General features: G+C 39.4%; 6 protein-coding genes across 12 annotated transcripts; 1 reads left to right on the top strand and 5 right to left on the bottom strand.

The window, feature by feature from the left end:
* Positions 1–8,738: 8,738 nt before the first annotated feature.
* Positions 8,739–10,704, bottom strand: LOC134219871 (peptidyl-prolyl cis-trans isomerase D). Its single transcript, XM_062698758.1, has 4 exons — positions 10,403–10,704; positions 10,083–10,330; positions 9,703–10,020; positions 8,739–9,335 (listed from the first exon to the last, which is right to left on the bottom strand). Exons 1-4 carry the CDS (start codon positions 10,503–10,505, stop codon positions 8,865–8,867), a joined length of 1,140 nt encoding a protein of 379 aa, XP_062554742.1. The 5' UTR covers positions 10,506–10,704; the 3' UTR covers positions 8,739–8,864.
* An 11,129-nt stretch (positions 10,705–21,833) lies between these two features.
* On the bottom strand, positions 21,834–22,523 carry LOC134221852 (uncharacterized). The gene is made up of 2 exons (XM_062701025.1): positions 22,065–22,523; positions 21,834–21,983 (listed from the first exon to the last, which is right to left on the bottom strand). The coding sequence occupies exons 1-2, from the start codon at positions 22,521–22,523 to the stop codon at positions 21,834–21,836; spliced, it is 609 nt and encodes a 202-aa protein (XP_062557009.1).
* An 8,118-nt stretch (positions 22,524–30,641) lies between these two features.
* Positions 30,642–185,916, top strand: LOC134227750 (myotubularin-related protein 9). Of its 7 annotated transcripts, none has more exons than XM_062709423.1 (6): positions 30,642–30,742; positions 30,852–30,949; positions 31,050–31,273; positions 32,026–32,957; positions 33,050–33,684; positions 42,733–43,097. In XM_062709423.1, the coding sequence occupies exons 3-6, from the start codon at positions 31,124–31,126 to the stop codon at positions 42,813–42,815; spliced, it is 1,800 nt and encodes a 599-aa protein (XP_062565407.1). In that variant the 5' UTR covers positions 30,642–30,742; positions 30,852–30,949; positions 31,050–31,123; the 3' UTR covers positions 42,816–43,097. The 7 variants fall into 7 exon arrangements, with proteins under 7 accessions (XP_062565407.1, XP_062565404.1, XP_062565405.1 ...); XM_062709424.1 differs by having other exon boundaries at positions 30,711–30,742; positions 30,863–30,949; XM_062709420.1 differs by having other exon boundaries at positions 30,852–31,273.
* Positions 185,917–196,788: 10,872 nt separating this feature from the next.
* LOC134221853 (uncharacterized) lies at positions 196,789–198,471 on the bottom strand. Its single transcript, XM_062701026.1, has one exon. It carries the CDS (start codon positions 198,469–198,471, stop codon positions 196,789–196,791), a length of 1,683 nt encoding a protein of 560 aa, XP_062557010.1.
* Positions 198,472–198,495: 24 nt separating this feature from the next.
* LOC134221854 (WD repeat-containing protein 87-like) lies at positions 198,496–200,144 on the bottom strand. The gene is made up of 3 exons (XM_062701028.1): positions 199,341–200,144; positions 198,996–199,232; positions 198,496–198,687 (listed from the first exon to the last, which is right to left on the bottom strand). Exons 1-3 carry the CDS (start codon positions 200,142–200,144, stop codon positions 198,496–198,498), a joined length of 1,233 nt encoding a protein of 410 aa, XP_062557012.1.
* Positions 200,145–212,278: 12,134 nt separating this feature from the next.
* On the bottom strand, positions 212,279–218,312 carry LOC134219272 (uncharacterized). The gene is made up of 4 exons (XM_062697992.1): positions 217,581–218,312; positions 216,116–216,475; positions 214,766–216,053; positions 212,279–213,578 (listed from the first exon to the last, which is right to left on the bottom strand). Exons 1-4 carry the CDS (start codon positions 217,764–217,766, stop codon positions 212,392–212,394), a joined length of 3,021 nt encoding a protein of 1,006 aa, XP_062553976.1. The 5' UTR covers positions 217,767–218,312; the 3' UTR covers positions 212,279–212,391.
* Between the last annotated feature and the right edge of the window lie 70,046 nt (positions 218,313–288,358).

Consider the following 288,358-nt stretch of genomic DNA (forward strand, 5'->3'; position numbering starts at 1 on the left):
TGTGGTAGAGCGTTCACCCATAAATCCCGCCTGGTACTGCCCCACGAACTCTCTTACAATTGATGTTAGTCGGTGGCATAAAATTTGGGAGAGTACCTTGTAGGCGGTGTTCAGCAATGTGATTACGCGGTAGTTGCTACAATCCAACTTATCGCCCGTTTTGTAGATGGGACACACGACACCTTCCATCCACTCCTGCGGCAGAACCTCATCCTCCCAAACCTTGGTAATCACCCAGTGCAGCGCTCTAGCCAGTGCCTCACCACCGTGTTTAAACAGCTCTCTTGGTAGTTGGTCAACTCCAGAGGCTTTGTTGTTTTTCAGCCGGCCGATCTCCTCCTGGATTTCCTGGAGATTCGGAGCCGGAAGTCGCATGTCCTGCGCGCGTGCTCCTAGGTTCATTGCCATACCGCCACCGTTGTCTGCCATATCGCCATTCAGGTGCTCTTCGTAGTGCTGCCGCCACCTTTGGATCACCTCACGCTCGTTTGTAAGAAGGTTCCCGTTTATGTCCTTACACATATCGGGCTGTAGCACGTGGCCCTTACGTGAACGGTTCAACTTCTCATAGAACTTTCGTGCGTTTTTAGCACGGTACAGTATAGTCTCGATCTTGCTGCTGCCGCTTTTTCCTCCGGAAAATCGAGTTTTGTCTGTTCCGCGCCCGTTTGTATGATGCCTCGTTCGCCCTCGTGCGGTGTTGCAGCAATCTCGCCTATGCTGCCTTCTTCTCTTCAACTAACTGCTCACATTCGCCGTCATACCAGTCGTTTCTCTGATCCGGAGCCACCGTGCCTAGTGCAGCGGTTGCGGTGCTTCCAATGGCGGATCAAATATCTCTCCAGCCATCTTCAAGAGATGCAGCGCCTAGCTGCCTTTCCGTTGGGAGTGCCACTTCCAGCTGCTGCGCGTAGTCTTGGGCTAGTCTACCGTCTTGTAGCCGCCCAATAACCGCCCGTTTTATGATTAGGTGATTTCCATGCGGCCTTGTGGATATTCTTGCGGGGGGAGAAAGTGCTTCCGAGGGAGGCTGCAAAGTTTATGCATCGTTGGCCGTTGTCGTTCGATACGGTATGCAGACTATGTGGAAATGGAATGACCACTAAGTCACCCCTCGCTCAGTAAAACACATCGCATTGTTATACTTTATTTGTCTTGAACCATACTTGTAGTAATACATAAGTTAGTTATCAATAAATCGTCATAAAGGAAGGTTTCGTTCGTATCTTTTATTCTCCACGCGTCTCGAGTTTCTGTTTGCTTTTCCAGTGGTAAAGTCCGTTTCCCGGGTGAATTCCTGTTCTTTGCTCATCAGGTTATGGGCCGCAGTATTCGGTGAAAGTGGACATTAGTAGAGAAAAGCTGTTTTCCGGAGGAATCGTGTTTTTCCCCGACGATTGTGACTGTGCATCGTAGAGAGATAAAAGATGGCCGATAACGTAAAAGTGACTTTTTCAAAATTGAATGGCGGTAATTATGTGTCATGGAAATACCGCATGATGACGATGCTGGAACGGGAGGAAATTTGGCATGTGGTAGAGGAGGCAAAGCCAGAAGAAGTCGATGCAGCGTTTCCCCAATGGCAGCGCGATGACCGAAAGGCTCGTACTACTATCGCCTTATTCGTAGAGGACAACCAGCTCAGATTCGTGAAGAAGGCAAAGTCAGCAAGAGAAATGTGGTATAACCTCAAAACATATCACGAAAAGGCAACCATCGGCAACCAAGCGCTCCTGTTGCAGCAGTTGTGTGCTTTGAACCTGAGCGGGGGGTGATGTGGAACGACATATCGAAGAGATAGAAAATCTGTATGAGCGGCTAGATAACGCAGGTGTCGAATTGAGTGAGTTGCTGCGAATCATTATGATGTTGCGGAGCTTGCCCCCATCGTTCAATAGTTTCGTCACGTCACTGGAGAACCGACCGCAGGAGAATTTAACCATGGATTTGGTAGTAGCTCGGATGCGGGTTAATGTCAGAATCGCGCCAACCAGCCTGGAGCCATCGGTGATGAGGAGAAAGCAATGAAAATAGAAGTTAAATCGAAGTATAATAAACGAAAGTGTTTCTTCTGTAACATGCCGGGTCATCTGCGGAAGAACTGTCGGAAGTTTCTGGCCGCGAAGAAGGAGGAAAGTACTAGTTATCGTGTGTCAAGATCCAGTGAGCAGCAAGCGAAACGAGTTAATGCGAAACATAAATCAACGGAGCACGCACCTTCAAGTTCAGCTACGGTACAGGGTGCTGTGTGCTTCATTGCAGGAGGAGCGATTCCTGGTGCATGGACGGTGGATAGCGAATTCAACGAATTGAAAAGAGATGTGGTCATCGAAGTTACACTAGCTGATGGTACCACAACTAAGTCAGCTGGAAGTAGCAATGGCGTGCTAATCGCCGTGAATAATAAAGGTAATCGAATAGCGATCAGGTTGGAGAATGTTTTATACGTGCCGTCTCTCGAAGGCTGTTTGATATCAGTTCGGAAACTGGCTTTGAAAGGATTTGCAGTGGTGTTCAAAGTGGATTGCTGTGAGATTTAAGCGGATAACGGAGCTGTGATAGCGGTAGGAGAAACGGTTGGTAACCAGTACAAACTCAAATTGGCAGAGCAGTGCAAAGCAGTGACAAGTGCAAAACACAATGGCCAATGCCAACACATCTGGCACAGGAGGTTTGGCCACCGAGATCCAAGTGTCATAAGTGTCATAAAAACGAAAGAGCTGGCGAGTGGATTCAATATTAAGGACTGTGGTGAAAAGATCGTTTGTGAATGTTGTCTTCAAGGGAAGTTGGCACGGAGTCCATTCCATCCTGTGACCGACCGAAGATCTAAGAAACCTCTGGATCTGATTCACAGTGATCTTTGCGGACCGATGGAACATCAGACACCGAGTGGCAATACGTACCTAATAACCATAATCGACGACTATAGCAGATTTTGCGTGGTGAACCTCTTAAAATCGAAGGCTGAGGCAGCAGAAAAGATTCGTGAGTACGTGCGTTGGACTGAAAACATTTTCGGTCGGAAGCCTCGGGCCATCAGATCAGACGGCGGAGGGGAATATACCGGGAACGAGTTGCTCCATTTCTACAAAACAGAAGGAATCGAACCACAGTACACGGTTCCCTACTCCCCCCAACAAAACGGGGTAGCGGAACGGAAAAATCGTTCACTTCAGGAAATGGCCAATTGTATGTTATTGGATGCTAATTTGCCGAAGCGATATTGGGGAGAAGCAGTATTAACTGCTGCTTATATCCAAAACAGAATGCCATCCCGCGCCATTGATCGTACACCACACGAATTATGGACAGGTTCAATACCGGATTTCGCTAAATTCCGAGTATTCGGGTGTCATGCATACGTCCATGTTCCAAGCAACAAAAGGAAGAAATTTGACCCTAAAGCAAAGAAGCTCGTATTCGTTGGTTACTCGGATCACCATAAAGGATTTCGTTTCCTTGACCGTGAGACCGACCGAATTGTGATCAGTCGTGATGCACGATTCATGGAACTGGTCGAAGGATCGACACCATCAAATAGTGAGGCTCAGCAGCTGCGAAATGATAACCCGGAGGCAGCTGATAATGAGTGTGAAGTGACACTAAATGGCGGTTGTGAAGAAAACATTGCAATTGAAGAAGAAGTCTGCTGTGAAGATTCAGTGTATGAAGACGCTAATGATACGGATGAGAGTGAATTTCCGGGTTTTGAAGAGGACAATGAAGAAGATAATCCTGCAAGTGATGAACAATATCTAAGAAGATCTGATCGACAAACTCGCGGAGTTCCACCGAAACGTTTTGGAAACTATGTAGTTGGACTTGTAAACCATAATGAAGAGCCGGACGATTTCCGACAGGCATTAGCATTGCCAGAGTGGAATAGTGCTATGAAAGATGAAATGAAAGCCCATGAAGTGAATGGGACATGGGAACTAGTGAGTTTGCCGATTGGAAAGAAAGTGATTGGTGTGAAATGGGTTTTTAAACTCAAACGTGATGAGACTGGTAAAGTGATTAAACACAAAGCCCGAATCGTAGCACAAGGCTACGCACAGAAGTTTGGTGTAGATTTCACCGATGTGTTCGCTCCGGTGACGCGACAAACAACGCTACGCGCATTACTTGCTGTTGCTGGAAAGAGAAAATTGTTTCTAAAGCAGTATGATGTGAAAACTGCTTATTTGAACGGCATCGTCGACGAAGAACTGTACATGCGTCAACCACCAGGATTTGCTGCAAGCGGACAGGAGGAGTTAGTGTGTCGGTTAAAGAAAAGTATATACGGCCTGCGACAATCAGCAAGGTGCTGGAACAGAGTGTTAGATGATGTACTTCATGAACTTTGTTTCCTGGTTTGAATCACCCATGTCTATATATCCGGCGAGATGGATCTGATACAGTATACCTACTTGTGTATGTCGATGACCTGATCATTGGATGCATGAACGAAGCTGAAATTGATTGAGTGTTCAGCGCTCTTCGCGACCGATTCGAAATTACTGATCTCGGTCCGCTGAGATTCTTCCTAGGATTCCAAATAGATCGCACAAACGGATGTTTTTCGCTACGGCTCACTTCGTACATCGAGCAATTAGTTTCTAAGTTCGGTATGAAGGATTCGGCACCAGTAAGAAATCCAATGAATCCAGGTTATGTGACGGTGAATAACGACAGCAAGCAATTTTTAGAAATAGCTCGATATCGCAGTCTTGTAGGGGGATTACTCTATCTGGCTGTGAACGCTCGTCCTGATGTATCCATCAGCGTAGGAATCTTGGGTAGAAAGGTGAAAGACCCAAACCAGAGTGACTGGGCAGCCGCTAAACGCGTACTCCAATACTTGAATACAACGAAGTACAGGAAACTACGATTCGGTCCTGGGCAAGGCTGGAAGTTGCTAGGTTATTCGGACTCAGATTGGGCGGGCGATCAACGCACAAGAAAGTCTACCTCTGGAAATGTTTTCTTCTTCGGAGAAGGCCCTATCAGTTGGACTAGTAAAAGCCAGGAGTCTGTGGCGCTTTCCTCGCTTGAAGCAGAATATAACGTGCTAGCCATTGCATGTAAAGCAGCCATTTGGATCAGAAGGCTGTTACATGACCTGGACGAATGCCAAGATGAGGCGACAACTATCTTCGAGGACAACCAAGGCTGCATATGTTTTGCCAAGGCGGAACGTATAAGTGGCCGAGTGAAGCACATAGAAACTAAAGGTCATTTCATCAAAGAGTTGTGCGAGCGTAAAATCATCGTATTGACTTATTGCCCTTCAAGTGAAATGGTTGCCGATGCCTTAACAAAACCATTGGGACCATTGTTACACAACAAATTCGTTGAGCGAATCGGACTTACGGCTTAGTGGTAATTCAGGAGGAGTGTGGAAATGGAATGACCACTAAGTCACCCCTCGCTCTGTAAAACACATCGCATTGTTATACTTTATTTGTCTTGAACCATACTTGTAGTAATACATAAGTTAGTTATCAATAAATCGTCATAAAAGAAGGTTTTGTTCGTCTCTTTTATTCTCCACGCGTCTCGAGTTTCTGTTTGCTTTTCCAGTAGTAAAGTCCGTTTCCCGGGTGAATTCCTGGTCTTTGCTCATCAGACTATCCGGTCCGATGACCGGTCTATACATTTCCTCCCTTCCTACCTGAGCGTTCATGTCACCGATGACGATTTTGACGTCCCGCAGTGGGCATCCATCGTATGTCTGCTCCAGCTGCGCATAAAACGCTTCCTTTTCGTCGTCGGATCTCCCTTCGTGTGGGCAGTGCACGTTGATGATGCTATAGTTGAAGAAACGGCCTTTTATCCTCAGCTTGCGCATCCTTGCGTTGATTGACTGCCACCCAATCACGCGTTGGCGCATCTTTCCCAGCACTATGAAGCCGGTTCCCAGCTCGTTGCTGGTGCCACAGCTTTGGTAGAAGGTAGCCGCTCTATGCCCGCTTTTCTGCACTTCTGTCCTGTCCAGCAGATTTCCTGCAGCGCTACGACGTCGAAGTTGCGGGGATGTAATTCATCGTAGATTATCCTGTCTTAACCAGCGAAGCCTAGCGACTTGCAGTTCCATGTTCCAAGCTTCCAATCGTGATCCTTTATTCGTCGCCTAGGTCGTTGCCGATTGTATCGAGTCGTATTATCTCTTATATTGTTCGTAATTGTTGGTTTTACAGGCGGCTTATTGGGCCTGCGCAAACCTCCTGTCTCGTCGGAGGGTCGTCATGTCAGGGCTGTTTAGCGTCCCACCTAACACCAGGACTTGGACTTGTGCGACTTGTGCGCAAAGCGGCACACGGTCGCTTTGGTGGGGCCTACTTGCGGATACATGCAGCTTTTTATAGAGGTTTATCAGGGCCCACTGTCAAACCCCACCACATCCTAGACAAGCCCCACAACTCGCCTGGGGAGGGATCGTCAAGACCTTGAACATAGTCCCTGCTGCCCCCAATGGGATCTTTCCTATGGAGAGGAATAGTCGCCCTCGTTCCCATTATGCAACTTGTTCGAAAGAAGGACCACGTTGGCTTAGGGTGAAGCCAGAGTAAACGCGACGACACGATGCGACGCGACGCGACAGTGCAATTTGACAGTTCATTGATAATAATTGTTATTCCTTTGCGTGAGTCGCGTCGCGTCACGTCGCATCGCTCGTCGCGTTTACTCTGGCTTGCCCCTTAGGCTTGCAAGTCCCGGCACTGAAAGCAAAGAGTCTTGCAATAAATAGACACAACAGAGATCGATTCTATTCCTCACTATAAATCCTTTATTCTCCATGCAAATCCTCGCCCAGCAACTCCAATAAACAAATTGAGCTACCAAAGGTGGAACGAAACAGAGTCTATTATATAGAGTTACGCAAAGAGGATCTTCTTACACTTATTCTGTATGATGCTCTTGTTAATCTGCTGCCAACTTTCACTTTGGTTCAACCCTTCAAGTGACTTCACGGGAGCGTTCACTTCTAAAGCTTTTTAATTCGATAACCAAGTCACCCACAGAGTGCAAACACGTGAGTTTATTGTTGCTACTTTATTGTGGAATGTATTGATGTTTTTTGAAGCAGTTTCTAGATAAAATCTAATAGGTACATTTAAATTTATGCGTTTTAATTCGCCATAATAATCATTAGGCGATAATAATACTTCCCCCTCATCAACAAGCATTTGTTTACTTTGCTCGATAGGTAGACGGTTTGACAGTTCAATAGGTAGATTTGGCTTCACTCTTTACGCAACTCTATATTGCGCATAAGCCCCAAAATTTTATTCCCACTTTTGGGTTTCCGCGCCGAGCACTCAGCGCCAAACTCGGCGACAAGAAGATAGTGATCAAGTTGGTACTCTTGATTTTTTGACAACTGATGTCGATTGGTTGTGTGAGTGCACCGGTGTCAAAAAATAGAGCTTTTAGCTGAAAATTTAATTGTCAAATGCACATTTTGACAGCAATATAGATGTATGAGTGAAAAAAATGTGCAAATCCTCTATCGCGGAAGCAGTCGCTGAAGACAAGTGTCAATGGTTTCAGTGACGAAACGAAAAGTTTCAATGCAAAAAAGCAATATATAATAGACTCTGGAACGAAACAGTCCGGCAGTTGACTGGCCACGCGCGTGGCGCAACATACGCATGAAAGAGCTATCATCAGCGCAACGCACACAACTCTATATTTTCGTGAACGGGAAAACCGAGCACCGTAAACTGCTACACGTGATGCAATTAGCAGCTGAAGAGAACTGCCAGCACTGGCAACCCCGAAACACTTCAACACAAGTTTTCTTCCTGTGCTCGTGTCGGCCCGGCATGAACGGTCCTGCAGCAGAAGCTGGCGGAAGTAACGGATGGATGGAGACGACTTTCGTTTGAAGACCTCGCGAAGCCCGCTTTGCCAGGCATACGGAGAGCAGCTCGTGTACAAATTCTGAAACTTCTAATTAATTACATCTGCTACGTTAATCTTTGTAATGGAAGAATTGATGTAAACGCTTTAGAGTTTGAACTAACTATAGATTTTTGAATTCGAAACAACATTATAAGAACTAACATGAATTTGACAAAATAATCTGAATTTTAAACAACAACAAAAAACTTTCACATCCACAGTATTAAAGCAACTCTTTTTTCAAACAGTTTTGTTGGGAAAAATATTAAATTCGCAAACTGAATCTGAAGCATGTACTTTAATACGCTCAACGATATTTCCTGTTATCCAACATGTTTGAATTGGCCAATTTTATCACTTGCTAACAGAAAATAGATTAGAAATATATAAGCAAAGAAAAAATGTGAATTTCATTGAAACGGAATTTGAAGTACAACCACGTACAACTATAAGCAGAGCGCTGGAACCAAAAATGGAAACAAAGAGGACTTTGAAGGAGATGTCGCGTTAGCGGCGTCTCTGGATATGGCCAAGAAGTGATATTTGTACATCTTTTTAACTGTAGCATATTATTAGTCATAGGCATTTCCAATACAAAAAAGTGAAGCAGTACTCAATGTATATATAATTCAAATAAAAGTTATGAACTGTGTTATCTGTATGCTTCCTGGAAAGTAATTTAATTAATGGAGTACATATTTCTGCGAAAAGAAAAATAAAGTAATGTGATCAGACACAGGATCGTAAAATACAATTAAGGGGAAACAACATTACCAGATGTAAATATATGGATCGTTATAATATGTAAGAAATTTATTGTAAGCGACAAAAATAAAGAATGCTGATAAGATTCATAATTTTTATTTATCTTCGAATACACAAAATTTTGTCACAGCACAGCTTGTAAATATATAAAATAACATCTAACAATTAGTACGATTCAGTGAATCGGATTCACATGCACATATATTTTAATTAAAATACTTCGTAAACGCGAGTCTTTGTTGCGCTCGATAGTCCCCAAGTTTGATCCTAGCTTGACCCAGTTCGGCCACAATTAGCTTATCGCTGGGAATTTGCTGCAACGCTTGGCTCAGATCCGATATGGCCAGCTCGTAGTTCTTCAGCTTGTTATGTGCCTGACCCCGCCGGAACAACGCTTTAGCATTGGTGGGATCTAGCCCGAGGGCCAGGTTGCACGCGAAGAGAACATTTTCATAATCCTCCAGCTTGAGCAGGGCCGCCGCCAGGTTGAGACTGTTCATCAGCTGAAACTGCTCCAGCCGGATGCGGTCTTCGATTGTGCGGATTTTGTTGTTGAAGTAGTTGAAGTAGCGTTCGGCTTTCTTGTAGCGACGACACGCCTCCACCCAGTGTTTCTCCCGGAAAAAGTAGTTTCCGGCCACCTTTATGGAGTCCAAGTGGTTCAGCATCTCAGATATCTGGAAGTGAAACAGACACGAACGTTACTCGTTAAATTAAAAAATTTAGTAAAAGACAAAAATCAGCGCCAGAAATTTGGGTGATGAAAAACATCTACCTACAACCAGTTCTTCTAAATCTAAAAAACTGAGTGATGCATCTAGTTAGTGTGTAGCGTTTCTAATATTGAATTATTTTAGCACACCTTCATCATAAGCTCTTTCTAGTTTTTATGTAAAAAACTTTAGAAAGAATTATAGAATCGGTATAATAAAACTAAAAAGCAGTTCAATATCAACAATCTTCTTCAACGATACTCATATAAATGCTTGGGAAACCGGGGTATCTATCACTTTCACCTTAGAACCTTAAAATTATTGGCCATACCGTAAAATTCTCCTCAAACTTGCACCAGTCCTTCGGAAAAGGGGGTAGCTTATCCGTGGTTTCGTCGCAGTCGTTAACACCCCAATCTTCTCCCGGCACTATTTGACCACAATCGGCGATGATGATATCCTTCGTCGGTGATCCCTCATCCGACGCGTACTTCTCCATCTCTCCGATTACTCCGATCCCTCGAATAACATATCCCACTACCACATGCGTTCCATTCAAGTGCGGGCATTCCCCGGAAGTTATGAAGAATTGCGAGTTGTTTGTGTTCGGTTTACCAAAGTTCGCCATACTAACCGCTCCATCTTCATGCTGTTTGAAAAATATTCCATTGTTTGAAATCGTCCAAATAAAAGTTTACGTATTTCACTAACCTTCAAGAGAAAATTTTCATCGTCGAATGTCTTTCCGTAGATGCTCTCCCCTCCGGATCCATTACGATGGACAATGTCCCCAGATTGAGACATGAACAACGACTTCACCTTGTGGAATGGGATACCCTTGTAGTGCAACCGTGTCCCAGTTGTGCCGGCCGTTCCTTTCTCCCCGGTACAAAGTGCTCGAAAATTTTCCGCCGTTCGCGGCACCACGTCGGCCCGAAGCTCGATCACAATCCGACCAACTAAAATTAACGAAATTATGGAAACCAATAGCAATGGGCACAAAAAGCAGACGACATGTGTTGAATCCCTACCTTTTTCATTGCCAATCTTTATATCCAGGAAAACAAGGGGATTTTTACGATTGTAAACCTGACGGCATAGCTTTATGGAGAACTTTTCGGACATATTGTGCATGGATAGTCGTCACCCCTAACAGTTTAATGACTACCGCGAATAAAGTAGCTTTTTTTTATATTATTTAAGTGAGTTGTTCACAGTGGTAAAATAGCGATGTAGCAACAACTAATTATAAGTATAATATTATGGATAATTTTCCAACAATCACAATCACTGCAGGACACTTTTTGTAATTTATGCGGATATCAAAACAAAACAATCCACCCACGCCCCCTCGGCTGTCATTTGACGAAGGTGTTCTCAGTGCGCCGTTCATAAACTACGTACAGGGAAATAAAGTCACGATAACCCGAATAAAAAATATGAAAGGCCTTTTCACGAGATGTTTAAAAACAGCTGATTTTATCGTCAATTGACAGTTCTTCTATGGAAGTGACAACTTCGGGTTTGCGGGCCTGTTCAGCGGTTGTAAACAAGTGCAGCCTTGGCAGTGTCATATGAAAAGGCCTCTAGAAAAAAAAATCCAAATAACTTCCCAAAAACCGTAAAGCCCCAAACGCAATACAACGGAACGGCGACGGAAACGGCAAATTTGACAGAAAATATATGGGCTATGTATTGATCACTAGTAACGAACTGTTCGCACTTCACAATCCGACTCAACTCTCGCACATCGACCGTCGTTCTTCGCGTCCGAACATAGACTGACTCCCTCGCTCAACGACTTTGTCTTCATGGGCTACATGTGGTCTTCGCTCATTATATATACTAATGACACATTGGTGGTATAAGTACCATGGTACAAGAATCTTGATATGAGTTCCGTACCGATTATTATCTTTATCAAAGATAGTCTTGGAATAATTTTCTTGTCCTCTTGTACCATGGTACAAGTACCACAGGTGTGTCCTTAGTATTACACCGACCAGTGTTACACCGACTGATGAATATATGCTCGGTACATCACATCCCTCCCAACTTTAGTATCTAAGATGCTATGTGTCAGTTGTGTATTTTATTTCAGTAACAACACTATTTACTTCAGAATCTTTATTTTCATCCCGTAAGTCACCTCTAGTTGCCAGAATGTCGGACAGTAATCCGGTGAAAATGGTTCTCGACAACGATCCGACGGGAACAAGAAGGCGAGGTGCACAGCGGGCAAGGTGGATCAATCAGGTGGAGGACGACTTGCGGACCCTCCGCAGACTGCGTGGTTGGCGAAGTGCAGCCATGGACCGAGCTGAATGGAGAAGTCTTTTATGTGCAGCACAGGCCACTCCGGCCTTAGTCTGATGATAAATAAAGTCACCTCTAGTGAAACAACATAATTAAGGGTTATCTAATACAAAATCTTTAAATCTTCCTGGTAGGTTAACTGTCCTTCGTTGTTCGTGTGTGATGTGTACATAAGCACCCTGATCTTCTTGCACCTCTATTGGTCCTTCTTCCTCTACTTTGTCAGAATCTTTCAGTTCATTCTCTCCTTTCCCCTTTTTTAATAATTTAAAATGCCGATCGAAACTGCGGCCCATTATCTGCAGTAATAGAGCTAGGGACACCAAATGACGCAAACATTTTCAGTAATGCTTTTATTACTTTTTGAGATGTTGCAGGACTCATCGGTTCGATTTGGATAAAACTACAACGAAAAGTGATTCGCCTGAAGGTAAACCTTCTTTGACATCCATCGCTAAATCCTGCCATGGTTCCGTAGGAATGCGTCGTGTTATAGGATTCGGTTTATCTGGGAGTCCGGTCATTTGACAAGGCTTACAGCCTCTCACCACCTGATCAATCATTTTGTCCATAGCCGGAAACCACACTTTTGAACGGAGGTGTGCTTTGATTCCCGTACTTCCTTGGTGACCAATGTGGGCCAGCTCAACAATTCTCTTCTGAAGATCCCTGTTCCTGATAGTTAATGCACGATATTGGATTGGTACGTCGTCCCAAACTCCTGTCTCAATAGCTTCTTCAACTAAAGATAGTTCTTCGTCTTTCATTGTAGCGTTCTGTAACTCTTGGAAGTGTATAGTTGACAGTTTTGCCTCTTCTATTATCCATTTGATGACATCACATTCCCCTGTAAAACTTGTCTCTGCTACGGATAATCGCGAAAAAGAGTCGGCTAGATTCTGATCTCCCGGTTCGTACCTAACAAATTATAATTTTTTTTTAATTTACCTAAAAATCTGAGAAATTGGCTAATGTTACCTCACATCGAAATCAAACGCTTGTAATCTCAATATCCATCTCTCGATCCTTGCAGATGGTTTTGACTGCACCCGATTAAAAAGGTATTGAAGAGGTTAACCGACTGACCAGAGTAAACTTCTTACCATAGAGGTAAATGTATAGCTTCTCCATTGCCCACACGATCGCATAACACTCCTTCTCGGTTTGGCAATACTTCCTCTCATGGGCAGCAAGACTACGTGATGCACAATAAATAGCTCTGGATAATCCTGCTTTTTGCCTTTCTCGTATACTAAGTATACGTAAAGGCTATAGGATCACTCCAAAACCGAACTTTTAATAGAAGGCTCGGAGACCCATAGTGTTATATACCAATCGACTCAGCTCGATGAATTGAGGTGATGTCTGTATGTGTGTGTGTGTGTGTGTGTGTGTGTGTGTGTGTGTGTGTGTGTGTGTGTGTGTGTGTGTGTGTGTGTGTGTGTGTGTGTGTGTGTGTGTGTGTGTGTGTGTGTGTGTGTTTTTTTTTTCTTCCTAAACAATGGAGGGGGAATCTGCTCAACAGACATCCTGGGTTGACCAGGAAGTGCTGGGTTAGGGTTAGGCAGGGCTGCATCCCCGACCAGCTAAACCGTTTCCATTGCCGCCAAGCCCATCGTCCCTTCGGTACAACCAGAAAGTAATGCTTCAAAGGGGGGCCAGTGCATGACGCACCCTCGAGGTTAGCTGCGTGTCCTTGCAGCATCGATCATCGTGACTCGCTTTTTTAGAAGAACACCATGGTATCGTGCCAGCGCATTGCCGGCTTTCCAGGTGGCCTTACCACGCCCTATGTCCTCGGAAGGTGGGCAGGGTCGACTTCGCGCCTGCTTCCCTCTGCACGACTGGTATCAAGAATGATGATGCCGCGTGCACCCCAAATTGACCTTTCTGCGATAGGGCCTATTCGCCAGCACACAGAGGGACTTGCCGACGCGGTGCCTACGCCTGCCCCAGCCTTGACGAGGACCCCTTTCCGTCCTCGGGCTCGGAACCCGCCCGGTTGACCGACGTCGCGAAAGCGACGATACCATGTTGTTCTTCGCGCGGCCACTTGTTCGATAAAAGGATCGAGTTCGACCACAGAGCATGACCACCGGTATGAAGCCGACTCCGATCCCTTGGACCACCTCTTATTTGCGCCTGAACTAGCCATCCTTGAGTCCACGCGCCACCTTCTGTGTAGCTCCGAGACGATTTGGGCGATAGCCGATAAAACGGCGTTCCAGCCAACTTCGTCTTTACACATCCTCCGAACTAGGTTGTCTGGGGTAGTGTCCAGACCACATGTGGCAAGCATGTGGTCACGCATTGCGCGAAAACGTGAGCACACGAACAACACGTGTTCCGCCGTTTCCTCCAAACCTGCGCACACCAAACACTCGGGCGAGGCCGAGCAAGCCAGCTGCGTTACCTGCACTGTGATTTGTCAGCACGCTTAAACGCCGGGCACATCGATCCCCCATGGGGTGCTTGCTGTTCACAGCTTTGCTGGAACAAATCAAACAATTGGGAGGGTTCGTGCAGCATTGTGCCTTATGTCCCTCCAATCCGCAGCGTCGGCAGAGATTGCTTCTGCCAGGGCCTTTGCAGTCCCATTGCTTGTGCCCCGGTTCCAGGCACTTGAAGCAAACTTCGGGTTGCTCGTATATGCGCACAGGGCATACCGACCATCCCACCTTGACGCTCCCTAACTTGACTACCTTGGAGGCGTCCGCTGCAGATAGCCGAACCAATGCTACCTGCGTCCCTGCCGGACCTTTCCGTAGCCGAACGGCTGCGGTGGGCGTCTCCACTTCACACTGTCGCCGCAGTGCCGTGACGAGCTCTTCGACTTCAGTGATCTCGTCCAGGTCTTTAACCCTTAGATTCACCTCCGTCGTGAGTGCCCTCACCTTGACCGTCTCGCCTAGGACCTCCTCCGCCAACTTCTTGTAGGCGGCGCCCTTTGCGAGACGCCCCGCTTCAGCTCGAGTATCATCTCGCCCATCCGGGTACGTCTTATTCGACGTACGTCGGCGCCGAGTTCACCGAGCTTGACGTCACTCCTCATCGCCTTCAAAACATCCGAGTACTTAGCCTCGTCCGCCGTGATGACTAGGGCATCGCCCTGGTGCGACTGGCGCCTACCCTAGACTTCTTGCTAACAACATTCGCCTGGGCATTCTTTTAGGCCCTTGACGTCTTCGGTTTCCTCTTGTTCTTGACCAGGGTCCAGGAGGCGTCATTCCCTCTATTTCCCTGGTCTGGTGCGGCTGAGAACTTTCAGCCTGCCGTAACCCTTACCACCGTCTTGCCTGAGTGGACGGACCTTTCCAGGTCCTTCCTCCCCCGGTTTGGGAGGTACCTGGCCGGGGTTCAGCTTCTCAGCCCCACTACCCTTGGTCGGGGTAGTAACCCTCCGCGTTTTGGAGCGGCCCCCAGGGAGCTCATCCCCTGGAGACTGTCTCCCCCGTTTTTGTGTCTGCTCCGTTGGGGTAGTCACCCCCGACGTACCCGCAAATACTTGAGCCTCAGTCTGGGTAGACTTTGGCACCACCGTCTTAGCTGGCACGCCTTCGGTCGACTCGACCTTGCCCGAGTCCGCGAATCCTTGGGCCTCAATCTGGGTAGACCTCGACTCCACCGATTTCACGGGTTTACACTTGGCCGTCCCGACCGCCCTCTCCAGCTTGGCGTCCAGCATCGACTTTCGAAGTTTCTGCAAGCTCCTCTTGAGGTCCTTGCTGATATTATGCTTCGATGACGCAAAGTCGATGATGGCGTCCAGCTGTTCCGTCGCCACCTCGAAGGCCGAAAGCCCATCGCGTTTGCGGTTCATCGCCTTCACAAGCCATGGGCCGTCAATAACCCCTTCCGGCGTTTTTATAGCCGAGAGGAAGGTTGAGTGACCCACGCTGGCGCTGCGCACTGAGCTGCCGACTATTGCCTCTGGCCTCCTAGGCGGAGACCTGAACAACCCACCTCTTGCGAAGGGGTTGTCGCCTACACTACTACCACTAATTGAAGAATTGACTTGGTTTTCCATTTTGGTCCCACGAGTTGCTCGGGAAAAGAGGTCCACCACGCCAGAGCCCAGCATAACGCGGTAAGGGACAATTACTGTGGAGGGTGCCCAGGTACCCCACAGGCTCCGTTAAAGGCCTAGCTTATTATTTCACCCCCCTGGCCATGCATCCCCTCGGCACGGGTCGCTTGACGCCTTAGGGACGGTTAGGGATGGGTTAGGGACGATGGTCCCGGTCTAACTCGCAGTGGCCATGGGGAGGGGTGGTCAATGAATAAAAAAATCATCCATGAAGATTATGAGACCATCTATGCCTCTGAATAGAGTTTCCATAGTTCGTTGAAACAATTCTGGAGCAGATTTGATACCAAACATTAATCTACGAAATCGGTATGTTCCACTACTAGATACAAATGTAGTTATGTGTCGGCTGCCCGGATCGAGCTCAAAATGGTAGTATTATTTATTTATTTATTCAGACTAAGGCCGAAGTGGCCTGTGCGGTATATAAGAGTCTTCTCCATTCGGCTCGGTCCATGGCTACACGTCGCCAACCACGCAGTCTACGGAGGGTCCGCAAGTCATCTTCCACCTGATCGATCCACCTTGCCCGCTGCGCACCTCGCCTTCTTGTGCCCGTCGGATCGTTGTCGAGAACCACTTTCACCGGGTTACTGTCCGACATTCTGGCTACGTGCCCGGCCCATCGCAGTCGTCCGATTTTCGCGGTGTGAACGATGGATGGTTCTCCCAACAGCTGATGCAATTCGTGGTTCATTCGCCTCCTCCACGTACCGTCCGCCATCTGCACCCCACCATAGATGGTACGCAACACTTTCCTTTCGAAAACTCACAGTGCGCGTTGGTCCTCCACGAGCATCGTCCAGGTCTCGTGTCCGTAGAGGACTACCGGTCTAATTAGCGTTTTGTAGATTGTCAGTTTGGTACGGCGGCGAACCCTATTCGATCGGAGCGTCTTGCGGAGTCCAAAGTACGTACGATTTCCAGCCACTATGCGTCTCCGAATTTCTCTGCTGGTGTCATTTTCGGCAGTCACCAGTGAGCCCAAGTACACAAATTCTTCTACCACCTCGATTTCGTCACCACCGATGCAAACTTCCGGTGGGTGGCTCACATTGTCTTCTCTTGAACCTCTGTCTATCATGTACTTCGTCTTCGACGTGTTGATGACTAGTCCGATCCGCTTAGCTTCCCTCTTCAGTCTGATGTAGGCTTCCTCCATCTTCTCAAAGTTACGTGCCATAATATCTATGTCGTCGGCGAAACCAAATAGCTGGACGGACTTATTGAAAATTGTACCACTCGTGTTAATCCCTGCTCTTCGTATTACCCTTCCAAAGCGATGTTGAATAGCAAACACGAAAGACCATCACCTTGCCGTAACCCTCTGCGGGTTTCGAAGGGACTCGAGAATGCCCCTGAAACTCGAACTACGCACATCACCCGATCCATCGTCGCTTTGATCAACCGTGTCAGTTTATCCGGAAAACCGTGTTCGTGCATTAGCTGCCATAGCTGGTCTCGATCGATTGTATCATTGTATCATCAAAATGGTAGTATGCGGATTCCAAATCAATTTTTGACAATTTGATAACACTTGGAATGGACGCTATAGCAACGTCTATATTAGGCATAGGATAATTTTCTCGCATAACAGCCTGATTAGCAACTCTCATGTCTACACACAGCGAGGGGGGCGTCACTTTGCGATTACACACTTAATCGCTGCGAAATCTTATTTAATTCTGGTCGAAAAGTCATCGCCTTCATTATCGCACTAATATTATTAATCGCGATATTAATCGCAAAATCGCGTCCCATCGCACCTTATCGCTACTGGTTTTTGCTCGAATCGTAAGAAGCAATCTAGCAGCCATGACAATCACATTCGAGCTGTTTTTTCCGTTTCTGTCAACAGAGTTAAAACGTCATGAGCTTCAAGGCAAATTGACTTCTCCAAATAAATAAAAGTGTGTGTGATTTCGTTGTCTTCCTCCAAAAGTATTCGTGATATTTTTGCCGCAACAATATTACCACCCACTTTTATTTTATACATCCTATACAGTGCATTATTGTGCGAGAAACTGCGCTTGGAGAACTCAATTAACTTCTCCAAAGCCAGAATCACCAACACTAATGTCACTGTGTAGGATGTGTAAAATAAAAGTGGGTGGTAATCCAGTTGCAGCAAAACAATCACAAACACTTTGAAAGGAATACTGCGGAATCACGCACACTTCTATTCCTTTGAAGAAGTCAATTAGCATGGGAAATGATAACTGACATAGCTGCTTCAAATGATACCTCCGCAGTAAATCCGACAACATGCGACAGCAACAGGAATTACTACTGGCGCTGTTTCTTTCAATGTAAGTTCCCAAATTCATTTACCGTATAATGAATCTGATGATAATCCGTCTCTGACCTCCAGGGATCACTAACATTACTGGACCGCATCAAAAAAATAGCTCGTCCAGAAATGAAGTAAAAATGAAAAAGATTATTATTCCGAAAAAATAGTGGTTTCAGTGTCGGTGTGTATAGGATAGGCTGAAATTGCCAATGACCAGAGCCATACGATCTCGTCCTTCATGGCGTTCACCAGTATGAAGCGAAGGATCGTAGTTCCGCCAGGGACCAGATCGCCATGAATCCACCAAACATCATCTTCGATTTCAAGCTTCTGAACAGTAGCAAGTACAACGAAGCAGCTATCCAGGCCGACATGAAGCACTTGGTCGAGGGCAAGCCAAATATTCTGGTGGCGTCAGGCCACCAAGTATGCCGGTATAATGTCCGGATCAAACACTCTGCGTATCATCAATGAATTGACAGTCACTGCCGTTTCCTATACGGTCTGGAGTCTGAGCAAGATTGCTGTAGCTTCGATGATGGTATCCTGTCTGTCGATGATGGTATCTTTGAGTTCAAGACCGATTTGTGAATCGCCTCACCCAGAAATGCAAGCATAAAAAGCTGAGAATAAAAAGGATCTGTCGACGCGCTGTGTCGTCTTCACAAGCATAGTTGCCCCACGTTGTTTTTTCACGATGCCATTCCCCAGACAAGTTATTTCTCAATCAGACATCATGGCTAGGCTTGCCAGAAATCCTTCCTAAATCGCAAATACATTGATGGATTCTTTTGTTGGCCAACAGGGCAGCAAGAAGATGGCAGATACTCCATGTCGAAGAATAGCCAAAGATAGCCAGCTGGTTAGTGGTCGCACGACCTTGTCAAAACTAGGTAACGATTTGACTTGTAATTTGAAGACCGTTCACAAATTGCGTAACGTATTTTTGGGTAGATTTAACTCTCTTCTCTCCCCCTCGTAACGCATTCTATATGGATGATAACGCTTGGTTTGACCCCCTCCCTCCCTCAACGACGTTACGTAATTTGTGAACCTCCCTTATTTGCATTCGATGAATTACTCAATAAAATATGCATTTAATTGAATTTATTTTGTTGTCCGTACTTTACAATTCTTCAGAATACAAACATCTTTGAATCTTGTTCGACTAATTGAAAGTTATTAGTTAAACCATTTCAACTAAAAATAGGTTTCCTCACCCCCTATCATTATTTGAATTAAATTTTGCTTCAGGGTTGTTTTATATAACCTTATAGAGAAGAGCTTCCTTAGCCTAGCAGTAGAATGCGCGGCTACAAAGTAAGACTACGGATAAGATGGCTGAGTTCAATATCCCTGGCCGGTCTAGGAATGATAATGTTTATTTCAGTACAGGATGCACGTACGTTGCATATGGATGAATGATTATAGTTGAGTTTTCTTTCTTATTTTTCTTCAAATTAGTACTTTCTTATTTTAATTAAATTAGATTATTACTTTCAGATGAGGTATAAATAAATAAATAAATAAATAAATAAATAAATAAGGCCGATACAAATATTTAAAATCTATTTTGTCTCCCTCCCCCTCAGATTTTTTTGCCAAAAAACAATATTTTGAGGGGGCAATAAAATAAAATTCGGATAATTTTGAGGATTTCCAAAACATTCTTTAACAAATCCTAGGAGTTTTTTGATTTTTTTCATTTTAATATTTATTTTTTATTATCCCCCCCTTGACCTTTCGGAGACCAGTAGGACAAAAAGTCAATTAAATATTTGTAACGGCCTAAATAATATTTAGCCAATTTATAAGATATACTTTTTCAAATTTAAATCATTTTTTGGATTTTATCGAATATTGTTTCCTGCTCATCGCATTACACACCATCGCCACGCCACCTCATCGGCGCTTCCGTTTGGACCAGTACGATGTTCTTTCGTTGATACTTCCTAGCCCTAGTATATCCCAGATAATCACGCTGAAACGAAAATGTTCAATTAGCGCCCATACGGATCTAATGGCCATTGTTTCCTAAGACTGCGGCACTGAGGAATTGCTGTAAAGGACTAACAGGAAGGCGATACAACAACCTTCTTATTATTATTATTGGCATTCCATCCCCCACTGGGACATTGCCGCCTCGCAGCTTAGTGTTCATTCAGCACTTCCACAGTTATTAACTGCGAGGTTTCTAAGCCAAGTTACCATTTTTGCATTCGTATAACATGAGGCTAACACGATGATACTTTTATGCCCAGGAAAGTCGAGACAATTTCCAAACCGAAAATTGCCTAGATCGGCATCGGGAATCGAACCCAGCCACCCTCAGCACGGTCTTGCTTTATAGCCGCGCATCTTACCGCTAGGGTGAAGAGGGCGATACAACAACCACTAACAATCTTTTCAAAGAGAAATTAGTGTACGAGAAAGGAAAAATGTCAGCTTTTACCAATTTATAAATAGAGCAAAAAAATAACTTATATTTGATGTCATACGCATTTTACGGAATATTCATTTTACCATTTCAAACAAAAGAAAAAAAGGATTTTGCTTGGAATCCATAATTCACCTTGAAATACACAATGGATTTCACTCGAATCCCCGAAGGGTTTTCTCAATTCCGATCTGAGACTCCAAAATATGTCGTTAAGAATCCCTAAGGAAGTTTGTATATGTTGACCGAATCTGAAAGAAAATTAGGGATAAACAGTAAACTCTTTTAAATATATATAAAAAAAACTTACCAGCGTAGATATTATGGACTCTTCCTTCCCCATTAAAAGCTGTAACACTTGATGGTGATCTGACAGTCATGAGAAGATGAGATGCACAGCAAGCCCCTGTAGACTGCGTCGTTATTGACGAACAACTATTTCACAAATTCCATGGAAGTTCTTAAGTCAAATGAATTTTCAAGATACGAGGTAGCTTACATCTACCAAGCACTTATTAAGTAAAAAAGCTTGACATAGTTGATCGGTCGAATCGCAACAGATTGTCCTATTGAACATTTACCTCCATTTTCGCATTTTACATCGTCCCGTAATTTCTCGTGGGTCTTGGCGAGCTTGCAATGATCATTTCGGGGATGAACTTTCGACATATGTCGAAGTATCCGAATCCGAAATTCTTTATCGTCTGCTATTAGAGTGAGTGTTGGATGCGCTTTCGCAAATACTGCAAATGGGTAAAGAAGATGCGACTGAGCCTAGTGCGGAAGGTGCTGGGTGCTGCTGCTTATGCCCTGGATAAGATTTTAGAAGAGTCTAACTTTGCAGTAGATGAATATGGCGATGCGGGACTGGATGATGTTATTACTGGTTGAGAGGATAGACCAGCTTCAGATCAGGCATTAACAAATAGGCCCGACACACCTTGCTTAGATGCCGCCGGCACACGTTGCATAGATGCCACAGATGACTCCCGAAAGTGTTTATCGGATTTACCGTAAATATCAGCCAATTGGCTAACGGAACGCAGCACAGAACACACCTAAAGACCCGGAACTCAGAAAACACGAGAGAAATGTTCACTGACAAGCGAAACTGTTATTAATAAAACTGATCGAATATCTGACAACGAGAAATGTCATATCATTTTTGACGGTTCTTGTTGTAAAATTTTTCGAGCAGTTGTATACTGTCACCGCGTTCATCGCATCGCTATCGCGCTTTCATCGCGAGTGATCGCGTTAATCGCACGTAAAAAGTTTCATCGCAAAAAAAATCATTCCAATCGCGAAAATCTTTATGAAAAAGAAGCTTCATCTAGGGCTCATCGTGGGAGTGGCGCACCCCTCGACACACAGCCTGATCTGAACGTCGCTTTTTCGTATGGGTACTAATGGTGATACCCATGAAAGTGGGCCATCTGCAATTTCAATTATCTTCTTCTCTAGCAGATCCTGAATAACCTTTAATTGAAAATAGAACATTATGTTGAAAACTTACTCTACTTCTAGCTCCTCTACCTAACAACCTAGCTGATAACTCACCTTCTCTACATCTGCTTCCATCGCAATTGGAAGTCTACGAACCGGTTGAATCACTGATCTAACTGTTTCATCAATCTGTATTCTCACCAACATGTCCGGTACCTTTGGGAATTCCTTAACGTGTCCATCCTCCAAATAGTTTTTCTGGACGACATTGTTAACGTTGTATCCAATTTTTAATACACGGAGTGCAAAAGCTGTCGATTTACTGAGAAGATCAGTTTGTCCATGGGGTGCTACCAGCATATGTGTCCAACATCCGCTATCATCACCCGGTACACTGATTTCAACCTCGAACGCCTTCGTAAACAATATTTTGTCTTTCGAAGCAAACGATTCGTATTGAGTCTCCATTTGATCTGCATCGCGTTCATTAATGATTTTTGCTCCCAGTTTCTTCAATTTTGCATACGTCTCCTCTCTGATGATGTTTGCTGGGGATCCCGAGTCTACAACCATCGTAGTCAAAACTCCTCCAATGTAAAAACATAGTTTTTCTGAATCTCCACCCTCATCAACGTAGAAAACTGCTTTATCGGACGGTTTATCTCTTGGGTTATCTACATCATCTTGTCGGTTCTCGAGAATTGCATACACTTTTTTCTTGAAACCTGTTTGGCGTTTGTTATCTTCATGTTTCCTTTTCCTTCAACAAGCCTTGAAATGACCTTTCATCTTCTTCTTCTTATTGGCATTACATCCCCACACTGGGACAGAGCCGCCTCGCAGCTTAGTGTTCATTAAGCACTTCCACAGTTATTAACTGCGAGGTTTCTAAGCCAGGTTACCATTTTTGCATTCGTATATCATGAGGCTAGCACGATGATACTTTTATGCCCACGGAAGTCGAGACAATTTCCAAGCCGAAAATTGCCTTGACCGGCACCGGGAATCGAACCCAGCCACCCTCAGCATGGTCTTGCTTTGTAGCCACGCGTCTTACCGCACGGCTAAGGAGGGCCCCATAATGACCTTTCATACTACAATTGAAACAAGTGACATTCCTAGCAGGACATTTTTGCAAATCCTTCGCTATGTGACCAGGGCGATTACAATTATAGCATTTACGTGAACTCTGTCTGGGAAAATTTCTCTCTGTTTGACGTACATTTGACAACTGATTAATTATTGGAATTGCATGATCTTCTGTATGAATAGATGATCTTCCATAATGCCGAAACTGTTTTTGAACTTCTTCCATAGTTTTCCCTATTTGTAGGACGTCTGTGAGGCTTTTTTCCTCCATGAGAAGTTTCTTTCTTAGCTCTGTTGAAGAACAACCCTCAATTATTTGATCCACGATCATATCATCATCATCTGGGAACAGACATCGATTTGCTTGGTCTTTCAAACGGAAAACAAATTCTTCAAAATTCTCGTTCTGGTCTTGCTTCATGACTCTGAACTGATGTCGCTCAAACCTTTTATTCAATTGTGGAGCGAAGTAATTGTCCAGCGCGACTATCGCAGAGTCATCTATATATATAAAAACCAATCTATGTATGTATGTTCGCTAACTACTTCTGAACCACTTGGCCGATTTCAACCAAATTTGGTACAGACATTCTCTATCCTCAGAGGAAGTTAACAAAGGGGTGGGATGGTCATGTAGAAAAGGGAGGGGTGGTGGGAGGGTTTTGTTCAGAAAACGAACAATTCTGTGTAACTTTCAACTCCCAGGACCGATTTCAACCAAATTTGGTACAGACATTCTCTATCCTCAGAGGAAGTTAACAAAGGGGTGGGATGGTCATGTAGAAAAGGGGAGGGTGGTGGGAGGGGTTTTGTTCAGAAAACGAACAATTCTGTGTAACTTTCAACTCCCAGGACCGATTTCAACCAAATTTGGTACAGACATTCTCTATCCTCAGAGGAAGTTAACAAAGGGGTGGGATGGTCATGTAGAAAAGGGGAGGGTGGTGGGAGGGTTTTGTTCAGAAAACGAACAATTCTGTGTAACTTTCAACTCCCAGGACCGATTTCAACCAAATTTTGTACACATATTCACTACGAGGAGGTAATCATATGGGAGGGATTTGGGAAAGGGAGGGTCTGGAGGGAGGGGTTTTGTTTAGAAAACGGGCAATTCAAAGTAAATCATGAACCCCTGTACCGATTTCAACCAAATTTGGTACACACATTCTACATCATAAGGAAAAAGATAACAAAGGGGATGGGATGGTCATTGGAAAAAGGGAGGGTATAGGGGAGGTGTTGTCTTTGGAAAACGAGCAACTCAGTGTAACTCCCAACCCCAGGACCGATTTCAATCAAATTTTGTACACATATTCACTATGAGGAGCCGATCGTACGGGAGGGAAATTTGGATAAGGGGGTAGGGGTCTGAAGGGAGGGTATTGTTCAGAAAACGGGCAATTTAGTGTAACTTCTGAACCCCTGTACCGATTTCAACCAAATTTGGTACACACATTTTCTATCCCTAGGAGAAGATAACAAAGGGGGTGAAATGGCCGTTGAGAAAAGAGGAAGGGTAAAGGAAAGCGGTTGTCTTTAGAAAACGGGCAATTCAGTGTAACTCCTGACCCCCAGGACCAATTCTAAGCAGATTAAATGATTAAATCATTCAACTCTATGATTAAAGATTATGATTAATGAATTATAATTTTTGAAAATGATGACTGATAATGATTAATGATTAAATTCATTTTTGACAATAATTAACGATTATGAATAATAGATGAAAAAACCGTTGGATTATGATTAACGATTACCGATCGTGATTAAATGTTGACACACTATGTGTATGGTTAATGATTAACGATCGATATGATTAATGATTGATGATTATGAATGATCAAATTGCATAGTGATCCATAATCGAGTAACCTTTATTCCAAATTTTAAAAGGTATGATAATTATATGATAATGATTCAAGATTAATAAATAAAAGCAAGGTATGCAATGATCCAATGTTCCAGCATAACTTCTGTACCCTTGCCCGATTTCAACCAAATTTGGAACAAACATTCTTTTTTCTTAAGAAGGCGAAGATGACAGGGATCGATCAACTCAACACTTCATCGAAATCATGGTTTGCCCAGAGAAAAGCAATGATTAAAGTGTTTCCTTCTGGACGGTAAATGTGATCATTTCTTTAAAAATAGACGTTTTTCCGGAATAAGGCATCGGTGTATGTTTTTCCTTCTTTAGAAATAGACGTTTGCCCGAATCAAAGCAATTTAGGGTTTGATCCCATTTTCAAAATCAGTCAATGTTTTCAAATGTAATCTACCTTCTTTTAATCAAATGATGAAATATCAATAAGAAAACACAATTATCCTTTTGACCTATTCCAATTCCGATGGTGAAAAAAACTGCGAATTAAACTGGCAACTCCGAGCAAGGCCGGGTACATAAAGCTAGTATTTCATAATTCTAAGCTCAGACCCATCACCAATAAGAATGCCGACTTGAACTTTATCAACTTTATCGAAATATGTCTGTAACTTAATTCCCCCAAGAACCAATAGCAGATTAACTTTTTCTTCGTCATCAATTATTTCATTTGCCGCAATAAATCGACCAAAAGCTCTTTTCCATTTTAGCCAGTCGTTTCAAGGATCTGATCCTACTTTAAACGGTGGCATTACTGATGCATCTGTAGAAAAATAAAACAAACGGTAGTAGGAAGAAGTTGAATGTTCCTTAATGGAATCATTTCCTTATCCTTATCTCATTACTGACTATATAACGCTACAATACGTCATGCAGGTCGGCATTAGAACAATATTTTGATGAACAGCATACATCTTCATTTCACCTTATACTACCGTAAATGTTTCTCAAATTCCTCGTTACGTTTTGCCTTTCTCGTACAACTAAGTTGTACCGAAAGGCTATCATTTCACTCCAAAATCGAACTTTTGATAGAAGTCCCGGAGACCCATAGTGTTATATACCATTCGACTCAGCTCGATGAGCTGAACAAATGTCTGTCTGTCCGTGTGTGTGTGTGTGTATGTGTGTGCGTGTGTGTGTGCACAAAATGCCATAAAAAACATTAGCCAAATTTTCACATAGAAACTAATTGCAAATTGCAAAAAAATAGATAATATTAAAATAGTGATGAGACATAGTCACATAGAACAATAATGTGTTATGAAAAATGCCTTGCATCTATGAATATTTTATCCGTGGCTTCCCATTAAGAGTTTCATCGTACTATAAAGATGCTCGTGTTGCACGCATTTAGGCGTAAGTATGCTCTTCGTTCAGTTTCATAGTACTATGAAATTGTCCGAAAGTCAAAATTCGAACATAGGAAATTCGAGAAACTTTTGGCAGCGCCATCTGTCGTCTACTAGTGTAAATTTTCTATCACAACATTAGACGGTGTAACTGTTTTGCCTTTCTTGTACATCATCGGGGTGTAAGCGTAAAGGCTACATTTATTACCTTTTTGCGCGAGAAAGGCGCCATCACCGCTAGGTGGATTAATCTGGGTTTTTTGTAATCATTCCCATGTATCTTGAAATTAAAAAAGAGAAATCCTTACCTTAATCCAATTGGTCGGTTTACCATGTATATAACCTACTTTGCATTCTGACCTCACGCAACGTATCACATCCAAAAACCAACAAAACAAAAACGCTATACACGTCCATAATGAAAACCATCAATAACATAAACATAAACGCTTCTTTTTTTTTAGCGTGTATATACTCTCATTCCCAGCATGCTATCTCTTTTCAAAATCACCTCAGTAGCACGAAGCCATTTGCGTTTCTTCATTCGTGTATCCAACAATGCCTTTTCATTCGATTTAGCACGCAGCTACTCACATATACTATCAATGCATTAGCACGAAGCTAATCTCCTTGACAATACATACTATCGCGTGAACTTTAAAAACATTTTTCCATACCAATTTTCACTCCAATACCTTGGAAGATACCATTCTGCCATATCATGGATATTTTGTTCGTATCATATCATTCCACTAACACAAGCATATCCATTACTTTTTCAATCAATAATTTCCGTAGCACGTAGCTGCATACCATTTTTTTCAAATAGACGACTTTTCTTAAAAAATCTCACATTAGGCACGTTTTCACTACTACCACTTAAAAGCACGTAGCTTCACTGTATATTTTCCCTTTTTGCTTGAAATGCAAGTTTCCGTTGATGCCCACCATACTATTCCGTTGATGCCCACAATACTATTGCCCATGCAATACTATTCCTCTTGGCAGCGCATCGATATTCTCATTTACGAACATGTTTCGTGGCAGTTCGTAGTAAGTGTTACATGCATATCAGGTAGATTGTATTACTAACACTAAGGTTCCGCCATTTTTTTGATCAAGTTTTTTTTTCACACTCATACCATGTTGATTGACGCTTGCCACGAAGCCGCCATTTTGTAAAAAGTAACAGCGTCTCTTTTATCACACATTTCTTTTTTTTTCAGTTATCCGTAAACACCGGAGCTTCCTTTTTAAACTTCATTACATCGGATTTCAAAATTGCATACACGATTCCATCTCTTATAAACTAAACTATTATTTTCTTTAAATTATCTAAATTACTAGCTTTATGTACCCGGCCTTGCTCGGAGTTGCCAGTTTAATTCGCAGTTTTTTTCACCATCGGAATTGGAATAGGTCAAAAGGATAATTGTGTTTTCTTATTGATATTTCATCATTTGATTAAAAGAAGGTAGATTACATTTGAAAACATTGACTGATTTTGAAAATGGGATCAAACCCAAAATCGCTTTATTCCGGGCAAACGTCTATTTCTAAAGAAGGAAAACATACACCGATGCCTTTATTCCGGAAAAACGTCTATTTTTAAAGAAATGATCACATTTACTGTCCAGAAGGAAACACTTTAATCATTGCTTTTCTCTGGGCAAACCATGATTTCGATGAAGTGTTGAGTTGATCGATCCCTGTCATCTTCGCCTTCTTAAGAAAAAGAATGTTTGTTCCAAATTTGGTTGAAATCGGGCAAGGGTACAGAAGTTATGCTGGAACATTGGATCATTGCATACCTTGCTTTTATTTATTAATCTTGAATCATTATCATATAATTATCATACCTTTTAAAATTTGGAATAAAGGTTACTCGATTATGGATCACTATGCAATTTGATCATTCATAATCATCAATCATTAATCATATCGATCGTTAATCATTAACCATACACATAGTGTGTCAACATTTAATCACGATCGGTAATCGTTAATCATAATCCAACGGTTTTTTCATCTATTATTCATAATCGTTAATTATTGTCAAAAATGAATTTAATCATTAATCATTATCAGTCATCATTTTCAAAAATTATAATTCATTAATCATAATCTTTAATCATAGAGTTGAATGATTTAATCATTTAATCTGCTTAGAATTGGTCCTGGGGGTCAGGAGTTACACTGAATTGCCCGTTTTCTAAAGACAACCGCTTTCCCTTTACCCTTCCTCTTTTCTCAACGGCCATTTCACCCCTTTGTTATTTTCTCCTTAGGATAGAAAATGTGTACCAAATTTGGTTGAAATCGGTACAGGGGTTCAGAAGTTACACTAAATTGCCCGTTTTCTGAACAATACCTCCCTTCAGACCCCTACCCCTTATCCAAATTTCCCTCCCGTACGATCGGCTCCTCATAGTGAATATGTGTACAAAATTTGATTGAAATCGGTCCTGGGGGTTGGGAGTTACACTGAGTTGCTCGTTTTCCAAAGACAACACCTCCCTATACCCTCCCCTTTTTCCAATGACCATCCCATCCCTTTGTTATCTTTTCCTTATGATGTAGAATGTGTGTACCAAATTTGGTTGAAATCGGTACAGGGGTTCATGATTTACTTTGAATTGCCCGTTTTCTAAACAAAACCCCTCCTCCAGACCCCTCCCCTTTCCCAAATCCCTCCCATATGATTACCTCCTCGTAGTGAATGTGTGTACAAAATTTGGTTGAAATCGGTCCTGGGAGTTGAAAGTTACACAGAATTGTTCGTTTTCTGAACAAAACCCCTCCCACCACCCTCCCCTTTTCTACATGACCATCCCACCCCTTTGTTAACTTCCTCTGAGGATAGAGAATGTCTGTACCAAATTTGGTTGAAATCGGTCCTGGGAGTTGAAAGTTACACAGAATTGTTCGTTTTCTGAACAAAACCCTCCCACCACCCCTCCCCTTTCTACATGACCATCCCACCCCTTTGTTAACTTCCTCTGAGGATAGAGAATGTCTGTACCAAATTTGGTTGAAATCGGTCCTGGAGTTGAAAGTTACACAGAATTGTTCGTTTTCTGAACAAAACCCTCCCACCACCCTCCCCTTTTCTACATGACCATCCCACCCTTTGTTAACTTCCTCTGAGGATAGAGAATGTCTGTACCAAATTTGGTTGAAATCGGCCAAGTGGTTCAGAAGTAGTTAGCGAACATACATACATAGATTGGTTTTTATATATATAGAAGAGAAGAGATAGAAATAGATTATTCCGACTTCCTTCGCTTACCGATTTTCATCCTCGTCGCCATTTGTATCGATCACTAGTTCGCACTTCACAATCCGACTCAACTCTCGCACATCGACCGTCGTTCTTCGCGTCCGAACATAGACTGACTCCCTCGCTCAACGACTTTGTCTTCAAGGGCTACATGTGGTCTTCGCTCATTACACCGACCAGTGTTACACCGACTGATGAATATATGCTCGGTACAGGCTAACTGTCAAATTTTCCGTTTCCGTCGCCGGTCCGTTGTATTGCGTTTGGGGCTTAAGCATTAAATCACTGCATGTTAATGGCCGTATAATGGCATATGAGCAACTTGAAAGTTAAATAATAGCATTTTTGCAGCATACTTGTCCTATATAAGCATTGCTAATGCATTGAACCTCTGACAAATGTGGCATTATATGATATTGCAACAATATATTGTCAGTTTCGCTGGTAACAAAACGCGCCGATCACTTTTTAAGTACCTTTAAAATCGTCGCCAATATCATTATTTTCAATCTGTGGTAGTTCAAAGCCAAATTATGAAAATATTCATAAAAAATAGTACTTAATTTTGGGAAATAATGTGATTATTGAAATCAAACAATTTTGTTCACAGTTGATCTGACAGATCTTATGGCCATTTTTGCTGGCGACGATTTCGGCGACGAATTTGCTTTGCGACGATTTCAAATCGTCGCGGCCGATAAGGTGGGAAATTGATAATATTTACGATACACTCTATTGTTTGACAAGAAAGGTGTATGAAAAAAATCAGATTTTGTATAGTTACGATACAACGAACGTATAACTAATGCGAAAACTTCATTTACAATTTAATGAATGGTTCATAACAATACATTCTTATGTATTTCTTTTATTTCACCTACATTAAAATTTATTGTAAGTTTATTGTGTTTTATAGTGATGTTACAATAAATTGTATTGTTTTTCTATAATATTTTTTATTCGGGTTTGCTTGCAACGTCTAACGGCGCCTCAACGAGAGTCTCACATCTCACAGATTATTAGCTGGGATGCTGGTATCGGTCCGTACTTAAAACTTTTTTTTCAGTGTAGCTCGTCAATTGACAGAACGCCGCTTCAAAGAACAGAACAGCTGATAAACAAAACAGTCGATGTTAAAAGTGATCTGATAACAGAAGTGCATCGTTAGTTGCTTTTTGTTCGTATGGTGGTAAATATTCCCAACTGATAAGGCTTCTTATCGTATTTCTGCTAAGATAATTCTCAACTAGCTTTGATTTTATGAGAACTATCCCTTCTTGTTTTGTTTTAATTCTGAGCATGAACATAGCGGCGAGTGCAACTGGTGGATGAGTGTGTTGACTTGTTTTGACGTGCGTGAAACGAAAAGAAAAGTGAATCGTCAGCTAGCTACAAGGTAGGATGCAGCCAAAGAGCGTCGCAAATAATAGAAGTTCTGGAGGAAATTGTTGAAAGCAAAGTTAAAATACCCGTTTCAAACCCAATTTTCTGTGTAGATATAAACATTTTCGTAAAAGGAAGACCAACTTTTTCAAATAGTGTAGTTTCTACCATCGCCGGGTGTAAGAACATGGAATTTGCGGAGCTGATCAGAACTCCCAAACTAGACGGCGTCCAGCTGTACGAACAGCTTCGCCGGGAGTCCATCGATGGAACGCTCTGCATCACCGGCCATCATCTGATATTGAGCACACGGAAGGAAGGCGCTCGCGAACTCTGGGTAAGTGGCTGAGGTCGTGTTGGAAGTAATGGTTTTGCTGCCATATGGAAATGTTTGCATATCGATTCGCAAGAGGAATGGGAAAAGCTTAATTGCATTAAGGTCATAAATGTAGCAGTTTGAGTTTAACATAGTTTTAAACATTTTATGAGTAGTTGCGGTAAAACGACTGATCTGTAGGTCGGGTGAGGTGCTTTTGTTTTTCTTTAAAGATTTGTTTCGGGCGCCAGGTAGAAAAAAAAGTTGTTTTAGTTCCTATTCTACTTACACAGCAAAGGTAGAGAAACAGTGCATCAGCAGTTTATCGGTCTCACTAAGTGGAACACTAATGCAATAAAAACTTGCCACAGTGTGTCTCAAGTTGGGCGAGGTTTTGAACCATTGCTTTTAAATAATATGACTAAAAGATTCACTTCTTTTCTATTATTGTCATCTCTTATCAGATAATCAAAATCAGATGTTGATCCAAACATTCATGTCTTTCTTTAGCAATACATTTTTTGAATTGCATTTTTTTTTGTTAATTAATGATTTGATTTAAAAAATTTAATATTATGTTGAACTATTGTTTTCAATTTCATCAGACGATTTTTATGATTTTAATACTCTGTTTTCGAAAACTTTCACTTGAGCAATAAAAAGAAGAAATGATTTTTAACCACTGTTCCACATACAATGAACGGTTTGTTTTTTTACACACGGTAACAGTAGGTACTCTGAATGTAAAATTAATATTATTTCCTTACTTTTAGTTGCTGCTTCAAAACGTTGACATTGTCGAGCGGAAGCCCTGCATCGTTAACAATGTTCTCGAGGGTGGAATCATCACGCTCAAGTGTAAAGATCTCCGGATCATACAGCTCAGGATCAACTCCCCGCAGGAATATTTCAATATATCAGACTCGATCGAACAGCTGTCCAACTTGGAGGAAACAAAAAAGCTGTATCCGTTCTTCTACATTCCGATGTACAACGTGATGCAGGATGGCCACACCGAGTACACAATCGAGACTGAATACGCAAAACTGCTGGCCACCGACGAGTGGCGCCTAACAACGGTCAACCAGGACTTCAAGCTGTGCCCAACGTACGGCGCTCGATTACTAGTACAAAAATCTATCAGTGACGAACAGATCATTCAATCGGCGGCATTCCGCGACGGTGGAAGATTTCCGTTGCTGGCCTACAAACATACCAACGGTGCGGTATTGTTGCGCTGTGCTCAACCCCTTGCTGGGCCCGGCGTGAAGCGCAGTCGGGCGGACGAAGCAATTCTGAACTCGTTGGTGGAACCCGGTGGAAAGAAAGGCTGCATCTTCGACACGTGGGGCAAAACGAAGAGCACCAACACCGAAATTGAACCGCACTACCCGCAGTGGCGTGTTCTGAGTCGCCCGATCGGATCGCTGTCGTCCATCTCCAGCTTGTTGGACAGTTTCGTCAAATTGATGGAAGCCTGCAACGATGTGGTTATCAGCTCGGATAGGTGGCTGTCGCGACTGGAGAGCTCGTGTTGGTTGAGCTACGTCCTGAACGCAATGAACGTGTCCTGCGTGGTGGCCCAATGTCTAGCGTTGGAGGGCGTGCCGGTGGTGGTGCACGGCGGCAAAGGGCTGGACATTCCGCTGATCGTCACATCGGTGACGCAGATCATCCTTAATCCAGATTGTAGGACAATAAAAGGGTGAGTTTTGAGGTTTTAGTAATTTTATTCAAATTCGGTGAATTTTGATTACGCCTTATCAAAACATCTAATGTCTTACCGTTTGTTTACAGATTGCAAGCCCTAATCGAACGAGAATGGCTGCAAGCGGGCTACCCCTTTTCAACGCGACACAAACATTCCTGTTACACTCCGTCATCGCAGCGACACAAAACATCAAGCGCCACGTTTGTTCTCTTTCTGGACTGCGTGTTCCAGCTGTACCACCAGTTCCCGTGCAGCTTCGAGTTCGACTCCCGCTATCTGATAGTGCTATTCGAGCACAGCTACAGCAGCCAGTACGGAACGTTCCTCGGCGACTCGGAACGTGAACGAGCGGAACTGCGGGTTCGGGAGCGGACCACCAGCCTGTGGAGCTACATTAATCGGCCGGAGGTGATCGACACGTTGCTCAATCCGATGTACGTCCCGAACGCGGCCGTCATATGGCCCTCGGTGGCACCGATCAGCATCGTGCTGTGGTCGGAGGCCTACACGCGGTGGGTTATCGATCAGAGCGTGCTGCGAACGAGTCGGGACCGCATGCTGGGTATCGTCAGCGAGGAACGCGAACTGGAGAAGAAGGTGAAAAAGCTTCGCCGGGAGCTGGCGGATTTGCAGCAGGAGTACGCCCGGCTGAAGCTGCAGGAGCTGATGCTGCTGTCGGACGAGGGTGGCACCGAGGAGGACGACGCCGACGTCAGCGACAGTAAGTAGAAACTGCATGTTGGATGTTTGAGACGAAGCGCGACTCGTCTTGCGAGGTACGAGCGGAGATCAATCTCTCTTAATAATGAACGTGACATTCCCCTGCCCGCCAGTTCAACCGGTATTAATGAACCGCCTTTTTAATATTAGTGTAATATTATGTAAGCTAAAAGCAGTATAATGGAAATGAGGGATCGAATAATTGGCATCGATTGTTCAATGGGTGTTAATCGTGAAGACTTAGTTTCTAGGAATAGTACTTTCGAATAGATAACTATTATCAAACGCATTTTAACAGTTGTCATACTTTGTTTATATCTAGTCATTGATCATTTTCTATGAGCATTCGTTTTTTCAGGAATGAATGGTAAATTAATGCTATTATGATGTTGGTAATCATTTTAAAATGTGCCGTCAATGCCTAATAAGAAGACAATGCATTGTTTGATGCCCTTTGCTGTATAATGTTAGTGAGTCATGATAGGTTGGAATAGTTGAGTGAATTAGAGTTGAGGCCTAACAAAAATAGCTTCAAAGGGGGGTATCCTTCATGACTTAAAGCTATCAAGAAAGCTGACAGCCCGCACTCTGGTGAAGAATTCTCCGACATATCAATAGAATCAGGATAACCAAATTAGTCAATTATGTCATAAAAACGAACATATTTTCTCGGAACTAACTTTCTGAAGGTCATTCATCCATTTCCGGAATTGCAGTCTGCGGTTAAAAGTGTGTAGAAAGAAGTTTCTTTCAAAAACAAAACAAAACTAATCGCGAGCCTAGCGAAATCGAGCTGACACTTTATTCAACTATCGAAACTAACTACGCTTCAAATGTTAGAAAAAAAATACACTTTTCGTTGTCGCATGCCTGGACTGCTGGGTCACGTCGATGACCCCGACCATCGTCGTTGTTAACAATCTCCACTGTACCCGCTCGATCATTAGTATTGTGAGAGGTTGGATATGTATTTGGGTTGGAAATTTGGACTCATCACTTCATCAATAACCGCGGGAGAACGATAGAGGTCCTTTATAGTTTAGTAGGGAAAGCACCTGTCTAGCATACTGGGGACGTGGGATCAAACTCCACCGAAGGAAGTGGTTACCTCCAATACATTTTTCGAACTAAATCTTTCACATGTTGTACATATTCTCAAACACATATTAAAACATTATATTATTCACATATTAAACAGAAAAAAAACTGAAACTCTTAAAAACTTCCATCAGAAAGTAATCATATTCTCCTCATAGTTCAAATGAGGAGTTCAAAATTCACGTCATAATGCAAAAATAAATAGGGCATATGCCAAAGGACAATGAGCCACACCCAAAGCTGTCAAACAACTTGTCTTACAACTGAAGAAGAAGCAGCCTATGAAAGGTTTTCTTGTTGAACCTTTGACTAGAAGAAGGATAGAATATTTGATTCAAGAAAGATAGACTTGGACACTGACGAAATTAATGTGGGCATGTGACCAGGGATATGGTGCAGCATGCGTTGTTGGGAGCGAGCCCTTTCAGATCGAGAGAGGCGAGTAAGTGCGGATCGTGCTCGGGGCTCTCAAAGAGTCATGCACAGAGCAGTACTCTAACTGCACTTTTTCGGTTTTGCTTCGGCTTGGTTTTTTGAAATCTTAACGGTGATTATTACACTATTGTGTTCTATAGAAATATGGTTTATCGGCGCATTATTTTTTCGACATTTCGCAAAATGAATAAATAAGATAAGGAAAATTTATCAACTATGGGAAGTATGTAAAAGTTGATAGAGAATAGTTTGTTCATATGAAGGATACATGTGGTACATGTGAATTTTATTTACCTTGAAAACATTTGAAAATATTCCAACGGAAACGCGTCTTTTAAGTTTCCAAGAATCTCTGCATGTGAATAACAATGAAAATAAACCATTTTACGTTGAAGTCAATTTTTACATAAATCCCAAAAACTACGTTAAAATAACTTCAACGAAAATCGTTTCTGTAGACTTAGGCATTCCTCCTGCTTAAAAAAAAACAAAGTATGTGGAACCACTTTAATTCCAAAACCAAACCAAAATTTGCCTGTAAAGCAACCCCAATTGTTCAGTTTCGGCTCCGCTTCGAACCGACAGGGGGCTCACCTGGACAGAGAAGGACCAAATGTTCAGTTTCGGCTTCGCTTCGAACCGACAGGGGGCTCACCTGGACAGAGAAGGACCAAATGTTCAGTTTCGGCTTCGCTTCGAACCGACAGGATTGACGAGCCGATTTCGTCCTTTTCTATGCAGTTAGTTCTTCGGCTTGACTACTGTTCTTCTGCTTGACTACTCTGGAAGGGCTTCTAATACTTCTCGAATCTCCGGTAAGGAGAGAGAAACTAGTTTTTTAACGCTTGATTTTTTTTTGTTTTATTACCGTACTTAACAACGGTTGTTTGGATAATGACAATTTTCTGTTTTCGGTTCCAATGCTTACTTGATTTCCTCAACACCCCGGCTGCGCGAACATTTTTCGCACCGCTCTGAGTATTTAGTCAATCCCTGCAGCCAACCAATCACGATCTCAAACCTTGTCGGAGTCACTGGATAGTACTACTAGGTTCTGCAGCGTCTGTATCTAACCTCAAACCTGACGTCACGAATGAATTCGGTCCTCGTCGAATGAACTTTTTGACAGTTCAGTAGTATAGTATATTCAGTAGTACTTTCCACTGACTCCGACAAGGTTCGAGTTCGTGATTGGTTGGCTGCCCCCCAGTCCAACGCGAAGTACTACTCATCAGTCATCAGTTTGCAGTTTGAGGTTAGATACAGACGCTGCAGAACCTAATAAAATGGCTTATTGCCACATCGCGGTTTAGTGTTCATATGGGTTAGGAGAACCGGATGAATGCTGACATAGTAGTAGAAAAAGTAGAATCACTAAAATTTACCACGGCAAGGTAAATATAGCCAACGGAATTCAAAATAATCTAAAAAATTACAAGCTGATTTTTCTTTGAAAATGGTTTATTGCACAATATTAGAAATTCAATAAACACAAAAAATAGTACCTTTTCCGAGATCAATAAAAAAAAACATTTATTATCATGAATCATCAAATAAATATATGTATGATGGTGATAATCAAAAGTCTAACCCGGTGCTCAAAATTATTTTCAAATACATATCATTTTGAAATTTTTAAAATTATTTAAAGAATTGCATCCCATATCTCGCTGTGCAATTTTTTTCGTGATTCTACTTTTTCTTTCCTGACATTTCTCTTACCGTATTGAGCACTTCCACAGCGCTGGGTGGCACGACGCCATGTTTTTGCAGCCAAAATCTCGAAGTAAAATTTATGGAAGTATTTGTTTTGTTCACAATCATCTAATTTGATTCTCAGAAATGTCAGTGGGGACCATTCGCGCAATGTTGGCTGCAAAGCAAGCCCATTGTGCGAGATATGGATGACACTCACCGGTTCCACAGTTGGTCACTCTGCGAGGTTTCTAGGTCGTGTGACAATTTTTACATTTGTGTGCCTTGAGGCTAACGCGATTATTTTATGCCCAGGGAAGTCGAGACTTTTTCGAACCCAGCCACCTTCAGGATGGTCTTACTGCGTAGCTGCGTATTTTACCGCATGGCTAAGGAAGATAAGATATTTTTATATACTCCGGATATTTTTTCAGGAGTTCCTCTTGATAATTCTTCAGCATTTTTTACGGATATTTCTCCAAGAATTCCTGTTTCCAGATACTCCTCCAGTAATTTCTCCGGATATTCCTCCAGAAATTCCTCCTGGGGGAATATCCGAAAGAATATTTGAAGTAATATTCGAAGTAATTCCTGGAAAAATATCTGGAAGACTTACTGGAGGAATCTTCTTCTTTTTCAATGGCTTTCATTCCAACTGGAATTTGGTCTGCTTTTTAACTTAGTATTCCTTTTGCATTTTCTCATTTATCAATTAAAAGCTTTTATATGCCTATAGAGGCATATCAGAAGGAATATCTGGAGGATTATCCTGAAACACTCCTGGACAAATATCCGGACGAATTCCTGGATAAATTTACAGTGGACTTCCTGGATGAATATTCTGGAGGAATATTCTAAGAAATTTCTGGAGGAAAGGATTGTTTCCTGGAAGAATATCCGGAGAAATTCCTGGAAGAATATCCGGAAGTATTCCTGGACCTATAGCTGGAAGAATATCAGGAAATAATTATTTGATTTATTTGTCTAATATGTCTTATTTGTATCGTACCAAATGTGAATACGTTATTTTCTAGTGTCACACTAGATACACAATTGATCGCTTCATCGCTCCTTTCCTGCCGTGCGCCACAAGAAAATATTAGCCACCCTATAACCAGAGACCGGCGGAGTGAAAAACTGTCGAAATGGCAACGTATGAAAATGCATGAAATCGTGAAAATAATACTGGCATCACTTGAACTTTTTGCTTGCTTCTTATGGATGCAAAAAGTAAACAAGTCGAATTGGAACCGCTTTTGACGGTTCGATTGGAAACAAGATGGCGTCTTCGCAAATCTCTTATTGCAGTATTTCTAGAAAATATGCTGTTGACTGCTCTCCCGAAATGGTAATTTTACGGAATTTGAAAAACATGATTGACGTAAATAGACTTTCCTTTCCTCCTTGACGTAAAACAGTCTTTCCAATTTATTGCGATCACATATACTTTTTATTGCATCACAATGATCGTGGGAAAATTTCAAAACATTTGTCAGTTGGGTTTTGCAAAATTCGGTTGGTTTATGCCTCAAATCATTTATTACTGAGAAGCAAAAAATTTCGTTCAGTATTTAGATCTTAATTGAAATCTAGGAAATTGTAGATCCACAAAATTTTCCAGGAACATTCCTTGATTAATTTCAAAGAGCTGTGTTGGCTTGAGAAATGGATTGCGAGTGATTTTACTATGGGTCCAATTTGGGAATCTCGAGCTCGTTCAGTACCCGCTAGGTTGCGAAGCGAAGGCCGATTTTTCTGCCCAAACTTTCGTTTAGCAGATTTAATTGATCGCAAATGACATCGAATATCCCTCAACCCCACAACTGAGGATGTCCTACTGCAAATGTATGCTTAAATTGATACGAAACTATTTCCGTTGTCCTTGTACGAACAAAAAATCTCAAGTCTTGGTGCGGTTTGGCTGAACCCCGACCAATTCTCCGAAACGTCATTTCGATTACATTTCTGGGAACTTAAAATTATTGATACCTATTAAACTTAAGCAAAAATTCTCAAATGGGTATATACCGTTCGTACCTACATCATTTACGGTCATACCCAAACAACTTTAAAATGTAGATCTCCCTTGGCTCCACATCTGTAGTGTAACTTAGGTCGTCAAGAGTGGTGGAGAGTAGGGAAAAATCTTGTGAATTTTGTGAGTATGTGTGTGTGTTCTTTTAGTGCTTGGTCTGAACTTGGAGTATGGTGGAGTATGACTTATTTGGCAGTGGCGGCTGCCCCTACTAGTTCGTTGGCGAAAAAGAGAAAAGGAAAGGCTAAAAAGCCTTCGGACGTGAGTGCGTATTGGAAAGATTGTCGTCGGCATATATGAACAAGGTTTTGTAGAATCGTATTCTCCAAGATTTGTATGCATTTATCATACGTGATTTTTAGCGCCTCATATGCTTTTACCTCTTTACGCCATTCTTCCTTAAGTACTCTATAAGTGAAATTGTTCACATTAATTTTGTATTCTTTATTTGTTTCGCTCTTTTCCGTTATCCCTTTATACTTTTAGTTAAATTGAAGTGTTCCTTGCTCGAAAATTCTTTTCAATCTGTTCATTTGCGTTTGCAGTTTTATTATAAACAATGTGAGACATTATGTCACTATTAGGATAATGTTTACTTCGAAAACGGATTGTCCAGTGTGCTCACTCTTTGCTGCTACATTGTTTTTTGTTTTACTTATTGTAGATTCTGGTTCCATCATTATTTTGTTTCACGACTAAAAGCACTGTCTAAACTTCTATCACTTAATTTCTTGGTCACGGTCGCCATGTGATATGGTCGCAGTAATTGCTTCACTGAAGTAGGATTGCGGTATGATCGGATCAAACGACGAGCCATACGAGAACTTTCTCACTTCTCGTCTTGCTTTCATAAATATTACAGTTCACACTTCTTTGCTTAAGCTAGGTCTGATTTGTCTGATTTCCAAAGAAGCCCAACTTCGTATCCGTCATCTTTGTATTTCAACATTTGCTCCATGAGTTTTTCCACTCTTTTGTCCGCGTCTGATATTTGTAGGTTCTTGCTGATCTTGACGCCAAAGTCCTCTGTTAAAAAGTACGTTTTCATCATGTTTGTCATTTCCTCTTGATGAATCATTGAAAAATGGTTGCCTATTGATGCAGATATGTTTCCACTGAACCACTGAACCAAATGAACCACTCTAATTTAGATTTGATAGCTCTCGGTTCGTTTGGTTCACCAAATCGTCTTTCAAATGGAATCTATAAATGACTGTGTTCAAGTCCAATCAAAATCGTGGGTTTAGAATGTTGGTAAATATCTATTGGTAAACCCTTTAGGTAGGCTAAACTTTTTTGCAAATCATCGAAATCCAATGACTGATGATTATTCATTGTCCTCAATCCCCTTGAAGTAAAGTTACAGCGTGTTTTCCAAATCCTAACGCAATTTTCATATCTAATTTTTAGTGCTCGATATGTCTCGATTTCATCGTTCCAATCATTAACCTTTAGCCTATGCTCAAAACTATTTAGAATGCTTGCGTATTCCTTACGCTTATATCCGCTTACGTAATGGTCTTTTAATAACGCGCTTTTATCCAACATTCCCTGTAATGAACGTGGACGTTTAGCACTTTTTTGCAAATTAAAATGCTCTCTCTTCTTGAGTTCCTCTATTTCCCTTAGTCTATTCATTAGCTTTTTGTTCAGACCCAAAACATTTATACATGCAAGTTATTCCGCACTTCTTAGTTACTATCTGTCTTTACACATACCATGTTGTTTGTTCCTGGTCCGATCGTTTGGCCCGTAATTTGCAGATGAGCCGACCGCCTAGTGTGAGGGCAATTCCCACGCAGATACTTCCAAAAAGTACACCCACTGCTGCTTCTAACGGTATCACTGCTATGACGCCTGCCGGTGGTGGTGATTGTGTTGCCTGCCACATTTTTGCGTTGGTAAGCACTGATTTTTCTTTGGAGTTTGTTATTATAATGGTATTGTCTGTGTTCACATGTTTCAATTGACACTCCACAGTTATCAATTTCGCACTATTAAGATGAATTTCTTGACTACTTGTCTTTCTTGATGATGGTATTTATTGATTCACCTCACTTGGTCAGTTTCACTAAAGTTCATCTCTTCGCAATTGTTTGTTCTATATAATAATTAATCATTTATCAACTTGAACGCGTACATTGTTCAGGCGAATTTCGTGCTGGATCGCTGCTTGAACACCACGTTTGTTGTACTTATTTGCGATGCGAAAAATCAAATACGCGATCCCTATCACGAGCGCCGTTGTTGTTACTCCGACCATAATTTTTAGTTCCGTTGGCGCTACTTGCACTTCGTTTGCGATAAAATTATCCGATGTAAACCAACCCATATTGTTATATTGAATGGTGCACTTTTGTAACAATATAACTTTTTCTTGGTTGGTCTTGGTTTATGTTGCACTTGATCACTCGGTTTTACATTACTTTAACAAGATTGCAGATTAAATTCACGTGTCGCCATAAACTGTACTGGAGTCTATCTCCTATAGATTAGGGACTTGTGACAAGAGAGATGCAGAGACCGCTCTCTATGTATGTTGCATGCAATTGATTGCAGAGGGAGTCTATTTCATTGCAGAAACCGTCTGCTCCATCCCTCTGCTTTGTTGCATTTAGTTTAGTTAATAATTCTTTCAACGAATTTTTAGAGTAAGGACATTTCAGAAGCAGGGGCTTCGTAATTTATTCATACAAGTAAGAATTACAGAGAAAGAATGCCGTAGCCTTCGTCTACACTTCTATATATATCTTATTCTAACACTTCTTATCATCTAATTTGTTTACCTCCGCATTGGTAGGCGGCGTTGGTGGAGATCCTGCGTCGTGTCTGGTTTCTGGCTCGGCCCGAGCACCGGGGCGTGGTACTTTATGGTGTTCGTCCTGTCTCGAATGCGATGATCGTTTTATGGCGTTCGTCCTATCTCGAATGCGATATTCGTTTATGGCTTTCGTCCTCTCCGATAATCGCTTACGATGTTCGTTCTACCCGATAATGGTTTATGATGTTCATCCGGTTGAATGCATAAATGGATGTTGCATCGTGTGTTGCCAACTCCTCCCCTCTTAAGCTGCTTTGTCCTCAAAGCGGTTACGCAACATCTTGAGACGGTGATCTCTCTGTAGTTCCTGCTCCTTCCCGAGTAATATTTACGTTGACTCTGGACCTTTGTTTCCTGAGGAAATAGAAAAGAAATTTTCCGGCAAGGGTTAGAGCAATTACCGAGGAAACTCCGATTGTTCCAAAAAATCCGTAAAACCAGTTTCTAGTAGCCAGTTTAACCTTTTCCAATTGCTTGCGTTGTTTCAGGGTGATGTTCTGAAGGTGGTCTATTGGCAGTGCATCTATTAAATCAATCTCGTTCACTTGGATACCTGTTGTTGGAAGATATGTTTGTCGTTTCATTGTAGCCTCCCCATTTATATAAGTTTCTCCATTTATTTGTATCTTCTTCAACTCCTCCAGATGTTTCTTCTCGTCTGATAGGGCCTTCTCCATGAGCACCTTCTCATCATGCCGCTGTTTCGCCCTAATCGCGTTCTCTAGCTTCATCTTCTTCCCTTTTAACGCCGTCTCCATCTCAATCCGCTTCTGAAGAATGATCATCTCAATCTCCATCTTCCTCTCTTTCGCCTGCTGTTCATCTTCTAACTCCTTCAAACGTTTTTCCAACTCTGACCCGGAATCATTGACTGACTTAGATGACTTATTACTAGCCCTATCGAACTCTTCCCCTACCGCTTTATTTTTCTTACTACTCTTCTTCTTCTTTTCCTCCTTCTCTAGCTTCTTTAGGTACTCACTGTACTGCTGTTGGCACTCGGTGGACGGACAGAACCACTTGTTCTCCTTCGCCGCTTCTGCCGTAACGCCCACGCACCGCGTATGGAACCAGCGGTCGCAGTTATCGCACCCAATCATCTGTTCGTCAACTTCAGAAGTTGTTCCGCAGGACCCGCAGGCAGTCATCGTCATCTCCGCTGCTTCCGACATCGCTTCCGAGGTTGTCCGATATTTCTTTTTGAGAATGTTCGGAATCGGTCCAAAGAAATACTATTTTTTCTGCAGCAGTCTTGTGATCAGCTCAAAGTATCTATGTGATTTCTAAATCACATTCCTAGCCGAGAAAATGAAACTATTATTTAATTTAACTACCTTCGTTTTGTCCTCTGTACCGTAATTCAGCTGATCCGAAGTCCCGTCAACCTTAAACCAACTAGTGGTTCCGTACTCAAGTTTCTTGTCCCGGGTCAGCATGCGCTCCATCTTCTTCTTATGATCATCAAGAGCGTCTTTCAAACGCATAGGTCCAGCGACAGCGAGACGGGAAGGCCCACCCACTGGTTGCACATAAATGTTGCGAACATCGTCGTCATTCCAATCGCTCGACGCTTTCCCAGAAACGCAGGATGCCCGAGCAGCAACATAGGGGTCTACTGCGCCTAGTTTTGTTTGAGCAGCAGACGCAAGCTTTGAGACCCAGACAGCTGGATACAATTTGATCTCTCTTTCCTTTCCACGGGTCCTTCGCTCCTTACAAGCATCGCCATAGTCACACCGAAGAATTGGTTGCTTTCCAAACACGGTCTCCAATATTGCTGTGTCCTCAGTCCACAATCCGATGGTAGAATAAGACAACCACTGCCTGTAAATGTCCTCATTGGTCCCGTCAATACAGGAAAGCTTGAAAGTGTGCTTTGCAACTTCATTGTAAAGGTACCACATCCTTTTCCCTGAATAATCAGTTTCTCCCACTATCGGATCAATTTCTGCATCTGTTAACACGCGGCCCAGATTGTACTGCTTTCCTCCTCCTACCAACACTTGCTCTTGGATTTCAGCTGCCCATGCAAGGTAATTGCCGCCTGCTGTGATTGCTCTCATCATGCACCAGGTAAATGACGCCTTATGCACTTGTCTCGCGGTGCCCAAGGCTGCTATGTCCAGGATTGAGGTGATCAGAGTTGCATGGGTTTCTCTTGTTCCTTTTATAAGGTCAGTTAGTGCCCCTATATTGGGAACTCCGGACAGTTGACCTTTCACTGCGTTCTCCCACTTCCCCTGGTAAGCCGGAGACACTGTTTCAGCCAGCCCTATTAGAAGCGCTGCGGGTCCTAATTGCTGTATTAGAGCGCTCTGCATACTGGGTGGGAAATTGGCTCCATACATGAAAGGGTAATGGCGCTTCATTACTCCCCAGCTGTCGATTGGAACCACTGTTTCCACTCCTGCACCTTCCCTGTCTTGTAGGTGTTGTTTAGGTAAACTCCTTCGTTACATCTGTACCGGAAAGCATAGATTAAACACAAATTCATCTGGAAAGTGCCCTGCATGTCCTGTGCTTGCGGTGTGCCATTAAATTCCAGCCCATACATTCCACAAATTTTGACAAAAATCGCCTTCAATTCTCCGACAGTTCTATCTGTACCCCGATATTCACAACGGTTATGTCGGGTACTCTTTGAACCACGTTTCCAGCTTGATTAGCAGCCTGTTTCACTAGCGTATATGAAGTCCATATCAAGGCCGTAACCTTCATTGTCACGTCAATATTTGTAATTTTCGCCTGGGCAACTCCCATGAACTTGAAGAAAGCCTCATGGAGATGTAGGACCAGGTATCGCATTTGCGTATTCAATGGGACAATACGCACTGGTTTTGCCAAACCACCTGTAGCCACTTCTTGTCCTTGCAAGTTCACTACTCTTCTGATCTTAGCAGGCGGTGCTGGGCAAACCTCTTCAGCCACTTCCATTTGAGCGGACGCCTGCTGTGTTCCTGATGTTGAAGCCATTTTTCCAAGGAAAATTATATAATATTATTGATGCTCCTGTTGTTACTCTCAAGTTTCACATTTTATTTATTGATCTCTATTAGAAGTTTCAACATACCTAATTAATATTATGGACTTCATATTTTATAAAATTTAATACGCTATTTTTTAATTGTTGTTTTTGAATTGATATCTTGTAGCGTACGCGGTCTAACTTTACTTTTCTTAAGATTTGTATGAATGGTGTTTAAGATAGTTTCACACTCATCTAAATTATTCATACCTTCGATGCTTCATCTTGCGCCTCTGATCTCTGATGATAGAACTTTTCTGATCACCTTCTCGTTCCTCACGTTCCGTTGCTGGATCTTTAGTCTTTGCTGCGCCTCTGATCTCTGATGATAGAACTTTTCTGGTCGCCTTCTCGTTCGTCACGTTCCGTTGCTGGATCTTTAGTGGAATACTTGGATTCCTCTAAATTGCTCTGCAATCACTGTATGCACTAGGTAAATTGTTAATACTAGTAATACTAGTGCTGCGGCAAACACGGTGAAAACAGAAATTCTCATCATTTTGTTCACACACGTTTTCTGATTATTTTCAAACTTTGAAATAACTTGGGATAGCAGTCATTAACTCACAGGTTTTAGATGCTGTTTTTTATTAATGCACTCATTGTTTCTTTTTATTCATCACTTTTGTTGGTTTGCGCCACGCTGAGTTGGATTCGCGCACTTTGAAATTAAACGATGCTTCTGACACTGGTGGCTTTGGTGAGCTCAGTTTGAGTTTTCATGCGTTCGTAGCTTACGATTAATTTATAAACGAGGTATAATACACCTATAAGCACAACAGTAACCATCAAGTATGCAATTATTTCGGTCGCTGATGCGGTTTTAGCTTGGTGCTCTTTTGCACTACTAGCATTAATAATGCTAACAATCTGTTCATGAGTCACTTGTGGGGTTTTCGGTTTCGATTCTTCGGACCCCATTATTGCTGTTAATTACACACGAGGATTTCCTAAGTTCTTAGCACTTTAGCACTTAACACTTGGTAATTTGGGCTGGCTCTTTTCTATTACTTGTCACGGTCTGCTGTCGACGCCACCGTTCTCCTAAGGCCTTTGATTCCGTTCCTCTGGGGATGACAAGGCCTATCGAAGCTCCTGGGCCAACGTTTGTCGCCGAATGATCTCGAGTAGTTACTTGGTTTCCAAAGGAGAACACTTTCGCTACCGGCGACCTTTTGAATTGCTTTCAGCTACTTTTTTCTCCAGTCAAGGAGAGAAGTTTTCACTTAAGCAATGAACTAATTACCTTCTATTAACACTGAACTATTTACCTGCACTTAGTCGGGAGTTGTTCGGATTCATTCACGAGAACCCTGGAGTGAGTTTTGAACTTGATTTATTTGAGGCAATATGTACAATATGGGTCTTAATACTACATGGTGTAACATCGATATGTATATTAAATAATGGTTTATTTCAGCTGGTATTTTCCGAATCCCTTTCAATACCAGCTTTTTAGTCTATTTCCCTACTGTAATCTAAAAATAATACTATGGCCTCATAAGGGCTAAATTTTATTATCATTTTCCTATTTGCTTATGGCATTTCCAGATCAGGAGAAGATTGCAACACATTTGTAGAGCTTAACGTATCCTTGCTAAAGGATAAAGAGAGATGGATAATTTATGCACGCGTGTGTATTGCGTGGGCGTGTTTTTCTTATCTCATGCGCTGTCTCAAACTAACATCTGCTTAGCATAGAAAATGTTATGCAAAGGAGAGGGTTCGTTTTTTCTCTACTTTTCATTTCATTTTCTTAAGAATTGTATCTGCATCTAGTCCGGACCAGAACTTGCCAGTTCGTTCTGATTTTCATTCGAAATTAATTACCTCGCGTCTACAGTCTGCCATGTGGAGACGCGGACTTCGGATATTTCGGAGAGAGACTCGACGCGACGACATCCGTGATGATACTGTGCTGTTCGTTTATTCGATATTTGCTTTTTGGGTTTTTCAGTTTACAAAGAAGATGGTTTTTACAAGAAGTGTTTCCTGCTTGCTGATGTTGCTAAACATTTGGTGTGCACATGCGTTGACTGTGCGCGCATGTAATAATATTTGGGAAAGTTACAAAATAGCTGTATGGTAATGAGGGTTGCTGCCTGGGTGTTCCTCAGTAGGTCAGGGTAGAAAGAATGTTTATTATTTATTGCTTACGAATGGAATGGAATGGAATGAGGCAAGGCAAATTGAGTGGTACATGTAAAGAGATATTCTGTGCGAACTAATTGAGTAAGATTGTTATTTGAAACTTGTAAATGGATATTCTGTATAATCTGATTTATTGCACTTGAGTGAAATGTATGGAACTATTATGCCACAAATGGTTGTTGGTTGAATCGGAGTCCAATGAATCTCCGTTGAAGTTGGTCCATAATAGGGTTCCGTAGTTGAATCCCTGATCTTTACGAAGCAATTCAGTGTCTAATCTACTAATTCACATGTTCTTTTAATTATTTTCACGCTGCTTGTTGGGTTGGGTTGTTGACCGTTGTGCCATCAAAATAAGCACTTGTATCAATTTGGCTTTTTCACTTCTTTTCTTTTTTTGTCTGTGTCTTTACCAGACAACGCTTATTATCACCGTTAACACAATTAATGTTAATGTTGTTATCACACAAATCAGATGATTTTCGACAGTATCATTATTTTCTTTTCGCTTAATGACATCATTAACCTTCGTTGTCAAGACTTTGCTCTTGTTGCTCATATAGCAACACACGCGACAAATCTATCGTTCTTAGTGTTCACTGGCTTCTTCTATTATTCAGCTGGATTTCGTGCTGAACCACATTTTTAATTCCTTTTTTCATTTACTTGCTGTGGAGTCTCAGCAAGAGATGTGCTATTACCACAAACACGATTAACACGCACGCGCCTACTAGGATTCTCACTTTTCACTTGAAAAAAAATCACGTTGGAGAAGAACTGTACACGGTATGCCAAACAATGGTTGGACTTATGGGGAGACTGTCATCGACTCAATCACTTCACTACAATATGTCTGCTTTCAGTGCAGATTGCAGTGTGTAATCTGCATCTTATAGCAGATTACACACTGCAATCTTTCACGAGTTAAAACTTTTCCAAACGCAAGACGGTTGTTCGTGAGTTCCTGTCTGGAGCCACCAAATGTTATGTCCTAAATTCGATCACTGCCATTAGTGATATTTTCAAGTCCGATCTTTAGTCAGTTCTCAACTCATTCGGAAAGCTATTCTATAGTGAAGCTTTAAGAAAATAACAAAGCTTTCTGATGTGAGCTAAATAATAAGACCGCCTGTTACGAGAAAAAGACTGATTTATTTCTGCAATAATTTTGGTATATATACAGTATCCTTACAAGTAACATAATCCTAATCTACCTTCCACCAATCATCTTCCAGGCATTACCGAACGCGTTCCATAGCTTCGAACGTTTATTTTTAAGAGTCATGAAGACGTTCCTTTCTATTTTCTATTACATTATACAGTGGCGCAAAAAGGTCGTGCCTGACTGTGATATCATTAATATTGCTTAAAGTTTCTCCAATTTCCTGTAGATATATCGGCAGTACAATCCTAACGTACGTACCACTTCTAATCTAGTCTTTTCTAATGGTATAATGGCTAACGGGTTCTCATTTAGGTTATGAATTTGAAGCGTGGCACTTACATCGACGATCAAACATAGACTGCAATAAAAGATAGAGAAGATACAATATGGATTATTTTTTTTATAGATAAATAGTCTGCTAAAAATTTGGGTTCAGAAAAAATGTGGCGTTCATATTTTCCAAAAAGGATAGACAATCTATAATTTGAGTAAGAGTAGTCAATTGGCTCTGGTCCTTGGCAAGCAGCTTCAAGCGCAGCAAGCCTCCCAGTGAGCTCTTCAATTCGTTTTTCCATTTGAGTGTTTAATTTAAGTTTATTGAATTGAGTTATAAAAGAACCAATTTCGGAATTTTGATGCTTTTCAGTTTATCAAACTCAGTCTAATATCAATTACACAGACAGTTCAATAACATTAGTTTCATTTACTAAATGTTCATACGATTTCGAACAATTAAAACAATTAGAACAATTAAGTTTCTTAATTAAATTCTCGTTAATTAACACACTTTACTTCATTTCATTTCTTTTTTTCTATTTGGCGTTTACTTAAAATTTAACTCCTGTAAATTGCGAAGGTTTTTTAAAGTGTTCAATGCTCAAAATGGCAATTGATATTTCCTAGTTCGTTCTTCAGTCAGTTTTTTCTCGCATTCGAAAAGCTATTCTGAATTGAATTTTGGAAAATATCGAAAGCTTTCGGACGTGATCTAACGAAAACAATCGTTTCACTTTGGTACAAGTCTAAGATTACTTTATTTGAAATAAATTGAAAGTTTATATACAAATTTCTTACCTATACACAAATTTCTTACCTGATCCTAATCTACATTGCAGCATCGAACGCCCTTTTCATTGTCCGTCTTCCAACGGCAACGAAAAGTTTATTACTCTCTTCCTTTTTGAAGGCTGCGCTCGCCCTCTCCTATGTGTATATTATCGGTCTGGAATGTCTGTCTGCCTGTTCTTATGTTGATCTTTTTGTGCAGTTAGAGAATTAAGGGATCTCTCGATGATACGTAGATCTTCTGCGTCCGGGCTTCCACCATTCCATCTTCCAGGCAGTACCGATCGCGTCCCATCGCTTCAAACGTTTATTTTTAATTGATACAATTTTTGAAAAAGAATCATGAAGACGTTCCTTTATATTTTTATTACATTATACAGTGGTGCAAAAATTTCGTGTCTGACAGTGATATCATTAATATTGCTTAAAGCTTCTCTAATTTCCTGTAGATCGATCGGGAGTACAATAGTAGCAATTTTCTTTTATCTTTACCTATTTAAATTTTGGTTCTCGGTTAGAGATATTGTGCACAGGTGTTTTGAGAATTTTGATCCATAGTTCTTTTATCTGCTTCCCAATCACTTCTGAAGTAAACTCTGAGAAAGATTCTCCATGAAGAAGTGAATGGTGCTTTCGAAAACAAGTTGAACAAGTTTTCTTGGCAGAACAATCTACTACTCGGTGACCAGATCGGAGGCAGTTGAAACAAATTCTCAATTCTTTAACTTTGGCAATGCGCTCTGAAACGGTCATAGCGTGGAATTCTGGACATTCGGAATGACGATGGATCACGGTGTGAAGCAAATCAAACTCATCCAGCTTCTGGTCTTGCTCTTCTATCTTCGTTGGAGGTGTGCACCACGATCCACCACTACATACTCATTGTAGTGCATCTCGAGCTTTTTCGCAAACACTTTTAGCAAACACTTTTGATGGATCATTTTCTCCCTCCTCAATGGTTTTGTTTATCTCCGTCACTTTTCCTTTGATTTGCCCTCGTTGGTGGATCAAAATCTTCACTTCTTCTTGATCCACAGGCTGCTTCTTCGGCGTATGTACCATTGGCCTTTTGACACTTTTTAGTTCACTTTTTCACTCTCACACAATTGGTCTTTTGGTCTGTGTCAAAAAAATCGGGGACCCTAATTGAATGCCTTTGCGATGGTGGATGGAAAGATTGTCTTTGAGAGAATGATGAGATGGGTTGATAATTTAGAGGTTGCTGTGGGGGAATAAATGATTGTGATGGTGATTGATACTGCAGTGGAGGATAATTATTTCGTGGTAAATAATATGGCTGTCTATGTTGAATTTGTTGTGGATTCAGTCTTGCTTGATTCTGAACATGATTATATGCGTTATTAGGGGGAAGAAATGGTCGAAAAGCTCGCGGATTGACAGAATTTGTTGGTTTGGGTGGCAATGTTGGAGCATTATTTTTGGATACAAAGGCATTTTCGTACGTTTTAGGTTTTATTAAATTTTTCCTAAATTCCATATTCTGGAATGTAATTAGCGTTCGTTTGATCAGTTTCCAATTCAAATTCACGTTTGATGCAACTAGGGCATCATTCGCTTCACCTTTTATTTTTTGGCGAATTGTTTTGCATACAACATGGAATTTGTTGTGTTTTGCAACAGAGGCATCATTTCTGGGCGTGTACCATGTCACTAAATCTTCAACATCCCTTATCCAGGCATATAAATCAGTGGGATCGCCAGTGAATGGTGGCAAGGCCCTAACCAGATCGGGTATTTTCTCGATCGAGTCTTGATCGACCGGTTCACCATTTTCGTCCACTAAGTATAATGGTGGGTCGGAATAATCAGTTGCCTCTGGAGGAGTGGCCATACGAGCCTCTAGAGCAGCAAGTCTCGTAGTGAGAGCTTCAATTTGTTCCGCCATCACGCCTAGGTGTAAATTTCCTAGTTTTGAAATTATTTCGTCAATTTTATTTATTTTAAATTCTCGCACTCAAACTTCAAACTACTATTTTGTCACCTTTTGATTAATGTTAACTTTTTGCACTAAAACTTTCGTACGTATATCAAAAAAGAAAATAGCCTATCTGTTTATTCGATTATTTATCATAAGAAAAAACTCTGTGTCGCTTTTAGTATTTTAATCACTTTGTGATATCTTCTCCGTTAAATTTTGAAATTACTTACAGTTTAGCTGCGAGCATCGCACGGGTATGCCGCACGACTGCGGGCTTCGGTGCCTCAACTCCTGGGCCTCTAACGGAAGGACGTTGATGGTTCGGGATCGCGCGCTCGTTGAATCCTATTACCTCCCTGTTGTTTTTCCAGCTCTGCCCGTTACTGCTACTATGTTGCGCACACCGTACGACGGACCTTCACCCGAAGTGTCGTTAAGGATGCGGTTCCGATGGATTCCGAAAGCGTACTCCTCCTGTGCCTTTGTTCCAAGTGGTATACTGTTGTTCACCTTCTGGCCCAGCTAAGGAGTTTATACTTGGTGATGTTCTGCTGATGTGTCCTTTCTTCGGTAGTCCCGGGCCACAATGTAATGGTGTATGTTCTTGTCTCACTCAGAACCTCTGCTGACAGCGGTATCCGCATCCACCTTTGGTGCGCTGGAGTTTGTCTTACAAGACTCACTTGACGATCTATTTCTTTGAAATATTCGATCATGTAACGAACCTCGTCTTCCAACGTGGTCATTACTTTTAGTAGACGTTGTTCCAGGCTCAAATACCCACAATTGACTTAACGTCTTTAATTGTTCGTCTTTCATTTTAATTGGCACAAAGGCCCACAATTGACTTAAGACTGTCACTTGACCACACTGGCCTACCTCGGTTCTCTTGGTTCACTTGGCCCAACTGGCCTATCACGGTTTACTTGGCCCAACTGGCCTATCACGGTTCACTTGGCCCAACTGGCCTACCGCGGTTCACTTGGCTTACTGCCTACACAACTGATTCTTATGGCGATCAGTACACCGTTGACGCAAAGCCTACTTGGCTTATTGCCTACACTTGGCCCAACTGGCCTAGGGAAGATCCATAAAGTACGTCACGCAAAAATTGGCGATTTTCGAACCCCCTCCCCCTTTGTCACACTTTTTGAATAAAATGTCAAAATTATTGTATGAGTCGTCACGCTGCTCGGAATCCCCCCTCCCCCCTAGGAGCGTGACGTACTTTGTGGATGGTCCCCTACCGCGGTTCACTTGGTTAGTTTTCGACTAACTGGAAACTCTCAATTCCTGACGATGAATCGTCCTCCTAGGGAGCCACCAAAATGTGACAAAGTCGACGCAGTCGTCACTGGAGTTTCGGGCGCAAGAGCTACTTATTTCTCCGAGTGAGGAGACGTTTTTCGCAGATGCACGCCGGCTTTGTGATTCCTCGAAACTACTTGTTTCTCCTGTTAAGGAGAGACCTTTTCGATCCAAGGAACCGGGTTGTGACGACCTCGCTGGACTGTCACGGATTTTCTGGGTGCAGGAGCTACTTCTTTCTCCGGTTAGGGAGATGTCCTTCGCAAATGTACACCGCTAGGTTATGTTTCCAAGGAACTACTTGTTACTCCTGTTACAGAGCAACCTGTTTCGATCCAAGGAACCAAACCAAAAAGTCCTTGTTGATACTACTTGTTTCTCCTTTACAGAGAGAGGTTTTCGAGTCAAGCAGGGAAGTTGAAGACCGGTGTTTCGAATTCTTTATTTGAGACATTCACAGGGGTAAGGATCTTACTTCTACATGATACATTAGTGATTTACAATTTAGAAATATTTGGGTCACATTTTTGATCTCTTTTATTTCACTCATTATAACTATTTCTTGATGTGTGGTGATCTTCCACGTTGCGCCTAATGTAACTCTTGAATGTGTGGTGATCTACCACTTGTATAATAGTATTGAGCTTATTAACTAACGCCCATCCAGATCTGGTAATTATCCTTAATCGATTCTATTTCGCTTGCTCTTACGGCCAGATCGGGAAGGGCTCACAATTTAAGGCGCGGCTTATCTTCTATGATTGCATAACATTTGCTTCTAGGATTACAAAACATTTGTATCGTTCCTACTAAAGGACTGCATTCTGGCAGGACGAAAGAGAAAGGAAAGGTATTTATTGCCACATGCGCCTACGCGTGGGCGTGTTTATTGCCTAATCTGTGTGCGATATTCGTTCCTAGCTAGACATCAACATCGGTATGGCTTAGACCAACGTGTTGCAGCGCTGGGTGCAACAGCGTGATTGCTTTTATAACAGACTAGTTCTGTTCGCGCAGCGACAACAGGCAATTAATTTTGATTGAACTTTCAAAACATATTTGAAATTAATTTAATTAACATTTGCTGTAGACATTGTTCATCCATCAATTCGATAGTATGTACCAATTAGAAAAAAAAAGGAATCTGATCCTTCTGAAAAGGGGAGTATTTGAATATTTTGCCTCAAACATAATACAGACCGGGCCACTTCCTGTACCTCCTGGTGATGAAATCACTATCGCCCTACCGAAAAATGACAAATGGGTACATAACTGATTGGTACCTGATATAGATGGATGTGGTCATTTTTGGCTTAAAAATGCTGACTCCGATGGTTTTAAAATCAGTAGCTGTCTTGTCTTGCAGCAGTGTGTTGTCGAGTTTGGAGTAATTTGTAGTGTGTTCCGGTGTTTCGTTCAGTGTTTACTTGGTTGGTGATTTCCGCAAAATTACAATCTATGTTGTTGTGAAGAGGTTTGGTTCGAATTATCGATGGTGTGAATGTTTACACAGTGCTTTTATTGAAGAGTTTTCGTTGGTTTCAGACCACTTTAGGGTCAGATAATATATCGATGGAAATATGTATGAAGACAATCATAACTTTTATCATGTTTTAGGATCTAAATATCGATTAGTAGCAATTTTGCAAAAAAATGACTAAGAAAGTGAATAATTGAAAGTCCAAATATTCCATGTGATTGGGTTGCTTTTTATATGTTACTAGATACCCTACATCAGATATGAAAGTTAATGCAAATATGATTCAATCCGAGTCAGATGGAACCAGAATTATTATTTTTTATATAATTATGTTTGAGAATGGAATGTCAGGTGTAACAGCCTTACATCTAACAGTGGCTGTATTGTGCATTATTGATGATGATATACAATCAGGATCTCTTCTTATTTCAGCTTGTGTAACCACGAAATGAGTAGTATTTAACCTCACTATTTCATAATCCTCTGGGTAGAATTATTCCTTATGATGGTTTATTGCAATAGTAGGTTGATTAACAACCATTTGGGAATGATTTACCGCATTGGTAATGGTACAAAATCTTGCCGTGTATCGTGATATTGCTAATCAATCCCAATGGATTATATACAGACATAATGAACACGAGGACTTCTCTTATGGTAGGGTTTCTTATGTTTAGTAGAACGTCGTTTCCATGTTTGTTCAAATTAATCCTATAACCGATTATATCTCGAGCGGTGTTCCAATAGATTCCTAGGACCTTTTCCACTTGGGATTCCTTCTCTTCAAAGGGTTTGATTGTAGCTATCGTTCGACGTTCTTCAGGAATCATATCCATTAGCTCTGGACTATTCGATGCAAAATTTCTTATGTGGAATCCTGCATGGTCATGGATCTCCATTATTTGTTTCACTGTTCATATGCCGGTTACGGCATTGTTGAAACTTTCTAAAAGATCATCATAATGACCTTTTTTTTATCGAATATACTGCGTCAGGATAGACATCCTTGTAACGTATTATCTGGGGGCTTACTGTGGTCATAATCTCTCCACAAAAACCTTTGAGCTTGTTGGTCTTCAGGCCTAATTTTGACCTGATGAAACATTTCCCATATATCACCAGTTACTGCAACAAGTAACTCCTCTCTCTAACGTAACAGTACTCCGAATGATGATGTCGTTTGGTCCGGGCCGGACAGTAGCTCTGAATTGAAGGAGACTTATTTGATCTAAGTGGCAGCGTCAAACACCAATCTGGGCTTTGGTGGAATCTTGTTTTTATTGGTTACAATAAAGTGGGGAAGATAGAATATCCTATCCGTTCCCGGGTCCTCCCTTCCGTTCCGTTCCCGATATATCCCTTATCTTCGTAATCCTTGAATGTTTTCCTAGCCCAATCTTTTAGCGAATATTTTTTTCAAATGATATTTTCAATGATAATAATCTGTTGAAAGCGTTTGCTCGGCTTTCCGGAAAATTATTCGTATCTTGTTTCCACAGCAGCCCTACTTCATAGTGATCACCTGATTTCCTTAGTGTATTTACAAGTATTGTTTTTGAACGTTCAGATTCTGCAGACTCCACTGTTTTTTCAACTAACTTCACACCAAAATCCTCGGTAGAGAAATGCCGTTTCATCATTGCACGCATCTTATCGTCTTGATGCAGCATTGTTACATATTCATAATCCATTGCTTCATAATCCATGCTGTGTTTCCAAACATGATCCATCCAAGCTTTGTTTGAAGGGCTACTGGTTCGTTTTCCTTGTCCGATTTAGTTTGTAATGGTATAAGAAGATGGCTATGTTTAATACCAATTAAAATTGTCGGTTTTGCTGCATCGTAATCTTTAATCGGTAAATCTTTGAGGTATGTATATTTCTGAGCCATATCCTCGAAGTTTAATGATTGAACTGGAAGATGTAAGTTATGTGATTTTGACGTAAACATGACCAACATAAAGATTTATCCTTAACATACTGTCGACGTTCGATTACATTCATTGCGTTAAAACCTGCGTTAAAACCTTCCTTGACTTTACATTAGCAATCAAATCATCAATAGTTTCAAAGTTGCCAGGGAGACCTAGTCGTGCTTTTCCAGTTAGTCTGGTACGTAAAAATGTTATTGCTGTTGGCAAGTTTGCTGCTTCGATTATGTCTTTTAGGAGATTGGCCGAATCAATAAATGTGTTTAGTCCATCATGTGAACCATTATAAGGTTGCACAATAGCTGTCGCCTCTTTAATATCGAAAGGCATGATGACTAATGAATTTTCTTTTTGGTTTTTATCAAAAGATTTGCAAAGGCTTTTGCAAATAACTGGTGTATTATCCTGAATTTTTACGTTTCCGCTTAAACGTTTGCAAAAAATGATAGTATTCGCTACTGATTTCAATGTATGCCTTTTCCGAAGAACAGGCGTATTTTCTAAAATTTTGTTGTACTCTTCTCAAATCTAATTTTCAATGCTTGGTATATTTCTACTTCGTTATACCATTCCTTTTTATTGAGTCTGTGTTCAAATTTACCTAAGATGGTTTTGTATTCCTTTAAAAGATCTTGCAAAATTTCTGTTTTCTCCGTAATTCCTTGTAAGAATGTGATCGGTTATTACTCTTTACCAAGTTGGAATGCTCTTTCTTTATACTATCTTCGATTACCCTCAGTCTATTCATTTGATCATTTTAAAATAACACATTCCTTTGCAGGTTTTCAATACACAAAGATAGAATATATGAACTTGTTCTCTTTTTTTATTTTTGTAAGGGAAAAGGTTTAGATACTTAGTTGATGTTTTTATTACAATTTCGCATGGTATCATTGAATATAATTTCAGATAAAAACATTTAAATTGCTCTAAAAGTTTGCTTATTCAGTAATGTTTAGACCAGACATATCATTTCGTCGTAGTTTCCCTTGTCGTTGATAATGTTGCTGTTACCAAGCTTGAAGCATACATGTTGATCCATACATGTCTCGTTGCGTCGACCGATGTTGATAACTCAGTCGTGGTTTATTCAGCAATTCCATAGCGGGTCGTCTCCAATTTTATTTCACCTCTGCTGTTCCATCGCGGGTCGTCTTCAATTTTATTTCACTTCTGCTGTATCCACATTCATAACGCAATGAACATCGCACTACCAATGTCAATGTCACCATAGGCGGCAAGAAGCCGCGCGTTCCACATGCGAGTTTGTAATTTTTCTTATACTGCATACGCTCTATGGTTTATAGCGTTCTCACGTTATTAAGGGTTATTTCACGTTTTGCTACATTTTGCACTTGCGCTTTCACGTGACTGTTGTATGCGCGAAACAGAAAGTATGCGATTAGCATCCCAGTTAGGACGATGAGCACGATCGCTATTATCTTTACTTCCTATAGCAGGAGGGAAGTGATTTTTAGAATTAGAACACAAACGGACAGCGTGTCACTCTTTGGCTTGGCGTTTCCTTCGACACGTTTTGTGTCCACGTCATCTCCAAGGGATTCGAACGTCCTTAAAGGCCAAGTTTAGCCGCACTAGCACTATATTTCGCTTGGGCACTCTGGTAGGATTGTTCCTTACTTCTCACTGATTTATTATTATGACTCTGCGACACGGCGTCTTACGAAGTCAATTTTTTTTATCACGTTTCACCACTCTTCTCAGTTCTCACTTCACTTGAAGCACGTTTTTACTTTACGTGCCTTAATTAGTCTCACTTCTTGCAATCATCTGCGGCTCAGCGACTTATGAGGTTTCTCACTCTTACTTTTCACTTAACTGTTCTTTATAACGACAGATTTACTGCCGGAGTTCTAATTTCACTCACGATAAATCCCGTACACTTGTCGATCTTTGGGCGCCGACAACACCATCAACGTCGCGACACTTCCGATAATGAATTTACTAGTTTTCCTCTCTGGAGCCACCAAAATGTTTGGGGCGAACCGAACATTAACAAGAGGAAGTGTGCTATGGTGCTTTCGGGTTCCAATGACCGACTCACATGAGATAAAGCTAAGAACTAACTTTATTTTACCTACAATATCTTATGTACTACAATTTTCTGCCTGGGTCTTACTGTGCCATGACGCTTATCGCAATTCTATTTTCTTAACTATCAACGACTCATCGTCGCCAAGATTTACGACCGCATCTTTGGGTCGCTCTATTATTATCGATTCTGGGTCTTTATTTTCTTAATGATTATTCGTCTCTGCTTACTTATTTGTACGTACCCTACAGTAAGGATGATAATCTAAACATAAAGTGACAAGAAAATGCTATGCGGCGCGCTGATAGTAATTTTCAAAAACCCAATGACGCACAAATGATTCATGTACATAATGATTGCTAATTCCGTCTACTGTAACTTCATTGATTGATTTAAATAACAGCGCGTTCGTAACAGTTAGATACAATTTTACAATCTGGATCCATAGTTACAATTGCAGCGTCATATGGCGGGGAAACTTCTGTATTAGCACAGTGAATAATTATCTCTTTAGGATTGTTTGTGTAATATAATATTGTATCAATTTTCGACAGTTAAACAAGTGAAAAGTAATTTTGTGGTAATCTTTCTTTTGCCCCTTTTTTCATCAATTTTTAATTGCTGCTATGCAATCTGGTTTTCGTAGAATTTCCGGTTGACTAATTATGAACTGTGTATGATTTATTTTTGTTAGATCCGTTGTTGGGTAAAAGTACGCACCGTTCGAATTTATCGCTATCATAGAATTTGTTGCTACAAGTTCTGGAATTCGAATTTGGGACAGCTAATACATGCAATACTTCAAAACTTTCGATGCTAACGAGAATAGAATTCATCACAACAATTACCGTTACTTCCACTACTTTAGTTTCAAATTTGATTGCAGATGGATGGTCAAATAAAGTATATCCGACAGGTAGTAAACTTGAAATATTTTCTTTAATCCTAAGCAGTTCATTACTTGACAGTGGAAATGTTCTAATCCTTCGGTACTTATTTATAATCTTTTCTACCATTTCTTTAGCCAATCTTCCCTGTAATATCTCCGTATCACATACTGAATACTCGTGATCTAATAAATGTATACCTTCATGTACTTTATCAATTTGGTCTTTCAGTTGACTGTTCATAGCTTGAGTTTTTTCATAGACCTTTTGCACTAATTCCGATACGTGATGAATCTTGTTGTCTTCTTGGATTCGCATTGCCTCTATTGCTTCGTCTATATCGTCTCCTCCAAAGAAGATGTCTTTAAGGAAACCGGGAATTCCCTTACTTCGGCGTGATCTAGTTGTTTGTTGAATTTCGTCGATTGCGTCGTCACATCGATGTCCGATTGATATGGCCAGTTGGTGTACAGTTTGATCTTTGGTTCGCTTTTCCATTTCATTAAGTGCAATAGTAAGATTCTGGTGTGTATGGTTGATCAATTCAACTTCTTTAGTTTGAGAAATTCCGGTGTGGATGTTGGTTTTCCATGAACCTCGTTGCAACAAACATGTACCTTCGTGATAGAAAATTAGTCCTTCTTCTTCAATTGGTTTGATGTTAATTCCCTTTGCAATTGATAAAAGTGCGGGTGTTGTCAAAACAATTTGTCCCAGTGATCCGGATGTATCTGTTCGAGCTCGTTTCAATGAATTAATTTTCTCTCTAGCGCAATTTATTTCTTCTTTGTTAATCGTTTTCCGTTTACCCCATTTAGGAAAGCTCCGATCTACTTTGGATGATTCACCGGATGCATGAAGAAGAGTTGCTTGTTGAATCTTTGTATCCATTGTTTTCTCCGGTAATCCGGATACGTCTAAAACCGCAACTTTAACGGAAGGTCTTTTGACCACACCTGCATGCTGGATTTGTTTAAATTGCTCTTCATCAAATTCTCTGGCATCTAATGAATATGGTGGAACATATTCTCCCGAGCGTAAGTAAGTAAGTCCTATTAATGCATGAAATGGAGTCAATACTTCATCGTCAATATTTTCGATATGTGTTTCAGGAAAAAATCGGCTTGTATCAACGCTGCTCTTAATGTTTCCACTTTAGGAATCCTTTTTCCCTTATGATTCGATTAAAACTTTCAATGCTGATTTGATTATTCTTATCAGCCTCTCCCAGACGCCTCCGAAGTGCGGTGCTGCTGGAGGATTGTATTTCCATTTTTGCTGCTTCACCGGATCCCATTCTAGCGTTGATATCTGATACCAATTTCTGCATCACGTTGTTTGATCCGACGAAATTTGTTCCATTATCGCTATACTTGGAAACTTCTTAGGCAAACGAGAAATGAATCAGTACTAAATGTTTCTGCCATTTCAATGTGAACGGCTCTAGATGAAAGACAGTTGAATATTGCTCCCCATCGTTTCTCCGTTGATCGTTTTACAGTCACTTCTAATGGGCCAAAGTAATCTACTCCACAATTAGTGAAAGGATGGACATATGGTTTGGTTCTGAAACCTGGTAATGCTGCCATCATAGGTGCATTAGATTTAGCGGATGAGATAATGCATTTCTGGCAACATTTTCTTATATTTTTCACAACTGCTCGGGCGTTGATTATCCAATATTTTTGCTGAAGTGCCGCAATAATGCTATTTTCTCCTTGATGAAGATATCTCTCGTGTATTGATCTCACTATAAGTTTGGTTATGTGGGTTTTCTGAGGCAAGATTATGGGAGTTCTTGTGTCCTGTGATAGTTTCATCGCTTTTTCCAAAAAGGGGTTCAAGTTGCTGATGCTACTTGTTTTGCTCACTTTGTCATTCAGTAATAAATCTTCCATTTCTTCTTAAAATCCTTGCCATTGTACCTTCTTATAAAAGTAGTTTTCTGTAGCTCTTCGGTTTTCTATTGAAATGGACTTCATGAAATGGTTTTGTCCGTGGACCATTCGCTGAACTCCTTCAGTATACAAAGTTGCTTTCTTAATTTACACCAGTTAGAGTAGCCCCTTCTTCGATATATATTTCGTCATCGTCCTTGATGAGTGATGCGCCACAAATTCATCTATTTCCTTTTTGTTCTTTTTGGCCAATCATCTCATCAGATCTCAAGAATTCTGGTCCATTTAACCATATAGTTTTGTCAGAGGTCACTTGTTGTGGCGGCATCTGCGGGATTTTTCTCTGAAGGAACCCAGCTCCATTGATCCATAGTGGTTGTATCTAAGATTGCTCCAATTCTATGCACAACAATTGATGCAGATATATTACCAAAAATAAACCATCCTAATTTTGATTTCATTTGGTTTAGGTGTGCTCCTGCACGGGTGGTGATAACTTGAACAGATTCACAACACATCGGAGTATGTCCGTCTGGATTTGACTTGAGTAAGAATGAACGTCGTTTCTTTATTGTATCTTTCTTAAATACTAGTTTACAATTGTCTTCTTGCGTTCAGGTACGTGACCCAAACACGTGAGTAGGTAAAATAATAATATAACGGTGTGGTGTCTGACATTGGAAGTGTGCTTAAGGTTAAGGCGTTTATTGTTGATGTTTATAATGTGATGTTTTGGGCAAAACCTGTTAGTGGGTTTGTTTTAGGTAAAACCGTAAAGAGTACTTTTCGTAGACAAATGACAATGACAAGATAATGGTAGCTAATTAGGTATTCGATAATTTATGCTAATGGGTTTATCCTTATTGCTGATTGTTGGATTTTCCTGACATGATATGCTAGTATGCTACACCTCCCCTTTAGGAGAATGGTGTAACCATTCGAAAAGAATAAAAAATATATATAATTTCAATATGAAGTGATGTACGCTCCTAACTTTTTACGCTTTTAATCAATCTATTTTTGTGAACTTTGGACTGTTTATTTGTGACCGTATGTTTGATTATACAATTTGGTTCTTCTGATTTAATTATTACGTATGGGCCGATGTAAAAGGGTCTAATTTCTTCCTATTTTCGTTTGTGATATAAACTTTATCTCCTACGCTTAATAAAATAGGGTTTGTATTTGTATTTGCTGCAATTTGTCGGTTTTGTTTACTCTGAATCAAGCTATCTCTAGCTATTTGGTTGGAGTTTTGGAGTCTAAATTTTAGTTCGGCATCATACTGATCAAGATTATAAATTGGTTCAATTGTTGAGTTTAAATTTTTAGAATCTTGCGGTAGCCTAGCTTTCTTGCCGAATACTAACTCATAAGGAGTGTAGCCATGTTCGGTGTGTGGTGTAGTATTGAATGTGAATTCATAAAATTTTACCCAATCATCCCAATCTGTTTGATGAGCATTGGTGAAACATCTCAGATATTCGTTTAAACATCTGTGATTTCTCTCCAGTGCTCCAATTGACTGTGGGTGGTATGCTGTCGAAAAATTTTGTTTTATTTCCAATAGTTTACAAATTCGTTCCATAACCTCATTATTATACTCTGATCCTTGGTCAGTTCTAATTTCCAAGAATGATCCATAGATCAGGATAAAATTGTATACTAGTGCTCTGGCTAATATTGCAGCTTCCTTTGTAGGTACTGGTACAAGTACCACATATTTAGTTAAATTACATTGTATTGTCAAAATATACCTGTTCCCTTTATCAGTTCTTGTCAGTGGACCTGCAGTGTCTACTGAAAGGACTTCAAATGGTCTAGAAGGAGTCGTAGTGACTACTTCTGGCTGCTTAGTATGTCTGGTTACTTTATTCACCTTACATTTTTCACAATTTCTGACAAAGTTTGATATTAAATTTTTCATGTTTTTGAACTTATATATTTCTCTCAATTTTAAATATCGCTGATGTTGGCCTATATGTCCTCCCGTAGGTGTCATGTGATAATGTGTTAGTATTTCATTGATATCCTCTTCATTTTCTATAAACGTCTGGGGTTTATAAAGTATTATCTCGTACGTGGAAATGGCATTGTTTGCGATTTCCTTGAGTGTATGGAGCGAGATAAAATTAAATATTTCGTTTTCCGTTGAGAGTGCTAGCTTATCTCTCTTGTAATGCTTCATATATTTCGATATTTCTAGAAGAGCAAACTCTAAAGCTTGACTTCCATTTTCGCGCGTGAATGTTACGTTAACTGTTCCTAGCATCTTTCTATAATTATGATTAAAATGGACATCCTTAACTGATTGTTGTGCACGCTACCATCGAGTTTAAGGAGTTTATTGGTCTGAGAAGGGTTCTCAGTTTGCCAAGCTGTGAGGTGATCAGTCTCACTGCTAGCTTCCTGTGAATCCGTGGGTATTTTTAATGTTTCTTTCTTCTTTGTCATGGCTCTTGTGTTAACCACAAGAACACTTAGACTTTTAAGTTGTTCTGAAGTAGTAGGAATTACAATACGTGAGAGCGCGTCCGCACAAACGTTTGCTTTTCCTGCTACGAACTCGATATCGAAATTAAAATCTTCTAAATCAACTCTCATCCTAGTGAGTTTTGACGTAGGATTTTTCATATTGAATAGGTATACCAGAGGCCTATGGTCTGTTCTAACCAAGAACCTTCTTCCGTACAAATATGGTGTGAAATAGTTAACTGCCCAATGGATTGCTGTTAACTCTTTTTCGATTATTGGTTTATTACGTTCACTGGGTGTGAAACTTTTGCTTGCAAAGCAACTGGGAAATCTCCATCTTCGTACATTTGGGAGAGTACTGCACCACATGCTATATCTGACGCGTCTGTAGTGACAATAAATTTCTTTGAAAAATCTGGGTAGCGTAAAATTTGGGGTGACATTAGATATTGTTTGAGTTTCTGGAAACCTTCTTCATGGGCCTTGGTCCATTGAAATGTTGAACCTTTCTTTGTAATTCGTTTAATGGTTTGGCAATGTGCGCGAAGTTTGGCACAAACTTCCTGTAGTAATTGCAGAATGCTACAAATCTGCGTGCCTCTTCAGCATTCGTGGGTCTAGGAAAATTTTTCAATACATCGAATTTGGAGTCATCTGGAAGTATTCCTTTATCGGTAATTTTATGACCGAGATAGGTAACCTCAGTCCGAAAAATTTACATTTGCTGGCATTAAGTTTTAAATTGTAATGCCTTAAACGCTCAAATGTTTTTCGTAAGTTATCAAGGTGATGATCAGCAGAACATCCTGTAACTACAATATCATCAATGTAGATGAACGCACATTCTGGAGTAAGTCCAGCCATTGCTATGTTCATCATTCTCTGAAAACTGTTGGGACTGATATTTAAACCAAAAGGTAATCGCTTAAACTGGAAATGACCCGAGGAAGTAGAGAATGCGGTGTACTTCCTGGATTCTTGGTCTAGTGGGATTTGATGGAATCCTGACATAAGATCAAGAGTACTGAAGTACTTTGCTCTTCCCAATTGGTCCAAAATTGTGTCTATGCGTGGTAGTGGAAATTTATCTGCTAATACCTTTTTGTTTAATTGCCTGAAGTCCACTACAAGTCTCCATTTTTTTGAACTATCATCAGACTTTTTCGGTACTAGGAGAATTGGGGAATTGTACGAAGACACTGAAGGTTCAATAATGTCTTCATCCAGAAGTTTTTTCACCTGACTTTGAATTTCTTCTTGTTGCGAATGTATGGATTTATAATTTGGTATGTACACGGGTGAAGTATCCTGTAATGGGATATGCTGTGAATAAAATTGTTGGTCGTCAACTTTTCTCCAGGTAAGCAAAATACATCAGAGAATTCATTAATTAAGTTTTTAAGTTTTGGTTTTACGCTGGGTAAGACTTGGTCCATGTTAATTTCTGAAAAGATTTTACTCAATCGTGTGTCCCGGTCCTTCTGAGGAACATTGCTCTGTTTTTAGGTTTAATGTAATCATCTAACAAGTCGATTTTTGGTTCAAAGTGTGTAATAGCCACTTGTTTGAAGGTGGTATTTACAATTTTTACATATGGAGCACTTTTGTGAAAACAATAGTGTTTGCACAGAACACTCCAGGGAGGATTTCCTGTGATAATACTACTGATTCGGCTGTAACATTAAGATTTGGAAATTTTCTGACCACTTCGCATCTCGCTGGAATGATGATGCTGTTGTTAAATTTATCTTCGATTGGTACTGCTACCAAACAATTATTGAAACTAAAGTTGAGCAACCAGTTCTCGTAGTCTAGGGTGCATCTATATTTAACGAAAAATCCTGACCTAATATACCGTCGGTTAATATCGGAAAGTCGTTCCCGACTATCTGAAGTGTATGTTCTAACGTTAAACCATTAGCGAAGGTTATACAGGTTTGAGCCTCGCCCACTGTATTGGTAAAACCTTCTGTAATGCCTGTCACTTTAAATATTTTGCAAAATCAAATGGTTGCGTGGGGCTTAATTTTCTTTGTTTAATGATGGAAATTTCTGCCCCTGAGTCTACTATAAATGTACATTTGGACGATTGGACATACAGTGTCACAAAATTGGCTGCACTGGTGTTGATTGTGTATACTAATTTTGTGGGGTCATGAACTGACCCGGGTGCCCTAAAAGCGTTATTTTGCATCGAGCCACCTGGTTGCATAACCGGGCCTCCTGGTGGCATCGTCAACATTCCTTGTTGTTGGTTTCCTACCACTGCCATCGGAGTATTGAATGGCATTGGCACTTGCATTGCTTGCTCCTGCGCGCTCGCTGTGAAAATGTTTCTCGTATTGAAATTTGATCTTCCGCGCTGGAAACGGTTATTATTATACCCGTAATACCGTCGTTGTGGCGGTTGATTGAATTGTGATTGATTAAATTGTGAGCGGTGTTGTTGCGGCCGACCGCCTCTGAAACGGTTGTTCGAATAATTTCTAGGGTAGTAATTTGAATCTCTATTGCTGGAACTTTGGTTTCTGTAGTTTCCGCGGTAGTTCCTAGAGTGTTGTCCTTGATTACTATGTGTATTGGCATCGCGTGTGTTGAACGAGAGTACCTGAGCATGTTGGTTGTTAGTGTTTGAATTGTCCAACATTTGTTGTGGCGCATCTGTTAGGTCATTGAAAGTCCCTGCTTTCAATATAATTTTATTATCCTGTGAGTTGGTACCATTAATTAGGGTTTCAACGCCCGTTTTTGTTGCCATGCTGTTTGCTAATTGCACGGGAATACCCTGCTCGATGTAGACCGCCTTCAGTTTGTTTGTAAGCGTGTCTACTTCGTCGCAAAAATTTTCTACAGATCCTTTCTGCTTAACCGCTCTCAGTTTTGCCACCACATTGTCTGGTGTGATTTTGCTAGCGCATCGTTGTTTGACGTTTTGCGCTAGTTCGTCAATTGTGTTGAGGTTTTCTGGTAATCCCAGCCTGGCTTTGCCAGTAAGACGTGTTTTCAAGAATTTTATGGCCCTGGGTACCATATTGTTTGCTGTTATCTCCTCTAACAAGTTAGTGGCATCCAAAATGCGTCCAGTCCCTCGGCAGAGCTGTCGTACGGCTGCACGAGTGCTGTAGCAGTTTTGATGTCAAAAGTTTCGTTAGGTGTCTCGGAAGGCATGATTGAAATGGTGGTAGGGTTCTGCTTGCTAATTGGGGTTGGATTAGACGTGATGGAAACGGTGGGGAATTTTCCCACGTTCTGAAGTTTCCACTTAACCTTTACAAAAATTATCGAGTTTGCTACAGACTTTAGAGTAGGTTTGGACGGAGTGGAAATTTGCGTATTTTTCAAAATTTGTGTATTTTCTAAGATTTTAGTACATTCCATGTATCGAGCCTTTAACGCTTGGTAAATTTTCACTTCGTCGTTCCACTGTGTATCCGAAAGACAACGCCTGTTTTTGTTTAAGACCGATTTATATTCATTTAAAAATCTTTGAGTATTTCGCCCTTTTCTAGTATTCCTGTAGAGACCGAGGACGTTTTATATTCTTCAACAAATTTGTATGTTCCCTTCTAACGTACTCATCGATCGTTCTCAGTCTATTCATTTAGTTTCAAATAAAAGGATTTTACATTTTATAACAAATTTTTAATTGTCGTTGAAAGAATTTTAGTATTGTTTTTCCACATCACACTAGTCCATCATTGCTTATCATATGAATTATAAATATATTCTAGCACTTTTTTTTTTCATACCTGTATGTTTTTTCACTACTTCGTATAACGGTATTACTGCTACCACGGTTGCTGGCACCGGCAGTCTTCAGGGTGGTCAGGTTTGACCGTTCGCCCCTGACAATGTGTGATGTCTCCGCACTCGTTGTAGCGTCTCGTAGGGTGGTCTGGCTTCGACCGTTCGCCCCTTGTTGTGATGATTGGATGTTGCTAACTACGGCTGACTTATACCCTTTCACTATCCTTCCCAGCGCTCGCTTGCCCTGTCGCTATGGTTACTTTAATCAGTTTTTCTTGTTCAATTTTCTTCTTTTGTTGTTTGTGTTTGTATAGCGCAATGATGATTGTAAGCACTATCACCGCTATCGCTAACGTGGCGATTATTGCTAAGTACATAACGTTTTCATTGATGTTAAATTGTTCCATTGGCACTTGTAAGTATTCCTCACTTTCGGTAGTTTCCACTAAATGAGTGGACGTACTGCCCTCTGTTGTCGTCGTCACTATTATGGGCCAACAGCCCTTACGCCGCACGCGAGTTTTATCATTAGTTCGTTTTTCTGCGTGTGCACTTTTGTTCTCACTGTGTGCGTATGTTATTTAATTGGATCTCCGCCTGGGCGGCTTGTCGGATTTTCGCACTTGTGAACTTATTGTGGGCGCGTATACACATGTAAGCGACCAGTACGCCTAGCATAATAACAAACGTGCCCGCTATCACTCGCACTTCGATGGTGTTCTCATTATGGTTGATTATCGTGTCACCGAACCACATTTTCAGGCTTTGATTTCACTAATTTTCCGCTGATAACTATAGGTTGCCGATTATAAGTCCGGATCGCACTGAGCTACTTAGACACTTTGTACAAACAGCAAAGGCTAGATCGCCGATTAGAGTCACGGTCGCCATTAGGTGTGCTCCTGCACGGGTGGTGATAACTTGAACAGATTCACAACACATCGGAGTATGTCCGTCTGGATTTGACTTGAGTAAGAATGAACGTCGTTTCTTTATTGTATCTTTCTTAAATACTAGTTTACAATTGTCTTCTTGCGTTCAGGTACGTGACCCAAACACGTGAGTAGGTAAAATAATAATATAACGGTGTGGTGTCTGACATTGGAAGTGTGCTTAAGGTTAAGGCGTTTATTGTTGATGTTTATAATGTGATGTTTTGGGCAAAACCCGTTAGTGGGTTTGTTTTAGGTAAAACCGTAAAGAGTACTTTTCGTAGACAAATGACAATGACAAGATAATGGTAGCTAATTAGGTATTCGATAATTTATGCTAATGGGTTTATCCTTATTGCTGATTGTTGGATTTTCCTGACATGATATGCTAGTATGCTACATGGTTTACCAGATCGTCTTTCAAATGGAATCAATAAATGACTGTGTTCAACTCCAATCAAAATCGTGGGTTTAGCATTTTGGTAATTATCTATTGGTAAACCCTTTAGGTAGGCAAACTTTTTTTTACAAGTCATCGAAATCCAATGACTGTGTCGGCAGCTGAAGATTCTTCATTGTCCTCACTCCTCTTAAAGTGAAGTTCCTTTTAGATGGCCCACAAATTCCTAGAGTCACGTTCAAACTGTTTCCTTCTTCTTTACTGACGTCTTGAGTCCATTTCAATTGAAGTGGATCTCTTATTCCTTTCAACGACAGCATCTTGGCAACATTTTCATCTATGAGTGTTACAGATGATCCTGCATCTAGGAATGCATATGTATCTACCCAATTAGATCCATTTCTCAAGACAACAGGTATGACTTGAAACAATGCCTTACTTCTCCGAATGCGATGATGATTAATGGCTTCATGGTCATTTTGTTTCTTAGCATTATGTAACTGTGGTGTAGTCGGTGTATTTCCTTCTTGTGTTTTATGTAGCCATGAATGATGTGTCTGGTTACATCCGTTAACGGAACATTTCCGAACTCTTTTACAATTTTTAATAAAGTGTGTCGATCCTAGACAACCCATGCATAACTTTTTCAGCTTTGCTCTCTCATTCCGTTGATTGGGAGTCATGTCGCGGAATTGTTGGCAATCGGTTATCCAGTGTGCGCCTTTGCAGTTTCCACATTGTGGTTCCATTCTTTGAGTTTTGTTATGATGAATAGATGAAATTAATCGTTTCCTTTTTTTGTGTAATTTTTTGAGTAATTTTTAGTTGGGATAGTTGTTTGCATCATCCTTGCTGTTTTAGCATGTGGTGTTATAAAATCGTTTAGCTCCTTCGATGTAGCAGTTGGTCCGTTTGCTTGTCGAATCTCCATCCATTTAACATGAAGACGATAAGGAAGTTTCCTAATAGTTTCGTCATCAATCGTGGATCCCTTAGATAATCTTGCAGATTTATTACCTCAAGATTGTTTTCGAGACTGTCAAGTGCTTCTATTTCAACTATCGCCGTTTTGCTTTCTTTTCTGATCCGCGATAGATCAGCAATCAGCTCGTTATATATTATTTATGGTCGGCCAAAGTTGAGTTCTAATCTCCTCATGATGATATCGATGTTGTCAGCATGCATCATCAAATGATTAACGCTTTTTGCAGCGTTTCCTCTCAAGGATTGCTGCAGTCTATTGAGGTTGTCCATGTTGCTGAATCGGCCTTCCAACGTTGTATCCTCAAATATTTTTTTTAAATTTGGGCCAGTCCTTTGGTGATCCATAGAACATTGGCAATTTCACCAGGAACAGTGTTGGGTTGTTTTGATAGTTTGAAGACGTTGTTCATGATCCTCGTAATCTCCTGTATTAGTTGATTCGAAGTTCCTGCCTGGTCTGTCGTACACTTGACACAGACCCATCTTTCGTGAGCTCGTTAGCTTTGCGCATACGAGGTGAAACCAACGATCACACTCGTCACATGCAACCATGTTATCTTTGCTGTCTTTATAAGTGCAAAGGCGGCAATGGCCGTTAGGGTTGTGGATATGTTTCGACATTCTGGGGTTTGGATTGTATCGAGTGCAAAGTGCAAAGCTTAGACCAACACAAGTGTTATGACTTTTCAATTGAATTTGATGATATTCAATTTCCACAACTTGGAAATTTTTAGCAATTAGTTAGAGTTCTTTCAGTAAAGACACTCTCTGGCAGCTACTATCCACTTAGTAGGTCTATTTAGATGCAGATCAGACACTGCAATCTTCCCCGAGTCAAAAACTTGTACTGAGTAAAGCAAAACTAATAAGTATCTTTCCTCTCTGGAGCCACCAATGTAATTTATATTTCCTAGTTCGAGCTTCAGTCAGTTCTTCCTCGCATTCGAGAAGCTATTCTGAAGTGAATTTTGGAAAATATCGAAAGCTTTCGGACGTGAGCTCACGAAAAACAATCGTTTCACTTTGGTACAAGTCTAAGACTACTTTATTTTTCAATTTGAAGTGAGATGTTTCTTACAACTAATGTTTACCTACGTTTCCTTTTCTGACTCAATTGTTCTACCCGAAGATTATCTGCCTGCACTATTCGTTGCCCTGCCATTCCTTAGCGTATCGCATAGGCGCGCCCGTTGAAGATAAGTAAATATTTTCCAATGTTGTTCTATCGTCTGCGCTTAGGGAGTTTTATTGCCCTTTTCCTTTCGTCAGAACAGAGTATGCAAATGATTCATGCTTTGATGCATGCGTTACAATCTTCTCGCACTTTATCGCTATGCTCTATGCTATGCTTTCAAAGAAGATGAATTTATGTTTATTTTGCCAGGCTAAACATTCTTCTAAACAGATGATGCTAACTACAAAGCAACTATGTGTGAGGTCTAATATGGGTGAAAGACGAGTGTTTGCGATCTCTAAAGTAATCCATTATTAATGTTCGCAACAGCTGCTAATTCACATTTTCTTTTAATTATTTTCACGCAGCCTGTTGGGTACTTATCTTAATCGTAGTAATCTTCATCAAGGTGTATGGCTACTGTTCGCCCTGGAATTGTTATGCGTCCTATGGGTGGTCAGGCTTTGACCATTCGCCCATGATTATTTACATGTTCGTTGGCGTTGACCGTTGTGCCATCAAAATAAGCACTTGTATCAATTTGGCTTTTTCACTTCTTTTGTCTGTGTCTGTGCCAGACAACGCTGATTATCGCCGTTAGCACAATTAATGTTATTGTTGTTATCACACATATCAGATGATTTTCGGCAGTATCATTATTTTCTTTTCGCTTATTGACATCATTAACCTTCGTTGTCAAGACTTTGCTCTTGTTGCTCCACGTTTTATCGTTTGCGATTGTCGGCGTCGTGGTAGTTATTGTGCTCACGATTATGGATAAACAGCCCCACACATCACACACCAAGTTAAACATGTAGACAGCTTTCCACGGCTCATTATGTTTCCTCTTCATATAGCAACACACGCGACAAATCTATCGTTTTTAGTGTTCAATGGCATCTTCTATTATTAATCTGGATTTCGTGCTGAACCACATTTTAACCAAATTTTAATTTCGTATACTTGCTGTGAAGTCTCAGCAAGAGATATGCTATGACCACAACCACGATTAACACGCACGCGCCTACTAGGATTCTCATTTCCGAGGTGTTCATATCCACTTGGTACTTAATATAGTTATCGGAGGTGAACCACCTCATTTTGATCTCGTTTTATCACTTCGCTCTATTTTCACTTGAAAATAAAATCACGTTGGAGAAGGACTGTACACGGTATGCCAAATAATGGTTGGACTTATGTGGAGACTGTCGTCGACTCAATCACTTCACTACCATGTGTCTGCTTTCAGCCTCAGCCGCCGAATGCGCCCGCATCGTGTAGGTCGTGAAAGATTGCAGTGTGTAATCTGCATCTTATAGCAGATTACACACTGCAATCTTTCACGAGTTAAAACTTTTCCAAACGCAAGACGGTTGTTCGTGAGTTCCTGTCTGGAGCCACCAAATGTTATGTCCTAAATTCGATCACTGCCGTTAGTGATAGTTTCAAGTTTGATCTTTAGACAGTTCCTCCACTTATTCGGGAAGCTATTCTATAGTGAAGCTTTAAGAAAATAACAAAGCTTTCTGATGTGTGCTAAATAATTAGACCGTCTTGCTTTGTTACAAGAAAAAGACTGATTTATTTCGGCAATATTTTGGTTTTTTGAGTTATTTTGATGCGGAATTTTGATGCTTTTCAGTTTATCAAACTCAGTCTAATATCAATTACACAGACAGTTCAATAACATTAGTTTCATTTACTAAAAGTTCATACGATTTCGAACAAATCAAACAATTAGAACAATTAAGTTTCTTAAATTCAATTCTCGTTAATTAAAACACCCTACTTCATTTCATTTCTTTTTTTTTCTATTTGGCGTTTACTTAAAATTTAACTCCTGTAAATTGCGAAGGTTTTTTAAAGTGTTCAATGCTCAAAATGGCAACTGATATTCCCTAGTTCGTTTTTTCTCGCTTTCGAGAAGCTATTCTGAAGTGAATTTTGGAAAATATCGAAAGCTTTCGGACGTGAGCTAACGAAAACAACCGTTTCACTTTGGTTCAAGTCTAAAACTACTTTATTTGAAATAAATTGAAAGTTTATGTACAAATTTCTTACATCCAATGTTTACCTGATCCTAATCTACATTGCAGCATCGGACCCCCTTTTGATTGTCCGTCTTCCTCGGCAACGAAAAGTTTATTACTCTCTTCCTTTTTGAAAGCTGCGCTCGCCCTCTCCTGTGTGTATATTATCGGTCTGCCTGTTCTTATGTTGATCTTTCCCATAGCACCTTTTGAAGAAAACTGTCTTATCAAGAAGTTTTATTGCTTATTTCCTATCGCTTTTAAACAAGAAGAGATCGGGTACATTGATACTACAACTTTTATTGCTATGTTGAGATAACCCAACTGGCGATGGCGAGACATTAGAGCGAGGGCACACTATTTTGGTCTACGTAAACTGTGTCTGGGTAGTCGCTTAAGCAATCAATTATTGCTGTCAACAACAGACGTTGTTGGATGGCGTCGTTGGTTAGCACTTGATTGTCATTTCGTGCAGATAGAGAATTAAGGGATCTCTCGATGATACGTAGATCTTCTGCGTCCGGGCTTCCACCATTTCATCTTCCAGGCATTACCGAACGCGTTCCATCGCTTCGAACGTTTATTTTTAATTGATAAAATTTTTGAAAAAGAGTCATGAAGACGTTCCTTTCTATTTTCTATTACTTTATACAGTGGTGCAAAAATGTCGTGTCTGACAGTGGTATATCTTAGGCGAGGATGTGTCCCAATGGACTGTTGAATCTTATCCGAAGATTCCTTTGTGATCCTCTGATCACTCTCACCTCTGCTAGGTGAGAACGTGTCCTCCTGGACTGGTGAACCTCCTCCGAGAATTTACACTGTGATCCTTTCGATCACTTCGCGTCCCAATGGACTGTTGAATCTTCTCCGAAGATTCCCTTGTGATCCTCTGGTCACTCTCACCTCTGTTAGGTAAGAACGTGTCCTCCTGGACTGGTGAACCTCCTCCGAGAATTCACACTGTGATCCTTTCGATCACTTCGCGTTCTAATGGACTGTTGAATCTTCTCCGAAGATTCCCTTGTGATACTCTGATCACTCTCACCTCTGTTTGGCGAGAACTTGTCCACCTCGACTGGTGAACCTCCTCCAAGAATTCACACTGATGAATCTTCTTCCGGGAATTCTCGTTCCTCAGAAGATTTATTCATACACCTTGATACATTACGTCTCTGCGAGATCGTACTTATAACATTTGATCACGGTCGAAAAATAAATAGCAAGTATGACAAAAGCGAATTTTTTTTTTGCTCACTAAATTGCTGACGGCCTTCAACTTCTAGATGTTTCCTCCAAACTGCCGCAAGTAATAAAGTATTCCAGTTGGCTTACACTTCTTTTCACTTCACTAATACTGTCTAAGCAGAGAAAATTGTCTGTTCCCAAACACTAAAGCACTACTGACCGTTTGCTCACGGTTTCTTCGGGTATGTGCTGTGAACGTATTTTGTATTTTTTTTTAGTTACAACTCTCTCTTTGGGTGTGTTCGGCCAAAGAACCACTTCAATTTCCTTCGTTTCACACACTTTATTCTTGGGGAGTTGTGCTTTCCTCCACCTCTGGAAACTTCTTCCCTGCCTAGCTCGTTGTACTTGAACTTCTAGTTCGTTGAAGTAATCGACAAGCTCGTCAATTTCTCTTTCAAGATTTGACATTACCACTTAGAGCTTGCGATTCTATTCACACACTATTTCTTCAGTAACTCGTAGGGGTCCCTGCGATTCCTGTAAAAATAGAGCTTTCCTAATATATCCTCAAACTCCGGATATTTTCAAGTCCTAGCAATTTGGAGTTTTTTCACAAAATACGTGCTATTCACTTGTTACTTAGTTCGACCGTTAACCGTTCTTTAGGCGACGGTTACGCCCTGCGAGTACGATCGCGTGAAGTTACGACGACCCGAACGCGTTTTTTGTAACTTCCTCTCTGGAGCCACCATGTTAATTTGAGGTCCAAATCCGCGTTGCTGCGCGATGTTCAACTCGCGGTTCGGACGGCCAAATCACAAACGTAAGCTTACGGATAGTGTGCTGTCATGCACTTAGCTAAGTTATGCACTTAGTCAAATTTCCAGACGACCAGGCTGTACAGTCCAGTACCTGGTGGTGGGAAATTGACGTTCGAGATGACTTGGCTCTTACGAGAACTCAACACTTGTGTTCTGCTTCCAGACCGGCAGGCTGTACGGTCCAGTACCTGACGGTGGGAAGCATTGGCAAGTGAAGATTTCGCCAAGTGTTTATTAGTTAAACTTTTCTAAGTTTCCAGACGGCCAAGCTGTACAGTCCAGTACTTGGCAGTGGGAAACCTCGAAATGTTAACTTACCAAAGGAGTGTTCTCGAAAAGAAAAGGGTCCGATCCGTTCCGTGGTTAAAACAATACTCCAAAGTTGTATTTCAAAATTCGTCTTATATAGAGGGTTTTGGGAATACAATTGAAACTTAATTCTAAGGAGTGAAAGAGAAAGGATACTTTCTAAGGTTCCCACGTCCATTGTCGTTCGTTACAATCATTCAGTTGTTTTCTTAGAAACCAAGTTCTCGAGCAACTTTATGACCGGATGCCTAATGCATCGGTGCCTACATGTGCCCTTCCTATGCCTACCACTGCGGTGCCGTATGCCGGGCCGACGATCGGTGCTGTAAGGAAATTCTATGCGGCCTATCAGTGTGAACAATCTATGCTGCAGCCCTTAACGACCGTGCCTGTACGTGAATTGTTTTCCTAACGCTTATCTCACCCGAGCGGTGATCGGTGCTGTAGGAAAATTCTATGCCCTATCTGTTACGTAAGCATTCTATGCTGTAGCATTTTTACGACCTACGAATCGGCGTCTATGTGATCCTTTTTTCTAATGTTTACATTTTCTATCCGGGCGACCGCTCGTCGTGATCGTATGCAGTGTAAGCTGCGTGGTCGTAAATTTGTTTCTCCTAGCTACTCTCGCATCGTTCGTATCTAACCCTGCGTACATGGTCCTGTTAAGCTGTTCGGGTGATCGTTTTACAGCAGTTTTCACTTTCTTCTATCTGATGCCTAATTCTCGCTTAACTTTTCAAAAGGACCTAAGTAACATTTTTTTCATGAATTAATTTGAGTACTGCAATCAAAAGCTTCCATGTTTTTCTGTTGATTGCGCTATTCAAATTAATTCATGAAAAAACGTTACTTAGGTCCTTTTGAAAAGTTAAGCGAGAATTGTTCCCCAGGGTGAGGGAGTTTATTTTCTGTTTCTGAGGATTCAATGAATTCTAACGTTGGGAACCATTCCTGATTAATTAATAGTGCAAATTCGGTTTTGAATTGCAATCTGTCGCTAATCATAGTAATTTATAATTGATTACACTATGAGCGTACGCTCCTGATGGTCGCGTTTTTAACAATAAGTCATAAAAAAACCCTGACAATAATAGAACAAAACCTGCCAAAGCCGTCATTCCCCCTAGTCGTATTTTTTCTTATCGGGTGCAGTCATCGTTCAATATTGATGGCCGTTCAGTCAGCGAATCATGATCACTAGCACCGACCTTGGCCACATTACTGTTTTTCGATCGTAAATTTGGGTTCCGATTTTTTTTAAATGTTTATTCACTGTTGCACTTTTTACCATAGATTTTCTAATGCAGTTTCTGCAAACACTGCTTTTCGTCATCGATCTGTTATACTGTTTTGGTAAATACGGCTTTTTTGCGGCTTTGTTACAAAACTTTTGTTTTGCTTGATGGTGTTTTTACAATGAACCATACGAATTGGATAGACACCAGCTACAAAATGACGTTGAGCTTCCATGCATGTTGCTCCGTATGTATTTTCTGGTTTTCTACTATGTTTGGTGTTTATATGTCACTGTTTGGTGCCCCAGTGCTTCACGACTTTTATTCTTACTGGAATTATTTCCCATGGTGTAACACTTGTCAATTTTACTTGTTCAACACTTAGGAGTGCTTCACGTGTCACGTGTGGTCTATAATTTGTATACGTTCGAAGTTAAATCTGTGGTCTTGGTCAAAACAGTGTTGGATAAGGGCAGTCGAAGATTCGATTAGAAACGTTTTAGCTGTTTAATTATATGCGTCGGCATCGTTTAACAAGTTTTCGGTTCTTATTTGTAAGTTTCTGCTATACAAGTGGATACAATGTGTTGCTTGTGTCAAGTATTAGACTGTTTTGGAAAGTTTTATTTTACAGTTCATAAATTAGAAACTAAGAATAATCGATGACAGTAAAATTGGTTTGGCTATTGCTACAGATTTTATATTACCAGTGTAATGCCTTAATGTAGGGTGAGAGACGGGGTGGTGTCTTGTACCGATAGACACGGGTGATGACGCTGGTACAAATGGCAAACTACGAGGCTCTTTCAGTTGAATTGCTACATAATTTGAGGGGGTTAGAAGCAGAGGGGTGTAAGTGACATTTTTGTCAAATTTGAGTTGACTATAGCGAAAAATGCTCTGGTTTTAGAGCTTTGCGGCAATATGTTGATATAGTTTGTACGTTATTTGTAAAAAATGTGAAAATTCACAGAAAATTAGTATTTTTTTAACTTCCATACGATTTGTATGGGACGAAAAAATATTGAAAAAATTTGCACCCGTTTTTCTCAAAACTAGTTTTTGTCACTTACACCCCTTTGCGTTTGACCTCCTCATTTGTTATGCGCTTGTCCTGAATCCACCCGGAAATTTTGGTAGCTTAAAAAATACATTCCACTGTATGAAAACATTGTGATAGTTGCAATAGTACCTGCGGACAAGACTGATAGAACCACAGCCGGCTCGTGATATTGTCGACTATTCAAGTATGTACCAATAAGTTGTGGGTATATTTCTGATTGGTACCTGGCACTGAGCACTTTTGCTTTATAAGTGATCCCCGATAATCACGTCTCCAGTTGTTGTGAATCCAGTGAATGATCAAGTGTAGAAAAGTTTATGTCAAGTGTTCTTACAAATAATGGGCAACAGTTCTTCGCAGCTACAGTTGGTTTATTTAAGTTGTATCGTGGAGAGTGTTTTTAGTTTTTTATGTTTAAGTTTATTCTTCTCTGAGTGAAAAACTAATGCAGATAAGAGGTGATTAGAGTGAAATATTATGTACCATGCAACTAAGAAACTGAACTTTCGGATAAAGTTGAAATTTTCGAACAACATTGGAATTAATTTCAGTACTAGCCCCCAGCAATTCGGTTCCATTCGCTCTAAATGTCCTCACAATAAATCCGTCTGAAGTTTCTGTGTAAGGCTGTAGATTAAATCTGGTTTATCAAATCGGGCTGGATTATAACAATATTGGTTCAAACTGATTGAGCTAATGGTCAGTTTGACTAATTTCTCTGACATTTCAACCTGATTGTTATTGAAGTTTGCTATTCTTCCTCTTCGGTTGGTGCCGATTAGTGAAATTCGTCTTCTGATCCTGCTTTCCTCATTGGAAAGATTTCCGATGACGAAATGTTACCACTTAACCGCTTGCAAAAGTTAATTGTTCGAGCGACAGTTTTAGCGAATATTTAGTAATAATGGAGCTAATCTGTTTGCTTTCCAAAATTTGTATGCATTTGTTGTACATGTTTTTAATTCGTTCATTATTTTCTACCTCTACATTCCACCTTTTTGGCCCTAATCTGTGTTCAAATTTTATTAAGATTAGTTTGTATTCTTTTATTAAATCTTTAAACATCTCAGTTTTATCGATTATCCTTTGCAATGAGCGATTTAATGCTCTGCAATTGGAGATCAGAGATTAAATATTATCCATCTCGTTATAGAAATCTTTTGAACCACGTTCTTTCTGGCAACTGCTAGATAATTGGTAATTAATTTCTTTGTAATAGGTAATGAATATTCGTTTAATCCATTTCCAATTCGAATTCACGTTGAATGTCGCTGAATGCGTTAGATTACGTCACATCAGAGCACTCGCCAAAAATTTTGTTTATCACTTTTCGTTGAACAAGGCCACTTTGACTTGTTTGATATTGAAATACGGCGAACTGTTCACTGTTCTGGAGGAAATTTCACCAAACTGTTCCTCCCGAGTTATCGAAGGCTGTCTTAAAACGAGGCCATACTTTATAACAACCATCAAAATATGGGAGTTCTGCTAGAGATTGTCTAGCTAGCAAATTTACTATTCGATTCGAAAAGGCTGTTGTATGATTAACCGGCACATTTGAGGAAGTAGAAGCATAATAAGTAGAAGGATATACGGTTGAAGATGATTCACTTTGTTCCATTTTCAGATTCATTATTTTAAAAAATTCTTGAAATATATTATTTTGAGCTTCTTGTGTTTCCTTGTGAATTTTCAAGAATGTATCTTGTCCTCTGGATTCTATCTCTTCAAATATTTTTAGTTTAGAGTAAATCTCTATACAACGTGGACATTGCCAGGTTTCTTCTTCCGTAGGTAAAGATTCTAAATTGACACAAGATTGATGAAACCATAAAAGGCAATCATCGTATTGAATCATTGACTCTCTTTCATCGGGACGAGTGCAGAGCTTACAATTTCCCTTCTTATTTTCTTTATAAACAATTTGCAACATTTTGCTGCTTTAACTGAAACCGGATCACTGCACCAAAACTAACAAATTATTTTTCACACGAAACTTTCTGAAAGAACTTTTGTCCTAAATATCTAATGATCTAACTTTTCACTTATTAATAACCCTTTGATATAACTTCGCTACCACTCGTCTCTAGATGGACTGACTTGGCCGACCGTCTGTCGCGTTCAAGAGCCTTTTCACTTTTCGCTTGTTGCAAATATTCATCGGGTTACTTCCTAGAATTGATTGATTGCTCTCAATGCACTTTCACCGTTATCGTTCTTTTACCTAGACCGATCACCCGCCGTGTCTTAGGATATCACTATCAAACACCTAAAAAACTTAATTCCTCTCTGGAGCCACCAAATATTTCTTTAACCAAGAAACCTATTCTTCTCACGATGACACCGATTTAGCAAAAATCAATGAGAGACGGTCTTTCTTTTCTGACAATGAAGAATGAACTCCACTCTAACGATGCTGAGATGGTAATAAAATTATCACATCAACAACATCAACAATGCCTGATGATGATGATGTTCGTTTCGACGACCTCGATCCTCGATTCTTTTAAGGTGTCTTCGATTATTGATGACTATTCGATGCAGAAATTGTTATTCTTCGATGATCGATGCTCGTTGATCCACACAGCGTTGATTCGGTGTCCTCTGTTGTCTTCTCACTTGCACTTTATCCGTAGAAAATTCGTTATAAATTCGATTGTCTCCAGCAAACCACACTTTTTTATTTAAGAAAAATATTTTTCACTGTTAGATGCTCGATTTCATCAACCAACATGATTCGCTAACCTCTGGTGTCTTCTTACTTGTACTTTGTCCGTAAAAATTCGTTTCAAATCACTGGCTCACCAGCGAACCACACTTTTGAAATTAAGAAAAATCTTTTGCCTCGGCGGAATTTATGCATGGAGCGATTGAATCAGTGCACTGTCGCTATCCGATTGAGAGAATTGACCAGCCAGCATGCGCACCGCATGTAAATTTTTTTTATTTTTGCTTGCGTTCAGTGCGTTGGCTCCGTGCTTGTAGACATAATACACTGTTGGTTGTTTATGTCTTTCGCGCCTTTAGCAACTGTCGGAGTTCTAAAAATATATATATTGGAAAGCCAAAACACTGTCAATCTAGGCGCCGACAGCTTACTTAAACTCAATACTCACAATCTATAACTTCCTTTAAACTCAAACTACCTCTCTGGAGCCACCAAAAATGCTCAAGTCTACCCGGGGTTTTTGTATTAAGAAATTTTCCTTAATGAATTGTAAACTAGAACATTTGTGGAAAAGTTATTCTACCTGATCTTTAAAAAGCAATTATCTCACAAGGCTAGTGCTTAGTTTTCTCTTCGATCTTTATCCATCTGTCGCCCAGATTTACAACCGTCGGAGCTCTTCGTTACTCACTTTTCCGGTCTGGGCGCCGACAACACCAATCTTTATCACTGTCACAAGACGAGCTTAGCACAATTCCATTTTATTTCACCACTTCGTAATACTTTTACATACACGTATTTCGACCTCAACTGTAAGGTCGTCTTCAGTGTCCCGTACTTGACTCGACAAGTCCAGTCAAGTACGAGACACTGAAGATGACCTTACAGTTGAGGTCGAAATTCGTATATGTAAAAGTATTACGAGGTAATGGAATTGAATGGAAATTTGCTAAACTCGGCTTATGACAGTGAGAACATTCCACTAAAAAAGTGCTAAATAATTCTCTTACCAATCTTTATACTTTGAATTCGCGTTCTCGGTTGTTTTTCCTCTCTGGAGCCACCAAATATTTTCCATGAAATCGCCATGTTGTTGTCGTTAACGCCATGTAACGCTTGTTATGCATGGCCCTTTGGTGAAGTACGTTGCATCTGAGTTGGTAATCGCTGATGTCGATGGAAGCTTAATTTCCCTATCTCCTACTGGAAGTGGTTCTAGTAGCAAATTGTCAAATGGTTTAGATTCTATTTGGGAAACGAGTATAGTGAAATATATTTTTGCTTTGTTGTATAATGCTCTTATTCCAAGAAATTCATAAGCCTGATCTACGATAAGTAAGGTTATGTTCTGTTCTTCTAACCTGTCAATAACAAATTTCAATTCTTGAGGCTCTAAAAAGTTCTTAGAAATTACATTTAATCTTGCAAGTTGAATGGTTTCAAAAATATTGTCGAAGTGTGTTTCCATAATTTCCAAATGATGAGAGACTTTGAAGGCTTGTCTGAGAGCTGTAAAATTTTGATTCAATCCTTTTTTGTTTAATACTTCCTGTCGTGTGTAAATGATTTGTTTTGTTTATGAGCTCCTGTTGTTCATTAACTACTGTTATAATTTTATTGATTCTATCTTGAAGCTGTCTATTTATTTCTACTTGGACATTATTTTCTCTGATAATTTTGTTGTGCGAAGGCCTGAGTTCGTTAATATCTTTATTTATCTGGATTAGATCGTTTTCATCTAAGTAACCTGTAATAAGTTTGATACCTCTGCCTATGAAATTCAATAAGCCTCGTTTTTCTCTCTTCTTGAGGTACAAATTGTGAAACTGGTTAACAACAGTTATGTATCTATCTTGGAGTAGGTCCATCATCTCTTTGAAGTTAGGGAATATTTTAAGTCCGTTGATGATGTTGTGAATTTTGTCTAGTAATGGTGCGTATTTGTCCAAGTCTATTTCGTGATAAACTTTGTGATGTCCTGTTTTTATCCAGCTGTTACCGTTTTGTAACATTAGTAGTCCTGGGTTATGATTGAGGTCGTGTATTTGTATGTCTGCGTGCGCAATGCATGAAGTGATGATTAGAATTGATAGTGAGATGAACATTCTGTTAGTAGAGATACAAATTAAGAATAAACATCCAAAAATTACGTTGACCTTGATTGACCAGAGGCGCAAAGGAAGCTAGTTAAGTTTGCATTTTCTTTTGATTTTTGATTTATGTATTTTAATGTTTCTATGCTCAATAAAGGTTTTACGTCTATCCGACCTAACAAAAACTTTTTTTAAATTTAGGTTTTCTTTTGTTTTTGATACCTTGGATCCTATTGTAGACTTCTTCGTTCTCTGCTATATGTGGTTCCATCTATCTAAATTTATTTTTTGGTTCTAATGTTTTCTTTTGATGGAGTTCAAGGCGAGTTATGATTTCGTCGAAAATAGTGTTCCGTTTTTCTAATATTCTATCGAGATTCAAAGGCCTCTCTTCACCTTCTTTTACTTCATAAAATATTTCGATTGGTTTCAGGTTAGTTGCGGAAATGGATGCTATAGTGGAAATTTTATAAAGTTCTTCGTTCGACAAATCTTCATATTTATGTTTAATGCAACGGTAGTGTAAATAAAAACTGCGAACCGAGATCGGCAATTACCGCAGGGCTTTCGGAATAATGAACAACCCGGCTGGCGTGGATGCTAGCTAAGAACTAATTTATTTTGCTACCTTCTAAGCTATATATAATAGTATATACAAACATAATACCTTAACACTACGATGCGATGTGTACCTGGCTATCATAAAACTCCAGGCAAATCTCTCATTGCCATTATCTTGTTGGCGCCGCAAATGTTTATTTCAGCATTTCTCCATGCTTCTAACTTATTTTCTTAAGCAGATTGTCTCGAGGTAGAACAATCATAATGAGCCCTGCATGTCGTATAGAAGAATGCGTCATATGCATATCGTAAAAACAGGCAGAGACCAGTCAGTGAAGCGACCCAATGAATCATGCTTGATAATCAATCTATGAATCAATGTAAAATAATAATCGCGTTCGTAACATTCCGCGGCCCGTAAACCTACTGGATTTACAAAGGTTGTCGATAAGCGACATATTTTAAATCATATTAACTTAACTATCTTTGTATTGTCTTCACTTAAACATTTGTATTGGATTTCGAATATACATTTCCTCTAAGAGTATTTATTTCTATATCTTCTGAAATGGCCTGATCATTATTTGTAATTTGATTATCATCCAAACACTTATCGTTTTCACTATTTTTATTGTTAAATGCTTCCTTCCTAATATTTCTATGTGACAACAAATTCGTTAAAGAATCCCAAAATGATGCTAACAATTGCCAGCTGAAACCGTAAATATCATATAATATTTGTCCATGAATAATTGTGTCAATCATAAATTTCAAACCTCGAATGATAATGTAAATTCCGATGGCTGTTGATGTCAAGTTAGTTTTTTGAGGAACACAAGAAGCAACGTCGAGTAACGAATAACTCGTCATGTTCACTTCAGGGTTGGCACAATCATACGCTATCAACCCTCCAGTTTCAAAACCAAAAATAATTGAAAACATGTATAAGCAAAACATGATCGAAAGGAAGTTAATAGGTTTTTTTATTTCTCAATGTTCTTTTGCGTGGAGACTCATCTTTATCTTTGGCGATATGAGAGTCTACTTTATTTGAGTTTGATGACGACATCGTGTTTTGCAAGTTTTGATCTTGTTGTACAGTTTCGTTTGTAGAATTCGGCTTGTTAATTTTCCTTACATCTAGAACAGCAACTTTAACAGCTGGTCGCTCATAAGTTCCCTTAGATGTTTTAATTTCCGCAGATCTGACTTGCCCATCTTTCGCCTTTCTTACACTAATGACTCGACCTTTTAACCAAGTTCCAGGAGGAGCGTTATCATCGGTAATTACAACTATATCGTCAACCTTTATAGGTTCAACTTTATTGGTCCATTTATTTCGTTTTAGCAGCATAGGAAGATATTCCTTTGTCCACCGATTCCAAAAATATTTTCCATAATTTTGGACCTTTTTCCAATGACGTTTTTCTATATGCACTGCTGTCGGATCATAAGGTGGTACATATTCCCCTGCTCGGCCAATAAGAATGTGAAACGGTGTCATTACTTCGTCGTCAATATCTTCGACGGGAATATGAGTTAGTGGGCGAGAATTTAAAATAAATTCCGTTTGAATCAATGCTGCTCTTAAAATTGCTGGTCGTGGTAAACGATCTCCATACATCTTAAGCATTTTGTAGAGAGATAGCTTAATGGTTTTAATAAGTCTCTCCCATACACCACCGAAATGTGATGCTGCTGGTGGATTGAAAGTCCATTTTATAGCTAACGCTGCAGCTTCGCCGCTTCTCATTCTAACATCGATATCTTTAACTAATCCTTTCAATTCGTTATCAGCTCCGACAAAGTTAGTGCCATTATCGCTGTGAAGATGTTTAATTTTTCCTCTTCTATTTTGGAAATTTCGCAAACAAACAATAAAAGAGTCGGTGTCCAATTTCTCAGCCATTTCGATATAAACTCCTCTGCTAGACAAACAAGTAAAAATCACACCCCAACGTTTTTCTCTCGACCGATTTACTGCGACTTCAAAAGGTCCAAAATAATCCACTCCTGTGTTGGTGAATGGATACAAGAAAGGCTCTGTTCGAAAATCTGGCAAGGGTGCCATCATGGGTGGCATCGGTTTAGACTTAGCAATGATACATTCTTGGCAATGCTTTTTAACCTTTTTCAGCAACGCTCTCAATTTAACAATCCAAAATTTTTGCTGAATAGCTGCTATTACAACATTGTCGTTTTGATGCAAGTATCTTTCATGATACGCTTTAACAACCAAGAAAGATATATGATGTTCATACGGTAATATAATGGGTGTTCTTGCCGATTTGGGTATACTCATCGTGGTTTCCAGTCGACCTCTTGCTCTGAGTACACCGTATTCATCAAGTGTAGGATTTAACTGTCGTAAATCACTCGACTGATCAATCGCTTGGCCTGCTTTCAGGGTTAGCACTTCTTCTGCGTAACAATCCCACTGAGCCTTTCTGAATATTGCCTCTTCAACCAATTTGAAATCTTCATAATCAATACCTCGATCGAATTCGGATTTGTTTTTAATCCAATCAGTAAACTTTTTGATAATGTTGGTTCGATTCACCAACCGCCACCAATCCGAAAAATAATCGTCTTGGATAAATGAATAGGGATGAATTTCTTGATGGGTGTTCACATAATTTCGTAATTCTTCATCAGTTTCTCTACTCACTGCTACCTCCGGCCAATATTCCTCAGGTTCTTTTAGGAATGAAGGTCCATTGAGCCAAATTGATGTGCCTTTAATAATTTTCGTCCCTTCATCAGCAGGGTTTTGAGCGGATCTGATGTATCTCCATTGATCGGCTGATGTTGTTTCTAAAATTTCAGCAATGCGATGTGCAACAAATAACTTGTACCGCCTGTGTTGGCTATTGATCCAAGCTAAAACAATTTGACTATCTGACCACATAACACTTTTAGAAATTTGAATACGCAATTCCTTCTTAACTGTATCCAATAACCTTGTTCCCAATACTGCTGCTTGTAGTTCTAGACGTGGTATGGATAACATTTGGATCGGGGCAACTCTAGCCTTTGCTGCGACTAATTGAACATCTATTCCATTTTCAGTAACGCTTCTTAAAAACACAACTGCTGCAAACGCATCTTCAGAAGCGTCCACGAAAGTATGCAACTCATAAACCAATGCATTTTTCATAGAAATGCACCTTGGAATCTGAACATTTGAAGCAACTTTTAGCGCCTTCAACCAAGAATCCCAATAAACTGATAATTCGTGAGGTAACTGACTATCCCAATCAAAGGATTCTTTATGCCATTTCTGCAAAAGAATTTTTCCATGGATAGAGAAGTTTGCAATTAGACCCAAGGGGTCATACAAACTCATGACAAAGGAAAGAACTTCTCTTTTTGTCATGGTTTGTGTTAATTTATTGAGTTTAAGTTTGAATTCAATTTGATCAGTTTTAGTGTTCCAATAAATTCCTAAAACTTTATCACTTTTAATTTCTTTATTTTCAAATAACTTTATTTCTGAATCTTGCAGTCTTTCTGAAGGAATGATTTGAGCAAGCTCGTGTGAATTAGTGATAAAATTTCTCAAATGGAATCCAGCATACTGTTGTATATTTATAACTCCCTGAACGACTTCAGCTGCTTCGTCCATCTCATTAAAACTGTCCAAGTAGTCATCAACATAGAAATTATTTTCTGAAGCCTCAGAAGCCTTTGGAAAATCCCTTTTAAAAAGCCGTGCATTATAATTTTTAACAGCTTGGGCACAAGCCGGTGAACACGTTGAACCAAAAATCATAGATTCCATTACATACTCATCTGGATCCCTATCACTCTCACAATTTCTCCAAAGATATCTTTGAGCATGCTGGTCTTTCTTAATAATTTTCACTTGCTGAAACATTTCTTGAATATCTCCAGTAACAGCAATTTTATTTTCACGGAATCTTAATAAAACACCAAATAACGGTTTTACCGTATCCGGACCAGCAAGCAAAGCAGAATTAAAAGAAACTCCTTGAATCGCAGCAGCTGCATCAAAAACAATTCGGGATTTTGGTGGAATTTTGTTTTTGTTAGTCACAATAAAATGAGGTAAATAATAGGTGTTTGGATGATCTTCTAATAACTCATCTGGGCTAAGCTTACGTGCATATCTTTTTTTAATAAATCCATCAAAAGAACTAATTGCCCACTTCATAACTTCTGAGTTGTTGCTTAATTTCCTTTCTAGCATTTCCAAACGTTTAAGGGCATTATTATAACTTGGTGGGAAATTAACATCATCACTTTTCCACAATAAACCTATCGAGTAATGCCCATTTTCATAATTAATGGTCTTTTTTATTATGGCATCAGCCCTTTCTTCTGCGAAGGATTTTGGTAACTTTTCTACTGCCCTAACACCAAAATTCTCTGTTGACAAATAATTTTCAAAAAGTGATTTTAAATCGCTGCTCTCTCGTTCCCTAATACAAAAAGAATATGATGTCTCACCTCTGTATACTTTGCCGAAGATCAGCCAACCCAGCTTTGTCCTCGCTGCCATCGGGGAATTCTCATCGCCTGTCCTTCTGTCGGTCGTCAATAACAGGTGTGCGTGTTCCATGCCAATTAAAATCAGCGGCTTGGCATTGACGTAGCCTTGAACTGGAACATCCGCTAAATACTGGAAATCTTTCTTCATACGCTTGATGTCCAAAGTTTGTTTTGGCAGCTCGATGTCCTCAATGGTCCTGATGTCTTTCATGGAATAGGATTTTTCTCCGTGACCGCGTATCCATAACTGCACTCGTTGACTTGGTGTTTCCTTCGACACGTTTTGTGTCCACGTCATCTCCAAGGGATCAGAAAGTCCTTGAAGGCCAAGTTTATCCGCAGCTGATTTGTCCAATAGCGTCAACGAAGAACCGGGATCAAGGAAAGCAAATGTTTCCAAAACTTTATTACCATTTTGTAAGGTGACGGGTAAAATCTGGTACAAAACTGTTGACCTTTTACTATTATGGTGATTAGATTTTTCAGCGGCAGCTTCTTGATTTTCCTTTGGCTTTTCTGCTTTGTGTAGCAGACGATTGTGCTTTCCTTTACATCCATTGAATTTGCACTCGCGCTTGTTTCTACAGAACCTGCTGCCATGTCCTTTGTTCAAGCATGAGTAACATAATCCCAATTGTTGAATGCGTTGTTGTCTTTGATCAACATTGAGATTTTTTAATACGTTGCAATTGTACGTCTGATGGTCGTTTTTACAAACGTTGCATTGTATTTTGGGCGAATTGTTGTGAACGTTGTTGCTAACAATCGCATTGTCTTAGCATGCGCTTGCAGCCATTTGTTTAAATCCTGCAAAGTTGGTTGCGAAGAGTTCCTTTGCAGTGCTTCCGTCCATGTTACTTGCATGTTGAACGGAAGCTTTGTTACGATATCAGATATCAGGCGATAATCACGTAGAAACTCTGGTTTCTGTAGCGTTTCCATTGTAGAAACTAGATCATCTAATGCGTTGGCGATATCAACTATATTTGTTTTGTTCTGATTAACTGCTTTCAGGAGCTCATTCAATAGTTGTTGGTATATGATTTCTGGTCGCCCAAAGATCTCTTCAAGACGTTGCATTATCCTAGGGACATTAGCAGCCCCTATCATTAAATTTGAAACGCTCTTGGCAGCGTTACCTTGAAGAGCTTCCTCCAATCTTGATAAATTTTCAAGATTGATGAATCTGCCTTCGGCAGTCGTATCTTGGTAGATACTCTTGAATTTAGGCCATTCTCGAGCCTCTCCACTAAATTTAGGGAGTTTAATCAACGCCTGTCTTGTTGCACTAAGAAGGCTCTCGCCTTGGCGTCGATTGGCTAAATCTGTTTGCAATCTTAACGATTCGTTAAGCTGATGAGCCAAGGCCTGATGCTTACGTTCGTTTTGCTCACATTTAGCACATAAAAATTTTTCAGCCTCCGTAGGCAATTTTTTCAAGCCCACACACGACAAGTGAAACCACCTGTCACATTCGTCACAGCACACCATATCTTCTTTTTTATCCGGTTCCACACACAAACGACAGCTTCCATTTTTGTTCTCGACGAACTTGATCGAAATGTTCGCGTTCGCCATTTTCACTTTTATAGCGGGTCCCACTTATAGTCACTGTATAGATAGTTCGGCGGACCTTCGACGGCTCAGACTTCTCACTCACTTAAAATGTTCTAGTCTTAGCTGTTGTCAACGCAACACTCACTTTCGATGTTTCTAAGACTTTTCCGGAACACACTCCCTTTGTCTGCGGCTCAGCGACTTACGACCCTTTTTTTTTTTTACTTGTCTGCGGCTCAGCTACTTACGACTTTTCCGGAAATACTCACTTTGTCTGCGACTCAGCGACTTACGACTTTTCCGGAAACACTCACTACTTTTTCTGCTCACCACACACTGTTTTTTACGGCAGAATTACTGCCGGAGTTCTTCTAAACTTCACTTGCCGATCTTCTGGCGCCGACAACACCTCACTCAACTCACTCGCGAAGAAAAGTTAGTTCGTTCCTCTCTGAAGGACACCAAAATGTAAGAAAACTGCGAACCGAGATCGGCAATTACCGCAGGGCTTTCGGAATAATGAACAACCCGGCTGGCGTGAATGCTAGCTAAGAACTAATTTATTTTGCTACCTTCTAAGCTATATATAATAGTATATACAAACATAATACCTTAACACTACGATGCGATGTGTACCTGGCTATCATAAAACTCCAGGCAAGTCTCTCATTATCTTGTTGGCGCCGCAAATGTTTATTTCAGCATTTCTCCATGCTTCTAACTTATTTTCTTAAGCAGATTGTCTCGAGGTAGGACAATCATAATGAGCCCTGCATGTCGTATAGGAGAATGCGTCATATGCATATCGTAAAAACTGGCAGAGACCAGTCAGTGAAGCGACCCAATGAATCATGCTTGATAATCAATCTATGAATCAATGTAAAATAATAATCGCGTTCGTAACACAGTTGTTATATGCGAAGATTTGGAGTTCGTGAGTTATTCCTCTATGGAGCCACCATTGTTAACTATGAAACTGAACTTTCGGATTCCTTCGGATGATTTCGGATACAGTTGCAATTCTAAAGTGACAAAATTGACCTTGACGCCTTGCGATGAGAAAACTGTGGATCTGTTGCTCTGCAATTGGAGATCAGAGATTAAATATTATCCATCTCGTTATAGAAATCTTTTGAACCACGTTCTTTCTGGCAACTGCTAGATAATTGGTAATTAATTTCTTTGTAATAGGTAATGAATATTCGTTTAATCCATTTCCAATTCGAATTCACGTTGAATGTCGCTGAATGCGTTAGATTACGTCACATCAGAGCACTCGCCAAAAATTTTATTTATCACTTTTCGTTGAACAAGGCCACTTTGCCTTGTTTGATATTGAAATACGGCGAACTGTTCACTGTTCTCGAGGAAAAAAACTGTTCCTCCCGAGTTATCGAAGGCTGTCTTAAAACGAGGCCATACTATAACAACCATCAAAATATGGAAGTTCTGCTAGAGATTGTCTAGCTAGCAAATTTACTATTTGATTCGAAAAGGCTGTTGTATGATTAACCGGCACATTTGAGGGAGTAGAAACATAAGAAGTAGAAAAGGATAAAGTTGAAAATGATTCACTTTGTTCCATTATAAGATTCATTATTTTAAAAAAATCTTGAAACATCTTATTTTGAGCTTCTTGTGTTTCCTTGTGAATTTTCAAGAATGTATCTAGTCCTCTAGATTCTTTCTCTTCAAATATTTTTAGTTTAGAGTAAATCTCTATACAACGTGGACATTGCCAGGTTTCTTCTTCCGTAGGTAAAGATTCTAAATTGACACAAGATTGATGAAACCATAAAAGGCAATCATCGCATTGAATCATTGACTCTCTTTCATCGGGACGAGTGCAGAGCTTACAATTTCCCTTCTTATTTTCTTTATAAACAATTTGCAACATTTTGCTGCTCTAACTGAAACCGGATCACTGCACCAAAACTAACAAATTATTTTTCACACGAAACTTTCTGAAAAAACTTTTGTCCTAAATCTCTAATGATCTAACTTTTCACTTATTAATAACCCTTTGATATAACTTCGCTACCACTCGTCTCTAGATGGACTGACTTGGCCGACCGTCTGTCGCGTTCAAGAGCCTTTTCACTTTTCGCTTGTTGCAAATATTTATCGGGTTACTTCCTAGAATTGATTGATTACTCTCAATGCACTTTCACCGTTATCGTTCTTTTACCTAGACCGATCACCCGCCGTGTCTTAGGATATCACTATCAAACACCTAAAAAACTTAATTCCTCTCTGGAGCCACCAAATATTTCTTTAACCAAGAAACCTATTCTTCTCACGATGACACCGATTTAGCAAAAATCAATGAGAGACGGTCTTTCTTTTCTGACAATGAAGAATGAACTCCACTCTAACGATGCTGAGATGGTAATAAAATTATCACATCAACAATGCCTGATGATGATGATGTTCGTTTCGACGACCTCGATCCTCGATTCTTTTAAGGTGTCTTCGATTATTGATGACTATTCGATGCAGAAATTGTTATTCTTCGATGATCGATGCTCGTTGATCCACACAGCGTTGATTCGGTGTCCTCTGTTGTCTTCTCACTTGCACTTTATCCGTAGAAAATTCGTTATAAATTCGATTGTCTCCAGCAAACCACACTTTTTTATTTAAGAAAAATATTGTTTACTGTTAGATGCTCGATTTCATCAACCAACATGATTCGCTAACCTCTGGTGTCTTCTTACTTGTACTTTGTCCGTAAAGATTCGTTTCAAATCACTGGCTCACCAGCAAACCACACTTTTGAAATTTTTGCCTCGGCGGAATTTATGCATGGAGCGATTGAATCAGTGCACTGTCGCTATCCGATTGAGAGTCTTTGCAAGAATTGACCAGCCACCACGCGCACCGCATGTAAGTTTTTTTTTATTTTTTGCTTGCGTTCAGTGCGTTGGCTCCGTGCTTGTAGACATACACTGTTGGTTGTTTATGTCTTTCGCGCGCTCTGATTATAGTTCTTCACTTCGTAATTACGTTATTCAGAGCAACTTCCGTTGTCGCGACATTCTTCATGTGCGTTTTAATATTGCTATAGTATGCCTTAAATAAGAAGAAGAGGATACTAAGGCTACGATTATAACAAGCACAATCGTGATTACTCTAAATTCTTCTACTGATACTAGCAACTGTCGGAGTTCTAAAAAAATATATATTGGAAAACCAAAACAATGTCAATCTAGGCGCCGACAACTCACTTAAACTCAATACTCACAATCTATAGCTTCCTTTAAACTCAAACTACCTCTCTGGAGCCACCACAAATGCTCAAGTCGACCCGGGATTTTTGTATTAAGAAATCTTCCTTAATGAATTGTAAACTAGAACATTTGTGGAAAAGTTATTCTACCTGATCTTTAAAAAGCAATTATCTCACAAGGCTAATGCTTAGCTTTCTCTTCGATCTTTATCCATCTGTCGCCCAGATTTACAACCGTCGGAGCTCTTCGATACTCACTTTTCCGGTCTGGGCGCCGACAACACCAATCTTTATCACTGTCACAAGACGAGCTTAGCACAATTCCATTTTATTTCACCACTTCGTAATACTTTTACATAGAGTAGAGTGGGGCAAGAGTACGCACTTAGTTTTCAATCGATCATGTGGCCCTTATGAAGCAAACTTCTGCATATCAAATCAGTGTCGATGATTCATATACTCTTCCTTTATGTTACCCAGTAAAAATATTGAAATTATTGAGATTCGTTTTAGTAGAACCCTTATTGCAAGACAAGTGAAAAACGCACTCTTACCCCACCGGTGGGGTAAAAGTGCGCATTGGGTGGGGTAAGAGTAAGCATTTATCCAATCATGTGCTTTAAGTATATATTAACACAGGTAAGAGTCAATAACATTTAATTGATATTTAATGAGCATATATTAGGGAATGTTTAAAGATTACGTAACTTTTAAAAGGGGGTCCTAAAAATGTGCACTTTCATACGAAAAACCATTGTTTTTTATATACACAAAAAACTACAGAGGTAAAAATATATATCAGGTTTTGCGTGGCGTATACAAAGGCATTTTCCTTATAGAAAGTCCACCAATCACGTAACGTAAAATTTGGCTATTTCATCACCCCTCCCCCCCTATCTTACACTATTTGTATGAATCCTCTAAAATTATATGGATCGTCACACATCTGACAACCCCTCCCAGCAAAACGTCGCGTAATTTATGAATATTTCTTTTGATTAAATGAAATTATCATTTTGATGAAATTGTGTTTTCGTACTATGTTTAGGTGTACAACAAGTCCTAATACAGTTTCATTATTTCGCTTCAGTGCTTTATTCGCTAAGTCCTTTCTAACACCGAATTACTTCAACTTATCCTAAAAACTTGTGATAATTTCAAATTTTGTCCCTTTTTTTTTAGTTGTGGATCTTTACGCTTTGGAAGGATTCTTATTTCGGCCGAAGATACGGGTTTGACATCATAACTTGAAGATTCATATGCGTACTCTTGCCCCACCGGTTCCTGCGTACTTTTACCCCACAGTCCCAAAAATTATTCAAGTAATGGTTATGATTTCTTGGAAAACCAACCGGATTGGTGTTCTGTGCCATAAAGTACTCTATACAATAGGTTATCGAAATGGTATAATGTTCACCTGATTGAACGTATATATGGTAATGAAATACTAGTTGCGGAAACCCAATTATTTTTAGCAAAATGATTAAAAAGTTATTTAACTCCATATCTCCCTTGTTGTTTATTCAAATCGTTTGCAATTACACATGATAATAGTTGGCCAGAATACCTGTCAAACTGAGGCAGTGCTACTAGTTTATCTTTTTTTATTACTTCAAAAAATCGAAAACGTACTCTTACCCCACGCGCACTCTTGCCCCACTCTACTCTACACGTATTTCGACCTCAACTGTAAGGTCGTCTTCAGTGTCCCGTACTTGACTCGACAAGTCCAGTCAAGTACGAGACACTGAAGATGACCTTGCAGTTCAGGTCGAAATTCGTATATGTAAAAGTATTACGAGGTAATGGAATTGAATGGAAATTTGCTAAACTCGGCTTATGACAGTGAGAACATTCCACTAAAAAAGAGCTAAATAATTCTCTTACCAATCTTTATACTTTGAATTCGCGTTCTCGGTTGTTTTTCCTCTCTGAAGCCACCAAATATTTTCCATGAAATCGCCATGTTGTTGTCGTTAACGCCATGTAACGCTTATTATGCATGGCCCTTTGGTGAAGTACGTTGCATCTGAGTTGGTAATCGCTGATGTCGATGGAAGCTTATTTTCCCTATCTCCTACTGGAAGTGGTTCTAGTAGCAAATTGTCAAATGGTTTAGATTCTATTTGGGAAACGAGTATAATGAAATATATATTTGCTTTGTTGTATAATGCTCTTATTCCAAGAAATTCATAAGCCTGTTCTACGCTAAGTAAGGTTATGTTCTGTTCTTTTAGCCTGTCAATAACGAATTTTAATCGTTGAGGCTGTAAAAAGTTTTTAGAAATTACATTTTATTTTGCAAGTTGAATGGTTTCAGAAATATTGTCGAAGTGTGTTTTCATAATTTCCAAATGATGAGAGACTTTGAAGGCTTGTCTGAGAGCTGTAAAATTTTGATTCAATCCTTTTTTGTTTAATACTTCCTGTCGTGCGTAAATGTTTTGTTTTTTTGATGAGCTCCTGTTGTTCATTGACTACTGTTATAATTTTATTGATTCTATCTTGAAGCTGTCTATTTATTTCTACTTGAACATTATTTTCTCTGATAATTTTGTTGTGCGAATGCCTGAGTTCGTTAATATCTTTATTTATCTGGATTAGATCGTTTTCATCTAAGTTACCTCTAATAAGTTTGATACCTGTGCCTATGAAATTCAACAAGCCTCGTTTTTCTCTCTTCTTGGGGTCCAAATTGTGAAACTGATTTACAACTGTTAGGCATCTATCTTGGAGTAGGTGCGTCATGTCTTTGAAGTTTGGGAATACTTTAAGTCCGTTGATGATGTTGTGAATTTTGTCTAGTAATGGTGCATATTTGTCCAAGTCTATTTCGTGATAAACTTTGTGATGTCCTGTTTTTATCAAGCTGTTACCGTTTTGTAACATTAGTAGTCCTGGGTTATGATTGAGGTCGTTTTTTTGTATGTCTGCGTGCGCAATGCATGAAGTGATGATTAGAATTGATAGTGAGATGAACATTCTGTAAGTAGAGATACAAATTTTTGCTTCGATTACAATTAAGAAATAAACATCCAAAAATTACGTTGACCTTGATTGACCAGAGGGACAAAGGAAGCTAGTTAAGTTTCCTTTTTCTTTTGATTTTTGATTTATGTATTTTAATGTTTCTATGCTCAATAAAGGTTTTACGTCTATCCGATCTAACAAAAACTTTTTTTAAATTTAGGTTTTCTTTTGTTTTTGATACCTTGGATCCTATTGTAGACTTCTTCGTTCTCTGCTATATGTGGTTCCATCTCTCTAAATTTATTTTTTGGTTCTAATGTTTTCTTTTGATGGAGTTCAAGGCGAGTTATGATTTCGTCGAAAATAGTGTTCCGTTTATCTAATATTCTATCCAGATTCAACGGCCTCTCTTCACCTTCTTTTACTCCATAAAATATTTCGGTTGGTTTCAGGTTAGTTGCGGAAATGGATGCTATAGTGGAAATTTTATAAAGTTCTTCGTTCGACAAATCTTCATATTTATGTTTAATGCAACGGTAGATTTCGCTAAGGGTTGAATGGAATCTTTCGACAATTCCATTCACTTCGCTATGATCACTTGGTGTGAAATACGTTTCTACATCTAATCTTTGAAGAATACCACGTTTTTCGACGGATTTAAACGCTACTTCGTTGTCGCAAACGATCATTTCGGCGTTCCATAGGTTTTATTAAACCACGTTTGACGTCGGGAATTGAACGAGATTTAATAGGTATTAACATTGCATATCGCGATAACTTGTCGACAGCGGACAGAAAAATGTTTGGTTGGGAGATAAAAATGTCTTTGTGAAGAATATCTAATGGTTTCTTAGGAATTGGGGTGAAATCTAGTTTGATTTTGTAGAGGTTTCTTTCATATTTATTCTCCAGGCAAGTGCTACAAAGATTTATATAGGATGAAACTTTAGACCTAATTTTCGGGAAATAATACTTTTGACTTATAACGTTGTGATTTTCTTCGATTCCTCAGTACATTATCTGAGAGCTTCTTTGAGACTATTGGGAGTACGCGCTAAAGGCTCTTTTAGACCTGCTTAAAATACCTTAAGTCCCATTTGCTGATAAAAATAAATTTTAGCTGTTCTCACGGCGGATTTGCCTCTGTTATATTTAAATTATTGACTAACAAGGACAAAATGTGCGAAGCTCTAGTGTAAAAATCATCTATGTTTCCTAATTGGGTCAATTTAAAGAGATCGCTTGTCATAGAGACTTCATCTCGTCTATCACAGTAGTGCGTGATGAGGTTATTCTTAATTTCTTGCCAGCTAAGATCAGCGCCGTATAATTCTAATAAATTATCAGCATCGCCTATGACTTTAGAGCAAACTTTATAAATACTACATCAAAGCAAGTGAGATCCCTAATCGATTGCGGTGTTTGCAACGATTTTAAGATACTTTCGGTTTTATTAGGAGCAGTACCTTGATTGAGTTGGGCGAGCTCTGCATCGCGGTTTGAAAGGTGTTGCGCGAACTCGTTAATTTGTCTTTGAAGATCATCAATGGGTTGATCTTGAATGTTTCGAGCTGCGTCAAAACGATCCATTTTGTTTGAAGTAGTGTTTTAAAAAAATATATTGAAAAGAAAAGAGAGAAAATTTCACTTTTTCCTTCACTTGAGCACTATGTCATCAAAAAATTTCTTACGTTTTCACTGTTCTACAAGCACTTGTTAACTAATTCTTATATTCTACTTCTAGTGTTAGGAGTAAAAGAAAGATATTAGAAAAAAATGATTATTTACATTTAAATCCAGCCGTTCTCGATCTCCGTCTAGAGCTGTAGTCGATAAACCTTCGACTTGGGATTCTGGTTTCGACGATCCTTCGTTTTCCGTGGATTCCCGGGATGCTATTCGGTCCTTGTGTGACTGCTACTGCGAATGCGCCTGCGACTCCTCCGATATACCTTCGTGGATTTGAAGCACAACACTTTCACTGTCACTGCACTACTTTTACATCCGATCCGACTGCGCCAGTTTTCGTAGGGATTACGAAGAAAAGGTTTAAAAAAACGCGAAACTACCAGTTACAAGGCTAACAACAGAATGAATGGCTTCTCTTTATTGTTCCGTATTTATTAACTCTAGCACTTCGTTATCACTACTATTCTCCTAACATCATTATCTATGCAGCAAGTCGTTGTCGTCTTATGCCGGGTAGGCATCCGGCTAGTTGAACTCAGAAGCGTGGGCATCCACTTCTTATACTTATCTCTTATACTGGGCACTGGTTCTTTGCCTTCTTGGAAAACATGTTGTCTCGTGTTTTCAACGTTCTTCCGTTGATCGGCTTATTTGCTTATGCTCTGTGAATTGAGGGTGTTGTGATGTTGCGCCTACTATGCTACCTATTAAAAACGTTTTGGAAATCTTTTCGGATCTTTCGAATGAGTTGCAATTTCCGACCAAGATTGAATGGATTCCAGTGCTAGTTACCAGCAATTTGGTTCTATGCTTTTCTGGAGATTTAATCAAGTTCTTCGAAGGCAACTTGAATCGTTTACTCAAAGAATGACAAACGTCTTGTCGGTTAGGAACTGTAAACAGAACTGTATTTTCCAAAGGACCTCTTAAGCTATATATACATAATCTTTGGGAAATCGACCTATACATATTAATTAGTGTTCCTATCATCATTACCTATACCTTCAACCAATTCTAATTGGTATTCTTAATTCCTATTGCGAGAAATTCTAATACAGATGGCACTCTTTTAATTTAGGTGCTGACCTCTGAAAGCCCATAGCTAAAGGACCTGCAATTCTAATTAGAAGAGTCTCAAATTGCATCCAACATGGAATGCAATTTCTAATTGTCGCGACACCTATCGTGCAATTACTTATTAATAGTGCCATCTGTTATCCTAATGTATTCAAGTATACATTTCGTGGAACATACTTTTCCTATCTGGTATGCGGAGTTCTTGGGTGGTAACCTATCTAGAATAAACATATGCTAAAGAGAACATTTGCGGTTTGAAAACATAGATTTCTTATCTGTCCTGTGACTGGCATATAGTTCTGATAATATGAACATTGGGTTGGTTTAACTTTTAAAATGAAATTTGAATAAAATGTTCAAACTATTTTTAACACTACCCGTGCTGTAACTCGTTATCTGGATACATCCGGTTATTGCTGCCAAGTGGTAAAAAGGGCAATCTTCTTTGTAACTACTCCTACCCCGAGTTCGAATCGTCCCGATTCGAATGTTCTGGATTCGTAACACTCTTCTTGGTTGAACCATCCGGTGCTGCTTTGCTTTAACTACGATGTACGTCAACAGCAAGCATCCTAGAATGATACTAATAGAGAACTTCTAGTGATTTTTTTTTTCGTTCTTCATTTGTCTGCGGCTCAGCGACTTACGACTTTCTCACGACTAGCTTCTTCACGACAGAACGGTTGTCCTCGTTTCGTACAATCGATTCGTACTCGATCGATGGACTTCGATCGATTAAAACTGCTGATGATGTGCACCGGACGCCCGTAGTTCAGTGGCATCGCCGTTCCAGATTTCGGCGATGCGTTTTGTTGATGTTTATGTTGTGATATTTTGGATACGCCAACGGAAGTGATGGTGCAGCTCTACATTGGTGAATTGGACGATTGTTGGTCATCTGGGTCAATGAAGATGAGTCAAAATGTAAAGCGTGGAAATGGTTTTGGAGCAACGCGTTTATTTTATGATTTGCTTTCATTTGATAGTTTGCGTGCATTAATTTCACTTTTCTTCTTAGCTTGCGAAGTAAACCTCAACGATTCAAAGTGCTCCTAATATTTTCTCCTTGCTGTCATCACTTTCGCGTACAGAATGCTCTCACAGCGACACCCACGCTTTTATCGTAAACTTGAATCTGAGTTCTCCTCTCTGGAGCCACCAATGTTATATGTGTATTGAAAATTTATATCGCGCGAAGGTTCGATATATGATTAAATTCCAGCCGACACTTAACTGCTCCTCAACTCGACTATATCGCGAGAACTCAGAACAGTATGCTTATGTATTTGGGCCTTATCCTTCAGGTAAGACTCCTCTCTCAGGCGGAGGGCTGGTAGTTGTTGAATAATAAATACTGTATATTGCTCGAAAATACCAATCTTTACCGATATATAGTTGTATCGACACTTGTATGCTATGCTTTGCAAGTCTAAAAACTTTAGGGTCAGAATCCTACTCAGGCGACGGTCTAGTGAATCCGAAGTGAAATGCAATAAAGGCATAGAAGTGGAGACTTCTGTCAGCAAGTAACAACTCTACTGTTGGAAATACAGTAACTTTATTTTTCAACAATCGTCAGCTTATATAGCTAAAACTTATCTCTAATATTTACACATATCAGAATTTCTTCCTTTTCTTATCTCGTAAGTATGATGCCTGTTTTTGATCCTTTTCCTAGAACTATTTTGTTTGAATATACGTACGCAAGCCTGCATTCATTTATTTTCCTTTATCTTACTCTTCTCTGTCGACTCATAAAAAACGTCTCGCCTGATGGGAATGAGTCAAGGCTAATTTGTTATCAATTACAACTATGATAATATCGCGTGATAACAGGCTGCTTTATTTGTTTATTTTGGCTTTGGTTTTGGAAATTACCATTCTGTTGATTCAAGGCTTGTTTTATTGTACATGTCTGGTTAGTGCTTGCTTCTAAATCTTCATACTCCATCGGTTTTACATCCAAAACAGCTAACTTAACAACCGGACAAGTATATTCTCCTGAAGCTGTTTTTACAACAGCTGATCTTACCTATCCATCTTTTGATAAGTGCGTTTTGGTTATAATACCCTTTTTCCACTTAGCTTTTTGATCGTCATCGGCAATCATAACGATATCTCCTGTTACCGACGCCAATCCCAACCGAAGGAATTGAGGGAGCGGGGGTAACTTAGTTGGAAATGAACATAAGTAGGAGCCTTGGTGGGTATGATGTTCGAAACAAGCTAACGTCTAATGACGGTAGCTGGTTTCAAACTTGTTCTGGTTCTTGCTTCCAGCTCAAGAATGCCCAAGTGCTACATGCCCGACTATGGAGGGGCAGTATGTCAATCCTGGAGAGAGACTTGTCCTGAATAGCTGAGCTATTCAATTGAGTTCCTTGAAGATGAATTTTCGGAAGGAATAATCATCCACGACTTGATCGTTTTCCAATCAAGAAACGAACTGATTTATGCTGGTAACATTTTTCTTATTTATAGTCAAAATCGAGATGGGTGCTCAGTATGTAAGTACAGTCAAAACTACCCACGCATAGGCCCTAAGCTCACCTTTCTCTTTTACACTGATAGCAAATTCTTGTCCTTTCATAAGTTGGAGAGGTGAAACCTAACGTGTCCTGATTTCTAATGTGTGGGTCTGAGCACCTCATGTTATCTTATTTACACATATTTCCTAATTCTGAGCTGAGCCTTTCTAATACATTTCTTATCTCTATTTGCTCACATCCTAAGGATCAATGTAAATGCATAGGGCCTGTATAACTATTTCGAATAGCCATCTTCTAATCACGATTCTGGTTTCCATCTTCTAATCACGATTCTGGTCTTTTATTACTTCCGTCAAAAAATGCCTACAAGCAACGTTCCCATCGAAGTGCATGTCCAATAAAAACTAGCTTATCTCGAGACGCCAAAAAACGTCGTATTGGTGTCTTACAATACGTTCCCAAGAACGACTGCACCATGCATCCGACCGAGCGCAAGCGTGAATTACTATATTGCACCTTTGGTGCGTGCAGGTGCTTAGACCTGGTCCTTACGTTCTCAACGTTAGGACCATCACGCTGCTGCTGTGGAGATAAGGAATAGGCGATAGGACTCGTCTGTGGTACGGTGCATATTCTGAGCTAGAGTTGCGTGGCGAGGGCCAGCAATAAAAGGAATTGGAAAATGACCCGAATCTGGGTGCTGCTTGATAGGCGCACGCTATGGTGCGGACTGCTCGTGGTGCGTAGAGCCTTTAATTTTAATTCAATGCTATACGAGCCTATGTTGCTTTTGTTTCAATTAGCATGTCCTTTTCGGAGAATTTAATTTTGCATAGAAAGGGCAATGACCTACGAGAACCGTTATAGAATTGTAAATAATTTGCAATGTTGCGTTCGTAACATTCCGGGCCCGGTAAATCGGTTAGATTTACCAAAATTTTTAAGATAAGCTACATTGCTACAAGTTTCCTAGCATTTTTTTTATTATTATTTCGTTTTTACCATTATAATTATTTCCAAATATTTTATTATATTTTTTTATCTAGCTTTTTTATTGGTAAATTATTCCTTTCTATCTTCATGTAATTTTATTTGTGTATAAATTCAATATAAATTTTCGAAAATATATATATTTATATTACTATTCTATCTTATGTAATACAATTTGTTATTATTCACCATTATTCACTCTTATTATTATTATTATTCGCCGTGTTGATGTACACCTTCTGTTGAAACTCTATCTCGTCAGTTGGTTGTAGGAATTTTGATCTAACTTGATGATTTGGTTGATACAATTGTGATATGGTTACGTTGCACTGGAGTACTTAGTCTTGTTGATTCTACTTCTTAGCGATCGGGGCGACCACCTTTTGGAGCTGATGTTTTTGTGATAATTGTAATACATGAGTGCAGCATCTGATGACTCTTCTTGACAGCTCGGTTGATTTGTAGTGAATTTGTTATCATATGACATAGCATTAAAACGTCTGGTCTCGTACATCCTCATGGTATATGGGTCCTTGTACCGCGAGCTCGGGCCGTTTCTAACGACCGCATCCTTCAGGCGTGTTGAGAGGTCCTTGGTAGTTTCTGGAACTTGTGATATAAGATTTCCTGGGTCCATGAATTGTTGAGAATACAGTTGGTGAGCACTACATTGCTTGGTGTTTGAGTGAATTGTGATATGATAGTTCATGGGTCCTCGAACTAGCGAACGTCTCCAACAGCGACGTCTTCGATAGTTGATAAGGACTCCCTTGTCCTTGGCAGCCTTTGAAATTGTGATATAATAGCTCGTAGGTCCTCTGAGCTGGAACTGATGGCTGTCTCTAACAGCGGCGCCTTTGATGGTTGATTCGACTTCCTTAATCCTTGATTGTCATCGGAATTGCGATATGAGAGTTCTTTGGTCCCCGAACAGCTGGAAGAGGTGCCGCTTCCGTCAGCGGAGTTATTTCCAGAGGATCAGATTGATCTCCAGACGTCTTGGCATCATATGTTTTAGGCGCTGTTTTCACGATGTTCCTCAGGGTATTTCGATGAGTAAGGAATGTTGTCAGTGAATCCCAAAAGGAGCAAATTAGTTGCCAACTAAATCCATATATTTCGTACAATATTCGTCCATGCATCAAGGTATCTATGGCGAATTTTATGATTCTTCCGATCAAATACAAACCGATTGCGGTTGAAGTGATATTTCCTAGCCATGTTGACCAAGAGAGTAATTTATCCCAATATTTTGTAATCATATTGTCGATTATTTTTCAGATACTAATGCGTCGAAGTGAAATCCTTGTATGCTGGGATTTTGTCCTGTTAATATTCTGTGTACTACATTCGATGCAATTCGGCGATTTCCTTGATCGTAAATCATAGACCTCATCTTTTTTAAGCTGTCCGCATCATAAACTCCACTCTCCATTAAACTCGGTAGTGGTGTGTAAGTCCATTTTGTTACTATATCCGTTGTCAACTTCTGAGGTGCGATAGTTTCTCGAATTTTTCCATCAAATGTATACCATCTGCCGTTGAACTGGAATTTCGCTGGTAATAACGGCGTGCATTCGATTTCGGTCCCTCTCATCTGAAGCGTACGTGTTACGGGTGACAAAAACATAGTAATGTTTCCGTATCTTACTGGCAACTCTTGATAGCATATTTCGGAGGCAAATGGTTGAACATACACTGGTTTACATTCTAATACGTGTAACACTTCGCCTGCGACAACTGCTGAAAATCCGCTTCGCTTCATTATACTATTGACGAATTCCGTCGGATTAATTCTGGCCAATGTAAGCTTGGTCTCTAACAATGCCTTATCAATCTTGCACATTTCAGTCATTACTGAATTGTATACTTCATCCAATTTATGTCCGACATAATTTTCGACGAGTGTTATTTTCGAGTTAAAGTACGTGAAAATATCATGATTTTAGCAGTGGTTGGTTTTCTTGAGAACGGTGCTTTGAATTCTGCTGCCTCTAAGATAAATATTCTAGGGTGATCGGTACCATATCCATTGTAGCCACATATTTTGCAGAATCCTTTGTGCGAATAGAAAACAAATGCGTATCCGAAATTGAAGTGTACACCGCTTTTCTCTTATCCTTAGAAACATCTAGGTTGATTGTTTTATTCACCTTCCTTCGAAAATCACTTCAAATTCCGTGTCTTCGCATCGTTGATTCATACTCACATCCCACGTCGAGTAGCCATCTTCGGAATCGAGGCATTTCCCATGAGAATAAGGACATATTAGTCCATGCCGTAACATGATCTGATCGTTTTCGGTGTCAACTGACGCTTCGTAATTGTATAGCGCAATTTCGTATTCGAAATACACTAGTGCATTTGTCCATGTATATTCTGGGGTTTTGAAAACTCCTCCGCTACAGGAACTAGATTGAACGCTCCCAATAACTAATGTTTCGCCTCTTGTAGTATGATTCCTTTTCAATTGATGAAGTCCGGTATTGAAGGTTAGAGGAATCGCACCCATTAGTTGTGTTTTCTGCATTCTTCTGGGGTAAAATCCTTTACTATATAAGAGTAGACATTTTCGTAAGCTGATGTAGGAGAGTGCATTCCACAATGTCTTATGGATCTGTTTATTAGCAATTTGCACTGGGACACCATTGCGGAGCGTGTAGCGTTCCGTTGTAGTACTTGTATGGGTACTTCGTTGATAGCTAAATTTCTAACAGATGGTAGACATGATGTAACGTCTAACAACGAGTAGCTGGTCATATTCACATCTGGGTTTGCACAGTCATATGCAATTAATCCAGAAGTTTGTAGCCCAAGGGCTGACATTATCAGGAACATCATCATTAGAATTACCATATACCAAGGGGCGGTGATTATGGATTTTTTTACTGCCTTCTTTTGTTGTTGTTTAGTGTTCATTCTATCGCGTAATTCCTTTACCTTTTCGACATCGATTTTACATCTTTTGCCCCAGGACTCAAAGTTAATGTTCGCCTTCTGTCGCGTGGTTATTTCAACTGAAGCTGATGCCTTTGTTTTTGCACCTGACTGTGTAGTCACTGTGTTATCTTCACGTTGTTGAAAATGTGAGATCCTCTTTCTCCCTCTTGGCTGGTCATTAAAGTTTTCAATAATAACTTCACGATGGTGATTTATGTGATGAATTTCGTGATGCTGCTTGGATATCATGCTTTCAATGACCTTTGGTTTGAGATTTTTAGGTTTGGGAGTTCTTATTGATGTTGGTCTAGGACTTGTGGAATAGAGCTGCGATTTGTTGAGTGGATTTGATATTTCATCTGTACTCTTTGAATGATTTCCTGTAAATTCATTCGTTATTTCTCCTTTTACGTCTAAAATTGCTACCTTAGCTGCAGCCCGAGTATAGATTCCTTGTTCTGTTTTTATTTCAACTGATCTAACTTGACCATCTGATGCTTCGTTCACTTTCGTTACTCTTCCTTTTAACCACTTGCCCGGTGGCATGTCCTTATCAGTTATTATAACGATGTCATCCACTTTTATGGGTTCTATCTTCTTGGTCCATTTGTTTCTTTTAATAATCGTCGGTAAATATTCCTTCTTCCATCTTTCCCAAAAATACTTTGCGTAATGTTGAATGCGTTTATAATGTTCCTTGCTTAACTCTCCTACATCGATAGAATATGGTGGAGCATATTCACCAGCGCATCTATGTTTCGCTGCCTTCATTTTTTTATGTTTATATTGTTCATGTTGATTTTTTAAAATAAGATTAGTCAAGTGGTGCCGTGCTGGAAGCATATATGGATAACGTGCAGCATAAGGAACACATTTTGCATGCTTGTATCGGGTTTCTGATTTGAGCGTACCCTTTAAATCTAAAAAGGGTGTAAGTGTGCGTATTCTACTGATTTTGTCTACCTGACGTTTAACGAGCAGTTCTGTCAATTCATCCGGAAATTCTTCCCATTGCGCCTTTGGATCAATACATTTTCAGCATTTTCCATGTCAATTGCGGTTATTCTTATGTCGAACGATGTTTTGTTTACCTTTGCCTTAAGTTTCCTCGCATAATATACAACTAGGGTAACGGCTCTTTTTTGGGAGTGTCCAATCTAAGCACCATTCGATGTTCATCCATTCCAGATTAGGTTTATTAATTTTCTCTATGGAGAACACAGGTCGAAGCTCTTCGTGGTTACGATCCGAGACATCCTTTTCCTTTTCCATTTGTGGCCACTCTTCTTCAGGTAGTTTTAAAAACGCAGGGCCTTGTATCCATATGGTTCCTTCATCAGCTGGATTTAAGGCTGTATAGCGCCATTGAGACTGTAAGGTGCTATCAAGTATTTCTCTTACTCGATACTGAACGAGCTGTTTGTACTTCCTTAGTTCTGACGTAATCCAACTCAGCACTGTTTTCGGGTCAGACCAATATGTGACCTGGTCTATTTTTAATCTTAATGCTTGTTTGACAATCGAGTCCCTAATATAGCGTCTTGCAGTTCCAAGCGAGGTATTGATATAATTTTGGTTGGAGCAACTTTTGATTTCACGGCTACGATCGTAGCATCAATACTCTTTTCACTTAGCGTCCTCGTGTATATAACAGCCGCAAATGCATTTAACGATACATAACAGAGTACGTGAATCTCCCTTTTTGTCACCTCTTGCAGATAGGAATAGCATCTCGGAACTTCGAGGTAATTAAGATAATAAAGTTTTCCTATCCATTTTTCCCATTTCCCAGCTATGGTTTTGGGGATCTTCGTGCCCCAGTCTATTCCCAACCGCCAAATATCCTGCATAATAATGTTTGACTCGATCATGAGATGAGCGATCAATCCTAAGGGATCAGAAATACTCATTATAAAAGAAAGAGCTAGTCTTTTTGTAGGTGGTATTGTTATTTCATCCAACTTATTTGCTTTAAATATGAATTGATCGTTCAGAGTATTCCAATGCATTCCTAGAACCTTTTGGTAAGATTCTTCTTCGTCATCAAGACTAAATTCCCATAGCAAAGAGATTCTGTCACTCGGTATTTGTTTCAGTAATGATTTGGAGTTTGAGATAAAGTTTCTCATCCTACAGTTACCTGCATCATGTATTTGTATGTCGGCCGTTGTCACCTTGATTGCCTAATCCAGATCATGAAAACTATCTAGGTAATCATCTACATAATGATTCTTGATAATAGCTTCTACTGCATCTGGGCTATCATTTCTGTATTTCTCTGCATGTGAATCACAAACTGTGCACAGGCTGGCGAGCATGTAGCTCCAAATGACATGACCTGCATTTCAGATATATCTACTCTAATGTCGGGTTGCTTCCTGTAGACGATTCTTTGGGCGAACCTGTCTTCCTCTTTAATGGCTACCCGGTGAAACATTTCCTGGATGTCTCCGGTTACTGCTATTGGACCTACCCGAAATCTAATTTTGATTCCTAATGATGATTCAGTCATCTCTGGTCCTGAAAGCAATTGTGAATTCAATGATATTCCGTTTATTTTTGCCGCCGCATCAAACACCATCCTTGGTTTTTGCTTATTCTTGTTCATCGTTATGAAATGTTACAAGTAGAAAGTTTTAGGGTTCTCAACCATATATTCCTCAGGGCTTAGTTTCTTTAGGTATCCTTTTACTACGTACTCATCGATTTTATCATGATACCATTTTTCAAGTTGTTCTGCTTTTCTAGCTTCTTTTCCTGCATCAAAAACCGACTTAATGCGGTTTGAAAGCTGTCGGGGAGTTCCACTTTATCATTTTTCCAAAGCAAACCTATCTCATATCCTTTCTCCTTCGGTTTCCAAGAGTCTTTCATGATTGCTAAAGCACGTTCATCAACCTTTGATATTAATTCGTTCTGGGGTGTTTTAACTCCGAATGCTTCTTTGGAAAAGTAATCTGACATAATTTGTCTCATAGATTTCTCCTCGCTAGCATCTTCAATAAGAACCAGCAACCGATCTGGTCGTTCAAATGGATTGGGTGGAGCTCGACAATTTCTAAACAATACCCAACCTAGTAGAGTTTTTGAAGCTATTGGTTCATTGAACCCTCTCGACCTCTCCTCTAAGCTCTTGAATAAATATGCATGTGGCAGTCCTAACAATATCGTAGGACTTACCTCTTCATAAGACTCCAACTCAATCCCATCAAGATAAGGATATTGCCTTTTCAATGATTGGTAATCAATTGTTTGGGAAGGTAACGAAAGTTCTTTCATTGTACACAAATCTTTCAACTTAAATGTCTTCCCTTCCGTGCTACATATTTTCACCTCAATTGATTTGCTATTCTCTTCTTGAATATCTTCATTTGTCCAGGCTAGGGTCAAGGATTTGTCAGTTCCAGATATATTAAGCTGTTCCGACATATTTTTATCAATCAAACTTACAGATGACCCAGAGTCAAGAAACATGTGTGTTTCTACTCGCCGATTGCCATTAATTAATGTAATTGGTAAGATTTGATAAAAAACTTTGTTGCAACCTTGCCAATGGTAATTAACGGTACCAGATATTACCTTCACTTCTGACTTTTTACATTCCCCAGTATTGGAATGTAATAAGCGATTGTGATGGCTATTACAACCTTCAATATTACAAGGTCTTCTTTCCTGACAAGTTTTCAGCGAATGATTTGGTTTGCAACATGAGAAACAAAGCTGTTTATCGGAAACAAATTGTCTTCGTTTCTCAACAGTCATTTTCTAAATTCGAAACAGGTCGATAATTTATGGTCTTTTCCACACTTTCTTTGTCTTGCGTTATGGAAGTTCACTCTGTTTGGTTTATCATATCTTGTTGTTCTTTCGACTGGTTTACCTTTATCGGCCAACAACATAGTTGCTAATTTTTGTTTTAGCTTCAACCAGTCGTAGAAGTCTCCTATTGTTTGTGCTCTAAACGGATGTGCTAAAGAGGAAAGTTCCTTTTGTTCATGTAAGTTAGTTAGCCAGTTCTGATGCAAACTAGGTGGTAACTTACAAGCAAGATCTTTGAGCAATCTGGGGTCGTTTAAATATTCCTCATGGTCGAGGCATCTCATATTTATGACCAAATTTCCAATCCCGGAAATAAAATCTATCATAGTTTGAGGAAAATCAAACTTCGGGTTTTTTAAAGCTAGAACATCTTGTAAAAGACCCGCGTATATTAATTTAATGTTACCAAATTGATCTTCTAGTCTTTCCATAATTGAATCCACGTTACTATGAGGAATGCGTTCACTGAACGCAATGCTTCTCCTTTAAGACTCTTCTGTAGTATGTTAAAATTTTCTAAATCTGAGAAATTTCCTTGCCTAGTTGTTTCGAGGAAAATTTGTTTGAATCTAGACCACACCCTGTAATTTCCGTCAAAGTAAGGCAAGTCCATTAAAGACTGTTGTTTAGGATTATACTTAATTCACGTGGTAGTTGTCTGATTGACTCTGAAGTCAATCTCGCGTTGGATACAACGCCACACAAAATAAATCACGGCGATGAGCGCCATCACTATAAAGAACCCCGCGATTAAGTCAATTGCCCATCCACCAGTGTAGTGGTACACTGTCGAGGCAGCAGCTTGTTGCTGCTGAGTGTTAATCACTATTTCTTCATTGGATTTTTTGTCGAACATGGTTCGGATGAAAGAACTGGTCACGATGAGAGTTAAACTAAGACTATATTTTTCCGATATGAATTTGAAATATGGAGCCGCGCAAAAGGCACAGGAAATGCCAACGCAGCAGTAAGCGCACACGCCTGTGCTCGTATGAAATAGTCAAGTTTCGTTGACTCAGCAATTCGTGGTTAGAAGAATTATAAACGTTCCCTATAACGTTCCCTGTTTATTCTTAACAACTGTCTTACCATGTGTCTTTCCACAGTGATGTTCCCTGTTTTTTCTATATTATTAACTTTGCCCATAATTGCATCTTAAGTCTTTATTTGCGATGTTTGAGGGTCGTCTTTTGATTTAGTACTCAACAATGCGACCTTTTCCGTAAGTGCCTGATAGTCGGCTTTAATTTTATCTCATTTGAAACATGTCCATGGCTCTTCTGCTGTTGGACGATGTTTTAGATTAACACAGTGTAGGTGGAACCAGCGATCACAATCATCGCAGGCCACCATACAACCCTTGCCATCTTTGTCCTGGCAAAGACGACAATGCCCATTTTTGTTAATGGTAAATTTAAATCCATCTTTTTATTCAAGGATATGCAAAACTCTCAACCAAATGTAATTTCTATTGTTCCTGATCTGGATTAAACGTGTTTGAAAGGGTAATTAATTTGACTGATTAATAACTTCTTGATGAAAAAGAGAATTAACTTTTTAACTATCTAACATAGTCTATGGTTAGCAGTGTCTGAAATTCAGATTGCTAAAGTAGTTTCGGTATGCATCGAAATGCATTGAAACACATAGTCTTGTGGTCAGAACCAGAATGTTCTGGGTTTGGAACCTGGGTTCCTTTTTATTTAATTTTCCAATCAATCGGTTACAATTTACATACTGTGCTAGAAAGGGATAGACGCCTGGGACGGCGGTGACAATATTTCGGTTATAGCTTTTGGGTTGAAACTTGATCCTTAGCCAATCAGCAAAACATGTGGCGCACTCGAGTGCCTCGATGCAAACTGCTTACGCATGTTGCACCGAGGCCATCGTTCGCGCTCATGCGGACCTGACCTATTCGGTTGTAACAAAACATAATATGCATTTTATTGCTAGTGCTGATTTACGAGGGAAAGATGTTTTGGGTCGATGCGTGTATAGCACACTTCCACCCTTGAAATGATGTAATGGAAAGAAAGTGTAATGGAATCATTCATTTGGTTGCCGGTCCCAGATGCCTTTACAATATTTTGAGTTTTACATGAATTTGGGTTTTTTTTCTAACACTACTTTTCACTTTATATCTAGACTAACTGAATTTTGCACTCCTCAGCATAAAGCTGGGAACTTTCACCTACCTCATCATTTTACTTATTTTTGAATTTATTATTTTTTGTGTGAGGTTAGGCTCGGTGGGACTCTAGTTAAAGTTATATAAACAAACTAATTTATGCTTTGATTAATCTATTTTGTGTATATTTGTAGTTTTTCCTGAAAGTATGTGTTGGATTTCACAATTTGGTTCTACAATTTTTATTATTTTATATGGTCCAAGATAAAAGGAATCTAATTTGCTCCTGTTTTCATTTTTAGATAAACTATGTCATTAATCACAACAGAAATGGGATTGAGGTTGTTATCATATTGCTGTTTTCTTTGATATTTATGGTCTAATAGTTTTTGCTTTACTAATTCGTGAGATTGGCTCAACTTAAATTTCAATTCGTTTTTATAAGACTCGTAGTTATAAACTGGTTCGTTACTGTTTTCTAATACGTCTTGGGGAAGGTTAGCTTTTCTGCCAAATATCAACTCAAATGGGGTGAAACTATGGTCCGTGTGGGGGGTTGTGTTGTACGAGAATTCGTAAAATTTTAATAAGAAAATTATTTTGAGCTTTTTAGTGGAATGTTTTCACCTGTCATAAGACGAGTTTGAACAATCCCATTGAATTCCACCACTTAATTGTATCCTGACAGATACGTATTTCGACCTCAACAGTAAGGCCGTCTTCAGTGTCTTGTACTTGACTCGACTTCGTCGAGTCAAGTACAAGACACTGAATTTCATACAATTAAGTGGTGGAATTCAATGGGATTGTTCAAACTCGTCTTATGACAGGCGTAAAATTTTATCCAATCATCCCAATCTGATTGGTGCGCATTGGTGAATGATCGCAGATACTCATTGAGACATCTGTGATTTCTCTCCAATGAACCAATTGACTGTGGGTGATATGGTGTTGAAAATGTTTGCTTGATTTGGAGTAATTTGCTAATCTGTTCGAGTACTTCATTGTTGTATTCAGTACCTTGATCAGAACGCAATTCGAGGAAATTTCCGAACGTCAAAATAAAATTTTCGACTAACGCTCTAGCTATGGTGTTTGCTTCTTTGTTTGGAATAGGGATTATGGTTATGTACTTTGTGAGATCGCATTGGATTGTAATGCAATAACGGTTATTTTTATTTGACTTGGGTAAAGGTCCAACAGTGTCTATGGATATTACTTCAAATGCCTTTGATGGAGTTGTTGTTATAATCATTGATTCTTTTGTATGCTTGATAATCTTATTTCTTTTGCACAATTCGCAGGCCTTAACGAATTGAGCAATAGACCTTTTCATATCGTGCCATTTGTATTTTTCATGAAGTCTGAGGTACAAACGATGTTGACCTACATGACCTCCGACGGGTAAGTTATGGTGATTATTTAAAATAGTTTGTATATCATTAGGGTTATTTACGAAGATAGGTTCTTTGTAAATTACTATTTTAGAGTTTTCAAAATTTTATTTGCAATCATTTTGAATAAGTTCAATGGTACCATGCTAAAAATATAATCGTTTGTCGACAGCGCTAATTTTTTCGCGTTTAATTTTTCATAATTTTTCGATTTCTGGGAGAGCACACTCGAATGTGTGACTTCCATTTCTAACGTCTTGATGCACTTGTGCAACAATCGTTTTGCAATTATTTTCAATATTATAAATTTCAGAGTATTGTCCACTACGGCTGTGCACAGCTTCATCATTTTCTAGTCTCCGTAGGGCATTCAGTTTCATATGCATAGAGGTGATCAGTCTCCTTATTTTCAATAGTAGTTTTGTCATTCTTGATTTTAGCTAAATTATTTTTACTAGACTTTTGTACATTTCGGGTCATAGACCTTGTATTAACTAATAATATATTACATTTTTTAATTCATCAGACGTAGTAGCTATCCGCGATAATGCGTCAGCTGCCACGTTTTCCTTACCTTTGATATATACAACATCGTAATCTAATCCTTCAAGATCGATACGAATTCGAGTCAATTTTGATGTGGGTTTTTGATTCCGAACAGATACACAAGAGGTCTGTGATCTGTACGTACTGTGAAACGTCTTCCATACAGATAAGCCTCAAAATAATTTATGGCCCAGTGTATGGCTATAAGTTCCTTTAATATAGTAGGTTTATTTTTCTCGGCTGGTGTGAACGTTTTGCTTGCAAAAGCAATAGGTCTATCACCTGCTTCTGAAACTTGAGACAACACGGCTCCGCATCCAATATCGGAAGCGTCTGTAGTTAATATGAATTTTTGGGAAAAATCAGGGTATTGCAATAATCTTGGTGACATCAAATGCTGTCTTAACAGATCAAATGCGTTTTGACAATTGTCGGTCCATTTAAAAGTAGCATTTTCTTCAATAGTTGGTTTAGTGGATAAGCAATATCAGCAAATTTTTCGACAAATCTGCGGTAATAATTGCAAAAAGCAACAAATCGTCGCACTTCATCGGCATTTTTCGGTATGGGATAATTTTAATGGCTTGAATTTACTGTCATCTGGCAATATGCCTCTATCTGTTATTTTATGACCCAGATAGGTCACTTCGGTTCTCAAAATTTACATTTAGATAAATTTAATTTTAAGTTGTATCTTCTCAAGCGTTCAAATACTGATGCTAAATTAGATAAATGATGCTTTAAAGAACATCCAATAACAACAATATCATCAATATAGATGAATGCACGTTCAGGTGTTAAACCTGCCATAGCAATAGCCATCATTCTTTGAAAACTATTTGGACTAATATTTAATCCAAATGGTAATCGCTTGAAATGATAGTGTCCAGAGTTGGAAGAAAATGCAGTAAATCTTTTTGAATTATTGTCCAAGGGATCTGATGAAAACCTGACATCAGATCCAACGTGCTAAAATACTTTGCTCTACCAAGTTGATCCAAAATACTTTCAATCCTTGGTAGTGGGAATTTGTCAGGCATAATTTTTTGTTTAATTGTCTAAAATCTACGACTAATCGCCATTTTTTATCAGAATTGTTCGATTTTTTCGGTACAAGTAATATTGGGGAATTGTATGACGAAACTGAGGGTTCGATGATTTCGTCATTTAACATTTGTTGGATTTGCTTTTCGATTTCTTCACCTTGGGCATGAATGGTTTTGTAATTTGGTATGTATACCGGAACATTATCAGTAAGACTTATGTTCTGTGTATAAAAGTTATTGGTTGACAGCTTTTCGTCTTCCATATTAAAAATATCTTCGTACTGAATAATTAATTTTTCAAGTTCACATTTAGCATGTGGAGTAAGATGTTGAGTATCCAAATTTTTCAAAATTTTGTTTCGCCGAATGGTTTTATCAATTGAGTAATTTTTGTGTGGTATTATTTGAAAATTACTAAGTGGTTCCATGTGTGGTTTGAAATCTGAATATGCAACATAAACTGCTTTATTGGTTGTATTAATGAATTTAAGTATTGGTTCTTTAGCTGATATAATCGGATTGCCACAAAAAGCTCCAGGTTGGATTTCTTGTGAATGTACGACCATATCCTCTTGCAAGTTTTGATTTGGAATGTAACGGGTAACTTCATATCGTGGAGGTAAGAAAAATTTGTTTTGAAAATTGTCTTCAATAGGTATTGAAATGGGTAGGTTGTCTATGGTAAATGATAAAATCCATGGTTCATAGTCGATTTTGCATTTATAATTTGATAAGAAATCTCTTCCAATGATTCCATCTGTTGGAATTGGAAAATCATTTTGGACTATATGAAATTTTTGTTGAAGCTGTATACCATCAATTATTATATTAGCGAAGGTACTACCTAAAGAGTGAATTCCTACATCACCTATACCTGATATGATGCACTTTTCTTCGGGATAATAAATTTGACTAGGTTTTACTTTTTGACTTTTGATGACAGATATATCAGATCCTGTGTCAATAATAAAATTACACTGAGTTTCTGATAAATCTATATTCAAAATAACATAATTAGAGGTCGAGGCATTTATGGTAAATGCCGACCAAACTGTTTTCCTAAAAAATTGGTGTTTTGTATTGGTTGCTGTTGTTGTTGTTGGTAGATGGGTTGTGGTACCTGTTGGGATTGCACAATGGTCCCAGAGTCGAATCCAGCAAGACAAAAATGTTTGCGCCAAAACTATTAGTTTTAGATATATAGTGTCTTTGGGAAAAAAAATTCATATTTTTTGACGATTTTTTTCCATGTAGTGAAATTAGGGTGGTACCTATATTTCAGAAGTTCATAATATCAACTTTTTAATTTTTCGGTAAAGACTTGTGCAATGTTCCACAAAGTTGTAGAGCAATTAATTTTGAGCAACTTTGCCGAAGAAACCATTTTTCTATCACTTATGGTTCACAAGTTATGAGCTTTTTCAATAAATACGTTAGGGCGGTCCCTAAAAATCGGTATTCTTCACATAACTTTTTATACATTCATTTCTCGCATAAACTTTGTTCCGAGCACTTTTAGGACTTTTGAAGACGCACATTTTTGTTAAAGAACCATGAATCTATCTCTTATAACAAAAAAGTTATTCGAGTTTTTGTATGAAAAACATGTTTTTTTCATATGCGTATATTTCAAAATGGAGCAAACCGATTTTCAATCTATTGGTTCTATTCGAAAGCTCGCACTTTTCTGCGTTTATGGTGGGAAAACTGAGAGAGCGTTTTTTGTTTAAAGCGTTTTATTTCATTTTGAAAAAATATGTTTTTAATCGAAAAACGGCTATAACTTGATAAATAAACGAGATACGTCCATGGGTCTTCAACAAAAAGATGTGTCTTTAGAAGTTCTAAATGTGGTCCATACAAGGTATCCCTCAAAAATCAATACATAAAAATATATTTTAAAAAACGGTTTTCGTAAGGAAATAAACGTTAGATCGATCAAAGTAGGCTGGTCGACAGAGCGTATGATTTTTTTTTGACGATATTGTGCCTTGCAACAAAATTACAACTTTCATGATAATTTTCCAAAGCTCTGATAGATGTGAAAATTTTCTCCGCAGTACAAATAGCACGTGCTATCCAAGCATTCACCGCTAGGATGCACCCCGTGGCGGCCAAATTTTAAAAATATCGAAGTAGCTTTTTTATCTGGAAGTATGTTTTTTTAGGCGACTATCTGGCGCGTATTTTCCGTTGCGACCAAAAATGAGCTGAAGGGTTGTTTTTTTTGTGAGCGGTACAGTACATGGATCATTTACAAATTACATAATGCCGAAAAAGTCAATTTTCAACCCCTACCCACCCCTTTTTACAACTTTGATCTCGGGCTTGATGAAAATTTGCGCCGTTTCAAGGTTTTCCGTTCCGGAATTTCTCCTGGTGTACCTACTTAGCCAAGTTTGTTGCGTTCAAGAAATGCTCTTTTTTTTCTATTACTTGCCTTCCATAACATTTCGAACTTTAATGCAAACCACTGAGATTTTCCCACCTGATGAAGATTTGCTTTTAACGTAATAGTAATAAAAACATTTCAATAGCTAACCACTAGTCATCTTCGCTTTCTCCCACTGGCGATACCGAAAAAAAATCTAATCAAAACAAGGTAGGCTTGTAACAAAGGCTATACTTCAAAAGTGACGTACATTTAACGCTACATATCCAACAGAAAACCATTGATATGCATAGTAGCCTAATTTTCTGTTTGATGTTTAGCATGGCACACAAACAACATGGCAGTCTCAACGCGTATGTAAACATTCAGTATGAATGAACCGGTGAACCGAGAAAATGCGCTCTCTAGTTCAGCCTACTTTGATCGATCTAACGTTTATTTCCTTAAGAAAACCGTTTTTTTAATATATTTTTATGTATTGATTTTTGAGGGATACTTTGTATGGACCACATTTAGAACTTCTAAAGACACATCTTTTTGTTGAAGACCCATGGACCTATCTCGTTTATTTATCAAGTTATAGCCGTTTTTCGATTAAAAACATATTTTTTTCAAAATGAAATAAAACGCTTTAAACAAAAAACGCTCTCTCAGTTTTCCCACCATAAACGCAGAAAAGTGCGAGCTTTCGAATAGAACCAATAGATTGAAAATCGGTTTGCTCCATTTTGAAATATACGCATATGAAAAAAAACATGTTTTTCATACAAAAACTCGAATAACTTTTTTGTTATAAGAGATAGATTCATGGTTCTTTAACAAAAATATGCGTCTTCAATAGTCCTAAAAGTGCTCGGAACAAAGTTTATGCGAGAAATGAATGTATAAAAAGTTATGTGAAGAATACCGATTTTTAGGGACCGCCCTAACGTATTTATTGAAAAAGCTCATAACTTGTGAACCATAAGTGATAGAAAAATGGTTTCTTCGGCAAAGTTGCTCAAAATTAATTGCTCTACAACTTTGTGGAACATTGCACAAGTCTTTACCGAAAAATTAAAAAGTTGATATTATGAACTTCTGAAATATAGGTACCACCCTAATTTCACTGCATGGAAAAAAATCGTCAAAAAATATGAATTTTTTTCCCAAAGACACTATATATCTAAAACTAATAGTTTTGGCGCAAACATTTTTGTCTTGCTAGATTCGACTCTGGGACCATTGTGGATTGTTGCATAACTGGTTGTGCGGTTTGTTGTATTGGTTGCATGAAATACGTGGAAGGGTATGAAGACGATTCATACCTTCCTCGTCCCCTACTCCATTGTCCTCTCTGATTAAAATTTTGTCCTCGGCTGTAATTACCTCGGAAATTCGAAAATCGGGACGATCCATTGTTGATTTGTCTAGGTGGATGGGAATATTGTCTGTAACTTGAAGAAAAATTTCCACGGTCGTTGGTAAATCTACCACGACCACGTCCACGTTGAAAATGATTATTTTTGCAATGTAAACTTGTGCTTGCATACCGTTTGGTGAACGACTTTTTCTCCATTATCATTTTCCTGTAGTTTTGTATGGCATCAACTATTTTTGTAAACGTACCTGCTTTGAGAATAAGTTTTGTGTCATGGTTAGATATTCCACCAATCAAAGCTTCCACACCACTCTTTGTGGCCATCTGGTTAGCTTTGTCGGCTGGTATTTTTTCCTCTACATACAAATTTGAAAGTTTTTGCGTTAAAGTTTGAACTTGTTCACAAAAATCATCTAGGGATCCTTTTTGTTTCAAGGCAATCAATTTTGCCTTTATGTTGTCTGAGTTGATTTTTGGCACACTGTTCCTTCAGATTAATAAGAGTTTGATCAAGATCTATTGCTCCTCCAATTGCTTGGCGAGCAACCCCAGTGAGACGTGTTTTAACAAATTTGAAAATTGTTTCCCCTGCTACTTGTTTTTGCGCGGGTGTTGCCGCTTCAAATTCCGTTTCTGTTGTAGATTTGAATAAATCTACCGCGTCTAGGAACGCATTTAAATTATCGGGATTTCCATCATAAGTTTGGACCAGGGCTGTCCCTAACTTAATGTCAACGGTAGGCATTTTGATGAGTTTACTTAAACGATTTTGATTGATAATGGATTTAACAGCTAATTTAAAACGATTTGGATTTTTGATTAACTTGGACTCTTTGAGAATTTTTATACAAGATTGGAATGTAGTTTTTAATTCTGCGTATTTCAAACACTCATTGTTCCACTCATTAATTGAAAGAGAACTCTCTAGTTTTGTTAGAATTATTTTATAAGTTTATAGTAGATTAACTAGCTTCTGAGTTTTTTCTTGAACATTTTCGGTTGACCTAGGACGATTTTTATTCTTGTTTAGATTTTGAAATTCTTTGTTAACACTTTCTACAATAATTATTAATTCTTCTTTGGACATGTCACAAATTTATTAGAGAAAAAAAAATATTTTTCGACTCACCACCTTAATAAATTACCGCCAGTATGCGTCCTCCTACGTTGATGCTGGCTGCTTCTCGGTGCGTCATCAGGCCCTTGTTTGTAGATATCACCACTGCTCCAGTGATGCTCGGCAGCACCTCACTTGCGAATTCTAGAACGGACTTCGCTTTCATTGGTCTTCGATCGACCACCACTATGTTGTTGACCATCACTTTCTTGATTTTGTATTTATTGTACGCTACTTTTTGCACTTCGACAAATTCTTCTTTGATTAGTAGCTGAAGAAATTGCTTAGACAATCGAGAGTTCGTTATGGATATTGTCCCATTGTCTCGTTTCGCAAATATCTCGTTAATTAGTTTCAACATTTCTGCCATATCGAACACTTTTCTAACATATCACGTTCACTTTGTCTTCTTGACCAGCGCGGGATTCACGTTGGCCGAATCTTTCCAACTGTGTTGATGCTGGCCACGCGAGCCGCTCTTTCAACCACTCTTACTGTGTGATGTTTGTTCGCCTTTATTATAGCCTTTATCACTATGTATGCAACAGCAATACCTGCTAGTACGCAGAGCGCTATTGCCTGTGTCAAGTGATAATTGTCTTGCGGGGGACAGGTTGCGTTATTGGTGACGATCTCGTCACTCGAGAACCATCCCATCTTCGGCACTGGATACACACACTTTTTTTTATATATATATATATATATACGACCGGCGTGCCTTTTTTACTTATAGATCTTTTTCACTTATAGATCTTTTCACTTATAGAATTTTTCACTTATAGAACTTTTTTTTACTGTTAGAACCGCGCGAAATAATCTTGTTACTGTATTCAGGTTACTAAGTCACTGGTCGCCATAACATAGTCTATGGTTAGCAGTGTCTGAAATTCAGATTGCTAAAGTAGTTTCGGTATGCATCGAAATGCATTGAAACACATAGTCTTGTGGTCAGAACCAGAATGTTCTGGGTTTGGAACCTGGGTTCCTTTTTATTTAATTTTCCAATCAATCGGTTACAATTTACATACTGTGCTAGAAAGGGATAGACGCCTGGGACGGCGGTGACAATATTTCGGTTATAGCTTTGGGTTGAAACTTGATCCTTAGCCAATCAGCAAAACATGTGGCGCACTCGAGTGCCTCGATGCAAACTGCTTACGCATGTTGCACCGAGGCCATCGTTCGCGCTCATGCGGACCTGACCTATTCGGTTGTAACAAAACATAATATGCATTTTATTGCTAGTGCTGATTTACGAGGGAAAGATGTTTTGGGTCGATGCGTGTATAGCACAGCTTCTCTCAAATTTAAAACATTCACCACTATTTTGTTTAATTTATTTTACTTTGTCGTTACTTACTTTTGTCTCATCGACTTACGACCTCCGGGAAATAGTTGACCGTGACTGCACCAGCAGATGATGTTTCTCCAGATGTTAGTTCGTCTGTACAGCCACCAGATCCAGAATTTTCTCCACTCCGTCGGTACTCGTTGCTCTGACCTCCGACGCTTATTATATCGTTTGGTGTTATGCAATTTTAACGAACTATGCGCAATCACTTTCTCACGATTTACAAAACAAGAGTCCTTTTCCGCGAGCTCCTTTCGCAATTTTGCACAAAACTCTTTTCGCGAATTACTTTTCACGATTTTATAAACAAGAGTTCTTTTCCGCGAACTACTTTTCAACTAGAGTCCTTTTCCGTGAACTCCTTTCGTAATTTTCCACAAAACTCTTTTCGCGAATTGCTTTTCACGTTTTTAAAACAAGAGTCCTTCACACTTTTCGCGAACTACTTTTCACGATTTTAACAAGATTCTTCACACTTTTCGCGAACTACTTTTCACGATTTTCAACAGGAATCCCTTTTCTACTTTTCGTGAACTACTTTTCACGATTTTCTACAAGATTCCTTCCACTTTTCGCGAAGTACTTTCACGATTTTCAACAGGAATCTTTCCACGCTTAACAAAGTCCTTCGCAAAGTTCTTCACGCGATTTTTACTATTTGGCTTGAAGCCACACTAGAACAGTCAGATTTCAACTGACTGGAAGTTCACAACTTCTAGACGGCTTGTTCGAGAGCTACTTACTTCTCCTATCTTGGAGATATTTTTCGCTTACAAACTGTTAATGACCGTCCTCCAAAGGTTCCTCTCTGGAGCCACCAAAAATGTTGACGCCACCGTTCACCTAAAGCCTTGGATTCCGTTCCTCCGGGGATGACAAGGCCTATCGAAGCTCCTGGGCCTACGTTCTGCCGCCGAATGATCTCGAGTAGGTACATGGTTTCCAAAGGAGAACACTTTCGCTACTGGGCGACCCTTGAATTGCTTTTAACTACTCTTTTTTCCAGTCAAAGAGAGAAGTTTTCACTTAAGCAACTATCACTGAACTATATTTACCTTTACGATGTCGGGAGTTGTTCGGATTCATTTACGAGAACCCTGGAGTGAATTTTGAACTTTATTTCTTTATTTCGAGGCAATATGTACAATATGGGTTATTAAATTTATTATGCATTTGTTGCGACTTTTTCCCTGCGTTGATCCACGTCTAGCGATCTCAATTGTTGGCATTCTCTAGTGTTAAGCGTGTTATTACAAATGTTGCATATTTTTTTCTTTGATCATGCATGTAAAGTCTTGGTTAATCATTGAGGTTTACTGGTCTCTTCTATTCGTCACTGCAGACTAGAGTTCTCAAAGTTTTAGCGTGTGCTAGTAGTCACTTATTAAAGTCTTGAAGAGTAGGCTGCACACTTTTTTTGTTGATTAATTTCTGCCATTGGATTTGTAAATTAAACGTTCTCCTCGCTATGTCTCCAATCAATCTGTAGTCATGTAGAAATTTCTTTTTCGTCAGAGCGTATTGGTTACTATACTGGTTTGAATATTGCCAATTTTTGCGCTACGTATTTAACGAATCTTTCGTAAGTATATACCTTCGATTAGGCTCTTGATAACTTCTTATTGCGTGTTTCACACATTGCACAATGGTCCCAGAGTCGAAACTAGCAAGACAACAATGTTTGCACCAAAACTATTAGTTTTAGATATAGGGGGAAATACGGCTTTGGCAGGTTTTGTTCTATTATTGGCAGGGGGGTTTTAGTCGACCAAATTTTATGAAATTTGCCCACAATGTTCTTTGATATGCAAAGAATGTTTAGGCCAAATTTGAGCATAGTCAGACATAAAAACCCCCTTGCCAATAATAGAACAAAACCTGCCAAAGCCGTCATTACCCCTATAGTGTTTTTAGGAATTTTTTGGCGATTTTTTTCCATGTAGTGAACTACCTATATTTCAGAAGTTCATAATTCATTCATTTATTTAGTTTACATCTAAACAGATAGGGGGAATGACGGCTTTGGCAGGTTTTGTTCTATTATTGGCAGGGGTTTTTTATGACTGACTAGGCTCAAATTTGGCCTAAACATTCTTTGCATATCAAAGAATATTGTGGCCAAATTTCATAAAATTCGTCCGACAAAACCCCCCCCTGCCAATAATAGAACAAAACCTGCCAAAACCGTCTTTCCCCCTAACACTGAATCAACAATTTGACGCTACAATACACGGTTCGAGGCCGCATCTCTCCATCCTCGGATACGTTCCACGCTCGCCAAGTCTTTTTGCATCTGGTCTGCCCATCTCGCTCGCTGCGCTCCACGCCGTCTCGTACCTGCCGGATCGGAAGCGAGCACCATCTTTGCAGGGCTCTTTTCGCGAATTACTTTTCACGTTTTTAAAACAAGAGTCCTTCACACTTTTCGCTACTTTCTTTCGCGATTTCCAAAAAGAATCTTCCCACTTTTCGTGAACACCTTTCACGATTTTTAACAAGATTCCTTTCATTTTTCGCGAACTACTTTTCACAATTCTCTTCACACTTTTCGCGAACTACTTTTCACGATTTTCAACGGGAATCCGTTTTCTACTTTTCGTGAACTACTTTTCACGATTTTCTACAAGATTCCTTTCACTTTTCGCGAAGTACTTTCACGATTTTCAACAGGAATCTTTCCACGCTTAACAAAGTCCTTCGCAAAGTTCTTTACGCGATTTTCACTATTTGGCTTGAAGCCACACTAGAACAGTCAGATTTCAACTGACTGGAAGTTCGCAACTCCTAGACGGCTTGTTCGAGAGCTACTTACTTCTCCTATCTTGGAGATATTTTTCGCTTACAAACTGTTAATGACCGTCCTCCAAAGGTTCCTCTCTGGAGCCACCAAAAATGTTGACGCCACCGTTCACCTAAAGCCTTGGATTCCGTTCCTCCGGGGATGACAAGGCCTATCGAAGCTCCTGGGCCAACGTTCCGCCGCCGAATGATCTCGAGTAGTTACGTAGTAGGAGAGTAGGAGAACACTTTTGCTACTGGGCGACCTTTGAATTGCTTTTAGCTACTTTTTTCTCCAGTCAAGGAGAGAAGTTTTCACTTAAGCAATTATCACTGAACTATGTTTACCTTTACGATGTCGGGAGTTGTTCGGATTCATTTACGAGAGTGAGTTTTGAACTTGATTTATTTCGAGGCAATATGTACAATATGGGTTATTTAATTTATTATGCACTTGTTGCGACTTTTTCCCTTTTCACTTTCTAAAAGGATGTTGATTGCCTCTTTTGAAGAATCAAATTTACCTATTCTAAGCATCATTTTTGTTTCGCTATTTCTAGCTTCATTAATCATAGTTTTAATAGTAGCTTTTTGGGCTAATTTTTTCGCTACATCAGCAGGTATTTGTTCCCTGACATAGGCGCGTTCTAATTTTTCGCTCATATTTTCTAAATTTTGGGTAAACTTGTGCAATTCATCTTTAGTTAATTTGATGTTTTGCAATTTACTGAGCACTAAATCACTGCTCGTTTTCTCTCCACAATTATCATTAATTTTATTTTTAATAATAGCTAACTCCGCTGGTGTTTCTGTAAATAATTCTCTAACTTTCCCTGTTAATTTGGTCAAAGCTAGTTGGATTGCTACAGGGTTTTGTGCTGCTGTTGTAATTCCATCAATAAAATTTATTGCATCTGTAAAAGACTTTGCCCCTTCTGCACACCCATTGTATGCAGGAATCAATTCTGCTAACTTTGATGCGGTTGCAATATCTAGAGCCATGTTGACTGTAGGTATTGGTTCCACGGTTTCATCAATTACTTTAGTTTCGACTTCGTCAGTGGAAATGTTGCTGTTATCGAGAATGTCGATACACTGCGTATATTTAATTTTAGGAACAGAATAGTTTTCCACCTCTTCATTCCATTCTTCTGCATTCAATCTAAATTCGAACCCTTTCAATATAGTTTTATATTTTTGAATATTCTCATTTAAATTTGCCTTTTTTATTTCAATATTCTCTAAACTTCTGGGTCGGTGTTTACTTTTCTTTAAGTTCAGAAATTCCTTGGTAATAATATTTTCAATTTCTTTTAATTCATTCATTTATTCGTGGACCTTAGGAAAAGAAACTAATCAATCTATTTTTGTTACCCTATTCTTTAGTTCATTCCATTTTTTTGGTACTCTTTTCGCTTCCTCTTCGAATTCTGGTTTCCATTTATCTACCATGTATGTTATTTCGTCTAATAAATCCTGATCATGCGTTGCCTTTTCATTCAACTTCGCATTTTTCAAATTAACTTCTGTAGCGCGAACACTATCAAATGTATGCCAGGCATTTAGTTCGGCTATTACCCTATCTGCACAGACAAACAGACATAACACTCGTCAAATTTCCATCGTTCACTCGTGGCGCGCGCATCGTTATTGCTCGAGTTTGACGTTTGCTCACTACCGCCATCTGGTTCGTGATTTGCCCAACTAACTGAAATCAACAGATGTCGTTAGTGTTTGAACGACGATGAATTTGATGAGTAAATGTTCAATGTGTTATGTCTGTTTGTCTGTGCTATCTGCATTTCTAGCCTTTGTACTTCTATATCTATACATTTTGCTTGTTTACCTTATTTTTGGTGTCCTCCGTTTTGCATTTCATACCGGTCAGTCGGTTGACGCCAGTCTCTCCCCTGCTGCGTGTGGGTTGTCGCTCTCACGTGTGGTTTTTTTTTTTTCGTTGCCACTGTACTTCACTTCGCCAGTTAGTTCTCGTCGATTTTTACATTATTCCCCTGCTGCACTGGTTGCCGTTCATGTTCTTGTCCCTCTTCGTTGGGTTTCACTGCGGCCAACTAACTAAAACACTGCTTATCGTTTGGTTGGGTTGTTCTTCGTCCGCACAAATCTCGGGTACTTATTCAAAAGGACGTATGTGATTTTGTAAACAAAGATTCAAACGTCGATTTGTCCAATCTGATGGCACTCCCACGCAAACCAACACCACCAACAGGTAGCCGAAGGCTTTCGCTACCAGTCTATGGTGATGGTTTGCGTGGGGGTGCTATCAGATTGGACAAATCGACGTTTGAATCTTTGTTTACAAAATCACATACGTCCTTTTGAATAAGTACCCGAGAAATCTTCTCGCTGGTCTCGACATATTTGCCCGTTCACTTTTACCACGATTAACACATTTTTTGTTGTTGTTGTTGGGGCCAATATGGCTAGATGAGCCCGTTCACTACTGCACAATTTTATTTTGTTTTTGTTTTGAATTTATTGTGTGGCTACGTTATTCAACCTCACTTCGCGTTGGGCAGTTTGCTGCATTTTTGCTCGAGCAAATTTTGAGTGCGCGCGGAGACACAAATAAAATATAAGCACTGATGCTACTATCACGATTGTTCCAGCGATTACCCGCACTTCGACTGTGTTCGTTTCATTGTGGTTGATAATCGTGTCTGTAAACCACGCCATTTTTCGCACTTCTGATCACTTAGTCACTTTTATTTCCACTGTGGCTTCCAGCTTCTTGACTCACTGAAACGGTCGCCATGAACTATATTTACTCTATAGTTTTAATTATTCATCTTCAATTAGGACTTCTGATTTAAAAGACATGCTTAGTCGAAAGTCAAATTTATACTGTCTCTTCACTTACAATCCTAGTTTCCATTAAGCTTAATTCTACACATTTTTTTGTAAGTCTACATAAGTTTAATTTTCTGGGAGGTGCTTGGGGTTTGTTTTTAAATAACTTGTTGACCAATCGTCTTCCAAGTTGTCGGTTTGCTTCGGTGTGTTTTGTCAAGTGGTTATGTTACATAAGGACCAAAATTGTGTCAGGCGGTTACGGAAAGAATGCGAACAAGAAATTGCCTTGTATGTAATTTGAGCTTTTATTTGATTTTGGAAAGCGGTCGAGGTTAAGTTTATGTTTGGTTCGGGTAGGGAAACATGTGCAAGATATTATTTTGAAGCGAGTAAATACAATTTGTTATTTTAACAACTCATGCACTTGAGTGTTCTGAAACTGTTTCTACTACAAGCTGGTGGTGTCTCGTGACAATTTATGGCCTATGAATGTAATCTTCTTGGGTGAGCTTCATGTCCCATGTAATGAATAATCTTTCTAGGAAATCGAGTATGTTAGACTCTTACCTAATCGGTCGCCTTCATAATATAACTTTTGTTACTTATTTCTAATGCAAGAGAATTTCTTTGCTAAGTCAAAGAACATACTTGTTCGTAGGTTCGAATCAATCTTTTTATTTTCATCTTTGGTTCTTACAGGAAAGTTCGCTTAATCTATTACTACATTTAGGAGTTGATAATTTCTGAAATTATTTTCAATACGCTGTCGATAATTAAGATTGTTGCTATTGGCATTGTTATTCAATTTGGATCGATAATTATATTATTGAAAACATAGAAGAAGTTTGATTGTTTGAATTATTCTCTTGAACTTTTTGAATAACGTCTTTCACGGTATCAACAGTTCCTGCTTTTAGTATAATTTTTGTTCCGCTGGTGAACACTCCATTAATTAGAGCATCCACAGCAACCTTCTTTGCCGCATTGTTTGTCACATCCTCTGGATTTTGTTGTTGTGATTAAGTGCATTTCAGCTTCTTTGCAAAGATTCAATTTGATCAACGAAAGAGTCTAAATTGTCTCACTGATTTTAATTTGGCAATAATTTGATCTGGAGATGTCGAATCTATTTGGTTTCGCCGACGACATAGATATTATGGCACGTAACTTTGAGAAGATGGAGGAAGCCTACATCAGACTGAAGAGGGAAGCTAAGCGGATCGGACTAGTCATCAACACGTCGAAGATGAAGTACATGATAGGAAGAGGTTCAAGAGAAGACAATGTGAGCCACCCACCGCGAGTTTGCATCGGTGGTGACGAAATCGAGGTGGTAGAAGAATTTGTGTACTTGGGCTCACTGGTGACTGCCGAAAATGACACCAGCAGAGAAATTCGGAGACGCATAGTGGCTGGAAATCGTACGTACTTTGGACTCCGCAAGACGCTCCGATCGAATAGAGTTCGCCGCCGTACCAAACTGACAATCTACAAAACGCTAATTAGACCGGTAGTCCTCTACGGACACGAGACCTGGACGATGCTCGTGGAGGACCAACGCGCACTTGAGTTTTCGAAAGGAAAGTGCTGCGTACCATCTATGGTGGGGTGCAGATGGCGGACGGTACGTGGAGGAGGCGAATGAACCACGAATTGCATCAGCTGTTGGGAGAACCATCCATCGTTCACACCGCGAAAATCGGACGACTGCGATGGGCCGGGCACGTAGCCAGAATGTCGGACAGTAACCCGGTGAAAATGGTTCTCGACAACGATCCGACGGGCACAAGAAGGCGAGGTGCGCAGCGGGCAAGGTGGATCGATCAGGTGGAAGATGACTTGCGGACCCTCCGTAGACTGCGTGGTTGGCGACGTGTAGCCATGGACCGAGCCGAATGGAGAAGACTCTTATATACCGCACAGGCCACTTCGGCCTTAGTCTGAATAAATAATAATAATAATATGTCGAATCTTGACATCTCTGCTTTATGTTAGTAATTAAATCATTGAACGTATTGACATTATCCGGCAAACCTAAACGAGCTTTATCAGTTAGTCTGGTTTTGAATAATTTGACTAACATCGAATGTTGGGTATTGTCCGTCAAGTCTTTCATTAAAACGGCACTATCATAGATTTGTATCACAGTAGTAGTCTTTTTTACTAACAGTTGTTCGTAATCAAGAACAAATTCGTTATATTCATTTATGGGATTCAATAAATTTTTACTATTAACGTTTTTTTTTCTATATTGCTTTAAAAGTTGTCAAATTTTACTATCAATAGTGATTTTATATTTTCCATTAGACATTCGTTTGAATAATAATATGTGCATACAAATTTAAATACATATTCTATGCTTTGGATCACGACCACGCGTGAATTTTCAAACTGGTCAACTGGCCCGAACTGGTTAATACAGAGTCAGTTGAGTTCACCTCCCCTAGCAAGTTTCGAAAAGCGCTGCATACCTAAACGATGTGTACCCGATAGGTACATTTTGGCATTTTTGTTTGCTATAAAATGTGAATCCTGATGAACAAGACTCCAGTTGTTGGCAAGAGTCATAGCAGTGAAAGTGCTGAAGAGTTTCTAGTGATATTGTTTGTGTGGAATTTGCAGTCGAGTGTTGTGCTCCAGAGATGAGTGTAATTCCGCATTCAAATTTCTTCGGGGTATAGTTACAGTTACTACTGGTTTACGATGGTTTTTGCTATTGTTTTCAAACCGTTTGTTTTCCTGTTTTTTCGTAGATTTTTATATAAAGTGCATACCGCAATCAACAAAGGCACTATCATTGACAACGTCACTATTATGAAACAAGTTTCCGCTGTATACGCCTTTGCTTTGTCGTTTACGATCAATTCTGTTCTTTTTTGTTATGGTTTATTCTTCACTTGTTGTTCAGCGGCCAGCAGTTGCGCATTACACACTTTTGCAGATAATTATTATATTTGTTATCGATTTCAATGAACGTTTTACACTAGGAGCAATTGGCGTATTTTCTAAAATGTGTTTGCAATTACTGTGCCTAATTTTTAATATGCTTCTACCTCCGCGTTCCATTCCATTCCAGATAATCTATATTCAAATTTGTTCAAAATAATTTTATATTCCTTGATTAAGTCATTCAAGATTTCCTGTTTTTCATTGATTCCCTGTAATGTGCGAGGGCGTTTTATACTTTTGGACAAATTGGCGTATTCTCTTTGTATACACCTATCTATTTCTCTTAATCTATTCATTAAAATTAAAATAATTCATACCTATATCGCACCTTCCTTATTTAATAATCCATGGATGTAGCTCTGCGTGCGCTCTGCATTCCCTGTCGTTGGTTAATTCGTTTTTCTGCCTTCGTGTTGATAATGCCTGCTCGCCGTTGATTGTTACTGCTACCTGGCTGGAATTCCACGCTCACTGTCGTTTGGTCATTTTCCGTTCATTTTTGTTTGTTTTTGTTTTGCACTGTTCCCGATCGGACGGATGAATTAGTTCGATGCCGCTTGCGGTTATATTCGTGTTATAGTCTTGCGTTATTCACACTCCATAGTCTATAGTTAGTTAAACTTTATTCTTTGCTCTTTGAGATACAGAGTTGGAATAGGTCCTAATGGTCTAGAATCTTAACTTAACACTTCTTATCTTCTAACACTTCTTACATTCTACACTTCAAATGGACTTCTTCATTATGGACTTGTAAAAAGACTTCTCTTTCAAAAGACTTCCTCGATTTATTTACACCAAGCTTAACAAACAAAAGGTATGCAATTAATATTCCGGTTAGTACGATGAGGACAACTGTTATTATTTTGACTTACTACACTTACTACCCATTTTACTGATTGTCTTGGCGGCTTTATTTTATTTTTTTTTCTCTCACTGATTTAGATTAGTTTCACTGATTGCAATTTACGCTCGCCATGAAATATCTTACGGTCGCCATGAGATATCTTTACTGTTATTTTAGAACGCAAACCAACAGCGTGTCCGTTTTGGTTAACTTGAAGTTCACTAATCTCTTCGCATCATCTTTATCAAAATCCGTGTGTTTTCCAAAATGTTTGAATTCCATAAATCGAGTTTTCCATGCCTGGTCAATTTTACTTCATCATTGTTTCTCAGAGAGACAACGTCTATTCCTATTGTTACTTATATTTATTAATCTAATCATTAAGGGTTTCACTTGTTTTACTTTATTATTCCTTTGCAGTTAACGTGTGTGTTTTACACTATTTAGTAAATAAGTATGCTCTCTCTTTATATATTCATCAATTGCTCTTAACCTATTCATCAGTTGCAATAAGAAAAATTATGTTTGTATTTATAATACTTTTTTATGTCTTGCCACTATTCTCTATTCATATAAGATTCACATTGATCTCTAGCTTACATATAAAGTATTTATTTGTTCCTCTTTCTGAATCATACCACTTTATTTTCTTCTCATCAGCGCTGCGGTCTTCAGGGTAGTCTGGCTTTGACCATTTGGCCTTTGAATTCATTTGAGTTTGTTTCCTTTTTTCGTTAGATTGATCGCACATTGTTTAATGCAATTTCGTTGGTTGTAATGTTCTTGACGTGTGTTTTCATATGCGAAATGAACGCCTTAAACGTGCCGTACGTCACCAAAATCACTACGATGCTTACCAGTACAATTCAAGACAAAATTTTCAAAACGACTTATCTGCTTTTGTAAACAAAGATTCAAACGCCGATTTGACGAATCTGATAGCTCTCTCACGCAAACCAACACCACTAATAGGTAGCTGAAGGTGTCCACTACCTGTTGATGGTATTGGTTTGCGTGAGAGAGCTATCAGATTCGTCAAATCGGCGTTTGAATCTTTGTTTACAAAAGCAGATAAGTCGTTTTGAAAATTTTGTCTTGAATTGATATGATTCTCATTTCCTCTATCGCGGTATTGTTGGTGACAAAGTTTTCTGTCGAAAACCAACCCATCATTTTGAACTGTTCTATCACTTTTATGTCACTTTTTAACTATGTTGATTTTTCCTTAGATTGCAGCTTTTCGACACAGGTCACAGGCTACAATTAAGTATACTTCACAACCAGGGTTCGTACTTTTCGTTTCGATGAGACGAGATCAAGCGATTTTCGGGTCGGGGAGAATCTTTTTTCGGAGTTTGTAGTGAAAAACATTTTTCTTCCAACCCTCTTTTCTCTAGAGCGAACCTAGTAGATAAGCGCCTACTTGATAAATTTCTTTTTTCGTTTCATCACTTTTACGCCTCACTTACTTTTCGCGTTAAGCAATTACAAAAAATTTACGACCGCGATGGGATTCGAACCTAGAACATCAACAAAAATGGCGACGGGATGCGGTCACTGTAGCCATACCACCACAGCGACTGCATGTAGGGATTAGGTTATTTGTTCTATAAAGCCCACTCTTTTTGCAATTGGTGATGGCATGAAAAGAGACAAGGAGTGTAATATGGCGTCAATTGAAGTAATATTTTCTGGCAAACCTAATCTGGCTTTGCCCGTGAGACAAGTTTTTAAAAATTTGATTGCTGTTGGTACTTGCTCAGCTGATGTCAATTCAGCTAATAAATTGGTTTTGATATCAAAAGACATTTTAGCGGGTAATGATATACTAGGAATAGGTGCTGTTCGTTCTATTTGATCTGGTTTTACGTTTAGCCGTTGGCAAAATATTGCAACTTTTGCTATGCTTCTTAAAGAATGCTTTGTTGGGGCAATTATCGAATTATCTAAAAGGTGTATGGATTTGTTATTTTCAGTGTCTGATACGCTTCAACTTCTTCGTTCCATTCTTTTCCAGTTAGTATGTATTCAAATTTATTCAGTGTCCTTATATTCTTTAATTAGATCGTTTAGGATTTCTGTTTTTGTATGTATTCCTCTTAGTGTTCGTGGCCTATTTTTGCTTTTTGATAAATTTATGTACTCTCTCTGTATGTATTAATTGATTTCTTTTAATCTATTTGTAAAATTTGGGGCTCCTCTCAAATTCCAAATTTTAACTCGTTCGCTTGCGAAGGATAAGCTTGCGAGTTTGTTATGGTGGTGGACTGGTCGGAACTCAATCTAAACCCTTGCGTCGCGCTCAGACCAATCAGGATAGTTTCCTATTACCTGACAGTGGAGGCTAACAGTGGTTTAGGGTGCTTTTCCTCAAATAAATTACCGTTCGCCAATAATGACACGCCGCAAAGCGGGTAGTCTACAAACCGGGGAATGGTAATATATTTGTAACCAACTATTCCTTTGTCTTCAGACCAATCAGGCTAGTCTCCTAGTACCTGACAGTGGAAGACGCGGGAAAAACCTTTACAGAGTCCAATTAATACTCGCACTGTCGAAATGACACGCCGCTCAGCGGGTAGTCTACAATCCAGAGTGCAAGTGTTTAACTGGAAGATCAAGTTTGAACTTAGAAAAATTCTCAGACCAATCAGGATAGTTTCCTATTACCTGACAGTGGAGAATTTGTTTAAGTAAAAACTTAAAGAGATGTCAATATATTTACCTGAGAATTTCTTTGAAGAAGGAGCAGCCGACACGATCGAGGTTCCAAACACAAGTCAATTTCTGTATTCAAGGTACAGGGTATTTATACAATTTTTGGATGATAATTCTAACTTACATCTATTGAAAAAGAAGATTCCGTCACGTCCTGTGAAAAGTTTTATTACCGGTCCTCTCAATGGACTTCAGACATTTTTCCATTGTTCCCTATCTATGAAACCTGTCAAAATTCTGAGCATAGAACTTTCCTACAGGGTCCGGTCCTACAACGATTATCGCGCTAATTTACGACCTTAGTAATAAAAAACGCTCCTACATTGAACGAGACGGATCGATCGTACATTCTTTTGTTATCCCTTTTTTCGTTCAGTCCCTTGCGCTGCACAATTGCATCCATGCCTTTTCACTCGAACGATCGAGTGATCGTGCACCGTGCGTACGTTTTACGACTTTTCTCGCTTATCTATGTTCGCCGCCCCGGACGGTGCGTCGTACGCATGGTGCGCGATAGGAGTCAGACCTGCTGTCGGTCGTATGTATTTTGTTTTTCCTACTCTCCTAGTACCCTAGTTCCTTGTCGTCCCATTGTTTCATCACGTTGCGGTGAGAGAGCAAATTCGTTAGCGAGTGCCAAAACGAAGCAAGTAGCTGCCATCCGAATCCGTAGATGTCGTATAGGATCCTTCCATGGATCAGTGTGTCTATGAAGAATTTCACTATGCGGCAAAACATGTATATTCCGATCGCCGTCGATGTTATATTTCCCAGCCAGGTTGACCAAGAAAGGAATTTTGACCAATATTTGTCGAATAAGTTGTTGATAACCTTTTCCGACACCGATGCATCAAAGCTGAATCCTTGTAAATCTGGGTGGCGTCCGGATATCATCTTATGAAGTACCGTTGAAGCTATCTTCCTATCGCCTTGTTCGTAGACCATATTCTTCATTTTGTCCAAACTTTCTGCGTCGTAGACTCCACTCTGCATCAGGCTCGGTAACGATGTATAACGAATACCGGTTTGCACTCCAAAATATAGAGTACTTCAGCCGCAACAATCGCGGTGTGTCCTGATCTTTTAACGATGTTTGATACGAATTCCGTAGGGTTTACTCTAGCTAGGGTTAGTTTGGTTTCGAGCAAGGCCTTATCGATCTTACACATCTCCGTCATTACTGTGGTGTATACCTCGTTCAATTTTTGTCCTAGATAGCTTTCCACTAAGGTAATCTTCGAGTTAAAATATGTGAAGAGATCTAGGTTTCTTCCATCGCTTGCTTTCCTTGTAAAGGGTGATCTGTATCCCTTCGATTCTAGAATGAATATTCTAGGATGGTCAGTAATGTACCCGTCGAATCCACACAACTGTGTCTTTTCTTTAGCTCTTATTGAGAACAGATGCTTATCCGAAATCAAGGTGTATACAGTCTTTGATTGCTATTCGACTGTATCGTAATCATAGGTTTTGTTTACATTTCCTTGATATATGACCTCAAATTCTGTTTCTTCGCACTGTCTCCGTAAATCAACATCCCATGTCATATACCCGAACTCTGCATCTAAACACTATCCTATACTGTATGTGCATACTATTCCATTTCGTAATGTTATTTGGTCATTCTCTACGTCTGCTGTAGCTGTGTAATCATACAGACTTATTTCATACTGGTAGAACACCAATGCTCCTTCCCAAGTATACGTCGGTGTTCTATAAACCCCTCCATTGCATGATGTTCCTTTAAGACTTCCGACTATTAGGGTTTCCCCTCGTGCTGTACTATTTCGTTTTAGTTCTCCGATTTTATGTCCTTCGGCCAGTGTAACGGATCCAACGATTTGTGGTAACTTGCACTCATCGGAGGTAAATTCCTTCACTATATACGCATATCCATGCTCGTAATCTGCCGTATGGGAGAACATTCCACAATGCCTTATTGATCGTTTAATTATTACCTTGCATTGGTGTATTCTAGTTAATATCTTTGGACTTCTTTGGAGTACTTGGACTCGTGTCTCCATCGTAGTCAGATTTCGGGTTGGTGGGACACAAGGTGCAACGTCCATTAGTGAATAACTCGTGATATTAATGTCATTGCTCGCGCAATCATAGGCAATCAATCCTCTCAATTCACTGCCTATTGCCTCTCCAATACATAATAATAGCATTATTATGGTAATGGTCCAAAAATTCAAATGTATGGCCCGTGTTGCGCTTACTTGTTAGTTGTCCACCTTTAATGCCTTTCTTTCTCGTTCGTCTGAACTGACTGTTACGTATTTCGTTGAAGCCGTGAGACCGTTACCAGCCCAGGTACATGGCTTGATTCTTCGACGTTTTCTTCTCTTGTTTTCGTTACCCTTTGTCGAAATTGTCAACGTCGCTGGTATCTTCCTTTTGACTGCTCCGCCCGTCCGCAATAGTAAACGCTGAATTCTGGTTGCTTCTCCTGGAACTTCGCATATTGTCATCACATTTGCTCTCCCCCCATCGTAGTTGAATGATGCCTCGTTGATTGCTTCCTTGACTTCGATGGTTCTCGATGGTGTGATGAACACATTGTTCAGCGGTGTTGCGTTACTAAATACGATGCTCTCGTCGTTCCTGGTTGCCTCGTCGTTGAATACGATGTTCTCGTTGTTCTTCGTTGCTTCGTCGCTGACTACGATGTTCTCTATTAACCAACCCTTTTGTGCCAATGTTGAGTTGTCACCATCACTCATTGTCCACCATCACTGATTGCTTGCCGTCTGTTGGTTGCATCGGTACTAATGATTCATTATCTCCGCCAATTATCATTACCGCTTTACTTGCCGTAGGTTCAATTAGTTCCTTAACCGGTTGTTCATTTTGTGTACGATATACGTCCAACACTGCTACGCTGGACGCTGCCCGGGTATAGATTCCTTGGATCGTTTTTATCTTAATCTTGTGAACCTTTTGATCTCTGGCTTGTATTACTTCGATGACTCTACCCTTTAACCAGTTTCGTCTATTGTCGCTATTATCGATAACTACTACATCATTAACCTTGATATTTTTGGTCTCTGTATTCCATTTCTGCCGTTGTGCTATTAATACTCCGCCTGCCACCTATTCCAGAACTAATTGCTATAGTGTGTAGCAAATCTCCAATGCTCTCGCTCCAGGTTGTGAGTTTTTATCATAAACAACGGTAAAAACTGTCCTGACCTACCTATTAATATGTGGAACGGCGTAAGCACTTCATCATCTTCTCCATCCAAGGGAATATGGGTCAAGGGTCGTGAATTTAGGAAATACTCAGCTTGAATTAGGGCTCCTCTTAGCACCTCCACTGTTGGTGGACGTGAATTGATCATTTCCTTTAGTGTGTCCTTAATTATTCTGATGAGTCTCTCCCAAGCTCCTCCGAAATGTGGTGCTCTTGGAGGATTAAATTCCCAAGACAACTCAAGTTTGATGGCTTCCCCGGAAATCATTCGATCGTTTATGTTAGCCATTAATATTTTCATCTCATTATGAGCGCCTACGAAGTTGGTTCCATTGTCGCTGTAGAGATGCGATACCTTGCCTCTACGACCTTGGAAATTCATAAAACACAGCAGGAATGCGTCCGTGGACATATTTTCGGCTAGCTCGATATGTACCGCTCGTGAAGACATGCACGTGAATATGGTTCCCCATCGTTTCTCTTTAGAGCGATTGACTGCTACTTCGGATGGTCCAAAATAATCTACTCCGGTATGCGTGAATGGATATATGAATGGACTCGTTCTGCATGCTGGCAGGGGTGCCATCTCTGGATATATTGGCCTTACGCGCTCATTCATACAATATTGACATCTTGCCTTTACATACTGAAAGGCTGCGTTAAGTCCGACGATATGGTACTTTTGCTGAAGTGCAGCTAGAACGGATTTGTCGGTTTGATGCTGAAACATGCGATGATACCAGTTTATGATTAAATGGGTGATGTGATGCCCTTTCGGTAGTATTACAGGATTTCTTGCTTCTTTAGGAAGAGTTTTAATATATTCAGCCTGCTTCGAAAACGCATTACTCCTTGCTTATCAAGTTGCGGCATCAATTTTGATAATGGACCGATTGTTGTTACTTGTTTATTTTTCTGGAGATCCTTTATTTCATCTGGGTATGCGTCTTTCTGAGCCTTTCTATATAATATATTCTCGGCCTTTATCCGATCCTTCATATTTAAGGCCTTATTAAAACACTTCCTCTGACACCCAAATTGGAAGATCTTTATCATTATACAGATCCGGAACAGTAGTTTCCACCAACATGAAAATCTCTCCTCCTGGATTACATTGTCTTGACATTCGAGTAATCCAACGAATTTTGCCTCTTCGGTAGTCTCCTTTGTTTCTTCCTTTGGCCATTCACACATTGGCGATCTTAAAATTCTGGTCCCGTTGCCCAAATGGAGTTCTTAACAGCCTTCTTAGTCCCTTCGTCAGCTGGGTTCTTATCCGTAGGAACCCATCTCCATTGATCCATCGTCGTTGTATCCAGAATTTCTCTTACTCTATGAGCAACGAACTGTTTATACTTCCGATGATCCGAGTTTATCCAAGCTAGTACTGTCCTAGAGTCCGTCCAGAACGTGTGGCGTGTGATATTTAGACGCGTTTCCTTTATTATAGAGTCCGTTAGTCTGATGCCGAGCAATGCAGCTTGAAGTTCTAATCGTGGTATAGACAGTGCTTTAATGGGAGCTACTCTTGATTTGGCTGCTAGTAGTGTTACGTTAGTATTGCCTCCGCTTGCCTCCGACTTCTCGGAGGCGTCTACAAATGTGTGTAGCTCCGCTTGGTTATTGTCATTGCTTAATATCCATCTCGGGATTCTAACTATACTGGTCGTTTGCACCAGTTCCAGCCAACGTTCCCACAGCTCGAAGGTTATGTCAGAGATAGGGTTGTCCCACTCTGACGTTTCCTTGTGTATTTCCTGTAGTAGAATTCGTCCATGGATCGTAACATTAGAGATTAATCCCAATGGATCAAATACGCTCATCACGAATGATAATACTTCGCGTTTTGTTGGCTTCCGATTTCTACACGACACTTCTTCTGGTAGCGCTTTAGATCCACCTTGAATCCTATATTATCCTTATTAGCATTCCAAAAGATTCCTAATATTTTTGCGGTGTCGTCTCCCTTTCCTTCGAGTTATTTTATCATATCCTGGTCTGTTCTTTCTGCTGGTATAGTTTTCATTAACTCTGGGCTGTTCGAGCAGATTTTTGTAATAAAAAATCCTCCTTCTTGGTGTGCTTTTATCACCTGCTCGGTTGTGTCTATCGCCTTTTGAAGCGAGTTAAAACTATCTTCATAGTCGTCGACGTAGTGCTGGTTTAATTTCGGATCGTGTGCCAATGGAAATTTGTCTTGCAATCGTTTTGCGTTATGATTTTTTGCTGCTTGAGCACATGATGGCGAACACGTAGATCCAAATGTCATTACCTCCATGACATATATTTCAGCACATCTGTCTTGCTTGCAGTCACGCCACAGGAATCTTTGCGCATTCTGATCCTCTTTTCTTATTTTTACCTGATGGAACATTTCTTTAATGTCCCCACCAGACTACGTATTTTCCATTCCGGAAACGGATTCGTATTCCAAACAGCGACGTCGTGCTGTCTGGTCCTGATAATAAGGCTGAGTTGAAGGACTCACCTTTAATGTTTGCAGCTGCATCGAAGACCAATCTTGGTTTCGGTGGGTTCTTGTTTTGATTAATTATAATGAAGTGTGGTAGGTAAAATATCTTGTCCACGTCTTCCATTAATTCCTCCGCAGTGAGCTTCCTGGCGTAACCCTTTTTAACATAATCTGACATTGTTTCAATAGCCCATCTCTCCAATTCGACGTTCGTTTTCAATTTATTCTCCAGACTCCTCAAGCTTTTCATGCCCATCTCGAAACTGTCTGGAAATTTATGGTTGTCATACTGCCATAATAATCCAACTTCGTATCTGCCTTCCGTGTATTTTAGCGTTTCGTTCAGAGTTGTTAAGGCTCGTTTATCTTCCGATGATTGCGGTAATTCGTTGAAGGTTTAACTCCAAAATCCTCGGTTGAAAAATAGTTATCCATTAACTTCCTCAATCCTTCCGCTTCGTGTTGAAGCACCATTGTGTGTTCAGTTGGTGAGTTCGTGGATAGCTTTCCGTAGATCAGCCAACCTAACTTGGTCCTCATAGCGATTGGTTTACCGGGTCGTCCCCAACGATGTTCGTGTCCTATAAGAAAATAACCATGGTTAATACCAAGAAGAACGGTTGGTCGAATCGCTCCGAAGTCTTTTATAGGAAGTCCGCTTAAGTGGGGATATTGCCTTTGCAATTTATCATAATTCATGCTTTGTAAAGGAAGTTTTAGATTATTTATGGTTAGGATATCCTTTAGGGTGTAGATCTTTTTTGACGTTCCCCTTATTTTCAATTGAACGCTACGACTCTCATTATGATCTGTGGTAAATTCTTGTGTCCATGACAACTGTAGCGGATGGAGTTTACCTTTTAAGTTCAATTCCTTGGCCATATCAGCCTCTATTAAGGAAAGTGAGGATCCAGGATCTAAAAATGCGTATGTTTTAACAGACTTGCTTCCGTTGTATAACGTTACGGGCACTATCTGATAATGAGTCGATGATGTCGTAGCTGTTTCTTTATGGTTGTTCACCACTTCAATATCCTCCGTGCAAACATCCTGCTTACTGTGAAGCATTCGGTTATGTTTCCTTTGACAGCCGTCCATTCCGCAAGCCTTTTTTCTTGGGCAGTTAAGCAAATTATGATTTGAAGATGTTAAACAACTAAAGCATAACCGTAGCTTAACGGCCGCCTGGAATCTCTCTTCGATCTTCATTTTTCGAAAGGCCTTACATTCAGTTGCCTTGTGTCTGCCAGGTTTCTTACATATCTGGCATACGTTTAGTTTCACCTTAACAGCTGATGGCTCATGATGGTTAATCATCGCTTTCTGACGTGCAGGTGGCGTATCAATTTTCATCGCTCTTGCCGTCCTAGCGAATGGTTTTAACCAGTTTTCCAAATCGTCCAATGTCTGGACCTGCAATTGATTTGGCTCGTTCAAGTAATATTCAGTTCTCTTAACCTGAATGCTATATGGGAGTTTTTTAACTAGCTCATCTACCAGCCTATTATCAGAGAGATATTTTTCTTGCCCGATCATCTTTATGTTATTGACGAGGTTCTCGAGTGCGTCCGCCATCTCGATTACTACCGTCTTGGATTCCTTCCTAATCTTGGTGCTCCCAAAGTGCTCTTCGAGTCGGAGCATTATATTCGGTACGTTATTAGAGTCCATCATTAACTGATGGACACTTCTAGCGGCTAACCCATATAGAACTTGTTGTAACCTACTTAAATTTTCTAGGTTATTAAAGGCACCTTGCTCGGTAGTTTTTTCATATGCCTGCTTAAAGTTCGGCCATTCCTTAGCCAGACCACCGAATCTCGGTAAGCGCATTAGCGCTTGCCGTTTCAAGTATATGGTCCAATCTTCCTTTACTTCTTCTTCTTGTTTCAAGCCGATTCCGGCTAACGTTTTGGAAATATCAGAAGTTGCCTTCTGTTGTTCATGAAGTATTTGTTTAAGGAATGCTTCTGTCGGGTTGCTAGAGACTACTGCAGCAGCCGACTTCAATTTTGTTATCTCTAATATTATGCGTTCGCATTTAACGCACAGAAATATTTCCTCAGGTTTGGGTTTCGATTTAAGCTTAGCGCATGACGGGTGGAACCACCTGTCACACTCTGAACATTCCACCATGTACTCATCCTTATCGTCAGGATCATGGCACATGCGGCAGTTTCCCGCTTTGTTATTCACAAAATATTTGGACATTTTGAGTTATTTAAAGTTTTGTCACAATTTTAAACCTGAGTGTTGGCCGAACTTTAAGGCTTATCTGCACTTAAGGTTTTTTAGGATAAGTTTTATCCACGAATTTCGTGAGACTATGCTCGACAACCTTCTGGCGAGGTGTGTTTTCCCAATGGGTTAAACTAAATTGTTTTGTCTCTGAAATTCTGCCTTTAGGAAGGGGCTGTCGCTTCCAAGTTTTATAATGATTGCCTTGTTTTACTTGCTCTGTGATTTATTAATCACAATATTGCCTACAAGGGCTCCTCTACAATCAACCAGGATTTTAGCCTTGCTAGCTTATTGCCTCTAAAGGCACCTTGCACTTCCTCGCGGAATCGTGCTATTCTCCTCAGAGAATCCCTGTGGTTTTGTGATAGTTGCCAATATGGCTTAAATAAGGATTGTTACTTACCAACCTTCGTTGAGACCTTACCTTGGTCTTTTGGATACCTTTATTATTTTATCACTGCTTTAGGGGTATTCCGGTTTGTGCTAAACTTAGCACCTTGTACTTGTATTATTCCGGGATCGTGCTAAACTAGCACTTGCACTTGTGTTTTTCCGGTGTTGTGCTAGCACTTGCACTTGCAGTTATTCCGGTTTTTTCTAAAGTAGCACTTGCACTTGTAGTTATTCTGCGGTTGTGCTAACTTAGCACTTGCACTTGCGGTTATTCCGATTGTGCTAACTTAGCACTTGTACTTGCGATCGCGGGTTAAAATATACTTGACTTGATCAAATATACTGACATGAGTCGATCTTCGAGATTAAATAATCTCCTCTCTGGAAGGTCACCATGTAAAATTTGGGGCTCCTCTCAAATTCCAAATTTTAACTCGTTCGCTTGCGAAGGATTAGCTTGCGAGTTTGTTATGGTGGTGAACTGGTCGGAACTCAATCTAAACCCTTGCGTCGCGCTCAGACCAATCAGGATAGTTTCCTATTGCCTGACAGTGGAGGCTAACAGTGGTTTAGGGTGCTTTTCCTCAAATAAATTACCGTTCGCCAATAATGACACGCCGCAAAGCGGGTAGTCTACAAACCGGGGAATGGTAATACATTTGTAACCAACTATTCCTTTGTCTTCAGACCAATCAGGCTAGTCTCCTAGTACCTGACAGTGGAAGACGCGGGAAAAACCTTTACAGGTATAAAATAATTGTTTATAGTTGTAAATAAATGATACATTCGATTGGGCTTGCTATTCATGAAAAAAAATTAAACCTTGCTAACTTTAAAAAAATCATCTAACTGAATTTATATTTGTTGTAACTGATATCAAAACACTTTTATCACAACACTTTTGTTTTTTAAATATTCGAAGATTCCGATTTGTCACTAGGTCGCCATGAGCTATGTTTGCCGTAGATGCTACGCCGAAAGAGGATTGCGGTATGATCGGATCAAACGACAAGTCATGCGAGTACTTTTTTACTGATCAACGTTCTTTATTGGTCTTGCTTTCTTATATATTAGGGTTTACACTTCTTTGCTTATGCTAGGTACATGTTTGATGTTTGTTGTTTATGACTGAGTGTTCTTGGCATTGGGTGCCGTTACGCTTGGGATTTACCGTTTATGACAGTCACGACTAAAGGTGAGAAGTTTACCTGATCTGACAGTTTTAATGTTTGGGTTTTTCTTTGATGGAAGGTTGTTATAGGTATGAAAGGTATGTTATTTTGGGGATTTCGTTGTAAACATTTAATCGTGCTTTAATTATAAATGTGCTATATGGAAATTTACGTTCAATAACTAATTGCTAATTATGGGATGCTACACGTCTTACGAAGTCAATTTTTTTTTATCACGTTTCACCACTCTTCTCAGTTCTCACTTCACTTGAAGCACGTTTTTACTTTACGTGCCTTAATTAGTCTCACTTCTTGCAACCATCTGCGGCTCAGCGATTCACTTTTACTTTTCACTTAACTGTTCTTTATAACGACAGATTTACTGCCGGAGTTCTAATTTCACGCACGATAAATCTCGTACACTTGTCGATCTTTGGGCGCCGACAACACAATCAACGTCGTGACACTTCCGATAATGAATTTACTAGTTTTCCTCTCTGGAGCCACCAAAATGTTTGGGGCGAACCGAACATTAACAAGAGGAAGTGTGCTATGGTGCTTTCGGATTTCAATGACCGACTCACATGCAAGAACTACTTGCAACGCACTTGCATCTGTACCCGGCAGTTTTTACTGTCTCTGTCTGCTTATCGCAATTCTTTTTTCTTAACTATCAACGACTCATCGTCGCCAAGATTTACGACCGCATCTTTGGGTCGCTCTATTATGATCGATTCTGGGTCTTTATTTTCTTAATGATTATTCGTCTCTGCTTACTTACTTGTACGTACCCTACAGTAAGGATGATAATCTAAACATAAAGTGCCAAGAAAATGCCATGCGGCGCGCTGATAGTAATTTTCAACAAACCCAATGACGCACAAATGATTCATGTACATAATGATTGCTAATTCCGTCTACTGTAACTACATTGATTGATTTAATTAACAGAGCGTTCGTAACAGGCACGTTTCTCTTTATTCGACTGGGGCAGGGTTACTACAGGTTTCACTCCGAAATCCTCAGTTGAAAAATAGTTTCGGAGCATATCATCTAGATTGCTTAAATCTACAACCATTGAATAAATGGTTTCGTCAGTGGATGATGTTATGCTTCCAAGCAATGTCCAACCTAATTTGGTTTTTATTGCGTATGGTCCTTTTCCGCGCCATTCCAGGTGCGTGTTGTCTATCCCGATCAGGATTGTTGGCTTTGCGTTCTTGTATCCTTCCAATGTAACATCATCAAACTGTTGGTCCTTGAATTGGTCCTCGAAATTTTTCAGGTCAATTGATTGGGTTGGCAAATGGAAATTTTTAACAGTTTGGACTCCTTTCATCGTATACTGTCGATTCGTTGTTCCTTTTATCTTTAGTGAAACATATCGACTTTCAGTGTCCATACTAATGTTTTGAGTCCAATTGAGGGTAATCATTTCCTTTTTGCCTTCCAATTTCAAGAAATCGGCAATTTCTTGATCGATCAGCGTGGAACGATCCTTGGTCTAGGAAAGCGTAAGTCTGAATTTTCCTAGCTCCATTACTGAATTCTACCGAAATAATCTGATATATGATCTTCCTTTTGAATTCCTGGTGATAGTTCGCCGTTTCGATTTTCTTCTGGACAATTGGCTTGATTGGCCTTTTCTCATGAAGTGTCGAGTTATGCTTTTTGTTACAACCTTTAACGATGCATCTCAGAGAGCTTCTGCACTGAGATGAACGATGTCCTAGTTTTAAACAATTGAAACAGAGAGTTTTGGAACGAACAAACTGAATCTTCTCTTCAGTTTTCAATTGCTTATAATTCTCGCATTGGTAAAGTCGATGTTCGTTCTTGCATAACACGCATGAACTTCGTGACGCTTGATGGATATTAATTGAGGATTTTTTCTCGGTTTGCTGAGTCATCGATTTCAAAACTCGGAAGCTTTTGCTTTTAGAGTTCATCCAGTTGCTCAAATCTGCCAGGGATGGAGTTGCCGCATTAGCATTACCGATTAGTACATCTGCCCACTGCAGCTGCATTGAATGCGGTAATTTTTCTACGATGTCTTGTATCAGCCGGTGATCGTTAAGATAATCCATCTTGGCTAGCGCTGCCATATTGTTGACCAGGGTCTCCAGTGCTTCCGAGATTTCTAGCACTGAGTGGCTAGATTCCTTCTTTATTCTCGGGATGTTCGAGACTAATTCCCGGTATATTATTTCCGCGTTTCCATAATTTTCCTCAAGTCTCTTCATAATTTTTGAAACATTGATGGGATTTAAAATCAAATGTTGCACGCATTTGGCCGCCGTCTTTCTCATCATCTTCCTTGCACAAACGGCAATTTCCCAGGGGGTTAATGACGATTTTCACTGACGACATCTTGAGTTGTTGATTTATTCAATCAACGCACAGTTCAATTACTCCTTAGAATCTGGCACGTTGCTATCCAGTTATGCTCCTCCGAAGGTGTTTCCAATTCCAAATGTAGTCTTTGATATCTCTTAACCTATTCGTCAGTGATATTTAACTTCAAGTAGAAGTAACACACACGAAATCATTAATTTACTATTCATCAGTTTTAATCAAAAACTCCTTTTTTTCAAATAATTCTGAGTCTGTTTATCGGTAATTGTATTTATTATTCTTACGAGATCCGGTTTACGTTTTATCGGGTCAAGGAAATTGTACGGAACCTTACATTTGTTAGCAATATTTTTATTATAAGATATAGCAATCACTTTATATCCCTTTTTTATCACTATGATTAAAGTGCGTTTAATTAGTTTCCAGTTTAAGTTCACGTTTGATGCAACGAGGGCATCGTTCGCTTAGCCTTTTATTTTCCGGCGAATAATTTTGCAAATTACATGGAATTTATTTCGATTAACGATAGTGGCACCATGTCTCCGCGTGTACCACTCGACTAAATCTTCGGCATCTTTAATCCACGCATAAAAAGTATCAGTTTTGGAATTTGGATGCTTTTCACTTTTGTCGCACTCAATCTGGCATCAATTACACTAGTTTCGTTCACCCAAAGCTCATACGACCACGGACATAATTAAAACAAAAATCTAGGTTTCTTAACTTTTATTTTCGTGCAATAATACGCTTCATTTTTATTTCTTTTTTGCTTTTTTTTTTCTTAATCGTTTATGATGTTCATCCAGTTGTATGCAGAAATGGATGTTGCAACGAGTGTCGCCACTAGTGCATTGGCTGTTTCAATATCAACGTTTGTTGGTTGCAACAGACCGTGTCACACTTTTCATCCGGCTCATTATTATATATATTGAAGCGACATCTTCTCGGCTTCTTGGTTTGAGATAATCTCAATATTCTCTCCTTGTCTTCATGAACAGGATGCTTCTCCTCTCTGGAGCCACCAATGTTATATGTGTACTGAAATTTTATATCGCGCAAAGGTTCGATATATGAATAAATTACAGCCGACAATTAACTCTATCGACACTTGTATGCTTTGCTGTGCTAGTTCAAAGACTTCAATCCTGTCTTGATTTTTTTGTATGCCTTGGCATAGAGTAAATAGAAGAAACTACCAGATTCCATATGGAGGCTTGGAAGAGGAAATGTTGTGCGATTTATATAGTAACCAAAAATGGCCACCCGCTCGCTTCCAAATCCACTTCTATAAAAAAACACATATCTGCTGTATTCTACTATAACACTATGATAAATATGACCGTTACAGATTCTAACTAGAAAACGACGAAAATTCACATGGCACTGATTTGCGATCATAGGCAGTATAAATGTCTTCTAACTTGTTGTTTAATTTGCCAACATCATCACAAAAGTTATTTGTTGTTCGCTTTCAAAACGTTTTTTTTTGTTGCTATTTCTCGATTATTTTATAAACTAAGAGCACAGTCGGACTTCGGATTCGAAGATCCATGTTCCAGATCTGTCCTGTCACGGTCGCCATGTGATATTTCTTACAAGCAAACCCTTAATTTGAGTAGTCGTGACGTCATCTAAAGAAGGATGGAAAACATTAAAAATGACATAAAATCACTTTGAACTGTTTACTGTAATTCCTATTAAATCGGCTCAAATTCTTATGCATAATGCTATTATGGGTTGAGCTTTCCAGTCTCTGTAAATTGCGAAGGTTTTTTAAAGTGTTGAATGCTCAAAATGGCAATTGATATTTCCTAGTTCGTTCTTCAGTCAGTTCTTCCTCGCATTCGAGAAGCTATTCTGAAGTAAACTTTGAAAAATATCGAAAGCTTTTGGGCGTGAGCTAACGAAAACAACCGTTTCATTTTGATACAAGTCTAAGACTACTTTATTTGAAATTAATTGAAAGTTTATATACAAATTACTTACATCTAATGTTTACCTGATCCTAATCTACATTGCAGCATCGAACGCCCTTTTCATTGCCCGTCTTCCTCGACAACGATAAGTCTATTACTCTCTTTCTCTTTGAAGGCTGCGCTCGCCTTTTCCTATGTGTGTATTATCAGTTTGGCATGTCTGTCTGCCTGTTCTCATGTTGATGTTTTCCATAGAACATTTTGAAGAAAACTGTCTTATCAAGGAGTTTTATTGCTCAGCAACAATACCGCTTGATGCATATCAATTTACTTGCTAGTTCTGATTCATACGCAAACCACCAACGATCTTGCCATTTATTGAAGGGTGAAAGGGGAAGTGGCAGGCTAAAATTTGTTTTTATGCCGTTACGCCTCTGAGCAATTCTCTGTGAAATCATGATTGATTTTCGAGATGTCAATTTTGTATTTTTTGATTTCTCTGAAGTTTTGCATATACATTCTTTGTGATCAAAAAACATAATTTTCATCATTGGTTTGCCATTTGCCAAAAACAACTCGAACACAAAGATTGTGTATGCAAAATTTCAGAGAAATCAAAAATACAAAAATAAATCGACCTTCGATTTCACAGAGAATTGCTTCTATGCAACCAAGGAAAAAGGTTAGAATTTACCTAGTAGTTATAATTTATGACCTACTGAGAATGGAATGGGTAACAATAAATTTAGGTCTTTATCTTTCGGATTGAATTTCAAGATTTTGTGTTGCGTACACTCCGCTTAGTCTGAGAAGGTTGTTGGAATCAGTTGTGTAGCTCTGTTTTTTACTCAAAGAAACCAATACGACTTTTAAGATTATTTTGGTGTTATAGCTGGTGGAGACATTAATTAAGGTACCCGTCCCCGCTTTCATTGCCATAGTTTCTGCCACTCCATGTGCAATGCCTTCTAACTTGTTGGTTAATTTGCCAAACGCTTCACAAAAGTTATTTGTGTCTCCCTTTTGCTTCGTGCTTTCAACACATGTCTTGGCTATTCTTTCCCAATATTTTATAAACTGAGACTGAAACTGTTGGAATTCGGACACGAAGATTGCAGGTTCGAGTCCTGTAATGGTCGCCATGTGATATTTATTCCAAGTAAACCCTTAATTCGAGTAGCCGGGGACGTCTTCTGAAGAAGGATGCAAAATATTCAAAGTGACTAAAACCACGTTAAACTATTCACTGTGATTTCTATTAAATTTCTCCAATCACTTTGCATAATGCAATCATGGGTTGAGCTTTCCAGTCTCTGTGAAATGTCTTGTTGGCAACTTGCTACTTGGTTTAAGTGACACTACAATTATGGTCGTTCGGATAGAGCAGTGTATAGATGGATGCTCCCATCGGGGGTAGTACACATGCTTTTGTTGGTCGATGATATGGCCGCAGTACTTTCAATCTGCGTGCACTCCACAGACCAGTTTTATCATCTTTGTTTACGAAATAACGAATGTTTTTTTGTTTTGTTTTGATCGCGTGCACGGCATTTAATTCACTTCACGGTGATGTTTTTGTTGGTTTTTTTTTCTTCATGCAAGATTATTGGGCTTGATACTCCTGTCTGCCACGTTCTTAACTACTGCTTTCATATGGTTATGATAAACGCGAACAATCGCGTAGGCTACCCCTATTACGAGGATTGTGATTAGCACTATCGCGATAAGTATGATTTCCTCCACTGCAATGTTATTCGTTATCACATTGTCGCCGAACCACGTAATTTTAATTACTTTTTGTTTCATTTTGTAACTATTTAGGAGACCGCGTGCAGTTCTTTTGATCACGGGTTGCCAAATGATGTTCTTACATAGGACAGAAAAACACCATACAGTTTAACGTCTAAATTTAGAATGCATCTCTCTTTACTTTCACTTAACCTAATTAAAGTCTAGTTACCATCTAGTTATTCTACCTTGAACTCGGGTAGCACAATATTTGGAATAACCCAAAAGCCATAATACACATTATGCGCTCAAAGCATAACGGTTGAGGACAATAATATTTTAGTTCTCTTTGCCAACCTCTCCGTCTAGCCCTCGTATAAACGCCTTTTTTGTTGTAAATTTATACTATGTATGGACCTTTTCTTTAGAAAAAGAATGTTCGTTTGGTTTGGAAGTTAAAGATCAACTGTTTATTCAATATTACTTTTCTTTGCAAGAAGTTTCGTTACACAAAATATCAATTGGGAGGAGCTTGGAGTTAGGTATATGAGTGAGAAAGAAGACATCGTTTAAACACATGTGTTGCGGGTACGATGCACTGCGATGACATGGATCATCGTCTGGGTCGTAATGTGAAAAGGATGACATAAAGTTATTTGATGTGCTTTCACATATTAATGCTTGTTGCTATGGTATTAATTGTATTTTCGCGACACAACACATTTGACTGTGAGAAAGTTAATGGTTTGGAATGTGGGATGCCGTTCAACGTTTTATGTTTCTTGCACTATTGACATTACTGCATTTGAGATTTATTGACCGAAAACAATTTTGGATGTTGGGTTTAACAGGTATGCTACACCATCCCTCTTTAAAAGAATGATGTATTGAAAAGAAAACATTCGTCTATTTCTAAACTCCAAGAACCTTTTACAATTCAATTGAATTTAATTTAATTTGATCCTAACCGAATTTCGAGCTTCTTAGTGTGATACTAAGAATTTTTACCTACCCCATTTTATTGTCCTTTTTTTGCATTTTATTCTCTTTTTTTATGGGCGTTAGGCTCGGGTGATCTAGTTTTGATTTAAACCTATTGATAGTGTAAGTTGTTAGTGTTGTTAGTGCTACAATGGTTGAAAAAATAATTGTGTCTCAAATATATATTTATTATATTTTAATTAGTCTGCTTTTGTGAACAATGCTTGATTGGTTTGTACGAGGGTTTCTGATTTTGCAATTGGGATTTTGTATCTCTTCAACTATGTAAGGTCCTTCATAAAATGGATCTAGTTTACGTCTATTTTCTATTTTTACAAACACTTTTTCGTTAGTATTCAACTGAATTGGATTAATGTGGTTTTCTATTCAATTTTTGTTCAATTAATTTGTTCCTTGCAGTTTCATTAGATTTTTGTAATTTGTATTTCAGTTCCGTATTGTAGTTTTCAAAATTGTATACTGGTTCTGTTCCATTTTCATGTGCTTTTTTCCAAAAACTAATTCGTATTATTTGCTATCTTTATTAAATAGCCAATATCTTCCTCTAATTGGCAAAACATTGAGAGCTGAACGTTTAAAATTTTAATATGAAATGAAAAATAAAACTTAATCTATAGTGTTAGTCGATTAAAATTTGTACTTATCAATTTTTGTTCCTGTTGTAGTAGGTAACTCGATCCGATGTACTCCTTAAGAAACCATTCTTTTACGCCTCACTTCGTTCGATAGGGTGCCCTAGTCGCTGTTCGCCCCTAATTCTCATCTCCTGGGGTGTACATGGCCGCTCACTGTTTGAAACTCCAGTCGAACACATTCGATTCACAGCTGATAACAAACACCAAGCCGCAATTGTCACCAAATCACACAGATGTTTTTGGATTTTTAACGTTTTCATAATTGTCTTAACTAGCTTCACGACTACACTTAGCACTTGGGATGTAGCTCGTCTTATTTGTTCTCTTGGATGCTACTTGGGTTATCCACTGATAACACCCGTGCGTGGTTAAAACCTTGACCTTGCCGCTTCGGCATGACAAAACTGCGGATCTGTTGCTGTGCAATTGGAGATCAGAGATTGAGCATTATTGATCTCGTTATAAAAATCTTCTAGACTACGTCCTCTCTGGCAACTGCTAGATAATTGATAATCAAGAGTAGCCACGTCTCTTTTTTCTCCGTAATAGGTAATTAAATAACAAAATAATTTTCTTAAGGTAATTAGCGATCGTTTGATCAGTTTGCAATTCAAATTAACATTTGATGCAACTAGTGTATCCACTAGGGCATTCGCTTCGCCTTTTATTTTTCGCCTGCCTGTTTTGGAATTTGCTGCGTTTTGCAATAGAGGTATCGTACGTACCATGTCACTAAATCTTCCACATCCCTTATCCAGCCATAAAAATCAGTGGGATCACCAGTGAAAGGTGGCAAGTTCACTATTTTTGTCTACAAAGTATAATGGTAGGTCGGAATAATCAGTTGCCTCAGGAGTGGCCATACGGGACTCTAAAGCAGCAAGTCCTGTAGTGAGAGCTTCAATTTGTTGCGCCATCACGCCTAGGTGTAAATTTGTCGTCAATTTTGATTAATTTTAACTTTCGCACTCACACTTTCAAACTAGGGACGTTCTGATACTTCAAAATATCGATATTTGATTCGTTGAATTTATTTTTCGAAGGAAGAATATCCATTAAAATATGCGTAACTAAAAAAGGAAATTCTCTTAAACTTTCACGAGAAATTATCGTTTTGTTTCACATGAAACTCCCTTGAATTTCGGAAGCCTCCTTTCAAGAGGCTCGAAAGCCTCCTTTCAAGAGGCTCGGAAGCCTCCTTTCAAGAGGCTCAGGCCTCCTTTCAAGAGGCTCAGAAGCCTCCTTTCAAGAGGCTCAGGAAGCCTCCTTTCCAAGAGGCTCAGAGCCTCCTTTCAAGAGGCTCAGAAGCCTCCTTTCAAGAGGCTCGGAAGCCTCCTTTCAAGAGGCTCGGAAGCCTCCTTTCAAGAGGCTCAAGCCCCTTTCAAGAGGCTCAGAAGCCTCCTTTCAAGAGGCTCAGAGCCTCCTTTCAAGAGGCTCAGGCCTCCTTTCAGAGGCTCAAGCCTCCTTTCAAGAGGCTCCAAGCCTCCTTTCAAGAGGCTCAGGCCTCCTTTCAAGAGGCTCAGAAGCCTCCTTCTCAAGAGGCTCGGAAGCCTCCTTTCAAGAGGCTCAAGTCTCCTTTCAAGAGGCTCAGAGCCTCCTTTCAAGAGGCTCCAGAGCCTCCTTTCAAGAGGCCTCAGAAGCCTCCTTTCCAAGAGGCTCAGAGCCTCCTTTCAAGAGGCTCAAGCCTCCTTTCAAGAGGCTCAGAAGCCTCCTTTCAAGAGGCTCCAGAAGCCTCCTTTCAAGAGAGCTCAGAAGCCTCCTTTCAAGAGGCTCAGAGCCTCCTTTCAAGAGGCTCAGAAGCCTCCTTTCAAGAGGCTCAGGAAGCCTCCTTTCAAGAGGCTCAGGCCTCCTTTCAAGCAGCTCAGAAGCCTCCTTTCAAGAGGCTGGGAAGCCTCCTTTCAAGAGGCTCAGAAGCCTCCTTTCAAGAGGCTGGGAAGCCTCCTTTCAAGAGAGCTGGGAAGCCTCCTTTCAAGAGGCTGGGAAGCCTCCTTTCAAAGAGGCTCAGAAGCCTCCTTCAAGAGGCTCAGGCCTCCTTTCAAGAGGCTCAGGAAGCCTCCTTTCAAGAGGCTCAGAAGCCTCCTTTCAAGAGGCTCAGAAGCCTCCTTTCAAGAGGCTCAAGCCTCCTTTCAAGAGCTCAGGCCTCCTTTCAAGAGGCTCAGGAAGCTCCTTTCAAGAGGCTCAGAGCCTCCTTTCAAGAGGCTCAGAGCCTCCTTTCAAGAGGCTCAGAAGCCTCCTTTCAAGAGGCTCAGAAGCCTCCTTTCAAGAGGCTCAAGCCTCCTTTCAAGAGGCTCAGAAGCCCCCCTTTCAAGAGGCTCAGGCCTCCTTTCAGAGGCTCAGCCTCTTTCAAGAGGCTCAGGCCTCTTTCAAGAGGCTCAGGAAGCCTCTTTCAAGAGGCTCAGAAGCCTCCTTTCAAGAGGGCTCCGAAGCCTCCTTTCAAGAGCCCCCTTTCAAGAGGCTCAACCTCCTTTCAAGAGGGCTCAGAGCCTCCTTTCAAGAGGCTCCAGAGCCTCCCTTTCAAGAGGCTCAGGCCCCCTTTCAAGAGGCTCAGAAGCCTCCTTTCAAGAGGCTCAGAAGCCTCTTTCAAGAGGCTCAGAAGCCTCCTTTCAAGAGGCTCAGGAAGCCTCCTTTCAAGAGGCTCGGAAGCCTCCTTTCAAGAGGCTCAGAGCCTCCTTTCAAGAGGCTCAAGCCTCCTTTCAAAGAGGCTCAGAAGCCTCCTTTCAAGAGGCTCAAGCCTCCTTTCAAGAGACTCAGAAGCCTCCTTTCCAAGAGGCTCAGAGCCTCCTTTCAAGAGGCTCAGAAGCCTCCTTTCAAGAGACTCAGAGCCTCCTTTCAAGAGGCTCAGGAAGCCTCCTTTCAAGAGGGCTCCAGAGCCTTCTTTCAAGAGGCTCAGAGCCTTCTTTCAAGAGGCTCAGAGCCTTCTTTCAAGAGGCTCCAGAGCCTTCTTTCAAGAGGCTCAGAGCCTCCTTTCAAGAGGCTCAGAAGCCTCCTTTCCAGAGGCTCAAGCCTCCTTTCAAGAGGCTCAAGAGCCACCTTTCAAGAGGCTCGGAAGCCACCATTCAAGGGGCTCGGAAGCCGCCTTTCAAGAGGCTCGGAAGCCTCCTTTCAAGAGGGTATGAAGCCTCTTCCCATAAGGCTCTAAAGCCTCCTTTCAAGATGCTAGGAAGCTTCTTTTCAAGAGGTTTGGAAGCCTCTTTCCAAGTGGTTGGGATTCCTCCTTTCAAAAGCAGGCTCGGAAGCCTGCTTTCAAGAGATTCGAAGCCTCCTTTCAAGAGGCTCAAGCCCTCCTTCAAGAAGCTCGGAATTCTTCTTTCAAGAAGTTTTAGGCATACTTTAAGAGTCTCAGAAGCGTCCTTCCAGGATGCAAACGAAGCCTTCTTTTAAGTGGATCGAAAACCGCCTTCAAGAGGCTCGGAGACCTCCCTACAAGAGGCTCAGAAACCTATTATCATGAGGCGCGGAAGCCTTTAAAGGGATTCAAAAGCTGAAAAGAGCTTCCCCTCAAAAGGCTCGGAATTATTTTTTTCAAGAGGATTGGAAGCCTACTTTTGAGAGAGCGGTACCTCAATTAATGCAAAAGTTCGAAGGCGAAAAAGGTTTAGAACCGCTGCTCTAAACCATTAAAAATACTGCATTTCAGATCCATTACTAAGAATTTTCTTTCACAAAATACAATACAATTGTTATTTTTGTGTTGCTTTGTTTTGATTCAATATATCGATATCGAAAGCAAAGATATCGATATGACCGATATATTGAAAGCAAAATATCGATACAAAAATATCGGATATCGAACAAAATATCGATATTCGATATATCAGAAATATCGGAACGTCCTACTTTCAAACTACCGTTCAAATTTTTCGTCACATCTTTTGCACTCACACTTACAAACTGCCGTTCATTCGTATATTAGAGAGAAAATTGTCTAACTGCTTATTTATTTATTTATTCATTTTAGTTTTTTTTAAATGAGGAAAAAATCTCTGTTTCACTTTTATTACTCACTTTGTGACGGACTCAACGGAACCGTCACAGGAATTCCGGGGTTAGCAATGAAAGATAGTCTATTTATGCAACTATTCCATTTTCTGGATAAATCGGTTGAAGTTCTATCATCCCAACCTATTCCCAGTCGCCAAATATCCTGCATTAGAATCGTCGACTCAATTGTTATATGTGCCATCAAACCCAACGGGTCATACTTACACACTCATTATAAATGACAAAACTTGCCGCTTCGTAGGTTCACTAATGGATTCAGTAGGAAGGTTTATTTTGAACAAGAAAAATTTTGACGTCTGACTTCTTACTCCTCATTTTTCTCTTCTCACTGTAAAAAGTTCCTAATTTCTCACTTTTCAAATGACCTGTTCGGCCAAATGTCCCTTCCGGCCAAACGACCCATTCGGGCAAATGACCCTTTAGGCCAAACGACCCTTTCGATCAAATGGGTTTCGGCCAAACGACCAGAGTTTTTAACTTCGAAGGAAAGTGATAAACTACGCATATTGGCACAACGGAAAACATATGTATCGGGTGTATCGAGCATAGGCAAGGATTTGTGCACCGAACAGGGGTTCTATTAACGGCGTCTGGAAGAATTCTAGCATTGTGTGATCTTTGGTTACCCGGTTAGATGAATCCAATGGTGCAATGATGCAGAGTACGAGCTTTTGAAAAGCAACCGTATGCTAGGCAAGTACGGCATGTACGAATCCATTTTGTCAATTTCCTGTCCCTTGCTGAAGATTCTCTTCACATCCTCTCCCACTGCTTTCGTCCACACCCATAATATCAGATCTCCGAATTGGATGTTGAGTTGTTTGTATATTCTAATCTGGGGAGGGCAGCACAATCCTTGAACCTGGAGCTTATCGAACACATACGAGCCGAGAGTGTGGATGGTCGGGGAATTTCGTAAGGAACATGTCTATGGCTGCGACCACCTTGCTATAGTGCTCATTTTGTTCCCATTGGATCTTATCAGAAACAAATTCCGTAGGCGAGAATGAAGATTCGGTGTGGTAGTCCTTCATCAGGATTTCAATGCGTTGAATAAGAAGTTTTCTATAGTCTGCTCTATGCCCGCTATGGACAGCTCGCCGGGTCGTTCACACCTTCACCTTCCGACTTTAGTTGGCATTTTAGAGTGCCCAGAATTCCCACAGGATGTGAGTGGCAGCGTCCACCTTGAGATTCTTGTCTTCCACTGCCTTTCGAAAAGTTCACCAGAATTCCGATCCAGTACCGTCCAGTTTTCCGATGTGGACATTGAGCTGATATTATTATATAAGTCTCCGTTTGATACTTCCTCTGCCAATGCAGCGGTGATATCTTCGTTGTTGCATTCCTCGATCCAGCAGTTTTGAATCGCTGGTTTCAGGTCCGCGCAACGTTTGCTTGGATTATCGCGTAGATCTGGACTCCGATACTAATATGCGCTTTCAGTGGCATTGACTTGAATTAACACTTGAGGAGAAAGGAAACAAAGCCTTGAACACATCTTTACTGAATCAATCAACAACTAAGTAAATCAGGAACAAACTCACTACTGTTTTTAATATTCGATACAGAAAACATGAAAAATATCACTGGCATATTGTTTTATTAGGCATTCGGTCGCACACATTCAATCTTAAACCGAATACGTTGTTAACTTGTATGCATTTCGAATAAAACGAATAAATCGCAAAGCCCATTACGACCTTGAATAAATGAGGCCTATTAATATTTTTTATAAGTCTACTAGTTGTAAGTTATAACTGGCAATTAGTACAAACGAAGAGGTGAACAATAAAGGTTTAGATAAGTGATAGCTATATCGCGTTTATAACATTCGGTCCCGGAACCGGTAAACTTAGGAAACCAGAGCTTTAGATAGGATTATTGCGCCCTCTCAATTTAAATCTCTCTCTCTCTTTTTATACGCGACTAAAGCAACAACAACAATCCTTCCCTATCACCAAAGAAATGTTCACTATTTTCCGTGATTATGCAAGTACTGCGAAAAGCTGTTCATCGCATGATTATCGGGAAAGACTGCATGATTGTCCTCTCATTTTAATGAAATTTATTTTATCACTGGAAAAAATCAATTCTTAAAAACGAACCGACTTAAAAAACTCCAAAACTGATGTCAATTTGAAATCACAAAGAACCAAAATTGAAACTCTATTTTTATATTAATGTATAATGAGAAGCTACATGTAAGACAACTGTTACACAGAAGGAGGTAGATATTGAAAGCTGTGTGAATATCGGTAGATTTTTTTTGTGTACTGAACTATCGATTTAAAAGACGTATGCGTTTACGATTGAAGGCAAAAAGTAGGGTAGTGATGAAAATATTCCGAGCTCAAGCTATGTGTTTAAAAACCAGAATGTTAACTAAACTCTCACGCTGCTGTCTGTTTCTCTAATTTAAGTTGAATGAATTGCATCTAATTCGCCTATAATTTTGATAAACGAATCCCAGAATAATAATAATGAGTGTCATTACTAGAAAGAGAAAATGAATACATGTGAAATGTGGAATGTTTATGAAATATAAAAGTTATATTTGAAGAGATAAAGAATTTCAGAAATATCGATTTATCGAGGGATAGGAAATATAAAATTAAAAGTTAACTGAATTTGTTTATCCAAATTATATCTGACGATGTCGGTGGTATTATCACTTGCTGCAAGTTCACTTGCAATGTCTTCTTCATGTATTCAGCTTACATCTGAACTCACGATAACTCTGAATCAATCATATATTTGTTGATTAGGGAAATCTTTTAAAAACCTCTCTGGAGAATCGACTTGAAGTGTTGAGTTTTTTAAATAAGTTGGTCCTCGTGATTTTGGTAATTAGCCAATATAGTTCAAAAGTCTAGCTATGTTAGCTGTTCAAGAATCTTGTAAAATTAATAATCTGAAAACTCATTTCTATGTAGAATTACATCCTCACTCGATGTCAGTTTAAGTGTGTAGAATCTAAATTCGGAGATCAGTGTATCGCCATGACAATACTTATCCACTTAGATGTAACAAATTCATACAATTGCAGGCCTCGAAATATTTTCCAATAAACTGTGAAACACAGCCAAAAAGAACATGGGCTAGTACTAGAACGCTAGTGGCGCTGTAATCATTTAAAGTTATTTTGCAAAATTATGCTTCCGACAAGCTCTCAATTGGCCATGAAATTTATACATCATGTGTTAGTAGTGCATGTTTGGTTCTATGACCAACATCGATTTTGACAATTGCAGTACTGCAGTACTTGGGTTGCTAGGAACGACATTAACAATTTTATACTTTTGAATCAGAATCTAATCATACCTATGACAATTATGTTTTGGCATTTTAGTACATTATTGCAAGGGTAACATATAAAACATTAAAATTTTAGGTTGATTCTTTCAAAAGTATTGGAAATATTGTTGAAATGTGTTTTGGAAATGAAAAAGGCCATTGTTTCTGTTTGTTCTGTCGCGGTTTTATTAGTCGCGAATTTAGCGAAGTGCATTGAATTCTATTTTATTTTGTAATAGCCGTGTATTAGCATTTCCTCATTTATTAATTGAAAGCTTTCCTATGCTCGCCATTGCATAAGTAACATAATTACATAATCTTGTATGGCAAGTCCAATGGATACACTTTGCCCAGGGTGTCGAGAAAGCTTCCAACCCGGAATCATCCTAGACCGGCCGAGGATCGCCATCTCCGGATTTTCAATCCTACGCCTTTGTTCGCAAGTTCCTTAAAAATGTACATGGAAACAAATGCATAAACGAATCATGAATCATGCCAGTCTCATGAAATCGTTGGATTATAATTCATGATTTCAGGAACATTAATCATGCGGTACTACGCAATCTTCAACAGTCGACAAAATGCATAACCGGTTATATTTCGAACGCTCCTTTCCCAAGAAGTGGGAGAACGGCTGAAAGGTAGCTTATCGCCGGACTCTCACTTCCGGTGTACTCGAGTTTCAAAAACCCTGTTTCGAACTTTTTTTATTTTCGATCTCAAACAACCAAATCGTAACGCATTGGTGTGGAAGACCTCTCTTTCCCGAAGCAACTCGTGGGACCAAATGGAAAAACCAAGTCAATTCTTCAATTAGTAGTAGTGACCAGGCAACAAACCCCTTCTGCAAGAGGTGGTTGTTCAAGTCTCCGCCTAGGGGAGGCCAGAGAGCAATAGTCGGTGCTCAGAGCGCAGCGCCAGCGTGTGGGTCATTTAATCGCTATCTCCGGCTAAAAAAACGCCGGTAGAGGTTATTGGGACGGCCCATGGCTTGTGGAGGCGATGAACCGCCGTAAACGCGATGGGCTTTCGGCCTTCGAGGGTGGCGACGGAACAGCTGAACGCCATCATCGATTTTGCGTCATCGAATGCTGTTATAATATCAGTAAGGACATCAAGAGGAGCTTGCAGAAACTTCTAAAGTCGATGTTGGACGCCAAGCTGGAGAGGCTGGTCGACGGACCGGCCAAGTGTAAACCTCGTGAAATCCGTGGAGTCGAAGGGTTCTGCCAGACTGGGGCCCAAACGGCGATTCGCCGGATTCTTGGGGCAAGGTCGAATCGACCGAAGGCGCAAGCGAAGACGGTGGTGCAAAGTCTACCCAGACTGAGGCCCAGAAGTATTTGCGGGTACGTCGGGGGTGACTGCCTCCAACGGAGCAGATACAAAAACTGGGGAGACAGTCTCCAGGGGATGAGCTCCTTGGGGGGCCGCTCCAAAACGCGGAGAAGGTTACATACCCCGAACAAGGGTAGTGGGGCTGGGAAGCTTGAACCCTGGCAACAGGTACACTCCAAAACTGGGGGAGGAAGTGACTCTGGAAAGGTCCGTCCACCTGGGAAAGACAGTGGTAAGGGATTACGGCAGGCTGAAAAGCTCTCAGCCGCACCAGACCAGGGAAATAGAGGGGATGACGTCTCTGGACCCTGGTCAAGAACAAGAGGAAACCGAAGACGTCAAGGGCCGAAAAGAAGGGCCAGGCGAATGAGAGTAGCAATTCGCCGTCTAAAACGACGCGTTCGCTGTTGGTTAAATTGTCTTGATGGTTTCAATATATGTATTGTTTAATATGTATTGAATTTAAACAGTTGCTGGGTTTGCATTCAATATCTTATTGCAACAACGCATTTTCTGTTGGAATTTTAGGAAGCGTGCGACAGCTCGCTGTAGACGGAAGGTGCGCAGTGGAATCATACTGGGCCCATAACCTATTCGAGACAATGGAAACAGACTTTCTCAAGAGAAAAAAAACCCAGATTAATCCTCCTGGCGTTGGTGGTGCTTTTCTCGCGTTTAGTTAAAGACACCAACCTTATATGGGGTTTTATATGAAGTGTCCGATGTACCATTTTCTTCATAACTTTTAAACGCAATGACATTGATCCCATTATAAATATGATCAACAAAGGCTTTATCCTCTGTCGAATGAAACTTGTTATGCGAGAAAATCGACAGGAAATGTTTTTTTTATAGCTTTGTTTTTGCATACACACACACAGCTACATACACACGGGGTTGTACAGACATGGTTCTCTAGCCTGCGTCGAGTTGAGCTTCGATTGAGTATATAATACTATGGGTCTCAGAGGCTTCTATGAAAAGTTCGTTTACGGGTAGGAAATGAGCACTTTCGCAGGTTAACCAGCTGTGTTGTACGAGAAAGGCAAAAAATCATGTTTTCTTTACCCCATGACAGGCTACTGACTGACTGATACCCACAGTTGCAGTTCTTCCTTATCTTCAACAGATTATGGGCCCAGGGAGGTTTTGGATTTACAGCAACATAGTGTTGATGGATTGGCCACAAAAGACGTAATCTGTGCAACCTGAGATCACGGCAGTCTTCCCATACAGAATATAAGCGGGAAGTTGGGAGCTTTTGGTAGAAGTCACTGACTGGTAAGTAAAAGTGCAAGAGGAGCTTATTGGTCAGAAGCCAGGGTGCATGCTTCAGATCTGGAATGTGTATCAGGAGTGAAGGAATGTGTATTATCAAGGTAGACAACGAAATAAAATTTGGAGGGTTTTTGAGATTATTTGGTTTTATTCTCTATAATATCTTACCAATATCCCTCATGGTTGAAACTGGTTTACACCTTATATTCTCAATGAAATAAATGTCCTGAAAAGCACCTACTTTCCTACAAATACTTTCAATATAGATTTTATATATAATTGAGCCAGAACAGTATCGTAATTTGCTTATGTCAGTTTTAGCAATGTTATATGACAAACAATTTGTGTTTTATGTATTTTTCATATATGATTTTATATATCTCAAAATTTTTCATCTATTTTCTACATATTTAAAGGCAATTTTTTTTTCTCATGTTATTTTTTCCCTTAAATCATAAAACTTCACAAATGTGAGTACATGCTTAAAATTTGTTTGTAGCATTTTGCTTGCATATTTTCAAGAACATACAATGCAAGTTCATTTTTGTTTATCAGAGTTTCGCTTCTATATAATAATCTCGAATGCAAATAAGCGCAAGGAAACAATACAATCCGTTTTCAAAACTTTTGTTTGAGAATTTTACCGAGTGAACCTGAGCTATAGAAACGACAAGAGTTGTTTGAAAGCTGTTCAACTTTTCAAAGATGGAAAGAAAGGGAGTTTATCAGGTCTGGAAGTGCCTAAACCGAAACCGCGGTTAGAATTGCGGCGGAAAACTTGTTCCGTTAGGACTAAACAAGACGGAGAGAAAGAGAAGTTCCCTGACCGTGAGCAGATAAGTGGATAGGTTGACCCAGGGGATCCGTCACAATCTTTTACGCTCAATCGGTTTACTCTTGGCATCGATTCGCACAAAGAAAATTTGCGCCCAGCAACGGATGTTCTCTACATAGCGGAGTTTAAGCCCAAGTATGATAAATATCGTCAATGGCAAATAGTTAAGTTTATATTGTAAAGTAAAAATGATGCTGTATCGATTTGTAGGAAGATTTTATATCATGTAACTACGTGTTAAAAAAATTATACGGCTTTAATCCAGGTATTTATCATCGCAATTAGGAGACTGCATAGCTTAATGGTTTTGCAAAAGTAACGCCCCGACGCCTAGCCAACAGAGCTTAGACTTCTTTAGGAATCTATCACTGTTAAAAATCTAGAAGTTACAGACCGAAATAAAGAATCTAAGAAGTCAGACACCAATCGAGCATCATCATTATTACTCCTGAAAGTCAAAATGAAAAAAGTACTATTAAGAGATCTTTAATAATAGCCTCCATTTTCCAGCCTACGCGCAGCGACGTCTCTCCCATCTGAATATCCTCCTCGATCGGACACCGGGACGCACCCTTGCCCCCAGCCTTGTGGAAGGTCCCTATCCGCCTTCATCAAGGCAGTCGAGCCCATCCAGCTTGCGGATCATCAGCCGTCCTGGCCCTGTGTTTTAACGAGGTGGGTGAGGGGACCTTCAACAGCGATTATCAGGCAAGGTACGCTTTCAATACGTTCAGGTATCCATCCTCCAAAAAAGCCACCTGTTTCCAGCCTACGCTCAGCGACGTCTCTTCCCATCTGAATATCCTCTCGATCGGACACCGGGACGGCACATTTGCCCCAGCTCTTGAAAGGTCCCTATCTGCTCACATCACCAGTCGAGAGCCCCATCCAGCCTACGATCATCAGCCGTCCTGGCCCTGTGTTTGAGGAGCAGGTGAGGGACCTTCCAACAGTTAGATTATCAGGCAAGTACGGCCTTTCTCAATACGTTCGCTGTCCTGTTCCTCCAAAAAGCCTCCTGGCTTCCAGCCCACGCGCAAAGCGACGTCTCTCTCATCGGAATATCCTCCTCGATCGGACATCACTGGGGAAGCACTCTTGCCCCCAGCCTTGTGGAAGAGTCCCTATCCGCTCATTACAGTCGAGTCCATCCAGCTCTGCGATCTCTTCAGCCGTCCTGGCCCTGTGTTTGAGGCAGGTGATGGGACCTTCCAACAAAGGGATTATCAGGCAAGTACGCTCTCAATACGTTACCGGCCCATCCTCCAAAAAGAGTCCTGCTTCCAGCCCACGCGCAGCCTTGACGCCTCACTCACCAGGTGGTGAATATCCTCTCGATCGTTACACCGGTACGCACATTTGCCCCTCAACCTTGTGGAAGGTCTAGCAGGTGAAATGACTCTACCAACAACGAGCATCAAGCAATGAAACCAGTGGTCTGCGTATCTACTATCAGAATGTTCATGGGCTTCGTACCTAAATCGATGACTTCTTTTTGGCTGAGTATGCGAAGAAGATTACGATGTCGTTGTATTAACTGAAACTTGGCTGGATGACGTCGGCATACATTTCCAGCACAGCTTTTCTGGAAACCACTACTCGGTGTTCAGAAGTGATCGCAATCCTCGGAATAGCCGCTGCAAAACCCGTGGTGGTGGTGTACTCCATTTTGCAAATTTGGCAAAGATTCTATTGTGTTTCGTGAATCTGCTGTCGTCGGTGATACCTTGAGACAGTTGTGGGTTCGTGTCAATATGGACCGGTTTCTATTTATCAGCATTGGGGTTGTGTACTTGCCCACCTGATCGTTATGAACAATCTTGTTGATGATATTCAACCGCCATCTAGGATTCTATCGAAACGGTTACTTCTTACTCCTCAGATGCTTAGCGACAAGGTCTTGCTTCCTTGGTGATTACAATCAATCTGTATTCGGTGGTGTTCGGGTGAAAATTCCTACCCATCAGTAGACTTGATACGCTCTCGTCTATCAGAATCCAGTTGCGTATTGTTGGACCGGATTCAGCTTTCATGGGATTGACCCAGATCAATCCCATTGCTAACTCAAATGGTCGTGTACTTGATCTGGTACTGGTTAACGATGCAGTGTTGTAGGATTTGCACAAAGGCTTACACCTGTTGTTGAGCCGCTGACACCTGTAGATGTCAGCCATCCTCCGCTTACCTTGGAGGTGTCGTAGCGTACCGCCATTACCTTTGGAGAGTCTGGACATGATCTTCGAGCAGTTATAACTTCCTTGAAAAGCAGATTACTCTGCACTGAATGGTGAATCGCTACCTTGCAGTTGATTGGGATTGTTGTATCAATTCTTTCTGATAACGTCGACGATGCTGTGGACTTTTTCACCGACAGTATCGTTCGTTGCCATTTTGCCTATGGTCTATGTTCCGATTGTAGGACCTGCACGGAAGCCTGCGTGGTCCAACCACAGATTACGAATACTTAAACGTCGCCGTTCTTCTGCACTTCCGTAGATACTGCAATTATCAGTTCCCACGTACAACAAGCAGCAGTTCAAGTTAGTGCCAGCAGTGTATACAGAAGTTATAATCAGTTTTGTATTCCCGATACATCAGCTGCACACTAACGAGAATCTGCGTCTAAATCCCATAGCAATTCTGGAAATTTGTTAGGTCCAAAACGGAACGAAGATTAGGTCTTCCTACGTCGAAGTACCAGCTGAATGGTGTCTCTGCTGGCTTGCTCCCGCTGACAAATGCGAGCACTTTGCTGCACATTGTGTTCAAGACCTCCTTCAACGATTTCGCAGCTCCATCTCTCTCCCATGCCGTTGAGGAGCTTCTCGCGACGCTCCTCGTGATGTACTTGGATTTAGACATCTTTCCCATCAGTGATGAAAATGTGTGCCGGGCGATTCGGAAACTGAAATTTTCTTTCCGTGCTGGGCCGGATGGGATACCTGCCTTTCTTTGCTGTTTTCGAGTGTTCAAATTAACTTTTATCAAGCTCGTTAGCAAAAATCTTCAATCTCTCGCTTCGAGACTGGTAGAAAGTTTCCCATGCGCTGGAAATCGTCCTTACCTTTTCCCAGTACACAAAAGAAAGGAATACACAAATGCGATGTGAGCAACTATCGTCAGGAACAATCACTCTCTCCGCTTTCTGTTCGAAAGTTTTCTCGGAAATCATAGTGAACGGACACGCTCTTCGCTTGCTGCAAGCGAGTACATCTCAACGGACCAGCATGGATTTTTCAAGCCATGGAGCTTACCTTTTGGATTTGGCTGCTAGTAGTGTTACGTTAGTATTGCCTCCGCTTGCCTCCGACTTCTCGGAGGCGTCTACAAATAATGTGTAGCTCCGCTTGGTTATTATCATTGCTTAATATCCATCTCGGGATTCTAACATACTGGTCGTTTGCACCGTTCCAGCAACGTTCCAAGCTACGAAGGTTATGTATGAGATAGGGTTGTCCATCTGACGTTTCCTTGTGTATTTCCTGTAGTAGAATTCGCTCCATGGATCGTAACATTAGAGATTAATCCAATGGATCAAATACGCTCATCACGAATGATATACTTCGCGTTTTGTTGCTTCGATTTCTACACGACACTTCTTCTGGTAGCGCAGATCCACCTTGAACTTATATTATCCTTATTAGCATTCCAAAAGATTCCAATATTTTTGCGGTGTCGATCTCCTTCCTTCGAGTTATTTTATCATATCCCTGGTCTGTTCTTTCTGCGTATAGTTTTCATTAACTCTGGCTGTTCGAGCAGATTTTTTAATAAAAATCCTCCTTCTTGGTGTGCTTTATCACCTGCTCGGTTGTGTCTATCGCCTTTAAGGGAGTTAAAACTATCTTCATAGTCGTCGACGTAGTGCTGGTTTAATTTCGGATCGTATGCAATGGAAATTTGTCTTGCAATCGTTTTGCGTTATGATTTTGCTCTGTTGAGCACATGATGCAGACACGTAGATCCAAAATGTCATTACCCATGACTATATTTCAGCACATCTGTCTTGCTTGAGTCCGCCACAGGAATCTTTGCGCATTCTGATCCTCTTTTTCTTATTTTTACCTGATGGGAATTTCTTTAATGTCCCCGCAGACTACGTATTTCCATTCCGAAACGGATTCGTATTCCAAACAGCGACCGCTGTTCGGTCCTGATAATAAGGCTGAGTTGAAGGACTCACCTTTAATTTTGCAGCTGCATCGAAGACCAATCTTGGTTTCGGTGGGTTCGTTTTGATTAATTATAATGAAGTGTGGTAGGTAAAATATCTGTCCACGTCTTCCTATTAATTCCTCGCAGTGAGCTTCCTGGCGTAACCCTTTTAACATAATCTGACATTGTTTCAATAGCCCATCTCTCCAATTCGACGTTCGTTTTCAATTTATTCTCCAGACTCCTGCTTTTCATGCCCATCTCGAAACTTGTCTGAACCGGTTGTCATATGCCATAATAATCCAACCGTCTATCTTTCCGTGTGTTTTAGCGTTTCGTTCAGAGTTGTTAAGGCTCGTTTATCTTCCGATGATTGCGAATTCGTTGATAGGTTTAATCAAAATCCTCGTTGAAAAAGTTATCCTTTAACTTCCTCAATCCTTCCGCTTCGTTGTTGACCATTGTGTGTTCAGATTGGTGAGTTCGTGGATAGCTTTCCGTAGATCAAACCTAACGGTCCCTAGCGATTAGTTCACCAGGTCGTCCCCAACGATCTCGTCCTATAAGAAAATAACCAGGTTAATACCAAGAAGAACGTGGTCGAATCGCCTAAGTCTTTTATAGGAAGTCCGCTTAATGGGGATATTGCTTTGCATATTTATAATTCATGCTTTTAAAGGAAGTTTTAGATTTTATGGTTAGGATATCCTTTAGGGTGTAGATCTTTTTTGACGTTCCCTATTTTCAATTGAACGCTACGACTTCATTATGACCATGGTAAATTCTTGTGTTCGGACAACGAGGGATGAGTTACCTTTTAAGTTCAATTCCTTGGCCATATCAATCTATTAAGGAAAGTGAGGATCCAGGATCTAAAAATTGTATGTTTTAACAGACTTGCCTTGCCGGAACGTTACGGGCACTATCTGATAATGTGTCGATGATGTCGTAGCTGTTTCTTTATGGTTGTTCACCACTTCAATATCCTCCGTGCAAACATCCTTCACTCAGAAGCATTCGGTTATTTTCTCGGATAGTCCATTCCGCGCTTTCTTCTTCGGGCAGTTAAGCAAATTATGATTTGAAGATGCTTAAACAACCAAAGCAGAATTCGCACTTAACGGCCGCCGAATCTCTTCGATCTTCATTTTCGAAAGGCCACATTCAGTTGCCTTTGTCTGCCAGGTTCTTACATATCGGCATACGTTTAGTTTCAATTAACAGCTGATGGTCTCGATGTTAATCATCGCTTTCGACTGCGGTGTATCAATTTTCATCGCTCTTGCCGTCCTGGAATGGTTTAACCAGTTTCCAAATCGTCCAATGTCTGGACCTGCAATTGATTTGGCTCGTTCAAGTAATATTCGCTCTCTAACCGAATGCTATATGGGAGTTTTTAACAGCTCATCTACCAGCCTATTATCAGAGAGATATTTTCTTGCCCGATCATCTTTATGTTATTGACGAGGTTCTCGAGTGCGTCCGCATCTCGATTACTACCAACTTGGATCTTCCTAATCTTGGTGCTCCCAAAGTGCTCTTCGAGTCGGAGCATTATATTCGGTAGTTATTAGAGTCCATCATTAACTGATGGACACTTCAGCCTAATATATAGAACTGTAACCTACTTAAATTTTCTAGGTTAAGGCACCTGTAGTTTTTCATATGCTGCGAAGTTCGCCTTCTTAGCCAGACCACTGAATTCTCGGTAAGCGCATTAGCGCTCGTTTCAAGTATATGGTCCAATCTTCCTTTTTACTTCTTCTTCTTGTTTCAAGCCGATTCCGGCTAACGTTTTGAAATATCAGAAGTTAAAGCCTTCTGGTCAAGATTTGTTTGGGAATGCTTCTGTCGGGTTAGAGACTTGCAGCAGCTGACTTCAATTTGTTATCTCTAAATTATGCAGCGCATTTAACGCACAGAAATATTTCCTCAGGTTTGGGTTTCGATTTAACTTAGCGCATGACGGGTGGCACCACCTGACCTCTGAACTTCCACCATGTACTCATCCTTATCGTCAGGATCATGGCACATGGCAGTTTCCGCTTTATTATTCACAAAATATTTGGACATTTTGAGTTATTTAAGTTTTGTCACAATTTTAAACCTGAGTCTTGGCCGAACTTTAAGGCTTATCTGCACTTAAGGTTTTTAGGATAAGTTTTATCCACGAATTTCGTGAGACATGCTCGACAACCTTCTGGAGGTGTGTTTTCCCAATGGGTTAAACTAAATTGTTTTGTCTCTGAAATTCTGCCTTTAGGAAGGGGCTGTCGCTTCCAAGTTTTATAATGATTGCCTTGTTTTACTTGCTCTGTGATAAATCACATATTGCCTACAAGGGCTCCTCTACAATCAACCAGGTTTTAGCCTTGTAGCTTATTGCCTCTGCACCTTCCTCGCGGAACTGCTATTCTCCTCAGAGAATCCCTGTGGTTTTGTGATAGTGCCAATATGGCTTAAATAAGATTGTTACTTACCAACCTTCTGTTGAACCTTACCTTGGTCTTTTTTGGATACCTTTTATTATTTTATCACTGTTTGTGGGTATTCCGTGCGCAATGAAATTTTATGTACTTGTATTATTCCGGGATCGTGCTAAACAGCACTTGCACTTGTGTTTTTCCGGTGTTGTGCTAGCACTTGCACTTGCAGTTATTCCGGTTTTTTCTAAAGCAGTAACCCTTGCACTTGTGTTATTCTGCGGTTGTGCTAACTTAGCAATTGACTGCGGTTATTCCGAGTGCTAACTTAGCACTTAAAATTTGCGATCGCAGGTTAAAAATACTTGACTTGATCAAATATACTGCTGAGTCGATTTCGAGATTAAATAATTCTCTCTGAAGGTCACCATGTAAAATTCGGGGCTCCTCTCAAATTCCAAATTTTAACTGCCGCTTGCGAAGGATAAGCTTACGAGTTGTTATGGTGGTGAACTGTCGGAACTCAATCTAAACCTTGCGTCGCGCTCAGACCAATCAGGATAGTTTCCTATTACCGACAGTGGAGGCTAACAGTGGTTTAGGGTGCTTTTCCTCAAATAAATTACGTTCGCCAATAATGACACGCGCAAAGCGGGTAGTCACTAAACGGGAATGTATACATTTGTAACTAACTATTCCTTTGTCTTCAGACCAATCAGGCTAGTCTCTAGTACCGACAGTGGAAGACGCGGGAAAAACCTTACAGGTATAAATAATTGTTTAGTTGTAAATAAATGATACATTCGATTGGGCTTGTATTCATGAAAAAAATTAAACCTTTAACTTTTAAAAATCATCTAACTGAATTTATATCTGTTGTAACTGATATCAAAACACTTTATCACAACACTTTTGTTTTTTAAATATCCGAAGATTCCGATTTGTCACTAGGTCGAGGAATATGTTCGCTCAGATGCTACGCCGAAATAGTATTGCGGTATGATCGGATCAAACGACGAGTCATGCGAGTACTTTCTTACTGATCAACATTCTTTATTGGTCTTGCTATCTTATATATTAGGGTTTACACTTCTTTGCTTATGACTAGGTACATGTTTGATGTTTGTTGTTTATGACTGAGTGTTCTTGGCATTGGGTGCCGTTACGCTTGGATTTACCGTTTATGACAGTCACGACAAAGGTGAGAAGTTTACCTGATCTGCAGTTTTAATGTTTGGTTTTCTTTGATGGAAGGTTGATAGGTATGAAGGTTTATTTTGGGATTTTGTAAACATTTAATCGTGCTTTAATTATATAAATGTGCTATATGGAAATTTACGTTCAATAACTAATTGCTAATTATGGGATGCTACACGTCTTACGAAGTCAATTTTTTTATCACGTTTCACCACTCTTCTCAGTTCTCACTTCACTTGAAGCTGTTTTACTTTACGTGCCTTATTTAGCTCTCCTCTTGCAACCATCTGCGGCTCATGACTCACTTTTTACTTTTCACTTAATGTTCTTTATAACGACAGATTTACTGCCGGAGTTCTAATTTCACGCACGATAACTAATCGACTTGTCGATCTTTGGGCGCCGACAACACAATCAACGTCGTGACACTTCCGATATGAATTCTTAGTTTTCCCTCTGGAGCCACCAAATGTTTGGGAACCGAACATTAACAAGAGGAAGTGTGCTGCAGGTGCTTTCGGATTTCAATGACCGACTCACATGTACAGAACTACTTGCAACGCACTTGCATCTGTACCCGGCAGTTTTACTGTCTCTGTCTGCTTATCGCAATTCTTTTTCTTAACTATCAACGACTCATCGTCGCCAAGATTTACGACCGCATCTTGGGTCGCTCTTTATGATCGATTCTGGGTCTTTATTTCTTAATGATTATTCGTCTCTGCTTACTTCTTGTACGTACCTACAGTAAGGATGATAATCTAAACATAAAGTGCCAAGAAAATTATGCGGCGTGATAGTAATTTTCAACAAACCCAATGACGCACAAATGATTCATGTACATAATGATTGCTAATCTCGTTCACTGTAACTACATTGATTGATTTAATTAACAGAGCGTTCGTAACAGGCACGTTCTCTTTATTCGACTGGGGAGGGTTACTACAGGTTTCACCGAAATCCTCAGTTGAAAATAGTTTCGAGCATATCATCTAGTTGCTTAAATCTACAACCATTGAATAAATGTGTTCGTCAGTGGATGATGTTAGTTCTTCCAAGCAATGTCCAACCTAATTTGGTTTTTCGTATGGTCCTTTTTCCGCATTCCAGGTGCGTGTTGTCTATCCCGATCAGGATTGTTGGCTTTGCGTTCTTGTATCCTTCAATGTAACATCATCAAACTGTTGGTCCTTGAATTGGTCCTCGAAATTTTTCAGGTCAATTGATTGGGTTAAATGGAAATTTTAACAGTTTGGACCTCTTTCATCGTATACTGTCGATTCGTTGTTCCTTTTATCTTTAGTGAAAATATCGACTTTCAGTGTCCATACTAATGTTTTGAGTCCAATTGAGGGTAATCATTTCCTTTTGCCTTCCAATTTCGAATCATATTCTTGATCGATCATGTGAACGATCCTTGGTCTAGAAAGCGAAGTCTGAATTTTCCTAGCTCCATTACTGAATTCTACCGAAATAATCTGATATATGATCTTCCTTTGAATTCTGGTGATAGTTCGCGTTTCGATTTTCTTTCGGACCAATTGGCTTGATTGGCCTTTTTTCATGAAGTGTCGAGTTATGCTTTTTGTTACAACCTTTAACGATGCATCTCAGAGAGCTTCTGCACGAGATGAACGATGTCCTAGTTTTAAACAATTGAAACAGAGAGTTTTGGAACGAACAAACTGAATCTTCTCTTCAGTTTTCAATTGCTTATAATTCTCGCATTGGTAAAGTCGATGTTACGTTCTTGCATAACACGCATGAAATCTTCGTGACGCTTGATGGATATTAATTGAGGATTTTTCTCGGTTTGTGTGAGTCATCGATTTCAAAACTCGGAAGCTTTTGCTTTAGAGTTCATCCAGTTGCTCAAATCTGCCAGGGATGGAGTTGGCATTAGATTACCGATTAGTACATCTGCCCACTGCAGCTGCATTGAATGCAGTAATTTTTCTACGATGTCTTGTATCAGCCGGTGATCGTTAAGATAATCCATCTTGGCTAGCGCTGCCATATTGTTGACCAGGGTCTCCAGTGCTTCCGAGATTTCTAGCACTGAGTGGTCTAGATTCCTTCTTTATTCTCGGGATGTTCGAGACTGCTCCGAGTATATTATTTCGCGTTTCGCATATTTTCCCCAGTCTTTCATAATTTTTGAAACATTGATGGGATTTAAAATCAAATGTTGACGCATTGTGCTGCCGTCTTTCTCATCATCTTCCTGGTTAAACGGCAATTTCCCAGGGGGTTAATGATGATTTTCACTGCAACGACATCTTGAGTTGTTGATTTATTCAATCAACCTCGTTCAATTACCTTAGAATCTGGCACGTTGCTATCCAGTTATGCTCCTCGAAGTGTTTCCAATTCAAATGTAGTCTTTGATATTCTTAACCTATTCGTCAGTGATATTTAACTTCAGAAGTAACACACGAAATCATCTAATTTATTCATCAGTTTTAATCAAAACTCCTTTTTCAAATAATTTGAGTCTGTTTATCGGTAATTGTATTTATTATTCTTACGAGATCCGGTTACGTTTTATCGGGTCAGGAAATTGTAGAACCTTCATTTTGTTAGCAATATTTTTATTATAAGATATAGCAATCACTTTATATCCCTTTTTATCACTATGATTAAAGTGCGTTTAATTAGTTTCAGTTTAAGTTCACGCTTTGATGCAACGAGGGCATCGTTCGCTTAGCCTTTATTTTCCGGCGAATAATTTTGCAAATTACATGGAATTTATTTCGATTAACGATAGTGGCACCGTCTCCGCGTGTACCACTCGACTAAATCTTCGGCATCTTTAATCCACGCATAAAAAGTATCAGTTTTGGAATTTGGATGCTTTTCACTTTTGTCGACCTCAATCTGGCATCAATACACCAGTTTCGTTCACCCAAAGCTCATACGACCAGACATAATTAAAACAAAATCTAGGTTTCTTCTTTATTTTTCGTGCAATAATACGCTTCATTTTTATTTCTTTTTTGCTTTTTTTTTTCTTAATCGTTTATGATGTTCATCCAGTTGTATGCAGAAATGGATGTTGCAACGTGTGTCGCCAACTTAAGCCATCGGCACTAGTGCATTGGCTGTTTCAATATCAACGTTTGTTGGTTGCAACAGACCGTGTCACACTTTTCATCCGGCTCATTACACAAACGGCGATGGTCCTTTTTGTGCAATATATATTGAAGCGACATCCTTGGTTTGAGATAATCTCAATATTCTCTCCTTGGTGTTTTCATGAACAGGATGCTTCTCCTCTCTGGAGCCACCAATGTTATATGTATCGAAATTTTATATGCGCAAAGGTTCGATATATGAATAAATTACAGCCGACAATTAACTTCTATCGACACTGTATGCTTTGTGTGCTAGTTCAAAGACTTCAATCCTGTCTTGATTTTTTGTATGCCTTGGCATAGAGTAAAAGAAGAAACTACCAGATTCCATATGGAGGCTTGAAGAGAAATGTTGTGATTTATATAGTAAACAAAAATGGCCACCGCTCGCTTCCAAATCACTTCTATAAAAAACACATATCTGCTGATTCTACTATAACACTAGATAAATATGATCGTTACAGATTCTAACTAGAAAACGACGAAAATTCATCATGGCACTGATTTGCGATCATAGGCAGTATAAATGTCTTCTAACTTGTTGTTTAATTTGCCAACATCATCTCAAAAGTTACATATTTGTGTTCCCCGTTTTGCTTTGCGCTTTCAAAACGTTTTTTTGTTGTTGATATTTTTCGATTATTTTATAAACTAAGAGCACAGTCGGACTTCGGATTCGAATATTCATGTTCCAGATCTGTCTGTCACGGTCGCTATGTAATATTTCTTACAAGCAAACACACTTAATTTGAGTAGTCGTACGTCATCTAAAGAAGGATGGAAAACATTAAAAATGACATAAAATCACTTTGAAACTGTTTACTGTAATTTATTAAATCGGCTCAAATTCTTATGCATAATGCTATTATGGGTTGAGCTTCAGTCTCCTGTTAAATTGCGAAGGTTTTTTAAAGTGTTGAATGCTCAAAATGGCAATTGATATTTCCTAGTTCGTTCTTCAGTCGTTCTTCCTCGCATTCGAAGCTATTCGAAGTAAACTTTGAAAAATATCGAAAGCTTTTTGGGCGTGAGCTAACAAAACAACGTTTCATTTTGATAAGTTCAAGACTACTTTATTTGAAATTAATTGAAAGTTTATATACAAATTACTTCATCTAATGTTTACCTGATCCTAATCTACATTGCAGCATCGAACGCCCTTTCATTGCCCGTCTTCCTCGACAACGATAAGTCTATTACTCTCTTCTTCTTTGAAGGCTGCGCTCGCCTTTTCCTATGTGTGTATTATCAGTTTGCATGTCTGTCTTGCCTGTTCATGTTGATGTTTTCCATAGGCATTTTGAAGAAAACTGTCTTATCAAGGAGTTTTATTGCTCAAACAATACCGCTTGATGCATATCAATTTACTTGCTAGTTCTGATTCATACGCAAACCACCAACGATCTTGCTATTTATTGAAGGGTGAAAGGGAAGTGGCAGGCTAAAATTTGTTTTATGTGTTACGCCTCTGAATTTCTCTGTGAAATCATGATTGATTTTGAGATTTTAATTTTATTTTTTGTTTCTCTAAATTTTGCAATACATTCTTGTGATCAAAAACATAATTTTCATCATTGGTTTGCCATTTGACTCAAGCTAACTTTTGACAAGGGCCTGAACAAAAAACTCGAACACAAAGATTGTATGCAAAATTTCAAGAAAAAAAAATACAAAAATAAATCGACCTTCGATTTCTCAGAGAATTGCTTCTATGCAACCAAGGAAAAAGGTTAGAATTTACCTAGTAGTTATAATTTATGACCTACTGAGAATAGAATGGGTAACAATAAATTTAGGTCTTTATCTTCCGGATTGAATTTCAAGATTTTGTGTTGCTTACACCCCACTGAATCTGAGAAGGTAGTTGGAATCAGTTAGGTAGCTCTGTTTTTACTCAATTACGAAGCCAATACGACTTTTTAGATTATTTTGGTGTCATAGCTGGTGGAGACATTAATTAAGGCATCCGTCTCCGCTTTCATTGTCATAGTTTTGGCCACTCCATACGCAATACCTTCTAACTTATTTTTTAATTTGCCAAACGCTTCACACGAGTTATTTGTGTCTCCCTTTTGCGTCGTGCTTTCAACACATGTCTTGGCTATTCTTTCCCAATATTTTATAAATTGAGACTGAAACTGTTGGACTTCGGACACGAAGATTGCAGGTTCGAGTCCTGTCACGGTCGCCATGTGATATTTATTCCAAGTAAACCTTTAATTCGAGTAGCCGGGGCGTCTTCTGAAGAATGATGCAGAATATTCAAAGCGACTAAAACCACGTTAAACTATTTACTGTGATTTCTATTAAATTTCTCCAATCACTTTGAATAATGCAATCATGGGTTGAGCTTTCCAGTCTCTGTAGAATGTCTTGTTGGCAACTTGTTACTTGGTTTAAGTGACACTACAATTATGGTCGTTCGGATAGAGCAGTGTATAGATGGATGCTCCCATCGGGGTAGTACACATGCTTTTGTTGGTCGATGATATGGCCGCAGTACTTTCAATCTGCGTGCACTCCACAGACCAGTTTTATCATCTTTGTTTACGAAATAACGAATGTTTTTTGTTTTGTTTTGATCAGTGCACGGCATTTAATTCACTTCACGGTGATGTTTTGTTGGTTTTTTTCTTCATGCAAGATTATTTGGAGTATTCCTGTCTGCCACGTTCTTAATACTGCTTTCTATGGTTATGATAAACGCGAACAATCGGTAGGCTACCCTATTACGAGGATTGTGATTAGCACTATCGCGATAAGTATGATTTCCTCCATGCAATGTTATTCGTTATCACATTGTCGCCGAACCACGTAATTTTAATTACTTTTGTTTCATTTGTAACTATTTAGGAGACCGTGCAGCTTTTGATCACGGGTTGCCAAATGATGTTCTTACATAGGACAGAAAAACACCATACAGTTTAACGTCTAAATTTAGAATGCATCTCTTTACTTTCACTTAACCTAATTAAAGTCTAGTTACCATCTAGTTATTTTCTACCTTGAACTGGTAGCACAATATTTGGAATAACCCAAAGCCATAATACACATTATGCGCTCAAAGCATAACGTTGAGGACAATAATATTTTAGTTCTCTTTGCCAACCTCTCCGTCTAGCCTCGTATAAACGCCTTTTTGTTGTAAATTTATACTATGTATGGACCTTTCTTTAGAAAAGAATGTTCGTTTGGTTTGGAAGTTAAAGATCAACTGTTTATTCAATATTACTTTGCAAGAAGTTTCGTTACACAAAATATCAATTGGGAGGAGTTGGAGTTAGGTATGGAGTGAGAAAGAAGACATCGTTTAAACACATAGGTGCGGTAGATGCACTGCGATGACATGATCATCGTCTGATCGTAAATGTGAAAAGGATGACATAAAGTTATTTGATGTGCTTTCATATTAATGCTTGTTGCTATGGTATTAATTGTATTTTCGCGACACAACACATTTGACTGTGAGAAAGTTAATGGTTTCTAATGTGGGATGCCGTTCAACGTTTTATGTTTCTTGCACTATTGACATTACTGCATTTGAGATTTATTGACCGAAAACAATTTTGGATGTTGGGTTTAACAGGTATGCTACACCATCCCTCTTTAAAAGAATGATGATTGAAAAGAAAATCATTGTCTATTTCTAAACTCCAAGAACCTTTTACAATCAATTGAATTTAATTTAATTTGATCTAACTGAATTTTCGAGCTTCTAGTGTGATACTAAGAATTTTTACCTACCATTTTATTGTCCTTTTTTTGCATTTTATTCTTTTTTTATGGGCGTTAGGCGGTGATCTAGTTTTGATTTAAACTCATTGATAGTGTAGTTGTTAGTGTTGTTAGTGCTACAATGGTTGAAAAATAATTGTGTCTCAAATATATATTTATTATATTTTAATTAGTCTGCTTTGTGAACAATGCTTGATTGGTTTGTACGAGGGTTTCTGATTTTGCAATTGGGATTTGTATCTCTCTTCAACTATGTAAGGTCCTTCATAAAATGGATCTAGTTTTACGTCATTTTCTATTTTTACAAACACTTTTCGTTAGTATTCAACTGAATTGGATTAATGTGGTTTTCTATTCAATTTTTGTTCAATTAATTTGTTCCTTGCAGTTTCATTAGATTTTTGTAATTTGTATTTCAGTTCCGTATTGTAGTTTTCAAAATTGTATACTGGTTCTGTTCCATTTTCATGTGCTTTTTTCCAAAAACTAATTCGTATTATTTGCTATCTTTATTAAATAGCCAATATCTTCCTCTAATTGGCAAAACATTGAGAGCTGAACGTTTAAAATTTTAATATGAAGTGAAAAATAAAACTTAATCTATAGTGTTAGTCAATTAAAATTTGTACTTATCAATTTTTGTTCCTGTTGTAGTAGGTAACTCGATCCGATGTACTCCTTAAGAAACCATTCTTTTATGCCTCACTTCGTTTGATAGGGATTGCCCTAGTCGCTGTTCGCCCTAATTCTCATCTCCTGGGGTATATATGGCCGCTCACGTTTGAAACTCAGTCGAACACATTCGATTACAGCTGATAACAAACACAAGCCCAATTGTCACCAAATCACAGATGTTTTTGGATTTTAACGTTTTCATAATTGTCTTAACTAGCTTCACGACTACACTTAGCACTTGGGATGTAGCTCGTCTATTTGTTCTCTTGGATGCTACTTGGGTTATCCACGATAACACCCGTGCGTGGTTAAAACTTTGACCTTGCCGCTTCGGCATGACAAAACTCGGATCTGTTGCTGTGCAATTGGAGATCAGAGATTGAGCATTATTGATCTCGTTATAAAAATCTTCTAGACTACGTCCTCTCTGGCAACTGCTAGATAATTGATAATCAGAGTAGCCACGTCTCTTTTTCTCCGTAATAGGTAATTAAATAACAAAATAATTTTCAAGGTAATTAGCGATCGTTTGATCAGTTTGCAATTCAAATTAACATTTGATGCAACTAGTGTATCCACTAGGGCATTCGCTTCGCCTTTATTTTCGCCTGCCTGTTTTGGAATTTGCTGCGTTTGCAATAGAGGTATCGTACGTACCATGTCACTAAATCTTCCACATCCCTTATCCAGCCATAAAAATCAGTGGGATCACCAGTGAAAGGTGAAGTTCACTATTTTTGTCTACAAAGTATAATGGTAGGTCGGAATAATGTTGCCTCAGGAGTGGCCATACGGGACTCTAGAGCAGCAAGTCCTGTAGTGAGAGCTTCAATTTGTTGCGCCATCACGCCTAGGTGTAAATTTGTCGTCAATTTTGATTAATTTTAACTTTCGCACTCACACTTTCAAACTAGGGACGTTCTGATACTTTGCAAATATCGATATTTGATTCGTTAATTTTTTCGTGAAGAATATCACTTAAAATATGCGTAACTAAAAGGAAATTCTCTTAAACTTTTACGAGAAACTATCGTTTTGTTTCACATAAACTCCCTTGAATTTCGCTGGCAGCTGGAAGCCTCCTTCGTCGAGAAGCCTAGGGCTCCCTTTCAAGAGGCTGGAAGCCTCCTTTCAAGAGGCTCGAAGCCTCCTTCAAGAGGCCTCTGCTGGAAGCCTCCTTTCAAGAGGCTCGGAAGGCCGCCTCCTTTCAAGAGGCTAAGCCTCCCTTTCAAGAGGCTCCGGAAGCCTCCTTTCAAGAGGCTCAGCCTCCTTCGAGGCCTCAGCCTCCTTCAAGAGGCTCAAGCCTCCTTTCAAGAGGCCTGAAGCCTCCTTTCAAGAGGCCGAAGCCTCCTTCAAGAGGCCCGAAGCCTCCTTCAGAGGCTCAGCCTCCTTCAAGAGGCCTGGAAGCCTTCAAGAGGCTCAAGCCTCCTTCAAGAGGCCCAGCTCCCTTCAAGAGGGCCTGGAAGCCTCCTTTCAAGAGCGAGCCTCCTTTCAAGAGGCTGGAAGCCTAGGGCTCAGCCTCCTTCAAGAGGCCTGAGCTCCTTCAAGAGGCGGAGCCTCCTTCAAGAGGCTGGAAGCCTCCTTCAAGAGGCCGGAAGCCTCCTTTCAAGGGCTGGAAGCCCCTTTGAGGCCAGCCCCTCAGAGGCTGGAAGCTCCTTTCACAGGCTGGAAGCCTCCTTTCAAGAGGCTGGGAAGCCTCCTTTCAAGAGGCTGGCAAGCCTCCTTCAAGAGGCCCGGAAGCTCCTTCAAGAGGCTCAGAGCCTCCTTTCAAGAGGCTGGAAGCCTCCCTTTCAAGAGGCTCAGCCTCCTCTTCAAGAGGCCGGCCTCCTTTCAAGAGGCCGAGCCTCCTTTCAGGCTGAGCCTCCTCTAAGAGGCTCAGCCCCTTCAAGAGGCCTGGCCTTTCAAGAGGCCAGCTCTAGCCAGCCCTTTCAAGAGGCCCAAGCCCCTTTCAAAGGCTGAGCCTCCTCTGAGGCCTGAGAAGCCTCCTTCAAGAGGCTCAGCCCCCTTTCAAGAGGCTGGAAGCCTCCTTTCAAGAGGCCTGGCCAGCCCCTTTCAAGAGGCTGGAAGCCCCTTTCAGAGGCTCGGAAGCCTCCTTCAAGAGGCTGAAGCCTTTCAAGAGGCCCCTTCAGAGGCCTCAAGCCTCCTTCAGAGGCCTGGAAGCCTCCTTTCAAGAGGCTAAGCCTCCTTTCAAGAGGCCTAAGCCTCCTTCAAAGGCTCAGCTCCTTCAAGGGCTCAGCCTCTTTCAAGAGGCTCTCGAAGCCTCCCTTCAAGAGGCCTCGAAGCCTCCTTTCAAGAGGCCGGAAGCCTCCCTTTCAAGAGGCCTCGGCCCTTCAAGGCAGCCCCTTTCAAGAGGCTCGAGCCTCCTTCAGAGCCTAGCCTCCTTCAAGAGGCTGGAAGCCTCCTTTCAAGAGGCCCGAAGCCCTTCAAGAGACTCCGGAAGCCTCCCTTTCAAGAGGCCCAAGCCTCCTTTCAAGAGGGCCTCGGAAGCCTCCTTCAAGAGGCCTCAGAGGCCCCTTCAAGAGGCTGGAAGCCTCCTCTTCAAGAGGCTCGGAAGCCTCCTTTCAAGAGGCCCAAGCCTCAAGAGGCCTGGAAGCCCTCAAGAGGCCCGAGCCTCCTTCAAGAGGCCTGGAAGCCTCCTTCAAGAGGCCCGGAAGCCTCCTTTCAAGAGGCCTGAAGCTCCTTTCAAGAGGCTCAAGCCTCCTTCAAGAGCCTGGCCCTTGCAGGCCTGGGCTCCTTCAAGAGGCCTCAAGCCTCTTTCAAGAGGCTGGAAGCCCTTTCAAGAGGCTCGAGCCCTTCAAGAGGCTCAGCCTCCTTCTCAGAGGCAAGACCCAGCCTCCCTTCAAGAGGCCGGAAGCCTCCTTCAGGCCCGGAAGCCCCTTCAAGAGGGGCTCCCCTCTCAGGGCTGAAGCCTCCTTCAAGCTCAGCCCCTTTCAAGAGCCAGCCTCCTTCAAGAGGCCCCGGAAGCCTCCTTCAAGAGGCCCGAGAGCCTCCCTTTCTCAAGAGGCCTGGAAGCCTCCCTCCTCAAGAGGCCTAAGCCTCCTCCTCAGCTGGAAGCCTCCTTCAAGAGGCCTGAGCCTCCTTCAAGAGGCCTGGAAGCCTCCCTTCAAGAGGCTCAGCCCTTCAAGAGGCCTGGAAGCCTCCTTCAGAGCTCTAAGCCCCTTCAAGAGGCCTGGAAGCCTTCAAGAGGCCCAGCCTCTTCAAGAGGCTCAAAGCCTTCTTCCAAGAGGCCTGACCTTCTTCAAGAGGCTCAGCTCTTCAAGAGGCCTCCTTCAAGAGGCCTGAAGCCCCTCTTCCAGAGGCCTGAAGCCTCCTTTCAAGAGGCCTGAAGCCACCTTCAAGAGGCTCGGAAGCCACTATCAAGGGCTCGAAGCCGCCTTCAAGAGGCTCAGCTCCTTTCAAGAGGGATGAAGCCCTTCCCATAAGGCTCTAAAGCCTCCTTCTAAGATGCTAGGAAGCTCTTTCAAGAGGTCGGAAGCCCTTTCCAAGTGGTTGGGATTCCTCCTTTCAAAAGCAGGCTCGAAGCCTGCTTTCAAGAGGCTCAAGCCTCCACTTTCAAGGATTCGAAGCCTCCTTTCAAGAGGTTCAAGCCTCGCTCAAGAAGCTCGGAATTCTTCTTTCAAGAAGTTTTAGAAGCATACTTTAAGAGTCTCAGAAGCGTCCTTCCAGGATGCAAACGAAGCCTTCTTTAAGTGGATCGAAAACCGCCTTCAAGAGGCTCGGAGACCTCCTACAAGAGGCGTCTAGAACCTCATATCATGAGGCGCGGAAGCCTTTTAAAGGGATTCAAAAGCTGAAAGAGCTTCCTCAAAAGGCTCGGAATTATTTTTTCAAGAGGATTGGAAGCCTACTTTTGAGAGAGCGGTACTCAATTAATGCAAAAGTTCGAAGGCGAAAAGGTTTAGAAACTGCCTAAACCATTAAAAATACTGCATTTTAGATCCATTACTAAGAATTTTCTTTCACAAAATACAATACAATTGTTATTTTGTGTTGCTTTGTTTTGATTCAATATATCGATATGAAAGATATCGATATGACCGATATATTGAAAGCAAAATATCGATACAAAAATATCGGATATCGAAAAATATCGATATTCCGATATATCAGAAATATCGGAACGTCCCTACTTTCAAACTACCGTTCAAATTTTTTCGTCACATCTTTTGCACTCACACTTACAAACTGCCGTTCATTCGTATATTAGGAGAAAATTGTCTAACTGCTTATTTATTTATTTACTCTTTATGTACCCGGCCTTGCTCTTTGAATTGCCAGTTTGATTCTCGTGTTTTTTTTCACAATCGGAAAATGAATAAACCAATTGGTCAACAGGATAATTGCGTTTTCTTATCGATACTTACATTTGATCAAAAGACAAGAGATTTAGAAAACATTGACTGATTTTGAAGAAGGAGCAAACCCATAATCGCCATATCTCCGGCAAACGTCTATTTCTAAAGAAGGAAAACATCCACCGATGCCCTTATTCCGGGAAACGTCTATTTTTAAAGAAGGGATCATATCTACCATCCAGAAGGAAACACATTAATCATTGCTTTTCACGTTGGGCAAAACATGATTTCGATAAATGGTTGAATTGATCGATAACCAACAATACAATAATGGGTTCGAAGTTAGGCTGAGCATACACAAACATACAAACATTGAATATATCTCGGCAACTTATTAATCGAGAGTGATTTTGTAAACAAAGATGCATACGTCGATTTGTCAATATGATGACATTCCACGCAAACCAACACAACGAATATGTAGCCGAAACCTTCCTCACCTGTATGGCGATAGTTTGCGCGGGAGTGCTATCAGATTGCAGAAATCACAAGTTTAAATTTTGTTTACAAAATCACATACGTCACATACGTTGAATAAGTATCCGAGATATATAGATAGCTAATAGCTATATGTATCCGGCTTTGCTAGGGACTGAAAAGTAATAGAATTAAAATGTCCAATGTGAAGAAACCCACAGAGGTAGATCTACCGGTCATAGAATTGAACCTTGTATCAATATATTTTATATCTTTGTTTGGCCCTTCCACCTTTTTTAATAAACATCTTCCAAAAATAGAGAATAAGTGTACCAAATCTGGTTGAAATTTATCCTGGAGTTACAATTGAATTGCTCATTTTTAAAGACAACCTCTTCCCCCATAACTTCCCTTTTTCCAAAATGACCTCCCACCTTCTTTTGTTATCTTCTCAGGATAGAAAATGTGCACCAAATTTGGTGAAATCGGTCCTGGAGTTGGGTGTTACACTGAATTGCTCTTTTTAAAGACAACCCTTCCCCCTTACCCTCCCTTTTCCCAATGATCATCCCACCCTTTGTTATTTTCTCTAGGATAGAGAATGTGTACCAAATTTGGATGAAAGGTCCAGGGGTTCAAAGAAACACTGAATTGCCTGTTTTCTGAACAACTCTCCCCCCAGACCCTCCTTTTTTCCCAAATTACACTTCCATGTGATCGACTTCTCTTAGTGAATATGTGTACAATATTTGGTTGATATGGGTACTGGAAGTTGGGAGTAACACTGAATTGCTCGTTTTATAAAGACAAACCTCCCCATACCCTCCCTTTTTTTACAATGACCGCCCACCCCCTTGTTATCTTTTTCTTTAGGGTGAGAATGTGTGTATCAAATTTGGTTGAAATGGGCAGGGGTTCAGAATTTACTCAAATTACCGTTTTCTGAAAATACCCTCCCTCCAGACCCTCCCCTTTCCCAAAATCTCTCATATGATTGTTTCCTTATAGTGAATATTGTACAAAATTTGGTTGAAATCGGTCCTGGGAGATGAAAGTTACACATAATTGTTCGTTTTCTAAACAAACCCTCCCCTTTCCTAATGACCCTCCCACCCCTTTGTTAACTCCCCTGAGGATAGAGAACGTGTGTACCAAATTTGGGTGGATTCGGCCAAGTGGTTCAGAAGTAGTTAGCGAACATACATACATAGATTGGTTTTTATATATATAGATTCATTTTCGTTTTTTTTTTAGATGAGGAAAAAATCTCTGTTTCACTTTTATTACTCACTTTGTGACGGACTCAACGGAACCGTCACAGGAATTCCGGGTTAGCAATGAAAGATAGTCTATTTATGCAACTATTCCATTTTCTGGATAAATCGGTTGAAGTTCTATCATCCCAACCTATTCCCAGTCGCCAAATATCCTGCATTAGAATCGTCGACTCAATTGTTATATGTGCCATCAAACCCAACGGGTCATACTTACACACCATTATAAATGACAAAACTTGCCGCTTGTAGTTCACTAATGGATTCAGTAGGAAGGTTTATTTTGAACAAGAAAAATTTTGACGTCTGACTTCTTACTCCTCATTTTTCTCTTCTCACTGTAAAAAGTTCCTAATTTCTCACTTTTCAAATGACCTGTTCGGCCAAATGTCCCTTCCGGCCAAACGACCCATTCGGGCAAATGACCCTTTAGGCCAAACGACCCTTTCGATCAAATGGGTTTCGGCCAACGACCAGAGTTTTTAACTTCGAAGGAAAGTGATAAACTACGCATATTCACAACGGAAAACATATGTATCGGGTGTATCGAGCATAGGCAAGGATTTGTGCACCGAACAGGGTTCTATTAACCCGGCGTCTGGAAGAATTCTAGTTTGTGATCTTTGGTTACCCGGTTAGATGAATCCAATGGCAATGATGCAGAGTACGAGCTTTTGAAAAGCAAACTGCTGCTAGGCAAGCAAGGATGTACGAATCCATTTTGTCAATTTCCTGTCCCTTGCTGAAGATTCTCTTCACATCCTCTCCCACTGCTTTCGTCCACACCCATAATATCAGATCTCCGAATTGGATGTTGAGTTGTTTGTATATTCTAATCTGGGGAGGGCAGCCAATCCTTGAACCTGGAGCTTATCGAACACATACGAGCGAGATGTGGATGGTCGGGGAATTTCGTAAGGAACATGTCTATGGCTGCGACCACCTTGCTATAGTGCTCATTTTGTTCCATTGGATCTTATCAGAACAAATTCGTAGGCGAGAATGAAGATTCGTGTGGTAGTCCTTCATCAGATTTCAATGCGTTGAATAAGAAGTTTTCATAGTCTGCTCTATGCCCGCTATGGACAGTGCTCTGCCGTCACCTTCACCTTCCGACTTTAGTTGGCATTTTAGAGTGCCCAGGAATTCCCACAGGATGGAGTGGCAGCGTCCACCTTGAGATTCTTGTCTTCCACTGCCTTCGAAAAGTTCACCAGAATTCCGATCCAGTACCGTCCAGTTTTCCGATGTGGACATTGAGCTGATATTATATAAGTCTCCGTTTGATACTTCCTCTGCCAATGCAGCGGTGATATCTTCGTTGTTGCATTCCTCGATCCAGCAGTTTTGAATCGTGGTTTCAGGTCCGCGCAACGTTTGCTTGGATTATCGCGTAGATCTGGACCCGATACTAATATGCGCTTTCAGTGGCATTGACTTGAATTAAACACTTGAGGAGGAAAGGAAACAAAGCCTTGAACACATCTTTACTGAATCAATCAACAACTAAGTAAATCATAGACAAACTCACTACTGTTTTTTAATATTCGATACAGAAAACATGAAAAATATCACTGGCATATTGTTTTATTAGGCATTCGGTCGCACATTCAATCTTAAACCGAATACGTGTTAACTTGTATGCATTTCTGAATAAAAAAACGAATAAATCGCAAAGCCTACGACTTGAATGAGCCTATTAATATTTTTATAAGTCTACTAGTTGTAAGTATAACTGGCAATTAGCAAACGAAGAGGTGAACAATAAAGGTTTAGATAAGTGATAGCTATCATAAATTCGGTCCCGGAACGGTAAACTTAGAGCAGAGCTTTTAGATAGGATTTTGCGCCCTCTCAATTTAAATCTCTCTTTATACACGACTAAAGCAACAACAAAATCCTTCCATATCACAAAGAAATGTTCACTATTTTCCGTGATTATAAGTACTGCGAAAACTGATCAGTATGATTATCGGTGACTATGATTGTCCCTCATTTAACAATTTATTTTACCGAAAAAAATCAATTCTAAAACGAACGACTTAAAACTCAAACTGATGTCAATTTGAAATCACAAGACAAAATTAAACTCTATTTTTATATTAATGTAAATGAGAATAATGTAAGACAACACAGAAGGAGGTAGATATTGAAAGCTGTGTGAATATCGGTAGATTTTTTTTTGTGTACTGAACTATCGATTTAAAAGACATGCGTTTACGAAGGCGAAAAGTAGGGTAGTGACGAAAATATTCCGAGCTCAGCCTGTTAAAACCAGAATGTTAACTAAACTTGCGCTGTCTGTTTCTCTAATTTAGTTGAATGAAGCATCTGCCTAATTGATAAACGAATCCCAAATTAACACACGAGTGTCGTACTGAGAAAGAGAAATGAATACATGTGAAATGTGAAAGAAATATAAAGTTATATTTGAAGAGATAAAATTTCGAAATAGATTTATCGAGGATAGGAAATATAAAATTAAAACACTGAATTTGTTTATCCAATTATCGATGTCGGTGGTAATATCACTTGCCGCAAGTTCCTTGCAATGTCTTCTTCATGTATTCAGCTTACATCTGAACTGATAACTCTGAATCAACATATTTTGTTGATTAGAATTTTAAAACCTCTCTGGAGAATCGACTTCGAAGTGCCGAGTTTTTAAATAAGTTGGTCCTCGTGATTTCTAATTAGCCAATATAGTTCAAAGTCTAGCTATGCTAGCTGTTCAAGATCTTGTAAAATTAATAATCTGAAAACCTACTTATGTAGACACATCTCATCGATGTCAGTTTAAGTGTGTAGAATCCAAACGGAATCGTGCGTAGTCGCCAACAATACTTATCCCACTAGATGTAAATTCATACAATTGCAGGCCTCGAAATATTTCAATAAACTGTGAAACACAGCCAAAAAGAACATGGGCTAGTACTAGAACGCTAGTGGCGCTGTAGTCATTTAAATTATTTTGCAAAATTATGCTTCGACAAGCTTCAATTGGCCATAATTTATACATCATGTTGTAGTGCATGTTTGGTTCTATGACCAACATCGATTTGACAATTGCAGTACCGGTACTTGGGTTGCCAGGAACGACATTAACAATTTTATACTTTTGAATCAACTAATCATACCCATGACAATTATGCTTTGGCATTTAGTACATTATTGCAAGGGTAACATATAAAACATTAAAATTTTAGGTTGATTTTTCAAAGTATTGAAATATTGCGTTGAAATGTGTTTTGAATGAAAAAGGCCATTGTTTTTGTTTGTCGCGGTTTTATTAGTCGCGAATTTAGCGCATTGGAATTTATTTATTTTGTAATAGCCGTGTATTAGCATTTCCTCATTTATTAATTGAAAGCTTTCCTATGCTCGCCATTGCATAAGTAACATAATTACATAATCTTGTATGGCAAGTCCAATGGATACACTTTGCCCAGGGTGTCGAGAAAGCTTCCAACCCGGAATCATCCTAGACCGGCCGAGGATCGCCATCTCCGGATTTTCAATCCTACGCCTTTGTTCGCAAGTTCCTTAAAAATGTACATGGAAACAAATGCATAAACGAATCATGAATCATGCCAGTTCATGAAATCATGATTATAATTCATGATTTCAGGAACATTAATCATGGTACTACGCAATCTTCAACAGTCGACAAAATGCATAACCGGTTATACTTCGAACGCCCCTTCCCAAGAAGTGAGAACGGCTGAAAGGTAGCACGCCGGACTCTCACTCGGTGTACTCGAGTTCAAACCCCTGTTGAACTTTTTTTATTTTTCGATCTCAACAACCAAATCGTAACGCATTGGTGTGGAAGACCTCTTTTCCCGAGCAACTCGTGGGACCAAAATGGAAAACCAAGTCAATTCTTCAATTAGTGGTAGTAGTGTAGGCGACAACCCCTTCGCAAGAGGTGGGTTGCAAGTCTCCGCCTAGGAGGCCAGAGGCAATAGTCGGCAGCTCAGAGCGCAGCGCCAGCGTGGGTCATTTAACCTTCATCTCGGCTAAAAAACGCCGGTAGAGGTTATTGACGGCCCATTTGTGGAGGCGATGAACCGCAAACGCGATGGGCTTTTGGCCTTCGAGGTGGCGACGGAACAGCTGGACGCCATCATCGATTTTGCGTCATCGAAGCATAATCAGTAAGGATGACATCAAGAGGAGCTTGCAGAAACTTCTAAAGTCGATGCTGGACGCCAGCTGGAGAGGCCGGTCGGGACGGCCAGGTAAACCCGTGAAATCGTGGAGTCGAGGTTCACCCAGATCGGCCCAAGGATTCGCGGACTCGGCAAGGTCGACGACCGAAGGCGTGCCAGCGAAGACGGTGGTGCCAAAGTCTACCCAGACTGAGGCCGTATTTGCGGGAGCAGGGGTGACTGCTCCAACGGAGCAGATACAAAAACGGGGAGACAGTTCCAGGGATGAGCTCCTGGGGCGCTCCAAAACGGGAGGGTTACACCGAACAAGGGTAGTGGGCTGCTGAACCCGGCCAGGTACTCAAAACTGGGGAGGAAGGACCTGGAAAGGTCCGTCCACCCGGGAAAGACGGTAAGGGTTACGGCAGGCTGAAAGCTCTCAGCCGCACCAGACCAGGGAAATAGAGGGATGACGTCTCCTGGACCCTGGTCAAGAACAAGAGGAAACCGAAGACGTCAAGGGCCGAAAAGAAGGGCCAGGCGAATGAGAGTAGCAATTCGCCGTCTAAAACGACGCGTTCGCTGTTGGTTAAATTGTCTTGATGGTTTCAATATATGTATTGTTTAATATGTATTGAATTTAAACAGTTGCTGGGTTTGCATTCAATATCTTATTGCAACAACGCATTTTCTGTTGGAATTTTAGGAAGCGTGCGACAGCTCGCTGTAGACGGAAGGTGCGCAGTGGAATCATACTGGGCCCATAACCTATTCGAGACAATGGAACAGACTTTCAAAGAAAAAAACCCAGATTAATCCACCTAGCGTTGGTGGTGCCTTTCTCGCGTTTAGTTAAGACACCAACCTTATATGGGGTTTATATGGTCCGATGTACCATTTTCTTCATAACTTTTAAACGCAATGACCGATCATTATAAATATGATCAACAAGGCTTTATCCCCTGTCGAATGAAACTTGTTGCGAGAAAATCGACGAAATGTTTTTTATAGCTTTTGTGCACACACACACACACACACACATACATACACGGACAGACAGACATGTTCTCAGCTCGTCGAGTTGAGTCGATTGGATACTATGGGTCTCAGAGGCTTCTATGAAAAGTTCGTTTACGGAGTGAAATGATAGCCTTTCGGTACAACTTAGTTGTACGAGAAAGGCAAAAATCATGTTTTCTTTACCCCATGACAGGCTACTGACTGACTGATACCCACAGTTGCAGTTCTTCCTTACCTTCAACAGATTATGGGCCCAGGGAGGTTTCGGATTTACAACATAGTGTTGATGGATTGGCCACAAAGACGTAATCGCAACCCGAGATCGAGCAGTCTTCATACAGAATATAGCGGGAAGTTGGAGCTTTTGGTAGGTTACTGACTGGTAAGTAAAAGTGCAAGAGGAGCTTTGGTCAGAAGCCGGGGTGATGCTTCAGATCTGGAAATGTATCAGGAGGAAGGAATGTGTATTATCATGACAACGAAATAAAATTTGGAGGGTTTTAAGATTATTTGTTTTATTCTCTATAATATCTTACCAATATCCCTCATGGTTGAAACTGGTTTACACCTATATTCTCAATGAAATAATGTCCCTGAAAAGCACCTACTTTCCTACAAATATTTCGTATAGATTTTTCTATATAATTGACCAGAACAATCGTAATTTGCTTATGTCGGTTTTAGCAATGTTATATGACAAACAATTTGTGTTTTATGTATTTTTCATATATGATTTTTATATATCTCATTCATTTTCACATATTTAAAGGCAATTTTTTCTCATGTTATTTTTTTCCTTAAATCATAAAACTACAAATCATGAGTACATGCTTAAAATTTGTTTACATTTAGCATATTTTTCAAGAACATACAATGCAGAGTTCATTTGTTTATCAGAGTTTCGCCTATAATAATCTCGAATGCAAATAAGCGCAAGGAAACAATACAATCCGTTTTCAAAACTTTTGTCTGAGAATTTTACCGAGTGAACCGAGCTATAGAAACGACAAGAGTTGTTTGAAAGCTTTCAACTTTTCAAGATGGAAAGAAAGGGAGTTTATCAGGTCTGAAGTGCCAGCGAAACCGCGGTTAGAATTTGCGGAAAACATTCCGTTAGGACTAAACAAGACGGAGAAAGAGAAGTTCCTGACCGGAGCAGATAAGGGACTGGTGACCCAGGGGATCCGTCACAATCTTTACGCTCAATCGGTTTACCTTGGCATCGATTCGCACAAAAGAAAATTTGCGCCCAGCAACGGATGTTCTCTACATAGCGGAGTTTAAATCCAAGTAAAATATCGTATGGCAAATAGAAGTTCTATATTGTAAAGTAAAAATGATGCTGTATCGAGTACGAGAAGATTTTATATCGTAACTGATGTGTTAAAAAAAATTATACGGCTTTAATCCAGGTATTTATCATCGCAATTAGGAGACTGCATACTTAATGGTTGCAAAAGTAACGCCCCGACGCCTAGCCAACAGAGCTAGACTTTAGGAATCTATCACTGTTAAAAACTAAAGTTACAGACCGAAATAAAGAATTCAATAGTCAGACACCAATCGAGCATCATCGTTATTACTCCGAAAGTCAAAAATGAAAAAGGATTATTAAGGATCTTTTAATAATAGCCTCCATTTTCCAGCCTACGCGCAGCGACGTCTCTCTCATCTGAATATCCTCTCGATCGGACACCGGGACGCACACTTGCCCCCAGCCTTGTGGAAGGTCCCCTATCCGCTCATCACAGTCGAGCCCATCCAGCCTGCGATCATCGCAGCGTCCCGGCCCTGTGTTTGAGGCAGGTGAGGGACCTTCCAACAGCGATTATCAGGCAAGTACGCTTTCAATACGTTCGGTCTACATCATTAACCTTGATATTTTTGGTCTCTGTGTTCCATTTCTGCCGTTGTGCTATTAATGGCAAATACCCCGCCTGTCACCTATTCCAGAAGTAATTGCTACATATAGTGTGTAGCAAGTCTCAAATTCTCTCGCTCCAGGTTGTGAGTTTTTATCATAAACGACGGTAAAAACTGTCCTGACCTACCTATTAATATGTGGAACGGCGTAAGCACTTCATCATCTTCTCCATCCACCCAATATGGGTCAAGGGTCGTGAATTTAGGAAATACTCAGCTTGAATTAGGGCTCCTCTTAGCACCTCCACTGTTGATGCTCGATTTGGACGTGAATTGATCATTTCCTTTAGTGTGTCCTTAATTATTCTGATGAGTCTCTCCCAAGCTCTTCCGAAATGTGGTGCTCTTGGAGGATTAAATTCCATGACAACTCAAGTTTGATGGCTTCCCCGGAAATCATTCGATCGTTTATGTTAGCCATTAATATTTTCATCTCATTATGAGCGCCTACGAAGTTGGTTCCGTTGTCGCTGTAGAGATGCGATACCTTGCCTCTACGACCTTGGAAATTCACAAAACACAGCAGGAATGCGTCCGTGGACATATTTTCGGCTAGCTCGATATGTACCGCTCGTGAAGACATGCACGTGAATATGGCTCCCCATCGTTTCTCTTTAGAGCGATTGACTGCTACTTCGAATGGTCCAAAATAATCTACTCCGGTATGCGTGAATGGATATATGAATGGACTCGTTCTGCATGCTGGCAGGGGTGCCATCTCTGGATATATTGGCCTTACGCGCTTATTCATACAATATTGACATCTTGCCTTTACATACTGAAAGGCTGCGTTTAGTCCGACGATATGGTACTTTTGCTGAAGTGCAGCTAGAACGGATTTGTCGGCTTGATGCTGAAACATGCGATGATACCAGTTTATGATTAAATGGGTGATGTGATGCCCTTTCGGTAGTATTACAGGATTTCTTGCTTCTTTAGGAAGAGTTTTAATATATTCCAGCCTGCTACGAAAACGCATTACTCCTTGCTCATCAAGTTGCGGCATCAATTTTGATAATGGACCGATTGTTGTTAGTTGTTTATTTTTCTGGAGATCCTTTATTTCATCTGGGTATGCGTCTTTCTGAGCCTTTCTATATAATATATTCTCGGCCTTTATCCGATCCTTCATATTTAAGGCCTTATTAAAACTCTTCCTCTGACACCCAAATTGGAAGATCTTTATCATTATACAGATCCGGAACAGTAGTTTCCACCAACATGAAAATCTCTCCTCCTGGATTACATTGTCTTGACATTCGAGTAATCCAACGAATTTTGCCTCTTCGGTAGTCTCCTTTGTTTCTTCCTTTGGCCATTCACACATTGGCGATCTTAAAAATTCCGGTCCCGTTGCCCAAATGGAGCACGTAACAGCCTTCTTAGTCCCTTTGTCAGCTGGGTTCTTATCCGTAGGAACCCATCTCCATTGATCCATCGTCGTTGTATCCAGTATTTCTCCTACTCTATGAGCAACGAACTGTTTATACTTCCGATGATCCGAGTTTATCCAAGCTAGTACTGTCCTAGAGTCCGTCCAGAACGTGTGGCGTGTGATATTTAGACGCGTTTCCTTTATTATAGAGTCCGTTAGTCTGACGCCGAGCAATGCAGCTTGAAGTTCTAATCGTGGTATAGACAGTGCTTTAATGGGGGCTACTTATAATATGCTGGTACTTGGGGTTAGGGAGCACGTGATATTTGATGAACTTTCCAGTTTGACTGTTACTCTAGCACTATATTTCAGATTTCAGATTTGTACAATTGAAACTTAAACTCTACACAATTATTACATTTCTACACTACAATATAATTATGGGAGGTGCGTGTATGTACATAACAAATTCTATTTGAACCAATCACTTTCGAGTTGGCTATCCATGCGACATATGTTTTGAAAAACAACATATGCCTTTTCTACTCGGGTGGCATATTGATGACTGCTCATAACATAGAATGTATGTCAAGAAAGAATGAGAACACGTAGCTTGAATTGGATGGTAATTTGAGCTTTTGTTTAAAGTGTCCAAAACATATTATGGTTCAAGTAAGGAAAACATGTGCATGTAATAAATTCAAAGGAGGTCGCTACGAAAGTAGGTCTGTTAATAAATTTGACTACACATGCACTTGAGTGTAATGTTGCTAAAGGCAGTTGTATCCAATTGCAATTTATGACTTGTTAAATGAAATGTACATGTGAGGTCTGATCCAAACATGTTGAAGTTGTTTCAGATGAATTTCGAGATGAATAAATTAATCAACAAGATTGAGTATGCTACACCTTCCCTCTTAAAGAGAATGATGTAACGAAGAGAAATCATTCGTATATTATACACACACCTTTACAAAAAAAAAATTTAATTTAGATCGAATTGAATTTTAAGCTTTATAGAATATACCTAAGATTATACCTATCTCATTTTTTTTTCTTCATTTTACTTACCGAATACCGATTGAATATTGGGAAAAAATATATATATATTATATTTCTTATTATTTTATCAATCTATTTTTATGCACTACCATTGTTTTATTTGACGCCATATCTTGAATTGTACAATTTGTTCCTGTTATGTCAATCACTTTAAATGGTCCAATATATTTTGCATCTAGTTTACTTCTATTTTCATTCGTTAAATATACTCTATCATTTATTTGAATATGGATTGGGTTGCTAATTGGTTCATATTTATTCGTTCGGGATATTTTGTGTTTATTTAAATTCTTTTTTGCGATTTCGTTAGATTTTTGTAGTTTATATTTCAATTCATAGTAGTATTCATTGATATTATATACGGGTTCTATTCCAAGTTTGTGAATTTCATTAGGTAAACCGCATTTTCTTCCAAAAACTAACTCATAAGGTGTAAAACCATGGTCAGTATGAGGAGTAGTATTATATGTAAAAGAATAAAACTTCATCCAGTTATCCCAATCATCTTTCTGATCATTAATGAAAGATCTTAGATACTCGTTTAAGCATCTATGATTCCTCTCTAATGATCCAATTGTCTGTGGATGATAAGCTGTTGCAAATGTTTGTTTTATACCTAATAATTTACAAATTCGGTCAAGAACTTCATTCTTGTATTCTGTTCCTTGGTCGGATTTTAAATCAAAAAATGTACCATAAATAAGTATAAAATTTTCTACTAAAGCCTTAGCAATAACGGTTGCTTCTTTAGTCGGTATAGGAATTAAAACTATATATTTTGTAAGGTCACATTGTATGCTTATGGCATATCTGTTTCCCTTAATACTTATAGGTAAAGGTCCTACAGTATCTATAGATATAACTTCAAATGGTGAAGATGGTGTTGTGGTAATCACCATTTTTCTTTTGTGTGTCTTATTGTTTTGTTCTTTTTACACGATTCGCAGGCCCTTACGAATCTAGAAATCGAACCTTTCATATCTCTCCAGGTATACTTTTCACGAACTTTAAGGTACAAGCGATGTTGTCCTATGTGTCCTCCTGTGGGTGTATTATGATAATTTTCTAAAATTGACTGAATTTCATTTAAATCAGTAAGAAACTTTGGCGGTTGATAGATTATAATGCGCATGCTTTTTAACGCTTGATTTACTACAGTCTTGAACGAATTCAAGGGTATGTATTTGAATATATCTTCTAGTAATGATATTGCCATTTCTTTAATATTCAACAATTTTGCATTATTTTCAAGTATTGGAAGAACAAATTCAAGAATTTGACTTCCACTTTCATTTCTTTGTTTCACGTGTGCTACAATAATTTTCTTTGCTCTATTTTTCCATAATAAAAGTCCATATTTTATTATCAACGTGTACACGAAGTTTCCATAATCGTTTTGTCTCAGTTGGGTTCTCAGTAACACAAGTCAAAAGGCGATCAATCTCTTGATTACATTCTGGTAATTGTAAAGATCCGTTGTTATCATTGTGTTTTACATTAGAATTTTTGTTTATTTCGAGTCATTGATCTAGTGTTAACTACTAGAACACTGTCTCTTTTAAGTCATCAGATGAAATTATAATTCTTGATAATGCATCTGCACCAGTATTATTTTTTCCCTTTAATGTATTCTACTACATAATTGTAATCTTCTAAATCAATACGCATTCTTGTTAATTTTGAAGTAGGATTTTTCATTCCAAACAAGTAAACAAGTGGTCTATGATCTGTTCTTACTCTGAATTGACGTCCATACAAATACGCTTTAAAATAGTTTATAGCCCAGTGTATGGCAGTTAATTCCTTAAGTATAACAGGTTTATTCTTTTCACCTTGGGTAAATGATTTACTTGCAAATGCAATGGGTAAATCTTCATTTCCAAACTTCTGGGATAAGACTGCTCCACATCCAACGTCTGAAGCGTCTGTTGTAAGTATAAATTCATTTGAAAAATCTGGGTATTGGAGAATTGTTGGAGATATTAGATAATTTCTCAAACTATTAAATGCTGTTTCACATTCTGAAGTCCATTTAAATTGAATATTTTTCCTTAAAAGCTTATTTAAAGGTTGTGCTATAGTCGCAAAATGCGGAACAAATTTACGATAGTAATTACAAAATGCCACAAATCTTCGAACTTCATCTGCGTTCGTAGGTGTTGGGTAATTTATGATTACATCGAATTTAGAACTGTCAGGTAAAATACCTTTATCAGTTATGTGATGCCCTAAATATGTTACTTCAGAGCGGAAAAATTTGCACTTCTTTACATTAAGTTTAAGATTGTATTTTCTTAAACGATTAAAAACTGTTTCTAAATTTGATAAATGGTGTTTGATTGAACAACCGATGACTACAATATCATCGATGTATACAAAAGCACATTCGGGAGATAATCCAGCCATAGCTATTGTCATCATACGCTGGAAACTATTTGGACTTACATTCAATCCAAACGGTAGTCGCGTAAACTGATAATGACCAGACTGTGTTGAAAAAGCAGTATATTTTCTGGAATCATTTTCCAAAGGAATTTGATGAAATCCAGACATCAAATCTAAAGTTGTAAAATACTTCGCTCTACCAAGTTGATCAAGAATCGTATCAATTCTTGGTAATGGGAATTTATCAGCCATTATTTTTTGTTAAGTTGTCTGAAATCAACAACTAAACGCCACTTCTTTTCTCCATTATCTGATTTTTCGGGACCAAAAGTATGGGTGAATTGTAAGATGACACAGATGGTTCAATAATTTTATTTTGAAGCATCTTCTTCACTTGACTTTGTATTTCATCATGCTGAGCATGTATTGTCTTGTAATTGGGTATATACGTTGGAACAGCATCGTTTAACACAATGTTCTGTGAATAAAAATTATTGGTAGTTAACTTTTCCTCTGGTAAACAGAATATATCTGCATAATCTGTAATGAGTTTATTGAAATTTTTCTGTGAACTTTCTGGTAAATTGCAGACATCTAACTCCTTCAAAATATTCTGTACTCTCTCTGTAAAACTTGTTTATTTTTGGAATATTTCATTATGCAATAATCCTTCAGTGGTTCTAAAATTGGATTAAATGATAAATTTGAAATATATACCGGATTATCAGTAGTATTTATAAATTTTACATATGGCATTTCTGGCGATATGATAGTATTTCCACAAAAATTCCTGGTAGAATTTCTTGTGAATGTACCACCACATCTTCTTGAATATGCAAATTTGAAATTTTTCGAATTACTTCACTTCTGTTAGGCAGAATAAATCCATTGTTTACGTTATCCTCAATTGGAATTGAAATTTTTATATTACCAACATTAAAATGTAATAACCATGTTTCATAATCAATTATGCATTTATTATTGGTTAGAAAATCTCTTCCTAAAATGCCATCTGTCGCAATAGGAAAGTTGCTAGGCACCACATGAAAGGTATGCCGTATTGATAAACCATGTTCAAAATGTAGGTCAGTTACCGTAGTTGCTAGTGTATAAACAGTTCCACTGGTTATACCCGTTAACCTTGTTTTAACTGCTGTATCAATAATTTGTGTTGGATTAATTTTGTCAGCTTTAAAGAGCGATACGTCAGCTCCACAATCGATTATAAAAGTACACTTGCGATTTGCCATGTGAACCTCAGCTGTTATGAAATTTGATGCGTTTAAATTAATGGTAAAGACGGTCATTTGCATTTTATTCCTATTTGTATTTACATTCGCCGGTCTAAAAAATGTTGTTGCGTTTGTTGGGGTTGCTGGTTTTGCACAACTTGCGCATACGTTTGGGTGGCTTGGCTCGGATGAATAGAACGATTTACAGATTGGTTAGCTGTTTGCATTTCGAATGTATTGTCTTGATAAGTTGTAACTTTTCCAACTTGTGGGTTTAAATTAGAGAAATAAACACGAGAGAATCTGTTGCTGTTATGGTTTCCAAAATTCTGAAACGATTGTAACCAACATCTCTATTTCGGAAATGGATATTTCTATTTCTTTGATTTGGAGTGGGATTAAAACTTCTGTTTGGTTGTCTATTATTGAAAGTTCTGGAAAACCGTGTTCGATCATACGATTGATTTCGGTTAGAATATGCATCTCGCGAGAAATTCGGTCTAAAATTTCTTGGAATGGTATCAAATTTACGAGTTTGTATATTTTTGGTTTGCAGAATTGCAGAAGTTTGAGTTGCATCGGGAACATTCTCAATCAAGACATTGATTGCATCCTTCAGGGTGTCAAATTTCCCTATTTTCAGCCTCCATTTTGCATAGATGCTAAGAGATTCCCTTGCCGTGGGCTGTATGGCAAGTGTAATAGCCAGTTTCTTTTTTACGGCAGCATGAAGTTCTTCTCTGATATAAGCTCCAGTCAGCTTGTCAGAAAGAAATTCTATTTGTTTTGTAAAGTTCTGTAGGTCATCGATATTTTTGAGTTTCAAATTTTTCAGACTTGATTGCGCTAAATCTGAATTACTTTTATCAGAACATTCTGATTTAATTTTATCGATTATCTCATCGAATTCCAGTGGTACGGCCACGAAGAGGTTTCGCGCCTTGCCACTTAATTTAGTTAATATTATTTTAATTGCAGCCTCCTTTTGTCCAGCTGGTATAATTGTTTTGACCAATGCTACCGCATCAGTAAAAGATTTTACTCCCTCGACGTTCCCATTGTATGATGGAATTAGCGTCGCTAGCTCGGAAGCTGTTTTTATATCCATAGCCATGTTTAGTATACGATTATGTTTCACTCTGGAGTACCAAATAATTATTTTAGCAATAGTTTTTACCCTAATTTTAACTTTAGGTTGCTTTAAACCTTCTAATGAAAATTTATTTTGGTCGTCTTCCTGAATTGTTTCTGTCTGACCATCATTCAAAATTACTTCACTAGTATCCAGTAATGTAATGCATTGATTGTATCTCAATTTTACCGCAGAATAAGTTTCAACTTCTGAATTCCACTCTTTTGCACTAATTCTATGTTCATAACTTTTCAGGATTTTTCTATAACGTTCAATATTTTGATTCAAATTTTCCTTTTTATTCAAAATATTCTCCAATGATCTTGCTCTGTATTTACTTTTCTGCAAATTTAAATGCTCTTTAGAAATTAATTGCTCAATTTCGCGCAATTGATTCATTGATTGTTAAGATCTCAATTAAGTTGATATGCTTATTCTAATTTTACTAATTCCTTCCAAGTTCTAGGGGTATTTTAGATTCCTTAGTAAATTCTGGTTGCCATTTTTCACTCATATATGAAATTTCAGCAAATAATTCCTTATCAAATGTACCATTTATCCTTAATTCATTGTTTTTCCTATCAACTTCTAAGGCGCGCACATAATCAACATTGTGCCAATTATTTAGCTCTGCCACAACTCTGGCGGATCCGTTCATTTTTGTTTCCATTTTGCGATTTAATTTAATTTACAAGGCTCAGAAATTTTTGATAACATAAGAAAATCAATCATAATAGATATTCCACAATAATCTAACACTTCAATAAGAATAGATATTCCACAATTATGTTTATCATGTAATTGAAATCCATCAGCTGACTTACATTATTTTACGCTGGTGCTCCTTGTTGCATTCATAAGCTGTTACGTTCCTCCGTCACCTTTCTCCTCTTCCTTCAGAAAACCCGCCTGCCGACTCCCGCCGACAGTGGTCTCGCCTGCAGTTGAATGTTTATTTTCGTTGTTCACTTCGCACCAAAGGCAGAAATATGCATTTTTTTTTTTTCACTTGTATCGTCACTCGGTGGGTCACTTCATCATCAATTAGTGTTTGTTTTGATTCTTCTTTCGCCAATGCATGTACAAAGGTTACGCACAGTTATTTAGTAGGAGCCATGTGTAAAAAGCAGTTATTTTTTTTTTGTGTCCATGCACTGCACCGTCGCATCTCACTGTTAATTGTTTTTGTTTATTGAGAACTGTGTCAACTGGGGCGCAATAATTTTCACTCCGCGCTCTATACTGTTTGCGCAAATACAGCCTTTTGGCGGCTTTTACCATCATTTTCTTAGCCAACTTCACCATTATTTTTAATTATTATCCAAAGAGTTTGGATAATTAATAAGCACAAAATAATATTCAACCTCGCACTATGGTCTTCGTGGAAGCCTGTATGAACTTCCTGATTTTCAACTATGGTGACTGTTTGATCGCCGATAGTTTTAGCACTTTCTTCTTTAGATGCTCCTTTGCCCATTTTATTTGCATCTCATTTACTGCATTTTAAGAAAATGTTTTCACTAATGCACTTAGCACTTTTTACTATCACTGATTTTTAAAGTCCGAACATTGCACGTCCGAAAGTCACTCGTCGCCATATAATACGCTGGTAACTTGGGGTTAGGGAGCACGTGATATTTGATGAACTTTCCAGTTTGACTGTTACTCTAGAACTATATTTCAGATTTCAGATTTGTACAATTGAAACTTAAACTCTACACAATTATTACATTTCTACACTACAATATAATTATGGGAGGTGCGTGTATGTACATAACAAATTCTATTTGAACCAATCACTTTCGAGTTGGCTATCCATGCGACATATGTTTTGAAAACAACATATGCCTTTTCTACTCAGGTGGCATATTGATGATTGCTCATAACATAGAATGTATGTCAAGAAAGAATGAGAACACGTAGCTTGAATTGGATGGTAATTTGAGCTTTTGTTTAAAAGTGTCCAAAACATATTATGGTTCAAGTAAGGAAAACATGTGCATGTAATAAATTCAAAGGAGGTCGCTACGAAAGTAGGTCTGTTAATAAATTTGACTACACATGCACTTGAGTGTAATGTTGCTAAAGGCAGTTGTATCCAATTGCAATTTATGACTTGTTAAATGAAATGTACATGTGAGGTCTGATCCAAACATGTTGAAGTTGTTTCAGATGAATTTCGAGATGAATAAATTAATCAACAAGATTGAGTATGCTACACCTGGTTAAAATGAACCGCCTGATCCACTTTCTGTTCTCCGAGCCTCCGGAGGAACTTTGACGAATTCGAGACCCAGTTCCGGATATCGAAACCGCCCTTCGAGTGGACGTATTTAACTTCTTCCGCCCGGCGAATCGCCTCCTCCTCCGTGTCGACACTATCGTAGTAATCGTCTACGTAGTGCTTCTCTAAGATCGCTTCTGCCGCCTCTGGAAACTCCGCCGCAAACTCCAGCGCGTTCTTGTTCTTGATGAACTGCGCTGAGCTCGGCGAACACGTTGACCCAAATGTGGCTACGTCCATCACGTAGACTTTGGGTGCTTCTCCTTCCACCGCTCGAAATAGAAAACGCTGGGCTGATTTGTCCTCCTTTCTGATTTTGATTTGGTGGTACATTTCTTTGATGTCCCCACCAAAGCCGACTCGCCGCTCTCGGAACCGGTTGATCACTGCTGGTAGCGATGCCAACATATCGGGCCCTTTCATCAGCTGCGAGTTTAAAGAAATTCCTTTCACGGACGCACGACCGTCCCACACTAGACGAACTTTCCCTTTCATCGGGTTTACGACGACGTCCAGCGGAATGTACCACACCTTGCTCGGATTAGCGTTGTTAAGTTCCTCCGTCGTCGCCTGGTGTGCATATCCCTTTTCCTGATACTCCATGATTTGCCTACACACGGTTTCTCGAAGCGTAGGGTTTTTATTCAGTCGGTTATCCAACTGCTTGCACCGACGCAGTGCCATCGGATAGCTGTCCGGAAACTGCGGATTATCGGATTTCCACAACAGTCCGGTTTCAAAGCGATCTCCCACTCGTACAGTTGTTGTCTCCAGAATTTCTCTGGCTCTCCTGTCTTCTGCGGACTCCTTCAGTCTACAGATCACCGACTCCTCCAGCGCGTATTGTCGTTTGATCAGATCATGTATCTGTTCATTCGAAATTTCGTCGTGGTAGCCAACCATATGCGCGTCGGACGATTTTGCTCCACGCCTTGGGCCGTATATAGTCCATCCCAATGGCGACTTTACCGCTATGGGCTCTCCAGGTTCACCTAGTCTAGCGTCGATCGGTGCCATCGTATGAATATTGTTCAGTCCGATCAAGATTCTCGGCCGGTTCCTCCGGTACGATGTGACTGGTAGACCACGGAGATGCTCGTACCGGTGTACCATCTCCCGAGCATCTAGTGACTGCTCTGGCAGCGCTAATTCTCCTACAGTGCACACCTCGTTCATCAACAATTGCTGCGTTCCTCCGACCGCAGAAATCTTTAAGCTGATTCTCCTCGAGTCCTTTTCGACGCGGGCCACGTCTCCTGTCCACCGGATCTCGAGCCTTTGCCGGACGCCCTCGGCACCCAGCTGGTCTGCCAGTGCTTTCTCCACCATCGTAACTGATGCTCCTTCATCCAGAAATGCAAGAGTAGTCACGGATTTGTCCCGGAAATACAGTGTCACCGGTAGCATACGGAACAATATGCTGCTGTTCAGCCGGATGTGGGCGTTCATAACGACCATTCCAGACCCTTGATGCAGCAACGGATTGTGCCTTTCCGTACACCCGCCAATGGTGCACCGCATTCTGAACTTGCACTCCGCATGGCCATGGTCGTTCAGGCATGTGTCGCAGAGTTTCCACTTCCGCACAAGCTTCATCCGATCTGCCGGCGTCATGCTCCTGAAATCCTGACAGTATGGTCAGATGGTCAGTTCGCTTACAAGCCTTGCATGCCCTTTGTCTAGATTCCACTGTGGCCGGCACATTGACGACCGACTCCATAACGCTATGATTGTAAACAGCACCTCTCTGCTTATTCCGTCCTTTCCCGAAGCCGAAGCTTCCTGGTTTCGCCTCGGGCTTGAAGTCAACAGAAACGTTCGCTTCGCAAACTTTGGCCACAATTCCCGAAATGAAATTAGTGAAGGACGGGCGTCGCCGTCTTCTTCCACGCCAATTCGCGCTTGTCCTCGGAAGGGAGTTTACTGACCAAATTCTGCACTAACAACGGGTTAACCAGATGTTGCTTTAACCCGGCGGCCTCTTAGTGCTTGCAGAGCTGCTCCACTGCTGTACCAAACGGTATGAATGTCGCAAATTTGTAAGCCTTAGGAGGTTCCAGCCAACGCATCTTCTCCAGATAACATTGTAGCAGTTATTGCTCCGGACGACCCTACAGCTGTCTCAGCTTACTTATTACCTTCGAAACAGATTTCGGGAACAACAGCTGCCCTCGAACACTTTCCAATGCTGGCCCATTCAGGCTTTCCTGCAGCCGCACGAGATTCTCGACGTCGGTGAATCCACACGCCTCGTTGGATGCCTCGTACGTGCCGATAAACAATGGCCATTCCTCCGGTCTGCCGGTGAACACCGGGAGCTTCTTTGTTACTCCGTTCCTCGCCGCCATCTGTGCCCTTGTCGGCGCCCTACGCTGCTGCCCCAGCCCGTTTTCAACGACTTTCTTCATTTTCGGCTTAGGTTTCCTCTTCTTCTTTGCTTGTTCCTCTTCTTCATCTTCGGTTTCCTCTTCTTCTGTTTCTACTTCAGATTCTTCTTCACTTTCTTCATCCGAAACGGTGTCTTCTTCTTCCTCTTCTTCTTCCACGGAGTCTTCCTCACTGTCATCTGACTCTTGCTCGCGCCGAGAGACTATCTTCTTCTTTTCCTTCTGCTCCTTTTCTAACTGCTTTTGTACCACTACCTCTGGATTTCTGAGAGGCGTTCCCAGAGCCTTCTCCTTCGTCTGGCTGCCTTCTTCTTTCAACTGCATTTCCTTTACTTCCTTCCGCACACTACACATCTTTACTTCGAAAGAGTCACGCATCTTCTTCAACTCCTCCAGATGTTTCTTCTCGTCTGATAGGGCCTTCTCCATGAGCACCTTCTCATCATGCCGCTGTTTCGCCCTAATCGCGTTCTCTAGCTTCATTTTCTTCTCTTTTAACGCCGTCTCCATCTCAATCCGCTTCTGAAGAATGATCATCTCAATCTCCATCTTCCTCTCTTTCGCCTGCTGTTCATCTTCTAACTCCTTCAAACGTTTTTCCAACTCTGACCCGGAATCATTGACTGACTTAGATGACTTATTACTAGCCCTATCGAACTCTTCCCCTACCGCTTTATTTTTCTTACTACTCTTCTTCTTCTTTTCCTCCTTCTCTAGCTTCTTTAGGTACTCACTGTACTGCTGTTGGCACTCGGTGGACGGACAGAACCACTTGTTCTCCTTCGCCGCTTCTGCCGTAACGCCCACGCACCGCGTATGGAACCAGCGGTCGCAGTTATCGCACCCAATCATCTGTTCGTCAACTTCAGAAGTTGTTCCGCAGGACCCGCAGGCAGTCATCGTCATCTCCGCTGCTTCCGACATCGCTTCCGAGGTTGTCCGATATTTCTTTTTGAGAATGTTCGGAATCGGTCCATTTTTTCTGCAGCAGTCTTGTGATCAGCTCAAAGTATCTATGTGATTTCTAAATCACATTCCTAGCCGAGAAAATGAAACTATTATTTAATTTAACTACCTTCGTTTTGTCCTCTGTACCGTAATTCAGCTGATCCGAAGTCCCGTCAACCTTAAACCAACTAGTGGTTCCGTACTCAAGCTTCTTGTCCCGGGTCAGCATGCGCTCCATCTTCTTCTTATGATCATCAAGAGCGTCTTTCAAACGCATAGGTCCAGCGACTGCGAGACGGGAAGGCCCACCTACTGGTTGCACATAAATGTTGCGAACATCGTCGTCATTCCAATCGCTCGACGCTTTCCCAGAAACGCAGGATGCCCGAGCAGCAACATAGGGGTCTACTGCGCCTAGTTTTGTTTGAGCAGCAGACGCAAGCTTTGAGACCCAGACAGCTGGATACAATTTGATCTCTCTTTCCTTTCCACGGGTCCTTCGCTCCTTAAAAGCATCGCCATAGTCACACCGAAGAATTGGTTGCTTTCCAAACACGGTCTCCAATATTGCTGTGTCCTCAGTCCACAATCCGATGGTAGAATAAGACAACCACTGCCTGTAAATGTCCTCATTGGTCCCGTCAATACAGGAAAGCTTGAAAGTGTGCTTTGCAACTTCATTGTAAAGGTACCACATCCTTTTCCCTGAATAATCAGTTTCTCCCACTATCGGATCGATTTCTGCATCTGTTAACACGCGGCCCAGATTGTACTGCTTTCCTCCTCCTACCAACACTTGCTCTTGGATTTCAGCTGCCCATGCAAGGTAATTGCCGCCTGCTGTGATTGCTCTCATCATGCACCAGGTAAATGACGCCTTATGCACTTGTCTCGTGGTGCCCAAGGCTGCTATGTCCAGGATTGAGGTGATCAGAGTTGCATGGGTTTCTCTTGTTCCTTTTATAAGGTCAGTTAGTGCCCCTATATTGGGAACTCCGGACAGTTGACCTTTCACTGCGTTCTCCCACTTCCCCTGGTAAGCCGGAGACACTGTTTCAGCCAGCCCTATTAGAAGCGCTGCGGGTCCTAATTGCTGTATTAGAGCGGGTGGGAAATTGGCTCCATACATGAAAGGGTAATGGCGCTTCATTACTCCCCAGCTGTCGATTGGAACCACTGTTTCCACTCCTGCACCTTCCCTGTCTTGTAGGTGTTGTTTAGGTAAACTCCTTCGTTACATCTGTACCGGAAAGCATAGATTAAACACAAATTCATCTGGAAAGTGCCCGCATGTCCTGTGCTTGCGGTGTGCCATTAAATTCCAGCCCATACATTCCACAAATTTTGAAAAAATCGCCTTCAATTCTCCGACAGTTCTATCTGTACCCCCGATATTCACAACGGTTATGTCGGGTACTCTTTGAACCACGTTTCCAGCTTGATTAGCAGCCTGTTTCACTAGCGTATATGAAGTCCATATCAAGGCCGTAACCTTCATTGTCACGTCAATATTTGTAATTTTCGCCTGGGCAACTCCCATGAACTTGAAGAAAGCCTCATGGAGATGTAGGACCAGGTATCGCATTTGCGTATTCAATGGGACATTACGCACTGGTTTTGCCAAACCACCTGTAGCCACTTCTTGTCCATGCAAGTTCACTACTCTTCTGATCTTAGCAGGCGGTGCCGGGCAAACCTCTTCAGCCACTTCCATTTGAGCGGACGCCTGCTGTGTTCCTGATGTTGAAGCCATTTTTTTTCAAGGAAAATTATATAATATTATTGATGCTCCTGTTGTTACTCTCCAAGTTTCACATTTTATTTATTGATCTCTATTAGAAATTTCAACATACCTAATTAATATTATGGACTTCATATTTTTCAAAACATTTCAAATTATTGAGCTGTAGCGATGGCGATGCTTCTGGAGAAATTTACAAGGATTTTTCCAAACATATTCCTTGAAGAATGTGCAATGGCATTACTGGCGGATTTTTTGAAAATCATATGGAACTCCTCAAGGAGCACCCGAAAGTATTTTTGGAGGAATTTACAAATGAATTATTGAAGGATTTTCCAAAGGAGAACATTGGATTAGAGTGAATTTTCGAAAAGTATTCGTAAAGAAATTTCTGAGAGAATTGCTAAGGGAATTTCCGAAGGAGTTTCTAAAAGAATTCCTTAAGGAACTTCCGGATGAATCCCTGAAGAGCTTTTCGAAGGAATTTACATTGAAATGTGAAATGTAATGTCCTAAATAAATCCTAGACTTCTCAAGAAATTTTTTCGAGATTTTCTCCAGAACTTATGAAAATTGGCGAAAAAACTTTTTTAAGAACAATTTTTGCGTATGCAAACAAATTTGAGGGAAAATATTCAATTTAGTGGGTCACGTGCACCATTGTGCCCCAGTTGAACTCCGACAGTATATTTTTTTAGGCAATGATGTATATGTAATAAAATGTTTAAGCTGTGTTATGAATTGTGCAGTCAAGAATTCAGACGACTGGGTTTGCTTGAGCCTTGAAATGTACATCTGAGTTTGAAAGATGATATATATTACTATTTTCATGTCTTTGTAAAATGCGGTTAACCTTAGAAGAAATAATCTACAAATTCCATAAATCAAAGAGATTCGAATGTTTTTTAATTGTTTTGGTGTATGAATGCGTATTTTTTCTACGAATACTTCAAGTTTTTTATGCGTACAGCCTATTTTTTCGTCTGTGAGTTATATATTCATACTTGAAATTGAATTAAGCCGATACAATTATTGAAAAAAACATGCCCCCCCTTGGATTAATTATGTCTGAAATTGATAAATTGAGGGGGAACAATAAAATTTCCATAATTTTTGAATTTTCAAAACATTCTTTATAAATCCAAGGAGTTTTTGTTTTTTTTTTCATTTTTTAAATAATTATTATTATCTCCCATTAGACCCATTGACCTTTCGGAGACCATTAGGACATAACTTTCAATAAATATCGGTCTTTCCCTCTAAATAGAAACTCATATATCAGGAACTTACACATATTGTTCACTCAACTTGAACTTAATTTGAAACCACACCAATTGAAACTAATAGTGTGCTAGTAAAAAAATCCGTAGATTTCCGCAGAAATTTTCAAATTTCCGTAGTTTTTATCTACGGATCCGTGAATCCGTAGAAAGCATTCAAGCAGTAATCAAAAGTCTAACCCGGTGCTCAAAATTATTTTCAAATACATATCATTTTGAAATTTTTAAAATTATTTAAAGAATTGCATCCCATATCTCGCTGTGCAATTTTTTTCGTGATTCTACTTTTTCTTTCCTGACATTTCTCTTACCGTATTGAGCACTTCCACAGCGCTGGGTGGCACGACACCATGTTTTTGCAGCCAAAATCTCGAAGTAAAATTTATGAAAGTATTTGTTTTGTTTACAATCATCTAATTTGATTCTCAGAAATGTCAGTGGGGGCCATTCGCGCAATGTTGGCTGCAAAGCAAGCCCATTGTGCGAGATATGGATGACACTCACCGGTTCCACAGTTGGTCACTCTGCGAGGTTTCTAGGTCGTGTGACAATTTTTACATTTGTGTGCCTTGAGGCTAACGCGATTATTTTATGCCCAGGGAAGTCGAGACTTTTTCGAACCCAGCCACCTTCAGGATGGTCTTACTGCGTAGCTGCGTATTTTACCGCATGGCTAAGGAAGATAAGATATTTTTATATACTCCGGATATTTTTTCAGGAGTTCCTCTTGATAATTCTTCAGCATTTTTACGGATATTTCTCCAAGAATTCCTGTTTCAGATACTCCTCCAGTAATTTCTCCGGATATTCCTCCAGAAATTCCTCCTGGGGGAATATCCGAAAGAATATTTGAAGTAATATTCGAAGTAATTCCTGGAAAAATATCTGGAAGACTTACTGGAGGAATCTTCTTCTTTTTCAATGGCTTTCATTCCAACTGGAATTTGGTCTGCTTTTTAACTTAGTATTCCTTTTGCATTTTCTCATTTATCAATTAAAAGCTTTTATATGCCTATAGAGGCATATCAGAAGGAATATCTGGAGGATTATCCTGAAACACTCCTGGACAAATATCCGGACGAATTCCTGGATAAATTTACAGTGGACTTCCTGGATGAATATTCTGGAGGAATATTCTAAGAAATTTCTGGAGGAATATTCAGATTGTTTCCTGGAAGAATATCCGGAGAAATTCCTGGAAGAATATCCGGAAGTATTCCTGGACCTATAGCTGGAAGAATATCAGGAAATAATTATTTGATTTATTTGTCTAATATGTCTTATTTGTATCGTACCAAATGTGAATACGTTATTTTCTAGTGTCACACTAGATACACAATTGATCGCTTCATCGCTCCTTTCCTGCCGTGCGCCACAAGAAAATATTAGCCACCCTATAACCAGAGACCGGCGGAGTGAAAACTGTCGAAATGGCAACGTATGAAAATGCATGAAATCGTGAAAATAATACTGGCATCACTTGAACTTTTTGCTTGCTTCTTATGGATGCAAAAAGTAAACAAGTCGAATTGGAACCGCTTTTGACGGTTCGATTGGAAACAAGATGGCGTCTTCGCAAATCTCTTATTGCAGTATTTCTAGAAAATATGCTGTTGACTGCTCTCCCGAAATGGTAATTTTACGGAATTTGAAAAACATGATTGACGTAAATAGACTTTCCTTTCCTCCTTGACGTAAAACAGACTTTCCAATTTATTGCGATCACATATACTTTTTATTGCATCACAATGATCGTGGAAAATTTCAAAACATTTGTGTTGGGTTTGGCAAAATTCGGTTGGTTTATGCCTCAAATCATTTATTACTGAGAAGCAAAAAATTTCGTTCAATATTTAGATCTTAATTGAAATCTAGGAAATTGTAGATCCACAAAATTTTCCAGGAACATTCCTTGATTAATTTCAAAGAGCTGTGTTGGCTTGAGAAATGGATTGCGAGTGATTTTACTATGGGTCCAATTTGGGAATCTCGAGCTCGTTCAGTACCCGCTAGGTTGCGAAGCGAAGGCCGATTTTTCTGCCCAAACTTTCGTTTAGCATTTTGAATTGATCGCAAATGACATCGAATATCCCTCAACCCCACAACTGAGGATGTCCTACTGCAAATGTATACTTAAATTGATACGAAACTATTTCCGTTGTCCTTGTACGAACAAAAAATCTCAAGTCTTGGTGCGGTTTGGCTGAACCCCGACCAATTCTCCGAAACGTCATTTCGATTACATTTCTGGGAACTTAAAATTATTTATACCTATTAAACTTAAGCAAAAATTCTCAAATGGGTATATACCGTTCGTACCTACATCATTTACGGTCATACCCAAATAACTTTAAAATGTAGATCTCCCTTGGCTCCACATCTGTAGTGTAACTTAGGTCGTCAAGAGTGGTGGAGAGTAGGGAAAAATCTTGTGAATTTTGTGAGTATGTGTGTGTGTTCTTTTAGTGCTTGGTCTGAACTTGGAGTATGACTTATTTGGCAGTGGCGGCTGCCCTACTAGTTCGTTGGCGAAAAAGAGAAAAGGAAAGGCTAAAAAGCCTTCGGACGTGAGTGCGTATTGGAAAGATTGTCGTCGGCATATATGAACAAGGTTTTGTAGAATCGTATTCTCCAAGATTTGTATGCATCCTTACTCGCAAATTTCCTTCAATCTGTTCATTTGCTTACTATGCATTTGTTCTGCGCTTGTTAAATAAATACGTCTCGGAGGGAAACTTGACCCTCCTCGCTGCCCGCGAAATCTGTTATTATAACCATTGCTATATCGCTGAGGTTGGTTTGGATGTGGCTGATGCCATTGCGTACGTCTTGGGGTAAAATGTTGTTCTCTTGGAGTGAAGTTTTGAGGGCGCAGGTTTCCACGACCCCGACTAAATCCTGAATTTTGCCTCATATAACGGTTAGCGCTTCGAAGGTTTGCCGAAAGTATTTGACTTTGTTGATTGGTGCTAGAATTTTCTAGCACCTTTTGGATGGCATCTTTTATGTCACTAAAAGTGCCCCCTTCAAAATAATTCTCGTCTCCTGAGAGTTTGCTCCATTTACGAGAGTTTCAATCCCAACTTTAGTAGCCATGTTATTAGCTACTCCCTCGGCAATGTTGCTTTGAAAAAACACTTTGAGTTTGGCAGAGAGAGTATCGACCTCCTCGCAAAATGATTCGACTGACCCCTTCAATTTAACTGCTTTTAATTTTGCTGTTATGTTTTCCGGAGTTTTACATTTTGTTTAAGATCGTTAATATTATCAATGTTATCCGGCAAGCCTAACCTAGCTCTGCCGGTAAGTCGCGTTTTTAAAAATTTCATCATTGTAGCTACCTGCTCAGCTGGCGTTAAGTCTGCCAGTAGGCTGATAGCATCCAAAAACGCATCCAGCCCCTCGGCGGAACCGTCATACGGTTGCACGAGTGCGGTGGCTGTTTTAATATCGAACGGCATGGTTGATATTTTGTTGGCTGCTAGTCGTTTACAAATAATTACAGTTTTCGCAATGGATTTTAATGTGTGCTTGGTTGTTGGGACAACTGATGTATTCTCCTGAATTTTTGCGTTCCCACTTAAACGCTTACAAAAAATTGCGATCTTTGCAATGTTCTTTAGGGAATGTCTTATTTTTGGATGAATGATTTTCGAATTATCCAGTATTTTTAAACATGAGTCAACGATTATTTTCAGTTCTTCGTAAGTTTCTATTTCGGTTTTCCATTCCTTAGTGCTAATTCTATATTCGATTCTGTGTAATATTTGTTTGTATTATGTTATTCTCTCCTTTATAGTTTCTGATTTTTCTAAAATCCCTTGGAGTGTTCTTGGCCTGTTTTTGTTTTTCACTAAGTTTTGGTGCTCCCTTTTTATAACTTCTTCTATAACTCTGAGTCTATTCATTGATCGATGTCAAATCATACCAAAAAATTTATTTCATTGTAAAAAAAATGAGTTATATCAATCGTATTCTCCTCTTCATTCTAGGCTTCTATGTTTACCTCCCGATTACAAACTAATATATACGTACTTTGATTATACCGCTTATGTTTCTGGCTGACATCTATCGTACCTGTCGCTGGTTGGTCCTGGTCCTGGTGGCTGTTAGTGTTTCCGATTCCTTTGATTAGATGCTCCTCGTCGCCGTAAACCATTGTGTTGACGTTATCACACTTTTTAGTATTTCGTTGTACTCCCGCTTACACTTTTCATTTTCAATTTTTGTTCGCCTGTATTTTACCAGCAATGTCACAATCGTCGCCAACAATGTTATTATCACTATTGCTGTGATGATGAATTCGATGTTCATTTGGTGCTGTACGCTTTCAATACTAGCGCTTGTTATTGTCTCTGCACTTGTTTCAGTAACACTTTTTTCTGATGTTGTCACTATGAGTGGCCAACAACCACGCGTTCCACACGCTAATTTAAACATTTCTAGGAACTTTTTTCAAATGGGCGTACATGATTCTGACCTTGATTTTTGGAACGGCGACTGTGCTCTTCAATAATACCATTTTGGTGAACTTATGTGCCTAACAGAAAGAATAGATTCCGAACTATCTGGTAGTACCGTTTGTTAAACGAAATGTGCTGAATTGAGAGAATACTAACCGTTTCAAATTTCAAGGTCAAATACAGTTACGCCTATTTGAAAAAAGTTCCTAGATTTGCTTGTTTTGTTTGTTTTTTTTTGTCTCTTCACTTTGTTGAAATCACTTCATTTGGGGAACCTCTTTAGTCTTCATTTCGTTCAAATCACGTTATTTAGAGCGATCTCTTTTGTCTTCACTTCGTTGGAATCACGATATTCAGTGCGATTTCTTTTGCCTTCACTTTGTTGAAATCACGTTATTTAGTGCGATCTCTTTTGTCGCGACGTTCTTAACATGTGTTTTTAGGTGGCTGTTGTAAGCCCTAAACATAAAATATACGATCGTCAATGCAACAATTAGAACAAGCGCTATGGCAATTATTTTCGCTTCTTCCACTGCGATATTGTTTGTCACGTGGTTTTCCGTTGAGAACCAGCCGAACATTTTGTGTATTTTTCGTCAAATCACTTTTATCACAACACTTTTGCTTTTTAAATATCCGAAGATTCCGATTTGTCACATGGTCGCCATGAGCTATGTTCGCCGTAGATGCTACGCCGAAATAGTATTGCGGTATGATCGGATCAAACGACGAGTCATGCGAGTACTTTCTTACTGATCAACATTCTTTATTGGTCTTGCTATCTTATATATTAGGGTTTACACTTCTTTGCTTATGCTAGGTACATGTTTGATGTTTGTTGTTTATGACTGAGTGTTCTTGGCATTGGGTGCCGTTACGCTTGGGATTTACCGTTTATGACGGTCATGACAAAAGGTGAGAAGTTTACCTGATCTGGCAGTTTTAATGTTTGGGTTTTTCTTTGATGGAAGGTTGAGGTATGCTACTTTGGGGAATTCGTTGTAAACATTTAATTGTGCTTTAATTATGGATGTGCTATATGGGAATTTACGTTCAATAACTAATTGCTAATTATGGTAATTTACGTTCAATAGTTACATGCTAATTATGGGATGCTACACGTTCTATTACAGCGTTTTCAGTATTATTATAAAAATTGTGAGCCATTATGTCACATTATTAGGATAATGTCTACTTCGAAAACGGATTCTCCAGTGTGCTCACTCTCTGCTGCTACATTGTTTTTTGTTTTACTTATTGTAGATTCTGGTTCCATCATTATTTTGTTTCACGACTAAAAGCACTGTCTAAACTTATCAGATTCTATCACTTTTGATGCATAATTCCTTGGTCACGGTCGCCATGTGATATGGTCGCAGTAATTGCTTCACTGAAGTAGGATTGCGGTATGATCGGATCAAACGACGAGCCATACGAGAACTTTCTCACTTCTCGTCTTGCTTTCATAAATATTACACACTTCTTTGCTTAAGTTAGGTCTGACTTGTCTGATTTCCAAAGAAGCCCAACTTCGTATCTGCCATCTTTGTTTTTCAATATTTGCTCCATGAGTTTTTCCACTCTTTTGCCCGCGTCTGATATTTGTAGGTTCTTGCTGATCTTGACGCCAAAGTCTTCTGTTGAAAAGTACGCTTTCATCATGTTTGCCATTTCCTCTTGATGAATCATTGAAAAATGGTTCCCTATTGATGCATGATATAGGGAATATGGAAACATATCTCCAAAAATGAACCACTCTGATTTCGATTTGATAGCTGTCGGTTCGTTTGGTTCACCAAATCGTCTATCGAATGGAATCTATAAATGACTGTGTTCAAGTCCAATCAAAATCGTGGGTTTAGAATGTTGGTTATTAGGCTATTTTTTTGCAAATCATCGAAATCCAATGACTGTATCGGCAGCTGATGATTCTTCATTGTCCTCAATCCCGTTGAAGTAAAGTTCCGGCGTGTTTCCAAAATCCTAACGCAATTTTTAGTGCTCGATATTTCTCGATTTCATCGTTCCAATCATTAACCTTTAGCCTATGCTCAAAACTATTTATAATGCTTACGTATTCCTTACGCTTATATCCGCTTACGTAATGGTCTTTTAATACCGCGGTTTTATCCAAAACTCCCTGTAATGAACGTGGACGTTTAGCACTTTTTTGCAAATTAAAATGCTCTCTCTTCATGAGTTCCTCTATTTCCCTTAGTCTATTCATTAGCTTTTTGTTCAGACCCAAAACATTTATACATGCAATTTATTCCGCACTTCTTAGTTACTATCTGTCTTTACACATACCATGTTGTTTGTTCCTGGTCCGATCGTTTGGCCCGTAATTTGCAGATGAGCCGACCGCCTAGTGTGAGGGCAATTCCCACGCAGATACTTCCAAAAAGTACACCCACTGCTGCTTCTAACGGTATCACTGCTATGACGCCTGCCGGTGGTGGTGATTGTGTTGCCTGCCACATTTTTGCGTTGGTAAGCACTGATTTTTCTTTGGAGTTTGTTATTATAATGGTATTGTCTGTGTTCACATGTTTCAATTGACACTCCACAGTTATCAATTTCGCACTATTAAGATGAATTTCTTGGCTACTTGTCTTTCTTGATGATGGTATTTATTGATTCACCTCACTTGGTCAGTTTCACTAAAGTTCATCTCTTCGCAATTGTTTGTTTTATATAATAATTAATCATTTATCAACTTGAACGCGTACATTGTTCAGGCGAATTTCGTGCTGGATCGCTGCTTGAACACCACGTTTGTTGTACTTATTTGCGATGCGAAAAATCAAATACGCGATCCCTATCACGAGCGCCGTTGTTGTTACTCCGACCATAATTTTTAGTTCCGTTGGCGCTACTTGCACTTCGTTTGCGATAAAATTATCCGATGTAAACCAACCCATATTGTTATATTGAATGGTGCACTTTTGTAACAATATAACTTTTTCTTGGTTGCTCTTGGTTTATGTTGCACTTGATCACTCGGTTTTACATTACTTTAACAAGATTGCAGATTAAATTCACGTGTCGCCATAAACTGTACTGGAGTCTATCTCCTATAGATTAGGGACTTGTGACAAGAGAGATGCAGAGACCGCTCTCTATGTATGTTGCATGCAATTGATTGCAGAGGGAGTCTATTTCATTGCAGAAACCGTCTGCTCCATCCCTCTGCTTTGTTGCATTTAGTTTAGTTAATAATTCTTTCAACGAATTTTTAGAGTAAGGACATTTCAGAAGCAGGGGCTTCGTAATTTATTCATACAAGTAAGAATTACAGAGAAAGAATGCCGTAGCCTTCGTCTACACTTCTATATATATCTTATTCTAACACTTCTTATCATCTAATTTGTTTACCTCCGCATTGGTAGGCGGCGTTGGTGGAGATCCTGCGTCGTGTCTGGTTTCTGGCTCGGCCCGAGCACCGGGGCGTGGTACTTTATGGTGTTCGTCCTGTCTCGAATGCGATGATCGTTTTATGGCGTTCGTCCTATCTCGAATGCGATATTCGTTTATGGCTTTCGTCCTCTCCGATAATCGCTTACGATGTTCGTCCTACCCGATAATGGTTTATGATGTTCATCCGGTTGTATGCATAAATGGATGTTGCATCGTGTGTTGCCAACTCCTCCCCTCTTAAGCTGCTTTGTCCTCAAAGCGGTTACGCAACATCTTGAGACGGTGATCTCTCTGTAGTTCCTGCTCCTTCCCGAGTAATATTTACGTTGACTCTGGACCTTTGTTTTCTGAGGAAATAGAAAAGAAATTTTCCGGCAAGGGTTAGAGCAATTACCGAGGAAACTCCGATTGTTCCAAAAAATCCGTAAAACCAGTTTCTAGTAGCCAGTTTAACCTTTTCCAATTGCTTGCGTTGTTTCAGGGTGATGTTCTGAAGGTGGTCTATTGGCAGTGCATCTATTAAATCAATCTCGTTCACTTGGATACCTGTTGTTGGAAGATATGTTTGTCATTTCATTGTAGCCTCCCCATTTATATAAGTTTCTCCATTTATTTGTATCTTCTTCAACTCCTCCAGATGTTTCTTCTCGTCTGATAGGGCCTTCTCCATGAGCACCTTCTCATCATGCCGCTGTTTCGCCCTAATCGCGTTCTCTAGCTTCATCTTCTTCTCTTTTAACGCCGTCTCCATCTCAATCCGCTTCTGAAGAATGATCATCTCAATCTCCATCTTCCTCTCTTTCGCCTGCTGTTCATCTTCTAACTCCTTCAAACGTTTTTCCAACTCTGACCCGGAATCATTGACTGACTTAGATGACTTATTACTAGCCCTATCGAACTCTTCCCCTACCGCTTTATTTTTCTTAGGGGGTACTTAGGTACTCACTGTACTGCTGTTGGCACTCGGTGGACGGACAGAACCACTTGTTCTCCTTCGCCGCTTCTGCCGTAACGCCCACGCACCGCGTATGGAACCAGCGGTCGTGTAGAGTCGTCGGTATCTTTCGGGATTGTCACAGAATTCCACAGCAATATATATATTTTCCAGATCACCTTTATTCGCGTCTTTCTTCCGTCACTCCCCAAACTTCCTCTCCTCTCCACCCTCTCTTCAGTTCCCTCCTCTCTTCTCTTCGCAGCCATCGTGTAGTGTGTTGCTCAATCGAGCAACCCGTCTTCCTTCTCACATCTCTTTCAGTGCTCCCAAACCCCACAACCCCTCCTACACTTTCAAATAGCTAGTAAGGTACATAATCTTTGAATTTAGATGGCTGTTGTCGATCACGTTGACGGCGAACTGTATTTTCCGGAGGAAGGACGGCTCCACGATCATTCGATGATTCCTCATCCATGCCGGTTTCTACAGTCCCATCAATTTCCTTGTCCGGAGATAGCTGCCCTTCATCCCGTCCCACCGGAACTTTCTTCAGATGCACAGTGTTCCGACGAAACTCCTTACCGGTAAGCCGTGAACGGACGATAACATCTGCTCCACACTTTTTTACCACTTCATACTCCTCAGGTGCGAATTCTGCTTCCAACTTGTTGTTCTTCTTCATTCGTTTTACGAAGACAGCGTCACCTACTCGAATTTCGCTATATGCAGCTCGACGCTTCCTATCGGAATAGTTCTTACCCTTCTCTTTCTGCAGAGTATCGAAATCGCGAACTGCCTCGTCATCGAAGTGAACTGGAACATGGGGCAGTCTGCTTTGTATTCGACGTCCGAACATCAGCTTCGAAGGTGCTTCACCAGTCGTTGCATGGTTGGTCGCATGATATACGAGAAGGAACTCGTGTAGCTCTTTTTGCCAATCTTTGCCAAGCTCCTGCGCAATCCGTAGCCGTTTTAAAATTGAACGGTTTTGCCGTTCGACTTGACCGTTCATCTGTGGCCAATACGGAATCGTGTTCACCAGCTGTATTCCGTAGGCACTGCAAAATTCCCTGAACTCCTCACTGGTGAATTGTGGACCGTTATCTGCTTTGATCAAGGATGGTATTCCGAATCTACCAAATATTGCCCTTAAACGGCCAATGGTCTCCATAGCATCGATACAGTTCATTTCGCAGACTTCTAGGTATCTGCTGTAGCAGTCCACAATCACCAGTAAATGCTGACCACCAGGTAGTGGACCAAGAAAGTCAATAGCTATATCTTGCCAAGGTCCAGTAGGAAGCGACCTACGGAGCATAGGTTCCGGAACATCAGGAGTGGACACCAAGATACATCCACGGCAGTTTTTCACGAATTTTTCCGAATCTGCATCTAGTTTGGGCCACCAAACGGCAGATCGAAGGTATGACTTCATCATACGCACACCCGGGTGCCCTTCATGCGCTATGTTCAGGACCCGTTGACGCAAACTATCAGGAACTACGACACGATCTCCTCGTAGTAGAACTCCTCCGACCTCTGACAACTCTGTAGAAATTATACGGTAAGCAGCAGGTAAACAATCGATAGTATCTTCACTTAGGCATTTGAAAATGTTTGTGATTTCTGCATCATCTCGAGATTCACGTATCAGTTCTTCCCAAGAAACTGCAACGGATTCAGCACTAACCGAAGCTATGTGTCGAACAACTAGCTCTTCCGACGAATCTAAAGGTTTTGCAATCGTACACGAGAGTCTAGAAAGCGCATCTGCAGCATTTTGATCACCCGAATGTGAACGACAGAGTAGTTGAAGCTTTGCAATCTTAGTACCCACCGCTCAATCCTAGAACACGGTCTTGATCGAGGAGTGAACAGATAGGTAAGCGCTTTGCAATCCGTGACCAAATCGAATTGTCGTCCCAAAAGATAGAATTGGAATTTTTCGACTGCCCATACCAATCCCAGGGCTTCCTTCTCTGTCTGGCAATACCTTTTCTCAGTATCCGTAAGTGATTTTGAAGCAAAGCTAATAACCCTTTCACGTCCTCGGCTGTCCGTCTGTACTAGCATCGCTCCTAGCCCCGTAGGGCTCGCATCAGCAATTACTGCAGTCCTGTCCTGAATATTATAGAAACCAAGTACACGAACATCCGACATTGCCTGTTTTATAGTCTGGAAAGACTTTTCTTGCCGTGATTCCCAAGAAAACTTAACCCCTTTCCTTGTCATCTCTCTAAGGGGTTCATCCAAAGTTGCTAATTGCGGTATGTATTTATTGAGGTAGTTCGCTAAGCCCAAGAAGCTACGAACCTCACTCTCATTCGTGGGACGACGAAAAGCAACGATTGCAGCCAGTTTTGTATCAGACGGTGCCAAGCCAGATTTTGTGATCTTTTGTCCCAGAAACTCAACGCTCGTCGTTCTAAACTGGCATTTTTCCCAATTTAATTGGACCCCTCGCTCCCTGAGTTTAGTCATGACCTTTTCAAGTCTTGCATCGTGCTCTTCAAGTGTACTGCCTTCGATAAATATATCGTCCAGGTACCACTGTGTTCCCTCACAGCCACATAGAATTCCGTCAATGACCTTTTGAAAAATTTCCGGCGCTGTTATTAGCCCGAATGGAAGTCTTTTAAACCTATACAACCCCTTCTCTGTGATGAACGTGAGAATATCTCGAGATTCCGCAGCAATCATAACTTGTAAGAAAGAATCCTTTATGTCCAACTTACTCCATACTGCACCATTTCCGATACGGGCCAGGATTTGGTCTATCACCGGCATAGGATGATGTTCCCGTAGGACTGACTGGTTTACCCTCCGGAGGTCTACACACAACCGCAATCCTCCACCAGACTTAGCTACGACAACAAGTGGAGAAACCCACGAAGTTGGACCCGTTTTAGGTTCGATAATATCCCTGCTCAACATCTCATCTAATTTTCGGTTAACTTCTGCTTCGATTGGAATTGGCAACCTTCTAACCGGTTGAACTATGGGCTTAGCATCCGGCTGCATGTGAATATGGACCTCGACATCATTGATACAAGCGAACTGTTCAGACTTCTCAACACAGTTAAGATTCACACCAATCTTCAGAACTTGCAACTGTTTAGCGGTTGTATCTCCCAGCAGACATGTTTGTCCCTTTTCAACTACGTAGAATTCAGCAACCGTCACTTTGTCGTCGATTTTGATCTTTGTCGTAAACTTTCCTCGGACTTCAAGTGGACTACTACTACCGTAAGAGAAAAATGAACGATCGGTTTCTTTCGACGAACTGCAAACGTCGACCCCCGCTTGCTTCAACTTCGTCCACGCTTCAGATGTCACCAAGTTCGCATCTGCTCCAGAATCCACCAACATCTCCAATGGTACTCCTCCGACTTCAAATGTCAACATGTTTTTGAGATTACCGTTGAAAAAAGCGTAGTAAGCCTTTCCTTCGTCAGTGTCTTGTTTTTCCTGTTGCTCAATAGATCGAACATTTTTACTGGAAGGGGACGCTTTAACTGGATTCGAAGAGATTCGAGGGGACTTGCAGGTATAATCAAAATGACCTATCCGTTTGCAGTTCCTGCAAAGCTTGCCTTTTGCGGGGCAAGATTCTGACGAAGCAATGTGTCCCGATTTACCGCAATTAAAACAAACGATGGTTGAAGCATAAGGCGTAGACTGACGACCACGGAAACGAAAACGATCAACTCTAGAAGAAGACACTGGGGGACGTCCAAATCCCCGTGACGGACGCTGCCTTACTTTATAAACCTGCTCACTAACACGACTATCGTTTGATTTTCCTGCGAGATCTTGCATTTGAGACTCAACGCCTTCCAAGCCAGAAGCAATCTCTTCGATTTCATCCAACGACCGATCTTTCAGCAACATTCGTCGGCGAAGTTCGACCGACAAACAACCCTCGACGATGACGTCAGTAATCATCATTTCAGTCAGAACCTGCTTCGTTGTTTTCGAATATTTGTCGAAGCCGCACAATGCTGTTTGCTGTCTCAAACGAACCTATAGAAATATGTACACTGTTTAGAACAAACTATTAAAATTAACAAATATGCCTGCAATACCATATAATGAGAAAACTTTTCACCAGGAAGTTGTTTCATTTGGCGTAAGCGGTGCCGTTCTAAAATGTCTTGTTGTATCGGCTGGAAGTAGTTATCCAATGCTGAAATGGCCACATCATAATATCGCTTTTCTGTAGCAACTAAGGGGAACTTGCTTCCGTCCGGAAGGTTTGTGAAAACTTTATCAAGTTGGGGCCCTCCCAAGTACAACAGCTTTGCCCGCTTTTTGTACTGCTCAGTAATGTCGTTGGCGTCGAAATATCTTTCTAGTCCGCTCTTCCAGTCTTTCCACTCATGATGTAGTCTCGCCTTAGCAATATCCTCACATCTGAACTGTGGCATCGGTCTCGTGTCGTCCATCTGAAATATCAATATCACAAAACCAACGCTTTATGGACTATGCCATTCGATACTCATGCATTAACAGTTTAATTGCATTTAATCCATATTATCTTCATCAAATATATTGTCATCAAATTACTAACCCCTATTACTCCCGCTTCAATATATTTATTCCGGATTGCAATTTTTGATCATCCCTCATGATCATTTTTTGTTTAAGACTTCGCTTCAATCGCCCCTCACGATATGACATTCACTTCTCTTCGATCGTCCCACACGATCTTTTGTCAAACATTTTGAACCTATCATCCCACACGATATTTGTCAACATTTGCGACTATAGACCATCCCACATGATCTTTCATTTTCTCCATCAATCAGTTCAATCGTCCCTCACGATGTATGTACATGTAAATATTTCATTTATTTTTCGATCATCCCTCATGATATATAGCATCCCAAAGACCAAATAGAAATCGCCCCACACGATAAATTAATTGCTAACTTGATAGCCGATCAACCCTCATGATCTTTATGTTTTTTTTTACCTTTGTGTTGTAGTTTCGTTTTCCCTTCACGATTTATTATAAATAATATAACATCTATACAATATTTGGTAAGCACAATCAACGGTACTCTTCAAGACGCAAAGTAATCGATTCTCTCCAATTTGCCCCTCACAAATATTGTGTAATCCACCCTTTTGATTATATTTTTGTGAACTAAATTTATTTCACAGTCCCATAGCAAGTCTCCATGCAAATTAACACAATGTCGTTTGTTTATTTGTTTTTATTCATTTTCCTGGCAATGTTCTCACATTTTACTGTCAAGATCCACACGCCAATGTCCGTATCAGAATGCCACATCCGTCACCTATACAGATGTATTTTAGAATTAAGATCTCTTCCTTCCCGTCAAGTACACTCACAGCATTAAAAAAACGACATGCCACTTACACAAATGTATTTTCAATTTTGTTTCTATGTTCTATGTTTTTTTTTTTTCAACGCTTCGAAACACTTGTCCGGCGCCATGTTTATTTTCGATAAGACGCTTATATGCCAGATTTAATTAATCAAATTTTACACCATTTCGCGCTTATATCGATTAAATAACCCACCTTGAATATTCTCCTGCGTCGCCAGGTTGTAGAGTCGTCGGTATCTTTCGGGATTGTCACAGAATTCCACAGCAATATATATATTTTCCAGATCACCTTTATTCGCGTCTTTCTTCCGTCACTCCCCAAACTTCCTCCCCTCTCCACCCTCTCTTCAGTTCCCTCCTCTCTTCTCTTCGCAGCCATCGTGTAGTGTGTTGCTCAATCGAGCAACCCGTCTTCCTTCTCACATCTCTTTCAGTGCTCCCAAACCCCACAGGTCGCAGTTATCGCACCCAATCATCTGTTCGTCAACTTCAGAAGTTGTTCCGCAGGACCCGCAGGCAGTCATCGTCATCTCCGCTGCTTCCGACATCGCTTCCGAGGTTGTCCGATATTTCTTTTTGAGAATGTTCGGAATCGGTCCATTTTTTCTGCAGCAGTCTTGTGATCAGCTCAAAGTATCTATGTGATTTCTAAATCACATTCCTAGCCGAGAAAATGAAACTATTATTTAATTTAACTACCTTCGTTTTGTCCTCTGTACCGTAATTCAGCTGATCCGAAGTCCCGTCAACCTTAAACCAACTAGTGGTTCCGTACTCAAGCTTCTTGTCCCGGGTCAGCATGCGCTCCATCTTCTTCTTATGATCATCAAGAGCGTCTTTCAAACGCATAGGTCCAGCGACTGCGAGACGGGAAGGCCCACCTACTGGTTGCACATAAATGTTGCGAACATCGTCGTCATTCCAATCGCTCGACACTTTCCCAGAAACGCAGGATGCCCGAGCAGCAACATAGGGGTCTACTGCGCCTAGTTTTGTTTGAGCAGCAGACGCAAGCTTTGAGACCCAGACAGCTGGATACAATTTGATCTCTCTTCCTTTCCACGGGTCCTTCGCTCCTTAAAAGCATCGCCATAGTCACACCGAAGAATTGGTTGCTTTCCAAACACGGTCTCCAATATTGCTGTGTCCTCAGTCCACAATCCGATGGTAGAATAAGACAACCACTGCCTGTAAATGTCCTCATTGGTCCCGTCAATACAGGAAAGCTTGAAAGTGTGCTTTGCAACTTCATTGTAAAGGTACCACATCCTTTTCCCTGAATAATCAGTTTCTCCCACTATCGGATCGATTTCTGCATCTGTTAACACGCGGCCCAGATTGTACTGCTTTCTTCCTCCTACCAACACTTGCTCTTGGATTTCAGCTGCCCATGCTTGGTAATTGCTGCCCGCTGTGACTGCTCTCATCATGCACCAGGTAAATGACGCCTTATGCACTTGTCTCATGCGGTGCCCAAGGCTGCTATGTCCAGGATTGAGGTGATCAGAGTTGCATGGGTTTCTCTTGTTCCTTTTATAAGGTCAGTTAGTGCCCCTATATTGGGAACTCCGGACAGTTGACCTTTCACTGCGTTCTCCCACTTCCCCTGGTAAGCCGGAGACACTGTTTCAGCCAGCCCTATTAGAATCGCTGCGGGTCCTAATTGCTGTATTAGAGCGCTCTGCATACTGGGTGGGAAATTGGCTCCTTACATGAAAGGGTAATGGCGCTTCATTACTCCCCAGCTGTCGATTGGAACCACTGTTTCCACTCCTGCACCTTCCCCTGTCTTGTAGGTGTTGTTTAGGTAAACTCCTTCGTTACATCTGTACCGGAAAGCATAGATTAAACACAAATTCATCTGGAAAGTGCCCGCATGTCCCGTGCTTGCGGTGTGCCATTAAATTCCAGCCCATACATTCCACAAATTTTGACAAAAATCGCCTTCAATTCTCCGACAGTTCTATCTGTACCCCCGATATTCACAACGGTTATGTCGGGTACTCTTTGAACCACGTTTCCAGCTTGATTAGCAGCCTGTTTCACTAGCGTATATGAAGTCCATATCAAGGCCGTAACCTTCATTGTCACGTCAATATTTGTAATTTTCGCCTGGGCAACTCCCATGAACTTGAAGAAAGCCTCATGGAGATGTAGGACCAGGTATCGCATTTGCGTATTCAATGGGACATTACGCACTGGTTTTGCCAAACCACCTGTAGCCACTTCTTGTCCATGCAAGTTCACTACTCTTCTGATCTTAGCAGGCGGTGCCGGGCAAACCTCTTCAGCCACTTCCATTTGAGCGGACGCCTGCTGTGTTCCTGATGTTGAAGCCATTTTTTCCAAGGAAAATTATATAATATTATTGATGCTCCTGTTGTTACTCTCCAAGTTTCACATTTTATTTATTGATCTCTATTAGAAGTTTCAACATACCTAATTAATATTATGGACTTCATATTTTATAAAATTTAATACGCTATTTTTTAATTGTTGTTTTTTTGAATTGATATCTTGTAGCGTACGCGGTCTAACTTTACTTTTCTTAAGATTTGTATGAATGGTGTTTAAGATAGTTTCACACTCATCTAAATTATTCATACCTTCGATGCTTCATCTCGGGTGTCCAACGAGTCTGCTGCGCCTCTGATCTCTGATGATAGAACTTTTCTGGTCGCCTTCTCGTTCGTCACGTTCCGTTGCTGGATCTTTAGTGGAATACTTGGATTCCTCTAAATTGCTCTGCAATCACTGTATGCACTAGGTAAATTGTTAATACTAGTAATACTAGTGCTGCGGCAAACACGGTGAAAACAGAAATTCTCATCATTTTGTTCACACACGTTTTCTGATTATTTTCAAACTTTGAAATAACTTGGGATAGCAGTTTTTTGATTAATGCACTCATTGTTTCTTTTTATTCATCACTTTTGTTGGTTTGCGCCACGCTGAGTTGGAATCGCGCACTTTGAAATTAAACGATGCTTCTGACACTGGTGGCTTTGGTGAGCTCAGTTTGAGTTTTCATGCGTTCGTAGCTTACGATTAATTTATAAACGAGGTATAATACACCTATAAGCACAACAGTAACCATCAAGTATGCAATTATTTCGGTCGCTGATGCGGTTTTAGCTTGGTGCTCTTTTGCACTACTAGCATTAATAATGCTAACAATCTGTTCATGAGTCACTTGTGGGGTTTTTGGTTTCGATTCTTCGGACCCCATTATTACTGTTAATTACACACGAGGATTTCCTAAGTTCTTAGCACTTTAGCACTTAACACTTGGTAATTTGGGCTGGCTCTTTTCTATCACTTGTCACGGTCGCCATGTGGAGACGCGGACTTCGGATATTTCGGAGAGAGACTCGACGCGACGACATCCGTGATGATACTGTGTTGTTCGTTTATTCGATATTTGCCTTTTGGGGTTTTCAGTTTACAAAGAAGATGGTTTTTACAAGAAGTGTTTCCTGCTTGCTGATGTTGCTAAACATCTGGTGTGCACATGCGTTGACTGTGCGCGCATGTAATAATATTTGGGAAAGTTACAAAATAGCTGTATGGTAATGAGGGTTGCTGCCTGGGTGTTCCTCAGTAGGTCAGGGTAGAAAGAATGTTTATTATTTATTGCTTACGAATGGAATGGAATGGAATGAGGCAAGGCAAATTGAGTGGTACATGTAAAGAGATATTCTGTGCGAACTAATTGAGTAAGATTGTTATTTGAAACTTGTAAATGGATATTCTGTATAATCTGATTTATTGCACTTGAGTGAAATGTATGGAACTATTATGTCACAAATGGTTGTTGGTTGAATCGGAGTCCAATGAATCTCCGTTGAAGTTGGTCCATAATAGGGTTCCGTAGTTGAATCCCTGATCTTTACGAAGCAATTCAGTGTCTTATCTACTAATTCACATTTTATTTTAATTATTTTCACGCTGCTTATTGGGTTGGGTTGTTGACCGTTGTGCCATCAAAATAAGCACTTGTATCAATTTGGCTTTTTCACTTCTTTTCTTTTTTTGTCTGTGTCTTTACCAGACAACGCTGATTATCACCGTTAGCACAATTAATGTCAATGTTATCACACAAATCAGATGATTTTCGACAGTATCATTATTTTCTTTTCGCTTATTGACATCGTTAGAGTAGAGTGGGGCAAGAGTGCGCGTGGGGTAAGAGTACGTTTTCGATTTTTTGAAGTAATAAAAAAAGATAAACTAGCAGCACTGCATCAGTTTGACAGGTATTCTGGCCAACTATTATCATGTGTAATTGTAAACGATTTGAATAAACAACAAGGGAGATATGGAGTTAGATAACTTTTTGGTCATTTTGCTAAAAATAATTTGATTTCCGCAACTAGTATTTCATTACCATATGTACGTTCAATCAGGTTAACATTATACCATTTCAATAACCTATTATATAGAGTACTTTATGGTACAGAACACGAATCCGGTTGGTTTTCCAAGAAGTCAAAACCATTACTTGAATAATTTTTGGGACTGTGGGGTAAAAGTACGCAGGAACCGGTGGGGCAAGAATACGCATATAAATCTTCAAGTTATGATGTCAAACCCGTATCTCCGGCCGAAATAAGACTACTTCCAAAGCGTAAAGATCCACAACTAAGAAAAAAGGGACAGAATTTGAAAGTATCACAAGGTTTTGGAAAAAGTTGAAGTAATTCGGTGTTAGAAAGGAATTAGCGAACAAAGCACTGAAGCGAAATAATGAAATTGTATTAGAATTTGTTGTACACCTAAACATAAGTACGAAAACACAATTTCATCTAAATGATAATTTCATTTAATCAAAAGAAACATTCATAAATTACGCAACGTTTAGCTGGGACGGGTTGCGAGATGTGTGACGATCCATATAATTTTTAGAGGATTCATACAAATAGTGTAAGATAGGGGGGGGAGGGGTGATGAAATAGCCAAATTTTACGTTACGTGATTGGTGGACTTTCTGAAAAGGAAAATGCCTTTGTATACGCCACGCGAAACCTGATATATATTTTTACCTCTGTAGTTTTTTGTATATATAAAAAAACAATGTTTTTTCGTATGAAAGTGCACATTTTTAGGACCCTCTCCCCCTTTAAGAGTTACGTAATCTTTGAACATTCCGTAATATATGCTCATTAAACATCAATTAAATGTTATTAACTCTTATTTGTGTTAATATATACTTAAAGCACATGATTGGATAAATGCGTACTCTTACCCCACCGATGCGCACTTTTACCCCACCGGTGGGGTAAGAGTGCGTTTTTCACTTGTCTTGCAATAAGGGTTCCACTAAAACGAATCTCAATAATTTCAATATTTGTTCCACTGGGTAACATAAAGGAAGAGTATATGAATCATCGACACTGATTTGATATGCAGAAGCTTGCTTCATAAGGGCCACATGATCGATTGAAAACTAAGTGCGTACTCTTGCCCCACTCTACTCTAACGTTCGTTGTCAAAACTTTGCTCTTGTTGCTCCACGTTTTATCGTTTGCGATTGTCGGCGTCGTGGTAGTTATTGTGCTCACGACTATGGGTAAACAGCCCCACACATCACACACCAAGTTATACATGTAGACAGCTTTTCACAGTTCATTATGTTTTCGCTTCATATAGCAACACACGCGACAAATCTATCGTTCTTAGTGTTCACTGGCTTCTTCTATTATTCAGCTAGACTTCGTGCTGAACCACATTTTTAATTCCTTTTTTCGTTTACTTGCTGTGGAGTCTCAGCAAGAGATATGCTATGACCACAACCACGATTAACACGCACGCGCCTACTAGGATTCTCATTTCCGTGCTGTTCATATCCACTTGGTTCGTAATATAGTTATCGGAGGTGAACCACCCCATTTTGATCTGTTTTTAGCACTTCGCTCTATTTTCACTTGAAAAAAAAATCACGTTGGAGAAGGACTGTACACGGTATGCCAAATAATGGTTGGACTTATGGGGAGACTGTCATCGACACAATCACTTCACTACCATGTGTCTGTTTTCAGCCTCTGCCGCCGAATGCGCCCGCATCGTGTAGGTCGTGAAAGATTGCAGTGTGTAATCTGCATCTTATAGCGGTTGTTCGTGAGTTCCTGTCTGGAGCCACCAAATGTTATGTCCTAAATTCGATCACTGCCATTAGTGATATTTTCAAGTCCGATCTTTAGTCAAATCTTTAACAAAGCTTTCTGATGCGAGCTAAATAATTAGACCGTATGTTACAAGAAAAAGACTGATTTATTTCTGCAATAATTTTGGTATATATACAGTATTCTTACAAGTAACATAATCCTAATCTACCTTCCACCAATCATCTTCCAGGCATTACCGAACGCGTTCCATAGCTTCGAACGTTTATTTTTAAGAGTCATGAAGACGTTCCTTTCTATTTTCTATTACATTATACAGTGGCGCAAAAAGGTCGTGCCTGACTGTGATATCATTAATATTGCTTAAAGTTTCTCCAATTTCCTGTAGATATATCGGGAGTACAATCCTAACATACGTACCACTTCTAATCTAGGCTTTTCTAATGGTATAATGGCTAACGGGTTCTCATTTAGGTTATGAATTTGAAGCGTGGCACTTACATCGACGATCAAACATAGACTGCAATAAAAGATAGAGAAGATACAATATGGATTATTTTTTTATAGATAAATAGTCTGCTAAAAATTTGGGTTCAGAAAAAATGTGGCGTTCATATTTTCCAAAAAGAGTAGTCAATTGGCGCTGGTCCTTGGCAAGCAGCTTCAAGAGCAGCAAGCCTCCCAGTGAGCTCTTCAATTCGTTTTTCCATTTGAGTGTTTAATTTAAGTTTATTGAATTGAGTTATAAAAGAACCAATTTCGGAATTTTGATGCTTTTCAGTTTATCAAACTCAGTCTAATATCAATTACACAGACAGTTCAATAACATTAGTTTCATTTACTAAATGTTCATACGATTTCGAACAATTAAAACAATTAGAACAATTAAGTTTCTTAAATTAAATTCTCGTTAATTAACACACTTTACTTCATTTCATTTCTTTTTTTTCTATTTGGCGTTTACTTAAAATTTAACTCCTGTAAATTGCGAAGGTTTTTTAAAGTGTTCAATGCTCAAAATGGCAATTGATATTTCCTAGTTCGTTCTTCAGTCAGTTTTTTTTTCGCATTCGAAAAGCTATTCTGAAGTGAATTTTGGAAAATATCGAAAGCTTTCGGGCGTGAGCTAACGAAAACAATCGTTTCACTTTGGTACAAGTCTAAGATTACTTTATTTGAAATAAATTGAAAGTTTATACACAAATTTCTTACCTGATCCTAATCTACATTGCAGCATCGAACGCCCTTTTCATTGTCCGTCTTCCAACGGCAACGAAAAGTTTATTACTCTCTTCCTTTTTGAAGGCTGCGCTCGCCCTCTCCTATGTGTATATTATCGGTCTGGAATGTCTGTCTGCCTGTTCTTATGTTGATCTTTTTGTGCAATTGGAGAATTCATGGATTTCTCGATGATACGTAGATCTTCTGCGTCCGGGCTTCCACCATTCCATCTTCCAGGCAGTACTGATCGCGTCCCATCGCTTCGAACGTTTATTTTTAATAGAGAAGAGAAGAGTCATGAAGACGTTCCTTTCTATTTTTATTACATTATACAGTGGTGCGAAAATTTCGTGTCTGACAGTGATATCATTAATATTGCTTAAAGTTCCTCTAATTTCCTGCAGATCGATCGGGAGTACAATCCTAATGTACGTACCCCTTTTAGTCTAGGCTTTTCTAATGGTATAATGGCTGAAGGGTTGCCATTTAGGTTATGAATTTGAAGTGTGGCACTAACACCGACGATTAAGCAAAGACTGCAATAGAAGATAGAGAAGATACAATATGGATATAATTTTGGCTATTTCCTTAAATTTGATTTATGTATTTTTCTGCCTCTTTCATCTATAACATGTGTGGGGAAATTTTCTTTTATCTTTACCTTTTTAAATTTTGGTTCTCGTTATATTGTGCACAGGTGTTTTGGAAATTTTGATCCTTAGTTCTTTTATCTGCTTCTCAATCAATTCTTAAGTGAACTTTGAGAAAGATTCTTCATGAAGAAGTGAATGATGCTTTCGAAAACAAGTTGAACAAGTTTTCTTGGCAGAACAATCTTGATGACCAGATCGAAGGCAGTTGAAACAAATCCTCAATTCTTTAACTTTGGCAATGCGCTCTTAAACGGTCATAGCGTGGAATTCTGTACATTCGGAATGGCGATGGTTCTCGGTGTGAAGAAAATCAAACTCATCCAGCTTCTGGTCTTGCTATTCTATCTTCGTTGGAGGTGTGCACCACGATCCACCACTACATATTCATTGTAGTGCATCTCGAGCTTTTTCGCAAACACTTTTAGCAAACACTTTTGATGGATCATTTTCTCCCTCCTCAACGGTTTTGTTTATCCACGTCACTTTTCCTTTGATTTGCTCTTCACTTCTTCTTGATCCACGGGCTGCTTCTTCGGCGTATGTTCCATTGGCCTTTTGACACTTTTTAGTTCACTTTTTCACTCTCACAAAATTGGTCTTTTTTCTCACTGTATCACAACGTCACTTTTGGAAATTTGCTGCTCGTTACTAAACGTTCACATGTTTTCCTGATGGATTCACTTCTCGAAGGACCATGTAGGAGTGCCAGCCCGGCTCCTGAGGAATTTCGCTGATTTTTAATCCTTGCACTACGTCACATAAACTCAGTGCTCTTTCCAGAGCGGGTGGTAGCGCTATCTTGTGGGACTGGTAAATCCCTGTCAAACTAGACACTTGGTGCAACCCAGCAAAAAAGGTGGAAATATTCTCGAAGTGGACTGTATTAATTGGGTCTCCGTTTGTGGACTTCTCTGTAACACTGATGCAGCAATCGAAACTCGGATTTGTTGGTTTGGAAAATTATTCTAATTAGCTCTTGTATACACACTTTCAATCTGACGACTGGCCAAAATCCTTAATCCTACACCTTATTGATTTACAGAAGTTTGGAGTTACGTATTTTATTTTTATCACTTACTCTCTAGAAGGCGGTGCCAATTTCGGCCTTACTCAGTAGCGCTATTCGCTTTTGCATGATTTCTACCCGCGCTTGGGTATTTGCTATTATATACATACATGTACCTGGATCTATAATACATAAGGAAATTCCTAACTGCGCAAACAAACCAACAGAGCTTGGGTTTTTAGGAATTGCGGGAGAGACAGAATGTGGAGACGCTTACTTTGGCGTTGGCGAAAACACATCTATTCTTCTTCACTATTCTTCTTCTTTTTTCTTTTAGTTGATTTTCCACACGAGTTCTCATTCTTTATGATCAACTTTTCATGATTTTCCATACAAGAGTTCTTTTCTGCGAACTACTTTCGCAATTTTTCCACAAGACTTCTCACTCTTTATGATCTACTTATCAACACAAGAGTCCTTTTCCGCGAAATACTTTCCACGTTTTCCAAGGACAACCTTATTCACAAATTATTTTCAACGAGAATCTTCACGCTTTTCGCGTATTGCTTTTACGATTTTCCGCAAGACTCTTTTCGCGAATTACTTTTTATGACTTACAAACAAAAGTATTTTTCCGCGAACTACTTTCGCAATTTTCCACAAGACTTCTTACCTTCGTGAACTACTTTTCAACACATGAGTCTGTACGCGAATTATTATCCACGTTTTTCAACGAGAATCTTAACACGTAACAAAGCACTTCGCAAAGTTCACGCGATTTTTACTATTTGGCTTGAAGCCACACTAGAACAGTCAGATTTCAACTAAATGGAAGTTCGTAACTCATAGACGGCTTTTTCGAGAGCTACTTACTTGTAATCTCGCAATGTGATTTCGTACTCATAATAAACTAAGGCGTCTTCCCAAGTATATATCGGAGTTCGGTAGGTGCCTCCTTTACAATGGCTGCCACAAACTGATCCTACTATGCCTGTGCCTCTCCGCGAGTTGTCGCATTGCGTTTAAATTCGCGCAGTTGATGATCATAAGCTAATTTAATTATGCCTAGCTGATGTGATAAATGACATTCTTCGGATGTGAATTCTTTCACAATGTATTCATAGCCAAGTTCATATTCTGAAGTGTGAGAATGCATTCCGCAATGCTCAATCCTCCTCTTGGCTATTACCTTACATTGGTGCGCCTTGATTTCACTTTTAACGCTCCCCTGCAATACTTGTATTTGCGTTTCACTTGTCGATAAGTTGTTCGAGGGCGGTATACACGAAGCCACATCTAACAGTGAGTAACTCGTAAGATTGACCTCTGGATTTCTGCAATCAAAAGCTATCAATCCAGATCCATCGAAGGATATTGCGCACATAAAGTATAATATAAGTTACGACCCGTAAATTGGACAACCATGATGGTTATATTATATAACCATCATGGTTGTCCAATTTACGGGTCGTATTCTTTTCTTCTTTATCTTGGGCTTTAGTTTTGCGATAGCCGCAGCTATTTGTTTGACCCTTTCAACATCAACGCATTTCCTTTTACCGTATTCGTAGCACTCCGGTAATTTGTTTATTGCTCCGACAAAATTATTGGACTCGGAAACATTTTCGGAGGATGATTTCCTCTTATTTTTCCTTTCCTTTTTCGGCGTTTTTTGGAGGTAGAAACATCGTCTGGTGGTAGTACATCCAATACCGCCAGCTTGGCTACCGGACGAGTAAGTTCGCCCGATGCCGTTTTAACTACCGCTGATCGAATTTGACCTTCTTTCGATGGGTGTACTTTAATAATCATGCCCTTTCGCCATCTTGCCTTTTGATCATCGTCAGCGATCATAACAATGTCACCGACCTTAATATTAATAACTTCCTCTGCCCATTTTGATATTTTGGCCTGAGAGGGAAGGTATTCATGCAACCATCGATCCCAATAATTCTTTCGGTTTAGAAGGGAAGGTATTCATGCAACCATCGATCCCAATAATTCTTTCGGTTTAGAAGTATCATTTAATGATGGTTCCGCTCCACCCATCCAATCAAAAAATGGTTTGGTGGTTCGTCATCGGTTGCATCCAATGATATAGCGGTAAGAGGTCTGCTATTTATGATACCTTCAATTTCAGTTAGCAGGGCTCTAAATGCGTATTCTGAGTCTGACATAGTTTCGTTAGGTAGAAGGCTCTTGACTTCCTTTACCAGTCGTTCCCACGCTCCACCAAAGTGTGGTGCTGATGGGGGATTAAATTGCCATTTTATTCCCTCTGATGCTAGTCTATGTTGGATTTTCGCCATCTCATTACTAGCTCCTACAAAGTTGGTGCCTTTATCGCTATAAAGAAATTTAATCCGTCCTCTTCTACTCTGTACGGAATTCAGGAAAGCATCCGCACTTAGATTATGCGCGAGATCCAAATATACTGCTCGCGTAGTCATGCAAGTAAACAAGACTCCCCATCTCTTTTCAGTACGTCTCCCAATAGATACGTTATAGGGTCCGAAGTAATCTACTCCGGTATGAGTGAAAGGCTTCACATATGATTGTAGTCGACATTCTGGTAACGGTGTCATCTTAGGTATATTTATCTTGGCGTTTTCGTTTTTACAATGTTGACATTTATTTTTGATTCTTTTCATCCCAGAATCAATATTTACTATGTGATACTTTTGTTGTATGGCTGCCACGACCGTTTTCGTTTTCTGGTGTTTGAATTCCTCATGTTTGTTTTTTAATATGAGGTCCGATACAACATGTTTAGCTGGGAAGATATACGGATATCTAGCAGAGTATGGTAAACATTCTGCATTTTTGTATCGTGTTTCCGATTTCATGGTGCTATTCTTATCTAAGAATGGTGTGAGTGTTCGAATTGAGCTCGATTTATCAACTGTTCGCTTAGTGCTCAAATCCATCATTTCATTTGGGAAAGCTTCCCATTGAGTTTTTTGTATAAGCAACATTTCAGCTTCCTCTATATCTTCTGCTGATATGCTCATATCAAAAGTGGCTTGTTTAACATTGGCCTTTAATTTCCTTAAATATTTGAGCGCTCCACATACAGCTCGTTTTAGACGTGTCCAGTCAGAACACCATTGTATATTTATCCAATCCAAATCTGGTATGAAAATTTGCATTGTTGTGAGAACAGGACGTAATTCCTCCTGACTTAAATCGTCCGAGGAATCGTGTTTAGTCACGTGTTCCCAATTTTCTTCCTTAAGTGTTAAAAATGAAGGACCTTTAATCCATGTTGTTTTCGCATTAGTAATTTTGGTACCTTCGTCTGCAGGATTAGAATCCGATTTTATGTACTTCCATTGAGATTCCAACGTACTCTCCAGTATCTCTCCTATTCGATATTGCACAAATTGCTTGTACTTGCGAGTTTCTGATTTTATCCAACTAAGTACTGTTTTGGAGTCTGACCAAAGGGTTACGCTATTAATTCCAACCCTTAGCTCCTTTAGAACTGTGTTATGAAGTCTTGTTCCTAGTACAGCTGCTTGAAGCTCCAAACGTGGTACAGACATAATTTTAGTAGGAGCTACCTTAGATTTCCCTACGACTATTGTTACGTCAATGTTTTTGTGACATATAGTCCGCATATAGACAACCGCTGCGAATGCATATAATGATGCATCACAAAATACATGAAGTTCTCGCCTGATGGGATTTTTAAAGTGAGAGTAACATCTTGGTATTCTAATGTTAGCAATGGAGGATAGTTTATTTAGCCAAATATTCCATTTTTTTGATAAATCAGTGGGGATTTTATCGTCCCATCCTATTCCGAGTCGCCATATGTCCTGCATTAATATCTTCGACTCGATAGTTAGGTGTGCTATCAAACCCGACGGGTCATAAACACTCATTATAAATTATAGAACGGGTAATCGATCGAGCAGTGATCTTGAGTTAGTAATAAAGTTTCTCATTCTGAAATTACCTTCGTCGTGAATTCTAACAACATCTGACACGATGTTTACAGCTTCACTTAGGTCATCGAAGCTGTCTAAATAATCATCCACATAGTGACTCTTCACTATTGCTTCCACTGCCTTTGTACATTCGTCTTTATATTTTTGGACATGATTATTTTTCACGAATTGCGCACAAGCAGGGGAGCATGTAGCCCCAAATGACATGACTTGCATTTGAAGCGAGTGGAAATGTCCCGAGCGGAATATTAAGACGCTTCTACCACGATATATGAAGTGTTCGGGGCCGACGGCGCGGCACTGGTCTTTCGGTTTTTCTAGTTCAAACACTCAACTACGGTTAGAATAAAACTTTATTATTTATGTATCACTTGTTTGTACAATTATAAACTTCTTTTACATTTCAGCACTTATTTATTTCAATTAACACCTTTCGTATGATTATAAACTCGAATATTTTCCTTTTTACAAACTTTTGCACTATTTCCCGTAAGACAATGTCTTTCCTAGAGATACTAACACTTTTTGTTTATCGATACTTATTCTGAGACTCTAACACCGATTTTCAATTTTACCGCGACGGACTTTTAACTGTTCACTTTTATCTTTTTCAAGAAGTTAATTAATTTAAACTTAGATCTCGATTCGTGCACTAGTCACGAGTGTCGAGGTGTCTAAGGGACAACCCTGATTCAATTGGAGTGTTCGGTAGGCCGGCTAGGGAAACCTAGAAAGCGCCGAATTCCAATAAAGGTGCTGCTGAATATTTGGGACTGACCAACTCACTTACATTTCAGGACTGACCCCGAGCTTGGAAAAGCACACGGTATTTATAGTCAATCCGAGTTCTGAATTTCATAATGATTTCATGAGTTGCATCAGACTGGATTTTGGACCCCACGAAAGGTCCGAGAATCCTTAAATAACGTAACCATTTTCCTCATTCCACATTTATCTGTTCAGACTATGTGGTTTTAATTTCAACTTCGTAAATATCCTCAATTTGTTTAGCATCCATTCATTACCCAACTTTGCATTCTATATGGATGCTCCCTAAAGTTCTTTTGTACGAAATGCTTAATCAGTTTTTTGAAAAATCCATAAATTCCGAAACAACTTCTTTTTTATTCCAAATTTTTACAATAGTTATTTAATTTCTTGTCATAAATTAGCTAATTCAGCCTTAATATTGGACTTCCATACTTAACGAAACTTTGCCCCCTTTTTTGGATGTCCCCTTTGAAATTCTCTTGGAAAAATTCTGTTCTCTTACCACTCTCTAAAACTCTCTTATTTCGAGCACACATACAAGTGGCTACTTCAATTTACTAATGTATTAATTCATATATTTTTTTGTATAAAATGAGTATCTCTAAGTCCTGCCCCTTTCTTTACACCTAAACTTGAACATTGCTGTCTCACAGAGTAATGTTCAACAAGTCTAAATGTTTCATAATGCATGATACTACTAAACCAACGGAGTTGTGAAAACATTCACTTAAAAATTTGTATTCGAACCCAGCATGGGTTCTTTGTAAAACAGCGCACCATACCGCCGAGCTATTAACAGCTACCGCTTGTATTACTCTTTGATTTTAAGTATACTCTTAAAAATCAATCAATCAATATTTTTCTCTTTCTTTCAACTGGGCTTTGAATTAAATTCCCCTTTCCCAAAAGAATCATTACCCCTTCGGGTCGGCTCTTCCTTTTCCGAACCACTCAGACCCCAATATCAATATTTCCTTTCAAGTTTATATTGGTAAGAACAAAATCATGTTCTCTCTGTTTTTCATACTGGGCAACAAACCCCTTTATATCAATACACCTGTATACGTGTATGTAGATTCAATGAAGACTCTTATTGTCTCTATCATTTTGGCTAAGTTATTATTCCGCGCTCCTCACCCAAACAAATTCTTTCCTTAGTGTCCTATACATATGCGCCAATGCATCATCATCAATGACGATCGCGACTATGTACCGCTATATCGTACACTGTCCAATATGTGAGCACGTTTGAACATGTCAATCCACCGCGCTCCAGTTAAGTAAATCTGACTAAGTTGTTTTCGACGGTTTCGCCAAACCGTGATAAGGGTATGCGATATTTCACATATCTTTAAATTGATGAAAAGTAAATTAACCCAACAATTCCTACATGCAACATTTTTAATTTATGTTGATTGCTTAAATTACTTTGCGTTGAGTAATTGAATATATTCGGCCTTGTTTTTACAATATCTCACTGCCATCAGTATTGAAAATTGTTTTAGGAAGGTGTCGGCACATAAGGCTGTGCACATTTCGTAAATTTCGATCCTAACGTTGGGTTTTTCCCTGGAGATAATTCTTTGAGACCCTCGATCCTCCTGTCTAATGCCAATTCGATGGAACATTTCCTGTATATCCCCGGCGACGGCAATACTTCCTTCTCTAAATCTTATTTTTATTCCGAGAGACGATTCCATCATGTCGGGTCCAGATAATAATTGAGAATTTAGTGATACGCCATCGATTTTAGCAGCCGCGTCGAACACCATTCTCGGTTTTGATTTGTTTTTATTTATGGCGATAAAATGTGGTAGATAGAAGGTTTTACTACTCTCAATCATGTACTCTTTTGGACTTAATTACACTTCGTTTAGTACAAAGACATGGTTGAGAGCAGAAAAATTATTATCATTGTTCGTACAACCGTACAATACCCACCCTAGTCTAGTGTTGGACGCTAGTGGCTCATTAAATCTCCCAACTCTATCCTCAATGCTTCTAAAGAGGTAAGCGTGTGGGGGCCCCAGTAGTATTGTGGGAGTTGCGTTACCATACGATTCTATGTCTAATCTTTCAATATGTGGATAACGTTGCTTTAATTGTTCGTAATTCAGATATTGCTTTGGCAGGAAAAGTTTCTTTACTGTGCAAAGATCCTTCAAAGTAAAGTAACTCCCATTTGATCCCATTAAGCTTGATAATCTCACTATTATCATCTTCTTGAACTTCTCCATTAGTCCATGCCAAAGATATCTTGTGTCTTGAACCTTTCGCTTTTAATTCATTAGCTATCTTCTGGTGAATCAAACTAATAGAAGAGCCTGAAACAAAGAATATGTGAGTATTGACTTTGCGCTCACCGTTAGTTAATGTAACTGGAAGTATCGGGTAATATATTTTTTGGGTTCTCTCAAAATGATAATTTACATTTCCCTTCACGGTTTCAATGTTATCTTTACTCCCAGGTTCCTCATGAAGCAAACGATGATGTCTAACAGCACACCCATCTATATTGCACACGGTTTTATTACGACAATCTACCACTCTGCGCTTCGGGCTACAACAGGAGAAGCAAAGTTTCTTCTCCACTGCGAACAGCCTTCGCTTGTTCACAGGCATCTTCTTAAAATCGGTACATTCTACCAATTTATGGTTTTTGTTGCATTTGGGACATTTCCGTGGTGGTAACTTATGAAAGTTAACACGATCGGATTTCCCTGGTTTGTTGATCCCATCATTACCCTTCAACTTTTCCGCCAACAACATTGTGGCTAATGTTTCATGTGGTTTCAACCAATCATAGAAATCATTAAGGGTAAGTGCAACATATGGGTTCATTAATTAAGACAATTCCTTTTCTTCATTTACGTGCATCAACCACTTTTGATGCAAATTAGAGGGCAATTTATTCGCTAAGTCTCTAATTAACCTTTGATCGTTCAAATATTCTGTACGATTTAGCGTAATCATGTTGACTACCAAATTTCCCACTGCGGAGATGAAGTCAATCATAGCTTGGGGATTTTCAAACCTAGGATTTCTTGTCGTAAGAACATCCTGCAGTAATCCTGTGTGTATAAGTTCTACATTCCCAAATCGATTTTCGAGTTTATTGATTATGACCCCCACATTGTTGGGGTCTGCGGTTCACTTGGATTACTGCCTACACAACTGATTCTTATGGTGATCAGTACACCGTTGACGCGAAGCCTACTTGGCTTATTGCCTACACTTGGTCCAACTGGCCTACCGCGGTTCACTTGGTTAGTTTTAGACAACTCTCAATTCCTGACGATGAATTGTCCTCCTAGGTCCTCTCTGGAGCCACCAAAATGTGACAAAGTCGACGCAGTCGTCATTGGAGTTTCGGGTGCAAGAGCTACTTATTTCTCCGAGTGAGGAGACGTTTTTCGCAGATGCACGCCGGCTTTGTGATTCCTCGAAACTACTTGTTTCTCCTGTTAAGGAGAGACCTTTTCGATCCAAGGAACCGGGTTGTGACGACCTCGCTGGACTGTCACGGATTTTCTGGGTGCAGGAGCTACTTCTTTCTCCGGTTAGGGAGATGTCCTTCGCAAATGCACATCGGGAAGTTACTTTTCGTAGGAACTACTTGTTACTCCTGTTACAGAGCAACCTGTTTCGATCCAAGGAACCAAACCAAAAAGTCCTTTTTGATACTACTTGTTTTTCCTTTAAAGAGAGACGTTTTCGAGTGAAGCAGGGAAGTTGAAGACCGGAGTTTCGAGTTCTAATTAAATAATCAGGAGTGAAACATCGAACTTAACTTTATTTGAGACATTCACAGGGGTAAGGATCTTACTACTACATGATACATTAGTGATTTACAATTTAGAAATATTTGGGTCACATTTTTGCTCTATTTTGGGCATTAGTGAGTAATCTACAAACATATTTTCTATTTCACTCATTATAACTATTTCTTGATGTGTGGTGATCTTCCACGTTGCGCCTAGTGTGACTCTTGAATGTGTGGTGATCTACCACTTGTATAATAGTATTGAGCTTATTAACTAACGCCCATCCAGATCTGGTTATTATCCTTGATCGATTCTATTTCGCTTCCCCTTGCGGCCAGATCGGGAAAGGCTTACAATTTAAAGCGCGGCTTATCTTCTGCAATTGCATAACATTAGTTTCTAGGATTGGGAAACATTTGTATCGTTCCTACTAAAGGACTGCATTCTGGCAGGACGAAAGAGAAAGGAAAAGTGTTTATTGCCACATGCGCCTACGCGTGGGCGTGTTTATTGCCTAATCTGTGTGCGATATTCGTTCCTAGCTAGACATCAACATCGGTATGGCTTAGACCAACGTGTTGCAGCGCTGGGTGCAACAGCGTGATTGCTTTTATGACAGACTAATTCTGTTCGCGCAGCGACAACAGGCAATTAATTTTGATTGAACTTTCAAAACATATTTGAAATTAATTTAATTAACACTTGCTGTAGACATTGTTCATCCATCAATTCGATAGTATGTACCAATTAGAAAAAAAAGAAATCTGATCCTTCTGAAAAGGGGAGTATTTGAATATTTTGCCTCAAACATAATACAGACCGGGCCACTTCCTGTACCTCCTGGTGATGAAATCACTATCGCCCTACCGAAAAATGCCAAATGGGTACAAAACTGATTGGTACCTGATATAGATGGATGTGCTCATTTTTGGCTTAAAAATGCTGACCCCGATGGTTTTAAAATCAGTAGCTGTCTTGTCTTGCAGCAGTGTGTTGTTGAGTTTGGAGTAATTTGTAGTGTGTTCCGGTGTTTCGTTCAGTGTTTACTTGGTTGGTAATTTCCGCAAAATTACAATCTGTGTTGTTGTGAAGTGGTTTGGTTCGAATTATCGATGGTGTGAATGTTTACACAGTGCTTTTATTAAAGAGTTTTCGTTGGTTTCAGACCAGTTTAGGGTCAGATAATATATCGATGGAAATAAGTATGAAGACAATCATAACTTTAATCATGTTTTAGGATCTAAATATCGATTAGTAGCGATTCGATTTTGCAAAAAAAATACCAGGCTCTTGTTTTCAACTCGATCTTCAGGTCTCAGACAAAAACAAGCCCAATCGACTAGCTAAGATTCAAGATATTTAACCTCCCATTTTGCATGTAAACCGAGGATACTGTGATTGCTTTATTGGAGGCTTTTGAAAGTTTTATCCTGTTTTCCAAATGACTAAGAAAGTGAATCATTGATAGAATGATGTTCTTTCATTAGGACAGAAAAACACCATGCAGTTTAGCGTATAAACTTAGAATGAATGACTCTCTCTTTATTTTCGCTTAACCTATTTAAAGTCTAGTTACCGTCTAGTTATTCTACCTTGAACTCGGGTAGCACAATATTTGGAATAACCCAAAGCCATAATAAACATAATGAACAACGACGCGCTCATAGCATAACGGTTGAAGACAATAATATTTTAGTTCTCGCATGTGCAGCAAACAAATATCGGTCGTTACCGTTTTATGACCGTGAAATACGTATGCATCTGTTAAGCAGATGAGCTATGACAATTTGGATAATTGGGATACTTTAATTGCAGATGAGCAATTAGGATATGATGAATTATGGGGAATTCGCAATGGTAGCAGGGATGCTACACCTACCCCCTTTGAAAGAATAGCGTAGCTATTCGCAAAAATTGTCAACCTCGGTTCATGGTAGTTAATATTCATACAACTAATTTTCTACATTGTGATAATGTTATTTTCTGTGTTTTTTTTTTTTTTTTTACATAGTGATGTAGTGATGATGGTTTTATTAACAAAGAGTTAAAGATAACCCTTAACGTGTGATTATTTATAATTGTATTACAATCCTTTCCTGTCTATTGATTATTTTTAAATTTTGATAATTCTATTTTTGTGTACCACTGTACTATTACCATTATTATCTTTCAGAGTTACATTAGGATGTTGTATGTTTGTGATGACATATGGGCCTTTATAAACTTTATCAAGCTTTCTTCTATTTTCATTAGCTAACATTACTTTTATCTCCTACTACTACTTTTATGGGGTGAGCTTTATTTTCTTGAAGGTTTATTCGTTTAGTTTTTATTTTTGCTATAATCTCTCTTGCTGTTATTGTCGCTTTCTGTAGTCTATGTTTTAACTCTTGGAAGTAATGGTCTGGATTATATAAGGGATCTAATTTTATTGAGTTGTTCACCTGCTGTGGAAAACTAACTGGTCGTCCAAAGATTAATTCAAAAGGTGTATAATCTACATCAGTATTAGGTGTTGTGTTATAACAGAATGTATAATAGGGTAACCACTCGTCCCAATCGGTTTGAGACTCATTAACAAATTGCCTAACATACTCATTCAGACATCGATGATTACGTTCTAAGCCTCCAATCGTTTGTGGATGATAAGGTGTGCTAAATTGTTGATTTATATTCAAATATTCTGCAATTTTTCAAATAATTCATTTTTGTACTCAGTGCCCTGATCTGTTCTGATGACAGATGGAGCACCATAAATTAATATGAAACTTTCTACAAATGCTTTCGCTATTGAGTTTGCTGACTTATCAATTATGGGTTTAATAATAACGTATTTTGACAAGTCACATTGAATTGTCAATGCATATCTGTTTCCTGCATTCGATTTGTTGAAAGGTCCAATGGTGTCCATAGCAACTGAATCAAAAGCTTTTTGAGGGGTTGGGTAGTTTGTGAAATTTTCGTTCGTTTTCACTCCATGTTTATTTTCTTTGCATTTTATACATTTTTTGACATAATTATTTATCATTTTCCGCATGTTGGGCCAGCTATACAGGTTATTTAGTTTTTGTATAGCCGGTTGATACCAACATGTCCTGCTAATGGGAAGTCATGATTCATTTTTATAATTTCCATTTGCTCATTTACATCTTTTACAACCCTTTGTGGTTGGTATAATATTACTTTCAATTGTTTCAGTTCTTGTTCACAGTTCTCCTTGAAGAATTGCGGTTTAATAAGCTGAAAAATATCGTTATTTAGCGCTAGAGCTAAAGTATCGATATTAATTTTTGTGGCCATTTTTTCGATTTCTTTTAGGATATCCTTGATGTTTGTATATTCAGGTATGAGCTTACCTTTCGACGTCGCTAGCTGACGTTTTTTCGATTTATTGAAAATATGTATCTTTATATTTCTGACATTTAATTCTTCTCGTTCGATTTCTATGACGAGTTTGGGTAAATCAAAAACTTCACGTAAATTCAACGCCTCATACGCTTTAAGTTGATCAGGCTCAAGCGTATCGTTGCTACTCGGTATTGGCTTTTGACTTCTGTCGATAAGTTTCTTTTTACTCCCTCTGGTCTGTACCATGAGTAATTGTATATTTTTTAATGTTTCGGAGTCCATGCTTATTCTAGATAAGGCATCAGCTCCAACATTTAGTTTTTCTTGAACGTATTCTATTTCGAAAACAAATTCTTCGAGATCTACTCTCATTCTGGTGAGTCTAGAAGATGGATTTTTGATAGAAAATAAATAGACTAAAGGTCTATGGTCGGTTTTGACTAAAAATTTTCTGCCGTAAAGGTACGGTCTGAAATGCATGATTGCCCAATGTATGGCAATTAGTTCCTGCTCGATTGTTGATTTATTTGATTCTCCCTTCGTGAACGCTTTACTAGCGAATGCGATTGGAAGTTCGATGTTATCATGCCGCTGAGCAAGTACTGCTCCGCAAGCTGTTTTAGATGCGTCTGTCGTAAGTATGAATTCCTTTTGAAATCTGGGAACTGCAAAATGTGTGGGAAATCAGGTTCCTTTTAATGTGTCGAATGCCGCTTGGCATTCGGGCTTCCAATCAAAACCATATTTTTCCTTAATAGTTTGTTTAGCGGGTAAGCAATATTTGCGAAATTTTCTATAAATCGTCGATAATAATTACAAAAGCTACAAACCGACGTACTTCGTCAGAATTTGTAGGTACAGGATAATTTTTAATCACCTCAAATTTAGATTTGTCAGGTTGAATGCCTTTTTCTGAAATGTAGTGTCCTAAATAGGTAACCTCATTTTTGAAGAAATTACATTTGGACGGATTAAGCTTTAGGTTATAGAATCTCAGTTTTTCAAAAACTTTTTCCAGATTTGAAATATGATGATTAACGGAACACCCGACGACAATAATGTCATCGATGTATAAAAATGCACATTCTGCTGGTAAGCCACTCAAGGCTATCGTCATCATTCTTTGAAAGCTATTGGGTGAGATATTTAGGCCGAAGGGCAGTCGATTAAATTCATAGTGCCCACTCGTCGTTGGAAAAGCTGTAGCTTTCTTAGAGTTTTCATCAAGTTCAATTTGATGAAATCCAGACATAAGGTCCAGAGTTGTGAAAAACTTTGCTCTGCCTAAGTTATCTAGAATTTCATCGATTCGAGGTAACGGAAACTTGTCAGGAATAATACGTTTGTTTAACTGACGAAAATCCACTACTAAGCGCCATTTCTTTTCATCAGTTTCTGATTTCTTAGGAACCAGTAAAATTGAGAGTTAAATGGGCTTGTTGAAGGTTGTATTATGTTATCTTTCAACATTTTGTTTACTTGAGTGTCAATTTCCTTAAGGTGTACCTCTGGGGTTCGATAATAGATGGGAGTTTCTTCCTGTAATGAGATTCGTTGCTTGTAAAAATTGTTCGACGATATAGTGTCTCCTTCTAAGGCAAAAATATCGTTGTATTTAAAACAAAGCTGCTTCAGCTTTTCATTTGCTTCGGAAATGACTCAATTTAATTTCCTTCGCCAATTTTTCCAATCTTTCATTCTTATTCTTATCTTTATGTGTTTGTGATTTGCGTTCAAATTTACGCAATGGAATCATCTTCGGTCGAAAATCATCAGGAATTGAAACTGGGTGTTCATTTACATTAACTATTTGAATAAATTTTGCAGATGAACTGATTATAGTATTCGAATAGAATACTCCAGGTTTTATCTGATCGCCTATTACGACGCTATCTTCATTGACTCCTTGAATCTCAACCTGTTTGACGATTTGACAACGAGGCGGTATCATGAAGTTATTATTGAACTTATCTTCGATTGGTATTTCAAATGTTTTTCTTGAAAGTCGAACGAAAGTAACCAAGTTTTCATACAGATGTTAGTTCCGTAGTACGCAAGGAAATCTCGACCTAATATACCATCCGTTGTAATTGAAATTGCTTATCCACTACCTGGAAAGTTAGCGGAATTTTACTCTCAGCTATTAGCATATTGGTATGTGAGATACCGATAGTTTCAATCTTACCACTGGTTACGCCATTAATTATGCATTTGTGTTTCGTGTAAATATTCGTAAGTGGTTTTAGGCTGTTTTCTTTAATTATAGAGATATCTGCTCCCGTGTCAACTATCAAGGTACACGGTTTGCCACACATCTCTAATTTTATGGTAATAAAATTGGTGTAATGCATATCCAGATTAAAAACTTTTACGTTGTTCTTTGGTGCAAGTTTTTACGCTCTTGGGTGAGCAACCCCTGTGCATTCGCTCGTCTCGGTCTGGGGACGTGCCGATGACGACTGATCGTTTTCCGCATAATAAACGTTTCGATCTCTATTCCGATTACCAAAATTTCGACCGTTATTGTCATAATGTCTGTTATGATTATAAAAATTACGATTACCATTAAGGTTGTCGTAATTGTGGTTTCGAATATTATTTCGGTTGTCATAATTGCGATTACGATTGTCATTAAAATTTCGACTATAGTTCGAGTTTCGTCCATTCCGGTTTTGGGCTAGACCTTGGAAATCTCTAGGGACGTTTCTTTGGAAATTCCTCCGATTATTGTTTCTGTGAAATCCGTTGTTAAGATTTCTGCCCCTACTAGAAAACGTAAAGACCTCAGCGCTCGAAGCGCTAGGAACTGAGTTTTCCATAACTTTCAGAACAGCGTCTCTAAAATTGGCAAAATTTCCGGCCCTCAATATCAGTTTAGTATCACCATTGTTAACTCCGTTGATTAACGCGTCAACGCCCGCTTTGCTTGCCATACTGGAAGCTACATCATCAGGAATTTTGCTATCTAAATAGACTGATTCTAGTTTGGAGGTCAAGCTTCCAACTCCTCGCAGAAAGTCTGTACTGACTGCTTTTGCTTAATCGCTTTCATTTTTGCAATGATACTGTCGGGGGATATTTTCTCTTGACAACGCTGCTTTACGTTGTCAATAATCAATTCTATGGTATTTGCCGTTTCAGGTAAACCTAATCTGGCTTTCCCATTTAATCTGGTGCGTAAGAATTTTGCAGCTAATTGCTTGTGTGTTGCAGCAGTTAGCTCGTTTAATAAGCTAGCAGAATCAATAAAAGCTTCAAGCCCTTCAGTGCTACCATCATAAGGATGCACTAAAGCTGTGGCCGTTTTTATATCGAATTCAGCCATTTTTAAAAATCTATTTAGTAAAATAATTAATTTTGCAACAGTTCTGAATTTAATTTTCGTTGAGCTGTTGACTATATAAGGTCTGAATCGGTTTAAAATAACTACCGTTTTAGCGATAGTTTTAAATTTTACTTTGGATGATCTAGTGCTTATTTTTGAAGTAGCTAATAGTTTTTTGCAAATTTCCACCCTAGTTTTTATAACTTCGTAGCTATCATAACGTTCGTTCCAGGTCCCTACCTGCTCGAATTGCTTACGATGTAGCTTGAGTAAATCTTTATACTCCTGAAAAAGGTTGTCAATTAGCTGCTCCTTTTGTATCACTGTTTCTAACAATTTAGCATTGTTTATACTCTTTTCAAATTAGAGTATTCGTTTTCAATGTGCCCTCGATAGCTAGAATTCGATTCATGGGGTGGAAAAACTAAATGACTTGGTTTTGTTAATTTCCTATTAATGTTGCGTTTGTGAATTGTGATTACCAAATTTTACTCGTGCTATATCTACACACCTGTCAAAGAGTATACGAAAATACCAAGTGGATCAAAACAATATCTTTCAGACGACCAGTTTAGTGAATATGAATCCAAACCATTCCATAATCATATAAAAGTATGTATAATAATCAGTTCAAATCATCTGTTTTTATTTCTAAAATTCATCTATCTAAATGCTTTCACTTCTTTGATATATAGAATTATTTTACATAGGTAGGATCAATATGTACTTATCGTTTTTTCCTTAAGGGTGTCTTGTGCCGTTCGCCCCTTGGTGTCACACTGCTTCCATCCGGGTGCCTTGTTGTCACACTGCTTTCATCCCCTGTGCAGTGTTGTAATTGTGGTACTTAGTTTATGGTTCTCTTTCATCCGCACGATGTGCCTCTCTTAGTTTGGAGCAGGTCTTCCTCAGGATGATTGAGCAGAATAGTAGCACCAACGCCACAGCAATAATTCCTACTCCTATTATCGGGATGTTCTCAGATCGGATGATCGAATTGTCGGTGGTGATTGTTATTCTTTCCGTTGTTGTTACTGACACTGGCCAACAACCTCGCACTCCACAGGCTAGTTTTATCATTTTCATTTACGAACCAACGAATGTTTTTTGTTTTGTTTTGATCGCGAGCACGGCACTTAATTCACTTCGCGGTGATGTTTTTTTTTTTTTATGCGAGATTATTAAGCTTGATTTCCCTCGCTGTCACGTTCTTAACTACTGCTTTCATGTGGTTATGATAAGCGCGAACAATCGCGTATGCTACCCCTATTACGAGGATTATGATGAGCACTATCGCGATTAGTTTGATCTCCTCCACTGCAATGTTATTCGTTATCACATTGTCGCCGAACCACGTCATTTTTAACACTTTTTGTTTCACTTTGTTACTACTTAGAAGAACGCATGCGGTTCTTTTTATCACGGGTCGCCAAATGATGTTCTTTCATTAGGACAGAAAAACACCATGCAGTTTAGCGTATAAACTTAGAATGAATGACTCTCTCTTTATTTTCGCTTAACCTATTTAAAGTCTAGTTACCGTCTAGTTATTCTACCTTGAACTCGGGTAGCACAATATTTGGAATAACCCAAAGCCATAATAAACATAATGAACAACGACGCGCTCATAGCATAACGGTTGAAGACAATAATATTTTAGTTCTCGCATGTGCAGCAAACAAATATCGGTCGTTACCGTTTTATGACCGTGAAATACGTATGCATCTGTTAAGCAGATGAGCTATGACAATTTGGATAATTGGGATACTTTAATTGCAGATGAGCAATTAGGATATGATGAATTATGGGGAATTCGCAATGGTAGCAGGGATGCTACAATAGTTCAAATATTCCATGTGATTGGGTTGCTTTTTATATGTAACTAGATACCCTACATCAGATATGAAAGTTAATGCAAATATGATTCAATACGAGCTGATCTTCTAATTGATTTGTGTTTGCATTAACATTTGTAGAGTCCAACAGCAACACGTTCATTACTCGCTCTACATCTGTCTTCATAATTTTCTCTAATCTGTTTGTAGGCTGATGTAGGTAGTCAGAAGAATTTCCCTGGTTTGCGATCTCCAGATAGTGCTGCTTGAATATAGAATTTTTCTTTTATTCTGTTGCATTTAACACAATAAATACATGAACCAGAACAAGTCAGATGGAACCAGAATTATTATTTTTTATATAATTATGTTTGAGAATGGAATGTCAGGTGTAACAGCCTTACATCTAACAGTGGCTGCATTGTGCATTATTGATGATGATATGCAATCAGGATCTCTTCTTATTTCAGCTTGTGTAACCACGAAATGAGTAGTATTTAACCTCACTATTTCATAATCCTCCGGGTAGAATTTTTCCTTATGATGGTTTATTGCAATAGTAAGGAAATTAACGACCATTTGTGAATGATTTACCGCATTGGTAATGGCGTTGGTAATGGTACAAAATCTTGCCGTGTATCGTAATATTGCTAATCAATCCCAATGGGTCATATACAGACATAATGAACACGAGGACTTCTCTCATGGTAGGGTTTCTTATGTTTCGTAGAACTTCGTTTCCATGTTTGTTCAAATTAATCCTATAACCGATTGTATCGTAGTGATCACCTGATTTCCTTAGTGTATTTGCAAGTATTGTTTTTGAACGTTCAGATTCTGCAGACTCCACTGTTTTTTCAACTAACTTCACACCAAAATCCTCGGTAGAGAAATGCTGTTTCATCATTGCACGCATCTCATCGTCTTGATGCATCATTGTTACATATTCATTACCCATTGTTGATGCTGTGTTTCCAAACATGATCCATCCAAGCTTTGTTTGAAGGGCTACTGGTTCGTTTTCCTTGTCCGATTTAGTTTGTAATGGTATAAGAAGATGGCTATGTTTAATACCAATTAAAATTGTCGGTTTAGTTTAATGATTGAACTGGAAGATGTAAGTTATGTGATTTTGACGTAAACATGACCAACATAAAGATTTATCCTTAACATACTGTCGACGTTCGATTACATTCATTGCGTTAAAACCTGCGTTAAAACCTTCCTTGACTTTACATTAGCAATCAAATCATCAATAGTTTCAAAGTTGTCAGGGAGACCAAGTCGTGCTTTTCCAGTTAGTCTGTTACGTAAACATTTTATTGCTGTTGGCAAGTTTGCTGCTTCGATTATGTCTTTCAGGAGATTGGCTCAATCAATAAATGTGTTTAGTCCATCATGTGAACCATTATAAGGTTGCACAATAGCTGTCGCCTCTTTAATATCGAAAGGCATGATGACTAATGAATTTTCTTTTTGGTTTTTATCAAAAGATTTGCAAAGGCTTTTGCAAATAACTGGTGTATTATCCTGAATTTTTACGTTTCCGCTTGAACGTTTGCAAAAAATGATAGTATTCGCTACTGATTTCAATGTATGCCTTTTCCGAAGAACAGGCGTATTTTCTAAAATTGTTATACTCTCCTCAAATCTTATTTTCAATGCTTGGTATATTTCTACTTCGTTATTCCATTCCTTTTATTGAGTCTGTGTTCAAATTTACTTAAGATGGTTTTGTATTCCTTTAAAAGATCTTGCAAAATTTCTGTTTTCTCCGTAATTCCTTGTAAAGAACGTGGTCGGTTATTACTCTTTACCAAGTTGGAATGCTCTTTCTTTATACTATCTTCGATTACCCTGAGTCTATTCATTTGATCATTTTAAAATAACACATTCCTTCGCAGGTTTTCAATACACAAAGATAGAATATATGAACTTGTTCTCTTTTTTATTTTTGTAAGGGAAAAGGTTTAGATACTTAGTTGATGTTTTTATTACAATTTCGCATGGTATCATTGAATATAATTTCAGATAAAAACATTTAAATTGCTCTAAAAGTTTGCTTATTCAGTAATGTTTAGACCAGACATATCATTTCGTCGTAGTGTCCCTTGTCGTTGATAATGTTGCTGTTACCAAGCTTGAAGCTTGTTGATCCATACATGTCTCGTTGCGTCGACCGATGTTGATAACTCAGTCGTGGTTTATTCAGCTATTCCATAGCGGGTCGTCTCCAATTTTATTTCACCTCTGCTGTTCCATCGCGGGTCGTCTTCAATTTTACTTCACTTCTGCTGTATCCACATTCATAACGCAATGAACATCGCACTACCAATGTCAATGTCACCATAGGCGGCAAGAAGCCGCGCGTTCCACATGCGAGTTTGTTATTTTTTCTTATACTGCATACGCCCTATGGTTTATAGCGTTCTCACGTTATTAAGGGTTATTTCACGTTTTGCTACATTTTGCACTTGCGCTTTCACGTGACTGTTGTATGCGCGAAACAGAAAGTATGCGATTAGCATCCCAGTTAGGACGATGAGCACGATCGCTATTATCTTTACTTCCTATAGCAGTAGGGAAGTGATTTTTAGAATTAGAACACAAACGGACAGCGTGTCACTCTTTGACTTGGCGTTTCCTTCGACACGTTTTGTGTCCACGTCATCTCCAAGGGATCCGAACGTCCTTGAAGGCCAAGTTTATCCGCACTAGCACTATATTTCGCTTGGGCACTCTGGTAGGATTGTTCCTTACTTCTCACTGATTTATTATTATGACTCTGCGACACGGCGTCTTACGAAGTCAATTTTTTTATCACATTTCACCACTCTTCTCAGTTCTTACTTCACTTGAAGCACGTTTTTACTTTACGTGCCTTAATTAGTCTCCCTTCATGCAACCATCTGCGGCTCAGCGACTTATGAGGTTTCTCACTCTTACTTTTCACTTAACTGTTCTTTATAACGACAGATTTACTGCCGGAGTTCTAATTTCACTCACGATAAATCCCGTACACTTGTCGATCTTTGGGCGCCGACAACACCATCAACGTCGTGACACTTCCGATAATGAATTTACTAGTTTTCCTCTCTGGAGCCACCAAAATGTTTGGGGCGAACCGAACATTAACAAGAGGAAGTGTGCTATGGTGCTTTCGGGTTTCAATGACCGACTCACATGAGATAAAGCTAAGAACTAACTTTATTTTACCTACAATATCTTATGTACTACAATTTTCTACCTGGGTCTTACTGTGCCATGACGCAATTGCATCTGTACCCGGCAATTTTCACTGTCTCTGTCTGCTTATCGCAATTCTATTTTCTTAACTATCAACGACTCATCGTCGCCAAGATTTACGACCGCATCTTTGGGTCGCTCTATTATTATCGATTCTGGGTCTTTATTTTCTTAATGATTATTCGTCTCTGCTTACTTACTTGTACGTACCCTACAGTAAGGATGATAATCTAAACATAAAGTGACAAGAAAATGCTATGCGGCGCGCTGATAGTAATTTTCAAAAACCCAATGACGCACAAATGATTCATGTACATAATGATTGCTAATTCCGTCTACTGTAACTACATTGATTGATTTAAATAACAGCGCTTTCGTAACAGTTAGATACAATTTTACAATCTGGGTCCATAGTTACAATTGCAGCGTCATATGGCGGGGAAACTACTGTATTAGCACAATGAATAATTATCTCTTTAGGATTGTTTGTGTAATATAATATTGTTTCAATTTTCGACAGTTAAACAAGTGAAGAGTAATTTTGTGGTAATCTTTCTATTGCACATTTTTCATCAATTTTTAATTGCTGCTATGCAATCTGGTTTTCGTAGAATTTCCGGTTGACTAATTATGAACTGTGTATGATTTATTTTTGTTAGATCCGTAGTTGAGTAAAAGTACGCACCGTTCGAATTTATCGCTATCATAGAATTTGTTGCTACAAGTTCTGGAATTCGAATTTGGGACAGCTAATACATGCAATACTTCAAAACTTTCGATGCTAACGAGAATAGAATTCATCACAACAATTACCGTTACTTCCACTACTTTAGTTTCAAATTTGATTGCAGATGGATGGTCAAATAAAGTATATCCGACAGGTAGTAAACTTGAAATATTTTCTTTAATCCTCGTGATCTAATAAATGTATACCTTCGTGTACTTTATCAATTTGGTCTTTCAGTTGACTGTTCATAGCTTGAGTTTTTTCATAGACCTTTTGCACTAATTCCGATACGTGATGAATCTTGTTGTCTTCTTGGATTCGCATTGCCTCTATTGCTTCGTCTTCGTCTTCGTCTCCTCCAAAGAAGATGTCTTTAAGGAAACCGAGAATTCCCTTACTTCGGCGTGATCTAGTTGTTTGTTGAATTTGATTGCGTCGATTGCGTCGTCACATCGATGTCCAATTGATATGGCCAGTTGGTGTACAGTTTGATCTTTGGTTCGCTTTTCCATTTCATTAAGTGCAATAGTAAGGTAGTAAGATTCTGGTGTATATGGTTGATCAATTCAACATCCTTAGTTGGAGAAATTCCGGTGTGGATGTTGGTTTTCCATGAACCTCGTTGTAACATGTAACATGTACCTTCGTGATCGAAAATTAGTCCTTCTTCTTCAATTGGTTTGATGTTAATTCCCTTTGCAATTGATAAAAGTGCGGCTGTTGTCAAAACAATTTGTCCCAGTGATCCGGACGAACCTGTTCGAGCTCGTTTCCTTGAATTCATTTTCTCTCTAGCGGATTTTACTTCTTCTTCGTTAATCGTTTTCCGTTTACCCAATTTAGGAAAGCTTCGATCTTTGTATCCATTATTTTCTCCGGTAATCCGGATACGTCTAAAACCGTAACTTTAATGGAAAGTCTTTTAACCACACCTATGGTAGTTTGGATTTCTACCGAACGAACTTGTCCATCAGATGCAGTATGAGTATTAATTACATTTCCTTTCAACCATGCATTTGGCGCTGCATTCTCATCGGTGATTAATGAATATGGTGGAACATATTCTCCCGAGCGCTCTATTAATGCATGAAATGGAGTCAATACTTCATCGTCAATATTTTCGACGGGTATATGTGTTAGCGGCCTTGCATTCAGGAAAAATTCGGCTTGTATCAACGCTGCTCTTAATGTTTCCACTTTAGGAATCCTTTTTCTCCATGATTCGATTAAAACTTTTAATGCTGATTTGATTATTCTTATCAGGCTCTCCCAGACGCCTCCGAAGTGCGGTGCTGCTGGAGGATTGAAAGTCAATTGTATTTCCATTTTTTCTGCTTCACCGGATCCCATTCTAGCGTTGATATCTGATACCAATTTCTGCATCACGTTGTTTGATCCGACGAAATTTGTTCCATTATCGCTATACAAATGCGATATTTTTCCTCGACGGTTTTGGAAACTTCTTAGGCAAACGAGAAATGAATCAGTACTCGATGTTTCTGCCATTTCAATGTGAACAGCTCTAGATGGAAGACAGGTGAATATTGCTCCCCATCGTTTCTCTGTTGATCGTTTTACTGTCACTTCGAATGGGCCAAAGTAATCTACTCCACAATTAGTGAAAAGATGGACATATGGTTTGGTTTTGAAACCTGGTAATGCTGCCATCATATGTGCATTAGATTTAGCGGATGAGATGATGCATTTCTGATGATGCACATTTTTTATATTTTTCACAACTGCTCGGGCGTTGATTATCCAATATTTTTGCTGAAGTGCCAGTAATGCTATTTTCTCCTTGATGAAGATATCTCTCGTGTATTGATCTCACTATAAGTTTGGTAATGTGGGTTTTCCGGGGCAAGATTATGGAAGTTCTTGTGTCCTGTGATAGTTTCATCGCCTTTTCCAAACGTCCTTTAGATCTCATAACTCCAAACTCATCCAAAAAGGGGTTCAAGTTGCTGATGCTACTTGTTTTGCTCACTTTGTCATTCAGTAATAAATCTTCCATTTCTGCTCGAAATCCTTGCCATTGTGCCTTCTTATAAAAGTAGTTTTCTGCAGCTCTTCGCTTTTCTATTGAAATGGCTTTTAACATAGCCTATGGTTAGCAGTGTCTGAAATTCAGATTGCTAAAGTAGTTTCGGTATGCATCGAAATGCATTGAAACACATAGTCTTGTGGTCAGAACCAGAATGTTCTGGGTTTGGAACCTGGGTTCCTTTTTATTTAATTTTCCAATCAATCGGTTACAATTTACATACTGTGCTAGAAAGGGATAGACGCCTGGGACGGCGGTGACAATATTTCGGTTATAGCTTTTTGGGTTGAAACTTGATCCTTAGCCAATCAGCAAAACATGTGGCGCACTCGAGTGCCTCGATGCAAACTGCTTACGCATGTTGCACCGAGGCCATCGTTCGCGCTCATGCGGACCTGACCTATTCGGTTGTAACAAAACATAATATGCATTTTATTGCTAGTGCTGATTTACGAGGGAAAGATGTTTTGGGTCGATGCGTGTATAGCACACTTCCACCCTTGAAATGATGTAATGGAAAGAAAGTGTAATGGAATCATTCATTTGGTTGCCGGTCCCAGATGCCTTTACAATATTTTGAGTTTTACATGAATTTGGGTTTTTTTTTCTAACACTACTTTTTCACTTTATATCTAGACTAACCGAATTTTGCACTCCTCAGCATAAAGCTGGGAACTTTCACCTACCTCATCATTTTACTTATTTTTTGAATTTATTATTTTTTGTGTGAGGTTAGGCTCGGTGGGACTCTAGTTAAAGTTATATAAACAAACTAATTTATGCTTTGATTAATCTATTTTTGTGTACATTTGTAGTTTTTCCTGAAAGTATGTGTTGGATTTCACAATTTGGTTCTACAATTTTTATTATTTTATATGGTCCAAGATAAAAGGAATCTAATTTGCTCCTGTTTTCATTTTTTAGATAAACTATGTCATTAATCACAACAGAAATGGGATTGAGGTTGTTATCATATTGCTGTTTTCTTTGATATTTATGGTCTAATAGTTTTTGCTTTACTAATTCGTGAGATTGGCTCAACTTAAATTTCAATTCGTTTTATAAGACTCGTAGTTATAAACTGGTTCGTTACTGTTTTCTAATACGTCTTGGGGAAGGTTAGCTTTTCTGCCAAATATCAACTCAAATGGGGTGAAACTATGGTCCGTGTGGGGGGTTGTGTTGTACGAGAATTCGTGAAATTTTATCCAATCATCCCAATCTGATTGGTGCGCATTGGTGAATGATCGCAGATACTCATTGAGACATCTGTGATTTCTCTCCAATGAACCAATTGACTGTGGGTGATATGGTGTTGAAAATGTTTGCTTGATTTGGAGTAATTTGCTAATCTGTTCGAGTACTTCATTGTTGTATTCAGTACCTTGATCAGAACGCAATTCGAGGAAATTTCCGAACGTCAAAATAAAATTTTCGACTAACGCTCTAGCTATGGTGTTTGCTTCTTTGTTTGGAATAGGGATTATGGTTATGTACTTTGTGAGATCGCATTGGATTGTAATGCAATAACGGTTATTTTATTTGCCTTGGGTAAAGGTCCAACAGTGTCTATGGATATTACTTCAAATGCCTTTGATGGAGTTGTTGTTATAATCATTGATTCTTTTGTATGCTTGATAATCTTATTTCTTTTGCACAATTCGCAGGCCTTAACGAATTGAGCAATAGACCTTTCATATCGTGCCATTTGTATTTTCGCGAAGTCTGAGGTACAAACGATGTTGACCTACATGACCTCCGACGGGTAAGTTATGGTGATTATTTAAAATAGTTTGTATATCATTAGGGTTATTTACGAAGATAGGTTCTTTGTAAATTACTATTTTTAGAGTTTTCAAAATTTTATTTGCAATCATTTTGAATAAGTTCAATGGTACCATGCTAAAAATATAATCGTTTGTCGACAGCGCTAATTTTTTCGCGTTAAATTTTTCATAATTTTTTCGATTTCTGGGAGAGCACACTGAATGTGTGACTTCCATTTCTAACGTCTTGATGCACTTGTGCAACAATCGTTTTGCAATTATTTTTCAATATTATAAATTTCAGAGTATTGTCCACTACGGCTGTGCACAGCTTCATCATTTTTCTAGTCTCCGTAGGGCATTCAGTTTCATATGCATAGAGGTGATCAGTCTCCTTATTTTCAATAGTAGTTTTGTCATTCTTGATTTTAGCTAAATTATTTTTACTAGACTTTTGTACATTTCGGGTCATAGACCTTGTATTAACTAATAATATATTACATTTTTTTAATTCATCAGACGTAGTAGCTATCCGCGATAATGCGTCAGCTGCCACGTTTTCCTTACCTTTTATATATACAACATCGTAATCGAATCCTTCAAGATCGATACGAATTCGAGTCAATTTTGATGTGGGTTTTTGATTCCGAACAGATACACAAGAGGTCTGTGATCTGTACGTACTGTGAAACGTCTTCCATACAGATAAGCCTCAAAATAATTTATGGCCCAGTGTATGGCTATAAGTTCCTTTAATATAGTAGGTTTATTTTTCTCGGCTGGTGTGAACGTTTTGCTTGCAAAAGCAATAGGTCTATCACCTGCTTCTGAAACTTGAGACAACACGGCTCCGCATCCAATATCGGAAGCGTCTGTAGTTAATATGAATTTTTGGGAAAAATCAGGGTATTGCAATAATCTTGGTGACATCAAATGCTGTCTTAACAGATCAAATGCGTTTTGACAATTGTCGGTCCATTTAAAAGTAGCATTTTCTTCAATAGTTGGTTTAGTGGATAAGCAATATCAACAAATTTTTCGACAAATCTGCGGTAATAATTGCAAAAGCAACAAATCGTCGCACTTCATCGGCATTTTTCGGTATGGGATAATTTTTAATGGCTTGAATTTACTGTCATCTGGCAATATGCCTCTATCTGTTATTTTATGACCCAGATAGGTCACTTCGGTTCTCAAAAATTTACATTTAGATAAATTTAATTTTAAGTTGTATCTTCTCAAGCGTTCAAATACTGATGCTAAATTAGATAAATGATGCTTTAAAGAACATCCAATAACAACAATATCATCAATATAGATGAATGCACGTTCAGGTGTTAAACCTGCCATAGCAATAGCCATCATTCTTTGAAAACTATTTGGACTAATATTTAATCCAAATGGTAATCGCTTGAAATGATAGTGTCCAGAGTTGGAAGAAAATGCAGTAAATCTTTTGAATTATTGTCCAAGGGATCTGATGAAAACCTGACATCAGATCCAACGTGCTAAAATACTTTGCTCTACCAAGTTGATCCAAAATACTTTCAATCCTTGGTAGTGGGAATTTGTCGGGCATAATTTTTTGTTTAATTGTCTAAAATCTACGACTAATCGCCATTTTTTATCAGAATTGTTCGATTTTTCGGTACAAGTAATATTGGGGAATTGTATGACGAAACTGAGGGTTCGATGATTTCGTCATTTAACATTTGTTGGATTTGCTTTTCGATTTCTTCACCTTGGGCATGAATGGTTTTGTAATTTGGTATGTATACCGGAACATTATCAGTAAGACTTATGTTCTGTGTATAAAAGTTATTGGTTGACAGCTTTTCGTCTTCCATGTTAAAAATATCTTCGTACTGAATAATTAATTTTCAAGTTCACATTTAGCATGTGGAGTAAGATGTTGAGTATCCAAATTTTTCAAAATTTTGTTTCGCCGAATGGTTTTATCAATTGAGTAATTTTTGTGTGGTATTATTTGAAAATTACTAAGTGGTTCCATGTTGGTTTGAAATCTGAATATGCAACATAAACTGCTTTATTGGTTGTATTAATGAATTTAAGTATTGGTTCTTTAGCTGATATAATCGTATTTCCACAAAAACTCCAGGTTGGATTTCTTGTGAATGTACGACCATATCCTCTTGCAAGTTTTGATTTGGAATGTAACGGGTAACTTCATATCGTGGAGGTAAGAAAAATTTGTTTTGAAAATTGTCTTCAATAGGTATTGAAATGGGTAGGTTGTCTATGGTAAATGATAAAATCCATGGTTCATAGTCGATTTTGCATTTATAATTTGATAAGAAATCTCTTCCAATGATTCCATCTGTTGGAATTGGAAAATCATTTTGAACTATATGAAATTTTTGTTGAAGCTGTATACCATCAATTATTATATTAGCGAAGGTACTACCTAAAGAGTGAATTCCTACATCACCTATACCTGATATGATGCACTTTTCTTCGGGATAATAAATTTGACTAGGTTTTACTTTTGACTTTTGATGACAGATATATCAGATCCTGTGTCAATAATAAAATTACACTGAGTTTCTGATAAATCTATATTCAAAATAACATAATTAGAGGTCGAGGCATTTATGGTAAATGCCGACCAAACTGTGTTCCTAAAAAATTGGTGTTTTGTATTGGTTGCTGTTGTTGTTGTTGGTAGATGGGTTGTGGTACCTGTTGGGATTGTTGCATAACTGGTTGTGCGGTTTGTTGTATTGGTTGCATGAAATACGTGGAAGGGTATGAAGACGATTCATACCTTCCTCGTCCCCTACTCCATTGTCCTCTCTGATTAAAATTTTGTCCTCGGCTGTAATTACCTCGGAAATTCGAAAATCGGGACGATCCATTGTTGATTTGTCTAGGTGGATGGGAATATTGTCTGTAACTTGAAGAAAATTTCCACGGTCGTTGGTAAATCTACCACGACCACGTCCACGTTGAAAATGATTATTTTTTGCAATGTAAACTTGTGCTTGCATACCGTTTGGTGAACGACTTTTTTCTCCATTATCATTTTCCTGTAGTTTTTGTATGGCATCAACTATTTTTGTAAACGTACCTGCTTTGAGAATAAGTTTTGTGTCATGGTTAGATATTCCACCAATCAAAGCTTCCACACCACTCTTTGTGGCCATCTGGTTAGCTTTGTCGGCTGGTATTTTTTCCTCTACATACAAATTTGAAAGTTTTTGCGTTAAAGTTTGAACTTGTTCACAAAAATCATCTAGGGATCCTTTTTGTTTCAAGGCAATCAATTTTGCCTTTATGTTGTCTGAGTTGATTTTGGCGCACACTGTTCCTTCAGATTAATAAGAGTTTGATCAAGATCTATTGCTCCTCCAATTGCTTGGCGAGCAACCCCAGTGAGACGTGTTTTAACAAATTTGAAAATTGTTTCCTGCTACTTGTTTTTGCGCGGGTGTTGCCGCTTCAAATTCCGTTTCTGTTGTAGATTTGAATAAATCTACCGCGTCTAGGAACGCATTTAAATTATCGGGATTTCCATCATAAGTTTGGACCAGGGCTGTCCCTAACTTAATGTCAACGGTAGGCATTTTGATGAGTTTACTTAAACGATTTTGATTGATAATGGATTTAACAGCTAATTTAAAACGATTTGGATTTTTGATTAACTTGGACTCTTTGAGAAATTTTATACAAGATTGGAATGTAGTTTTTAATTCTGCGTATTTCAAACACTCATTGTTCCACTCATTAATTGAAAGAGAACTCTCTAGTTTTGTTAGAATTATTTTATAAGTTTTAGTAGATTAACTAGCTTCTGAGTTTTTCTTGAACATTTTCGGTTGACCTAGGACGATTTTTATTCTTGTTTAGATTTTGAAATTCTTTGTTAACACTTTCTACAATAATTATTAATTCTTCTTTGGACATGTCACAAATTTATTAGAGAAAAAAATATTTTCGACTCACCACCTTAATAAATTACCGCCAGTATGCGTCCTCCTGCGTTGATGCTGGCTGCTTCTCGGTGCGTCATCAGGCCCTTGTTTGTAGATATCACCACTGCTCCAGTGATGCTCGGCAGAACCTCACTTGCGAATTCTAGAACGGACTTCGCTTTCATTGGTCTTCGATCGACCACCACTATGTTGTTGACCATCACTTTCTTGATTTTGTATTTATTGTACGCTACTTTTTGCACTTCGACAAATTCTTCTTTGATTAGTAGCTGAAGAAATTGCTTAGACAATCGAGAGTTCGTTATGGATATTGTCCCATTGTCTCGTTTCGCAAATATCTCGTTAATTAGTTTCAACATTTCTGCCATATCGAACACTTTTCTAACATATCACGTTCACTTTGTCTTCTTGACCAGCGCGGGATTCACTATCGATGCACTTCTTTCTTGCTGCGGGGCTTTATCATCTGCAGTTCTTTGGTTCACTAAAAATCACTTGCGCATAATCATAGTAGTCACTTGCGCTGTTGGGTGTCCACACTTACACTGTGTTGATGCTGGCCACGCGAGCCGCTCTTTCAACCACTCTTACTGTGTGATGTTTGTTCGCCTTTATTATAGCCTTTATCACTATATATGCAACAGCAATACCTGCTAGAACGCAGAGCGCTATTGCCTGTGTCAAGTTGTCTTGCGGGGGACAGGTTGCGTTATTGGTGACGATCTCGTCACTCGAGAACCATCCCATCTTCGGCACTGGATACACACACTTTTTTTTTTATATATATATATATATACGACCGGCGTGCCTTTTTTCACTTATAGATCTTTTTCACTTATAGATCTTTTTCACTTATAGAATTTTTCACTTATAGAACTTTTTCACTTACAGAACTTTTTTTTTTTACTGTTAGAACCGCGCGCGAAATAATCGTGGTACTGTATTCAGGTTACTAAGTCACTGGTCGCCATAACATAGCCTATGGTTAGCAGTGTCTGAAATTCAGATTGCTAAAGTAGTTTCGGTATGCATCGAAATGCATTGAAACACATAGTCTTGTGGTCAGAACCAGAATGTTCTGGGTTTGAAACCTGGGTTCCTTTTTATTTAATTTTCCAATCAATCGGTTACAATTTACATACTGTGCTAGAAAGGAATAGACGCCTGGGACGGCGGTGACAATATTTCGGTTATAGCTTTTTGGGTTGAAACTTGATCCTTAGCCAATCAGCAAAACATGTGGCGCACTCGAGTGCCTCGATGCAAACTGCTTACGCATGTTGCACCGAGGCCATCGTTCGCGCTCATGCGGACCTGACCTATTCGGTTGTAACAAAACATAATATGCATTTTATTGCTAGTGCTGATTTACGAGGGAAAGATGTTTTGGGTCGATGCGTGTATAGCACATTCATCTATATGGCAACGAAATGGTTTTTGTCCGTGGACCATTCGCTGAACTCCTTCAGTATACAAAGTTGCTTTCTTAATTTACACCAGTTAGAGTAGCCCCCTTCTTCGATATATATTTCGTCATCGTCCTTGGAGTGATGCGCCACAAATTCATCTATTTCCTTTTTTGTTCTTTTTGGCCAATCATCCTCATCAGATCTCAAGAATTCTGGTCCATTTAACCATATAGTTTTGTCAGAGGTCACTTGTTGTGGCGGCATCTGCGGGATTTTTCTCTGAAGGAACCCAGCTCCATTGATCCATAGTGGTTGTATCTAAGATTGCTCCAATTCTATGCACAACAATTGATGCAGATATATTACCAAAAATAAACCATCCTAATTTTGATTTGATGGCTATCGGTTCATTTGGTTTACCAGATCGTCTTTCAAATGGAATCAATAAATGACTGTGTTCAACTCCAATCAAAATCGTGGGTTTAGCATTTTGGCAATTATCTATTGGTAAACCCTTGAGGTAGGCAAACCTTTTTTTTTCAAGTAATCGAAATCCAATGAATGTGTCGGCAGCTGAAGGTTCTTCATTGTCCTTACTCCTCTTAAAGTGAAGTTCCTTTTAGATGGTCCACAAATTCCTAGAGTCACGTTCAAACTGTTTCCTTCTTCTTTACTGACGTCTTGAGTCCATTTCATTTGAAGTGTCAACGACAGCATCTTGGCAACATTTTCATCTATGAGTGTTACAGATGATCCTGCATCTAGGAATGCATATGTATCTACCCAATTAGATCCATTTCTCAAGACAACAGGTATGACTTGAAACAATGCCTTACTTCTCCGAATGCGATGATGATTAATGGCTTCATGGTCATTTTATTTCTTAGCATTATGTAACTCTGTTGTAGTCGGTGTATTTCCTTCTTGTGTTTTATGTAGCCATGAATGATGTGTCTGGTTACATCCGTTAACGGAACATTTCCGAACTCTTTTACAATTGTTAATAAAGTGTGTCGATTCTAGACAACCCATGCATAACTTTTTCACCTTTGCTCTCTCATTCCGTTGATTGGGAGTCATGTCGCGGAATTGTTGTCAATCGGTTATCCAGTGTGCGCTTTTGCAGTTTCCACATTGTGGTTCCATCCTTTGAGTTTTGTTATGGTAATTAATCGAGTCCTTTTTTGTGTAATTTTTTGAGTAATTTGTAGTTGGGATAGTTGTTTGCATCATCCTTGCCGTTTTAGCATGTGGTGTTATAAAATCGTTTAGCTCCTTCGATGTAGCAGTTGGTCCGTTTGCTTGTCGACTCTCCATCAATTTAACTTGAAGACTATAAGGAAGTTTCCTAATAGTTTCGTCAATCAATCGTGGATCCTTTAGATAATCTTGCAGATTTATTACCTCAAGATTGTTTTCGAGACTGTCAAGTGCTTCTATTTCAACTATCGCCGTTTTGCTTTCTTTACTGATCCGCGATAGATCAGCAATCAGCTCGTTATATATTATTTCCGGTCGGCCAAAGTTGAGTTCTAATCTCCTCATGACGATATCGATGTTGTCAGCATGCATCATCAAATGATTAACGCTTTTTGCAGCGTTTCCTCTCAAGGATTGCTGCAGTCTATTGAGGTTGTCCATGTTGCTGAATCGGCCTTCCAAAGTTGTATCCTCAAATATTTTTTTAAATTTGGGCCAGTCCTTTGGTGATCCATAGAACATTGGCAATTTCACCAGGAACAGTGTTGGGTTGTTTTGATAGTTTTGAAGACGTTGTTCATGATCCTCGCAATCTCCTGTATTAGTTGATTCGAAGTTCCTGCCTGGTCTGTCGTACACTTGACACAGACCCATCTTTCGTGAGCTCGTTAGCTTTGCGCATACGAGGTGAAACCAACGATCACACTCGTCACATGCAACCATGTTATCTTTGCTGTCTTTATAAGTGCAAAGGCGGCAATGGCCGTTAGGGTTGTGGATATGTTTCGACATTCTGCGGTTTGGATTGTATCGAGTGCAAAGTGCAAAGCTTAGACCAACACAAGTGTTATGACTTTTCTATTGAATTTGATGATATTCAATTTCCACAACTTGGAAATTTTTAGCAATTAGTTAGAGTTCTTTCAGTAAAGACACTCTCTGGCAGCTACTATCCACTTAGTAGGTCTATTTCAGATCAGATCTTCCCCGAGTCAAAAACTTGTACTGAGTGAAGCAAAACTAATAAGTATCTTTCCTCTCTGGAGCCACCAATGTAATTGCGAAGGTTTTGACTGCTCAAAAATTGATATTTCCTAGTTCGTTCTTCAGTCAGTTCTTCCTCGCAAAATATCGAAGGAATGTGTGTGTGTGTGTGTGTATTTACAATCTAACTCCCACTGTCTGGCAGTGGCATTATGGATAGAATATTCGTGCAACTATCAAAATTTAATATAATTGCAAGAATCTTAGATCCGGGAGCTAGAAGGTGATAGCTCTATTGTAACTCCTATAGCCCATTTCAAGAACGCAAGCATTCCGAAGCTATAGTCGTTTGCAATAAGCCCCGCGTGATTACACCCACATATCATAAGGATATCTGAAGTGCATTCACACTTCCTGGACCAAAATTTAACTTTCTGATCCTGGCGCGTATTTAGTAATAAAATTAATCAATATAAAAAAAGGCATTTATGATTTATCAAAAATTACTTACCATTTTCCAACAGTAATAGTGCACTAACCATGCTTGCACATTTACATTTCTTGATCACATTATTAGTAAGGGCATTGCCCGTGCTAACAATCGATCACTCAGAAAATGAGAAAAGTTTAGTTATAGTAAAAAGAAGAAAATCAACAGACTAAACAAACTAAATGACTTTCGGTCACCACACTCCTAAAAATAGTTCAAAAACTATACCCAATAAGCCATTTTATCTCGCAAAATATCGAAGGAATGGAATGGAAAATATCGAAAGCTTTCGGACGTGAGCTCACGAAAAACAATCGTTTCACTTTGGTACAAGTCTAAGACTACTTTATTTTTCAATTTGAATTGAGATTATATACATGTTTCTTACAACTAATGTTTACCTACGTTTCCTTTTCTGACTCAATTGTTCTACCCGAAAATTATCTGCCTGCACTATTCGTTGCCCTGCCTTTCCTTAGCGTATCGCATAGGCGCGCCCGTTGAAGATAAGTAAATATTTTCCAATGTTGTTCTATCGTCTGCGCTTAGGGAGTTTTATTGCCCTTTTCCTTTCGTCAGAACAGAGTATGCAAATACCGAAGCTTTGATGCATGCGTTACAATCTTCTCGCACTTTATCGCTATGCACTATGCTATGCTTTCAAAGAAGATGACTTTAAGTTTATTTTGCCAGGCTAAACATTCTTCTAAACAGATGATGCTAACTACAAAGCAACTATGTGTGAGGTCTAATATGGGTGAATGACGAGTGTTTGCGATCTCTAAAGTAATCCATTATTTATGTTCGCAACAGCTGCTAATTCACATTTTCTTTTAATTATTTTCACGCAGCCTGTTGGGTACTTATCTTAATCGTAGTAATCTTCATCAAGGTGTATGGCTACTGTTCGCCCTGGAATTGTTATGCGTCCTATGGGTGGTCAGGCTTTGACCATTCGCCCATGATTATTTACATGTTCGTTGGCGTTGACCGTTGTGCCATCAAAATAAGCACTTGTATCAATTTGGCTTTTTCACTTCTTTTGTCTGTGTCTGTGCCAGACAACGCTGATTATCGCCGTTAGCACAATTAATGTTATTGTTGTTATCACACATATCAGATGATTTTCGGCAGTATCATTATTTTCTTTTCGCTTATTGACATCATTAACGTTTGTTGTCAAAACTTTGCACTTGTTGCTCCGCGTTTTATCGTTTGCGATTGTCGGCGTCGTGGTAGTTATTGTCCTCACGATTATGGATAAACAGCCCCACACATCACACACCAAGTTAAACATGTAGATAGCTTATCACGGATCATTATGTTTCTTCTTCATATAGCAACACACGCGACAAATCTATCGTTTTTAGTGTTCAATGGCATCTTCTATTATTAATCTGGATTTCGTGCTGAACCACATTTTAACCAAATTTTAATTTCGTATACTTGCTGTGAAGTCTCAGCAAGAGATATGCTATGACCACAACCACGATTAACACGCACGCGCCTACTAGGATTCTCATTTCCGTGGTGTTCGTATCCACTTGGTACTTAATATAGTTATCGGAGGTGAACCACCCCATTTTGATCTCCTTTTATCGCTTCGCTCTATTTTCACTTGAAAATAAAATCACGTTGGAGAAGGACTGTACACGGTATGCCAAATAATGGTTGGACTTATGGGGAGACTGTCGTCGACTCAATCACTTCACTACCTCTACTACCACTACCTCGTATGCGCAAAGCTGTCTGCTTTCAGCCTCAGCCGCCGAATGCGCCCGCATCGTGTAGGTCGTGAAAGATTGCAGTGTGTAATCTGCATCTTATAGCAGATTACACACTGCAATCTTTCACGAGTTAAAACTTTTCCAAACGCATGACGGTTGCTCGTGAGTTCCTCTCTGGAGCCACCAAATGTTATGTCCTAAATTCGATCACTGCCGTTAGTGATAGTTTCAAGTTTGATCTTTAGACAGTTCTTCCACTTATTCGGAAAGCTATTCTATAGTGAAGCTTTAAGAAAATAACAAAGCTTTCTGATGTGTGCTAAATAATTAGACCGTCTTGCTTTGTTACAAGAAAAGACTGATTTATTTCGGCAATAATTTTGGTTTTTTAAGTTATTTAAGAACCAATTTCGGAATTTTGATGCTTTTCAGTTTATCAAACTCAGTCTAATATCAATTACACAGACAGTTCAATAACATTAGTTTCATTCATTTCATGAACTTTTATTCATACGATTTCGAACAAATCAAACAATTAGAACAATTAAGTCTCTTAAATTCAATTCTCGTTAATTAAAACACCCTACTTCATTTCATTTCGTTTTTTTTTTTCCATTTGGCGTTTACTTAAAATTTAACTCCTGTAAATTGCGAAGGTTTTTTAAAGTGTTCAATGCTCAAAATGGCAACTGATATTCCCTAGTTCGTTTTTTCTCGCTTTCGAGAAGCTATTCTGAAGTGAATTTTGGAAAATATCGAAAGCTTTCGGACGTGAGCTAACGAAAACAACCGTTTCACTTTGGTTCAAGTCTAAAACTACTTTATTTAAAATAAATTGAAAGTTTATGTACAAATTTCTTACATCCAATGTTTACCTGATCCTAATCTACATTGCAGCATCGGACCCCCTTTTGATTGTCCGTCTTCCTCGGCAACGAAAAGTTTATTACTCTCTTCCTTTTTGAAAGCTGCGCTCGCCCTCTCCTGTGTGTATATTATCGGTCTGCCTGTTCTTATGTTGATCTTTCCCATAGCACCTTTTGAAGAAAACTGTCTTATCAAGGAGTTTTATTGCTTATTTCCTATCGCTTTTAAACAAGAAGAGATCGGGTACATTGATACTACAACTTTTATTGCTATGTTGAGATAACCCAACTGGCGATGGGGGACATTAGAGCGAGGGCAAACTATTTTGGTCTACGTAAACTGTGTCTGCGTTTCTCTGGGTAGTCGCTTGAGCAATCAATTATTGCTGTCAACAACAGACGTTGTTGGATGGCGTCGTTGGTTAGCACTTGATTGTCGTTTCGTGCAGTTAGAGAATTAAGGGATCTCTCGATGATACGTAGATCTTCCACCATTTCATCTTCCAGGCATTACCGAACGCGTTTCATCGCTTCGAACGTTTATTTTTAATTGATAAAATTTTTGAAAAAGAGTCATGAAGACGTTCCTCTCTATTTTCTATTACTTTATACAGTGGTGCAAAAATGTCGTTTCTGACAGTGGTATATCTTAGGCGAGGATGTGTCCCAATGGACTGTTGAATCTTCTCCGAAGATTCCCTTGTGATCCTCTGATCACTCTCACCTCTGTTAGGCAAGAACGTGTCCTCCTGGACTGGTGAACCTCCTCCGAGAATTCACACTGATGAATCTTCTTCCGGGAATTCTCGATCCTCAGAAGATTTATTCATACACCTTGATACATTACGTCTCTGCGAGACCGTACTTTTAACATTTGATCACGGTCGAAAAATAAATAGCAAGTATGACAAAAGAGAAAAAAAAATTTTTTTACTCACCAAATTGCTGACGGCCTTCAACTTCTAGATGTTTCCTCCAAACTGCCGCAAGTAATAAAGTATTCCAGTTGGCTTACACTTCTCTTCACTTCACTAATACTGTCTAAGAAGAGAAAATTGTCTGTTCCCAAGCACTATAGCACTATTGACCGTTTGCTCACGGTTTCTTCGGGTATGTGCTGTGTAATTGTGTATTTTTTTGAGTTACAACTCTCTCTTTGGGTGTGTTCGGCCAAAGAACCACTTCAATTTCCTTCGTTTCACACACTTTATTCTTGGGGAGTTGTGCTTTCCTCCACCTCTGGAAACTTCTTTCCTGCCTAGCTCGTTGTACTTGAACTTCTAGTTCGTTGAAGTAATCGACAAGCTCGTCAATTTCTCTTTCAAGATTTGACATTATCACTTAGAGCTTGCGATTCTATTCACACACTATTTCTTCAGTAACACGTAGGGGTCACTGCGATTCCTGTAAAAATAGAGCTTTCCTGATATATCCTCAAACTCCGGATATTTTCAAGTCCTAGCAATTTGGAGTTTCTTCACAGAAGACGTGCTGTTTTTTACTATTCACTTGTCACTTAATTCGACCGTTAACCGTTCTTTAGGCGACGGTTACGCCCTGCGAGTACGATCGCGTGAAGTTACGACGACCCGAACGCGGTTTTTGTAACTTCCTCTCTGGGGCCACTATGTTAATTTGGGGTCCAAAATCCGCTTAGCTGCGCGAAGTTCAGATCGCGGTTCGGACGGGCAAATCACAAACGTAAGCTTACGGGTAGTGTGCTGTCATGCACTTAGCTAAGTCATGCACTTAGTCAAATTTCCAGACGACCAGGCTGTACAGTCCAGTACCTGGTGGTGGGAAATCGACGTTTGAGATGACTTGGCTCTTACGAGAACTCAACACTTGTGTTCTGTTTCCAGACCGGCAAGCTGTAAAGTCCAGTACCTGACGGTGGGAAGCATTGGCAAGTGAAGATTTCGCCAAGTGTTTATTAGTTAAACTTTTCTAAGTTTCCAGACGGCCAAGCTGTACAGTCCAGTACTTGGCAGTGGGAAACCTCGAAATGTTAACTTACCAAAGGAGTGTTCTCGAAAAGAAAAGGGTCCGATCCGTTCCGTGGTTAAAACAATACTCAAAAGTTGTATTTCAAAATTCGTCTTATATAGGGGATTTTGGGAATACAATTGTAACTTAATTCTAAAGAATGAAAGAGAAAGGATACTTTCTAAGGTTCCCACGTCCATTGTCGTTCGTTACAATCATTCAGTTGTTTTCTTAGAAACCAAGTTCTCGAGCAACTTTATGACCGGATGCCTAATGCATCGGTGCTTACATGTGCCCTTTCTATCCCTACCACTGCGGTGCCGTATGCCTGGTGCATTATGGCACTTGTCTCACCCGGGCCGACGATCGGTGCGGTAAGGAAATTCTATGCGGCATATCAGTGTGGACAATCTATGCTGCAGCCCTTAACGACCGTGCCTGTACGTGAATTGTTTTCCTAACGCTTATCTCACCTGAACGGTGATCGGTGCTGTAGGAAAATTCTATGCCCTATCTGTTACGTAAGCATTCTATGCTGTACTAAAGTTTGGAGTTCGGATGATAGCATAACATGTCACGTTCTCTGTTTCAGCTTCAGTATTCGACTGCTCGTGTATTTCGCTTACCATATATCTTAAAGGCTACTTGCTCATGCTTGCCCAAACTCAAGCCACCAGCGATGTTTCCAAAAACAATTTAATTACAACCATATGACCCTGCAGCGTAAGCATAGCTGCGCCCATGCGGAAGGCTAAAAACAGTTGTGCTTATTCAACAGGCAAAAGTGTGTAAACAAGAGAAAGGTTCGAGGCGACCTTGTAATGGAATTTTATGACCTACTGAGAACGGAATGTAAACTATAAATTTAAGGCTTCGTTCTCTAGGATTGAATTTCAAGATGTTAATGTGAAACAGATTTGAATAAGGCGAAAGATGTAAGGGATGCTACACCATCCCCCTTTGAGAAGGAATGCCCAGAGCGTTCCGATAAAAGTTGCTGGCTTGAATTTGAGATAACATTGCTATAACTATTATAGTTTTTTAACATTTTTTCCTGTTTTGATATTATTTTTAGTGAAGTTTAATTAATCTATTTTTATGAACTTCTTGTATATCTGATTTTTCATTTTGATTTTAACGTTTGGATGATTTATTTGAACCACTGTATATGGTCCTTTGTAAACTGCATCTAATTTATTTCGGTTTTCATTTGTAATCATTACCTTATCATTTACTTGAATTTCGATGGGGTTACTATTCATGCCTTGCTTTTGAATTCGTTTATTTTTATCCTTTTCTATTAAATATTTGGTTTTAATTCTAGCTGCTTGCAATTTTTGTTTAAGTTCAAACTGATACTGATCTAAATTATAAATTGGTTCTATTGCTTTTGGATCAATTAGATTTTGAGGAAGAACTGCTTGATGACCGAAAATTAGTTCAAATGGAGTGTATTGAAAATCTGGACGTGGAGTCGTGTTGTAGCAAAATGAATAATAAGGTAACCATTCATCCCAATCACTATGTGATTCATTGACAAACTGTCTTATATATTCATTCAGGCAACGGTGATTCCTTTCAAGACTTCCAATAGTCTGTGGGTGGTAAGGTGTTGAGAAAGATTGCTTCATATGTAATAGTTCAGCGATTTTGTCAAAATTTCGTTTTTATACTCGGTACCTTGATCCGTTCTAATGATTGAAGGTGTTCCATATATCAAAACGAAACTTTCCACAAACGCTTTAGCTAAAGTTTCTGCTTGTTTATTTGGTATTGCCTTGATGATTATATATTTGGATAGGTCGCATTGTATTGTAAGTGCATACCTATTTCCTGTATTAGATTTTGTAAATGGTCCAATTGTATCCATGGCAATTGAATCGAAAGGTTTATGCGGTGTGGGTGTTAGGACAAAATTTTCGTTTGTTTTAACTGTGTGTTTGTTTTTCTGACAACTTGAACATGTTTTGACAAAATCAAAAATAGATTTCTTCATATTTTTCCATGTGTATTGGCACCTTAACCTTTGATAAAGTCTGTTTGAACCAACATGGCCTCCAATACACGTATTATGATATGATTTAATTATGTTTTCTATTTCATCTTTGTTAACAACCAACTGTGGTGGTTGATAAATCAAGATGTTTAAATTCTTCAATTCGTTGTTACAAGCTTGCTTGAAAGTTTGAATATCAGTTATTCGGAAGATTTCGTTAGTCAACGCTAGAGCTAACAACTTTACCTTCAGCTTATTTGCAATTGCTTCAATTTGTTTCACGATTTTACTTAGATTCTCATTTACTTCGGATAGCTTTGTGTGGATGATTGACGCTTGAGTCAACTCCCTTTTATAGCTTTTATCCATTATGTTGATTAAAATGCCATCTCGTGTGACTGAGCGCTCAATGACTAATTTAGGAAGGTTGTATGTTTCATAGTAGTTGAGTGACTCTCGGATGTTGAGGTGATCAGTCTCTTCATTGCCGGAATTCACTTGTATGTCATTATCGGTATTATTTTCATTTTTCTTTGCTGCTGCTCTTGTTTGTACCATAAGAACAGACATGTCTTTCAAGACTTCGGTATCAACTTTGATTCTAGACAGAGCATCAGCTCCAAAGTTTGTCTTTCCAGGCACATATTGTACATCGAAATCAAACTCTTCGAGATCTACTCTCATTCTGGTTAATTTAGAAGAAGGGTTTTTCATTGAAAACAAATATACTAACGGCCTATGGTCTGTTTTCACAGTAAATTTACGACCGTAAAGATAGGGACGAAAATGAGTAATAGCCCAGTGAATTGCAGTGAGCTCTTGCTCAATAGTTGATTTATTGGCTTCACCTTTTGTGAATGCTTTGCTCGCAAACGCAATTGGTAAGTCAATATTATCATACTTTTGAGTAAGGACTGCACCACATGCAATTTTCGAAGCGTCGGTTATCAGGGTAAAATGTTCTTTAAAATTAGGAAATTGTAGTATGGTAGGTGATACTAATTTCTTTTTTCAGAGAATCGAATGCAAGTTGGCATTCTGAGGTCCAATCAAATTTTACATTTTTCCGTAATAGTTTGTTCAAAGGGTAGGCAATCTCTGCAAAATTTTGAATAAATCGTCTGTAATAGTTACAGAACGCGACAAATCGACGAACTTCGTCTGCATCTTTCGGTGTGGGATAATTTTCTATTGCGGAGAATTTCGACCTATCTGGTTGGATGCCTTTTTCAGAAATATGATGACCCAAATACGTAACGTCTGATGCAAAGAAGACACATTTCGAGGGATTAAGTTTCAAGTTATGTTCTCGTAGTTTGGTAAACACGCATTCCAGGTTTTTAAGGTGATGACTGACGGAACAACCCATGACAATGATATCGTCAATGTAAAGAAACGCGCACTCTGGTGGTAGTCCACTGAGCGCAATCGTCATCATCCTCTGGAAGCTGTTAGGTGATATGTTCAATCCGAATGGTAGGCGATTGAACTCGTAATGTCCATCAGGACTGGAGAAGGCTGTATATCGTTTTGACTTATTGTCGAGCTCAATTTGATGAAACCCGGACATTAAATCCAAAGTAGTAAAATATTTTGCTCGTCCAATGTGGTCTAGGATTTCGTCAATGCGTGGAAGTGGAATTTATCCGGTATTATTTGTTTATTGAGCTGACGAAAATCAACGACTAATCGCCATTTCTTTTCGTCAGTGTTGGATTTTTGGGCACCAAAAGAATTGGTGAATTAAAAGGTGAAATGGATGGTTGAATAATTTTATCATGAAGCATTTTGTTCACTTGGTTATTTATTTCTTGCCTGTGAACCTCCGGTAATCTATAATTTTTATATAAACTGGATTACTTTTCTCCAAATGAATTTTTTGTTTATAAAAGTTATTCGCTGTTAGTGTGTCATTTTTCAATGCGAAGATATCATTAAATTTTGCGCATAAGTCTCCCAGCTTCCGCTTGACTTCTGGCAATGAGCTTTGTAAATTAAGTTCATTCATTAACTGTTGAACCCTATCGTTGTCATTATTTTCATGTTTATCTAGCGGTAATGTGGAGTAATTTCTGATTGGTACAATTTTCAAAACGTCAAAATTATGTGGAATTACTTCGGCTTTATTATTAACATTTACAAATTTTACATATTGTGCCTCAGGACCAACTATGGTATTGGCGCAGAACACTCCTGGTCTGATTTGCTTGGACAGAATTACACTGTCTTCCTTTACGTGGGATAATTTTAACTTTTGATGACTTGACACCTTGGAGGAATAACTATATTACCATTAAATTTATCTTCTATTGGTACTTCAAATCTTTTCGACCAATTTCAAATGTTATAAGCCAAGTTTTCAAACAAATATTGCATCCATGCTTGGCTAAGAAATCCCTTCCAAGTATACCATCTGTTTGAATCGGGAAATGTTTTGTAACAACTTGGAAGTTATGTGGTATGGAAGTGTTATCAATTATTATGTTCGTGGGCGTGCTTCCGATAGTTTCAATTTTCCCATCGGTCACCCCTTTAATGGTGCACTTTTGTTTAATATATATTTTTTGGAATTCATTTAACAAATTTTCTTTAATTATGGACACATCCGCACCAGTGTCTACAGTTAAATTTACAGGTTTCTCACACATATCTAGTCTAAATTGAACGAAATTGGAGTAATTTAAGTCACAGTTAAACACATTTACTCCCTGTTTGGAAATGTTGTCTCCCCGTTGCTTTGTCGTGCCTCGGCTTGGGGATTTTCCGAAGGCCCTCTGCCGTTTTCCGAAACATACACGTTTCGTTGAGGAGGAGGTCCACCTCGACCTCTGCTCCCACGAGATTGATTATTACCATACCGCCGATGAGTGTTAAAATTTTCGTTTCTGCCATCTCGATTTTCACGGTTTTCACTATTTTGTGGGCGATCATGGTAGCGCTGATTATTTTGGGTGCGATAATTATAGCGTCCACCACGGTAGTTTGAATTATGGAATCGATTGGACTGTTGATTTCCAGATGCTTGCCATCTAGACTGATATTGTCTAGGGTGGCTTCTTGCATACTGTACTGTTACCACATTTGAGCTCTGAGGAGACTCTTCAAGAGTTTTGTTAATTGCTTCTGTAATTGATTTAAACTGGCCCGCTTTAATAATGATGGAAGTTTTTTCGTCTTTCAGTCCCGCAGTTAAGTATTTAATTCCTTCTTTCGTAGCCATTGGTTGAGCTACGGCCGTAGGAATTTCTTTCGCTATATACGCCGCTTCAAGTTGCATTGTTAGTTCTTCTACTTCCTTAGTGTATGCAGCGATATTATTTCTCTGATTACAAGAGGACAATTTGGCAATGATAGTCTCGGGAGGAATCGGTGACGACACCTCTTTTAGTTTGGTGATGATTGCATCAATAGTTGCAGGTGCTGCCGGGAAAGCATGTCTTGCTCGCCCTTCCAATTTTGTTAAAACAATGTTAATTACCATCGGTAATTGATCTGCTTTTGTGGCAATCTGTTTGACGACTTCAAGTGCGTCCAAAAAATTTCTCAGTTTACTAGGTGTGCCATCGTACGTAGGCAAAAGTGCGGTTACAGTCTTGACTGTTTCTATAAGCGTTGCCATTTTTGCAGATTTGGTTAACCGATAACTAATGACAATAAGTTTTCCTAAGCTTTTTAATGTTATATCAGGTTTATCACCCAGGTTAGCTAATTTTTGTTCAATAGTAAGCTGCAATTCCCCAGTTATCGACCTTTCTATTTTTCTAATTTGATCAAATGTTCCAATAGCAATAGTGTTTTCAATGGCGATTAATTCATTATTTATATTATTTCTAAGAGTTTGAACTTCCGCAAGTTTATTCAGTAGTGTACTTCTGCGATATTTCCGATTAGGAGCTTTTCTAAAATTCGTTTGAATAATTTTTAATTGAGCTAAATTACATTCTATTATGTCCATTACACTTGAAATCGCACATGATTTTTAGTTTGGGTATATAATCTAGTAATCAATTCAAGGTTGGATCCACTATTTACATTTCAAGATTCACAGTACCTTAATTTACCGCTCGCAGTGTACAGCACATCATCAGCAACGTCGTCTATAGCGCTGGGTCATAGCGCACCGATCTCCAAAATCCACGGGTGTTGATGACAATTTGACTCTTCCTTGGCCAATCTTCGTCGTTCATAATCAGCTCTTCCTTCGCCTGTTTCTTGTTGTTGATGATATTTTGGCACATCCCTGTTCAATCTTCGTCGTTGCGTATTAACTCATAATTGGCTCTTCCTTCGCCTGTTTCTTGTTGTTGATAATAATTTAGCTCGTCTTTGGCTACAGCACTTCACTTTTGTCTAATACTCGTCTTCATTGAACTTAACGCACTGCACTATTGTCTATATGTACGTTGGTTTTCGTTAACGTTACACAAAGAGTTTAGTTTTTGACATTGAGAGTTTTTATGTTCGTGCATAATTTCTGCATTACACCACGTTACTAGCGCTCAAATTATTGAGTCGTATTTCTCGTTGCACTCTATCTTGTATTTTTGCGTTTGTGAATTTGCCATGCATTCTTAAGCACAGGTACGCCAACAGCACTACTAGCAGAATCACTGCTGTTCCAGCGACGATACGTATTTCGGTGGTGCTTACTTCATTGTGGGTGATAAATGTGTCACTAAACCAGCCCATTTCGATTGTTCAATTTTCGTTGGGCAAAGAAACAAACACTTGCTCGATCCGTTTCACCGTGTGTGCACTGCACTGCCACTTAGGTTTGTTCACCAATAGTAGTTCAACTTTTGCGACTTTGATTCGATTTCACTTTTCAGTGGCTAAGTTAATCTATCACTATTCACACTTTCAGTGATCTCTGTCACGGTCGCCAACTAAAGTTTGGAGTTCGGATGATAGCATAACATGTCACGTTCTCTGTTTCAGCTTCAGTATTCGACTGCTCGTGTATTTCGCTTACCATATATCTTAAAGGCTACTTGCTCATGCTTGCCCAAACTCAAGCCACCAGCGATGTTTCCAAAAACAATTTAATTACAACCCTGCATGACCTACTGAGAACGGAATGTAAACTATAAATTTAAGGCTTCGTTCTCTAGGATTGAATTTCAAGATGTTAATGTGAAACAGATTTGAATAAGGCGAAAGATGTAAGGGATGCTACACTGTAGCATTTTTACGACCTACGAATCGGCGTCTATGTGATCCTTTTTTCTAATGTTTACATTTTCTATCCGGGCGACAGCTCGTCGTGATCGTATGCAGTGTAATCTGCGTGGTCGTAAATTTGTTTCTCCTAGCTACTCTCGCATCATTCGTATCTAACCCTGCCTACATGGTCCTGTTAAGCTGTTCGGGTGATCGTTGTACAGCAGTTTTCACTTTCTTCTATCTGATGCCTAATTGTTCCCCATGGTGAGGGAGTTTATTTTCTGTTTCTGAGGATTCAATGAATTCTAACGTTGGGAACCATTCCTGATTAATTAATAGTGCAAATTCGGTTTCGGAATTGCAATCTGTCGCTAATCATAATAATTTATAATTGATTACACTATGAGCGTACGCTTCTGATGGTCGCGTTTTTAACAATAAGTCATAAAATAAACCCCTGACAATAATAGAACAAAACCTGCCAAAGCCGTAATTCCCCCTAGTCGTATTTTTTCTTATCGGGTGTAGTAGACTGGCCCAGGAAACAAAAAGTTGTCTAATTCCACGGGGCACCCCCCAGGATTGTGTGAAATATATGTTGGCAGTTCAATTACCGGGACGCGTGATATTTAAAATAATACTCGAACTCATTGGCTCTGCGGTCAATCACTAACTATATTTTTAAAACTTCCTTCACCACCCAGATACTTAAACTCTACACTACAATATTAAATCTACACAAATGGGAGGAGCTTGGATAATCTTGAAAAAGTACAAACAGCCAATCGGCTTCAAATAGACAATTCGTCCAACAGATGTTTACGTTTAACCAAAATATCAATTCATTCTACATAGACCCTTTTCTGCTCGGTTCGCTTATTGCTGACTTTCCATAGCACAACATGTGGGTCAGGCCAGTAACAAACTGCCTCGAGTGTATCGGGTTGTAATTTGAGCTTTTGTTTTAAAGTGACAAAACCTTGTTTTGTACTGTTGTTCAAATAATGTGAGTGTGTCATAAATTTGGAAATGAGGTTGTCAATAAAATTTAACGACGCAAGCACTTGAATGCCTGGCACAGAATATTTATGTTCTATTGAAATTTATGATATGAGTTCTTGTGAGGTCTGTAGCAAATTGATTCCAGATGAATTCTTGACTGTGGTAACATACAATGATTGAGAGTAATTTGATTTGAGATGTATGCTACAGTGAGAAAATCAATCTCTGAAAATTTCAGCTCAATCGCTTGTTGCATAAGCTGGCGCATTTGATTTGAAGTTTGTATGGAGATTTCAGCCAAAATGTATAGGAAAATACACCTCCGTAACTCATTCGATCTGGAAATTAGTTCTGATTGCTCGATTGACCTCAGAATTGAAAAAACGGCAGTTGGTATGCTACAGAACAATTTCACAGAACATTGTATGATGATTAAATGAACTTTTATATAAGTTTCGGCTGATGCGATTCGATCAAAAAACCCAAAAATACACAAATTAGCTCCTAATAAATCAACCGAAAATTATATTAAAGTTCATTTAATCATTATGCAATGTTCTGTGAAATTGTTCTGTAGCATACCAACTGCCGTTTTTGCAATTCTGAGGTCAATCGAGCAATCAGAAAAAATGTTCAAAAAATTTTGCACCCGTTTTTTATCAAAACTAGGTTTTTGTCACTTACACCCCTTTGCGTTTGACCCCCTCATTTGTTATGCGCTTGTCCTGAATCCACCCGGAAATTTTGGTAGCTTAAAAAATACATTCCACTGTATGAAAACATTGTGATAGTTGCAATAGTACCTGCGGACAAGACTGATAGAACCACAGCCGGCTCGTGATATTGTCGACTATTCAAGTATGTACCAATAAGTTGTGGGTATATTTCTGATTGGTACCTGGCACTGAGCACTTTTGCTTTATAAGTGATCCCCGATAATCACGTCTCCAGTTGTTGTGAATCCAGTGAATGATCAAGTGTAGAAGAGTTTATGTCAAGTGTTCTTACAAATAATGGGCAACAGTTCTTCGCAGCTATCTAGCAACAGTTGTTTTATTTAAGTTGTATCGTGGAGAGTGTTTTTAGTTTTTTATGTTTAAGTTTATTTTTCTCCAAGTGAAAAACTAGTGCAGATGAGAGGCGATTAGAGTGAAATATCATGTGCCATGCAACTATGAAACTGAACTTTCGGATAAAGTTGCAATTTTCGAACAACGTTGGAATTAATTTCAGTACTAGCCCCCAGCAATTCGGTTCCATTCGCTCTAAATGTCCTCACAATAAATCCGTCTGAAGTTTCTGTGTATAGTTGTAGATTAAATCTGGTTTGTCAAATCGGATTATAACAATATTGGTTCAAATTGATTGAGCTAATGGTCAGTTTGACTAATTTCTCTGACATTTCAACCTGATTCTTATTGAAGTTTGCTATTCTTCCTCCTCGGTTGGTGCCGATTAGTGAAATTCGTCTTCTGATCCTGCTTTCCTCATTGGAAAGATTTCCGATGACGAAATGTTACCACTTAACCGCTTGCAAAAGTTAATTGTTCGAGCGACAGTTTTAGCGAATATTTAGTAATAATGGAGCTAATCTGTTTGCTTTCCAAAATTTGTATGCATTTGTTGTATATGTTTTTAATTCGTTCATTATTTTCTACCTCTACATTCCACCTTTTTGGCCCTAATCTGTGTTCAAATTTTATTAAGATTAGTTTGTATTCTTTTATTAAATCTTTAAACATCTCAGTTTTATCGATTATCCTTTGCAATGAGCGATTTAATTTTTTTTGTTAAATTCAAGTGTTCTTTCTGAATGTAATTAATGTAATTACTCGATGCACATATTATACATAATCGGTTCGAATAGATTTTTGTTTTGCACTTATTGGCCGTTCATTCTTCGTCGTTCCTGGCGTATATCTATTTTGCACCTATTGCGTTTTTTTGTTCGTCGTCTCACACCCTAAATCCGGAAAACACGGATTATGGGTTTGATACCACATTATTTAGAGAGATTTCTCTGACGGCCGCATTCTTCACGTGCGATTTCACATGGCTGTTGTAAGCCCGAAATAAGAAGTATGCCACCAGTAGCACTGCTATCGCTACAAGCACGATCGCGATAACTTTTACTTGATCCACTGCGACGAGGTTTGTTACGCCAACCCATCATTTTGGTAATTATCACTTAACTTGGTGTCACTCACTTTTTAGACTGCAGATTTAACGTCCGGTCGATAAGTACAGTTGAGCGCTCTAGATGTCCTCACAATAAATCCGTCTGGAGTTTCTGTGTAAGGCTGTAGATTAAATCTGGTTTGTCCAATCGGACTGGATTATAACAATATTGGTTAAAACTGATTGAGCTAATGACCAGTTTCTCTAACTTCTCTGGCATTTCAACCTGATTTCTACTGAAAATATTCAAACAGTTGTTATATGCGAAAATTTGGAGTTCGTGAGTTATTCCTCTATGGAGCCACCATTGTTAACTATGAAACTGAACTTTCGGATTCCTTCGGATGATTTCGGATACAGTTGCAATTCTAAAGTGACAAAATTGACCTTGACGCCTTGCGATGAGAAAACTGCGGATCTGGTGCTCTGCAATTGGAGATCAGAGATTAAATATTATCCATCTCGTTATAGAAATCTTTTGAACCACGTTCTTTCTGGCAACTGCTAGATAATTGGTAATTAATTTCTTTGTAATAGGTAATGAATATTCGTTTGATCCATTTCCAATTCGAATTCACGTTGAATGTCGCTGAATGCGTTAGATTACGTCACATCAGAGCACTCGCCAAAAATTTTATTTATCACTTTTCGTTGAACAAGGCCACTTTGCCTTGTTTGATATTGAAATACGGCGAACTGTTCACTGTTCTCGAGGAAAAAAACTGTTCCTCCCGAGTTATCGAAGGCTGTCTTAAAACGAGGCCATACTATAACAACCATCAAAATATGGAAGTTCTGCTAGAGATTGTCTAGCTAGCAAATTTACTATTTGATTCGAAAAGGCTGTTGTATGATTAACCGGCACATTTGAGGGAGTAGAAACATAAGAAGTAGAAGGGGATAAAGTTGAAAATGATTCACTTTGTTCCATTATAAGATTCATTATTTTAAAAAAATCTTGAAACATCTTATTTTGAGCTTCTTGTGTTTCCTTGTGAATTTTCAAGAATGTATCTAGTCCTCTAGATTCTTTCTCTTCAAATATTTTTAGTTTAGAGTAAATCTCTATACAACGTGGACATTGCCAGGTTTCTTCTTCCGTAGGTAAAGATTCTAAATTGACACAAGATCGATGAAACCATAAAAGGCAATCATCGCATTGAATCATTGACTCTCTTCAAATATAGTATATTAACAATATAGTCCACTTCGTGAATCCCCATATGTTAGGCAAGAGACAGAACATCCACTCCATCTTGCGTCACAAAAGGAGACTAACGCCTGAAAACGATAACCAAGGGGTGCGGCAATTGCAAAAATTACACAAATTTCACAGTTTAAGAAAATTTGAATTACATTTTCCGAAATTTTATTTTTAAACTCAAATATCAAAATGGGGTCATTTGATGATTTCTAGCATATAATTTCGACATGTCATATTAAATATTGAATTATACGTTTCATTACCCCTCGGAACATCTCTTTACTACAATGATTGCCTTTTGTGACACCGCGGCGCTACTGCGTTGTCTCTTCAAATCAGCTGGAGTGGACTATATTGGTAATAGAGTATATTTGCTCTCTTTCATCGGGACGAGTGCAGAGCTTACAATTTCCCTTCTTATTTTCTTTATAAACAATTTGCAACATTTTGCTGCTTTAACTGAAACCGGATCACTGCACCAAAACTAACAAATTATTTTTCACACGAAACTTTCTGAAAGAACTTTTGTCCTAAATCTCTAATGATCTAACTTTTCACTTATTAATAACCCTTTGATATAACTTCGCTACCACTCGTCTCTAGATGGACTGACTTGGCCGATCGTCTGTCGCGTTCAAGAGCCTTTTCACTTTTCGCTTGTTGCAAATATTTATCGGGTTACTTCCTAGAATTGATTGATTACTCTCAATGCACTTTCACCGTTATCGTTCTTTTACCTAGATCACCCGCCGTGTCTTAGGATATCACTATCAAACACCTGAAAAACTTAATTCCTCTCTGGAGCCACCAAATATTTCTTTAACCAAGAAACCTATTCTTCTCACGATGACACCGATTTAGCAAAAATCAATGAGAGACGCTCTTTCTTTTCTGACAATGAAGAATGAAATCCACTCTAACGATGCTGAGATGGTAATAAAATTATCACATCAACAACATCAACAATGCCTGATGATGATGATGTTCGTTTCGACGACCTCGATCCTCGATTCTTTTAAGGTGTCTTCGATTATTGATGACTATTCGATGCAGAAATTGTTATTCTTCGATGATCGATGCTCGTTGATCCACACAGCGTTGATTCGGTGTCCTCTGTTGTCTTCTCACTTGCACTTTATCCGTAGAAAATTCGTTATAAATTCGATTGTCTCCAGCAAACCACACTTTTTTATTTAAGAAAAATATTTTTTACTGTTAGATGCTCGATTTCATCAACCAACATGATTCGCTAACCTCTGGTGTCTTCTTACTTGTACTTTGTCCGTAAAGATTCGTTTCAAATCACTGGCTCACCAGCGAACCACACTTTTGAAATTAAGAAAAATCTTTTGCCTCGGCGGAATTTATGCATGGAGCGATTGAATCAGTGCACTGTCGCTATCCGATTGAGAGAATTGACCAGCCAGCACGCGCACCGCATGTAAGTTTTTTTTTTATTTTTGCTTGCGTTCAGTGCGTTGGCTCCGTGCTTGTAGACATAATACACTGTTGGTTGTTTATGTCTTTCACGCCTTTAGCAACTGTCGGAGTTCTAAAAATATATATATTGGAAAGCCAAAACACTGTCAATCTAGGCGCCGACAGCTCACTTAAACTCAATACTCACAATCTATAACTTCCTTTAAACTCAAACTACCTCTCTGGAGCCACCAAAAATGCTCAAGTCTACCCGGGGTTTTTGTATTAAGAAATTTTCCTTAATGAATTGTAAACTAGAACATTTGTGGAAAAGTTATTCTACCTGATCCTTAAAAAGCAATTATCTCACAAGGCTAATGCTTAGTTTTCTCTTCGATCTTTATCCATCTGTCGCCCAGATTTACAACCGTCGGAGCTCTTCGTTACTCACTTTTCCGGTCTGGGCGCCGACAACACCAATCTTTATCACTGTCACAAGACGAGCTTAGCACAATTCCATTTTATTTCACCACTTCGTAATACTTTTACATACACGTATTTCGACCTCAACTGTAAGGTCGTCTTCAGTGTCCCGTACTTGACTCGACAAGTCCAGTCAAGTACGAGACACTGAAGATGACCTTACAGTTGAGGTCGAAATTCGTATATGTAAAAGTATTACGAGGTAATGGAATTGAATGGAAATTTGCTAAACTCGGCTTATGACAGTGAGAACATTCCACTAAAAAAGAGCTAAATAATTTTCTTACCAATATTTATATTTTGAATTCGCGTTCTCGGTTGTTTTTCCTCCCTGAAGCCACCAAATATTTTCCATGAAATCGCCATGTTGTTGTCGTTAACGCCATGTAACGCTTATTATGCATGGCCCTTTGGTGAAGTACGTTGCATCCGAGTTGGTAATCGCTGATGTCGATGGAAGCTTATTTTCCCTATCTCCTACTGGAAGTTTTTCTAGTAGCAAATTGTCAAATGGTTTAGATTCTATTTGGGAAACGAGTATAATGAAATATATATTTGCTTTGTTGTATAATGCTCTTATTCCAAGAAATTCATAAGCCTGTTCTACGCTAAGTAAGGTTATGTTCTGTTCTTCTAGCCTGTCAATAACGAATTTTAATCGTTGAGGCTCTAAAAAGTTTTTAGAAATTACATTTTATTTTGCAAGTTGAATGGTTTCAAAAATATTGTCGAAGTGTGTTTTCATAATGTCCAAATGATGAGAGACTTTGAAGGCTTGTCTGAGAGCTGTAAAATTTTGATTCAATCCTTTTTTGTTTAATACTTCCTGTCGTGCGTAAATGATTTGTTTTTTTATGAGCTCCTGTTGTTCATTAACTACTGTTATAATTTTATTGATTCTATCTTGAAGCTGTCTATTTATTTCTACTTGAACATTATTTTCTCTGATAATTTTGTTGTGCGAATGCCTGAGTTCGATAATATCTTTATTTATCTGGATTAGATCGTTTTCATCTAAGTTACCTGTAATAAGTTTGATACCTGTGCCTATGAAATTCAACAAGCCTCGTTTTTCTCTCTTCTTGGGGTACAAATTGTGAAACTGATTTACAACTGTTAGGCATCTATCTTGGAGTAGGTGCGTCATGTCTTTGAAGTTTGGGAATACTTTAAGTCCGTTGATGATGTTGTGAATTTTGTCTAGTAATGGTGCGTATTTGTCCAAGTCTATTTCGTGATAAACTTTGTGATGTCCTGTTTTTATCCAGCTGTTACCGTTTTGTAACATTAGTAGTCCTGGGTTATGATTGAGGTCGTGTATTTGTATGTCTGCGTGCGCAATGCATGAAGTGATGATTAGAATTGATAGTGAGATGAACATTCTGTAAGTAGAGATACAAATTTTTGCTTCGATTACAATTAAGAATAAACATCCAAAAATTACGTTGACCTTGATTGACCAGAGGCGCAAAGGAAGCTAGTTAAGTTTGCATTTTCTTTTGATTTTTGATTTATGTATTTTAATGTTTCTATGCTCAATAAAGGTTTTACGTCTATCCGACCTAACAAAAACTTTTTTTAAATTTAGGTTTTCTTTTGTTTTTGATACCTTGGATCCTATTGTAGACTTCTTCGTTCTCTGCTATATGTGGTTCCATCTCTCTAAATTTATTTTTTGGTTCTAATGTTTTCTTTTGATGGAGTTCAAGGCGAGTTATGATTTCGTCGAAAATAGTGTTCCGTTTATCTAATATTCTATCCAGATTCAACGGCCTCTCTTCACCTTCTTTTACTCCATAAAATATTTCGGTTGGTTTCAGGTTAGTTGCGGAAATGGATGCTATAGTGGAAATTTTATAAAGTTCTTCGTTCGACAAATCTTCATATTTATGTTTAATGCAACGGTAGATTTCGCTAAGGGTTGAATGGAATCTTTCGACAATTCCATTCACTTCGCTTGGTGTGAAATACGTTTCTACGTCTAATCTTTGTAGAATACCACGTTTTCGACGGATTTAAACGCTACTTCGTTGTCGCAAACGATCATTTCGGCGTTCCATAGGTTTTATTAAACCACGTTTGACGTCGGGAATTGAACGAGATTTAATAGGTATTAACATTGCATATCGCGATAACTTGTCGACAGCGGACAGAAAAATGTTTGGTTGGGAGATAAAAATGTCTTTGTGAAGAATATCTAATGGTTTCTTAGGAATTGGGGTGAAATCTAGTTTGATTTTGTAGAGGTTTCTTTCATATTTATTCTCCAGGCAAGTTAGGCGTGCTCCTGCACGGGTGGTGATAACTTGAACAGATTCACAACACATCGGACAGCATGTCCGTCTGGATTTGACTTGAGTAAGAATGAACGTCGTATCTTTATTGTATCTTTCTTAAATACTAGTTTACAATTGTCTTCTTGCGTTCAGGTACGTGACCCAAACACGTGAGTAGGTAAAATAATAATATAACGGTGTGGTGTCTGACATTGGAAGTGTGCTTAAGGTTAAGGCGTTTATTGTTGATGTTTATAATGTGATGTTTTGGGCAAAACCCGTTAGTGGGTTTGTTTTAGGTAAAACCGTAAAGAGTACTTTTCGTAGACAAATGACAATGACAAGATAATGGTAGCTAATTAGGTATTCGATAATTTATGCTAATGGGTTTATCCTTATTGCTGATTGTTGGATTTTCCTGACATGATATGCTAGTATGCTACACCTCCCCTTTAGGAGAATGGTGTAACCATTCGAAAAGAATAAAAAAATATATATAATTTCAATATGAAGTGATGTACGCTCCTAACTTTTTACGCTTTAATCAATCTATTTTTGTGAACTTTGGACTGTTTATTTGTGACCGTATGTTTGATTATACAATTTGGTTCTTCTGATTTAATTATTACGTATGGGCCGATGTAAAAAGGGTCTAATTTCTTCCTATTTTCGTTTGTGATATAAACTTTATCTCCTACGCTTAATAAAATAGGGTTTGTATTTGTATTTGCTGCAATTTGTCGGTTTTGTTTACTCTGAATCAAGCTATCTCTAGCTATTTGGTTGGAGTTTTGGAGTCTAAATTTTAGTTCGGCATCATACTGATCAAGATTATAAATTGGTTCAATTGTTGAGTTTAAATTTTTAGAATCTTGCGGTAGCCTAGCTTTCTTGCCGAATACTAACTCATAAGGAGTGTAGCCATGTTCGGTGTGTGGTGTAGTATTGAATGTGAATTCATAAAATTTTACCCAATCATCCCAATCTGTTTGATGAGCATTGGTGAAACATCTCAGATATTCGTTTAAACATCTGTGATTTCTCTCCAGTGCTCCAATTGACTGTGGGTGGTATGCTGTCGAAAAATTTTGTTTTATTTCCAATAGTTTACAAATTCGTTCCATAACCTCATTATTATACTCTGATCCTTGGTCAGTTCTAATTTCCAAGAATGATCCATAGATCAGGATAAAATTGTATACTAGTGCTCTGGCTAATATTGCAGCTTCCTTTGTAGGTACTGGTACAAGTACCACATATTTAGTTAAATTACATTGTATTGTCAAAATATACCTGTTCCCTTTATCAGTTCTTGTCAGTGGACCTGCAGTGTCTACTGAAAGGACTTCAAATGGTCTAGAAGGAGTCGTAGTGACTACTTCTGGCTGCTTAGTATGTCTGGTTACTTTATTCACCTTACATTTTCACAATTTCTGACAAAGTTTGATATTAAATTTTTCATGTTTTTGAACTTATATATTTCTCTCAATTTTAAATATAGCCGATGTTGGCCTATATGACCTCCGTAGGTGTCATGTGATAATGTGTTAGTATTTCATTGATATCCTCTTCATTTTCTATAAACGTCTGGGGTTTATAAAGTATTATCTCGTACGTGGAAATGGCATTGTTTGCGATTTCCTTGAGTGTATGGAGCGAGATAAAATTAAATATTTCGTTTTCCGTTGAGAGTGCTAGCTTATCTCTCTTGTAATGCTTCATATATTTCGATATTTCTAGAAGAGCAAACTCTAAAGCTTGACTTCCATTTTCGCGCGTGAATGTTACGTTAACTGTTCCTAGCATCTTTCTATAATTATGATTAAAAATGGACATCCTTAACCGATTGTTGTGCACGCTACCATCGAGTTTAAGGAGTTTATTGGTCTGAGAAGGGTTCTCAGTTTGCCAAGCTGTGAGGTGATCAGTCTCACTGTTAGCTTCCTGTGAATCCGTGGGTATTTTTAATGTTTCTTTCTTCTTTGTCATGGCTCTTGTGTTAACCACAAGAACACTTAGACTTTTAAGTTGTTCTGAAGTAGTAGGAATTACAATACGTGAGAGCGCGTCCGCACAAACGTTTGCTTTTCCCGCTACGAACTCGATATCGAAATTAAAATCTTCTAAGTCAACTCTCATCCTCGTGAGTTTTGACGTAGGATTTTTCATATTGAATAGGTATACCAGAGGCCTATGGTCTGTTCTAACCAAGAACCTTCTTCCGTACAAATATGGTGTGAAATAGTTAACTGCCCAATGGATTGCTGTTAACTCTTTTTCGATTATTGGTTTATTACGTTCACTGGTGTGAAACTTTTGCTTGCAAAAGCAACTGGGAAATCTCCATCTTCGTACATTTGGGAGAGTACTGCACCACATGCTATATCTGACGCGTCTGTAGTGACAATAAATTTCTTTGAAAAATCTGGGTAGCGTAAAATTTGGGGTGACATTAGATATTGTTTGAGTTTCTGGAAACCTTCTTCATGGGCCTTGGTCCATTGAAATGTTGAACCTTTCTTTTGTAATTCGTTTAATGGTTTGGCAATGTGCGCGAAGTTTGGCACAAACTTCCTGTAGTAATTGCAGAATGCTACAAATCTGCGTGCCTCTTCAGCATTCGTGGGTCTAGGAAAATTTTTCAATACATCGAATTTGGAGTCATCTGGAAGTATTCCTTTATCGGTAATTTTATGACCGAGATAGGTAACCTCAGTCCGAAAAATTTACATTTGCTGGCATTAAGTTTTAAATTGTAATGCCTTAAACGCTCAAATGTTTTTCGTAAGTTATCAAGGTGATGATCAGCAGAACATCCTGTAACTACAATATCATCAATGTAGATGAACGCACATTCTGGAGTAAGTCCAGCCATTGCTATGTTCATCATTCTCTGAAAACTGTTGGGACTGATATTTAAACCAAAAGGTAATCGTTTAAACTGGAAATGACCCGAGGAAGTAGAGAATGCGGTGTACTTCCTGGATTCTTGGTCTAGTGGGATTTGATGGAATCCTGACATAAGATCAAGAGTACTGAAGTACTTTGCTCTTCCCAATTGGTCCAAAATTGTGTCTATGCGTGGTAGTGGAAATTTATCTGCTAATACCTTTTTGTTTAATTGCCTGAAGTCCACTACAAGTCTCCATTTTTGAACTATCATCAGACTTTTTCGGTACTAGGAGAATTGGGGAATTGTAAGAAGACACTGAAGGTTCAATAATGTCTTCATCCAGAAGTTTTTTCACCTGACTTTGAATTTCTTCTTGTTGCGAATGTATGGATTTATAATTTGGTATGTACACGGGTGAAGTATCCTGTAATGGGATATGCTGTGAATAAAAATTGTTGGTCGTCAACTTTTCTCCAGGTAAGCAAAATACATCAGAGAATTCATTAATTAAGTTTTTAAGTTTTGGTTTTACGCTGGGTAAGACTTGGTCCATGTTAATTTCTGAAAAGATTTTACTCAATCGTGTGTCCCGGTCCTTCTGAGGAACATTGCTCCCGTTTTAGGTTTAATGTAATCATCTAACAAGTCGATTTTTGGTTCAAAGTGTGTAATAGCCACTTGTTTGAAGGTGGTATTTACAATTTTTACATATGGAGCACTTTGTGAAACAATAGTGTTTGCACAGAACACTCCAGGGAGGATTTCCTGTGATAATACTACTGATTCGGCTGTAACATTAAGATTTGGAAATTTTCTGACCACTTCGCATCTCGCTGGAATGATGATGCTGTTGTTAAATTTATCTTCGATTGGTACTGATACCAAACAATTATTGAAACTAAAGTTGAGCAACCAGTTCTCGTAGTCTAGGGTGCATCTATATTTAACGAAAAAATCCCGACCTAATATACCGTCGGTTAATATCGGAAAGTCGTTCCCGACTATCTGAAGTGTATGTTCTAACGTTAAACCATTAGCGAAGGTTATACAGGTTTGAGCCTCGCCCACTGTATTGGTAAAACCTTCTGTAATGCCTGTCACTTTAAATATTTTGCAAAAATCAAATGGTTGCGTGGGGCTTAATTTTCTTTGTTTAATGATGGAAATTTCTGCCCCTGAGTCTACTATAAATGTACATTTGGACGATTGGACATACAGTGTCACAAAATTGGCTGCACTGGTGTTGATTGTGTATACTAATTTTGTGGGGTCATGAACTGACCAGGTGCCCTAAAAAGCGTTATTTTGCATCGAGCCACCTGGTTGCATAACCGGGCCTCCTGGTGGCATCGTCAACATTCCTTGTTGTTGGTTTCCTACCACTGCCATCGGAGTATTGAATGGCATTGGCACTTGCATTGCTTGCTCCTGCGCGCTCGCTGTGAAAATGTTTCTCGTATTGAAATTTGATCTTCCGCGCTGGAAACGGTTATTATTATACCCGTAATACCGTCGTTGTGGCGGTTGATTGAATTGTGATTGATTAAATTGTGAGCGGTGTTGTTGCGGCCGACCGCCTCTGAAACGGTTGTTCGAATAATTTCTAGGGTAGTAATTTGAATCTCTATTGCTGGAACTTTGGTTTCTGTAGTTTCCGCGGTAGTTCCTAGAGTGTTGTCCTTGATTACTATGTGTATTGGCATCGCGTGTGTTGAACGAGAGTACCTGAGCATGTTGGTTGTTATTGTTTGAATTTTCCAACATTTTTTGTGTCGCATCTTTTATGTCATTGAAAGTCCCTGCTTTCAATATAATTTTATTATCCTGGGAGTTGGTACCATTAATTAGGGTTTCAACGCCCGTTTTTGTTGCCATGCTGTTTGCTAATTGCACGGGAATACCCTGCTCGATGTAGACCGCCTTCAGTTTGTTTGTAAGCGTGTCTACTTCGTCGCAAAATTTTCTACAGATCCTTTCTGCTTAACTGCTCTCAGTTTTGCCACCACATTGTCTGGTGTGATTTTGCTAGCGCATCGTTGTTTGACGTTTTGCGCTAGTTCGTCAATTGTGTTGAGGTTTTCTGGTAATCCCAGCCTGGCTTTGCCAGTAAGACGTGTTTTCAAGAATTTTATGGCCCTGGGTACCATATTGTTTGCTGTTATCTCCTCTAACAAGCTAGTGGCATCCAAAATGCGTCCAGCCCCTCGGCAGAGCTCGTCGTACAGCTGCACGAGTGCTGTAGCAGTTTTGATGTCAAAAGTTTCGTTAGGTGTCTCGGAAGGCATGATTGAAATGGTGGTAGGGTTCTGCTTGCTAATTGGGGTTGGATTAGACGTGATGGAAACGGTGGGGGAATTTTCCCACGTTCTGAAGTTTCCACTTAACCTTTACAAAAATTATCGAGTTTGCTACAGACTGTAGAGTAGGTTTGGACGGAGTGGAAATTTGCGTATTTTTCAAAATTTGTGTATTTTCTAAGATTTTAGTACATTCCATGTATCGAGCCTTTAACGCTTGGTAAATTTTCACTTCGTCGTTCCACTGTGTATCCGAAAGACAACGCCTGTTTTTGTTTAAGACCGATTTATATTCATTTAAAAATCTTTGAGTATTTCGCCCTTTTCTAGTATTCCTGTAGAGACCGAGGACGTTTTATATTCTTCAACAAATTTGTATGTTCCCTTCTAACGTACTCATCGATCGTTCTCAGTCTATTCATTTAGTTTCAAATAAAAGGATTTTACATTTATAACAAATTTTAATTGTCGTTGAAAGAATTTTAGTATTGTTTTTCCACATCACACTAGTCCATCATTGCTTATCATATGAATTATAAATATATTCTAGCACTTTTTTTTTTTTCATACCTGTATGTTTTTCACTACTTCGTATAACGGTATTACTGCTACCACGGTTGCTGGCACCGGCAGTCTTCAGGGTGGTCAGGTTTGACCGTTCGCCCCTGACAATGTGTGATGTCTCCGCACTCGTTGTAGCGTCTCGTAGGGTGGTCTGGCTTCGACCGTTCGCCCCTTGTTGTGATGATTGGATGTTGCTAACTACGGCTGACTTATTGCATTTCACTATCCTTCACCGCGCTGGCTTGCGCTGTCGCTATGATTATTTTGATCAGTTTTGCTTGTTCACTTTTCTTCTTTTGTTGTTTGTGTTTGTATAGCGCAATGATGATTGTAAGCACTATCACCGCTATCGCTAACGTGGCGATTATTGCTAAGTACATAACGTTTTCATTGATGTTAAATTGTTCCATTGGCACTTGTAAGTATTCCTCACTTTCGGTAGTTTCCACTAAATGAGTGGACGTACTGCCCTCTGTTGTCGTCGTCACTATTATGGGCCAACAGCCCCTTACGCCGCACGCGAGTTTTATCATTAGTTCGTTTTTCTGCGTGTGCACTTTTGTTCTCACTGTGTGCGTATGTTATTTAATTGGATCTCCGCCTGGGCGGCTTGTCGGATTTTCGCACTTGTGAACTTATTGTGGGCGCGTATACACATGTAAGCGACCAGTACGCCTAGCATAATAACAAACGTGCCCGCTATCACTCGCACTTCGATGGTGTTCTCATTATGGTTGATTATCGTGTCACCGAACCACATTTTCAGGCTTTGATTTCACTAATTTTCCGCTGATAACTATAGGTTGCCGATTATAAGTCCGGATCGCACTGAGCTACTTAGACACTTTGTACAAACAGCAAAGGCTAGATCGCCGATTAGAGTCACGGTTCGCCATTAGGCGTGCTCCTGCACGGGTGGTGATAACTTGAACAGATTCACAACACATCGGACAGCATGTCCGTCTGGATTTGACTTGAGTAAGAATGAACGTCGTATCTTTATTGTATCTTTCTTAAATACTAGTTTACAATTGTCTTCTTGCGTTCAGGTACGTGACCCAAACACGTGAGTAGGTAAAATAATAATATAACGGTGTGGTGTCTGACATTGGAAGTGTGCTTAAGGTTAAGGCGTTTATTGTTGATGTTTATAATGTGATGTTTTGGGCAAAACCCGTTAGTGGGTTTGTTTTAGGTAAAACCGTAAAGAGTACTTTTCGTAGACAAATGACAATGACAAGATAATGGTAGCTAATTAGGTATTCGATAATTTATGCTAATGGGTTTATCCTTATTGCTGATTGTTGGATTTTCCTGACATGATATGCTAGTATGCTACATTAGGCGTGCTCCTGCACGGGTGGTGATAACTTGAACAGATTCACAACACATCGGACAGCATGTCCGTCTGGATTTGACTTGAGTAAGAATGAACGTCGTATCTTTATTGTATCTTTCTTAAATACTAGTTTACAATTGTCTTCTTGCGTTCAGGTACGTGACCCAAACACGTGAGTAGGTAAAATAATAATATAACGGTGTGGTGTCTGACATTGGAAGTGTGCTTAAGGTTAAGGCGTTTATTGTTGATGTTTATAATGTGATGTTTTGGGCAAAACCCGTTAGTGGGTTTGTTTTAGGTAAAACCGTAAAGAGTACTTTTCGTAGACAAATGACAATGACAAGATAATGGTAGCTAATTAGGTATTCGATAATTTATGCTAATGGGTTTATCCTTATTGCTGATTGTTGGATTTTCCTGACATGATATGCTAGTATGCTACACCTCCCCCCTTAGGAGAATGGTGTAACCATTCGAAAAGAATAAAAAAATATATATAATTTCAATATGAAGTGATGTACGCTCCTAACTTTTACGCTTTAATCAATCTATTTTGTGAACTTTGGACTGTTTATTTGTGACCGTATGTTTGATTATACAATTTGGTTCTTCTGATTTAATTATTACGTATGGGCCGATGTAAAAGGGTCTAATTTCTTCCTATTTTCGTTTGTGATATAAACTTTATCTCCTACGCTTAATAAAATAGGGTTTGTATTTGTATTTGCTGCAATTTGTCGGTTTTGTTTACTCTGAATCAAGCTATCTCTAGCTATTTGGTTGGAGTTTTGGAGTCTAAATTTTAGTTCGGCATCATACTGATCAAGATTATAAATTGGTTCAATTGTTGAGTTTAAATTTTTAGAATCTTGCGGTAGCCTAGCTTTCTTGCCGAATACTAACTCATAAGGAGTGTAGCCATGTTCGGTGTGTGGTGTAGTATTGAATGTGAATTCATAAAATTTTACCCAATCATCCCAATCTGTTTGATGAGCATTGGTGAAACATCTCAGATATTCGTTTAAACATCTGTGATTTCTCTCCAGTGCTCCAATTGACTGTGGGTGGTATGCTGTCGAAAAATTTTGTTTTATTTCCAATAGTTTACAAATTCGTTCCATAACCTCATTATTATACTCTGATCCTTGGTCAGTTCTAATTTCCAAGAATGATCCATAGATCAGGATAAAATTGTATACTAGTGCTCTGGCTAATATTGCAGCTTCCTTTGTAGGTACTGGTACAAGTACCACATATTTAGTTAAATTACATTGTATTGTCAAAATATACCTGTTCCCTTTATCAGTTCTTGTCAGTGGACCTGCAGTGTCTACTGAAAGGACTTCAAATGGTCTAGAAGGAGTCGTAGTGACTACTTCTGGCTGCTTAGTATGTCTGGTTACTTTATTCACCTTACATTTTCACAATTTCTGACAAAGTTTGATATTAAATTTTTCATGTTTTTGAACTTATATATTTCTCTCAATTTTAAATATAGCCGATGTTGGCCTATATGACCTCCCGTAGGTGTCATGTGATAATGTGTTAGTATTTCATTGATATCCTCTTCATTTTCTATAAACGTCTGGGGTTTATAAAGTATTATCTCGTACGTGGAAATGGCATTGTTTGCGATTTCCTTGAGTGTATGGAGCGAGATAAAATTAAATATTTCGTTTTCCGTTGAGAGTGCTAGCTTATCTCTCTTGTAATGCTTCATATATTTCGATATTTCTAGAAGAGCAAACTCTAAAGCTT

Source organism: Armigeres subalbatus, chromosome 3 (genome assembly GCF_024139115.2).
Source record: "Armigeres subalbatus isolate Guangzhou_Male chromosome 3, GZ_Asu_2, whole genome shotgun sequence".
Lineage (NCBI taxonomy): Eukaryota > Metazoa > Arthropoda > Insecta > Diptera > Culicidae > Armigeres > Armigeres subalbatus.

Bases quoted from the DNA above. Each gene is read 5' to 3' on its own strand.
- LOC134219871 (XM_062698758.1), bottom strand. From the start codon at position 10,505: ATGCACAATATGTCCGAAAAGTTCTCCATAAAGCTATGCCGTCAGGTT. The intron at 10,331-10,402 runs GTAGGGATTCAA...CGTTAATTTTAG, and splicing joins AAAGATTGGCAATGAAAAAG to TTGGTCGGATTGTGATCGAG. The intron at 10,021-10,082 runs GTTAGTGAAATA...TTTTTCAAACAG, and splicing joins ATGAAAATTTTCTCTTGAAG to CATGAAGATGGAGCGGTTAG.
- LOC134221852 (XM_062701025.1), bottom strand. From the start codon at position 22,523: ATGGTTGTAGACTCGGGATCCCCAGCAAACATCATCAGAGAGGAGACG. The intron at 21,984-22,064 runs GTGAGTTATCAG...TTTCAATTAAAG, and splicing joins TGGAAGCAGATGTAGAGAAG to GTTATTCAGGATCTGCTAGA.
- LOC134227750 (XM_062709420.1), top strand. From the start codon at position 31,124: ATGGAATTTGCGGAGCTGATCAGAACTCCCAAACTAGACGGCGTCCAG. The intron at 32,958-33,049 runs GTGAGTTTTGAG...GTTTGTTTACAG, and splicing joins GATTGTAGGACAATAAAAGG to ATTGCAAGCCCTAATCGAAC. The intron at 33,685-42,732 runs GTAAGTAGAAAC...CTCCTTCTCTAG, and splicing joins CGACGCCGACGTCAGCGACA to CTTCTTTAGGTACTCACTGT.
- LOC134221853 (XM_062701026.1), bottom strand. From the start codon at position 198,471: ATGACGCCGGCAGATCGGATGAAGCTTGTGCGGAAGTGGAAACTCTGC.
- LOC134221854 (XM_062701028.1), bottom strand. From the start codon at position 200,144: ATGACTGCCTGCGGGTCCTGCGGAACAACTTCTGAAGTTGACGAACAG. The intron at 199,233-199,340 runs GTAGAAACAGAA...GGGCTGGGGCAG, and splicing joins AAAGTGAAGAAGAATCTGAA to CAGCGTAGGGCGCCGACAAG. The intron at 198,688-198,995 runs GTAATAAGTAAG...TTGTGGCCAAAG, and splicing joins TCCCGAAATCTGTTTCGAAG to TTTGCGAAGCGAACGTTTCT.
- LOC134219272 (XM_062697992.1), bottom strand. From the start codon at position 217,766: ATGGCTGCGAAGAGAAGAGAGGAGGGAACTGAAGAGAGGGTGGAGAGG. The intron at 216,054-216,115 runs GTATTGCAGGCA...ATATTTCTATAG, and splicing joins AAAAGTTTTCTCATTATATG to GTTCGTTTGAGACAGCAAAC. The intron at 213,579-214,765 runs GTAAGTTGGACA...TAATTTCTACAG, and splicing joins CGGAAATGGTGCAGTATGGA to AGTTGTCAGAGGTCGGAGGA.